Genomic DNA, 288,358 nt, shown 5'->3' with positions numbered 1-288,358 from the left:
CATTGTAAGAGACCTCGGAAAAGGCAAACCTGAGTAGATGAACAAATGCCCTGCAATGGGATAAATGATTGTTTTGGCCTGTTGCCGTTAGGGTCACAATGATGAAAAACTAGCAAAAATAAGTAATTTAAGGGGGCTGAACTAAAAACCAACGTGGTGTAGAATGACAGGTGAAATTTAAATATAGAAATTCTTCATAATCACAATAGCAATAGCTGCCACTGGAGGATTGGTGTTTATACTGACTTTGGAAAGATCAGAATACCGCCTATGTACTTCGAGACGCATTCTTAAGCAACCATTATAGACGTTCGCTCATCTTGAAACAGCCCCATTCAAACCGCTGACTACTATATCTTTTTAGACTTCCAAAATTAGCTACTAAAAAAAATGTGATAGATACCGATGAATCATGATTGTATTTCTTTTACTTGACGCGAACCTTTCTCTAATCTACTGTTATGTTATATTATGGAGTATCCGGCTAAACATTTCCATAGAGTTCTGCATGTCTGAACATTTATGACAGTCATGCTAATACCCAGAAAAAAATTAGTATGAGTTTTATGCTAAGACAATTGGAAACTATACTCTTTCAAATAATTATCTATGTAGACCAACCATTATCATAATACCCTAACATCGTAACTTTTCGTATGAATAAACATTGAATTGATTGATGGTCCTTCAAATACACGTAACATATATAGTAGTTATAATTGCCTAACACAGTATTTGGCTTTACGTTTACGAATGTATTATATTTATCTAAAAGTTTCGCAAACAGTGCATACGTTATCTACTGAAATATATCTGTACTGTCAAATCCACTCTCTCCCATAGTCTCTGGTTGAAACAATCGTCCTCAAATTACTTCGCGCACCACCCGACTGTACACGCATACGTAATATATGGCATATGGGCTTGTAAACACATCAATTTTTACTTGCTCCCAAAACTAACGACTTCACCATGTTTCCATCGTGTCATTGTCGGTAATTCAAAGGAATCATATTATTAGCCACCAGCGATCGATGTACTTCATAATGGTAACCGAACATTGAAACCAAACTCCGAATACCATAACAATATTGGGTTTGAGCAAGCAATTGAGTTATTGGAACCGGGGAATGCTCCCCAATTTTGTGTTTCTGCAATTTAGGTTCATGATATCCATAGACATATCATATGTACATATATATATATTCATTTGGTTCATTATCCATGCTTTTGGAACGAATGTTTACTCATGTTATTCGTTAAGCAAATCTGGTTCTTTACAGAAATATCAGAGTTTTCGCAGGGGTGGAATCCCTAAAAGGAGAGAAACACCTGTTCAATTCTATTTGCAAAATACAGGACATTTACATTTACATTCATTAAAATTTATGATTTGAACAATTTTTTATTCACAGTAGACAAAATAACGTTCGCAAATGAAATTCGCTTCCATTTACATACTAATATCCTTTTTTCTAATTTTCAACCAATTAATTGCTTTTATTATCATTCATTTAAGTCATGTCACCACACACTCTTCTTAGAAACCAATTTAAAAAAGAACAATAATTCCATTATCCGAAAACTTCTTCAGACCTGCTATTATCCTTCTGAATTATTTACATTATTTTGGAAAGGTTTTGTTTGTTTCCTATGTAAGTCAATTTAAGGGGGTTTCTAGTCAATTTCCCAAAAACTACAAATGCACTGTTATTCACTTAATTTGAGTAGATATCGATTCGACTGAGTAGTTTTCGGGGATGGGTCTGTGGCGCGGCAGGATCTGCAGCATTCGAAATTTATTTCGGATGTTGCGGATGCGGACGGGTAGATGGCGCGGAACTCTCCACTCACGCATTTTAGAACGCACCAAGGGAGTGGAGAATTAGCGGTGGAATGCCGGTCTCTTCTGTTTCCAACCGCGGCGGCGAACACAGTAATTGCAATACCGATCTTTGTTCTGTTTTGTATCGCCTTCATTAGCAAATTAAAATTTAAATATTCGGAATAGATTTGAAAATCTTCATTACTTGAAGGATAAAAACATCATAAGTTGGCAACGTGCTAAAGTGAATAGATTTGAAAATCTTCATTACTTGAAGGATAGAAACATCATAAGTTGGCAACGTGCTAAAGGTCCATTAAAGAAATCATCACTTTCGCCTCCGCACTCCACGCTTTTCAAAAAAATGTCAAAACTAAGATTGGCTTCGAAAAGTACCGATCAAGACCTTTGATTCGATACCTAACATGACTAATCGGTGAAAAACAAAATTGTACTCCTGCCTCTTGCATGTATGAGGTTAAGTTACGCGAACCCGTAGGGTTACAAGCGAATTTGCAATCTGTAATCGAGGCCAATATTATAAGGATGAAAAAAACTTAGGAAGATCCTCAAATTGCGACGATAAATTTAATGTCCAAAACAACGGAAGAGGCCATCTATGTAGATAGAGGGTTGGGTTGTCGATCGACTCCACGAGCAAATATCGCTATGAAAATGCTTCAAATGTCTAGAGTTCGAACACGTAGCCAAAAACGGAAGCAGCCTACATGAAAAATCTGACCAATGTCGAAAGTGCGGATGGGTAAAACATTTTGTCAAGAGTTGCAAAGGAAGGCCTGACTGTCTCCTCTGTAGAACCTCGAATAGTAATCAGTGTGCTCATGTCACAGGGAGCATCAAGTGTCCAGTGTTTAAGACGCCGCAATGTGCAATGCGGAAATGAAGTTCATAGAACCTAACCTTAACCATTGCCAAACGACATAGGACTAGCTTAGCCAGACCATCATATATGCTCGACATTGCGTTTTTCGGGAACAACTTAAGGACCTACAGTTCGGCGTATGGACAAGTGAGCAAAGTAAAAAGCTGCAATTTGGGCTTGTGGAAAGCGTCCCATAGATGGAACAAATGGAAATGCGGAAAATGGATTTACTCGAGCTAAGATAGTGAGGATATATATCAATATCTGTTACGCTGCGTCAAGTCTCACACGAGATGAGTACAAATCGTTGATCGAGATGCAAAATCGCATCATCCGAAAATTATAGCAGGTGATTTCAATGCCTGGGTTGAAGAATGGGGCAGCCGAAACAAACACAAGCGGGCGCATACTTCTCGAAACAATCTCTCACTCGAACATCATTTTGCAAACATCGCAGTATCAAACATATTCCAAGCAAAGGAAAAGGAGACCCTAAGCTACCGACTGCACACCGATTGCTTTGTATGCTTGACAGGGGGGGTCTCCATGCAAAAGGGAGGTGTACATTTTTTCCAACAAATATCATCATGTCAGGTATCAAATGAAAGGTCTCGGTTAGTACTTTTAGAAGCCGGTCTTAGTTTTAACATTTATTGGAAAGGTGGGGAGTACCGGGGATCGAAATTGATCATTTGTTGTTTGTTAACGGACCCATTCTCAGAAACTATCCAACCCAAAAATCTTAAACAAATCAGGGGCTGCCATTATATGGTACCTAGCTTCCGAAATACTTTCCATATCGATATCGGTTCAAATAGGGTCAATAATAGCCTATTACTATAATTTTTAGTAATTAACTGTAAAGCCTACATTGAAGATAGTGGAAGTAAGACCATTTGCTCGCTTCAGACTCGAGTTTGTGTTGAAGTTCTGTGCTGTTGCCTTGGGCATGGTCAGTTTTGTCATAAAGTCACCTTGGTATTCAATGCTCCCTTCCTTATTTTTCCCTTCCCTTCTTATATAACAAGCGTACTGTGATTTTTTGCCAGTCGTCGGGTATCCTTTTTGTAGTCTATATCATAACAATTAACTTACATAGGAAAATAGCTTTGGCCCTATCTCATCGGTACTACCAGTTTTGTCACCCTTCTGGTCACGTAAGGCTGCATCAACTTAACTGGTAATAGTTGTGATAGACTTAGGTCTATGTTGATAGGTCGTGCCGTTTTCTTTAGGAAAGCTTCAGATTTGTGGTTACATAAATGAAACTTCCAACCGGCGGATGTCGTGAAAGTGGATACATTTTTAAAATTATAGATAATAAGAGATGGTATTTTAAAATTTCGACTATCTAACTTATTCAAACGGGGCCACTACACGTATCGGTCACACCGCGTATTGTTTATCACAGCTCCTGCTATCTCTATAGGCCGAAAATCAAAAAAGGGGTGATCTACAGGATTCCCAAGAAAGGCACTTGTTTTGAGTGAGAACTTTTCCATTCTCCCTAACATCGCAAATATTGTAACTAAAATTATCCCGGAACGCTTTAAGAACATTGCTTTTCGGCAGAGCAGGCTTGATTGATCTCTGGATTCTCTTGCATTGACCACATCAATAAACTACGCATGATTTTGGAGCATTGTGCGCAGTTTATATCTCCGCTTTACCTGCTCTTCATCGAATTCGAGGAGACTTCCGTATATGGAATACGTAGAAGGAGCGGACTTTAATGGGTCATTATATCTGTCCCCAAGCACCTCGACTACTCTGACGACATCTGTTTACTCTATCACTGAGTCAAGGATTTTGGTCAAATGGCTCTGGATTTCGAAGTAACGGCAAGTGGAATCGGACTGGAGATGAACACCAATAAAACCAAGGTTCTCAGTCTGACCGGTTATCGCACTCTTCCTATCTACATTAACGAGCAGAATATCGAACAAGTTACATATCTAACTTAGTAGCGCACTTCCTCGCATAGCTATTATTATGCGATTGTCTTTCAAATGGGGCGTACCATTAGACTAAAGCAATATAGAACTCCACGCATAGGATGGACTTCCAAAAAGCTCAATGAAGAAACAGAAGGTACAAATTTGAAATGGATATGGCTGCACAAATTCTCGAACGAATACAGTTGCCTTGTGACGCTACCATGCCGCGGCGAACGGAATCCTTGAAGCGAAGACCAACTACCTTGTGGAATGCCGAAATCAATGAATATCTCAAAGTATAATTAAATGCGAGAAGGCGCTGTCATCGACGCAGAAACAGGCCAGAATATGAAGAGCTTCACTAACTATACAAAGTTGCCAGAAAAAACTCCAAACGGCTCTCGCAAAGAGTAAAATCATGAATTTCAAGCAGCTCTGCAGGGAAACTGACTCTGACCCTTGGTGTGGTGCATACAAGGCAATTATGGTTTCAATCAAGGGAAAGCGTTGCCGACCGATTACATGTCCCAACCCGCTGAACGTCATAATCAAAGTGCTATTCCCTCAGAATATTAACGACGACCTTCCGAGCGTTCAAATCAACTTCGATGAAGTACCAATACATAAGCAACCAAGAAGTATTGGATGCGGCCGAGAACATTAAAGTTAGCAAGTCTCCCGGCTTAGATGGCATACCGAACATACCTCTCAAATTGGCAGCAGGAGTAGTACCAAAAACTTTCGCACAAGTATTTACTGCGCGCTTGAAAGAAGGTATCCTTCCTGCCCAGTGGAAGAATCAAAAATCGATACTCATCCCGAAGGCAGACAAGCCACTACACACCAATCATCATCATCGGCGCAACAACCGGTATCCGGTTTAGGCCTGCCTCAATAAGGAACTCCAGACATTCCGGTTTTGCGCCGAAGTCCACCGATTCGATATCCCTGACCTACGCCATCGTTCCATCTCAGACAGGGTCTGCCTCGTCTTCTTTTTCTGCCATAGATATTGCCCTTATAGATTTTCCGGGCTGAATCATCCTCTCTCATACGGATTAAGTGACCCGCCCACCGTAACCTGTTGGCAAGATCATTGTCTTGTACAGTAAGAGCTTGGACTCTATGGTGAGACATTTCGGAACAGTTTTTGTAAGTTGAAATAGGCTCTGTTGGCTGACAACAACCGTGCGCGGATTTCATCATCGTAGCTGTTATCGGTTGTGATTTTCCACCCTAGATAAGAGAAATTTTTAACGGTCTGAAAGTTGTAGTTTCCTATCTTCACTGTTTTCGTTTGACCAATGCGATTCGATGTTGTTCGTTCTTTTGGTTTTGGCGCTGACATTGCCACCATGTACTTCGTCTTGCCTTCATTAATGTACAGCCCAAGATCTCGCGCCGATTACTGCCTGCTCGATCTGGATGAAGGTAGACTGTGCATCTCGGGTTGTTCTTCCCATGATGTCGATATCGTCAGCGTAGGCCAGTAGTTGGGTGGACTTGAAGAGGATGGTGCCTCTCGCATTTACATCTGCATCCCGAATCACTTTCTCCAGGCCCAGGTTAAAGAGGATGAATGATAAGGCATCTCCTTGTCGTAGACCGTTGTTGATGTTGAATGGTCTCGAGAGTGATCGTGCTGCTTTTATCGGGCCTCACACAGTGGTCAGGGTCAGCCTAGTCAGTCTTATCAATTTGGTCGGAATACCGAATTCTCTCATGGCCGTGTAAAGTTTTACCCTAGCTATGCTATCATAGGTGGCTTTAAAGACGATGAAGAGATGATGCAACTGATGTCCATATTCCAACAGTTTTTCCATCGCTTGCCACAAAGAGAAAATCTGATCTGTTGCTGATTTACCTGGAATGGAACCTCTTTAGTATGGGCCAATGATGTTGTGGGCGTATGGGGCTATCCGACCTAGCAAGATAGCTGAGAATATCTTATAGATGGTACTCAGCAACGTGATACCTCTATAATTGCTGCACTGTGTGATATCTCCTTTTTTTGTATGAGACAGATAATGCCAGTTCAGTCGTCAGGCATTGATTCGCTGCCCCACACCGTCGTCTTCAGTTGGCGGGACCTCCAACTCGCCGATGTTCTGATTGTTCAGTAGTTTATCAAAGTACTCAACCCATCGCTCCAATATGCCCATTCTGTTATAAATCAGATTTCCCTCTTTATCTCGGCATGATAAACATCGAGATGTGTAAGGCTTCATCTGGCTGACTTGTTGGAAAAACTTCCGCGCCTGGTGCGGTTGCCCCCTGTACTTTTCGTGTTCACAGACTTGTTGGATCTCTTGGGCTTCCTTTTTCCATCTGTGAAGTCGCTTCTTCGCTGGATGGAGTTCGTGACAAGTCTCCGTGCGTTCCCGCGTCCTTTGAGAATGCAACATTACTCGATATGCAGCATTCTTCCGTTCCGTAGCTAACTTACATTTATCGTCAAACCAGCCGTTCCAATTTTTCCTGCGGCTGGGGCCAAGTGTGTTTGTGGCCGTATTTATGATAACGTTCTTCAGTTGGCTGTGAAGATCATATGTTGATGCTTCATCTCTAGAATCTCTGTTGACTGCGGTTGTTGCGGCATCCATTTCGCCATTATAGGTGTTGCGTAGGGCTGTGTTGTGAATGGCTTCGATATTCACTCTCACCTGATTGGTGTTGTAATTCGAGCTTGGAGCACTATGTCACCGAGACAGTGATCCAAGTCTATATTAGCCCCCCTGTATGTTCTGACATGTGTTTAATCAGCAGGTGATCAATTTAGTTGAAAGTGGTCCTGCCTGGAAAGGCCCACGTATGTTTGTGGACCGCTTTCCGCGTAAACCAGATACTTCCAACAACCATTTCGTGCGATGCTGCTAACTGAATAACCAACAGTCCGTTATCCTTGGTATCCCTATGTAAGCTATGGGAGCCGACGTATCGCCTGAATACGGGCTTCGTCGCTACTTGACTGTTGAAATCTGCAAGTATGATTTTGATATCATATTTGGGACAGACTTAGAAGGTCCGCTCAGCTACCTCGAAGAAGGTATCCTTCTCCGAATCTGCAGTCTCCTCTGTAGGGGCGTGGACGTTTATGAGACTAATGTTTCTAAACTTGCCTCGCGAACGCAGAGTGCATAGCCATTCGCTTATATTTTCAAAGCCGATAGCAGCAGGTTTCTTTTTTTGGCTGCCTACTCCGAGCGCATGGTTTACTGGATGGCCGCTATAATATATGTTGTAGGGGCTCTTCCCCAGGAAACCGGTCCCTGTACATCGCATCTCTTGCAACTCGGTTACATCAATCTTATATTGAGACAGGGTATCGGCTAGCTGCTCAGCACCACTCGGTCAGTACAGGGAACGCACGTTCCATGAGAAATGCGCAAATCGTTAATCCGTTGTCGTTGCCTGGTTCGTCGTTTTGAAATCCATCCTGTCCGATTCTCCTTCCGTGGCTTCGTAACATTAGTTTTCCGTGTAGGGTTGTCAGCCCTACCCAACCACCAACCTGGAGGATCAGTTGGTGCATTTTGTCCCGCTTTTAGGCGCGGGAGACTCGCCTTCATCCTTCTCCGTCTACAGTTGTTCATGAAGCAATAACTCCCATATTTCATATTAACCAAATGAATTGCTTACGACAGACAAACAGAGACCAGACAGGTATCGACAAAGAAACAGCCAGACAGACAGTAAACCGATTTTAATAAGATTATCTTTTACACCTTACCCTTAACCTTCAAATTTGGATTATTCAAAATGCTTTTAGCCAAAGAATGATATTGGTTACTTCGAAGTGGTTCGGAATATGGGAGACTTTTTTATATATTCAGATTCTTCTGGCAATTTCTTCTTCAAATTGGAACGACAACGTATAAAATAACTTATCTCAAATCATTATAAATCCGTAGCCTACATAACGATCAAATCTATGAGCGATACCATGACCGTCCGGTTGTGGCTAAAATTCAACTCAATAGGTTACGGTGGGCGGGTCACTTAATTCGTATGGATGAGGATGATCCAGCCCGGAATGTCTATAAGAGCAATATCTATGGTAGAAAAAGAAGACTAGGCAGACCCTGCCTGAGATGGAACGATGGCGTAGGTCAGGACGCCAGACAGCTTGTAGGGGATATCGAATTGGTGGACCTCGGCCCAAAACCAAGATGTCTGGAGTTCCTTATTAAGGCAGGCCTAGACTGGATACCGGTTGTTGTGCCGTTGACGATGATGATGATGATTATAAATCAAGTGGGATATCAATTAAAATTTATGCCTATTTCAAAACTAATTGAAAATCAATATAATAAATGAAAACCTTTACTAAATCTCATCCTGAATATCTTGGTTCTTATACGAGCATTGCTAATAGAGAACGCTCTTCGTTTGGAGAAGCTCATATTAAGCAATCAATGGCTTGAAAATTATTGAATTTCTTTGGAAAATCTATTCATATGGAATTTTATTACACCTCCAAGGCTAAATTCAGCAATAAACACCCAACCACTGTCAATGTTCGAGAGCATCAAGATCACATTACTGACAACTGGTTCCATTTTCTAAGCTCCTGCTCTGCAAGCATTTGTCGCATACGTGCCTGTTTAGTAAACATAGCAGACAACGAATTCCGAATCCAATGACATGCCAATGTAGAACGCATTTACAGACATTAGCCACATATGGATCTACATACATAGGCATGCATGTTTACTCCTATGGCCACATTATTATTAGATAAACGGAAAGTATGTCCAAATCCTTGGGACATTCGTATGTCTGCAAACAACAAATTGGAACCATTCAGGTCTAGATGTCCTAATAATAGACATCAATTCCTGTTGCAGACTTATCAATACTCATTCCTCATGCTGACCATTTGTTGAGGTTCGTCCTTAATCATTCATCGCCTATCAAACAATAATCACGGATTAGCAATGGAAATGTTTCATTAATATAGAGGCCGAAATAATAGGCCATCTTCTCAACTATTAAATACGTTTTATGCTATTTCTTTGAAACGCGTATGAGAAATCCATTCACGATGATTTACGTTTTGTAGCCAAAAGGGAGGAACTTAATATGCCATCGTTTTCTCCTGAGCACTTCACTCCTGCTTCAAATAAAAAGTGCAAAATCGTTTATTTTGCATTGGATAACTGGATGTCGCTTGGACTAGTAGTTTTGAAAGGAAACACGAGAACAACAATGGAACGTTAGTTCACAGGAAATAACATTTTGCTGCGCAATCCTTTGGTTATCGTAGGAAGTCAGTGTCCAATGTTCAGCGTATTCTCTGCGCAGATTTTAATTTTGAAAAGTACCATTTCGCCTCCAGCAGCAAAATAATCCTTGTGCGAGTGCAAAGCTTCGTTATCGTAACGACCATTGGAAAAACTCCTGGTGTTGAAGCCTTATCAATGAGATGTCGCATATAATGGAACTGGAGATAAATTGAAACAGGAAAGGGGATTTTTTAAATATGGTAAAGAGAAAGCAACTTTGTTCTTCAAAAGTCAAAAGGATTGGATAAAAACGCCAATGGATGATGATGTGTATTCTAACAAATATGATTGTAACGACATGGAAACTACTTAAATGCTTCGTAATGATAAACAATGTTCATCAACTGGCCTTTTTTGGCAAACTACAAATTTCATCATAAGTATTTATAGCAATACCTTGTGTGTTTGAGCTTAAGATCCCAAAAAAGAATCAAAATCCTCTAAATCCCGATAGCTACAGGCCTATCTCCATCCTCTCATCCTCCGCCAAGATATTCGAGCGGATCATTAATGTCATCATCGACGAGCACTGCAACTCCAGCCATTCACCCCCACAATTATAATTCCCCAACCGACCCAAACACTCGGTTGAAATCGGATGTCCTCCTCGGCCTCAAACGGAATGCACCGACCATATCCTGTCTCCTTGATATAAAGAAGACTTTCGACTCCGTATGGTAATATGGACTCGCACACAAGCTTTCCGAAGTCCTCCAGTTCCATCCGCACCTCTGCAAGCTAATTCTTAGCTTTCTTGATGGGTGGAAATCCCAAGTCCAACTCCGTGAACACCTCTCTTCTCCATATTCTAGTCCGGCTGGCATCCCTCAGGGATTAGTCCTCTCCGTTACCCTCTTCTCCCTATTCACCGCAGACCTGCTCAAACCAACTCCACACCCAAATCCAATATGAATCTTCCAATACGCGGATGACCTCATCCTCTACACCTCCACCAGAAATATCCCAGTCGGTGAAGCCCGCCTGAATTCCTATTTGGACGAGCTCTACCGGTATTTCACCTGCTGGAAACTATCCCTCAACCCGCAAAAGTGCGAGAACATCGTATTCTGCGGTAACGCTAGTAAGATGACACCGAAAATGAGGAGCAACATATTAACCCTATCACTGAAGACCCACAATGACAATGAAAGGAAGTCACCTACTTTGGGGTGACAATAAATTGTCGCCTATCCCACCTCCAACATATCACGAAGACACTAAGTCTTGCAACTGGTGCCTTCAAACCCCTTTACCCAACCCTAAAATACTGCAGCCCAACACCTCAGAAAGTCAAGCTATTTTGCTACAAGCAGCTTATCCATCCCCTTCTCATTTTAGGCTTGATCTTCTGGTTCGACACTCCCCCTCCCCTAATCGAACGACTCCGCCCCAAAGAGCGCAGAATCCTACGCTATTGTTCCAACATCTACAAGAACGAAGACCGCTCCAAATATATCTCCAACCAGATCCTCTACGACCCCTGTCAAACGCCCCGCATTGTCGCCGTCCTAGTCCGTTTTTATATAAAAATCAACGAGTGGAGGTTTTTTTCGACTTTTCCTCCAGACACTTTCACAATTTCATTAATTTCTTCTTTAGTGATAAGTTAGTTTAGGCCATAGTTTAGATTAAGCCATGCTGTTAAGGTAGTACATAAGTTAGGTTAATTTAGCTTTGTAGTTATATAGGGTTAATAAAAAATGTTGTTTTCAAAATGTTGTTGGCGCTTAAGAAAACATTCAAAGTCTTCCTTGCTTGTCATAAGAGGGGACTAAAAATTTATGAGCTAGCAACCTGCAATTTTGAAACTTTATTGCTACTGTAATGCCAACAACGCCTGGGATAGGGACTGACCTCACGGCGAAATCGTTTAGCTATCGAAAATGACAACGATTGGTTTACGGAATGTGCCCACGCTCCTCGACAACGGTAGCGAATGCTCACTTTCACCAACTTAAGTGGGAATTCCAACGATATAAACTGAAAATTTTGGGCTGTGTTCGTTATGCGTGGTCCCAACGCCAAGGGGATCTCTGACAACACCTTGCTCGGACATGTGATGGGGAAGCACGGCTTTGGGCACCATAACCATAACAATGGGTACATTGTTCGAGCACAGAGCCTGCCGTAAAGTCAACTGGGTTTCAACTGACCGACGCCGTACAAGCAATCAGATCGGCCACCTTATAATCGGCAATAGATTTAGAAGATGTCTCTTGGATGTGCGTAACAAGAGAGGCGCTAACATCGCTGGAATCACCATCTAATGGTCCTTTTTATTCGCTTGCGTGTTGCGTCCGCCTCTTCTCACACGGAGAGGTGCAAACCCCAAGTTCAACTTCGACCGCTTATAAATATGGTCCAGCTGTCGCTCGGCAGTAGGAGATGCCAATGGGACCACACTGAGTAATCCACCTGAGAATATCGATGAGCATTGCGCTATCACCAAAAAAGCTCTTTTCTCGGATACTTCACAGATCGTCGGTCGCATTCGGGCAAATTGATCTTGACAGGAGGGAATGATCTGCCGCATTCGTAGGCGCATGCGTATGTTGCAGCTCTTGTTACGCACTTGAGCTCTGGGAGTTCATGGCGAGCGTAGCGGGCATGGGGACCAGTTCGTGGATGGACAGTTGGAAAACGTGCGGATCCTGGAGGAAGATTTGGATTTGTCGGTAGGAAGAGAAGAATACGCCTGCTAGGTGCGGAGTTTTTTGCGATTTCGTTCGAGAAGGAGTCGTTAGGTTATAAAAGTTATTTTTACATGGTCCGCGAGGTCCTTCGAGGATATAGGGAATCCTTCCGGCTATAAAGGGCGAAAAAGGACAGGAATGGGAAGGAAGTTGGCGAGCGAGCAGATGGATGTCGCGGAAGCGCAGCCGGAAAGTCGGGGAATATGCTTTATGAGTTATCGGTGGATAGTTTTCGATTATGTGACAACGGGCAAACGTTTTTACTGTATATTTATAAATATGTATTCTAAAACGTCGTTAATTAAGTTTTGGGAAATTTGTACATTGGCGTGAGGCGGCAGGATGAAAAGCGAAAGAAAACAGCCCGCCAGGAGGTATTTGAATTTAGTTTTTCTTTCTTAATTCTTTTTTTTTTCCGAGAGATAATATGAATTCCACTTCAATCTTTTTTTTAATTTGAGGACTTCCTGCTTTTTTCCTCCTGCTGGGCCCAATCGCGGCATTCGGGTCCGGAAACTTATGGCTCCATGCTCGCCGTCGAGCCGTTTTTTTTTTTAATTTCCAGGTTTAGCTCGCTTTCTGGTGTATTTCGTTGGGCCGTCGCAACTCCCTTGTTCGTTGTGGAATTTTTAGATCCAGTGCGGGCCCACGCATCGGTATAGACACGTTGATTTTGTACAAATGACACGTGAGAGATCAAAGCGTTCAAAAGACGTCAATCGGCTTTTTGAGGAAGATAGAACACCATTTGACTGGGAAAAAAGTACCACAGTTCCAATATGGAAAAAAAATCCAGCAGAATGTTCAAATTACCGTCGGACTCGGTGTTTGCCCCATACCGTGAAGATTTTTGACCGCATTCTTGACATACGTATTCGCGAAATCATTCAAATAACCATCAATCAAGCCGGGTTTGTCAAAAACTGTGAAGTAGGCGCTATTACTGTCAGTGGCAGTGACCTGCCCAGATATCAGCGATTTAGATATTTCGGATCAATTCTATCAGCCAACGGTGAACTTTATGAAATTGCTTCACGCATTAGGGCCACCCTGATGCACTTCTACCATGTAATAATGGGAAGGAGTAGTAAAGAAGTTGACCCTAGCCTTAACAATATGTTTGAAAGCTATGTTGTGGATCTTCCGAAGTTCCTCCTCAGTAATTCAGAATATCGAGAAGATGTCTCGTTCGATTGGTACTTGAGGGTCACCCTGTTATTATTTAGAACAAGAGTCCTAGGCTTCATAAATTACACTGAGTTTTACTAATTATAATAATTTAAATGGTGGGGATAATTCTCTGCAAAATACAATTTCTTACGGCATTTCCGTCTTGCCCTCTGTACACTGCTTTGGTAGCTAAGCTTCGGAAACGAGCTAACCAATCGGAGGGGAGGGGTCAAGCAGTGTACTGCAGGATAGACTGATGCGGAACATAGCTCCCCGAGGCCAACCTATCTTTCTCAAAGGATGAATTGTCTCTCCTCTGGGACGGTGTGTGCCTTTTCGGGGGCCAAGCCTCTCGTCTACCAAGACCGTTAGTGAGTGGTGATAGCCACACCCTGTACGAGGTGACCCTACTATTAACAAAACGCTACGGATCTAGACTGGGGAGTCGAAAAACACCTCCCCCAATCCAGGGTGTCATGCGAACCGTGCCCATTGGATAGTTTGCAGTCGGGGGTAACTGACTGTATTCGAACGGAGCCTCACTGATACCTGGTCGCCTCAGTGAGTAAGTTAGATCTTACCGTGCTACGGGGGGCTATGGCACGGCGGACCTCTTAACCCCCATACTCGTGGGAATCAAATGAGTACAAAACTAGAAAAGAAAACAAAAAGCAAAAAAGCGGGGCCCCGTACCGCACTAAAACTGGTTAATCAGGCGGAGGCACGTCTCCGAATTACTGAAAGCCAGGTGACTACACCCAAGAAGGGAGAAGTTGGGACGTCAAGCAGTGGATCCAAGGTGAGCATTGGTATACTGCGTGGACTACAGCCAACGAACACCACTGCTCAAAGAGCAGGGACCAGCAAAAGCACGTCTGAGATAAATATAACAGACGTCAGGAAGGAGACTGGTCTCGTGGCGCCGGGGTTAAATGGTACCTGCGCTATCTGAAGGAAGGCCTGAAACCAGAAGAGGCCCTTAAGAAGGCTCAGGACAGACCTAAGCCATCTCTACCGGAGCCGAGAAAGCGGGGAGCAGCAGAGATCAGCCCGCATGAAGGGAATGCTCCCAAAAAACCCAGACCTGAACCCACGGGAGGAGAAAACCCGGGCAGTCAGGAGTGAAAGCAGGACCCAGGAAGCCCGGCATTAGCTATGCTAGTGCGGTTAAGGGCATTCGACTGGCCATACTGCCAAAAAGGTTTCCCGAGCAAATACTCACTCGGGAGGAACAGGAAATCATTGAAGAACTTGTCGTCAAGCAGATGATCAAGGGTTGGACGTCGAAACTGGTGTTCACCGGGATACGCTTTCGACCAGGCCTTATACTGGTGGACTGCGCGACGGAAGGTACCGCAGAATGGATTAGAACCATAATTCCTAGATTGCCAGGCTGGGAAGGGGTGGAACTGTCAACATGTGCTGGAGATGATATACCAGGAGCCCACATGGTGACAGTTTTTCTCCCAAAGGCCGCGGCAATAGTAACAGAAGACCTTATGAGACTCCTAATTGCTCAGAACGAAGATCTCCATACTCGACTATGGAGAGTCTTCAGAAGCAAGGTGGAGGGAAAGGGTAAACTCCTCACGATCGGGGTAGATGACCGATCCCTAGAGGCAATTAAACGTCGGAGTTGTCATATCAACTACCGATTTGGCAACATACCCGTGCATGTGCACAAGGAAAAGCCAAGGAAAGAGACCTCGGAGGAGGCATCGGGTGGAAAACTTACCGAGGTCCCTGAAGAAGTCGCGGAAGCCATAGAGGCGGAAAGAACGGAATCAACCAGGGAAATAGACCTGCTGCCCAGTGAAGAGCAGAAGCTGGACGACCTAGACCTAGGACTGCTAGGGCTCGGGGTAGACAGCGACGCGCAGGAAAGCGCCATGTCGGAGGAGGAGGGTGACACTCCGACAGTGGAGAAGAGCTCCAAACAATAACGGAGCCAATGGCCAGCACTAGGATAGCCCAGATAAACCTCCACCATGCGAGAGCTGCATCTGCAGTGATTGCAAGGGCAAATTCCAAGGAGAACATTGGAATAGTGCTGGCTCAGGAGCCCTGGGTGTACCGGGGGCAGATTCGCGGTCTGCAAGGAGGAGACATGCAGGTAATTTGGGACTCCTCTTGTGAAAAACCAAGAGCTTGTATAATTCTCAAACGTAATTTAAAATACATATGTCTTTCAGAGTTCTTAACCGGGGACCTTGTGGCTATCCAAGTCTCATTGGAAGCCGGGAGGAGCACTCGAGAGGTAGTTGTAGCATCGGGATACTTCCCAGGAGACGAGAGCCGGGCTCCACCGGAACAAGTCGCAAAGCTGACGGAGTATTGCGAGGAGAGGGCGTTACCACTTCTTCTCGGCTGCGATGCCAACGCCCACCACGAAGTGTGGGGAAGCAGTGACACTAATCGTAGAGGTGAGTACCTTCTCGAATTTATTCTTAGTAATAAGTTAGAAATATACAACGTAGGGAACACTCCAGCATTTGTGACCAGCACCAGACAAGAGGTACTAGATATAACTCTAGGAAATACCCTAATGAATGGGATGGTCAGGAATTGGAGGGTGTCGGATGAACCCTCAATGTCTGATCACAGGATAATCAGATTCGACATTGAGGGTAACTCCGAAATAAAAAGAATAATAAGGAATCCCAAGAGAACGGATTGGGAATCCTACACAATGCACCTGAGCAACAACATTGCCCACCTTCAAGGGGGCGGTGACATCAGGAGTGAATTAGAATTAGAAACGGTGGTGGAAGACCTCAACACAATCGTCATTGACGCATATGAGGCCAGCTGTCCGGCCAAGACAGTCAAGTCATCAAGGGATGTACCATGGTGGAACAGGAACTTAGCCAGAATGAGAACGGAGGTACGAAAACTCTTTAACCGGGCAAAACGAACCGGGGACTGGCGGAGGTATAAAAATGCACTGACTGCATATAGCAACGCCATCAGGGAATGCGAAACGGAACAGCTTTAGGGAATTCTGTGAAGGGATTGAACAGATCACAGAAGCAACCAGGCTGTACAAGGCTGTAGCCAAAGACGGGGGAATATCCTCTGTCTGCTTGAAAAAGGAAGATGGGACATTCACCGAGAATGAGGAGGACAGGGTATACCTGCTTCTCAGAACTCATTTCCCGAGGTCCTACCCCTCGGCGGCAGGCGACAATAATCTGCCTGACACCCCAACAACGAATAAAAGGGGAAGGAAAGAGAGCTGGAAACTAGCAAAAGAGGTATGCTCAGAAGCTAGGCTAAGATGGGCAGTGGGAACCTTTCAACCAATGAAATCTCCCGGAGCAGATGGCATTTTCCCAGCACTTACCCAGAGAGGCCTAGGAATTATCTTAGAGTCTCTTCTGAGGGTGGTAAGGGGGAGCATAGCACTGGGTTACATACCAAGGGCATGGAGACGGGCAAAAGTGGTCTTTATTCCGAAAGCGGGTAAAAAGAATCCTTTTCACCCTAAATCTTTCAGACCAATCTGCCTAACATCGTTCGTACTCAAAACGGTAGAGAAGGTCATAGACAACTATATTAGAACTAACGTTCTAAAGCGTAATCCCTTACATCACTGTCAACACGCTTACCGGGCAGGAAGGTCAACTGAAACTGCTCTGTATCAGCTGACAGAGGTACTACGGGACGCCATAGAAACAAAAGAAATTGCACTGTGCGCGTTTTTGGATATCGAAGGAGCATTCGACAACACATCGCACACAGAGATACAGGATGCCCTGAGCCGCAAAGGAATGGGAAACACCCTAGCACTCTGGATGGGCAAAATGCTAGAAAGCAGACAAATAGAGGTACAAACAGGTACAAATTCTATTATCATGAACACCACTCAAGGCTATCCACAGGGCGGAGTACTATCGCCGCTGATGTGGAGTATGGTAGTGGATGAACTCCTGGACGTGTTAACTAATACTGGAATACAAGTCCAGGGCTACGCGGACGACATTGTTCTAATCTGTAGGGGCAAATATGAAGATACCCTTGTGATAGAATCCAAACTGGATTAAGGGTTACTAGTGCCTGGTGCAGGAAGGTGGGACTGCGGATCAACCCAACCAAAACCACCATAGTACCATTCACTAGGAGGCGTAAGCTGGATCACCTGAGAGCCATAAGATTACATTATATGGAGGTGAAACGAGAAACAGAGGTCAAATATTTGGGAATTACGCTAGAGCAAAAATTACTCTGGAAAACACATGTCGGAAACACTTGTCGGAAAGCGACGAGGGCTTTGATGACTTGTAGGTCCATAGCAGAAAAAAATGGGGTTGCAGCCCAAAGATACATATTTGGATATATACTGCAATATAAGGCCAGTGATTACCTATGGAGCGGTAATCTGGGCAGAAAGAACCGAACTCAGCACACAAGCCAGGGAATTACATAAGCTCGAAAGGCTGGCTTGCGTGTGTATCAGTGGGGCAATGAGGACATGCCCAACGGCATCCCTAGAGGTCCTTCTGGGATTAACCTCTCTCTATCTGCACATACAGATGCAGGCAAGGAGATCAATATTCAGGATGGCCGGTAGCATGAGTGAGGCGGGGAGCTGCCTAAATCGAAGGAAGATTGATATCCTTTCTAGGCGGTATCCCGAATTACTGATACCGAGGGACAACATGACAACGAGGTTTCACTTCGATAAGAAGTTTGAAACACGTTGGAGTAACAAGGCAAACTGGGAGAGCGTGGCTGCGACATACGGCTTAAACCAGCAACTGATTACTTGGTACACTGACGGATCCCTCACAGCAGAGGGAGCGGGTGCCGGTGTCATTGCTCCAAGGAAAATGTACTTTGAGCCAATGGGCAGGTACACTAGCATATTCCAGGCGGAAATTTACGCCATAGACAAATGTGCCTCCTTTAATCTGCAAAGGAACTACAGGGGGCAGAACATAGCTATTCTCACCGATAGCCAAGCAGCGATCAAGGCACTTAGGTCCAACCAGGTGAACTCTAAACTGGTATGGGAATGCCTTGAGAGACTGAATACACTCGGCTCGTCCAACAAGGTCTGGATACTTTGGGTTCCAGGCCATGCTGGGCTGGAAGGCAATGAGGCAGCGGATGAACTAGCCAAGAAGGGAGCAGGGACGCCTTTACACGAGTCAGGGCCCTTCTGTGGAATCAGAAACGGTTTCGTGGCTATGACTCTAAGAAACGAAGTGAAACGGTTGGGGGAACTATATTGGGCGGGCCTACCAGGGATGGAGCAGTCCAGGGTGCTTATTGGGGGATGCGAACTCATGCGTACAAAGGATTGCTTAAACCTCACCAAAAAGAACCTTCGAATCATAGTGGGAATTCTCACTGGTCATTGTCGGCTGAACTACCACCTAGGGAAGCTAGGGATATCTACGGATATTGCCTGCAGGTTCTGTGAGGAGGAGGACGAAACCTCTATGCACGTCCTGGGACAGTGTTCGGCACTTGTGCAAAGTAGGTCGATACATCTGGGAGAACACTTAATACCAGATGCAAAGCTGAAACTTCTGGAAGTGGAGAACATACTAAAGTTCCTAACGGTTACTGGCCTGCTTGAGATACTATGATCAACAGGTACACTATAACCAGTAAAAGGGGCACAATAGTTCTTCAAGGACGCGGTGCGACTTTCCCTTAACAGAATAATAATAATAACCAATCGGAAGAAGGACCACCTCAATATCTCAATTCGCTTATTCTACCAGGAATGTGGTTTCCTGGTAGACAGCAGGACAGCCGACCAACCAACATCAATTTCGTCGATTTAATCCACGCTTTCTACCACAATCAAAATAAATGAAAACGGTTAAATTATTCCCTCTCTATGTTATGCCGTAATATTGTCAACATTCCCATTCACAACACTCTAGTCTAGACCCACAAAAAGTGATAACAGTAATGTGCATTAAACTAATTTGTAGTGATTTAGTTTTAAGTATAAATTTCAAATAAATAGAAGTGAATTTTATTCTCGCGTCATAGTTTATCATTGTTCTAGTAAACAACAACAAGCCGTGCTTTAATTTGTGGTTCTTGATGGATCCTAGTCTGCTTTTGAGTTGGTGCTTCCTACTCGATGGCACCATGTCGATGTTCAACCTGTTCATCGCTTTTTTAAGCTTCGGCAAGGCTGCAGATTGTGTGACCCCTATTCTTCTTTTCCCTTTCATGTTATTAAAGAGTGATGTTAGGGCCCCTATTTCGATGATATACTCCTTTTCTTTCATAAACCTTCCAGCACTGAGGGACACGGTGAACAATCTGTGCAGTATTGCATAGCGGCCAAAGGGTAGGGTAGACAAACTGCCTCATCCAGATCGAGCAGCCGGACATTGTGGCACCGTCAGCGCCAAAAACCAAAGAATGAAGAACATCGAATCACACTGGTCAAATGAATACAATAACGATAGGAGACTACAATTTTGATACCATTGATAATTTCTTCTATCAGGTCGAAAATGACAACCGATAAAAGCTACGATGATGAAATCCGCGCACGGTTGTTTGATGCCAAAAGAGTATATTTCAGCTTACAAAAACTGATCCGCTCGAAGTGTGTCACCAAAGGATCAAAGCTCTTACTGTACAAGACAAAGATTTTGTCAGTCCTAACGTATTCCTCGGAGACTTGGGTTCTTAGCAAGAAAAATTGCAAACTCTTGGCTGCGTTCAAGAGAAAAATCCTCCGAAGAATTTTTGGCCCCCTACATGAAGATGGACGATTCCGCAGCCTACATAACGACGAAATCTGTGAGCGATACCATGACCGTCAGGTTGTGGATAAAATCTGGTTCAATAGGTTACGGTGGGCGGGTCACTTAATCCGTATGGATGAGGATGATCCAGCCCGGAAAGGTAATATCTATGGTAGAAAAAGAAGACGGGGCAGACCTTGCCTGAGATGGATGGATGGTCACCCCGAGATCAATTGACGCAGAATAGTAGGGGAGTGCGAGCGTCTCGGGAAGTTATGGGCGGAGCTGAAGGACATTTCAGGTAACCGCGAGCGATAGAGCGTAGGTACCGTCGACCCGCTATAATCCACCAAGATGTGAAAGGCAACCATATATTTGTACTTCTGTAATGAACTTAAGAGGGATTTTTTATAAAATATCCAAAATGATAAACTATATTTCATGTTTACCGAATGAATTGCTCATGACAGACAAACAAAGAGGAGGCAGACATCGACAAATAAACAGCCAGACAGACAGTAAACCGATTTCCATAAGATTCTCTTTAACACCTTATCTGTAACATTAAAAATTGCATTATTCAAAACGCTTTGTTACTTCGAAGAGCTCCAGAGTGTGGGAGATTTTTTTATAACTATTTTTCTGACATTGTCTCTTTCAAATTGGAGCGACTACGGGTAAAGTAACTCAATGATGTCAAGTGAATAGCTATTATAATATAAATCCAATGTGATATCAATTAATATTTATATAATACCATTTTTCAAATCTAATTGAAAATCAATATAATAAATGAAAGCTTATACTAAATCTCATTTTGAATATCTATTTCTTATACGAACATTATTGGTAAAATCGCTATACTTTTGGAGGGCTTATATTAAGCAATTAATGACTTGAAAATTATTGAATTTCTTTGGAAAATCTATTCATATGGAATTTTATTACGCCTTCAAGGCCGAATTCAGCAATAAACACCCAACCCCTGTCACTGTTCGAGAGCATCAAGATCACATTACTGACAACTGGTTCCATTTTCTAGGCTTCTGCTCTGCAAGCATTTGTCGCATACGTGCCTGTTTAGTAAACATCGCAGACAACGAATTGCAAATCCAATGTCATGGCAATGTAGAACGCATTTACAAATATATGCCACATATGGATCTATAATACATATTTGAACCTATGGTCACATTATTATTAGATAAACGGAAAGTATGTCCAAATGCTTGGCACCTTCGCATATCTCCAAACAACAAATTGTAACCATTAAGTATAGATATCTTGATACTAATCATCTATTCCTGTTGCAAGTTCTATCAACAGTCATTTCGTCTTCCTTCATTTCATGGAAGCGCCTATCAAACAATAATCACGGATTAGCAATGGAAATGCTTCATTAATATAGTAATCCAAATAATAGGCCATCTTCCCAGCTATTAAATGTGTATTTGCAAAAGATATAGTGTGAGAAATCCATTCACATTGATTTTTCATGAGCAAAAGGGAGCAACTTAACTTGCTATCGTTTTCCAGGGAAAATTAACTCCTGAACACTTCACGATTGCTGCATATAAAAAGTGCAAAATCGTTTATCATGCATTGAATAAGCGGGTAACGATTGGCTTGGTAGTTTCGAACGGAAATACTAGAATGACCAAGGAACCTAGGCAACAGCGAATAGCATTTCGGTGCACCATGCCTTGGTTATCCTAGGAAGTCAGTATCTAATATTCAGCACATTCTCTGGGTAAATTTTAATTTTGAAAAGCAACAGCTCTCCTATTGCAGCAACTTAATCCTTTTGCAAGTGGAAAGCTTTCGTTATGGGAACGACCATTCTAAAGGCCAGGATTTCGAAAGAGATACTACATAGAACTGGGATTGACGCGAAATGATAAACGGAATTTTTGAAATCTGGTAATAGAGTAGCAGCTTCATATTCAGAAACCGAAAAAAGTCATTATGGCCAGAATAAAAATTTCGTAATGCAAGCACCCATGGATGATGAAAGTCTCTGATTAACCCCAGTATAATAAGCCAGACACAATAAGGATATAATTTTCTTTGTCATGATGAAAAATGTTTATCAAATGTCCTTTTTTTAACAAACTGCAAAATTTTATCTTCAGTTATTCATAAAAGACTTCTTTTTCTCCTTTCTTCTTCTTCAATAGCGCGACAGGCCAAATCGACCTTCCAACCATCTAGATCCTTCGATCGCTTCCTCTAGTTGGAAAATCTCAGCAGCTTCAGTCACTGAGTTCTCCGCTGTTTGCGTGGCTTTCCCTCTGGGTGGCGTTCTTCACCTGTGCTTTTAAATAACTTTTTAGGTATTTACTTGTCGTCCATCCGTTCTACGATGCTGCTGGGCCGCCATAGAGTTGGTCCAACTCATGGTTGTATCAGTCAGCTCCATCTTCCACAGATCCAAGTATTCGTCTTAGAACGTTACGTTCGAATGTCTCGATGGACTTCTTTAACGCATCCACGCTTCACAACGTACAGTAGCGCAGGTCGTATTATCGTCTTATAATTTTGGAGCTTATTTTTTCTATGCACCCTTTTACTTTTCATTTTCCGTAGGACTGAGTAGTATGATTTGTTGGCCAGCATCATTCGTCGCTTAAGTTCGCCCTTTTCATTGCCATCCTTTGCTATGTTTACTCCTAGGTACTCAAAGTTGTCCTCGTTTTCAAAATTAAAGTCACCCATTGTCAGGTTTTGTCGTATTGGCGCCTGTCTTCTTGATTGGGTCGTGAATTTTTTTCAATCATTCACTCTCCGCTGCGAAACCTTCACTTTTGTTTCGTTAATTTGGATGACGTTCTGGTCGCATCTTCCTCGGTGTTCGAGCATTTAGAGCAGGTCGAGTGCATTTTGCTACGTCTCGTTGAAGCCAGTCTAGTACTTAACATTGAGAAATACAAATTCTTGGAATAGCAGGTGAAACTCTTAGGCCACCTGATTACCCCTAAAAGCATAACCGGACCCAGTTAAGCGATTTCGAGCTTAGCTTCCCGCTTCCAAAAACTGTTAAGGATCTGAAACATATCGCATGTACTTTTACCGACGTTTCTTGCCTTAATGCCTTACTTGTCTAAGCCGAAAACCAAAAACTGTCAGATTATGTGGTTCCCGGAGGCTGTCCAGGCATTTGAGACCACCAAGGAACAACTGGTGGATGGCAGTCTTCTGGCATTCCCTCAGCATGAGTTATTAGTTGCGTACTCTGCAATTAAATACCTCCGGTATTCCCTTGAAGGCAGCCCGTTCACAGTGTTCACTGACCATAAGCCACTCACTTTTGCTTTGAAACAAAAGCCCAACAAAGCATCCGCTCGCCAACTTCAGCACTTGAGCTTTATCAGCCAGTTCACTTCCGACATTTAACACGGGTCTGCAGAAGATAAACTGGTCTCTGACGCTTTGGCGTGTGTTGCAGAGGTAAAGATCCTCGCCACCATCGGTTTTCCAGCAATTACCGAGGCGGCAAGGACGACGCAGTTCTTCAGAGCCTGAAGACCAACTCCAAATGCACATTTACGGAGTTTCCTATCTTCGGCTTAACATCCAGAGGAGACAGAGGACCAAGACCATATATTCCCGTCGGTTTCACGTCGGTCATGATCTAGCGCACCCAGGCATTCGGACAATAAATTTGTTAGTCACTGCAAAGTATTTCTGGCCGTCTATGAATAAGGACATTAATCCTTGAGCCAGACAGTCGAAAACGCATGTCAGAAAAGAGGTAGGCGTGTTCCTTCGGTGCACCAAGGGTTTCCACACAATCGACCTCGATTAATTGGCCCTTCGAGAGACTCGCACGGTTTCAGGTATTGTCTCGCAATCATCGATAGGTTCGCGCGGAGGCCTGAACTGATACCTCTGAAAGATATTACTGCACAATCCTGTGCTGAGGCCCTCTGTAGAGAATGGATTCCACGTTTTTGTGTGCCGGCAACTATAATCACTGACCAAGGAATGGAGTTTAAGTTCTCCCTTTTCTCAAAGCTGGGAAAACTCCTCGGTTTCAAACGCAACCACACACAATCCAATGGGATGCCCGAGAGCTGGCTCAGAACATTGAAGTCCGCTATAATAGCCCAAAACGGCCCTTCTGCCACTTGTTCTACTTGGCCTCCGGACAGCCAACTTTGAAGAATTTGTTCCAAGTTCGGCGGATCTATACGGAAAGAACCTGGGACTCCCAACGGCTCTGTTCTCGACATCAAGTAGGTACTAAACACTATTGGTTTGTTGCGTCTGTTCAGGGACGCAGCTGAAGTCGCCATGCCAAAAACCTTAGCTAACGTGCCCAGGGATCTCGAATTCTGGACACATATCCTAATTTGGACCGACGCCTCTCGGAAGCCACTGGAGCCACGTTACGGGGGCTCCTTCCAACTCCTCGAGAGAGGCCCACACCATTATAGCCTCATCGTCGGAGGCATGGTCAAGAAGATCTCCTTGACTGCACTAGAGCCATTCTTCCAGGAAGAAAGCGCAATCAGGAGGAGAGGCGCGTGATACGTCTATTTTGACTTGCGTCAATCAAGTTGAAGGAGCCGTGCGGCTGGTTCCTCGCTGATACCGCATTCGTTTCAGCTGGGGATGGAGCTTTGTGGTGGAACGAACAACTTTCGGTGGTTATAATATCGAAAAACAATTTTTAACAGCCAAAATTGCTTTTCTGTGTCATTGCAGGAGTGAGTCAAGTTGTCTAACTCTATCGAATATCGATTATTCATATTAATTTTTGTGCAATATTTATAGTTTCAACTACCATATATATGCAAAGATACTTTGGCCAAACAAACCTCTATTTAGGGCACACCCCTCCGGGAGGAAGCGCACATCGACGCTGTATACCTTTTGTTTCTTATACCCCCTTCTTATACCTTTAGAGTCGGAGAAGGATACCTTCTACGAGGCAGTTGAGCGGACCCTCCAAGCCTGTCTCAAGTATGATATCAAAATTATACTTGGAGATTTCAACAGTCAAGTAGGGACGGAGCCCGTATAGTCTTCCCGGAATTCATTACCAGGTTTGTGGATAGACCCTTTATTCTTGGCAGTACGAGATTGGGTATCCTTTCCTCCTTTTCCCAACTTAATGAATATGAAATTTACAGGCAACTAAAAATTCCGATAATCAGATAAAGATCATAGATTCTGCGCCAAATAATAAATTATAAATAGAGGATCACGAAAATATAAGATACAAATTTACAAAAAATTTAATTTTGTCATATTTTTGGCAAAATCACAACCTCATTGATCAAGAATACACATTGCGCTCAGTTGTAGGTATCCATAACTTATTATTAGTTCCTACGTGGAAGGAAGAGTCAATAATTACATATATGATGTCGATGAAAGGAAAATCCGACTCCGACAAGAATGTAATCAAAACCAGGCACGCGACATAATAACACGAGTTTATTTTTCAATTCGAAAAACTACGAAAAGGTATAAATCCTATAATTTCCAATTTTCATTTGCATGTGGGAGTTTATTTATATCTTCCCGAAATTTTCGAGATGACCACGGCAACAAGAAAAATAAACTTCGATTATCGTGGGACATTTGAATTAATAGTGACGGTTCCGATGCATGTCCAGCACCGAAAATAATTCCAACATATCATTAACGAGCCGCAAGTGGCAATACACCCATCAAGGAATTGTATCCTAATTGCGGACATAAATACTAAAACCGTATCTCAATGGGACCTGCCGAAGTCTACTTAATTGCTCGTGACATTTCCTGGTACAACAAATAATATTCGATAACTCTTACCTTTTTGTTTAATGTTTCTCAAAATAAATTTCCTCTGACTATCGCTGGATTGAGCAGCCTCACATGTTTCGGTCATTCAATAACTATCGACCATTGGACAGGAAATCAATAATAACAAATCAACACATAGCACAATTCCTCCTTTCCTTTTACTTCTTTCCTTTCAGTTTTTATTTATATTTTTAGATCATTAGGGAAATACCCACACTTTCAGCACACACCACAAGGACTTTTCCGCGGCTAGGGATGAGAGGCACTCAGCGAACTTACGTGACAACCAACAAATATAAATTGTATTGTACCCGATTATCTTTTCCGTAAGTAATTTCCTCGAGTGCTTGGAAAAGAGGTTATTTCGAGATGCACTACAGTTTCCCTCTTACTCAGAAACGTGAGGGAGGCTCACTCCACTTGATCCCCCACAGAAACCGTCAAAACGGAAAAGCCCGCCAAGTAACGGTCGATTACGTTATCTCGGAAAAGATGCAATACCCACTCAAATCTGTTCGATTTTAACCGACCGGCATAGGAAAACCATTTGTAAATGCATCCACCACGGACGATTTTCCATTCGGTACTAACCCGACCAATGTGACAGCATCATCTCAACGGAAAATATGAAAAGGAAAAGTGAATTTTCCCAGCCGAATGACAAAAGTAACTACAATGCGTGGTGAAAATTTTTGTAAACATTGGAAAACCGCATGCGTCGAGCAGGAAGCCGAAACTTCCCCAAGACGAGATTCCTCCGCAAAAGTGGTGAAATTTCACACTCAATCGGTGTAAGTGCAATAGCGGCAAATCACAATCCGATGTGTTTTCCGTGAGGGAAATGTGCGAAAATTTTCTTAATGCCACATGTGATAAAAATACGGAACCTTTTGTCTTGTTGTTTGTTGCTGAAAGTTGGTCCATCAATCGGCCGCCGCGTAGACTGATTGGACTGATTGGATTCTGGCAGAATGCCCGCCTTTTATTAAAAATATTGCTTTTGGCTACCGACAACATAAATCTGGCTTTGATTAAGATAAACATGAATCTGGGATGCTGGACGAATTGAAAAGATTGAAATATTGGCAAACCTGAGGATAATGGCTGCAAATTATGCTTGGTTTGATTAGAAATTGGGTTAAACTTTTACGAGGAACCATGAAAAATATTAACATTGTTTGCTTGGGGCTAATTGAATTTCCGGCCTAGATGGAATTATTAGAGAAATCAAAGTTTGATCGAATATTTAACAAAACAAAACAAAAGTCAAACCAGAAGATTTAATGAAAGATGTTTGATGTACGCAAATTTTCAATATTCCAAAATACATACGCACATTTCAGGGAAACTATTTAAACAAATGCGTTTTAAAATCTTTTTACTGTCTCTCTGCCCATCCGTCTGTCTGTCGCATCAATTTTCTCAGAAACAGTTACTCCAATTGACACGCAATTCGGTGGAAAAGTGGGAAATATGAGTCTCCTTGCATGCAATGAGTAACATGGTCCTATGTTGAGTTTAAGGGGGTCCTCATATATGCATCGAATATGGTCATGTGGGATATCAAATGAAAGGTTGGGTTCAGTCCTTTTCGAAGCAGATATTAGTTTTGGTATTGGTGGTAAAGGGGAGGAGTGTAGGGTCCGAAATTGGTCAATTATTTCAAGAACACATTCTCGGAAACTGCTGAACTACTGAAGTGCCAAGATTCCTGGTTTTCAACTTGTTATTCACTATTTTGGTAGATGTTGCTATGCTAAACCTAAAAAGTATCTATTTTCAGATATATATTTTTTTTCAGTGAATTTTTATGCAGGTCTACTTTCTAGATAATGATCATCATCATCAACGGCGCGAGAAACGCTATCCGGTCTAGTCCTACTGAATAAGGAACTCCAGACATCCCGCTTTTGCAAAGAGATCCACCAATTCGATATCCCTAAAAGCTGGCAGGGTCTGCCTCGTCCTCATTTCTATCATAGATATTGCCCTTCTACTCTTTTCGGGCTGGATTATCCTCATCCATACGGATTAAGTGACCCACCCACGGCAACCTGTTGAACCGGATTTTATCCACAGTATGTTAGATGGTCATGGTATCGCTCGTAGATTTCGTCGTTATGACCGAATCGTCCATCCTCATATAGGGGGCCAAAAATTCTTCGATGGATTCTTCTCTCGAACGCGGCCAAGAGTTCGTAATTTTTTTTGCTAAGAACCCAAGTCTCCGAGGAATACACTGGTTGCATATACTCAAATGTGGAGCATAGGGTGTGTACCATATTTCATGCTATCGTGGTTGATTCTTGGCAATGTGTTTTAAACCGGGCTACAAGGTCAAGTGGCTTGTACTCTTCCTCCACTGTTCTATGTCACGTGATTCTAGAGGGATTCACTTAGCTGATGATGATTGATTGATGATGATTGATATAGCCGTAATTGGCCGGTCAAATCGAAACCGCGTTTTGGTCAGAGAATAAACCGTGCAGAGGTCAAGCTGAATTGTAACGCAGCATACTTTTACTTTCTCTGCTTTTAACAGTTTGTGTTTTATAATAGGTTTCTCTTAGCATTGTTATCGCTGACTACTGAAGTTGTGTAAGGCCAAACTCCTCCTCCAAGGTCTTATAAGTGTCCTCCTTCCCGGTGGTTTCATGCATATTTTTGCATTCTACAGTGATTTCCTTCCTGTTAATTCCTAATTCCGCCTCTTGTCGTAAAGGCTTTTCGATTTGGTTCTAGGATTTGTCCGTAGTTGAACCTTTCTATCACTTGGACTGTAACATAATCCCTCCTTCCTGCGACCGTCTAATGCTGTTACTCAAAATTGATGAGTTTTAGATCTGCCGTCACTTTTGTAAGAATGTCATTGTGTGACCAATCCCTTCGTTTGGGTTCTCTTTTCCTCCAAACGCTTAATTTCTTAGGTGCCACTTTTCAGCAGGCTTGAGCATTCCGAAAGTGCCAAGTTAACCATCATTCATCCTCATATACATATATGGCCAGCTGTTATCCCTCGAAGTCAGCCCTCCCAGTCCTTTTTTTACTTTGTTTACCTCTGGGTTGTCAAAACCGGATAGCCGTCCGAATAGCTCAGCGATTAGAGCACAAGGCTGTCGTATGGAAAGTCGTAGTTCAAATCTCACAGGTGGCAGTTGAATTTGTATCCTGACTTGACGTCGGATACCAGTCGACTCAGTTGTGAATAAATACCTGAGGCAAACCAGGGTAATATTCTCGGGTGAGCGCAATGCTGACCACATTGCCTACAGGTTGCTGCGATCCTATAGTATACCGTTACTGTCTTGAATCAACTGCTCTAACACACTTCAATCTTCTTGCTGGCGTTGAACTAGGTGCTATCTTTGCAAAGGCTCATCGAAGCAACAGCTCTACCACCAATAGAAGTATTATCTTTTGTACGTAATTTTTTTACCGATTTCCAGGCCTAATATTCCCGGTTTTCCATCCTCCCTTCCTCTCTGTCACTGCAATCCATTATACCATTCTATTTATCCCATTCTATTTATCCTGCTTCCTTGGTATGTCATCTCTTTTTCCAAATCTCTTTTCATCCAGTTCAGTTATTTTTGCTGACTTGTTTCAATTGTGGTGTTATAAATCTCTTCCCCTCTGCCTAATATGTATCTTTACCGGCGTCTAATCCTCCCTTGTCTGGATATTCCATTGACAATCTCGACACCATTGTTAGATCCGGTCTCATTGGTTTTCTAAACCGCTTTCTTCAAAAAACTAATCAACAAGTCTCCACGCCTCTCTACATAATTTCTAACAACAGTCTCCAAGCTTTTTATTTCCTTAGCTCGTGGAGAGAACCTCTCATTATTCCCACATATAAAAGTGGTGATCATTCTCTTTAGGAGAATGGCAGTTCAGAGTAACCTTCAGAATATGAATTATAACCAGGACCTGCCTGACTATGCCTTTCTGCCGTCTGAATACATACCTATCTGTTCCCAAAAATTTAATAGATAAAGCACTTGAGCGAATAATCTATAAACGGCAATTTCCAATATTTGATAGTGGCGATTATTTACCGAACCTACAATTTGGTTTCTGAAAGGCTCGATCAGCGGTTGGCGTGACTAAATTGGTTTATGATCTAGCCCGGAAAGGATAGACACGGTACTTATACTAAAATGGCAGAAACAGAAAACTGTTCAAGTTTGCATCGGTGGACATGTTGTTTACCCTCAGTCACCACTGAAATTCCTGGGTATCACTCGAAGCTGAGCTACCTGGACAGAAAGCAGCGACCATCAGCTGAACATTTGCAAGAATGCTACTAAATGTAGCGGGCCCAAAACACAGCTAAGGGTTGCTTCTTTAGCAGTTTATGGTACGACTGTTTGGCTTAGTTTATACCTATACTATAGATGGCAGATACAGGAAGTATCTCTGGGCTGTTACCTGATTGTCCTACATGTCAAGGCACAGCCGAAGGAACATATTTTTTTCACCTGCCCAACATTTGAAAGCTCAAAGAAGAACCACGAAGAAGAAGTTAAGTACCATTTAATGATTGAAAATGTGGTAAGGAGGTGGAAGGACTTTCGACCAATCAGCCTCACCTCCTGGACCCTAGCGTCCAGGACATCTACTTAAAGACGATTATGGGGAGAATGCCCTTCTTCGGGTCTCAATATGCCTACCTTAAAGACAAATTCACACAAACCGTTCTCGACGAGGTAATTGGTTGAGCGGTCGAGCAGTATATCCTAGCTGCCTTATTGGTTATAGAGGGTGCATTTAACAACGTTAGTACCCACTTCGTCAAGGAGGCAACCACTTAACCACAGCTGTAAACAGAGGCACGTCCTAGGGTGACGTCACTCTCCGGTGCTCTAGTTAATAATGATTGACAAAATTTGGCGAATATTGAATGACAGCGGGGAGAAGGTGGTAGCATACGACGACGACTTGATGATATTAGTGACAGCGATGTTTCCCTCTATTATGAGTGCCATCATGGAAGGAACGTTGCGAAAGGTGGGTCTGTGGGCCACAAGCTGTGGACTCGGCATAATCCCAACCAAAAAGAATTGGTGCTATTCACTACCAAGACAAGGCTACCTGAATTCCTACCGCGGCTAAATGAACAAAGATTGATTCTTTCTTCCAATTTAAGTATCTGGGTGCAATCCTGAATTCATAGCTAGATTGGAGATTGAACATAGAACTGAGGGTTGAGAAGACCTGTATAGCCTTCTACGCCTAGAAGAGAACCTTTGGGGTCTCCGGCCGAGGATTGTTTTCTGGATGTACATACACGCCTTTAAATGGTGGCAGGCATTGAGCGAAAAGTACGGTAGAACGAAGCTTAATAGAGTTCAAAGAACTGCTCTAAATGTATTCCTGCATTTCCTCCTCCTAGGCCTCTACATTAAATACGTTATAGCGTGCAGTGCCGTCAGACTACGTGAGTCCGGATGCTAGACAGCGAACCCCTACGGCCATAGTAACATCATAAACGAAGTTCCTCGGGAAATTTCGGTATTCCCCACTATGCCATCTGCAAGCTGAACTTCAAGAGAAGCTTTGCTGTGGACTTTCCGACTGGGACAGAGTGGAAGATCGGCCGCTATTGCAAGTTTGTGACACAATATTCTTCACCGATGAATCAAAGATGGTCTGTGGACTCGGTGCGGGGGTTTTCTCGAATACACACAGTGTATTCGAGTCGTATGATCTCCCATGTTTCGCCAGTGTATTCCAAGCGGAAGTACTAACGATACTGGAAGTCTGTCGCGTGATCCCAACCTCAATCGTAGCATAGTCATTCTGACCGATAGCCAAGCGGCCATTAAGACCTTGTATTCAACGACGACATCCACCAGACTGGTGGGGTAGTGCAGAAGCGCGCTTAACAGTCTGGGCGGCACACTTAAGGTCAAGAACATGTAGAGAAATGAGTGGACCGACGGATTGGCCAGGCGGGGCTCTACTTTTGACAGTCCTTTCGATGGGTACAGTCGGTGTCCCGCTAGCGACTATCAAGGGTGGAATCTACTCGTACTACCTAGCAGCCGTGGACCTCAGATGGCAAAGGCTCACCATCTGTGCTAAGTCAAGGAAAATTTGGCCCGCTTATAACAAAACCCGATCACGAGAGCTCCTGTATCAAACGCGTGCAAATGAATACGAGATTACGGCGGTCTGCAAGGGGCACTGACCTATAGGGGACCATACCACCAAGCTGGGCATTGCCGGAGCTGTAGAGAATTGGGGCAAGCAGTTTCTTTGCAATTGCCCAACTCTAGCTAGAGTCAAACTACGCACACTGGGTAACCCATTCTTTGGGGACCTCAGAGAGATTTCTAGCTGCAGGGTGGGAGGCTGCATTCTTTCGTGAATGTTACTGGCTGGGTTTGACGATCTGAGCCGGCTGGAGTCTCCCTCCCTGCTCTTATAAGAGCATTCACGGTCTTAGGAGTTAGTGGCATCAAAACGGCGCACCATAGCGCTGATTGGGCTCCTCGAAGCGGCTACTGATATCTGGCCCACCGTTTCATGCAGATACGGACTGCTCCTCCAAGTAGACGAAACGTCATCTCGGACAACAATGCATTCAAACAGAATAAATCAGCTGGACTAGACGGTTTCCCCATAGAGTTAATTATCTTTGCACCTGCAGTTACTGCAGATTAATTTTGGAGACTCCCGATAGCCGGGGCGAGGAAAAAGACCTCTTTTCATCCTCCCATTAATGTACCTAAGCTTTCTGCACCAATTCCTATTTTTCATCATCAACTTCTCATTCCTACCCTTCTCTGGCGTGCATCCTGCAGCCCATCCTTCATCATTCCACTTCCCTTCCGCACATTGAAAATTATTAGGAACAGGAATTAATAAAGAATGTTAAGAGGAAATGTTGTTTATATAGAAAGTAACAATAAAATTTCAATTAGCGCAAATGCTTCAGAAATTTCTGAAACATTTCAGTTAATGCAAATTACCATCACATTACATCCTTTATACCACTTAAATCCTCCCAATCTTCAAATTTAAATTTTTTTATGATTCCTTGGAGTGCACGCAATTATTTTAAACCATTATTGCCGTCGTTTTGCGTATTCCACCGAGTTGAGACTGCGGAATTAGCGATAGATCCCCAAAATGATTTTCTGAATTTATATTCCAAGCGGTGCAAGGATGAAGGATCCAAATTCCAGACTCTTGAGTAAGGACACAAAGTGGATACTACTTAAGCCTTGATAAGACTTTCGAGTGATTACTCCTTGCGACAGTTTAACTCAAATCCACTAGAATTGAATAGCGAAATGACATTCGGGAATATTCCTAAGAAGACTGTGATGCGTGCAATAAATTTCGAGAGTGAATCCTTCGGAAGGATTAAGTTCGCTGCGAAATTTAATTGGCTTTGTTTAAGTTTTTGATGTTGTGCTTATTTCGTTCTGAGGAGGTTGTCTTATTATTTAACCGAAAATTAGAGGATGAGATATTGGAATGCCTCCCGAAAAGTTTTGGTGGAAGAGGTTCCTCATTCAGTTATCCTTGTTAAATTAAAATCTGGTTGCGTTTAACACCCCCAGTAAGTGAATTCCATCAATCATCTAAGTAATATTTGGTAATTGTGGCGAGGACAGCCCCCTTTTATTGAAGATATGTATGCACGAGCGTTCCTACGTATATCCACATTTATTGTTTGAAAATGTGTGATAAACATTTAATCAGAAAGTGAACACGTACACGATACGTGTTTATTGTTTTAGACGAGTCCTGTGAACGTTTGTTCAGAAAGGACTCATATTTGCTCATAATTGCATATATCCTGTCGAAAGGCAACAACCATGAACTGATAAATTTATTAGTGGTCGCTAAACCTATTATTTCTGTATTCCGTACGGAAGTGTTAATGGGCGGCTGTCATTAATGGATTTTAGGTTTGTTCCCTTTTGTTCCGTGATTGATTATTATCGAATGATTGAAATAACATAAAGAGGCCGTTTGTCAGGATGTTTTATTACTATGTATGTATTCGTTGAAATGTCTCATTGATTCGTGAACATTTCAATTTTGCTAAACTTTCTTCACTGGAATTCTATTGATTTTGCTTTCTTTGGGCACTAGTGGTTGAGCAATTAGGCAGGCACAACCGACGAAATTGTATGTAGCGTCCCTTACTAAACTAGGAGAGAACAAAACGAGGATCACCATCCTGGCTATAAGCAGCCTGCAAGTATAGTGCTGCCTTCCTTTATCTCGCATTATTCTCCTTTTTAAGGTTTTGTTTGCACTGGTCTGGGCACACCAGTGTGTGGGATTTTCACCCACTAAAACCACCCCCGACTCCCTTCCTGCCACGCGGAACCACCATAAGGTATTACATCACGGGGCGGACTTAGCTCACTCTAGCTTAGTTACCATTCTTCTGTAAACGGCGCACATGACCGCGCTTTTCTCCTTTCCTCTGCCTTTCGCAATTTATCTTGAATAGTTGCGATCATGGAGTCGACCGCATCCCAATTCTCTTGATGTGCTAGCATTTTCGGCACCAGATTTCCTGGTACCAGCACCTCTCCTAGAGTCTTCTCTAGATCCCTCCTTTCTTCCACAAATCTCGGACAGTGGAAGAATACATGTTCCGAGTCCTCCGGGACTCCATCACAATTTGGACAGTCGGGTGAGGTCTCCAATTCAAACCTGTGAAGGTATTGGAGATATCCTCCATGTCCCGTGAGAAACTGGATGAGATTATAATTAATCTCACCGTGTCGTCTCTCCAACCACTCTTTGATGGCAGGAATGAGCCTGTGAGTCCACCGACTCTTTCCCAAGCGTTCCCACCGCTCTTGCCATCTATTTATGGATCTCTCCCTCTCAGCGTTCTTCGTCTGCAATAAGGGAGAGATTGGCTTCGCATGGCACATATTCGCCATCTCATCTGCCAAGATGTCAATCGGCATCATTCCATGACGAATGATGCATCATCTGAGACAGTCCTGAAGGCAGAGTATACCCTCCTCCTGTAGACTGCATTCAGCTTGCTAGTATTAACTGACATCCGCAACGCCTCGCTCCAAACTGCGGTCGAATAGAGCATGATTGAGGTCACCACCCTGACTATAAGCAACCTTGAGGTATGCTGTGGCTCTCCCACGTTCGGCATCATTCTCGTCAGGGCCATACTAGCAGTGGATGATTTATCCCAAACATACTGTACGTGTTACTTATAGCTGAGCCTCCTGTCTATCACCACCCCCAAATATTTGATGGTCGGCTTGGAAGTGATGATATGATTCCCGATTCTAACATAGGCATAACCTCTCTTCCGGCGCTTGGTGATGAGGACCGCTTCTGTTTTTTCCCCCGCAGGCGTCAGACCAGAGCTCTCCAACCAGCGTTTGACAGCACTGATTGCCTCTCTTGAGTATAACTCAGCATCTTCAAGATGCTTTGTGACAACAACCAGTGCTATGTCGTCAGCGTAACCCACCACTGTGGCTTCCTCCGGGAGGGGAAGATTAAGTACATGGTTGTACATGATGTTCCACAGTAATGGGCCCAATATGGAGCCCTGTGGGACACCCGCGGAAACAACGTACTCCGGGGGTCCGTCATTGGTGTAATACGAGAGCCTCCTTTCAGTTAAGTAACTATGGACGATAGCAGTGGGATAGGCGAGAATACCAACCTTCGCTAGAGATTTCCGTATTCGATTCCAATTGGCCGAATTGAATGCATTTTTCACATCCAGGGTTACTACCACGCAATATTTGCTGGTACTACCCTTTCCGTGGATTGCATCTTCGGCCAAGCCAGTAACCAATTTGATGGCATCAATGGTTGATCTGGCTTTTCGGAACCCATACTGCCGATTTGAAAGGCCGCCTTGGCTCTCAACAACCGGAAGTAATCTATTATAGATTACCCGCTCTAACATTTTCCCAACCGTGTCCAAAAGACATATGGGTCGATATGACGATGGTTCATCTGGAGATTTACCAGGCTTAGGCAGAAGTACCAACTTCTGTCGCTTCCATGCCGCTGAAAATATTCCCTCGTACATGCACGCTTCGAACAACTCAGCGAACATGTCTGGGAACCTTAGCCCATCCATCGTTTCCGTTCGTCTTGGGCTTCGCAACGCTGGTCAACTTTTCTACATTCGCTGGTGGCTTTCCTCCTTCAGAGCTATTAGTGCTAGTTTTCAGAGTTTCCTGTCCGCCTTTTTTTCTCTTAGGCAGCTGCTGACTATTTAAAGGATCCCCCTCTTTTTCTCGTACTCGTTTATTTCGCCGTGTTTCGATGGTAGTACGGTTAGGTGTCACTTAGGTCGCTTGTGACATTGTTGGTGAAGCGGGGTTTGCCGTATCCTTAGTATTCTTTTCCTCAATCTGCGATCTATTATAGAGGACTCTATAGCCCTTACCATATTCTTTATGGCTTGGTGCACGTTGGATGAACTCGGAGAGCTCAACTATTGCCCCAAGCTGGATAAAGGGTAATTCCTCCTTCGCTTTTATATACGCTCCTTCACTTTTGGCAGTTATTGATCTTGCCTGTACTTTATCCTTCATCGTCTTTAGCATTGGTGGAGATCCGAAAGTTGATGAACTTCTTTTGAATGGATCCTTTTCTTGTTCCTGGAGCACCTCTTGCTGTCGCGCATCTTGAACATATGCGGTGGATGTTGTCACAGTTTTTGTCGTCCAACGATCCGTCTTCAGTTCATCCTTGGTTATTCTTGCTACTGGTGTTCTCGTTAAGGTCGTACTTCGCTTGAACACTTCCTTCTCCAGATCCAAATCGCTTGTAACATTATATTCGAAGGTGGTCAGGTTGTCCACCACCAACGCACTGCGGTCGAGGGATATCGACGACCGGGAGCCCGCTTGCTCACTCCCAAAAGTCGCCGGTACTGGGGTTCCGAGCCCCTGCACCGTAGTTTACTCCTTCCCTCGTCTTCCATGGTGGTTTTATGTTCTGGGTATCCTTCCCATAGCCATTTTGGTCCACGCACCAGAGATGAGCAAACACTAGCCCATGCACAGTCAGAAAAGAAAAGTGCATGAACACATATTTACACATCAATAGGTATGCCCCAATCCGCCAGCTGGGGTCGCGCCTAATGGGAGATCTGGCCACTCCTCACAGTCGGTATGTCTGTCTGTCTGTCACAACCGCTTTTCTCAGAAACAGCTATACCGATTGGCACGAAATTTGGTGAGAAGATGGGAATTGTGGACCCCCAGACATGCAGTGAGTGATATCCTTCTATGTTGAGACTTAGGGAGGGTCCCCATACATGTAAAAGGGGGGTGTAAAATTTTCTCATCAACTTTAAGGCCACCTATGATAGCGGTGCCTGGGTAAAGTTCTACACGGCCATGAGAGAATTCGGTATTCCGACGAAATTGATAAGACTGACTAGGCTAACTCTGACCAATGTGCGAGGCCAGATAAAAGCAGCAGGATCACTCTCAAGACCATTCGATATCAAAAACGGTCTACGACAAGGGGTGATATCGTCATCGAAGACCTTACATATATCCCAAAAACTAATCTCATCCTTTTTGCGATAATCGCAAATTAAACAGTGTATCATTTTATAGGTATAGAAATATAAATAATCCTGCCAGGACCCGTCATCTGAAGCATCAGACGTTGTTCCTATGACAGCGAAGGATACCCAAAGCGGCTGTCTTTCCCATTTCAAAAAATACTACGTCTGTACTACGCCGATCGTTGATAGATACCTTACATTCGGAAGCCTATCGGTATGCTGATGCAACCCGGGCCCTACTAAATCCGATTCTGTGGGACCTCTACATACCTTCAGAGAGGCAAAACGTATAGGTGTTGAGGCGATGGTCATGCAATATAGCATGCCAACCTGTTAACCTCGGTATTTCTTCCCAAAGTCTTCCACGACGGATCAATTTCTTTTTTTGTAACCAGACACGCCACTCGCATCCTCAGTTCAGGTGTTTTCATGCTTAAACCAGTGGCTCTCGGTTGAAAACGAGTTTTTTTTACTTTCAGAATAGCATAGGTTATCAGAGCACAAGCTTCTGAGAGAAGATTTAATTCAACTTCGCCTGACTTGCGCGTTCTTCAAATTGTCCTATCCTGACGAACTAGACGCAATCGATGGTCGCGATGAGCGTTCTTTAAATCTTATAAACACATCAAGTCAATCAGTTTGAGGGAAACCCACCCGTTCCACCAACCTATGTTACATAACTGCTTCGATTTGCACTTTAAGACTCTTTTATCAAATTGATAGATATTTATAAGCCATGTCGTTAGCTGCCTCGTAAGATAATATATTTTTAGTTATGGCAGAAACTTAACTGCATTGCGTTGCAGTTAAGCATTCCTTCTGCCCTGAACCCACTGTCTCTTCCTTTGCTTCCTCATATTTTACACGTTTCTTTGACTAACGCCCATCTTTTTTTTCTTCCGCACGAAGATTTTTTTAATAACTCTATCATCCTCTTCCCTATCGTCTTTTTTGTGGAGATATTGCTTTTCCCATGCTCACCTGGCCTAATCATCCAAGCTTATCACTCTTTCTAATAACTTCTTTTTCTCCTCTCCATTTCTCTCTTTTTTCATGAATATTTCCTTGGCCCTTCAGTTTAATCTTACCTGGAATTCTTTGAAAAGCACTCTCAATGTCAACCTGGCCGACTTGTCTTCGCATTATTATTCCCTAATTTCTTATAGATTCCCACATGTCAGAATTGACGTTTCGCAAATAACTGGGTCGAGAGCACATACCCCAGGAATTCTTCTGAGACATATGAACTCGGAGGGCTATCCTAGTTTCCATGGTACCAGATAACCTCTTTTGAGCCTTCGTGGTCGGAGCCACTGCAGAGGAGTTCCGTGCAGACCCGAGTCTGATCGCCCTAACTAGGCCTAGGAGCTCAGGCTTTACCACAGCTTCCCTGCTATGCGCAAGGAACGCTAGTGAAAACCATCCCCCGCAAAGTGGCGACTTTGATTTCCCCATCCAGCAGCTACCTTTGCAAATTTTTGTTTCGCATTTATGAGAAGAAGACCCTGTAGTCAACCCTAGAACCTTGATTGGCTTTGTTGAGGAACAGCGAAATATTATATCCTAAAGCAGTTTGTCCTTTATGATACTAAGTCCTTTGGCTTTACTCGTTTCAGTCGCCTCAACATACTTGAGATATCTATAATATTATATTATGCGACTTTTAGCTTTGTTTTTTTTTTGTCACAGTCTCGGAGCTGTATGCCATACGTCCATATGGACTTTAGGATGTACATATAAGTTAGTAACTTTTTGTCGACGGTAAGCTCGAAATTCCATAGGGATTAGGATGATCCAGCCCGGAAAGTCTAAAAGGGCCAATATCTATGGTAGAAAAAGAAGACGAGACAGACCCAGGCAGGAAAGTCTATAAGGCAATATCTATGGTAGAAAAAGAAGACGACGCAGATCCTGCCTGAGATGGAGCGATGACGTAGGTCAGGACGCCAGACAGTTCTTAGGAATATCGAATCGGTGAACCTCGGCGCAAAACCGGGATGTCTAGAGTTCCTTATTAAGGCAGGCCTAGACCGTATACCGGTTGTTTCGCCGTTGATGATGATGATTCTCCTTCTTCTTTTTTAGCCTCTGTTTTGTTTAGAAGCGAAGTTAATTCGTCTTCATTGGTTGCGCCATTTTGCTCAGTCATGTGCCTGATCTGGATGCAGACGAAAGGCTCTCAGATAATTATATAGCGCACCAAGTCAACGATGTTTTGGCCGGCCTTCTGCTCGTTTCCTATCAACTTCGATCATCAAACCATTCTTGGCAAATGAGTTTTCGTCAGTGCGAATTACATGTTTAGACCATCGAAGATCCCTCTCTCGTTATTTCTCAACCATCAGTCCAACCTCATATCGATCACGGAACACCTCATTTCGGATGGGGTCATTTCTGTTACGCTACTTGTCCAATGCAACATTTTTGTTCCCATTACCGTGAGGGACCGTTCATTGTTTTTTATATTCATCCTACACTTAGAACCATAGAGGGTGACAGGGCAAGCGACATTGCGGTAAATTTTGAATTTGAGACATCCGTTGATGCGCCGATCACAAAGAACGTCTGTTGTGGAAGTCTCATCTACGTTGCAATTATGCGTGAAGTAATTTCATAACGCAACTCACCTCAAATTCACTTTTATTCAGATTCAGCCTAAGGCGGAGTGGCGATCATTCTATTTTTGAGCAGTCGAGATCGGCTTTGCCATGAGACGCTAGCAAAACACCATTTATATAAAGTGTATAGAGCACTGGACCTTGGATGTCGCATATGACAGTCTCCATAATAAGAACAAAGGCGAGTGGTGAGAGTGTGTTTCCTTGATGAACATCAATAGAGTCATGAAAGCTTCGATTTCTAGCCTGGAACTCACGTGCTCTTTGGAAGTTCGAGATCTTGACTGCCGCACATAAAAAAACTAGGTCGAAGAGGCCATCAACCAATGTCCCGATTGGTACCACGTCTGCAAACTTCCGAGGCCAAAAGCTCGTAACGAAAAGGAGAGTTTGGTCCTATGCAGGGATCGTAGCGCGTTTAATGAGAACGCGCACACTGCGGGCTTGGGACGGTGTCCAGTCTTCAGAGCGGAACTGGAAAGAACTAGGGCACGGTCAACATGAATCGCATTCTACAAATCAATATGCATCGAAGTGCAACTGCTCACGAATTGCTAGCGCAGTTCGCTGTGAAGACCAATGCTGATTTTATGCTTATCATTGAGCAGTACGGAAATAAGGACCCACCTTCATGGCACGCTCATATATCAGGTACCGCTGCCATATGGGTTCGGGACAGCACCCAGCTTAGGGTTCTTGCCTAAGGCCGAGGGGACAGCTTGGTCTGCATTCAGTGTTTAGTGATAACGTTTTTCAGTGTCTATCTAACACCGAATGAGACGATGCCGGTCTCTCGACGCAGGCTTGATGCTCTGGAGGACGCTATCTTGGCACAGAGGGGCTGATCCAAGCCGGAGGTGACTTCAATGCCAAAGCATTTGAATGGGGCATGCCTCACTCAGAGTTCAGAGGGAAACGAATCGAACGAGTCGAAATGGCGGCGAAAACAGGACTGGTAGTTTTAAAAACCGGATCCACTCCAACGTTCCGGCGCCCAGGCTGCGAGGGTAGTGTCCCAGACGTAACCCTCGCAAGTTCTCTGTTGCTATGCATGGAACGTCGCAAAGGCGATAGCCGGAAGGTTTGTCGAAACTTTTGGAATAGGTGGAGCCGCACTGGAGGGTACTCCTGGAGTTGGAGGCGCTGCAACTCATACTGTTGTAAATTCAGTTATGAACCTGATAACCGCGATCTGTGGAGCTTCCATGCTCACGAAGGTATCGAGATGTGGCAAATATTTTATGTATTGGTAGACGGCGGAAATTGCAGCGCTCTGGAAGGAGTGTCACAGACTCCGCCGCTTGACACAACGTCTAAGCAACAGAGTGCAGATTAGCCAAAAAGAGACTCTCCAGTGTAATAAACAGGAGCAAAACTGGCTGCTGGCAGGATTTGGTCAACGAGGTGAATGGGAACCCGTGAAGACTCGGTTTCAAACTGATAACCAGAAAGATCGGGGCGTTGTTCACTTAAGGCCGAGCAGATGGACCGCATTATACGGGCATTATTCCCTGCGCACCCCGTACCGGAATGATGATATCGGCGTGGATAGCGGCGAGGGCTGCCCAGGTCTCTATAAAACAGTTGGAGTAGGCAGTCCTTGCTATAAAATCAAAAAGACACCAGGACCCGATGGTATCCCAGGAGTACAAACTGGTGTTCCAACATCAGCCAGACCTACGGCTCGGCGAATTTAACATTTGCCTGAAAAAGGGCCTTTTTCCTTCGGGCTAGAAGGTAGCGAGACTTGCACTTATCAGCAAAGGGAAAGGCAACCCGCTCATACCATTCATCAGAAGCGATACGTGTTGCCGAAGGCTTATCTCCACGGAAGTTCGGTTTTAGAGCAGGGAGATCCACAGTTGATGCTGCCATGTAAGTCATGACTGCCGTTCGTCGAGCGACGAGTGGTGCTCCTCGTAACGCTTGACGTCAGAAATGTCTTTAATCTCGTAAAATGGAAAGATATAATAGGCACACAAGCCAATGGATATTGAGGGACTATTGGAGGATCCACTCCCTGCTCTATGAAACGCTAGCGGGTCAGAGGAGGATGGTGGTCACGTCGGGAGTAGCCCAGGGATTCATCCTAGGGCGGGAACTCTGGAATGCGTCCTTTGATAGTCTACTTAAGCTCGACATGCCAAAAAAGTCGCGCCTGGTCGGGTATGCTGATGTCTAGGAGATGCTGAGGAGCGTTAACAGTTGGAACCGTGTTATGCATTATGACCCACATTCTGTGCGTAACTGCATTCACGTACCCTATTCCATAAAAAATAAAAAAAAGAAAATTTTGAAAGCTTCCCCTAAACTGCATGTAATTACGCACTGAAATTGTATCACGAACCGGTTCCTAGGTCAGGAGAACCCTATCACCATCAGTGCAAAAACACAGCGCCGCAGGATGGAGAGCATTACTTTCCAGTATCCCCCAATCTCATTTGGATTAGGCCTAGAATGTTTAGTTTATATCCTTCGAATTCTTGCTCAAGTTTGACCAGACGAGCATTATGAGAGCTCCCAATACGGTTGTCGGGTAGTGTAAGCGCGTTGCACAAACTAATAGACCATTTTCGAAGGCGAGAAGTCGTAACCGTGATGTCAGTCACTACCCTAGGCGTTATTGACGTTTCCTTTACAAGGTAGTTTCAAAGTTTGAAGGTCGGTACACTAATTGTGGTGGGGATGGCGGCTCCTTGAACTAACAACTCTCTTTCTCCTCTTCCCTTCCGGTGATGAAAGGAATTTCCCGACTTGAAGGCCCCTATGCCAGGAGAACGGGAGGCCTCGCCCGAAGCAATGTTTCAAACTGGTGTTCCAACATAAGCCAGACCTACTGCTCGGCGCATTTATCGCATGCCTGAAAGAGGGCATTTTCCCTTCGGTTCTAGGCTAGTTATGTGATGACGGTGAAGTGCACTATCACGGGAGCCCAACACTCTGCGCGTAAATGCATTTACCTATCCAACCCAGAAAAACAGTGTTTGGGTTGAGGTCAGTTGCTAACAAGGTAGTTTCGAAATTGAAACGTTGGCAGTTTCGAAATTTAGAGGTTTGTAGTGCACTAATTTCTATCCATTTTAGTGGCACTTTACGACACACAGTTAAGTCCTTGGGGGTTTAACGTGAGCACCTGTCTTGCGACTTAATTCCACGGTCTTCTTAAGACACGGATTGATTTTGTGACCACAATCAGAGCCCCGCTGAGACAAGCAACAACGGTACCAGTCTATACCAAGTGCATGGCTTAGCATTCATACTGGTGGATGCAAGACATACCTAAATCTCTACCGAACTAAGGAGTACGGCACCCGTGTTGAAATGCAACACCACGCCGAAGCCCGAAGGTCTCTTCCCGCTTGAGCATAACCACAACCACCATGAAACCCCCACTAGGGGGCCAACTGCAAACAACCGAGCTGTACTCACATACAACGAGACTTCACCCGAAGTTTGAGAGTATAGGGGCTATCCGGGTTCCCATGGTACCAGTATACGCCTGGTAAGGTTTCGTGACCAATTTGCCACTTCAGATAAGTCCCCGTACAGACTCGGGTCTGATCGCCCTGATTAGGCCGTTGGAGCATTCGCTTACTGCATCACGGCCGACAAGCCGTACAGCGTCTCCCGGTGCCACCACTATGGAGGTTCTCCTCGGCCGTTTGGTTCTGGTTTGGCCGACAGGGTTGCCGCCCCGTCTTCCTCACAGCCACCTCTGAGAACCTTTACGACACACAGGAAATACTTTCACTTTTAGATGAAGTGTATTCACAAATCAAACTCTGAGACAAAAATAGCCAACGGAGATTTTATGAAAACAACCCGAAATAACATATGCACATTAGTATTTAATAACCACTTTTTTTCTCACTTCATTCTCTGACTTTTCTCTATTTTATGTACACTTCGAAAAAGTCCTAGCGCGTCTTTCTAATTAAATATTTATCGTTCTAGGCAAAAGTCGTAATTTTCGGTATCTCTGTTCTCTGCAGCCGCCGAAAGGACATCAAATATATGATATAAAGACAAGTGAAACATGTCGTTTACTACAAATTGGAGAAAGTGACGAGCCATTTCAGCATTTATAGTGCCACTAAAATCAGCTCTCGTTTTCTTCCATCGAATACGTGTAAACAAGGACATGGTAGGATCAACAATAAAATAACGTCCGTCACAACCAACATTGGAAGTTTACTCCTCAACCCACGCAGATATCGCAAGCTCGAAACCAAAGTGTGTCCTTTGTATTGAGTCGCAGGCTTCACTTCATGCCATTCCACGCCTTCGTCGCAGCCAGATCTGATTTTCAAATTCGTAAATTTGTCTAGGCAAGTCCTAGAAGGGAACATCCTTCGTACGAGCATCCATACCCTAGCCTGCTTGTGAAGTCCAGAACAAGGCAGAGGCTTAAATCACTGCATTTTATTAGTTCCTGAATTTTATGGGGATATATCAGCACTTCGCCGGAACAGACAGAAAATTAGATTTCAGTCTGACATGGACCCAGATCGATGCTTTCCAGCTCACTCCACAGTTTGCCAATGTCGTCGTCGATAAGTTGGCCAATAATAGGAGTCAAGTGTGATGGAGGCGATTTTGCCTAGAAGACGTGCAGAACATTTCAATGAGTGATTATTTTCAGAGCAATATAAACCATTGCAAATTCGAAATTTTGTGTGAAAATGGAAATAAATTGACTGCACATAATCTAATTATTTTGATAAGGACTGGGTTTTGCTGGGAATATCCTGATGTTGTTGGGAAGATATTGACATTATATGGGGATTCGGTTGGTTGGTTTGAGGTGCTCGATGTACCAAAATCGGATTAATACGCTCTTCATTTGAGGGAAATCTGAAAGATAATCAAGTCTGTGACAATCTTTGTTAAAAAGGACAAAACCCATGGCGTCAACAACCCTTAGTCGAGCCATTGAGAAATTTTCTCTAGGCATCCTGCATTTAGCCAGAATCGTTGAAACTAATTTCTGTTCGATAATAAACATGTTTTTATCTCCCGGTCACGCGCCATAATGACTAATCCTGCTCCATCCATAATTTGTAAGCTTCCCTTCCGAATTCGGTCATGGCCTGGCGGTTACAATTTGATCCCAGGACGTCGTAAAGCCTTCCTCCAAACATAAACAGATCCAAATCATTATAAATAAGCCAAGCATAATGATTTGATTCTGTCAGCCATAATTTAAATTTGAATTTTTATGAGTGCGGGACTCAAAACCGTCAACGGATTTTATAACCAGGCAGGCAAGATCCCCTCTCTCCATTGTAAACATTTTTAACGAACGCATATTCATGTCGTCCTGGAATTCCTTAGCATCCTTGCCGAGCCAACGGCGGGTAATATATCGTAAGGCAAATATGCCAGCCACGGGGCCGCATTGTGTAACTCCGTTTTCTGGTGTTCTCTACTAAAATTAGCAATAAAACAGCAAAGTCATCCTTGTAAGCCTATTTAAGTCTTATCAAATTACATTGGAAAGTTGCCTTCGCTTGAATGCGCGCTCCATTAGCGAACGTCGAAACGGTTTTTTAAATGCTCCACCACTAAAAAAGGGACTGCCAGGGTTTTGGCTTAAATCATTACGTCGCGGGTGCGAGGGAGGAGGAGCGGTGTAAACGCAACTTTCCAAAGGATAATTTGCATGTCTTCCTTTTTTCATTTCACTTTATTCCGGCACTTTCAGTTGTCTGGTTTAATGACATGCCAAGCTCGCTTTATTTGAAGACTAAAAGGAACAGCGAAGCAAGGGCTGCATGACGAAAGGATGACTCAATTCCCAAGCAGATTTTCGGTCTCACAATGAGTTCATTGAAAAGGCAGCCTAAAGGATCAGACTCGGGGGCGCAGCTGGCATATAATAAAGACATTAGTATTCAATTTGACTGAACGACTTCCACTGCATATGGAAATGATTGTACAGCAACAGAAAACTGCTTTCCACATGGCAGCCTCCTTTAGGGTCGTAGGCGATTTTAGATGGCTAAGGACGAAAATTCATCCGCCTAATGACGTACGCACATATATGACCTTGTAAACCAAATTGTCTTACATAGAAGATTACTGTTAACGGATTTCCACCCTGTTTGGAAACTTGAATCAATTTATTCCAATTTGAAACTCATTTTCATCCTGCGAAGGATTAGCACACTCGGGTCGAACCCACTCAGAGTCATTTATTATTTCTGGGCATTTTGTTGGCCATTGGGAAGCACTTAAAGAATGGAAAATGAAGTTTAAGTGTTAAGTAAATCGTTACGCCGGAGACATTCGTTGTTGCCCCGAAACTGGAGATGGCATAACTGTTGGGGTAAACGACGGAGGTTTCGTTTATTTCAAAATATTTCATTCTCATTAGTAGCGAAAAAGTAATTCGAACTATCATTGTTTTAAACGTACTTCCTTCCTTAAATATTTCGATGACCTACCTGAAAATGAAATCATCCAAACACGCGTCAAAACTATGGTGCATTCCTCGTCCAGATAGAATCTGTTATCATGCAAATTTTGGTGGTATGAGCTGGACACTCTGAGACTCAGAGTCTCGCTTAACCGTAGAACACTGGAGAATCCCTTATCCTTTTGCGGCACTGTGGTTTTGTTCTCTGAGAAGTGAAGTGATAGTAGTTGGTGTTGTGTTGATGCTAACGGCTATTGCAAGGCGTGTTCTCATGACCTAGGAGCCTATTTCTGACAGAATCTCAATTGTCACATTCTGGTTCAGGTTAAGGAACATCATAGCACAGTAAACATCGAGGAAGCTTTCCGATTTAAAAGAGCGCAGTTCAGGAAATTTTTCCTGGAGGTGACATTGTGATCATGATGGGTGATATGAATGCCAAAGTGGACTCTGATAACACACAAGGAGTCATCCCTTTGGTGGCCACAAAGAAAACGCCGAGAGACTTAAAGATTTCCACAATTTTCACCACCTCGTCAACGGTGGAATCCTGTTTGAGCAGGGCCGTCAGAAGAACCGTGAATTACCGGTTTTAACTATATCCACTATATGGTGACCAGCAATAGACTTACTAGTCGTCTTCTGGATGTGCATAACAAAAGAGATGCTAACATCTGCCTTGAAAAATAACAATATCTAATGGTCGCTTACCTCCACTTGCGTGTTGTTACTGCGTCTGCTCCCAGGAAAACAGAGCGTAGTGGTAATCATATAATACCACTTTAATGGCAAGACCAGAAACATGATAATCACATCTGTGTACCTACCCTATTGTAGGGTTTGTAGGGTCCTCAAGCCACCTAAGAGCTAAGGACCTTAAAGCGAATGCGGAATCAAATGGTACATTTTAAGAGGTTTGTCCATGTTGGAACTGCGAACTGCAAAAGAGGAAATTCACCAGACGATTTATGAATCGCGCTTGTAAAAGCAATAAGAATGAAGGTTGGTAAAGGCTCAGGAGCCCACAGCGTGAATAAAAAAGACCCATACATGTGAATGGAGAACGCAACATGTTTTTTCCCGTGTGGCCATGTGTGGTATCAAATGGGTTCAATTAGTACTTTTCGAAACTTTGTAGCTATATATGAAGGAAATCAGCTCTCCCACCCTACAGCTAGAAATCTCTCTGAGCTCCCCAAAGAATGGTTTACCCAGTGTCCGTAACCTGACTCTAGCCAGAGCTGGGCAATCGCAGGAAAAGTGCATGAGGGGTTTCCTTCCTTCTCCGCAGCTTCGGCAGTGCGAATTGTAAGGTATGCCGACCCTGGTGGCATGTTTCCTTATGGGCCAGTGCCCGTGCAGATCGTCATAATCTTGAATGCTTTTGCACGCTTCTGGCACAGGAGCTCTCGTGTTCGGGCTATGTTATAAGCGGGCGAAATTCAGGAGTACATTGAGAGCATCTGCCGGGCAGGACTGCAGAGCCCCAGTAACATCTGCACACGCGGTTCTTTGAATCCTATTAAGCTTCATCCTATTGTATTTTTTCTCAAAGCCTGCCACCATACAATAGAGCCGTACATTAGAATCGGGCGCACTACAGCGGTGTACATCCAGAGAACCATCCTCGGCCGGAGACCTCATTTTTTGCAAAGATTCTCTTGCAGACATAGAAGGCTATACAGGTCTTCTTAATCCTCAATTCTATGTTCAATCTCCAATTTAGCCTTGGATCCAGGATTACATCCAGAAACTTTACATTCGAGGAAAGAGCCAATCTTTGTTCATTCAGCCGTGGTAGACGGAATTCAGGTATCCTTGTCTTGGTGATGAATAGCATCAGTTGCGTTTTGGTTGAGTTTATGCTGAGTCGTGATGTCACTCATAATGGGCAGAAACATATCTGATACTAATATCACCAAGTCGTCGGCAGACGCCACCATATACCACCCCGCTGCTGTCCAATATACGTAAAATTTCGTCCATTACTATTAACCAGAGCACCGGTGAGATGGCGCCACCCTGAGGCGTGCCTCTGTTCACTACTCTGGTGAAATGGTTGCCTCCCAGACCCGACTGGATTATCCTGGTACTTAGCATGGATATAATCCAATTCGTAAGATACCCCGCCAATCCAATACCGGTCAATGCTTCCTTGATGGCGTTGGTACTAACGTTGTTAAAAGCTCCCTCTATATCCAAGAAGGCAGCTAAAGTATATTTCTAGTACTGTAGCGACCGCTCAACCGTGCCAATTTCCTCGTGGAGGGTGGTTTCTGTGGATTTTCCTTTGAGGTAGGCATGCTGGGACTTAAAGAAAAGCTTTCTCTCCATCATCATCATCATCAACGGCGCAACAACCAGTATCCGGTCTAGGCCTGCCTTAATAAGGAACTCCAGATATCCCGGTTTTGCGCCGAGATCCACCAATTCGATATCCATAATCGTTCTTAAGTGAATGTCCAGGACGCGCTCTAGGGTCGTCGGCATGAAAGAGGTCAGACTGATTGGTCGAAAGTCCTTCGCGGACTCAAGACCGCTGCCCGCTTTCGGTATGAAAACCACTCGTGCGCGTCTCTAGGACTGTAGTACGTATCCTAAAGAGATGCAGCTCCGGTAAATCTCAACAAACCACAACACAACACTTTCCTGCTGCTTCTGTAGCATGACTGGCATTATACCATCTGGGCCTGGATATTTTTGTCTGTAGCAAATGTTGAAGATTTCTCTGGTGAGCTTCCTAAGGCTGGAGAAATCTTCATTCCACCACTGTGGCAATATCTTTTTACTGTACTTAGTAGGGCACGCGATTTTAAAGGCGGTATCGAATGCCTTTTCCAGAACCCCGGCATTTGACTCCAGTTCGTCTGTCGTACCAATCTTACCAATTTGCGCACCGGAGAATTTGTTCTTAATTACTTGGCCAAATTCTCTCTAGTCTACCCTCCTGGGGTCTCTGAAGGGTTTGGAGACCTCTGCGGCGAGATCTAGACTGGAAAGTATCCAACTGTGATCAGAGAAGGATCTCTGGTCAGACACTCTCCAGTCCTCCACCCTAAGAATCCCATTGTCGGTTATTAGGGTGATATCAAGGACCTCGTCCCAACCGTCACAGTTCTCCGAGCAGGGGAAAGGAATGGTTAGTGTACTACCCCTGTTACACACCGATAGGTTTTAAGTAACAATAAAATGAAACAATGACTCACCTCTCTCGTTGATTTCCGAGCTACCCCGAGCGTATGCCTTACATAGGCGCCGGAGCCTATCAACAGGTTGGCCTTCTTTATTGCTATGGTGTTCGTCAGATATTATAGTTCTTCTGGCTGAGCTGATCGGTCGTGAGCCATGTAAGCCGAGCCTGCTCTAGCTTGACCACGACTAGGTGCAAACTCTTCCTTGCGAGAATACCTGCTCTAGGTCTATCCTGATCAGCGTCTCCTGTGCTGTGGAATAAATTAAAATATTTGCTTTGGAACCCTTTGATGATTCAGTCGCCTCCAAACCAGGGCTCCTGTATTAGTGCGATGTCGATGTCTTCCTCTAAGAGGAAGACAAGCAGATTCGACGAGGCGCACTTCGAGTGCTGCAGATTTATCTGCGTTACCCTCAGCATGATGCTTGCGTGAGGGGTTCGTCAGTCCCCGTCGGACCATCGATCGTCAACTTCTCCAACAGCTCGTTGGCGGCGTCGATTGGATCTAGGTCGTTGTCGCAGAGTCTTCCCTCTTTTCAATGGTATACTTAATTCTACCCACTTTTCTATTTTTCTCTGAGGAATCGGCCTTAGAAGAAAAGATTGCGGTAACTTACAAACATTTTCCCTATGTATTGCTTGCCTGGCCTTCTCGGTTCTAATATGCTTAATATGAAGATTCCGATCAACAAAACAACCTAAAAAAATTGATTTCATTCATTTCCTCGAGATCAAAAATTTCATAAAATACCATGAATACTCGTACAAAAAAAGTACTCTCTGCACCTATCTAGAATTACCAATTCCAAAAGGTCACCGACACATGACCCGCTACAATTTGCCCACAGTTTCCACAACACTGAACCGAATAATTCGAAAAGAATTTTCTTCTCCTTTTTTCCTTTATTCCCTCAATTGAATCCCAATAAATTAATTTCCATCATAAACTTTATATTCCCAAGTCGAGGCTTTTGTCCTTTACGGGTTACAAATAACTCAACAATATTGGGGTTGACCCATTTGACACAGGTCGAAGTTGGGTTCGCGACCGGAAAAATGGAGAAGTAGGTAGACAAGGAATTAGTCACGTTGCTCTCAATTGCATCCCGCAGGCCAAATACAGCAAGGACGTCTGCGGCACGAGTATTTCCCACTCCTAGCTCTCAGTTACAAGTTGCGATGTAGAACTAATCAGAGGACAAATTGGTTATAACACAATTGGAGTGTTGAAAGTTGGTACGAGGTTTCCCTGGATCAGAAACTGGAGGCAGATAGAAGCAAGCGGAGAAAACCTAAATGGATTTATCCTTCGAATGAGTGACTCCCTCTCCCTTTGTGTCACGCTCTGAACCCACTTTATATTGAGCATCACGTGCGAAAGCAAACCTCAAATGCTCCGGAAATAAACAGATGGAAGTGTCCTTATGTAATCACTGAATGGTGTTCGGTGTTTAGACAAGAGTCCTTTGAGCTGAATAGAGTCCAGAGAAGATTTATTACGGCAAGCGTGGAGAAAACACGAGAGTCTTTTTGTTGTCGCCCTAAATATGTATTTATATATGTACATTGGCCGCCACTATGTCCTTGCCCTTGATAAAAGATTTTATGGGCTCGTGATATGGTCGTGCTGTTTGTACAGGTAGAATATTTTTTCGGTTGAATACAAATAGTGAAAAGAATCCTCCATCAACAGGGCTAAACCTGCTTTTATATAATTGTCCCATATTCCTGAAATAAAATACAGCTCTATTAGGTCCCGAAGCAATAAATCCGAAGCTTACTATTTACAACAAAAAACCAAATTAGAACTCCTTTAAGGAATGAAGACTTATCTCCCTGATCTCTTAAATTACAAGCAACGAATCCACATTTATGCCCCCGGGATACATTCGGCATGGTATGTATATGGTAGTATCTCCCAATTTCCTTATGCATATACCCAGGCTATCCGCTTATCACTTCCTTCCATGTGCTAGCGACCCGATGAACTTAATTAGCGGTGTGGAGGGTATTAAGGCTATGAAGGCTGAAGGTGTTATTAGTATCAGCAACATCCCGGTTTTCGACTACCTCTATTTTGTCGACAGTTTGATAAATTGTGCGTGTTGGGAACTTAATTGAAACATGTCAGGTGAACGAACGTGGGTGGTCCTCTCCAAAAATGTGTGTTAATGAATATCGTTTCTGGTTTATCGACTTTCTATATGGGAACATACAGCCGGAATTATAGTAAACGGTGACATTATTCCAGCAATACGATGTCCGGCATCCCCTGCTTTACTCGTAATCACTCATCCTACGGGACCACTTCATGCAATTCCAAGTTCCTAACCAACTCAATTCAGTTTCTAATTACCCATTCCACCGGGAAATGCTCCTTTATTTCAGTCCAGCCAGACGATGGCAATAAGGTTTCCAGGAACCAATAAACGTGAATTCCAATTTTATCTCGGATAAAGTTTGTATTAATTGCCAGCGGAGAGACAATTCCGGGTGGCTCAATGGATCAAATTATAAAAGAATTCAGCCTTGTGTCAAGGAAGATAAATTCGAGCAGATTTTTGGAGAGAAAAGATGATTCCGAGAAGGATTAGCTATGTGGGACGTTATCACATCTCCCTAGAATCCTTCAGGAGATTCACGGAAATTTTCAAGTTGATATTAAACATCCACAACAAAATTCAGCGCAATTCCAATGATATGATATCACCCGAGGACAAGACATACACTTCATCAAGCAATTCACCCCCATAGCAAACCAGCAGCAAGCCTTTCCGCCAACGGTTGGAAGCCACGTGTGCTGGTACCTATAGAAATCCAAATTAATAGCGACATTCGGCCAACTCAATTGCTTTGCAATTGCTGTCGAAATTGATTTGTATTACCAAACGAAATAATACCAAGGAAGCGGAAACGGTCCCTCCGGATATAAAAAATATCTCGACAAGGCTTAGAGCAAGCAGGCATCAAATTTAGTTCTAAGCTGGCGCTCCATGTGTCCTTTCAAACATTTTAGGTGCTCGTCGGCCGGCAAATGAACACGAGCAGGAATTTATGACCAATAAATATTTCTGGTAACATGTTGGAAGTTTATGGAGGTTCGGAAAGGTATCAATGAAATAAGGGAGAAGAAATATATTTTTTATATCGTTATGATAAGGATTTAAGGTATTTTGGAGATCGTAAACACAATTTTAGATTACTTCGATGTGTGCTAACTCTTCATATGAGTCCTTCTACGGTTTTTATGGGGATGGTTGGGAGCGCCAGTAACATAAAATATCTAAAAAAAGAGGAAACAGTGGGCAGAAATGTGTTCAGATCGAACACCAGATACTAAAAGCTCGCTACCTCATGTAAGGTTGTTAGGAGTTCGTACAGACTGGGGATGTTGCAATTACCACCCACTACTTCAAATAAATTACCTAGTATTTGTCTGACTCCGGAGAGTCCAGACACGAGAATCTTGAAAAAGGCGCTGCCCCATTTAAGTAGGGCATGAAATTCCGACCCTCCAGTTCCCCCTCCCTAGAGAAGTCCACCATAGACGATCGTAACTCCGTTTGAGACGGAGATTAAAGTCACCAAATCTGAATGGCTGTGTAACACCTTGAAGTCCAAGAACAACATTGGAATAGTGTTGGCTTAAAAACCAGTGGAATCTGCAAGGAGAAAGTGTGCAGGTAGTTTGGGACTCCGCTTGCGAAAACCCAAACCGGGGGGAGAACTCGAGAGGCAATCATGGCATCGGGCTACTTCCCAGGAGATGCTATTCGGACCCCTCAGAAGCAGCCGCCAGATTGGTGAAGTTCTGTAAGATGAAGGCGGTACCACTTCTCCTCGGCTGCGATGACAATGCCCTTCACGATGTCCGGAGAAGCAGCAACACCTATCGAAGAGGGGAGTTCCTTCTTAAATTTATTCTTAGCACTAAGTTAGAAATATACAACATAAAGAATACTCCAACATGGAGTCAAGCCTCTCATCTTTTTTTTTAAGGAAGTGGAAATCTTCAAAAGTATCCTGTTTGGGCACGACAGAGTATGGGATTTTTACCCACTATCGGACCGATCGATACCGCTAGTGCATGTCTTCGCGAAGTGTCGAAACATTAGGCATTTGAAGCACCTTTTTAAAGAGATCTGCTCCCTTAGTCGGCAAACAACCCATCCAATCCGAACCTTCCCACGGCCAACAACTTCTGCGTTGACTCCACTGGCAGTCGCATTGTCGCCGTTTAAGTACCACAATACGCTTTTCTTAGGCTCACGATAGATCCTTCGCTGAATTCCTCCAACTTGAATTGTTGCTTCAAGGCAGTGCAGATCTCTTCTCTGGATGTGACCTTATCGAAATTCTTGCAGTGGATATAGATCTCATGTTTTTGAGAACGAACCGCGACATTCTACCCAAGTGATTTTATAACTTGAATTTTTTCAGCTCAAACATGAGATCCCCTTTCTGGGTTCTCCGGATTTTGCTGACATTTCCGCCTAGGTCTTTTAGGACGGGGTCAGAGTTCGTCTTCTTCAGTATCTCCGCATACGCTAAATGTCCTCTGCTGGAGATTACAGTTGCCTCCGGGCGAATTCGCACCTTTGGTTTCTGGTTTCTTTTTTTTGGTCACGACCTTAGTCCAACCACCGCTCTTATTTTCCTTCGGTTTCGCTTCGCTAGCCGATTCCTACTTTGGGTACCTTGGGCCCTTCTGAACTTTTAGTTCCGTTTGTTGAACTGGTCAAGACTCCTTTTTCCCTTTTTGGTGCCTGTTGATTCTTCAAAGCTTCCCCCTCTTTGTCTCGCACTCTCTTACTTGATCGAAGATCGATGACCTTGTACTTTGGTGCCGCTTGGGTCGCCTGTAACATTGTTCGCTCTAGAATGTCCGGCTTTTCCTTAGGCTTTCTTACTTCTTTCTGGGACTTATTGTAAAGCGCCCTGATAGCTCCCACCATGTTCTTAGTGACTTGGTGCACGTTGTGCTTGTCCTTGATGGATTCGAACAGCTCAACTGTTTTAGTTCCAAGCTTCATAAGAGGTAGTTATTCTGGCTCAGGGCGGTGAGTCTTGGCCAGATTATTCCTTTTATTGACTCCTTCACCTTTTTCAATTGCTGAGCTCCCATAAGCTTTCTCTTTTGCCGGCTTTGGTATTGGAGGAGATCGTAAAATTGATGAGTTTCTCCTGCATGAATCTATTTGCTGCTGCTGGAGTACCTCTTGATCAAATCCGGTGGGTGCCGAAATCGCCTTTTTTGCCAGCTATCTCCTTTTAGCCCATCTTTCTTTACCTTTGCAATTGGTGTTCTTGGCAGAGTTGTGCTTCGTTTGAACACCTCCTTCTCCAATTCTAAAACACTTGTAGTATTAGATGCCACGGAAGCCAAGTTGTCCACTACCAAGACATTACGGTCGAGAGATATCGACGACCGGGAGCCCGCTTGCTCACTCCAAAAAACCGCCGGTACTGGGGTTCCGAGCTCCTGCACTGTAACTTTACTCCTTCTGAATTCGTCCATGTTGGTTTTATTTTCTGGGTGTCTTCCCATAGCCATTTTGGTCCACGCACCAGAGATGAGCAAGCCTCTCATCTATCAAGAGCGCTAGTGAGTGGTGATAGCCACACCCTGTACGTAGTGACGCTACTTAACAAAATGCTACGTATCTGAACAGGGGGGTCGAAAAATACCTCCCCCAACCCAGGATGTCATGCAAACCGTGCTCGTTGGATAGTTTTCAGTCGGGGGTAACTGACTGTATTCGAATAAAGCCTCACAGATACCTGGTCGCTTTAGTGAGTAGGTTTCACCTTACCGTGCTACGGGAGGCTATGGCACGGCAGACCTCTAACCTCCATACTCGTAGGAATCAAATGAGTACTGGTATTAAAGCAAAGAAAACTATAACCAAACAAGCGGGACCCCGTACCGCACACAAACTGGTTAACCATGTGGAAGCACATCTCCAAAATACTAAGAGCCAGGTGATTACACCCAAGAAGGGAGAAGTTGAAACATCAAGCAGTGTATCCAAGGTCAACATTAGTATAATGCGAGGCCAACAACTAACAAAGATCACTGCTCAAAAAGCGGAAACAAGCGAAAGTACGTCTGAGATAAATATATCAGACGTACAGGTCTCAGTGGCGCAGGTGCTAAAGGGTACTATCTGGAATTATCTGAAGGAAGGCCTGAAATCAGAAGAGACCCTTAAGGAGGCTCAGGACAGACCTAAATCATCTTCATCGGAGCCAAGAAAGCGGGGAGCAGCGGAGATCTCCTCGCGCAAAGGGAATGCTCCCAAAAAATCAAAAAATTAACCCAAAAGGGGAGAAATCCCCGGGAGATCAGGCGTAAAGGCAGGATTCAGGAAGCCCGCCATTAACTATGCTAGTGCGATCGAGGGCATTCGACTAGCCATACTGCCAAACATTTTTCATGAGCAAATACTCACTCGTGAGGAGCAGGAAACTATGGAAGACCTTGTCGTCAGGCAGATGTGCAAGGCACGGACTGCGAAACTCGCGTTCACCGGGATACACTTTCGACCAGGAGGCAATTAAACATCGGAGTTGCCATATTTGTGCACGTGCACAGGGAAAAGCCGAGGAAAGACACCTCAGAGGAGACACCGGGTGAAAAGCATACCTCGGTCCCCGAAGAAATCTCGAAAGCCGTAGAGGCGAAAGGGCTGGATCATCCATATCCATATTGTGTTGGTGAATAGTCTCCCGCAGCACGTATTATGTCAGTCAGTCGTAGCCTGATAAACTTCTCAAGCAGTATCCCTGCTGTGTCCAACATACTGAGCGGACGATACGCGACCTAGGGGTTGCCTTTGCTCCGGTTTATCAGCACAAGCCTCGCAACCTTCCAGCGGGCGGGGAAAACACTCGCTATCAAACATGCGTTGAATGCGTCGGCATTGTACGAGTTTCAATTTTTCATTGGGGGATCCTGCTGTGTTTTGTCCTACATGGACAGGACCCCCCCCCCCACCCCTAGTTCCTTTACAGTGAAGAGTGGGAATTCTTCAGTGCTCACTCCTTCATTGACAGCGTCATTTCGAAAGGGGTGAACAGGAAAAACTGCCTGCACAATTTCTTTCCTCTTTGTTGCTTATCCATAGAGTAGGGTGATCGACGGGCACCAAGCTGTTTGGTAACCACCTTATACCCGAGGCCCAATGGATCTCTGTTTACGTTGCCTAGCAAAGTTCCTTTTTCCCACGCTTATACTCTGCGGATCTAAGCGTCACCTCGTCCTCGTCGTTTGCAATTTCAGCCATCCACTAATACACGTGTAATTTCCCGGGACGCAATTTCCACCTGGGAGCCGAAGCATTTCAAGCTGCGGTGATAAGGCTTATTGCTGAATGAACTAGTGATTCAGTTGCGGTTCTTCTGGCTGCGCCTGTCTTGTCGCTGATTTACCCTTCTTGAGAGAGCTTCGACAAATTTTGTAACGTCGATTTTCCCGATGTTCCACGCGGTAGGGGTTTGTTCAAATGTACTGATTATCACTGGCCGTGAAATCTTCCAGAACCTTCCACCATTGGATCGCTGATCGGGTCTTACCCCATTCGAGGGCTCTTGCGCTAAAGTCTCCTCCGACTAGAATTCATTCTGCCGTATTTCTAATTTCGTCCTCCAAGGCGGCGCTGAAAAACATCACTTCCGCACAACGAACCGAAACGAACCCATCTCCTTGACCATGGACCCGCACTCGCAAGCTAACCATATCTCTTACCCAGATGGCAACAGTGCCAGATATATCGGCATACCACGCTGAGGAGCTTCTATCGCGGTACTTCTTGCTAAAAAGCAACAAGTCAGCTCTTCTTTCTTGAAGGAGCACTCCTATGCGTGTTTGCTTGCAGGGTGTTGATCATAATGCTTGACTTTTCACTTTCTATAGTTTTTCTTTGAAGACCTGGCAACGCCGAGAACCGAAAACATGAGCCACATCTTTTTTCTGCAGACCGCGGTCCTTGCGAAGGACGCAGCACTGAACCGACTCATAAGTCTGTGCTTTGTGTCCGAATTCGTCCCATTTGTATCACAAAGTGTCTCTGTCCTGCCCCTGTTATATATCTGTATGTCCAGCACTTCAAAAGACGGGTTGGAACTGTCCTTCGCCTTATTCTGCAAATAATCCACCCGATCCACTGTCTTCTCAGGGATAATGACAATGGCCAATTTTTGTCCTCTGGACTTGCCAGAAGTAACTCCCACCTTAAACTTGCTCCATCTGGGAAATTCTTTTTTATTGCTTATTTCACCTCTTCCGTATTAGTGAGGCAATCCAAATCCCTTATTTCAAGGGTGCACATGAGTTTTAGCCAGGAAACCACTGCTTTCGTGCCTAGATTGCTCTAGACTGTCTAGCGGAATGCACTGTTCTTTTCGGTGTTTGACCCAAGCTCGACAACTATACCGTCGGTTCGAATCCGCCGGGTAGATTTGTCGTCTACACCAGCGTCTTCTGGTTTGGCGTTGTTGCGGACTTCTCGAAGAACTTCCGCGAAGATCTCCTTTCGTTCGGCTTGATGGGAATGCCTCTGACCGTGGTTTGCTCCTTCTCGGCGCTGATGCTGCTGTCGTAGTCGACTTCGGCTTTGATGCAGTGGAGCAACTGATGTCGCTATTCAACTTAGGTTGTTGTTGTTGCTCCCCTTTTTTCGACGCTGCTTGATCCGGTTGGACCTCGCGGAATTCTTCTTGCTGGGTCCTCATCCGCAGACCCAAGCCTTTTTCCATGCGCCTCCTTTGTCGATTATTTGTCCTGCCTCTGGCAGGCTGAGAGCACTACGTTTTGTGCATCTAGGGGCTGTACTTGCGATATGCTTTTTCCTCAACTCCTCTTCGACTGTCTTCCAGGAATTTCGCTGATGTGCGATAAGGTCCAACAGTCCTTACGTTTCCATTATGCTATTTTTGACATCTTCACTGGATGACGTCAGCAGCCTTCACTTTCCCTAGGACCGCCCCACACTTCTTGAGTAGCCTCGAAGTGGTGTGTGGGGTGTATTGTCGCACCTTCTGAAAATTTCGGTTATTGCCGGTTGTTGCTGCTATTGTTATCATTTTAATGTGGATCCCAGCTGCAAGCTGCAGCGTACAGTCGCCTTAAATGACCCCTGGGCGTGTCTATGCGAGCAGGGAGGTCACGCCTGAGTTGACACACGTTCTTATGGGAGTTTGTGTTCAGAGCGAAGATCAGCCGCTAGTCAACTGAGCCTGCCAAGATTATTATCGGGAAGGAGCCAACTGTAACATTAAAGTGAAAGTGTCACTCTCGCTTACTAAGGTAATAGAATGCCACAGCTGTCAGCTCATGCGCAAGCTATTCCGAATCGTTTGCCAAATCATAAATCAATGACATGCCGGGTAGCCATCGTTGTCACTGCTCACGCTGGTTAACTAGTGGTTTTCCTAAGCTACAGACTGGGAGGTGTGAGCCAACTTGATTCGGAAATAACAAGGATCATTGTCATCCAACAACTTTGCCCTGCCTGGCCAAACCAGTTTGGCTTCCCTAAAGAGAGGTATTCCAGAGAAACTAATGGTTATTATCAGGTCGTCATACTCTCGCTTGTTAGAAGCGTATGCGGCAGTCCGCGTGTGACGGGTTTTCCCCCACACCATAACGCCAGAGACTCGATCCCCTCGTGTTTGATTTCTCTGAGAAAAGCCACACTTGGAGGTATCGCAGTTCCCATGACCTCATCCATGAAAAATCTCATCTCATCCCGCAGAGCATTCGTCTGTTTTCCACTTAGCATCTTCATTGGTTTGCGGTGTCCGGTTTGCATAGATTTGATCACTCGAACTGGTATCAAGTTAGTTCTGTTCACGTCTCTGGCTTCCCTTTCTTCCGCCTGTTCCTTAAAAGGTGTAGGAGAAGTTACTAGCAGATAGGATTCTCTCTGTAGTCCCTTCACCAGTGCGAGCCCCCATACGGGGGTTTGGGCCCTGTATGCACTATTCTCCGCGCGCAGCTCCATTATGGGAGAGCGCACCGAAGATGCTGCAATTTGCTCTATATTGTGTGAGTCGAAAACCATTATTGTCCTTCGCTCTCAAAATGGAGATGATGCCCTACAGTTCCCTGATATGACTGAATTTTAGTCTATCTAGGAAAAAGTGGAGCACCATATGGTGACTTCCCCTGAGCACATTCAGACTCTTTTAGTCCAGTCTGAATACCAAGTTGAAACCCTCCACGTTTGTAGATTTGTCCTTCCTGGCATTCATGAACTTTACCCTCCAGTGTCCAAAGTCCATGCCCTGGTTCTGTTCACCCAGCATGCGGATGATGTCCTCTGCCTTCTTTCAAGGGCCCGGTAACCAACATTCGACATGTTCTGTCCTGCGTAGTTCAGTGTTCACAATAGTGAACTTGGACCAACCGCCGGAACTCAAAGCCGGGATTGCCTGCTGGAGCTACTTTAAGGCAGCCTCGTCAGGGCCCTCCAAATGGAGAAGCCCATTGTGTAAACCTTGATTGTTGAATCTTGACTTCGTTCCAGACTTCAACATTTTTTCCACAGGCATTTCCGGAGGATGGTAAATTGTCACTCTGACATTTTGCCATACTCCCCCTCGGACACCACCTTGTCGTGGTGTGGGAGCCTATAGTAGTTCACTACTACACTAAGGGTGTCCAAAATATGAATATGGAAACGAAGGATATAAACTCTCCAAGTGGTAAGAAGTCACAGACTTCGAATCCACCCGCGAACATGTCGCGGCCGAGACGCGGATTTTAGAGGGCTCAACACATTCATAACCCCTTATAGATAAATCTGTAGAAGGCATGCTTTCCGACTCTGTAGAGAAACTGGAAATCCGACTATGGCAGGGCCGTCCGCGGTATTACAGCGCAAATCTACCCGGAAACGGAAGAGGAAGGCTCGGCATAAGGGAACTTCAGCCTCTAAGGAGGGGAGACTGCAGGCTGAATCCTGTCTGTCAGAACCTTCTCCTTCACCCTTACCGGGAAGAGCGGAAGAACGGGAAGCTGGTGACGTGGACGCTACTGGTTTAACGCCAGTGTGTGGAAATCGATCCAAGCGGACCGGACACCGTGAACCTGGAAAGGCTCCAAGACGGCGGCAGAAGAGAGCACTGCGAAGGAAGATGAAACACTTTGGGAAAGAGGACACGGACGTGGCTGTACCACTAGGCGCGGTAACGTCCAGGGAAATCGGACGCAAGGAAGCGGAATCTCCGGCGAAAGGTCGGCATAAACTGGAAACTCCGGTAAGATCCACACTGGACGCACCAGACTCTTCTGTCAGCAGTACACCTGCTGTGGCCACGCGTCTCGCGGGGATTAGGACCGGTGTGCCGAGAGGTGATCAAACCAGCGAGAGAGATCTCAATGAAGCTGGTCCCTCCCATAGGAATACGGTCACGGGGGCGTGAAGGAAGAAGACGTATGCGTAAACTGCAGCCTCTGTTCTGACTGCTGCCGTGAGAGTTTCCCGGAATACCATTAAGAGCGTGCGGTTCAGCTCGGCAGCGTGCAGATGCTGTTCATACCCAAGTTTAATTATATAATTTAGTAAACAATTTTAACTATCATCATTTCACTGAGCTGTTGTAAATATGTAACTTCTAAAATGTTCGAATTAACGAAAAGCGTTAGCATATTTGTTCTGAGCAACACTTCCAGTTCCAGGGAAGCGCCTTTGCCAAGAAATCTTTATGCGAATTCTCAAACATAAATATTTATCTATCATTAACTCACCGTGATTTGGGGAAGAGGAAAATGTTACTTTTCAGCAAATTTCTTTAAAAAGCACATTCAGTACGTTGAATATTAATTGCTCCCATATTTCGATCGTACGTTTCCGTTTCCCGAATTTGGCGCGAACTGGAAATAAAGGGATATTTGCTGTAAACCAAGATCCAAGGTTTGGATTTTGCTTTTTATTGAAAATATAATTTTCGCATTTAACAGTGTATCGCACTAGCAAAAAGTGTGAGAAAATGTAAGAAAAATCAGCAACGTTGATAATGAACTTAAAAATTGTTTTAATACTTCGTCATTATTAGAATCAACACTGAAATTTCCCCAGCACTTAGCATTGATTCAAACCAATTCGACCAATCCCAGCAGATGTCCAACCATGACACATTCGCTTAGAAAACGACGGTTGCCCCTCGACCTGTCACTCTCTCGACCAATACCGCGCGACAGGCTGCCATCACTGTGACTTTTGGTGTTCTTGGCTTCGGAGTTGTGCGTTTATACGTTTTTTACGAATTTTTTACACAGATCTTCTCGAAATTGTGCTCCCCTGTCGATCCAGTGAACGACCACAATGTCGCAGGACACAATCAAAAAGGTGAGTCAACGCTTACCATGCAAAATATGCCAACAAACTCTCGCTGAGTGCCTGACGTCTGTGTGTTTGGTTATGTCGCCGTAGACGGGGCACTGCGCCACTTAGCATCGTGGTTCGAAATGGAAACCGCGCGGACGGCGTTCGATTTGCTGCCAGGGTGTCGGGCAGGAGCCCGGTCGAGTCGGTCGCCACCATGAGCCGCACCGCGCCTCCGGAAATTGCGGTGGATCCTTCGATCCGGTTCCCAGTTGGGTGTCATTAACCCACGGCGAATCGCGTTTCCGTATTCGACGACAATGCCAACCACCAGCGTCACGACTTAGCGAGAATCGGCCATGAATCACAAAACGAAGGCAACTAACCGCCCCCATCCTCAGGTTCAGGACTACAAGGACACGCTGATAAAGAAGGCCGAGAACCTCATCATCTATGGATTCCCCGAGAAGATCGTCGAACTGAACGAGATGCTAGCGACCCCGATGTTCTCCGAACGAAACTTTGACGAGGTCCACCAGGACTTGAACATTCCAGTGCCGGATGCGCTTCCGGTTGAAAACAACTCCGCCAGCGACGCGTCCGAGCCGGCGGCCAAACGACCCCGCGTCGATTGCTTCATTCCCGGCACAAAAGTCATGGCCCTGCCCAACGGGACTGTGCCCTGCAACACACCACTCTGTGACATGATCAAGGTCGTCAAACCCATCATCAGGACCCTAGTTGAAGACTGTAAGTATCCAAGCCGCCTTATCACGGCCCCGCTCACCCCAATCCCCATCTTTGCAGCAAATCTCCTCAAAATGTGGATCTCCTTCATGATACCAAAAATCGAGGACGGCAACAACTTCGGCGTGTCCGTGCAGGAGGACACGCTCGCCGAAATCCAGGCAGTGGAATCCGAGGCCGCAGCATTCTTCGATCAGATTTCGAGGTATTTTCTGTCGCGCGCCAAAGTCGTGTCAAAGGTGGCCAAGTACCCGCACATCGATGACTATCGGCGAGCCGTCGTCGAGCTGGACGAGAAGGAATATCTGAGCTTGTGGCTGGTCGTGTGCGAGGTGCGGAATCGTTACTCTTCCCTACATGACATCGTCATAAAAAATCTCGAAAAGCTGAAGAAACCGCGTTCCTCCAATGCCGAAAGTTTGTATTAAAAAAAAAATTATATTAAATCCAAGAAAAAACCTTTCATAAAAACACGCAAAATACAATTTGTGAAAAATTCAAAAGTTTTCGTTTTATTTTGAAGGAGGGGTTTGTTACTGTGTTACTTAGGTGGGGTGACGTTGACACGACGAAACGTCCACTATCGAATTTGATTCACGGACCCGCACCTAAGCATTGGGTGATCAGTCGTACTGTTCTGTTCTGCCTGATATGGGGATCCTCTAGCAAAGAAATTAGCTCCCGTCGAACACGAATTAGAGAAGTTTCGTCAAAGAATAAATAACATTATTGCCTCGTTGCCAAGGTAGCCCACCATGACCGACAGCTGACACGCATTGATACTGTGACGGCAAAATACGCTGAAAGGCAGCTGTGGAAATACTCAAGTTATTTATGCACACGAATTCAAGCTTTATTTTTGTGTTCTGTTGACCATTGTTTTGGATTGAGCAAGCAGTCCATGCTCATGTTTAACCCTTTATGACTTAAAGTTGGGATTTGAGGAATTCCATTTTTACTTTGAATTTTGAAAGTAGCTTCAGATTCATTCATTTAAAGGGTAATACTACTTTGTGTGCATGAAATTAAGGATCATTTTCTAAATTTGTAGAAGAAAAATCAATTAATATTGCTTAGTTCTGTATTTTCTATATTTTAATATAAGGTTTAAAGAAGCTACTGCTTTCTTAAGGGTTAAAGTTGAGATTTTAATGGTCAAACATAATGAAAAGACAAATGGAGAGCAACTTGCTCCCACTCTTTATGATCCATGCACTCCTCTTTTTGGGTTTAACATTCAAAGTTCAAATATTGAAAGAGGGAAGACAGCTACGGTTTCGTACTAGGGCAGAGGCATCTCATCAGACGCTACCCCACCTCAAAAGGTCATTTGGTCTGGTCTGGCATCAAGTGGATGCGGACTTTGGCTAGCTTTGAGTAACAACTATTACATGAACCTCAATTCAGACAAAAGTATTTGTTTTCCGAAATTTAGTACATTTCTGGACATTTTCAATTCCTCATTTTCAAAATCAGGTTTATTTGGAAGAAATTTCGATCACAACTGTGTCTTGTTAATGAAAAAAAGTAAAAGAAATATCCTAAAGTAATTCCGCACTTTATATCTTAAACAAGTCCGATACCGGAAGAAGGGTGCTTTGGGTAGAAAGGTTTTGTGTTAATATTATATGAGAAACTCGCTACGCACGATTTTCCATTTCCATTCGTACATAGTTAAGAATACAAAACATTGCGTCATATTTTGCCAAACCCTAAGATACACATGTGTACATACAAATCAAGGACATAAATACTGTTTTCACCCTAAATAAACAAACATTGTCTATTATCGCATGTAGAAACATTCATATATATGCGCCATCTAAATTGACGTAACAGATTTTCACGCATCTTCGACTTTAAGGCCGAAACACAACAGGGAATGACTGCGTGTGTACGGAGTGAGAGAGCTGTCAAATGAAGTTCATTACATGGACTTGTATGAAGCAATATACAACAAGTTCGATGCGCAATGCAGTAAGCAAAAAAGTTTGGAAAATTGAAACAACTTTTGCGATGCGTGACAAATAAATTTGTTGCGTCATTTGCAATATGGCGGCGCTATTCGTTTTCGGCTGTTACTTTTGAATGAATTCGTTTTGAGAACTGTGGAAGGCACTATTTACGCTGCAAATTCTAATTATTAATGTCTCTTGCTTTAGTCGCGCTGCTTTCATTCATAAAAAATGAATTTAAGCCGGAGGTATGTGCACTCTTAGAGACATTAATTGTATGAATTTCGTAACATAAAATACAGGAAAAAGCATAAAGATTATGTAGATTATGAACATTGTCGTGATTTTGTGCGCGGACAATCCAATTGCGTGCATATTTTATGTTATGAAAATCATACAAATAATACCTCTTAGAGTGCACATACCTCCGGCTTAAATTCAATTTTTATAAATGGAAGCGACGGGACTAATGCAAGTGGCATTAATAATTAGTACTTACAACGTAAATAGTGCTTTCCACAGTTCTCAAAACAAATTTATTCAAATTAATTACATTCAAAAGTAGTAGCCGAAAACGAAAAGCGCCGCCAAATTGCAAATTTGATGTGCAGATATCGGGATGGGATCTATTTTGAGGCCTAGATTTCATATAGTTGCATCAGTGATTTTTTTCAGATTTTTCGGTTGGGTAGGTTCTAAGAACGAGACCTGTTTCTTTTTTGGGGGCACACATTTTGCGCCCTATCTTTTCTATGTTTCACCCAATATCAGAAAATCAGTTTCGAAAAGTACTAATTCAGCCCTTTCATTTGATATCCTACTTGACCATGTTATGTTAAAAGAAAATTTACACCTTTTCATCTCTGATGCGTGGACCAAAATGGTTTTGGGAGTGAGCATGCGGGCTCCCGGCCTTTGATATCCCTCGACCGCACTGCCTCCGTGGCATCTAATGCTATAAGTGCTTTAGATCTGTAGAAAGAGGTGTCCTGCCAAGTACACCAGGAGATAGCTGGCCAAAAAGGCGATTTCGACAGCCATCGGATCTGATCAAGAGGTACTCCGCAGCAGTAATTAGATCCACTCAGGAGAAGTTCATCAATTTTAAGATATCCTCCAATAGCAAAGACGACAGAAGGGAAAGCTCATGGGAGCTTAACAATTGAAAAAAGTGAAGGAGTCTGTAAAAGGAATAATCTGGCCAAGATTCAGCGAGAACAGAGCCCTGACCCAGAAGAACTACCTTTTATGCAGCTTGGGGCTAAAATAGTTGAGCTGTCCGAATTCATCAAGGGTAACCGCAACGTGTGCCAAACCATTAAGAACATGGTGAGAGCCATCAGGGTGCTTTACAATAGGCCGCAGGAAGAAGAAAGAAAGTCTAAGGAAATGCCGAACATCCCAGCCCCAACAGTGACCCAGGCTACCCAAATGACAGCAAAGCATCAGGTTATCGAACTTCGGGGGATTCTAGTCTTGACTATTAACCAAACTGCATTTAGAGCATCTAAGTATAGTTTTGTTGATATAAATAAAAAATCCAAAATCGTTTCCTCTACTAGAACAATTTATTTATTTGAAAATATGCATATTTTGGCGACTACTTGCCGTCTTCTTCCGTGCTTGAGTTTGGTATCGCGGAGATAATTAAAACCTCTTTTACTCTCTCGTCCTGATTATGCGCCCACACTTGTTAGAGTTTTGTCTTTTTCACGAGGCTTTCAATGGCCGATAAGGGGGTCATTCTCAATTCTAGTGTCGATGTATTCCTTCTCCCTTCTTCGTTGTGTGTGTGAACTTCCTATAAATGTCAAAGGGGATTCGCTTTTCGCCTCCAATTATTCTTAAATCTTGAATTGGGAGTTCTCCATTGTTCTCAATTTCCTCCAGCATCACATCCAGCAGATAAAGAAGCGCCTCCTTCGCCCGGATGCCTGGAAACAAGGCTTCCACGTCGAATGACACTAGTCGTTCATATGGTGACGTTCGTTCCCCATCCTTTAGTTTTCTGATAAGGTCCTCTCTATTCCTGATGGATTTTTCAGAGGCTAGTCCGCCTAGTACATTCAACCTACCCAGTAGCCACTTGACGATATTTCGACCGGTTTGTAGCTGCTATAATTTCCCGGAATTCATTGCCTACTCTATTGGCCTTAGGTAGACCCCTTATTCTTAGTAGTAGGGGGTTGAGCATTCTTAGTTTGGTTTGATTCTCAATGATGTAGCGACATTCCCTCACTACTTGTTCTACCCTTTTGATTGAATCAGGCAAAGGGTCTTTCCTTAATTCAAAATATCCGTCCGTCCAAAGTTACCAAGTCGTAATCTGTTACTCAACTATCACTACTGTATTCTCTTAGTCCGCTTTTCTCTTCAGTTCTACCTTATTTTCGCGTGTCCCTAGTTCCTTTCGGGCGGGCTTTTTGCACATAGAAAAAATGTTAGCCACATTATTTCGGATGTCTCTTTCAATTCATTGTTTTCAAATTGAATGCCTGCTCCAATAAAATTCTGTTCTCTCGTCAGCAACATGAAAATGAATAGAAGAATGGGGGTCCCACACCCAGCGGTATAGTTAAAACTTAAGAGATCGATAAAAGGATACATCAAATAAAAACCCAGGCTAGGATTCCTCAGAGGCCAGGAATTGAAACACGGATCCAGCATAATATACAAAATAACGTATCCAGATTGTGAGAAGAGCTACATAGTACAAACTATAAGACTGCATCGCTACTGGGGAGACCACACTGGACAAAAGAAAAAGGAAGGGGCATCGAAATTGGTGTTGGACACAGATTATAGAGGAAGGACATAACACTACATAGTATATTGTATATGTTATTAAGGGATGCGGGAAATGCAGAAAGTTAGATGCATAAAATAGCCTGGTAATGTTATATAACCCAGAGGGTTATAAATTAAACCGTGACACGCAACATACAATGGTAGCTATCCACAGAGGTGGTAAATTCTGAGGAATCGTGCAAGCGGATCGATAAACGGAAGAGGTTGAAGGATCCATATGCCGCTGCGAATGATGGCAGGCGTGATGCACTTGAACTCCGATACCGATGGTCCTGCGAAGAATGTTAACAGTCGATGGCGAGCAACTACACCACGGTTCTTAACCGTATTGCATCCGACAAGGTTCCTCCTCTTTTAGAAGAAATGCCTAGCCACCGTAACATGCGGATACGGGCTGATCCTCCAAGCAAAAAGGAATTACTTCTGCCATCAATGCACTAAAACGGAGTAAAGCCGCTGGGCTTGACGGCCTTCTGCAGAGTTATTCGTCGCCCTACTTGCAATTGCTGCAGATCTGCTACTTCCACTCGTACGGAAATCTTGGGAATCCGAGACCTTTCCCTGAAAGTAGAAAGAGAAAAGTTTCCAAAAAAGCCCGTTTTAAGTATGGTAGTTTGATGGATATCTGCGTATTCCCTGTCGTCGCAAAGATAAAGATAATAGTTAAAATAATCCTGGAATGCCGTAAAGAACATCTCGAAATCTTGCAAGCTTCACAGAGAGCTAGCTGGTTTCCGTTCCCAATCCTCCTGCATTGACCACATCAACACCCTACGGATCATTTTGGAACATTTCGCGGAGTTTAGATCTTCGTTGCACCTGCTCTTTATTTCGCAAAAACTTTCGATAGCGGGAACAGAGAGTGTATATGGAGTGGTCTACGCAGGAGGGGTACTCCGGAGAAACTAACAGCTATTATCAGAGCGACATATGATCCACGATTACTTAAAAGCTCCAAGCCTTCGGTAACACCTGTCTTCGTCATATCATCAGATTACGCTGGCCAGATCCTATTACTAAAGAAGAACTTGGTCGGCGCGCAGACCTGTCACTCGTACGCACTGTGATTGGAAGGCGGAATGGTAGTGGATAAGTCACACATCAAGGAAGAGCAACAATTACATTCTTGGCTACGCCATGCAGTGGAGAACTAGCAAATGGTGATCTATTTCGAGGCCCCTTTCAGCGCCTCTGTAATTACGCATATTCAGGAGATAATTCTTAAACCCATTGCTGATCCCAAAGTGATCAATCTGATTGCTCGTGTGGTGCTGGCCAGTTGAAACTCAACTGACTTTCAGGCAAATTCTGTGCTCGACCAATGTTTCACCTATGACGAGGCTACATTTGGCACGACTGAAGCAACACGAGTTACTCGCCATTTTGCTAAATAGTTCGTGATGGTGGGTCGGATTGACTGCACTCTAATCTTTTTTAATTTCAACAACAAAAATCACGTATCTAATTCCGGACATACTTCGAACTTGCCCCACGTTGGGCGCCATTTGTAAAAAGATGAAGTAAATTTTGATACAATAAATTATCTTTTATTTGTATATTCCCTCCTGTGTCCGGATAACTAAGTGGTTAGAGCACAAGGCTGTTATATGGAAGGTCGCGGTTCAAATTTCACTGGTGATAGTGGGATTTGCATCGTGATTTGACGTCAGATACCAGTCGACTAAGCTGTGAATGAGTACCTGGGTCAAATCAGCCGTGGCTTGTTAAGATTTGCCGGAGCTGCATCTTTTTAGGATACGTATCACAGTCCTGGAGACGCCCACGAGTGGATTTCATACCGAAAGTGGGCAGGGGTGGTCATGAGTCTGCGAAGGACTTTCAACCAAATTTTACGAATATTGGACAGCAACGGGCGAAGGTAGTGTTGAATGTCGACGACTTGGTGATATTAGTGTCAGGGATGTTTCCGTCCATTATGAGCGACATAATGGAAGGAGCGTTGCGAAAGGTGTGCCTGTTGCGACTTGGTATAAACCCAATCAAAACCGAACCGAACCAGGACAATGATACCTGAAATCTTCCTACCACGGCTGAATGAACAAAGATTGGTTCTTTCCTCTAATGTAAATTATCTGGGTGTAATCCTGGATTCAAACCAAATTGGAGATTGAACATAGCATTTCTATGCCTGCAAAGAAACTGGGTCTCCGCCCGAGTATGGTTCCCTGGATGTACACCGCTGTGGTGCGTCCAATCCTAACGTACGGCTTTATTGTATAGTAGCAAGCTTTGAACAAAATAAAGAACAGCGTGTGCAGATGCTACTGGGGCTCTGCAGTCCTACCCGGCAGATGCTCTCAATGCACTCCTGCATCTCCCCTAGGCCTACACATTAATTACGTTGTAGCGTGCAGTGCCGTCAGACTACCAGAGTCTGGATGCTGGCCAGCGAAGTCCTACGGCCACAGTGACATCCTAGACGAAGTGTCTCTGGAAATCTGGGCATTCCCCACGGACTATGCCACACACAAGCTGAACTTCACGAGAAACTTTGCTGTGGAGTTTCCAACCAGGGCAAAGTGGAAGATCGGCAGCGTGTTGCAATGTTATGACACAGCATTCTTCACCAATAGATCAAAGATGGTCTGTGGAGTCGGTGCGGGGGGTTTCTCGAATAAACAGAGTGTATCCGAATCGTATGGCTTCTCAGGTTTCGCTAGTGTATTCCAAGCGGAGTAATGGCGATATTGAAAGTCTGGCTGGGGCGTTATCCGAGTCTGAAGCGTAACATAGCCATTCTGACCGACAGCCAAGTGGCCATCAAAACCTTGCACTCAGCGACGACATCTTCCAGGCTGGTGATGCAGTGCATAGTCTGAGCGGCGCGCTCAAGGTCAGCCCCCTCTGGGTTCCCGGGCATGGGAACATAGAGAAGAATGAGCGGGCTGAGCGAGGCAGAAGTGGCAGGTGACAACACTCTACCTGAAACCCCAACAACGAATAAAAGGAGAAGAAAGGAGAACTGGAAACTAGAAAAAGAGGTATGCTCAGAAGCTAGGCTAAGGTGGGAACTTTTAAACAATTGAAATCACCCGGAATTGATGACATTTTCCCAAAACTAATCCAGAGAGGCCTAGGAATTATCTTAGAGTCTCTTCTGAGGGTGGTAAGGGAAAGCATAGCACTGGGATATATAACAAGGGCATGGTAACGGGCAAAAGTGGTCTTTATTCCGAAAGCGGGTAAAAAGGATCCTTTTCACCATAAATCGTTCAGACCAATTTGCCTAACATCGTTCCTACTCAAAACGGTGGGGAAGGTCATAGACAACTATATTAGACCTAACGTTCTAAAGTGTAATCTTCTACATCACTGTCAACACGCTTACCGTGCAGGACGTCAACTGAAACTGCTCTGTATCAGCTGACCAAGGTACCACGGGATGCCATAGAAACAAAAGAAATAGCACTGTGTGCGTTTTCGGATATCGAAGGAGCATTCAACAACACATCGCACACAGAGATACAAGATGCCATGAGCCGCTAGGGAGTGGGAAACGCACTGGCATTCTGGATGGGCAAAATACTAGAAAGCAGGCAAATAGAAGTACCGATAGGTACAAATTCTATTGTCATGAACACTACTCAAGGCTGTCCACAGGGCAGGGTACTATCGCCGCTAATGTGGAGTATGGTTGTGGACGAAATCCTGGACGTGCTAACAAATACTGGAATACAAGTCCAGGGTTACGCGGACGACATTGTTTTAATCTGTAGGGGCAAATATGAAGATACCCTATGTGATAGAATCCAAATTGGACTAAGGGTTACTAGTGTGGTGTAGGAAGACGGGACTGCAGACCAACCCAGCCAAAACCCCCATAGAACCATTCACTAGGAGGCGTAAGCTTGATCACATGAGAGCCATAAGATTACATGATATGAAGGTGAAACAAGAAACTGAGGCCAAATATTTGGGAATTACACTAAATCAAAAATTACTCTGGAAGCACATGTCGGAAACACTTGTCGGAAAGCCACGAGGGCTTTGATGACTTGTAGGTCCATAGCAGAAAAAAATTGGCAGCCCAAAGATACATATTTGGATATATACTGCAATATAAGGCTAGTGATTACCTGGGCAGAAAGAACCGAACTCAGCACACAAGCTAGGGAATTACATAAACTCCAAAGACTAGCTTGCGTGTGTATCAGTGGGGCAACGAGGACATGCCCAACGGCATCCCTGGAGGTCCTTCTGGGATTAACCCTTCTCCATCTGCACATACAGATACAGGCATGGAGGGCAATATTCAGGATGGCCGGGAGTATCAGTGGGACGTGGAGCTGCCTAAACCCAAGGAAAATTGATATCCTTTCTAGGCGGTATCCCGAATTACTGATACTAAGGGATAACATGACAACGAGGTTTCACTTCGATAAAAAGTTTGAAACACGTTGGAGTAACAAGGCAAACTAGGAGAGCATGGCTAGGACATACGGCTTAAACGGACCAACCAGATGAATTCTAAACTGATGTGGGAATGCCTTGAGAGACTGAACACACTCGACTCGTCCAACAAGGTCTGGATACTTTTGGTTCCAGGCCATGCTGGGTTGGAAGGTAACGAGGCAGCAGACGAACTAGCCAAGAAGGGAGCAGGGACGCCTTTACACGGTTCAGGGCCCTTCTGTGGAATCGGAAACGGTTTCATGGCTATGGCTCTAAGAAATGAAGAGGAACGGTTGAGGGAACTATACTGGGCGTGCCTACCTATTGGGGGATACGAACCCATACGCACAAAGGATTGTCTAAACCTCACAAAAAAGAACCTCCGAATCATAGTGGCAATTCTCACTGGTTACTGTCGGGTGAACTATCACCTAGGGATGCTAGGGGTATCTATGGACACTGCCTGCAGGTTTTGTGCGGAGTGTGATGCAACCTCTATACACGTCCTGGGACAGTGTCCGGGTTTTCTGCAAAGTAGGTCGAGGCATTTGGGAGAACACTTAATACCATGAAAATTTTTTGTTTGGAATGAGTTGTCCTGATACCACCATCTACTTGATAGCGGGCTGCACTTGTTCGAGAACCAATTTAGGTAAAATATTCACTGATTCTAACTGTAGCCCTCATATCTAAGTAGAGTTAGTGTTTTGTTTTTACCTCTATTCCTTTTTGCTCAATAATAAAGATCTGAAATCTTCACTAGTTAGTTAGGGTCGGGTTATTTACACTTCAACCCTCCTTCCGTCTTATACCGCCCCACATTGGGCGCCATTTATAATAACTTTCAAAAGAAGATTTAAATCATTAAAAAAGTAACATTAATTACTTTTTCTATGACTAAGCTTACATAAAGTATCTTTCAGGTCAACTAACATCTATCTATTCTCATACAACAGAGACGGCAGCCCCTATATCCACGAATCATTTCCCCTTAGTACTGAGTATCTTGAAACCGAAAAACCGTTTCGTACTGGATGTCGTCATCACTTTGCTTTCGTCACTGGCGCTAGTTTCGCTTCCTCGAGTATCTTTCTTCACGTTGTGTTCGAGGAATCAACTCAGATACTGAGTGAATGCCGGCGGAGGTGGATGTTTGCTCGTTTGACGATTAAGTTCACGGATTCGGACTTGAGCGCGGGAAGAACGTCGCGAAACGAACGAAATTTATGAAGATTCCATGGCGTAATAACGAATTAGTCACAAATCTACGAATTGGATACCATCGCATTTCGATGACTTACGAGTGTACGAATTTTTACTCATTAGGAAGTGATTTGCACCTTTTCACGGGAAAAAGATGATGCTGAGTGCACCTGATCTGTGCATGCGTGTTTCGATTATCTTTTATCTGTGCTGAGCGCGGATGCCGAGCTGTTCTCGGTGCGATTGTCAGTTCCAACTCGAATTTTGTCACTTGTTGCCGGTCCGATTTGAGTGAGTGTTATCAGGGGCCAGGGTTGGTTATTGAAAAAGGGGAAGGTGTCACCTAGTGCCGTTGCTCATCTTATGAATAATAAAGTCAGTAATAGTGAGAGGGAAGTTGCAAATGATGACGACATCAATTGCTGATAGGACCGTAGTCATGTTGGGCCCGAAAATGTTAGTGTTTGTTGTGTTGCTTATCGTGGCTCCACTGTTCAATATCCCCGTGCAAGGATTCAACCTCGAGAACCGGCTGCCGATTATTAAGTACGGCGAGAAAGAAGCGTATTTTGGATATTCAGTAGCAGAACATGTTGTTGAAGACGAGGAAACTGGTGCAACATCTAAATGGTGAGTACTATTCTACTATGTTACTACTAACTATTTCCGAATAACGACCAGTATCTTTTTACCGCAGGCTTATCACTTGTACAGCATTGCCTGTAATGATAATCAAACTGAACCATATTCTCACCAATAACAAAATAATGCAAATGCGTAGAACCAACAGAGCTTTTTCAGATCACTTAACGAACCCCCAATGTATTATCTAAGTAACTCAGTTTTGGTTTAAGAAGCAAAAAAGTGTAAATTTTGAAAGTTATCCGTTGTGCATACTGAGTGGGTTTTTACGAAAACCGCTTACGATATCGCCAACTCGTAATTTACTTTTGCAGAAGTTACCGAATTGCAAGTTCGTAGAACTGTAAACAATTCAAAAAACTGGTTGGTGACTGGCTTTGGTCGATTGCAAAATCTCTGGTATCTCTGCTAATAAGGCCACCAGTTGGTATGAAGCATAGAAGAGGTCATTAGTCGGCATATCCGTCCTTCCACTTTTTCAAAGCATGGAGCCCTGCAGAGGCATGGATGACAAGTTTTAGGGAGGCGAAAAGCTGACACTTAATTTACTCTGATTCAAATTGTTTGTTTGTACCTACGTACATTTTACGAATCTGCAACAAAAAACAGAAATGTTTATCTGTGAAATTCCAGTAGAAGTTGGTTTTTGGCAAGTGTCAAAACCAAACCATTTGCGAAGATAATTTCGACACATGCCCAGAGTAAAATTAGTGACCCTGACACCGGTCTTGTAGTGAAAATACCTAGGAATTCTATAAGGTACCTAATTTGGGTGCTATATAATGGTCAGTTCCATTTAACTCCTCAAGCGACAAAACCACAACAAGGAATTTTGGAGTTATCCAACATGATCCAGTCTTATTGAATAACAACAAAACGCCAAAATAACACGAGTGACAGCAAAACATTTTTCTTACCTCAATTCATCCCTGTCCCAGACTCATCAAAAATTGCAACCTGGAAGTACCCATCCTTGTTGGTCTCGCCACGGCTTAATGTTTGAGATGACATTAACAGTAGGTCATCCAACTCTCTCAGTGAAATTATGCAAATTCCTAAGCGTCACTTCTTTTTCAAACATTTGTTTGTTAAGACCGACCAAATTCCTACGAGCTAAATACCAAAAAACCCATTCAGCATAATACCAGAAAGGATCCTACCTGTGGCGAACACTGAAAGGCCATCGTTTGTGAGTTTAAAATAGTAGCAGGGAATAGGAAACATTACTCTACAATCGAAGGCAGGATCTATGGTTCCATACTTGTTTCTTTAATTCCTATTGCCCATTCATTACTAGTGCTACAGCATTTAAGACAGACACAAGTGCTAATATAGCCAATCCTCACACAGAAATGTAAGAAACAGGCCAACATCTTCATTTGACACCCTAAAATGAAATTCAGAAATATTCCCAATGGAACCCACGTTGGGCGCCGTATTGGAAATCGAACTGGTCCTCCTTTTCGGAAGCCAAATATCCTTATTTAATAGCAAAACTGGCAAGAACCATCAGAAGATCTACTGGAACAGCCAAATTCATAAGCTCATTACATATGGCTGTGTGAAAAACATATTGCGAACTGACTAAGCTCAACTTGAAGAACAGAGCGTATGATCCTTTGGAGGATGTGAAGTCAGACCAAGAGTCAATATATTACTAGAACTCGAAGGCAATAGACGATTAATGTATTAATTGCGTTTGGTATCCCTTTATGAACTCTATTTGCTTAAAAGATGGCCTTATGCTGGGGACCATTTTCGTTCAAGTGAAGGAAATTATATCCAGTTTGAAGGTAATCTGGAAACTTGCTTAGCTCTTCAGCCTTCGATTTGTGTTCGAACTGGGAAGCTATAAGCTACACCCTGTAACTGTTCGCCATGTATATTATCTTCAGCGAGCGCAAAGGGTCCTGAATTGTTCCAATTTAGATAATATTGCCAGCTGTATATCGATTCTGATTGATAAAATACTCTCCTTCTTTCGCTACAATCAAGTGCGACTGCGGAAACATAGAATCTATTGGTGACCTTCATCTTGGTGAAGGTGCAGAGGAAAAAAGCTTAAAGAGATCAACCTGAAGCGAGCTAGATCGAATGCGGAGAGAAGGAAGATTGTTAATGAAAAATAAAAATAGTAGTGGACACAGAATATATCCTTGTGATATACCCGAGAAGGGGGAATAGAAAAAGGGTATGCTACCGGATAGAATAGAAAAGGGTATGCTACCCGATCGATTAGAGAAGAAGCAGTAGTTAGGTCATGTAATGAGTGAAGCGAGATTGGCCAGAAGTAGCGTGTAATTTACAGAGTCAAAAGCCTTAGAAGAAACCATATAGATGACGTATACTTGTTGCGAAGGGTTTAAACATCTGGTCATCAAGTTGGTGAGACCTACCAGTCAGTGGTTTAGGAAAAAAAGGTGCACCCGGGTTCAATATTGGTGTTATGGTTACTAATAAGCTACCCGACGAAGAAAGTGGTAAAGAGGGGTGTTGCAGAACATATTATACATCCAAGAAGCAAAGAAGAAGAAGGAAAAGAGTTATACACCGTGGAAAAGTAATTATGGGGGCGAGCCACCAGGGAACTTTGCAAACTTGAAGAAAATGGGAGAAGGTTTCCCGAGCGGTATTGGGGATGTGATACCAGAATAGCTTGAAGTCTCCGCAAGCTAATGCAACCTCGACACTGACCTAGGCCACTAGGTATCAATGGCATTAAAGGGGGCAAAATCAGGTTGATTTCATAATGGGTGAGAGCGCAGGGGAAGGAAGGAAAGTAGCAAGGAAGTAGGTTGAATAGAAGGGTATGAAAGGAGTCGAAGACTTGGTCGGAGTGAAGATTAAATTTCAATTGCCAGGGCTAAATTAAAACAATCGAAATTGACCCTTTGAGAGTTGAAAGAGAAAGTTTGCGCACAACATTGGAGTTAAAATGAGCGATTTAGATAGCAAGTTTAAGTGTAGGATGATGAGTATCAGAAGCGACTTATCGAGGAATATCTGATTGAGTAGAGTAAGTAATTTCTGGTAAGGTATCCGTGATGGTACATAAAGGATAAGAAGAGTGGAAGGAGTTATTTGGAAAGGATGGAAAACCAGAAATGTTAGGCCAAGGGAATATACAGAGATTACAGTCACCACAATTAATGAAGCAGAGGAAGGGAAAAGCTAAACTTAGGACTCCTAATAATCTGCCAATGAATTTCTCATACAGATCAGAGGGAATAAAACAAGGAACATGTGCACAAGAAGTTACAAATAGATTTGCGTTAAGCGGAAAAATAAGTAGGGTAACACGATTGTAAGGAGAAAGGGAGGAAGAAAAATGGATTTGACATGAATACTCGTATGATAATACCAGCACTGGCTTACTACGATATCGTGAGCGACATATAGGCCTGGAACGGTTTACTTGATTATCGCTACTCTATTGTTGACCGCACAGAGAGTAATCTCTGAACGAATAGCCCGAAACCTTTTTTGGAAGCTGAAAAAAAGCTGCGCGAATTTCACGACCATGGCTGCTTTTGGCTCGCATTTGTTTACACCCCTGTAATGACCGCATTAGATCGCGTGGCTTCCACTATGCCATCGGCGAGTTCTGTTACTTTATCGAGTGCAATGTTCTCCTGTATCGCAAAGATTACTTGTGCTGCCTATGACAGACGTCCAATCCACAACCTCCATCCGCGAAATCACGTAGGCGACGCAAAAACTGAGATGGCCCACAGTCGTCGATCTCTTCTTTTTGGGGAAACTGCCGAGTGGCACTTAGGTTTGTGAATGGCAAGTCGGTTGACACATCTTTCGCGTATTTCGGATCCGAAACTCAAAATGCGTGCCTAAATTTTACTGCCTCAATTTTTACTTCTGCATCCTTGAAGCTACGCTTCACCACTGCAAACCACAACGCCGGTTCGCCTAAAACTAACGGGGGTCACCAATATACCTCTTACAAATTCACCGAAGTTAGATTCTACCAGCAAGCTCAGTTCGCCGTGGTCGATCAATGGTCCCGGTTGTTTACGTAGCTCACTTTAAAGAGTCATGTCCTTTGAAAGAAATTTTCCGAGCCACCGCAATGTGACTCGTTTATTTGCCTTGTTTGCTCCAAATTTTCTGATTGATTTCGCTGCATTATAAGCAAATTTAAATTCATAAAGGAAAAGTAGACATCTTTGAATCGTTTCCATACTTTTTCTTTTTTCCCTCTATAATCACAATGATGTTTAACACTGATCTGACATCTTGATCAAATGTAGGACTATTTATATTTTATTTTCGAATACAGCGACCTGACGGCAGCTTAAGACAGTAAAATCGCAACTAACTACATCATTATTGTGATATTAACACCGTCTATATATGCTGGGGGAGCTCCAACCTCAACGTGAGAGGATCGAGACTACTAAGGTATCTGGTAGGAACCGAAATGCGGATCCTCAATTTGGGCAATGAACCCACTTTCTTCAAAGTGGTCTGGTGAGAAGTCATTGATGTCAAGACGTGGCATCCCCGGACATTGTCGGAGGTATCAAACGACAGGCGCATTGATTTCTTATTGGGCATGGATCCACCACCAACGATTCCATTTCGGAATCCGCATAAGACAAATTGGGCGACGTAGAACAGAGCAACCGAATTACGATCCCCAGGAGGTGCATCAAAGCCATTGCTGGAATTGAGAAAACAACCCAAATGATCACAACTAGCATGAGAGAAGCTTTCGAAGAGAGCTAGCTATCGGTACCCCGAAGAAGGGTAAAACGCCATGGTGGAAGTCGGGTTTCGTGAAATAGAGGAGAGCGGCAAAAGTGTTCCTCAATCGAGCTCTGAATTCTGATTCAATCGATGGCTGGAATTGGTACTAAGAGGCTCAGAAAACTCTAAAAAAGAGCATAAGGTCGGTTAAAAGATTATTGTGGAGAAGCTTTTGGGAAGGGATCAACCTCAAAGCAACCTTAAAGCTGCAGCGCATGCTTGTCAAAGAACGTGACTAGCAGCTGGATTATTGACATTTACAGAGCGGGAGGTACTCAGGAAGCGATGAAGAAATGGCAAATCATTTGCTTGAAGTGCACCTCGTAGGTAGTATCCGCAATATCATCTCGAGGCCGACAGATGCATACAGCCGAGATACTGGAGTGAAACAAGTGAAATGGGCATTTAGCTTGTTTTATAAATGCAATTCTGCGGATCCAGATGGCGATATTACTGCTCTCGTAATAGAGGGAATGAATGCCCAGGATCTACATATTCAGAATATATAACGTACTTGCCTAGTACCCGCTTAAATTCCAATAAACTCTTCCACAGGGGAAGGTTCCCTCTCCTCTCTTATGGTTTCCGGTAATGGTCACATTGCTATGGCTCCTGGAAGACACAAAGGTCTTTGCATCAATATTTGCGGACGATCTTGCCGTAATAATTATCGGCAAGTTTCCTAACACCGCATGTCACCGATTGAAAGCAACTCTGCATGTAATCTGCAGTTGGTGCCTCTCTAACGAACATCATATCCAGGAACAATACCAGAAATTTTGCAGATTACTCTGGTGCTGTAAGACTGCGAAGGGTAAGATCTGGGGACTGAGACTGAACTTTACTAACAACGAGAAGCTGCTGACCCAGATTCAGAGACTCGATTGCCTAAGTATTACTGTAGCAATGAGTTCTACGCCAACCGCGGCACTCGATAAATCATTCATGTGGAGGTGAAACGGAAAGAGGCTAACGGCGCATATAGGCTTGATACCATTGCCGCTTAGAAAGGCGGCCAATCATACGGTCATGGGTTCATCTGGAAATTCCTTGGCAATTCCTAGCCCTCCGATCACAGTATTTTCAAATTCGTCTTCGACAAGGTGTATTCCATCGTAATCACCAAAACAGAAGAATGATCAATAAATGGCCACAAGTCTTTTGGGATTACAGACTTAATAATCTTCACCGACGGGTCATTCATAGAAGACGGATCGGGTGCAGAGGTGATTATGGAACTGGCGCGATCCCTCCGAAAAATGACCATACTCCAGGCGAAGGTACAAGGTTATACAATTAAGTAGTGAGACCGATTTTATTGCCGCGCTTGTGGTAAATCTGCAACCTTCAAATTCCCTTCCCCTTCCCCGGCATCCTTCCCCTCTCCATTGATATATTTACCATCGCTCTAACTTGTTTAGTTCGTCTGCTGTGTCGTGTTGAGTAGACGTGTGTTGGTGGTGCTCGTCACGAAAATGGAGAAACGAGCAACGTGTCGTGATAAAATTTTGCGCCAGATTGGGCGAAACAGCTTCGGAAAAGTACGCTAAAATTGTAAAAGTGCATGATGATAGTGCTCTTAGTCGTGCCCAGGGTGTTTGGATGGCATAAAGAGTTTAAGGAGGGACGTGAAAGCATGGCAGACGAGGTGCGGAGCGGGAGACCAGTCGAGGTGCAGACTAACGGTGGCCAAGGGAACCCATTTTGAGTCAATTACGGACATCCAAGCGGCCGTGACGAGGGTACTCGCAGATATCCCAGTCGAAGCGTTCCAGAAATATTACGAAGAGTGGAAAACGCGCTGGAATCGCTGCATAGCGGCCCAAAGGGACTACTTTGAAGAGGATAGCAGAGTTGTAGAATAATTTTTAAATATACGGTTTTTATGGAATCAGTCTCATTACTTAATTGTGTGACCTCCTATATAGTAATTTCATTGGCAGCAGGAGAATGTTTGCGACAAAAGTGGTGTGGTCGCACCATTCGAATCTGTTCCGACAGTCGAGTAGCATTATTAACACTAAACAGTAACAACATATGAAGCCAGTTGGTGTGGAGTTGTCCCCAGGTGCTGCTGAAACTTGGCCGATTGAATGAAACATTCTTGTTGTGGATGTCAGGGAGGGTACTCAAACATTCCTGGTAATAGGGAAGCTGGCAGACTGGTTCGATCCACAGTGGTGAGGTCAGAACCAGCTTTTGACATCCGGCCACCCACTGTCAAGTCTAGCGGAATATAGAAATTTGAACTTCTGCCAGCAGACTAAGGTCTTTATGAAAGAACCCGGGGCACTAGAGCGGCATTTTTGTTGTGCTTTAAGAAGTTGGACATAAAAACCCTAGTAGGGCTTTTAAGGAAACACTCCTCCTTAAACTATCATATGGAAAAAATTGGAGTGGTATTCTCGGCTATATACATATGTAGCCAATGTGAAGAGGGGGAAGCGACAGTCCTGCACTTCATATGCAGCTTCCCGGTCTCCTCAGACCTCAGATGAAGATACCTAGGTAAGATTTCCTTCAGTGAAGAGTCTGCGTATTCTCTGTCTCTGGAGAAGGTTCTCCAGTCGATTTCCGGGGATAGTGCAATGGGCCTAACAAAGGCCTGAATACTTGCCCCCTAAACTAAACTAACGAAACTTTATTTTATTATGAAATCCAACATTTCATCTGCATCAACCTAATGTTCCTAGACAAGTGCGACAAATCTGTTGCCTCTATTTGAGCCTTGTAAACGTTACCAGAGAAATTGACATTCATTTGTATCTGCATAAATTATCACCAGCTGCAATTCTAATGTGAATCCAATACCTGCATATGGTAATATCTTAATTATCTAATTGAAAGAGCAATTCATCTCAATTCGTGTGCCAGCCGTTAGCTTTCCATTACCAGAACAGATGGTCCTTACGGTTCGGTTCCATCAAAAGAGTCATCATCATCATTTGCTTCGTCCATCACACAATGCTTCCAAAGGTGCCTCGATATATCAGCGATCAAACCATTTTATTTATGTACTTAACTGTCATATAGTACTCGTATAAGAAAATGGTTTTCCATTTTTTCCTGGCGTATCCGCGATGGCGGGCAGATGACGCGCTACGACGCACTATCCGTAGAATAATGTAAACACAAACGATCTGATATGGGATAGTGTAAATATGAAGAGATTAATGTAAAAATGTTGCCGGAGAATGTGCGGTCTCCTTATCTCATGTGTGCCCAGCGAGACTGGTTCCGTCAACAAAAAGCAATAACAGCAGCAACGTAGCAGTCCGCAAAGAGTACGTTGATCAACAGATATCAGATTGGGAATGAGATTGGGGAGGCTTCGCAATTTCCTGTTAAATAAACGAGATCATAGCGATTAGTGGATTATTTGTTGGGCAATGGCTGCTTAGATTGCTGGATTAGTCAATGGATTAACCTGGGGATTTCAGGGGAGCATGAACTTACGTAACGAGCTATTTGGGAATATCTAAACTGAATTCTTGTTGACTCTGGAACCGTGGAATTTCGGACTTTGCTAACTTTTCAAGATAATTTAATCAATAATGAATGACTCACAATCAATCTTTACGAAAAATCTTATACCAATCAATAGCAAAGTCGGATGTTTTGCTCATTCGGAAAGAGCTAAGATACCAGCACTGTATGTCGCTTTAAGATCGCCCGGCTTCGAATTTACGATCACAAGCGGCAAAGAGTAACATCACTGGAAAACGTTTTATGGAGCATATACCACACACTAAATTGAAAATAAACTTGATAAATGGGAGCTATCAATACATCATCTTTTCAGAAAAACGCATATCGTCAGTGCAAAAACGCCATTTGTCGAGGCCCCAATGTGCCTTTCACGGCGGCTATAATTGTGGAATACTAACAGACTCGCTCGTCGGAAGGGGCTGCAATTCACTTGAGTGCAACCGCTCTAGCTCCACCTTTTCAATCTAAATCCACCATAAAACCAATAGAACACAACTCAGCAATTTGCCAACCAAGAGAGTAAAAACCGCAAGATTTATTGGCCTTTTAATCCAAATGCCTCGTAAATTACAGCAGCTCATATTGTTTAACACTTTTGGCTTTATTGGCAGGCACACATCATCGCGGTTATTTCTTCGTCCTGGAGATGTGGATGGTGAGGCGGCATTGCCGTCACTCGCATAGAGTTGAACCTCCTTTTTGGAATTCGCACTTCCTAGCAGAGGGGCCAATATACTATTAAAAAACTTGTAAGCAATACTTATATATGCATATTCAAATAGGTATATCGAAAGGATACTTACCACCTTCTTGTGTGCAATAAAATCTCCACCATTAAGGACATGGACTGTTGTTTGAAATACAATACCTTTTGTTTCCCAACTATAAGTGGGAATGGCTGCGACTGGTCGTGTGTTCGTTTGACAAAGGTTAACCCTAGTGGTTTTGCTGGCATTGAAGCTAAGGATGAATAATATGAAACCCTTTATGATTTTCAATCACAATACCCAACCCTGAGTTTTGTTTTTATTGTTTTTTCTTATATTTTATGAATAAAAACAATGAGAAATTCAAATTTTCGAAAGAGCACCGAACCATCAACGCCATATAATTAAATCACCCCCAATTTGCAGCGAACCAAAAAATGTTGTTTTTACTTTGGTTTTGTACGACACAGAGTGCTTTTTAAGGTGTGCAACCGCATTCAGGACAAAAGGTAGAGTCATCCAGCCTCAATTGGTGCAGATACTTCCTGTAGTCACCATGACCTGACAGCAATTGCGTCAGATGGTAGTTAATCTCGCCGCATCGCCGCTGGATCCACTCCTCAATACGGGGAATCAAAGTGTGGGTCCAACGACCCCTCTGCGAGTCATCCTACCGTTGCTGCCACTTTTCCAGAGAATCTCGCCTTGCCAGCTTTCGGTATTCTGTATCCTTTTCAGGTGAATTCACTTTGCTTCTCTCGTACAAGCAGCGTGTCTTACTTGGCCGAATGTCCATCATAATCATTCCCGCAATTACACACGTTACGTCGCCTGATATTGTTCTGTAAGCGCTGCACACCCTTAGCGTCACTAAGCGGTAAGTCATATTTACCCTCCTCCGATTACTCTCACACGCTAGTGCTTCCTCCCAAACTGGTGCCGCGTATAATAGTGTGGAGCGAACCACTCCGGCCACAGGTAATCTGCGACTGTATCTTGGGCTTCCAATCTTAGGCACCACCCGTGCTAATGATACGCTGGTATTTGTCGCTTTCCCACAAGCATAGTCCAGGTGTCCTTTGAAATTGATTTTAGCGTCAATCATCACCCCCAGGTTGCTGATAACCGGTTTCCAAGTGATGATGTGACCACCAACACGAATATTAACGGTATTCCTCTTCCTACGATTGGTAATCAAGACCGCCTCCGTCTTTTATTCCGCAAGGTCAAGCTGAACCATCTCCACCCACGCTTTCATCCATGCTAGATCATCTGCGAAACCGATTATCGTGGCCTCCTTTGGCATGGGAAGGACAAGAACCTCATTGTACATGACGTTGCACAGGAGAGGAACCAACACTGAGCCCTGTGGTACTCCTCTCCGAAAGGTAACTGTCGAGGAGCTTAGTCAAATAACTAGGGACACCCGTTTTTGCCAGTGAGCTTTTTATTCACTCCTAGCTCCAACTGGCGGAATTGTACGCAGTTTTGACGTCCAATATCATCACGGCACAGCATTTACTAGACGACATCGCATCTTGAGCAAACAACGTCTACGGCGTCGATCGTTGAGTAGTCTTGTCGAAATCCAAATTGTTACTCCGGTAGTCCAACCTTATATTCAATGATAGGGAGCAGTCTATTGTAGATGGCCCTTTCGAGCATCTTTCCTACCGTGTCAATCAGGCAAATCGAGCTATATGATGATGGATGTCCTGGGTGTTTATTCGCCTTCGAGAGCAAAACTAGTTTTTGCGTCTTCCCCCGGTCGGGGGAAACTCCTCCTATCATGCATGTTTCAAATAGGCTGGTAAACCAGTTGGGTTTGGTCTGTCTGTCCGGGGGACAAGGGGGGAGGGATTTAAGGGGGAGGGATCTCCATACATGCAAAAGGGGTTGTACATTTTTTTTCGCCAAATATAGTCATGAAGAGTATTGAATGAAAGGTCTCGATTAGTACTTTTCGTATTAGTTTTGAAATTTGTTGGAAAGGTGGGGAGTGCGGGGGTCGAAAGTGATCATCTCTTTACGGACCCATTCTGAGGAACTACCGAACCCAGAAATCTGAAAAAATTAAGAGGCTACCTCCATATGGCGCCTAGGTTTCGAAATACTCTCCATACGGATATCCTTTCAAATAGAGTTAATAATATTATATTACTATAATTTTTGGTAATTGGCTGCGAAACCCCCTTAAGTTCATCCTGGCTATGGCATAGACCATGATCCTACCAAGTTTAGTGGAAATTGCACTATTACTAACAAAGTTATAATAGGTCAAAGTGCTAATGGGACAAATGCACACTCAAATGTTTTTATAAAAGGGTTACACAAAACTTTTCATACTTGAAGCGTCTAGCTTCTGATTTCCCGCCTTGTTTTATTTGATTTTAACAAAGTTTGGTATTATTATCGACGGCACTATGGCTGAGGGGATAGAGTGCCAGTCTATCAACCCCGTTGCCCTGGGTTCCAATCCAGTCGTAATGAATGTTTGTCTTCGACTTTCTGCTTGTTTCGCTACTTTCGGCCGCAGTTACGTTGAGTAAAATGAAACGGCACTTAGCAAAAGAAATTGATTGTAAGATGGCCTAAGGTAGAAGCAAACTGATCCTTGTGGAAACCCGTACGGTTTTCTATAGGTCTTAGGTCCATGGTCCGAATCATAACCCAATAGCCTCTCCCGAAGAAATTTCATGATTATGTACACAAGCCTGCCTGTCGGTGTGTCCACCCTCCTTTTCTGTGATTGAAGATGACAGATAGCATATAGGCCCATAGACGAAGGATAATCCAAAGGTTTATTTGGCTTCGGGACTTCACTGTCTGTCTGTCTGGTTGTCGGTGACACGTCCCCTTCTCAGATACGAATACATCGATTGGCGAGAAATTTGGTTAGAAGGTGGGAATTATGATCTCCCACATATATGGTGAATAACATTGCTGCGTGTTCAACCCATATACCTAAAAGATGGGTGCAAAATTTGTTTTCATCGAATATGGTCATGTGGGGTATCAAATGAGAGGTCTCGATTAGAACGGAAAATTTTGCAGTGAGGCAGACTTTGGTAGAGCATTATATTGGAAAGTTTGTTGGAACTCCTACTACAGGGTGAGGCAAATGAACTGCAACTTTCTGAGAATGGGTCCGTTAAAGAAATCATCACTTTCGACCCCTCCCACTCCCCGCCTTTCTAATAAATCTCAAAACTAAGACCGGCTTCGAAAAATACTAATGGAGACCTTTCATTTGATACCCCACATGACTATATTCGGTGAAAAAAATTTTTAAACCCCCCTTCTACATGTATGGGGACCGCCCCCCCTAAATCTCAACGTAGAAGGATATCACTCACTGCATGTCTGGGGGTCCACAGTTCCCACTTTCCCATCAAATTTCGTGTCAATCGATATAACCGTTTCTGAGAAAAGTGCGTGTGACAGTCAGACAGACAGACAGGCAGACATTGAACCGATTTTTTTGCAAACAAAACCTTAAAAATGACCACATAAACGTCATTTGTCCAGCCAACCTTCCCGCTACGTCTCAAGCATTCCACCCAATCCGTGGGTTATTACAATTTCCGCCGATATGTCGGCTTTTTTGCGTCGAATGTTGTTTTTGAGTTGAGCTAGAGTCCTTGGATTGTTGATGTACACCTTGGATTTGAGATAGCCCCACAGAAAAGGTTCTGGTAGCGTCAAATCTGGTGATCTCGGTGGCCATGGAAAATCACCATTTTTGGATGTCGACCTTCCGGAGAACAATGGGTTCAAACAATCGATTGTGGCGCGTGAAGTGTGGCATGTTGCTCCATCTTGCTGAAACCAGAAGTCTTCAATGTGATTTTCTCCAATGATCGGTATGACAAAATCACGAATCATGGCCCGATAACGCTCGCCATTGATGGTAACAGAGGCTCCTTCGTCATTTTCGAAAAAGAACGGGCCGATGACCTTTTCTGCACAAACACCGTACCACACAGTCACTTCTTGATCGTTCTTCAATTAAATGAGGATTTTTGGTAGCATAGAAGCGACAGTTTTGCTTATTTATACCTCCATTTAACTGAAAATGGGCCTCGTCTGACATCATGATTTTTCGCCAAAAGTCTGGTTCATTGTTAACTATTTCAATGGCCCATTTGGCATAATCAAGGCGTTTCGGATAATCAGCTGGGTTTAATTTTTGTGCCAATTGAATTCTGTACGGAAACATTTTTAAATCGATACGAATTAAGCGCCTGAGTGTGGTTCTTGTAATGCCTAATTGCTGGGACCGCGATAACTCCATGTTCTCAGAGTCTCCTCAATACTGGCCCATACGGCTTCAATATTTTCATCGGAACGTCTTGTACGTTGTCTGGATGCGTGACTAGTATTGCTGAGACTACCGTGGTTAATAAATTTTGCGTATAAACGCTGCAAAGTGCTTTTAGATGGAGCACTTTTCACTTTATTTTTTTTTTACCGAATGCACGTTGAGTTAACACAATTGAGAGCTTATTTTGAATGTAAAGCTGAATTATTTCAGCGCGTTCTTTTGGGGTGTACTGCTTCTTGCTATAAATTGTCTTGAACTGACGCTTCAAACGCGGTATGTCATTAGCCAATCTGACATTCCTGCCAAAAGTCACAGGATTGCCAGATGGGCCCAGATTAAATGGCCTACTCTGTATAATAGTTACATATTCGATTAAAAGAAAAAAAATTCCGCCGGGAGTCTTATAAGAGAGTGTGTTAACGTAGGTCTTGGCATGAATAAGAGGGGGGATTTTTGGAACATGAAGTTATCACTGGCGCTACTGAAGGACAAATGGTGTAACCTACCAGGTGTGAAGTGAGGACTACGTTTTTCTAGAAGCACACTCAGAGGTTTGTCTTAAAAATGTTTAACTGCCCGTTGTATCATCTTAGCCATGAGTTTTTTTGCTCACGTGAATCTTGCTGTAAAATGTTTTTCATTTAACAGAGGTTCCTGCACTCTATTACGCCATTTCAACTTGCAACACTTGAAGATGACTTCGGATCGCCTCACAGGTTGTATCCAGACCTTTTCTTCTTCAATGTTAGTTAACCTTGAGGCAGTGCTGGCCTCGGATTTTTAGTAAACATACCAACAATTACTTTTTTGTCTGCATCAGTTATTTTTGCAACAGAGCCGCGATCTACGAACTCATCCATGTTTTTTGTGTTTTTATATCATTTTATCCATTTGCGTACAATTGTTTTCGAGTTCCGTACGAATTTGCGACATATAAGTGGAACCTTTTGAGGCCTTTTGAATAAGTGCAAAGGAAGATTTTTCCAAAAGGTAACGCATGAATTGCACTTCTTGTGATTATTCTATGACTTGAACAGAACTCTCAACAGTTTTTAGGTGGCAGCATCTAGGCAATGAGTATCTTTTATCAGTTCCAGATAAATTTCGTTGATACTTTCTATCAGTAAACGAATTACAGCCAACGCACTACTAAACTGACTGTTGAATATCTTAGCAAGTAAGATATCTAATATTATAATCTGAACGTTCTGCCATCCAGAACTGTTCTTAATCTTGCAGTAATCACGTTTGAAAACATAATTATTGTATCTATCAATTTCTGTCAAGCCAATAGATTGTGTATTGCATCACGAAACTCAACTCATGCCGTTGTGCATTTTCTAAATAACTTAGTATTCCACAACTCCTGTAAGTACACTGCATCGCGCATATTGTTGCCTGGCCAAGATAATTTTCAAGTTTATCTTTCAACTCGATCTTATGTTTGATTATCCGACACTTTTAAAAACATGACCAAGATCTGGTCAGCGGGGATAGTGGCTGGGCGATCTTACGACTTACGGCCGGCTGGCGGTAGGAAAAAATCCAACAAAGAAAAACCGGCTCGACCTAGCATCGTGTGGCTGACGGCTTGATGTTTAGCACTGAATCGATGTAAGAAAACCTGTCCACCACCATCAGCCAGAATCTCTTGGACGTGGCCTCATCAGCACAAATCTTCCAAGACATAAGCAAGACCACAGTAACATCATCTATTCACTGCATATTAAATTGTAGAGGAGAAGGAGCAAAAAATCGTATTTTTCTATTTTTGTTGCTAGATCCGCTCCTTGATTTTCACTCGGTGCTCTAGACTCAGATACATCGATCTGTTGACGCTCATTCGTCGCGCTCAATCTAGAGGCCAATGAATGGCTAAGTGTCTAGACAGCATCCCAAGTATCCAGCACTAAAGTGAGGCGATCCCGTTCTTGAAGGAGAAACTGGGAATATGGTAGTGAATCGAGCCCTGACTAGGTTTCAGCCCTCTTACCAGCGCACACTGTCTTACTCATAATAAAATGTTCTTAAGTGTTAGGTCACGAATTTGAATTTTAAAACGCGCGTCGACTGACTGACTGGCTACGATCATAAGCACCACAGACCAAAGTTCCGACTGTTGAGGTCACCCAAGGTTCTTGGCGAGATTTATCCACTTTGGGGGCTACTCTTTCAAATATATCGATGACTTAGGACCGGAAAATAGGCGATGATCACATACTTGTAACGATTCTATGGATCTGCTTAAATCTCGGAAATGAACGTGATACCCACATTGGGGAAAGACTGGATCCATTCACTATATCAATATTAGAGATTCTAAGCACTTTATAATTGGATGATTACCTCAAAAATTGAAATATAAGCCAAATTCATCATCTCTGATCCGCTCAAGGGGCTACTTATCATGCTAACTTGAAGAATCTCCTCCTTGGACTCTTAAGAAACTCGAAGCGCCGCCTAATTATAATAACAACAGACCTAATGATCTTGGCGCATTCTGGATGCTGCAGCTGATGTCTATGATGCTGCGGTTTATGTCAAGTGGTTTCGTCTGGAATGTTGAGAGTCAACACTGAGAAAGATGAGCTCATCTTTACAAGAATCGCTACTTGTACCCACATTTCCGATAAGCGAGCGATGTTAATCGCTGAAAAATGCAATCAGTCAATCGTGAAGTTGTTTTCCATGAACTTCTGTTCCTACTGTTTACATGCATCTGTTTGCTGGAGGTGAGTTGCACTGTATTTGCAAAGAGCTGAGTGTATCAGTCACGGGATGAAAATGTCGGTTGTTATACTGTCTCTGTGCTTTCTGAGAAGTGAGTCGATTGTTAATTTAGGGCGAATAAATTAAGCACTTATGGGGTGTCTATAAATAGCCTTAATATGAAACTGCATTAAATAATTAACAGTGGTACAGGACTAACTCTGAAGTTGTGCATCATGCTCACATTAAACCGTCCTTGCATATCAAGATGAATTAATCTTTGAATTTTCATTGACCAATGTTGTTCGAAGCTGAGAAATTGTTGAACCAACAAAGAGGCGACAGCAAAATATACCCAAAGGGCAGTATGGATCAACAAGCTCCCAGTGAAATTTGTATTTTGAATAACGACAAATAACCAAGACATTCTGAAAATTGCCCACTCCACCTGCATGGGTACATGGATGTGCAAAAGAATCAATTCCTGGTTATCCTGGTTTCAGTAATAGTAACACAAGGTAGTGTCTGGAGTCTGGATGACTACTATACTAAAATTTGTGGCTTCGCTTGTATTTTGAGAAGCAGTCCCTATCGGCATATTTAAGGGGCTTCCCAAATAATACAGATGTGGCAAAATTCAGATAGTGATGAAGTACTATTTCCACTTTTTTGGCGGCTCATCATCGCGGTTCATCGAAAGGTTTAGGACCCCCTACAAATTATTATGTGATACTTCTACTTCCTTCCGCGATATAATTACAGAGCCGGTGACAGATTGCTCATACAACCGTTTCCACGAGCAAATAATGAAGCGGTTGCGTGTCAGCCAGAAGGAGAAATTGAAGTAGCTCATGGAGAGTACTTTCATGAGTGACGAGAAACCCTTCTATAATAATTACTCTTCCGCCTGCAGTGCTTGGACGGAACCTCATTTCCACAATCGCTAATGCGTAGTCGATGGGTAAGGCGCCTATCATCTGCTCTTCAACCGATTATGATGACGATTGCTAGCCAGCCATTACAAACTGGAGTAGACGTAACTAGCAAAATCTCGGCCGTGTTTTCTTTGACAGCAAGCATCACGGAAGAAACGTCATACATACAAACATCCTTGCTTTCAGCAGTAGAAACACACTTCATGCAGCCAAATCAATATCTCGAGTTTGCTACACAATGCTCTCAGTGCGTCTTCTAGATCCCTCGATCGAATCGAATTTTCTTACGTGATGGCTAACCATATCGAATGGAAAACGAACCTACATTAGGGAAACCATCGCGGAAATACCCGGTTTGGGGGAGAGATATTGCGAAAACCAGTCAAACTCCGGTTCAACAACCTGCAGTGGCAAATCCAACGAAATCTGGCAGACGGGTGAAATTTGAACGTTGTTGTCCGAGCCCATCTTGGCTTTCAGATGAACCACTAAGGTTACAATATCAACCGCTTATAGAAATTCATCTTCCCCTCTGTGTCGAAAATCTCCGTTGATGTGTAACACTGTACAATTGATATTATCCTTCACATGAATTGGAATCTTGCTGTCAAGATCCTGCTAGAAACCGGAATCCAAACCGTAAAGCAGATGTCGACATCAAAGCGGCAGTTGTCAACCTCAGCTACTTGGTTTCCCTGCGCCCCCGCAGAAGGGAGTAACCATTCTGGGGGCCCCCGATATAGTTATAAAGGAACGTACACATATTCCAGTTATCGATCAAAAATCGTTTTTTATTACCCAGCGCCATAGTCCAGGCGTTGTTTCCATTGCAAGCAAGTTTCGAAATTTTGAGATTGCTAGCCCACAAATTTTTGTCCGTATTATTTGGCTTTTACAAGAATCGAGAGCCCAATGGGAACTGTGGTATTGTTTCCTGTCAGTACCTCTACTAGCCTATTATCCAGCCTCCAGGAAGCAAAAATTTTATGGATTGGTTCTAATAATGTTATCCAGGGTTTTCTTTTGTCTCATCAATATTAAGGGCGAATTTAGTCTCAAATGGTCAGTGTGAAAAGAATTGTTCTACTCCCTTTCCAAATAAAGATAATCTTTTCCCGGATCCATGCCCTTAGTATACCACAGCGCATCACTAACCACTCTATCCCAAAGAAAAAGGATTTTTTTTTGTGCGTACACGTCCGCCGCCCGAACGCCGGAACTGCAGCGAGCGCGTGTGGGATTCACACCCACTAAAAACCACCCCCGGTCTCTCCAGCCCCAGCCTCGCGGGACCACTAAGATATTACTTCGCGGGGTAGGTTTGCCCTTAGGTACTCATCCTTCTCCTATTTGCAGCTTTCCTCCTTCTTTGTTCCTTCAGCAACTCCTCCTGCATTTGGATGATTGCGGAGCCAACCGCAAGCCACTTCTCTTCGGACTCCAGCATCTCAGTAACCAAGCTCTCCGGGGTCCCGCTCCTGCCCAGCACCTGGTTTAAGCTCCTTCTCTCCATCGCAAATCGTGGGCAGTGAAACATCACATGCTTTGGATCCTCCGGTATGCCATCGCATCTGGGACAGTTCGGAGAATCATCCAACCCAAAGCGGTGCAGATACTGCCTGTAGCAACCACCGTGTCCCGTGAGGAACTGGGTAATGTGGTAGTTGGTCTCCCCATGTTTTCGCTCAAGCCACACCCTAATGTTGGGAATGAGCCTGTGCTTCCACCGACCTTTCGTAGACTCATCCCATCTGCGTTGCCAGAGATCAAGCGACTCTGACCTTGCCGCATTTCTACGCTGTGCATGCCCCTCCACACGTCTTGCATTGTACAGGACACTCATTTCTTTGGCCAGGATATCAACCGGAATCATGCCTGCCACCACCAACAGCAGGGATTTGAAATACTTCTTTGCGGTAATGCTGGCAAAATGTCACTCGCACCAGATAATTTCAGTGGGGTAAAGGTTCAGTCTGCCCTTCAGTATCATACCATACCTCGTTCACTACTTTCAAGTTTCTCGAGATAATACTAACATGTCAAACTGTGTGGTGTTGTCATCTATTATACGGTAGACCCCAGGGAATGAGTGTTGACATGTAGGTATACCTTAGCCTCCCTATTTTGAATGGATTTTTCATTGCCCCCTTTCAAACAGGCAAAGGATATTTTTTTGTTCATAGGCGATATATCATACTGTTTGGATGCTTCTGTGATTTACTCTCACTCTCATAGAAGTTCCCAAAATTTTCTGGTTCCGATTCCACAATCGCATTTTTGTAAATTGTCAATGCACTTTTGTACCTTGGTCAGTCCTGGGTTTGCTTTGTTTGCGACACAAATGGCAGGGTTTTACCATTCGAATCTGTTCCGACAGTCACGCGACTGTCATTAGTGTTAAATGACATCACCCTATTAAGCCAGTTGGTCGGCTCAACAAAACATATATGTTGTGGGCGCCAGTGAGCTCGAGGATCTTTAATAATAAGGAGGTCGGCTGATAACTCTGTTCTGAAGGATGAAGTCCACTCACGGAATAGAGCAATTTGAATTCTTTTCGGCAGGTAAGAAATCGTTATGAAAGCGTCCGGTGGGTTTAGAGCGGCATTTTTATTACCCCTTAAAAGGGAAACTTCTTCTTAAACTACTATATGAAAAATTTTAGTGCTTGCATTTCATACGCAGTTGCCCGGCCTCCTTAAATCTCAGGCGAAGATATCTGTGGAAGGCTTTTTTCATCGAAGAATCGGCACACTCTGTACGTTTAGAAGATGATGTTCATAGATTAGCACAAAAACCTAAAAACTCGGCCGGGAGACAGTACAATGGATATATTAAGTAGCCTAAGTGCTTAGAGCCCCCCCCCCCCCTCCCGCAAAAACTGACCCACCGTAACCTAGTTGAGAGGGATGCCTTCACCAACTTTCTCTGAATATATACAAAGGTACGCTGGCCTGCTTTCATATTTCTTTATTTGCAACTGAGGCCAAGAGAATTCTGTCGGGTTTTTTACCATTATTTCTCACTGTTTCTCTTTATCCATCAACTTTAGTCTGTAAACCGCTATCAAACAATTTTGAGCGCTCACAGTGACCATCAAATTTAATTTATTTTTGTTAGTTTTAAAGATTATTTTTCTTTGTTCAGTTTTCCAGTCTATATATTATTGTTACTAATTTCTTGAAAATAAAATGATTTTAAAACGGAAAAGCCTTCACCATCTGAAGTCAGCATTTGTCAAGTAGTGCGAGCAGTGGGCAGAGGGACGCAGACTTCGCCTACCAAGAAACTGTCAAAGATGTACCCTGACCAGGCAGGTTCATCGGCTTGTTCTTTCCCCTTTATGCTATTATACTATGATCGAAAAACCAGAGGAAGCACCCAGACTATCCAGGATGCCTCTGCATTGCCCCTCCGGTTTGCACGATGATGTCATTGAGTACAAGGTGTACGCTTGGATTTCATCCAGGGACAAGCCTCCAGTATCGCCAGTACCTCCGCTTGGAATACACTGGCGTATACTGGAAAACCATGCGACTCGGGCTACACTGTGCATATCTGATAATATCCCCGTTCCAAATCCACAGATCATATTTGATCCGTCGGTGAAGACTAGTGTGTCATCAACCCGTAAAACATTCGCGATCTTCCACTTTGCTCTGGTTGGAAAGACAACCGCAAAATCCCTCTTGAATTTCGACTTGGGAGTGGTGCCCGTTGTACTTCGTCTAGAATGTTACCACCATCGTAGGGCAGCAGAGTAACACGATACAGCGTATTTAAAATTATGCTCCAAGGGGATGAGGTGTAGAAATAAATTAAAGGCATGACCCCGTTCATATTCAGTATCTATAGAGTACCGGAGTGATAGTGCTGCAATGGGGCATCCTTCTACCAAGTCAAATTGTATTATCCTGATTCTTGCTATGGATGCTATCCAGTTTCTCTGGTCCTAGCGGATTTCCATCCGACTTCATTCATTCATCCTGGACCTAGCGTGATTTCCATCCCACTTCATTCATCGCTATGTCTGTACCTTGAGTTGACGTCGAGGTACCATCGTAGTTCATCAAATTTTTTGGTTGGGCAGTTTCTGAGAACACTTTTGCCACCAATAATGGGACAGAATCAAAACCGCTTAATAAGCGGGGCGCCTTGCCGTAAATACTTTCAAAGCTGGAAAAGAACGTTGTTAGAATCTTATTTTGAGTAGAGTAATTTGGAAGGGAACAAAAATGACCTTGATTGAGAAATAAAGATTTTTCGTATTTTCACATTTCATATATTCGCACGATCTTTGGTTGGATGTTGAGTGAATGTCTCTTTAGGGGACTAGCGTATTCCATGGACTTTTCTCATCTTTCACTCATACATTACTTCTCAATTTTTTTCTTATAAAATATACAGATCACAGTTGAACGAATAGGCAGAGAGAATCTCTCCCACGTAATGCCCTTCCGTTTCGTACAAAGACGCAATTAGCCAGGTTCGGATATCCTTTTAGGGAAGAACAGAAAAGGTGCTGAGAAAAAATGGCTTAAAAATCCCTATCTAACGACAATCAAAAACTATGAATACCTTCGACAAACCCACATACATAGATAGCCATTCTATTGTTAGGAGGACCTTCGACCCTTCCGTTGTATAATTCTATGCAACATCCAAAACATTCTGACACCTCAACGTCTTATCTTTTCATACCTATCAATGATTGATGGTTACCAAAATGATGATTATCTACGGAACCATTCGAGCATCATTTTCTTCCCCAAAAACCTACCAACTGTTGACGTCCCATCTAATTAAAAATTACTACATGCGACGATCAGGAGGGTTGGATTTTGACGTGTTCAAAAATTAACAAAATATAAGACAACGTCACAGGCGGACATCAACAAGTTCATGGGCGAACTATTCCGTGGGAGGCTAGAATCGATAACATGTAAATTACCCGTTTTTTGTACTTGAACCAATGGGAGGGTTTGCATATAATTAAATATTGTTTTTGGTGCGTAGATAGGTGCAAGGTGACGATAATTGATGATTGCAAGAGGAAGGCAGCCTCTTGAAACAATGTTATCGTGCCTATGACACAGTTTTCGAATACAATTACGTTTTTGATAAGTATAATTATCATTTTTGATAAATATGATAGTCAGCAAATCGCTTGATAAAGACTCTAGGGTGAACCGAATTGCTACGGTTACTATCTCACCGGATATCCTTGCAATACCCCAAAATGTACTCTTGCTACATTCGTGAGATTTTAAGTGGGAAATATTTTGAAATTTGCCGCTTTTCGCAAAGGAAACATCACAACTGCTTCAAGCTGCAAAGAGGCCTTAAAATTCATCACTTTTTTGCCTTCCAATACTCTCTGTACATCCGAACTGTATTTTCAATACGAACAATACCTTCGAGTACATTTGGAACGCCGCACGAAAGCCTGAAGTGTCGTATCGAATTACAAAAGACTCATCTACTCTTGCTGGAAAACGTGTCCGGACAATATTCCCTTTAAATATCTCATTTCCTCGACCTCGGATCATGGAAGGTGAGATTCTACAGGTAAAGACTACATATGTACAACAAATTACTTAGAACACCCATTGTTTGTAGGATTATAAAGAGCCAGGGCAGAGGCCCTTAACGACCCTCACAAAAAACCTTTAGTTCACGTCTTGCCTATTCAAATGGAATCCCCTTTTGGTTCTAAGCCATCGCCAGACCACCAAGCATTTATGGATTTCGTATTCATTCTCTGTTCCTTATCAATCCCATAAATTCCCAAATGCCGCGTTTTGGTTGCCCATGGACTTTCATTTAAAAATTAAAATTGATGATAACTATTGAGTTTAAATAAAATATGGCCTCACCCCTATCCAATTAGCCCCTATGCATGTGCATTGACTTTGTGAGCGTGTTTATGGTTTATTCTAAATCAATGCAGCGACAATTTTGGAACGTGTGCGTTGAATAGGGAAAAGCGTTGGAACCCCATTAGGCCGTCAATGAAAAGGGTCATCTGCTGAGGTCAGATTGAAGGGAAGAAGTTTGGAGAGTTATTTTGAAAATGCACTTTTAAAGTAGTTAAGGGCTCATGTCGGGAAGATCCTAATCGCCTTAGATACCATTCCCAACATGTATCACATAAATTCCGATAAATTGCTTTTAATTGAATCAATAGAAGCCAATGGCAATTTAGGGAGCTGCAGTGATTGTTATATTTGTGGTTGCTCTTTTGAAATGGAAAAATCGAGTAAATTTTCATGGAAACATTTTTGGTAAGATGAATAGGACCATGAAGAAGCAGATGGTATGGTTTTGGGAAAGCCATCTGAATTACTGCAGAGGGTGTAGAATTATTTTCTGTGTTAAACAATAGCCATGTCCTTGCAAATATAGCACCTGAATCGTCGCATGTGTTTTGAAAGAGCATGGTCAGTTTTTGCATCTGGTATTTAATCTCGCTAATTTCTGCAGACTTTCCTGCGATCCCTTGGTAAACATGAGGTGGCTCTGATAGTAAAGTTGAATTTTCAGATGGACTGGAAGGGTCTTCGACTCCGATGAGAATTCGTGGCGGTTTGAATTTTCAATCCTACTCCCGAGTAGGAAGGATAGATATGTAGGAGGCAGATTAAAATCGACCCCCATTAAACCCGTTGAAGAATTTCAGCTCTCTTCTTACGAAATGACGATTTCCCAAAATCGAGCTATTTTATTGCCATAATGGTGCGGTCTAATTTTGAAACCCAGTCCGCAAAAAATTGCGATGATCAGGCCGCCTTAAAAAGTTATGGGATTTCAAAAGGAGGCGTATTTTGATATTATCATGGCAAACTTTACCTTGTTACCCCCACTCTCAGAGTAGAGGGGAGACATTGTAACTTTTTGAAGGGGTGATCGCTACAAGTGTTCATTGGAATTAAAGAAGGAGAACCTCCTCCTTCTCTCTTTTTAACCTCGGAGGATGGGGTTGAAACCCCCAAGAAGTCATGTCATATTGCAGTCATTGAAATAAAATAATGGTTGTCAATTAGGTAAACATTTTTCTAGGATTACTGAAAAAACTATTTTGCCCAACGAAAGAGCCATGAAAGGAGCAAACTGACGCTATCTCTTGAAAAAGGAACGGCCATATTCCATATCATAGTGGTCAGAGAAGAATTCCTCCGGAAAAACTATCGCTGTCGCCCCCCTCGAGTCGTTCTAATATAAGATATTGTAAAACCCAAAAAGAAATGCCAGAGCGATTCAGAATAAAATAATTGGCATGATAATCAAGGAAGGCTGGTGCGTGACAACGCTAAACTTCAGACGGCAATTCCTGGACTTATTTGGATTTGAATTGGATGAATACAGGTGGACATTTTAGTCTTTTCTAGCCTGATTCATCTCACACTGGTTCAAGTATGCGGCGAAATATTCAACGCTCTTGACCAGTTGTCCTTGAATTTTGACTTGGGACTTGAAGTTATCTGTAGTAACTTTTGTCATTCGGAGCAGTTTTTTTAACATTCAAAGATCAGGTACAATTTGACCTGAGAAACAACAATCTACAATATATTATCATGTCGGTGCCTGAAGTGAACGAAAACATGATGACTGAAGGATTCGTCCATTCGTCCTAATTGTGTATTTAGCTAGAACAAGTCGGGGAACTGGAAGCTGGACGCTTGAGGTATGAAAGGTTTTGTGTATTTCTTTTATAAAGACATTTGAGTATATCCTCCCTTGTATGGGGACCAAAACTTAAATTCACCATATAATTATGTAACTCATTGTATGCGTGAACGTTCACAGTTCACTTTCCATCAAATTTGGTGTGAATCGCTAAAACGGTCTCCGAAGAAAATGCATGCGGACAGACAGACAGTAAACCTCTGAGAGGCCTATCATCTCCGGAGATCACGTGCCCTTCACTCTTGTTAGAAATTATCCAGAGGTTATTACCCCAGCAAGAGAAGGGCACAGACAACTGCCAGCGACGTCTGAATGCGTCTTCAGTACCGCCAGTCACCAGTGACGAGCTGTAGGAAATTTGCGCTAGGATAGAAGGTAACAAAGATCCGGGTCTGGATAGCGTGCCGAATAGGGCTCTTAAGCTTGCCGTGAAATCCAAACCGGACATGTTCGCTGAGTTGTTTGAAGCATGCATGTCCGAGGGGAGCTAGGGGGGACTCTCAGATCGACCGTAAAGCCAGATCTACCATTGATGCCATCAAAATGGTTACTGACTTGGCCGAAGGTGCAATCCACGGAAAGGGCAGTACTAGCAAATATTGCGAGGTGGTGACGCTGGATGTGAGAAATAGTCCTAGTCACCAAGCGCTGTAAAAGAACTTTTGCCCGTATTCAAATTGAGAATCATATCATCACTTCTAAGCCTGCCACCAAATACTTGGGAGTGGTGATACACGGGAAGCTTAGCTATAAGCAATACGTGCAGTATGCTTATGACAAAGCATCCACTGCAAGTGTGGCCCTTGCAAGGATGATGCCGAACATGCGAGGCCCACGGCATGCTTTCAGGTTGCTTATAGCTAGGTTAGTGAGTTCGATCCTGTTATATGCAGCTCCAGTTTGGGGAAAAGCATTGCTGGTTACATTTAAAGCTATTATAGTAAACTGAGTTCAGTCTACAGAAGAATAGCCCCAAGGGTGTGCTCGGCATTCAGGACTATCTCGGAGTATGCAGCATTCGTCATCTCTGGAATGATGCCCATTGAAATCTTGGCAGATGAGATGACGAATATATACAATGTGAAGTCTATCGGGCGGCCTGGTCTGATTATGCTTCAGGTTAAAGTTGCGTAATTAGGCAAGTCCTCACACGACCTCCGCGTGGTGGCCGCTGGAAACCGTCTTCGGGCGGGCTAAGAGTGTGTAGGGCCGGGCTGGGAGTAGGCTCATCCAACTGACGAGGATCTGCTTGTCTGCTGGTCATGTGTTAGGGGCAAGTAGATCTGGCGGGGGGATGGACTGAAGTAACAGCCCGGGGATCGTCCTCCCTGCATCGGAGAAGGTGCTAATAGGACCCCAAGCCAAGGTGGAACAGCATACGCCGAGGGCTGCGTGGCCAATGGGGAGCTTGGTCTTTAGTATGCGAACTCTGAATAACTTGGGCACCTTCAGTTTCAAATAAGACCCTTACCCTGGTGGCCGGGCCAGCCAGGGTGGACATTCTTCCCGGACTACTCGTGGGACCAAGACATGGACTCAATTAATAATAAAAAAACCAAAACGACGATAGAAGAGGAGGCGATGATGCCAGGCGCATCATCGGAGGACGAGCTGCTGGCCTCCAGCCAGGAGACAGTGGCCGTCGAGAGCAGTACACTCGGTGCCAGCCGTAGCACCGTTATGCTGAAACCAACCGCAGGGACCTCCCGGAGCGAGGCGTCAGACGGACTAGTGGCTTCTAGCCTGGAATCCACTGCCGTCAGGCTAGGTATAGCGAGTACCAGACATAGTACTCCTGACCCGAAGCCCTCAGCGTCGGGGGATCCCTCGAAAACGAAAACCGACAAGAATCGCCGGAAACCGGCTAAGAAGCGAAGGTCCACGGGTGTCCTGCTCAAGAGTCAGTACCAGAAGGCCATGCATATTCTCGGCAAGATTGCCAAGAATAAGGAGGCCGGTACTGTCGACGAGCGGGATGAAAAAGACCTCGCTAAATACCAGGCGATTGTTGATGAATACAACAGCAAACGCCAGGCTGACGAACAGAAGGCGAAGCCCATCGCTCTAAAACGCAACCGATCTCAAGACGAGGTCGAACAAGATAAAAAGCGGAGTAGAGTGGGCAAGAGCGCAGACGCCAAGCAACATACGAAGGAAACTGTTCAGCAACCGTCAGCCGGCGGGCCACGTACTGCGAAGACCTTCAGCGATGTGGCCAGGAGTCACTTATGGGTGGCGCTGGCGGATGGCAATTCTGCTAGCGGCAAACTAACGCTGGAGGTGTGGACCAGTGTTGAGGGTAGGCTGTCGGGCATGGTCTATGAACATCTCGTGGAAATCGGAGGCAAACACCCGGGACTCACTCCCCACTTTGATTCATCTCATGTGGTCCGTGGGTTCCACGTAATAGCTTGCATGGACCAGTTCTCTAAGGACTTTCTCGGCTCGTGCGTCGCTAAGATCAGCGACGCTTGGGAGGGGGTTAAGCTCAAGACTATCCCTTACGACGAGATTCCCAGGAGACCGGTCGCTCGCATTTGGTTGCCGAAGATCCGCATGGAGAAGGACAAGCTGGTCCATTTCCTGCGCCTTCACAACCCCGGGATTCCCATGGACGACTGGGTTGTTATAAAGGAGGAGGAACCTCAGATAAACAGCCAGCCCGTACTACTCCGCATAAACGAGGAGTGCCTGGAGGCACTGAAAAAGGCCGATTACAAAGTGTGGTTCGGAGTCAGGAATGCCAAAGTAAAAGTGTTCCGCTCTGCAAAACCGGACGACGACCTTGACCCAATCGACGCCGCCAACGAGCTGTTGGAGGAGATGACGATCGACGGTCCGACGGGGGCTGTCGAACCCCCCACGCAAGCAGATCATGCTGAGGGTAACGCAGATAAATCTGCAGCACTCGAAGTGTGCCTCGGCTAATCTGCTCGTCTTCCTCTTAGAGGAAGACATCGACATCGCATTAATACAGGAGCCCTGGGTCGGAAGCGACCGAACCATCAAAGGGCTCCAAAACAAATATTTTAATCTATTCCACAGCACAGGAGATGCTGATCAGGCTAAACCTAGAGCATGTATTCTTGCGAGGAAGAGTCTGCACGCTTTTCTGTGCCCGGACCTGAGTTCCAGTGACCTAGTTGTGGTCAAGCTGGAGCAGGTGGGGGCAGAGAACGTGTATATTTCCTCGGCGTACATGGCTCACGACCGATCAGCTCCGCCACAAGAACTACAACATCTGATGAACACCATAACACCAAAGAAAGCCAACCTGCTGATAGGCTGCGACGCAAATGCAAGGCATACGCTTTGGGGCAGCTCTGAAATCAACGAAAGGGGTGAGTCATTCTTTGATTTTATTATTACTTCAAATTTATCGGTGTGTAACAGGGGCAGTACACCAACCTTTCATTTCCCCTGCTCGGAGAACTGTGACGGTTGGGAAGAGGTCCTTGATATCACCCTAATAACCGACAACGGGATTCTTAGGGTGGAGGACTGGAGAGTGTCTGACCAGAGATCCTTCTCTGACCACAGTTGGATACTCTTCAGTCTAGATCTCGCCGCAGAGGTCTCCAAGCCCTTTAGAGACCCCAGGAGGATCGACTGGAGAAAGTTTGGTCAGGTAATTAAGAACAAACTCTCCGGTGCGCAAATTGGTAGGATTGGCACGACAGACGAACTGGAGTCAAAGGTCGGGGCTCTGGAGAAGGCTTTTGATACCGCCTTCAAAGTCTCGTGCCCTGCTAAGTACAGCAAAAAGACCCTGCCACCGTGGTGGAACGAAGATCTCTCTAGTCTCAGGAAGTTGACCAGAGAAATCTTCAACATCTGCTACAGGCAAAAATACTGGCAGCCATACAAGGACTGCCTAAAGAAGTACAAGTCGGCCATCAGGACCGCCAAGAGGCGGTCTTGGCTAGACTATTGTCAGAACATTGAAAGCACTAGTGAATCCGCGAGGCTCAATAAGATTCTGTCCAAGGAACATAAGAGTCCATCCTTCCTTAAAAAGTCGGAAGGCTCCTGGACGGAATCTTCTAGTGAAACCTTGGAGCTGCTGGTGCAAACGCACTTTCCCTCCAGCGAGGAGGACTGTGAGTCAGAATCTCGCTTGGAGGGTTTGCGGCAACCCCAGCTGTGCGAGACTATCAAATCGGTAATTACCGGGGATAGGATCGGCTGGGCTATAAACAGCTTCTCCGCATACAAATCTCCGGGCCCAGATGGCATAATGCCAGTCATGCTACAGAAGCAGCAGGAAAGAGTTGTGCCGTGGCTTGTTGAGATTTACCGGAGCTGCATCACTTTAGGATACGTACCGCAGTCCTGGAGGCGCGCACGGGTGGTTTTCATACCGAAAGCGGGCAGGCGCGGTCATGAGTCCGCGAAGGACTTTCGACCAATCAGCCTGACCTCTTTCGTGCTGAAGACCCTAGAACGCGTCCTGGACATTCACTTAAGGACGATTATGGAGAGAACGCCTTTCTCTAAGTCCCAGCATGCCTACCTCAAAGGAAAATCCACAGAAACCGCCCTCCACGAGGTAATTGGCACGGTTGAGCGGTCGCTGCAGTACAAGCAGTATACCCTTGCTGCCTTCTTGGATATAGAAGGAGCCTTCAACAACGTCAGTACCAACGCCATCAAGGAAGCCTTGACCGGTATTGGATTGGAGGGGTATCTCACGCATTGGATTATATCCATGCTGAGTACCAGGATAATCCAATCCGATCTGGGAGGCAACCACTTGACCAGAGCTGTGAACAGAGGCACGCCCCAGGGTGGTGCTATCTCACCGGTGCTCTGGTTAATAGTAATGGACAAAATTTTACGTACATTAGACAGCAGCGGGGTGAAGGTGGTGGCGTATGCCGACGACTTGGTGATACTAGTATCTGGGATGTTTCTGTCCATTATGAGCGACATTATGGAAGGAGCGTTGCGAAAGGTGTGCCTGTGGGCCGCAAGATGCGGACTCAGCATAAACCCAACCAAAACGCAACTGATGCTATTCACCACCAAGACAAGGATACCTGAATTCCATCTACCACGGCTGAATGAACAAAGATTGATTCTTTCCTCTAATGTGAAGTATTTGGGTGTAATCCTGGATCCTAAGCTAAATTGGAGGTTGAACATAGAACTGAGGGTTAAGAAGGCCTGTATAGCCTTCTATGCCTGTAAGAGAACCTTTGCCAGGAAATGGGGTCTCCAGCCGAGGATGGTTCTCTGGATGTACACCGCTGTAGTGCGTCCGATCCTGACGTACGGATCTATTGTATGGTGGCAGGCTTTGAAGAAGAAATACAATAGAACGAAGCTTAATAGGATTCAAAGAACCGCGTGTGCAGGTGCTACGGGGGCTCTGCAGTCTTGCCCGGCAGATGCTCTCAATGTACTCCTGCATCTCCTCCCCCTTGACCTCCACATCAAATATGTTGCAGCGTGCAGTGCCGTAAGACTGCGTGAGTCCGGATGCTGGGCAGCGAAGTCCTATGGCCACAGCAACATTCTAGATGAAATACCTCGAGAAATCTGGGCATCCCCCACGGACTATGTCACACGCAAGCTGAACTTCACGAGAAACTTTGCTGTGGACCTTCCAACCAGGGCAAAGTGGAAGACCGGCGGCGTGTTGCAAGACTATGACACGGTATTCTTTACGGACGGATCAAAGATGGCCTATGGAGTCGGCGCGGGGGTTTTCTCGAATACACACGGTGTATCCAAGTCGTATGGTCTCCCAGGTTTCGCCAGTGTATTCCAGGCGGAAGTACTGGCGATATTGGAAGTCTGTCGATGGCTGGAGCGTGATTCGAGTCCCAAGCGTAACATAGCCATTCTGACCGACAGCCAAGCGGCCATCAAGGCCTTGCACTCAACCACGACATCTTCCCGGTTGGTGGGGCAGTGCAGAGACACGCTCAACCATCTGGGCGGCACGCTCAAGATCACTCTCCTCTGGGTTCCCGGGCATAGGAACATAGAAGGGAATGAGCGGGCTGACGGATTGGCCAGGCAAGGCTCTGCTCTTGGCAGTCCCTCGGGGAACACAGTCGGTGTTCCGCTGGCGGCTGTCGGGGGCCGAGTCTACTCGCACTACCTAGCAGCCGCGGGCCTGAGATGGCGAAGGCTTACAAGCTGTGCCAAATCAAGGAGAATTTGGCCCGCTTATAACATAGCCCGATCACGAGAGCTCCTGTGCCAGACGCGTGTAAATGCATTCAAGATTACGGCGGTCTGCACGGGGCACTGGCCCATAGGGGACCATGCCGCTAGGCTCGGCTTACCCTACAACTCGCATTGCCGAAGCTGCGGAGAAGGAAGGGAAACCCTCATGCACTTTCTCTGCGATTGCCCGGCTCTGGCTCGAGTCAGGCTGCGGACACTGGGTAAACCATTCTTTGGGGACCTCAGTGAGATTTCTAGTTACAGGGTCGGAGAGCTGCTTTCCTTCGTGAATGCTACGGGCTGGCTCTGAGGATCCGAGCCAGCTGGACTCCTCTTCCCTGTTCCTATAACAACAGTCACGGTCTTAGGAGTTTGTGGCATCAAAACGGCGCACCAAAGCGCTAATTGGGCTCCTCGGAGCGGCCACTGATACCTACCTACCTACCATCTCTCCTTTATCGCAGACGAAGAAAGCTGAAAGGGAGAGATCTCTAAATAGATGGCAAGAGCATTGGGAACGCTCGGGAAAGAGTCGGTGAACACAGATGCTCGTCCCTGCCATCAAGAAGTGGCATCCTGTTTATGGGGGTATTGTTGACGTCATTCTTGACATGTGTCCACAAATCCTTGACCGTGGTCTTCCAATTATTCAGAGAATTGGTGGTGAGGACTGTTGTTATACTTAGGCTCATTATTTCAAACTTTTTTTTTGATAGTGGTGGATTGGATTAATGTCACAACGATAATTCGTGGTTAATAGATAGTGATCTGAATAACATTTGGTGCTCCGGTAAGACCGACATCTAGGATTCGTATATTTCCTCTCCTATCAATTAGGAAATGGTATGTTTGGTCAAATGTTTAAGCATCTAGTGATGCTAACCATGTGCTACTTTGTGTAATGTGAGAAGTTTATTGAGAATTTTGTTGTTGAAAAGTTTGTTGTACATCGCCTCCGAAAATATGTAGTTTGGTTCTTTGTAAATTTCAAAGGCACCTCTATTTAATCAAGGTCGTTCCATGTCTACTAGATCTATATACATATATGCAGGATTATTTGTTTCTACCTCCTCGTATTTCTCCTCTCCATTTGTTGTGCAAATATGTCCAACGGAATGGTCATAGTGGCCGCGATGGGCAGCCACTAATTTCATTTGTTTTATACTGCCGTTAAATTATAAGCAGAGCGATGTATTGTGGTGAAAGATTTGGTAACCGTTCCCTGTAATAAGATGTTTGCAGTCAAACTGATGGAAAGTGCTGATCCCACGTACTCGAGGAAACTAAGCGGTCCCAAGTCTGCATATTATTCATTTTAAATGGTTCACCAAGGCTCCTTGGAAGTTATATGGCACCATGTGGACCGATGCAGCCCTCTGAGAGCCTATGTTCTCAAAGAAATCGTGAAGAACATGGTTTCTGAACTCCTCGTATACTCAACTAGGATGCTTTTCAAGTAGGACTGTTTGCGGCAGAAATGGGTAGTAGGCCTTCCATCCATCCATGTATCCTTAAGTATAGCCAGAAAGAACAATGATATTTCAAGTCGTTTAAAAATACTTTTACTTCACCCAGAATAAGAAGCGGTCCCTTGACGATCTAATCCGCAGAACACTGTGACAATCGACAGAAAGATTTACAAGCGCTCTGCCTGCTATCAAAAAGGGGGAGATAGAAGAGGATTTTGGTAGATTGCTTCCCAAGTTTATAATTTCACCGCTTATAAAACCTGTAATGTATGCAGATGTTGGGGATGACCAGAAAACGCACAAAAGGTGACTGTAATCGAGCATGAGCGAAGAGCTATCCTACAAATCTGAAAATTGGCGAAAGTAACAGCCCCACTTAAGTATCTTGTCGATGCGCGCTTGTGTGTATGCCAACGTCCTAGTCAGACTATGGAGTGTGTGAGTTCACCCCACGTCATGTACAAGGCTATGCATGGTTCGTTGAGATTAGACAGCAACTAAAAAGCTGAGGAAATCCATAAAAGTTTGACGGGACAATTGCAATAAAAATACCAACGACTTGACTGCCCGTGTGAAGTCGGATCACTTCAATGGAGCTGCACGTAGGTGCTGGTAGATCTGCAATTTTGACCAGTATTCAATTGTTGGGACTCTACACAGGGCGTAAAAGAAGGGGTCAAACATTAGTTTAGTTTCAGAATAAACAACAACGTTTTGCTCCTGGCTGGTCCCCACATACATTTAACTTCAGATGTTCCTGCCACGTGCCTTCTCCATAGGGAACAAGCGTTTCTATACCTCATTCCCATCCTCCCTTGTAAAGTAGGGACCGGTGTCACCTTCCTTCGCTTTCCTGTCCAGTCACTCGGGCCCCGCTAAGTTCGACTTTGGAGAATATCGCGTTTTCAGACCATGTATGGGTTGGGATAGTCCTTCTATGCAGGATGCAGGTTCCATGAATTGAAGATCTGGTTCCCATCCCCAAACTCCGATACGAACCCAGTGCGTCAGGCCAGACAACATCAGCCTGTATCAACTCGTGTGGCGTATACAAATTACAAAATTTACGACAGACCCGACACTGACAAGTTTTACGAACATAATGTATACGTGAACTATGATAACCATTCATCGCAAGAACACCAGGCTCGATGTTCAATTATTTTTCAGCGGATCGCCTCTATTGCATGGTTACACCTTGGAATCTGAGTCCTGATACCACATCAAAACTTTGCCAATCACCCAGGTTCTTTTTCTCGTAGAAGCACTAGCCAACTCGATTCTACAGGTAATTTCGGACTATCATATAGTAATGCAAACACCCTCTTCAGACAGTGTGCATCAGGGTAGTATTGGGATTTTCTCCGATTATTCGGATAGCGAATGGTTCTCTTTTCCGTACGTTCTTTGGCAGACCTTTTAAATGACTGAGATATCCTAAAAATGATGCAAGACCACACAGAAGATACGGGGATTGCGACAGTCACTAATCAACGAGTCATTTTGACATACTCAGATTTAACACCATCTTTTTAAAGTTTTGTGTAAAACAAAACCCTATTAAAATCGGTTTACTATCTGTTTGTTGGTGTGTCTGTCCGACTGTCTGCCTGTCTGTCTTTTTTTCCGGTGGTAGAAATCTTTCGAAGACACTGGTACACATGTTCCAGCGTGAGGGATTTTTACCCACTAAAACCATTCCCTAACTCCTGTCCTCTTGCTCGCGGAACCACCACAAAGTATTTCGTCGCGGGGTGGACATGGCGTCAGCCTCTCCCTTCGTCCACCGATTGTATTCCCAACTGCGCCTTTCTCGCCTTCTTTGCCTCTTATAATCTGCACTGAATCCGCCTTACCATGCCGTTCAGTACATTCAGCTCTCCTGGCATGCAAGCATTTTTCCAATTATATTTTCCGGTGTTAGTGTTCCTCCCAATGTCTCCTCTAGACTCTTCCTTTCCTCAGCTAATATAGGACAATGGAAAAAAACATGCTCCAAGTCCTCCGGAATACTGTTGCAGCTGGTACAGTTAGGTAAGCTGTCCAGTTTAAATCTATATAGGTATTTACGGTAACCGCCATGTCCCGTGAGAAACTGCGTGAGATCATAGTTTATCTCACCATGTTCTCTGCGTCCACACCTTGATGCTGGGAATCAATCTGTGGGTCCATCGACCCTTTTTCGCCTGTTCTCATTGTTGCTGCCACCTGATTAACGATTCCTCCATTTCGGCTTTCTTCATTTGCCGATCAGAGGAAGAATCGGCTCCATCATAGATACGTGTCATCTCATCGGCCAAAATGTCGATCGGTATCATTCCGGCTACTGCATAAGCCGCTTCCTCCGAGATGGTTCTGGTTCTAAAACCATAGCACACTCTTAGGGCGGTCTTTCTATACACCGCCTCATCTTTTGAACGTTGCATGCGATGTACAATGCAGTTGACCAAATTGGCGCTGCATAAAGCAGTATAGAGCTCACCACTCTAACTATAAGCAGTCTACGAGTGCATCGCGGGCCGCCAACATTCGACATCATCCTTGACAGGGTCATGCTAACATTGGACGCCTTGGTGCAAACGTTTTATAAGTGCTGCTTGAAATTCAGCCTGGCATCTATCATCACTCACTCCTTACACCGCTTCGTGATAAGCACCCCTCTGTTTTATCCTCCGTAAGTGCAAGACCTGCATTTTTCAGCCACTTCTTTATAGTTGTGATTGCTTCGGATGAATATAGTTCCACATTTGCCAGACCTTTTGCAATAACAATCACCGCTATGCCATCGGCGTAACCTACTATTGTGGCTGCTGGGACGTTGAGGAAATCATTATACATGATGTTGTACAGTAGCGAGCCCTGTGGAACACCCGTGGAGTGTTCTTTGGTTCCTTGGTTCCGTTGTCTGTGTCGTACTAGAGCCTTCTATCTGTTAAGTAACTGTCGACTAGCGCAGTTAAGTAACTGGGTACATCAATCACCGCCAATGACCTCCTTATATGGTCCCAACTGGCAGAGTTGAACGTGTTTTACACGTTAAAGGTAATCCCAGCCCAATACTTGCTAGTGCCACCTCTTCCATGCATCACATTTTCAGCTAAGCCAGTCACCAGTTTGATGGCGTTGACTGTTGATCTAGCCTTATGGGAGCCGAGAGCAATCTGTTGTAGATTGTTCGCTCCAACATTAACCCCCCCCCCCGTGTAGGAAGTTGGTTCACCAGGAAGCTTCCAAGGTTTAGGCAACAACACTAACGTTTGTTTTTTCCATATTTCAAGAAAGATCCCATCCGCCAAGCATGCTTCAAACAACTCTACGAATATGTCTGACCTCGACTTAACGGCCAGCTTAAGGGCTTTGTTTGGTATGCCGTCGAGGCCGAGCGCTTTGTTGTCTCCCAGCTTACCACAAGTCTCCAGTACTTCTTCCGTCGTTCCTGGGGGTATTACAGCTCCTTGTGTTCTCCTGAGGAAAAAAACCCTGAACGATTTTCAGTAGGAGATCGGGACATGTAATTTGTGGAGCTGCCTGACCTCTAAATCTCCCCATTACAATCCTGTAGGCACTTCCCCATGGGTCTTTATTCGCCTCTGCGCAGAGTTGCTTTAAGCAGTCCCTCTTGCTTCGCTGTATAGCCAGCTTCATGTTTCTTCAGGCTTCCTTGTAAGCTCGCTGTTTCACCTCCTGGTCAATTCTACCCATTGCTCTCTGAGCCGTTCGTCTGATTCGATGGCACCCCAACCGAAAATCTGACAATTCTACTACGCACCCATGTTATGTTTTGCGAACTATAAAAAGGAGTGTATAACACCTGCGAACCGATTTGGTCACGCTGCCCTCACGACAGAAGTGAGGTAGCGTCTGATGGGTTGCCTCTGGTCTGGTACGAAAGCGTAAACGGTCTTCGTCTTCTTCCGATTTTTGTTGTTTGCAGATTTGGGAGAGATCCAATGGGAACCATCTATAAGACAAGTGAATTTTTGGGCATAAATGGATGTGGACTAAAGTATCTAAAAAAGCTGTCTTACATTTTCGAGCCTGGCTAGCGCAGCGGCATGAAAACGCACATCGACTTCTATTAAGTGGAGCTGCAGTTACAAGGATGTTCAGATTTTTGAGATAGCATAGTTAAATGGGAGAGGTGAGTCACGGAGGTATATGTCTATTGGCATCTTGACATTATAAGGACAGTTTTTGGTGACGGCATTCTTGATATTTATATCAATGGATTTAAGTTCTGTCTAATCCCATGGCGTTAACACCATCGAAGAGTTGCGATCAGGACCGTAGAGAGAACTTCCCGGTCAAGGATAAAAATTAAAAGACTCCTTTTCTCCCTTTTTTCATTAAAATTATCGCCTAGACCCATGAGAAAACTTCGGATTCGGGTTCTCCTCCCCTCTCGCCTGCGATTTAAAAAGATGGATTGTTCTTTTAAGGAAAATTGACTCTAGTTCAGCATAAACATTATTTATACTAAACCAACTTTGTATTTTAACATACTTCCGCCCACTATATGAAAGTTGGTGTTCACAACTCTTCAATTAAACTAAAACACAGATCTCCTAACACCAGATCAATCCATGTGCCTAACCAAGATATTATACTGAAAAACTAATTTAATTAACTTATTAAGTCATTCACATATCAAAACTATTAACACTAAGTCAATTAGTGTTCAATCATCCGAACATAACTTTGAACTTTTGTCCACTTAGGCCGAATATGATACTCCAAAACTAACAACGTGTGAAACGCTATAAACTGAGTATTTTGAGTATCCATGGGGCCTGGAATACCAGAGCTCCAAGCTTACACGATACTTGGACACTTTTAATGCAAAGTGTAGCGAAACACAGTACGAGTATCCAATTACACACATGTACAGTGCGCACTTTAGCTTTGACAATGAATAGCCTAAGCCTGGTCCCAGTAGACCTTAGTGTCTGTGGATATGGCGCGACTGACCTAAAAGTGAGATGAACCAGTTGAGTTTTGAGTGTCACGCCGGGTAAGCATTCTGTCATTGGAAAGTTATGTCTCCAGTTGTTCTAGAGCAATTATGAAATCTTTCAGCAGCTGTTTTGCTATGGCTTTGACTAGGGAGGGTCGAGGGAGAGGATCTAGAAAATCACTTATATACTGAGATACACTCATTACAAGTGAAAACCAGGTCGCTGATTAGATTTCAGTTCTCAAGGATAGTTCACTAATCAATTCAATAAAAACTACTTAAGTCTATGAATTACAAACACAACATACTTCGACTTTACAAAATGTTACAGTTGTCCTAGAAAAGGGGGCTCAAAAATTATCATATTTAACCATTGTATTTCCCTAAATTTATCTATCATAGAATTAATTTAGGACAAAGTTATCCAACCCCTATTTGAAGGGTGCTCTATTTATACCCATATGTTGAGTATTTTCCTATGTAACTAACAATACTTCACGAAATCGTTCCACTTGCTGAATAAAATGGGGCGTTGTTGCGAACAGATAGATATCTTATCACGTTCGGTACTCACCTGATAATATAACGACTGTACACATTCTACATTTTGTTTCATAATATCATCAAGCCATAATTCGAGGAGTGTGAATGATTGAAAACATAGATAATAGCTTAAAAAAGATTAACTAAATTGTTAAGCGTTATTACACTTGCGAAATAGACGACCACAAATTATCTGAACAGAGAGTCTTGGCATATTTTAGTTGAAAACTTACGCATAGTTCTTTAGCCTATAAAATAGATTTAATCGTGTTTACAATCGTACTTATCTGCCACGCTACGGTCATGTAAACCTTATGTACTCGCTTCCGTATTTTATCTGAGTTTAGATCCCATAAAAAACTAATTGATTATCATTCCATTTAATTGATATCAACAATTTTAGTTGAGCCATCACGAAATACATCAAATAATTTTGAAATCGGGGCTATGGTTCATCAAGGTTTCCACCTGGAAACATTGTTAACCCTCAGTCAATCGTAGATAAGACTAGTTTGTAGACTTATCAAGGCACAAATTGTGAAGTTTCGATGTATTGTGACAAACAAGAATTAAAAAAAAACATCAGTTTATTATCTGTCTGTCTTTTTTTATTATATCATGGGGATGGGGGGGTGTGGATTAGCTGACTCTAGTTTCATCTCCTTTTTTCTATAAGTGGCGGTCGTTAGCGCGCTTTCTTAGTCTCCAACGCTTTTCGCAGTTTATCGCAGTTTATCTTTCCTGGTATGCCAACATTTTCCGCACCAGATTTTCCGGTAGCAGCATCACTCTAGGTAGAGTTTCTTCATTTCCACCTCCCCATGAATCTTGGGCAATATGTGCTCTGGTCTATTTGCAAATCTGTAGAGTATTCGCGATATCCTCCGTTTACAAGGCTCATGCCTGATCTTTCCCTTACGGTGTTCTTCATCTGCGTCAAAGGGGAGGTGGACTTCACGTTGTATATGCTCGTCATCCCATCTGCCAAGATGCCAATCGCCATCATTCCCGAGAAAACAACTGCTGCATCATGTGAGGCAATCCTGGAGGCATAACACACCCTTAAGGACTCAGTTTTTGCGCATTACATGAGACCTGAAGTACGTTTCCCTAAATTCGGGTTACATAGAGGATGGCCGAGCTCACCGCTCTGGCGATAAGTAGCCTAAAAGTATACCGTGGCTGTCCTATGTTCGACATCATCTTTGCCCCATCATTTGCATCAAAGCCGTACCCGCCGTGAATGCTTGGCTACAAGTATACTGCGCGTGTTGTTTAAAAGTAAACTTCGTGTCCATCATCACTCTCAAGTATGTGATATGACTTGGCTATGATTACTAAGTCTAATGTCAACGTGATTTCACTTATGGTGCTTAGTATGAGGAACCGCTTCCGTTTATTCTCCCGAAGTTCAAAGCATGGGTATAACTAACCGCTATATGATCGATATACCCCATCACCATGGCCAGGAGGACCTGAACTGGAAGACCATTGAACATCCAATACGAAACTCCGTGAAACACCCGCAGAGACAGCGTATTCCTGGGAATTTTTTTGTTGTTGCTAAGAATGCTACGAGCTGAGTCCGCCATCTCCTTGAAGACGGACCGGACCAATTGGAAAAGACTTTCTCTAACATTTCCCCATAGTATCTAGGAGACATAAAGCTCTTGAGAAGAGTCGCTCTCCTTAGGCAACAGCGTTAGTTGCCGACGCTCCTGTGCTGCTGGAAATATAGCGGCTGATATGCACTTTTCGAGCGACTAGACTGGACATATTCGCTGAGCTTAAGGTCCATAGCCTTGTTACAGCCTAATCTACTGTTGTTGCGGCCTGATCACCAGCACCCCGTTGCAAATACATTTGAATATCTGTAAAAGGTGTCAGCACCCCTCTGTTGGAATAGTCCAGGATGATTTTCAGCAAGAGAGTAGGGGCCGCTGAGGAGGGAGGTCTCCCATCAAAATTATTAGTGTAGCAGAGAGCAGTCTTGCTCCGCTGGATAGCCAGGTTTTTGCAAGCTTCCTTAGAAGTCTGCTTTCTTTGATTAGTCCTACCTTCTGCCCTCTGAACGATTCATCTGGCTTGGTTAACAAAAGCGGATCAATTTGCCATTCCATCAGTTGTTGGGTTTTGTAGTGAAAAACGTATATCTCCCAGCCATGGGCACCCCCCATGATTTGCCAATGTGTTGTGCTACATGGAGAGTTCTTTCTGTCGAGACACCTGTCTTAGTGAATTTGCCTAGCTACAACTCTATGAAGATTTACGCTCTCAAAAATCTTTTGCAGATAGGCTTAATGACCTTTTTGGTGTTAGATATGTTGGTTTCCTGCTGTGTAGCTCTCTCCATAGTTCGAAGCTAATGTTAGTCTTTGATGCGTTCCAGGACAATTTTAGCTTAGCCGAATACCGCTCTACCTGCCACACTCAAAACGGGTACCCCTTTTTGGGGTGAGGACTCCACCGACCAATTTTGATCCGTCGGTGAAGAATAACATAATAATAATCGTTGGCGCAACAATCCATATTGGATCAGGGCCTTGAAGTGTGTTAGAGCACTTCATTCAACCAGTACGATGGTTCACTACAGAATTATAGATTATTACCTTGATTTGACTCAGGTACTCATTCACAGCTGAGTCGGCTGGTATCCGCGTCAAATCACGATACAAATATCACTGGCACCAATATGATTTGGACCGCGATCTGCCGTACGACAGCCTTGTGCTCTAACCACTCAGCTATCCGGGCGGTAAAGAATACACCGCCATAATCTTGCTACGCGTCGCCGATCTTCCACACTGCACTAGTTGGACACCCGCTTTGCTTGCGTGCGTCGTAGTCCATTGCGAATGCCCAAAGCTCCCGAGGTACTTATTGTACGATGGAGGTGCATCTGCCGGACAGGACTGGAGAGCCTCACTCGGACCTGCACGTGCGGTTCTTTTGAATCCAATTAACCTTGATTGTCCTGTGCTTCTTGGCCAGTGCCTGCTACTTCTGTGGATTTTGTTTTGAGATAAACGTGCTGCAAAGGGGCATTCTCTCCATGACTGTTCTTAAGTAGATATCCAGGACAGTTTATAAGATCTTCAACACGAAGGATTCATAGCCGCACATTCCAGCATTTGGTATGAAAACCAAGAGCACTCGTCTCTAGAAGTGTGATACGTATTCGAATGAAATGCAGCTCCGGTAAGTCCCTACAACCCTGTTTCTGTAGCGCGACCGGCATATGATGATCTCACACGACTAGAGCTGCCTACCCTCCAAGTAAAGGTCTGACTCACAGTCCTCCTCCCTGGCAGGAAAGTATGTATGAACTAGCAGCTCTATAATTTCAGCGGAAGATTCCATCTAGGAGCTTCCCGATTTTTTAAAAAAGGGTAAGTTCCTGTGTTCCATGTGTAGACTCTTACTAAGTCTCTTAATGTTCTGACAATAGTTCAGCCAGGATCGCTTCCTGGCAATCCGGATGGCCGACTTGCACTTCTTCAACTATTATCTGTGGAGGATCTCTGATAAAATACTCTCTAGTTTGCCGTTCTGAAAGTCTCATTGTCGGTTAGTAGCTCGATATCAACCGCGATATTTCTCCAAGCTGGGGAAATGGAAGGTTGGTATAGGGCCCGGTTACACACCGATAGGTTTGTGTTAATAACAAAGTCAAAGAGAGACTCAGTTCTTTCGTTTATTTCCAACCTGCTTAAGAGCGTAGGCCTTGTATTCGCGTCGCAGCCTATCAAAGGTTTGCGTTGTTTGTTGCGATGATGGACGTAAAATATTACAATACTTCTGCTAGAGGTGACTGGACGTGAACCATGTAAGCCGAAGAGGTACACATGTTCTCCGTACCGGCCTGTTTCAGTTTCATTCGGACCAAGAAAAGCGCGCAGGCTCTTTTTGGTAGTGATATATACTATAGGTCTGTCCCTACCAATGTCGCATGCGCTGTGAAATTAGCTGTAATATTTACTGTGGACTTCTTTGATGGTTTGGCCTCCTCCAATTCCGGGTTACGCTGCCCCTTACCACTCTTGGCGGAGATCCTAAGATGATTTCTAAGTCTCTCTGCTGGGAGAATGCCATCTACTGCAGGTTATTTCAGTGGTCCCACTGCCCATGTTACTCTAGCAGCAGATTTACCCTGCCCTCCTAATTCTCGGTAAATATCCCATCTTTCTTCTTCGGACAGACATAATATATTTCCCTACCTATGACTATAGGTGTGCATGGCCTAAATACTTCTGTAGTCTGTTCGACATCTTCTCAGAGTTTCCTGAAGTTGTTTCGTTTTGCTTTTCTGAACGTGTTGCTATACATCGCACATGCTCTTTTGTACCTCTACCAGCCCACGGGTCGTTACGTCCTGTTAAAGAGTTTTCAGACGTCCGTTCTTATTCTGACTAGATTCCTGTTCCACTAGGATACGTCGCTTGATGACTTGACTATCCTAGCCGAACAGCTGGCTTCATATGTGTCAATGACGATTCTGTTGAGGTCCTCCACCACTGTTTCCAGCTCTATTTGACTCCTGATGTCACCACCTACCTACAGATGAGCCCATATTATCGTGATGGGGAAAAGCATAGCCTCTGCGCACTCAAAGAGCTATGTTATCACACAAGTGGCTTGTATTGGAGTCCCGGTCTCCTAGGCTCCTTAATATTTTTTCTTTTTTCGAGCTGCCCTTAATGTCGAATCCGAATATTCTGTTATCTGACAAAGAGGACTCATCTCACATCTTCGATTGGTGCCGCCGTTCCTTCAGAGCTTATGGTGGGCGTTGGCATTACAGTCGAGGAGAAGTGGTACCGCATTCTTTTCACAGAACTTCATCAATCTAACGACTCACTCCGATGGAATCCCTGCGTCGTGTCTTGGAAAGTATCACTATGCCGCTACTGCTTCTCGAGCTTTGGTAGTACATGAAGCTTTTCTCCAAAGGGTGCCATCCTCCTCCTCCCATATTGCACTTTCTTACGTTTCATTGTCCGACTAGATCTAGGTCTAAATTCTTCTTTTCTGTGGGCATCAGGTCCACTTCTCTGCTCGGTCTTGTTCTTTCCTTCAAGGAACTCATTAGGTTTTCCATCTTATGTGTTCTCCGAAGCATCTTCCCTTAGATTCTCCCTGTGCACATGTACGGATATACTGTCAATTCTGTATTCGATGTAGCAGTTATGGCGTTTCGTTGCCTTCAGGTATCGGCAGTCTACCCCGATTGTGAGGAGTTTACCTTTACCCCTTCTTTGTTTATAAAAACTGATAATCTTGTGTGAAGATGTGTGTTTTAATTAATGAGGAAATGCAGAACCTTCTCCGTCTCAATCGCTGAGCCTTTGGGAAGGTAGACTGTGGCCATGTGTTCCCTTGCACATTTCGACAATTCTGTTCCTTCCAGTCAAGTAATTTATCCAATACTGTCCTGAGGTAGGCTGCCATATCTTCCATCGCGCAATCTACCAGAATTAAACTTGACCGATCCCTCGCACATCTTTATGAAAACGGAGTCTTTAATGACTTCCTGCTCCTGACGAGTGGGTATTTGCTCCGGAAATACTTTCGGCAGTATGACCAATCTACTTTTGCTGATCCTTGGTTTTTGAGCGGGCTTTTGTTCGTTGCGGTAAAGTAATGTTGACTTTGGTTTCACTGTTTTACTTTCCAACCTCTCCCTTCTTGGGTGTAGTCATCTGGTTCTCAGTATTGGTTCACCTGATAGACCAGTTTGCATGGATTGGGGTTCCCGCTTGTTTATTCCTGTTCTCAGTCATTTAATTTGTTCTATTTTGTCAGTTACCAACTGCAGACTATCCCATGTGTAAGGTTTGCATGACACCCTGGATTGGGGAAGGCCTTTTTCGACTCCAAAGTTTAGATCCACAGCGTTTTTTTGTTAATAGTAGGGTTACCTCGTACAGGATGTGTTTGTCAATATTCACTTACGGTCTTGGTAGGCGAGAGGCTTGGCTCCTGGAGAACTTCATTTCAAACCCAAAGAAAGATAGGTTGGCTCCCATAGAACTATATTCCGCATCAGCTTATCCTGAGGCCCACTGCTTGACCCCCAATCTAGGAAATTAACACGGTAGGGGTATCTCATCTTGGTTTTAACTTTTCCGCCACTTTCTAGGTAATACATATCTAATATTCCTGATATCAAATATAATTCTTTCTTGAAACATAAAGTTAATCCTTTCTCTTTCTTTTCAGGTGAGTTGAAGATTCCAGGTATCATTGAAATGCTTTAAGGTAACAAAGTGTCCTTTAAGAAAACTCTAAATGAACGCGATAATTACAGGCATTTGCGAAAGAATTCCCATAATATGAAATACCAGCTAATTTACTTTCGTTTCTAGCCATTGAGTTTTCCAGAGAATCCTATGGAAAACAAACATTTCATGAGAAAAGATGACTAAATCCAATTCCTAGACAGTCATCATAGCCAAACATCAAACCATTAACCAAACTGTTTTCATTGTAACGTCTTTTTTCTGTTGACTTGTCTAATGTCTAATTATGAAAGTGCTCTGCGTCTGAAGCGATTCAGTGTCTGAAGCCAGAAACAAAGCCAAAACAAGTCCATTAGCCAGCATAAATAGCGATGTATCACGGAATTCCCCAATCCTCCTAGCGCTCCATGTCTTCCCCAGCAAAGAAACTAAAACGATTCCAACAATAGCGAGTAGTACTTCCGTCTATCCTCCACCCTCGCAGGTTTTTCACCATTACTACCGACATAATTTGCTGTGGGAGATGTTGGGTAGGTTGGATATTTCGCGAGTGTCATGCCACTCCTTTAACCAGAACAGGAATATATACCAGCAATAGCCGAGTATCAGCTTCAGCGTCTGTTAAGTTCCATATAGTGCACACATGACAAGCCCTAGATAGCCAATTGTCACATGTACTTAACTTGTTTCACCATTTCTGGCCTCACCTCCATTTGCGACGGCTACAATTTTGTCTCCGATACTATGGAAATGCTGGGTTACCTTCTGCACGCAATTAGTCATGCGGCTCATATGGCACACGTAACATGTTGGAAGTGCGTCTAGTTCACATGATGGGTGGGCATTGATCTTAATGCATTCATAATGATTTGCTGTGAAACAACAAACTATTCAGTTGCCAGCTTTTCGGCTCCAGCATGTCTGGAAATTGTGACCGGAGAAAAAAAAATTATCAAAATATCTGTCGAATGTTGGAGGCAACGACCCGCATGAAGGAGACTACATGGATTCCAGTCAATGTTTGTTTTAATGGAGAAAAAGTTGGCTACATTGTATCAGAAAATGTTGCGTGGAAGATATGAATATATTGAAAGAGAGGGAGCAGCTTAGCAGAAATCTAGAAGCATTGCAAATGGAGTAGATAAAAGATACATTATTTCGATGATTCCTGCAGATGTCATATTTTATAATTGTCTAGACAGAATCCTTTTGCTTTTCTTTATCCTTTTAGGATATATGGGAATGTTTCCATCTTTCAGATAAATCCCAGTGGAGTTCAATGGACCGCTTTGGTATCTTTGCTCACCCGTGGAAACTGTGACTATGCAGAAAAACCAAATAAATTCAACATACTCGTATAGAATGTTGGGAGACCATGAAAAGCCGAGTCATCCTAACGAAGTTTTATTTTTCTGGTTCCAAACAGATTATCTGAGAGCTCTTGTTTCACGAAGAAGTATAAGAGTCGGAGTAACTACCATTCCATTGAGCTAATAAATATTGGAGCTTAATCTTTGTCAACTGAAGCTTTCTCCATCAAATGTGACTATTCGAATTTTCTTTGATTAAGATAGAAGATAATAAGATATTATTGCAATTTGAAGGTTGGTGCATGTTTATGATAAATAGGATGTAATTTGTCTGTATTGAATCAAGGAGTACTAAGTCTGCAGGCAGTTAGTGAAGCAAAGGGCAATTTCATCCAGGGTAGGAGAAACTCAGCAGATACGCCCTCTTCAACCTTGATTTTATAACGCCTGTTTGATTAATGAACAGCTAATAGAATCCTCCGAAGAATTTTTGGCCACCTACATGAGAATGGACGATTCCGTAGTCTACATAACGACGAAATCAATGAGCGATACCATGAGCGTCAGGTTGTGGATAAAATCTGGCTCAATAGGTTACGGTGGGCGGGTCACTTAATCCGTATGAATGAGGATGATCCCACCCGGAAAGTCTATAAGGGTAATATCAATGGTAGAAAAAGAAGAGGAGGCTTACCCTGCCTGAGATAGAACGATGGCGTAGGTCAGGACGCCAGACAGCTTTTAGGGATATCGAATTGGTGGACCTCGGCGCAAAATCGGGGTGTCTGGAGTTCCTTATTAAGGTAGGCTTAAATCGGATACCGGTAGTTGCGCCGTTAATGAAGATGATGATGAATGTAAGTGCAAGGCTTTCTAAGCTAATACCATAATTCTTTAGAAATTTTCGCCTAAAAGGAAACAAAGGAAACTTCGTCGATGGGCAAGGGAAATCGCGAGTTAGTATATATCCAGAAAATTCAGACCCAGCAGCGAATAATAATACTGTCACCATAATATATTCTATCAATTCAATCTGTTAGTACTACATCGCTTTCTTCATTAAGTTCAGATATGTTCTCTATATTAACGTTACATTGTTTTACTCTGGTCGATGGACATGACTCGACTCCGTTGTTGACACAAACTGTCATTCCTGACATTTTATTCGCCCCAGTCTCATGTCAGTCCGTCAACTATTTCTGTGTCCATTGAATGCGGCGGTGGAGGCGAATTTATGTTGGCGCCTAGGTTCACGTCTCCGCTGTGCCGCCACAACATTCCCACCAAAAACATCCACCTAGCCTCTGATGACGTCCAAGCACGACTTTCTTAAGGCCCCTACCCTATTTTGGTATTTCAATGTCCAATTATTTCTATCTGGCGGAACGAAGAAAAGGTGAACAGAGAAACATCCCCAACAGTTACACAGTTCAAATGGCATCAGCCCAATCGATACCTTATTTATTACTAATAACAGTAATTCTCCTCACAATCCTTAAGTAACTTACTGGAGCTTCGGATACTGATGGAAATTATGAAGTCAACAGCTATCAACACTGATCACATTACGTTAGCGAGAGTGTTCCTTGCAATTTTTTTTCATTTGTTCGGACTACCTATTTTCATATACCCGGCTCCCCTCGGAAAAAGATTTAACAGCGTCAAATCGCAGCTCCGATCTGGCTAATTGACGTCACCGAGACAACTAATAACTTAATTACCGAACTTGGTGTGCAAAAGCTCGATTCTGGCACGTAGTGCCCACCCTTGTCCACCAGCATTTTAAAGAAAAATGAATAAATGATATCATCTTTCCGGTTCTCAAAAACTTTACGATTGTTCACCTTCGAAATCAACTTGCGCGGGCTGCATAGGCGGTCAGTTCGCAATTCGTTGCCGGGCTACCAAGTTTAGCCTGACTAGACTCAGAAAACAGAATCGAATCTAAAAGATGCAAATCAAGTAGCATTCGATCAGATATCACTGCACCTCAATCCAGGTGTCTCGTTTTCTTGGTGATTTTGGTGAAATTTTTCAGCGAACTCAGCAACAATTCATAAACAAACGTTGATCGCATGACTGTCAAATCATTGCTCCATACAGCCCGACAAAGCCAATTTCCAGCTGATCTTCCACAACCAGACGATCTCGAGTAGCTTGCCTTCTTCTTGATTCTCCCAGGGACAATCGCCCACCGCTTCGATTTGATAAACTTCAACCCATCCGTGCGCAGCGCGAAGCCACAAGCATTTTTACTAGACGATTTTACTTTACAAATCAGAGTCTCAAAATGAACGGTAATCTCCTCTGCCACGCCCACATATCTCGGGCGCAATTTTCCAACCCAAATACGGAAAAAGATTTAATTGTCAGACCTCATTTATTAGATGAGCGTTGGTAAATTTAAACAAGTCGGAATACCGGAATCTCGCGCTTCGGATATAAAGGTTTTGTGTTCATCTTATCTAAGAAATTTCAACTAACATTTTTCTATCCGTATAGAGCTACAAAACTACGAGGCATACGTACATATTACAGCCGTAGATGTTACGTTCACCCTAAACAAACAAACTGTCTATTTTCGAATACTGTACACATATAGGCACGTATATAGATTGATCGTACCCATATTTCCGATTTACTTCTTATATCTATCTGAATTAGGCACTACCCGCGAAGTCCATTAGCACGCATATATTATATACCTACATACACACACGTCCCGTTGGAATAATTGATATTCACATACAAATGACTTAAAATCTAAAACAAAATAATCCTTTTCCACCCAATTCATTCGTGGTGGTATTGACGAATTGATATATGATGATGACGTCATGCAGGTTGTAGAGTGCACGAAATTCACAAAAAATTGTAAAGTTTTACCCCCTATAACTTTGTTAATAATAGTTTGATTTTCAAACTGCAAACATTATTGAAGCAGTGTTCCATTTGGTTAATAAAGACGTCAAAGCTTGCTGAATTAGCAGAATCTCTTCGGGATATTTTAACTCGGGCAGGGCCATAGAGAGATACCCCGGGGCTGAGTTGAAAATTATTTGGTTCCTTTATTGTTCCTTTATTTTCGGCTACTTCCTTATATCTCTTTTCCAACCGGCCCTCAGGTTTGAGTGACCTACAAGTACATTACATACCTCTTAAGTTCGGCATCACCCTCTCTTAAGCCATATCATTCCTGGATTACTTCTACATGTTGGTCAAAGGGGTTTATGTCAGCATTGTTACAGAGGTTTTTAAGGCTTCTATTTTTGCTTTGCTCTGCAATCATGTGTTCATTGTTTGAACATCGAGAGCAGCCCCTGGAAGTCCAAACTTCTCCTCGAACGTTTGCTCACTTCTTCGGGCTTGCTGGCACTTTGCCCTCAGCGTCTTTATTTCCTCACTCCATCAGTAGCATATTGAGCTTCTTCTGCTGGCAACTCTTCTCGGCATTGCAACATTGCACTCGTTGACAACAGACTGAATTAATTGATGATCACTGTAGGTGATCCCTTTGCGCACCCACCACCTCATCTCAAGCAGAAGCGGAAAGCTGGCGAAAGTCTGGCTGGCGAATCGAACCCATACCGGCTTTACAATATGTATACTGCTGATGTTTTCCTAGTCTAGCAACTTGTCCAAATATGTCTCATACAACACGGCCTCAGATTGAATCCGAATAAAATAGAATTTTTGACGACCGATCCCAATGAAACAGGCACCATCACAATCAGTGGCAATGACCTGCTCAGAACTGAACGATTTAAATATTTCGGGTCAATGCTATCAACCAATGGAGGACTGCGTTACGAAATTGCTTCTCGCATTAGCGCAACCTGGATGAAGTGGTGTTCCACAACTGGTGTTCTTTGTGATCGCCGTATCAACGAACGTTTCAAATCTAAAATTTACCGCAATGTCGCCCGCTTTGTCGCCCTTTATGGTTCTGAGTGTTGGCCGCCTATAAAAAACAATGAATGGCATGTCGCGGTAATGTAGACGAAGATGGTATGTTGGACTAGTGGCGCAACACGCCTTGAACACATTCGAAATGAGGATATCCGTGTTCGATATGGAGTTTCGCCGATCGTGGAAAATTTCGATAGGGGCGAGAATTCACTTGGCCTGAACATCGAAATCGATGGGAAAGCATTGCGACTGCATTCAGATCAAATCCTCGACAAAGCCAAATAGCGAAACCTTATCTGAACGGGACAAAGGCTAAAACAAAAATAGAAATTAATTTGTTTTTACTATCTTTCAACTAAATGAGAAGAATTCTTTTGAGAAAATTTCGTACTCACTGACAAAGTCAGCTTTTTAACTTCATGCTCGTCGTTCAGTTGACTTCTCCAAGTCCTTTTCTTGTATTAGTCCGAGGATGCCAAATTTTGACTATACTGTCCTGGCAATAGGGAACTACCCGTTATTGTGTTGCAAAATGACGTCTTTACTGAGAAGACCACACGTTTCCTTTCAATGAAAATTCGCAACCTCTCCAATATCTGAATATACCGATCAGCATTGATGACTATTATTTGTTCCAAACAGTCAACCAAATTGTACCCTTAGGATAGGAAGTAGTTTCCATGGTTTTTCTGTTTTTTTTATGTCCTTCCTTGCCTTTACGCACGAAGGGCTGATGTCACGCACATAAACCACTTTCCAGGCTCAAATCAATCAACTCAGGTCTTCTCATGAGACACTCCACATCCAGATGATAAAAAGTTGCCATTTCTAGGTGCAATATCATTATAAATGGGATGGGTTCAACTCTTTCGGCATCAATTGCGACGTAATTTTGAGGAATTTAACCTCGTCATACACGATTTGATAAAGGCGATCTACTGAAATTTCAATCGGTCAGCAATATTGAATATTGGTGTGTGACGATTTTTACAAATAAGGGTCCGAACGCGTTTTCGCTGTTATAGGACGTTCAAAGTATCCGTCATTGAAAAACAGCTAACGGTTTCGTCCAGGGCAAACTCAACTCTTCAAACACTGTCTCACTTGCAGCCTGGAAGCGGGGTGATCGAAAGTGATTACATATATTAATTCATCATTCATTCACACCATCCAATTCCGACTTTAAACTGACCTGAGCTTAGATAAATATTTTGTTTGAGAATATAAGTCGATTCCAAGGAGGGTAACTGGTATTGTCTGCCAAGATCTGGATCTGGACTTAAGATCGACTGATATCTTCGGACTTCGGCCAACAATTTCTTGCTAAATTTCAGCCACACTCTTCCATTCCTTCACAGTGCAAAAATATTGAGAGGCTGACCCTTAACCAACTTGGCCATCACACGGTAACCTAGCTATCGAGATTTTTCGGAGCCTGTGCATGAAGAAACCATGATTAAAAGGTATAAGGAGGAGAAAAAACACCGTTTGCTTCGCTTATCAAATTTTATTTTAGTGCAAGTACAGACACTGTCGAGGGAAATAGGCGTCCTTGCAAGTACAGATATTTTAATGTCAATGCTAAATTTTTAATGAGCAATGCACAGTTCCGTCCCGGTAATTCACCAGAATGGGCATATTGGAGCGATGGGTTAAGAATTTTGATGAACTGCTCAATAACCAAACCACGCCTATGAGAGTATTCGGTATACCATCGAAATTGATAAGATTGACCAGGCTGATCCTCAGCAGCAGGATCGCTCTCGAGACCATTCAACATCAACAACATTCTAAGATAAGGCCTTCTACCATGCGTCCTCTTTAACCTGGCCCTCGAGAAAGGGATTCGCGATGTAGATGTAAATGCGAGAGGCACCATCCTCTTCAAGTCCACCTAACTACTGGCCTACGCTGACGATATCGACATCATGGGAAGAACAATCCGAGATGTAAATCTAGCTTCATCCAAATCGAGCAGGCGGCGTAAGATCTTGGACTGCACATTAATGAAGGCAAGACGAAGTACCTGGTGGCAACGTCAGCGCCAAAAACCAACGAACGAACAACATCGAATCGCACTGGTCAAACAAAAACAATAAAGATAGGAGACTACAACTTTAAGGCCGTTGAAAATTTCGCCTTTTTAGGGTCGAAAATCACAACCGATGACAGCTATGACGATGAAATCCGCTCACGGTTGTTGGCAGTCAGCAGAGCCTATTTCAGCTTACGAAAACTGTTTCGCTCGAAACGTCTCACCATAGGATCAAAGCTCTTACTGTACAAGACAATGATCTTGCCAGTCCTTACATATTCCTCGGAGAAGAAAAATTGCGAAGAATTTTTTACGCCCTACATGAGGACGGACAATTCCGTAGCCCACATAACGACGAAACCTATGAGACTGGTTGTGGATTAAATCCGGCTCAACAGATTTCGGTGGGCGGGTCACCTAATCCAATCCGGAAAGTCTATAAAGGCAATATCTATGGTAGAAAAAGAAGTCGAGGCAGACCCTGCCTGAGATGGGACGATGGCCAGACAGCTTTTAAGAATATCGAATTGGTGGACCTCGGTGGAAAACCGGGATGTCTGAAGTTCCTCATTAAGGCAGGCCTAGACCGGATATCGGTTGGTGTGTCGTTGATGATGAGTGCTCCCTTCGGTTCCGTGTACCCTAGTTCATTTCCATGGTACTATTCCACTCCGTAGATAACTGCCAGCCAGGTAATGTCAGAAAACATTGCTGGATTGCCACTGTCAGATGAGAATGCAGTGTTTCACACTTACTACTCTTCTTTTTCTTCAACCTTTGTCCCATTCACTAGCGGGGTCGGCTCGTCGTGATCGGTTTCGCGGGTTGGTTCTATCAAATGCCTGATCTGGATTCAATCGCGAGGCTTTTAAATCCCCATACAGCATATCAAGCCACCGTTGCTTCGGCCGGCCTTTTGGTAGCTTACCATCGAGTTCGATATTCAGACCAATCTTGGCGAGTGAATTCTCGTTAGCGCGAATTACGTGACCATACCATCGAAGACGCTTCTCTCGCAATTTTTGCACGATCAGTGCGAAACTCCATATCGATCACGGATATCCTCGTTTCGGATGTGATCAAAACGTGTCACGCCAGCTCGTCTCCATTACCACATGACACTATAGTATCCAACCGATGCCCGCAATGAGTTATGGTGGAGGTTCTCGTTTCACTTGGTCCCTGAATATTTCACGGCTCAAAAATTTGGCTACAATAAGGAAATCTTCAGAACCTGCAACTCCTCACAAGCTAACTTTTGCCTCGCCAAAAGGAGGTTAGATTTTCTTCATTTGATTGCGCGTATACTCATCCTTTTGTCTTGTCTGGAAACTTCATGGTGGCATTCAATTACCACAAAGTGAGGTAAAGTTCTTGTTTCACTGTCAATTAAGCACCATTGTCTGCTATTTAATAAATTCATTATTCAGCAATGTAGACTGGAAGAGTCTTCATCTCTGTTCACCTTAATGATGATCGTGCTGCGTACCACGTTTTCATTTCTCAATCACAACAGCCTACATCGACCCATCTCCGCATTTCATTCAATCATTTCACTAAATCGTATCTTCATGCGCTGAAATAATTGAAAGGAAACCTCTCCTTCCTTGCAAGCTAATCGTATTCCACAAATGTATCTGTTCTGTATTTCGGTGCACACAAAAGAAATCAAAATGCGCGCTGGAGACAACTCGAAACTCTGTTAATTGGAATTGAATTGAAGCAAGCAAAACGATTACGTGTGCCAGTCTGGGTTCACTTCAGCATCATCTCAGAAATGAGGGTATAAAAAGGAAACACTGAATAAGATGAGAAGTGAACAAACGAACGCACTATCGTGGTAGAATTAAAAGATCGTCGTCTACTCCGTCTTGGCCTGGTATACTCGTAGGTCATCATCGATCTTGTCGTTCAGTTGTATCTACGAGTATATTGTTAGAGTGCACTTCAAGATCTTGAGGCTCGCGTCCCACTCACAGCAACGGTATTATGTTTCAGTGATCTTCAACCTTCTCAAGGACAGATGATGTTTACAACGTGGACAAAGGCGATATGGAGATTGCTTGCTTGAAAGTGGATCATTGTCTCATCTCAGATTCTCGATGCTATAAGTGTATCTTCACATTTCATCTGGAAAACCAACAAGCAACACAGACTTCGCTGATATTGCCGTCACAAGATCATTCTATAAAAACTTATTATAAGATGAAGATACTTTAGGTCCAAAGAACAGAGCGGAACCGAACCGAAGAGTGTCTCATTGGAAGTTCATTAGGTTGAAATCTTTCTGGGGTTGGCGAACGCAGATATCTCCGATCAGTTGACAATCACTGTTGCACAAAATATAACTTTCCGATCTGCTTCGATTCTTTGAAATATGTCTGCAGTTCAGTTTATTAGAGTTTTCTGCCTTCACACACTCTATGTTTTAACTAACGATTTCTGCATAATGGCCTGCCTTCTTCGCTGAGTACGATCGCGCAATCTTCCCCATGCATGTAGGCTTTACTTCGCCTGCAATAACTAAGTCGCACAGTAAGTGTCTGACACCAGCGATACCATTCAATACACAACGTTATGTTGTGTTTCCCAGTATGTTATCCGTAATGGACATCTCTTCCTCCTTTACTACGCTTACTTCTATGTTATCGCCCATCTGCTTGGACTTCTTTTTACCTTGGCACGATCGCACCGATCGCATCCAAGTGCAAGACCAGTTCACGATCTTAACAAACTAAGCCTGAAACACAATATATCTTCCGTACCTGCAGTCCCACGTACCCAACGATCTATCTTGTATGGATCTTCATAAATTCTGTACCGCATGGTTATCGGCAGGTAACAGGTACCGATCGATCGACGGTAACGATCCTCCAGCCATCATGCACGATCACCTGTTTTTTCTGAACCTAATCCCAATTAGATCTCCCGTTGTATCCGAAAATTATGCTAATTCAATTCTTTCGCGATTCGTGAAATTCGTGGATCTTCACAGAACGAACGAGATACAAGCGATGGATGCCAAGAACCAGTGGAATTGGTAGCTGGAGGGTTTACATGACCCATTCCATCCTTGATTGGAGAAGTATAGCACAAACGATTTGAATTTCTTATGCCAATATCGGGAATATGCATGTTATTCAATAACTGTTGGTTCGCTTATTGTACATAGGAAGTTCGTGGATCGTTTGCATTTCGATAAGAATCGATCAGATAACGAGCCAAGAGGAAAAGAGGAGGAGAAATGCAAAGAACGGTAGTTTCAACTAATATACTTTAGTGCAAATTGTGCCTGAAGCAATTCTCTCACGGTTCAGTTGCTAACGATTGAGACTAACATAAAATAATGATAATGGACTCCATTTGTTTCTGTTTCTTTAGATTTGTCTTGCTATTTCCTTATAAGATGTGCAGAACGAGTTATCAGTGGATTTAGTTTGCCCATTACGCTATCAATTGATTGAGCGTCTCGAGAGACGAGTGAAATGAGTAACATTCCCACTGTTGGGAGATTGTACTATTCTAGATCTTAATATAGATGTTACTACATGAATCCGGAAAATTCAATCGATCCATTAATGGCATTGGATGGAACATTCGTTAGAGCCAAAAAAACTGCTCCTTAAGAAGATACAATACGCTGGAAACCTGTAGTGCCACGTTCCTCAGTTTCTACTTGCCCCCAAAAGTTCGCCATCATATTATCTTTTCGCTAGGAAGTTAGCCTTCGATGGGGAAAAAAAGGTCGGGAAACTTCAGGATTAGTACAAAATTGTCCCCTCTCCGTTATGCTAGAGCTGTATCCTTACTTTCTGACAAATCCGTTTACCTATCAACAGGCCTATAGAATATTCAATAATAGAAAGACCCCAAGGGAAAGCAGGCAGCATGTCATTAACATAGTAGATATTTTTCAGATCGTCTTTGCCCACACATTTAGGTCATAAGTTGCTGGCTCGGAGATGGTCCATGCCTCACTTGTACCAGAAACAGGGAGAAGGATCAAGTGAGGTAGCAATCCGTTTCGACTTTGTTCAAATATTCTGGATTCAAAATACGCGCCTTTTGGCATGGATGTGCGAGGAAAAGAGGTACTAAAGAATCCAGACTACCTTCCCGAGCTGGCTAGCAAAGAGCAGCATTTTTTGAGTTTGGTTGGTAGCTCTGATTTCACAATTAAGAATAGTCAGCCTAGATAATTTTTTATGTCTCCGCAACTCAGTGTTTCACAAGTACTCTCAAAATGCTCAAGTGGCGCCCAATGTGGGCCGGAATATTAATTCTCGAAAGGGACACTACAGGGAATATACACACTATAAAGCTCCAAATTAATTTTTTGGTCCATGGAATGGTGAATCGAGGTGACCTCTTTTCTCCCAGCTAGGTTTCACGCGCATTTGCTTCATTTTAAAAATATGAAAAAAAAATAAAATATATAGACATCTATGACATGATCTACAAGTAGAAACTCCTACCATGATCTTCGTTAGTATGCGATAAAAGATTATAAGCACCTGAGGGCATTCCACCTAGCAAGTGATACTCTTTTCTGAAAATACGGGCCCGTTTTCGTCGCACGTGGGTGGAGAAAAGACTCAGTAGAATCTCGACACTAGTGAGCGACGAACTTGACCAGCTGGCTGGCACTCGAAAGCTTGGCGCGGAGCAAGAATCTGCCTTCACCGTGAAGGTTATATCAAAGGTAGGCGTGCGAAGCACCATAATCTCTTCCTCTCCAAGGACCTTCGCACGCAGCAAAAAGAGTGAATTGGTGATTCCCTTCTTGACCACGATGTTGGGTTGATGTTGTTGCCGTACATCTGGTTTCACACTTGCGTGGCTGGAAGTCATCCATAGTCGGGCGGTTGGTTGATGAGAGTTCTAACAAACCCTTAATTTCTTAGCGGCCTCTATAGGACGACATAGCTGCAGATTACCAAGTCTTTAAAAACGAATAGATGATGCATTGGATGTCTTCCAGGCGGCACTGGGAGAACAGCCGGAGTCAGGTGGTACGAAGAATTCAGCCGGGATGCGCAGGGTTGTTCCAAAGACCATTTCGACCAGTGAAGCCCGGCAGCGTAACGCTGCATGGAATGCCTGGAGCCAGAATATCTGTGGATTGCATCTAAGCGTATCTTTAAATGTCCGACGTGGTGAATTTATATTAAGCGTGTACAAATTGAGCAGTAAGGCCGGATTCAAGCTGTCTTCCCTGGCCGGCGGCAATCTCGAAAGGGGAGGGGGAGAGGGGTAACGAGTGTAACTACCGATGATGGTAAAACACTTTTCGTACTCCTTGCACAATAGCAGATTGATCAGATCGATGCGGATGTTATCCAACCATCCAGTGTTTTGAAGCTTATGTCGATAGACTTTAGACAGCTGATATGGTACGCATTGCTTAGCCCTTTTCGTAGACCCATCTTTTCATAGACCCATCAAAAAAAACTTAAGCACTACACGCTTGGTTGTCTTGGGGCCGTTGTGACAATTGACGCAGCGTGTCGAAGGCTTGACGAGGGAGCATAATTGGCAGGTATGACCAAAGTGGCACAAGCCTGTCGTACGGAAGGTCGCGGTTCAAATCTCACTGGTGGCAATGGGATTTGTATTGTGATTTGACGTCGGATACCAGTCGACTCCGCTGTAAATAAGTACCTCATTCAAATCAGGGTAATAATCTCAGGCGAGCTCAATGCTGACCACATTGCATCCTATAGGGTATCGTAATCCTGTAGTGTACCTTTACGATCTTGAATGAAGGGCGCTAACACACTCTAAGGCCCTAATTAAATTGGACTGTTAGGCCAACGATTATTATTATTATGAATAAAATGCGCCGTTGAATTCAACATAGTGAGCTAAGTGGGCGTCAAGGTCCAACTGATGGAGTTTAACTCGGCGACTGCTTAGTGGGTCAGGTATGGCGCCACTCTTCATATTCACCGCAGTTTGACTGCAACTTTGATGCATGTAGTATCTCAACATGCTGTAAACAATGCTCGCGGACCTCCGAAAACAAGAGAATCATACTGGTAGGCGATGACAAACGGCAGTTTCCTGAGTAATTGATAGGGCAGTTTGGGATAAAGTACCGAGTCCGAGAGGCCTGCTCTGAAACACTAACAGCACAAAAAGCGTGATGACTGCAATCTTATATGTATCTTCCCGAACGAACGATCTTTGATAAAACGGTCGCTGGAGGTCGATGACAAAGAACACCGGGTGGTTGGCCCCTTAGAAAAATCTTCAATTATTGGCAATGAGTTCCAGATGGTGCACCAGCCACCCGCATAGGTTCCATCCTTGAGAAGACTGGCACATTGGTTAAACGATGGTCGGATCATGCATTGATGCAGTAAAACGCAAGGTCACGACGTGGTGGTGAGGGTTTGGGGGTCTATCGGGGGGTCGGCAATGCAGGCCATTTTATTAGATGAGAATCGGGTAACTAGATCCTTGTAAAACATATCAACGGAATTCTTTGGGGTTATTGGAGTTGGCCAAGCGGTTCTCGAATGAACGTTTAGAACAGGGTCAAACATACAGCCTGATGGTGCTGACATTTTGGAGACGCTGACTTCATAATTCAATGATAACATATCTATTTGGACGTCAGCGATGACGAAAAGGCACTGAAGGGGTCAACGTAGCCCGAGGTCCTAACTCGAATTTTAAGCGCGGGAGATGGTGATAAGTGTGCCATGACTGTTTGCAAAATGAGACTGCTTTTGAAGAAGCCTGGTGACGAACCGCTTTGAAATGATGAAGCGGGCAGGACCGAAGTTCACCAGAAAGCTAGTTTAAACACTGCGATATATCATATATCACGGCGCTTTTCCGACAGGTATCAGTCGACGTTGGTCACCAGGTATAACACAGGCAGCCTCATATTCCTGTCGTCCAGTTGGGCTTAGTTGAGTCGTGAAACTTTATGGCTACGTACAGCGCGAGACGAAGGAACCGCACTTGATGTGAAGAACGATCGAAGGATACATTTCAGTTTTACTCGGCACGGACATTGGAAAACGTCACAAATCGCAAAAGTAATACCACCGTTATTTCTCTTCTGAGTAATAACGTGGAGATGTTGTGATGTTATATGATATTCAGTAGTGTCGTGATGTTTGAATCTCGCTCGGTGATTGTAATCCAATATTATACTTTAAAGTAATATCATTTTTGTGATCGTTAACTCGTTTATCCCCTGAATATTCAATTCATAACGCTTGAATTCTCCTCCTAGTTTCAAAGAGAAAGCATTTTAAGCTTACCTTTATCGAGATAAAGATAGGAGACTACAACTTTGAGACTGTTGAAAATTTCTCCTATCTAGGGTCGAAAATCACAGCCGATAACAGCTATGACAATGAAATCCACGCAAGGTTTTTGGCTGCCAACAGAGCCTATTTCAGCTTACAAAAACTGTTTAGCTCGAAACGTCTCACCATAGGATCAAAGTCCTTACTGTACAAGACTATGATCTTGCTAGTCCTCATGTATTCCTTTTTAACCCCCTACATGAGGATGGACGATTCCGTAGCCTATATAACGACGAAATCTATGAGCGATACCATGACCCTCTGGTTGTGGATAAAATCCGGCTCAACAGTTTGCGGTGGGCCGGTCACTTAATCCGTATAGATAAGGATGATCCAGCCCCGAAAGTCTATAAGGTTAATATCTATGATAGAAAAAGAAGACGAGGCAGACCCTGCCTGAGATGGAGCGATGGCGTAGGTCAGGACGCCCGACAGTTTTAAGGGATATCGAATTGGCGGATCTCGGCGCAAAATCGGGGTGTGTGGAGTTTTGCGCCGTTGATGATGATGATTCGCGTATTGCAAGATCTTGATTGGGGTGGGTGTAGATCTTGGATGTCCACTATGAAGAAAAGAGCGTTGTAGACAAGACGTTTTAAGAAGTGTGAGGTGGAAGTCACAGGGTTGCGCGTTAAACAATCATTTGTGTTGGGGCATCGAAATGGACTTCGCAGTTTTTTTTTTCAAGATTATAGTTGGTATTTATAATAGTTAAACTGCGTCGACTTTCTTGCGTTTAAGGTTTTTCAAAAAACTCACTTATTTTTCGTCAATTTTCGACCCCGCAATGCATATACCAGACATCTTCTCCCTTAAACTGATGATTGCCAATTTCGCTCCTTTTTCTCGAATCCTTAATATTAACGGAGATACCCGTATATTTTTTATGCTCAGTGTTGGTTTGCGCACTCGACTAAGACCCCTTTCAGATCGGAATAACGTGAACAAACATTTCGAGCGATGATGAGGCGAGGGAATTTAGGGGGCGTAAATCATAGCATAATTTCTGAACTGGTTCAATGTTTTGACGAACCATGCGGTATCATATCAAATTTGAGATATTCGTAGTTGGCTATTGGGCCAAATATCTGTGTTTGTAAAATCAGGTGCATTTAACGACGGGGGACAGATACTTCGGCCTAAGAATTGGTTGTCTAGGATTAAAGCATCATACTGCTAAAACATGGTGCGCTTTCCAGGAAAAGTAAGTTGATTAAATTTCTGTTTTATGAAGTAGTCTTGAATTCTTACATTGAACATAAACGAAAGATAAGTTGAAGTCCGACATATTTTTCGCAACAAGAAGCCTCACAAGTGGTGCATTTTGAACTCCCCTTCAGTATTTCGATTGAGCTGTACATTATTAAATGGGGACAAAAATAATTAAAAGACAATTTCTTTGAGAGCGGGTGAACCGTATATTTTGCCTTCATGGTGGATTTGCCCTAACACCCCAATGAATTCTGACTGGAGGCAAATAGTTTGAACAAGTCCTTAATCAAGCATACGTTCTGTAGGAACTGGTATTTCTGTGATCCCACACAGCAGAGTTCTGACTGAATTTACAAAGTCAATCTGTGTCAATATGCGAAGTAAGTGTTACGCTCAATCAGCAGGAACTTCTGTGATTGGTTTTAGCGATCATTATTTCAAAGATTCAAAATGACACACTTAGTTTACGCCTTTGGCCTGATCATCCATAATAAAGATGGGAGATTTCTTATATATTTAATTCCAGCAAAGATCCAGAGTGAGAAAGTTCAAGTAAATTTCATAAACCAAATTTGAAGATTTCAAGATAGAGTCCCCCATCTTGATGAGGACACTAAGGCAAACTGTATAAACCTCTTTACAGAAACTTACAGACTCATTGTTCTCAACTCTGAATAGAAATCAATTCCATCGTCAATTTTCAAGGCTAGCAAAACTCAGCGGTTGGTAATTGTGTAATGAATGATGAATTCTTCTTCATCCATTTGATCAATTGATAGCGGCAAAGAAGCATCTTAATTCGACGCTATCTCTTGCACGATTATTTCCAAGAAGTGTTAATAGATTCACACTGGGAACAATTCAATAGAACGGAACGTTGTATATGTTCGACACTGGATTCACTAGCGATTGTTAATCTAAGCTAGACAAGACGAGGAAGCCTCTGCATTCAACTGCACCTACCATCACGAGATACTCCTTTCCTAGTGATGGCTTCGTCAGATTCGGTTTGTAGTTGGTACATTTTACACACCATTAAAATATGTTTTCAATAGTTTATTGTCTTGGAGGGATAGGTTAAGGGGAGTGCTTACTCGTTGGTGTTGAGTCAATATGCAATTGCTATAGAATAGTAGGAAAAGGAATATAATTGTGCAAGGGAACATGTTACTATTCAATGAGCATAACCCCTAACTTACTATTGGATCTATATTCCTCTTCATTTTCCGCATTTTCTTATTGCTACCACTTGTAACAAGTTAACTTTCACGGTAATGTCCTTCACCTAGATCTTATGATTACGAAAAGTACACAAGGCTCTATTAAAAAAGAATGAGGGAACAGTTAGATTAATCTAAATAGTTCACAAATATCTGAGCGGGATCTACCGTTTTTATAACGAAAACATTGGAAAATTGTTAGTTTTAGGTTAAAATAAAATAAAATAAACAAAATTTGGTTTCAGGAGCCCTTTGATCCCTTCTTTACTGGAAGATCTCCGCAAATAGGCAGAAGGAGCCAAAGAGGTCGCGAAGTGCCGCATGCCTATCCAGATAAAATACACATCCTACTTTTCACTTGCTTCCATCAATCAGGTCGTATCGGGGCTGATGTGCCAGACTCTTTCGCTTCCGTATTATTTTGATGCTCTTGCTTTTTCGAAATTTTCAATTTTAATTTTCTTCATCGAAGAATTTTAGTTTCTTAAGCCTTCATGATGATTCTCCAGGACACCGTTTCCTTTTCCGAAGAACATCCTGAATAAATTTTAATATGATGTCCGAGAATTCCTCATCAAGGACTTTCCAACAATATGGCTGATCTCCCGTTTTGCTTTCTTTCGTAGCTGAAAAAAGCATGTCCATGGCCATCTGTCTCCTCATCATCAAAAACACGGAAACCTGCATGCCCTTTTTTGCCAATGCGATGAAGATACTTTAGAATATATCCATGTCCGGACAAAGATTTCCTTAGACAGAAATTTACCTTGTCCAATTCTCTTTCGAACTATTTAATCACATTGGGGATAAGTTGTGTCGTCCACCGGCCCCCGAAGATTGTAGGTCCTCAGGAATGTCCTATTTCGTGATTCAGTTACTTGAATTTTTAGAGTTTCTGTTTTTTTTTGGCATTCTCAATCTTTTATCGCTCTTTTGTAGCATAGGAATGGCCCAGGTCATATCGAGAACTGCCGCTTCAGATACTGATGATATGCTAAGGGTACTCTAAGCGCGAACTTAGATTGCGCAAATAATAGAATTCTCCGTCGACTTTGTGCCTGGAATGAATCATCCCTTATTTCGCTGCCATAAAGCAGTACGAATTCCCACTTGCCATTAGGAGTCTACCCTTGCTCTGTGTAGAGCCTTCGGTATTTACCAATAGCTTCCTTCCCTGCCGGCTATTTTCCTTGTTGCAAGTAAAATACTTAAGTCCAAAAGACCAAGATGTTAAGCCCAGATATTTAAACTCCTTCCTTGTTACTAATATATTCTGTAGCACATACTTGCATTTCAACTTGACCGGTGTATATCGTTTCATTGAAAGTATAAGTTCGGTTTTTCTGTGACAATTTTCAAACCGTGGCCCTCCAGGCATGGCTTAGTTCTTCCTTCGCAAGCCATCATTTGCCTCAAATGTAACCTCAGCCAACCACTGCAGGATTTTGAAAGTGGGTTTTAATGTCACTATGATAACAGCCCATCTGAAGATATTGAATGCATAACGGATGTCCAACAAAATGGGGGAACTCACCTTCAATTTCTCCCAGTGTCGATTTTCCAAGTTTGAAACCTTGATACGTCTCAGAGAGCCTGTCTGAATTTGAAATTGCCTACGCCAGCCCCGGCTTTAGCATTTTTTGCAAGCAGCTTACTAGCTACAAGCTTTATTGAACAGGGTTGAACAGGGGCAGCTGTCGCTTTTACCATACCTCTGGAAAAATCCCTTCGAATCCTAAAGAGTTATATATATATACCTAGCAAAATCTGGGAACGTTCGGCAATGAGTGTTTTTATTACCTCCAAGGTCCGAAAGAACTATAGGTCTTCAGTGTTTTCGCTACTGAGGGTAATCCTGTTTCTTTCCTTAGTGTGGACCTTTGGCATTAAAATTGTGTATTCTAATCGCCAAGGAATGTTGTTCAGATCGTTGCCGAGTTTTTAGAATTTTGCCTTCTGACTTTCGAACAAAACAAACTTCACGCTCTTCTTGATGTACCTAATCTCTTCCGCATCTCTAATCGTCGTTAGTAGCCTCTGATGTCCACCAATAGAAAGCTGGTTTTCCACGATTTATTACAATCCTTGGCATTGACGCGCCGCGCCTCTGGACGATTCGTTGCGTGGGCAGCAGACTAAATACAGGAAAAGCAGTTTCTACGGGGCACAAAATGTCATTGGGTATTCCCGGAGTAGTTACGAGATAGTTAACTGACTCACAACCACGTGGCCGCACACCAATGTGCTTCATCACATACATGGCGCTAATACCAAGTAAAAGTGCGAAACCTTTCACGTGCAAGTGATCAAAGAACGTCGAACATATGCAATACTTTTTTCTCACTATACAAATTCACGGACTGCATCGAAAGACAAATCTCCTGTTCGTAGTCTTTTTGTTTAGAGTATATCATAAATAAAGACTGTTTTGGTAGAAGCTTTGAGCATTTCTACTTCCTGCAAAGCAGTGTCATGAATGAAGATCCTTCCTTCCTTTCCAAATTCTGTAATACTACCAAAATATGGGAATTTTGAGTCATTACTGTCCACTTCTTAAAATTTATCGTGAGTAGGCGTCCTTCTTTCCGGATTCGATCGAAGAAATAAGACCTTAACATTTGCCACCATTGTGAGGCATTTTCACATGCTAAAACCAGCTCGCAACTTCTGCATTACCCCGGCACAACCACTGGGAAGTCTTCTGCCCTGGGGACTTAGCTTTATCTACGTAATCCTCCTCTCGCAGTCACACTTCCTTGGCAACCTCTGCTTTACCCACCTTGCACTTAATGCGCCCAATTATGCCGTTGAAAGAGTTCTAGTTTTCCTAGCACACAAGTATTTCATCAACTATTATCTGGTGTCCCCATCCTACCCAAACCTTCCTCTGGACTCTTTCATTTTCCCATGAATCTGCGGCGATGAAACAAATCATGTTTCTGGCCCTTCAATAGCTGAGACACTTTGGAAGATCGTACAGTATAGTTCCCTAGCTGACGCTACATAGAACAGTATTGAGTTCACCAATCGCGGGCCTCCGGTATTTGGGGCCATTCCAGGAAACATTGGTTTAGAAGGCAATGAGGCAGCGGACAAGCTGGCCAGGAATGGAGCAGCGACGCCGCTATACGGGCCAGAGCCAATCTGTGGAGTCGGAAATGTTGTTCATGGCTACTGTGTTAAAAAACGAAAAACGGCGCAGGAGGGAACTGTACTGGGCGAACTTACGTGGAATGGAATAGTCCAGGGTGCTCATGGGAGGATGCCAAACTAAGCACTCAAAAAATTGCTTCAACCTCACCATGAAAAGCCTCCTGATCAATAGTAAGAATACTCAATGGTTACTGCAGGCCAAACTGTTATTTGGGGAAGGTAGGATATCTACAGACACGGTGTGTAGATTCTGTGAAGGGAGTGATGAAACCTCTACACATGTCCTGGGACAATGTCCGCCACTTGCGCAAAGTAAGTTGAAGCACCTGGGAGAATACTTAATACCCGATTCCAGGTTGAAACACTTGGAAGAAGGGAACATAATAAATTTCCTGTTGGTTATAGACTTAAACAACATAATATAGTGTATAGGCATACTATAACCATTAAAGGGACACTGTAGTTATTCTAGGACGGCCTTCACGTCCCTTGAGAGTATTCTCATTTTTCTTCAGCCTTTGTCCCGTTTACTAGCGGAGTCGGCTCGTCTTGATCGATTTCGCCATTTGGCTCTATCAAATGCCTAATCTGGATGCAATCTCCCATCCAGCGTATCAAGCCACCGTTTTTCAGCCGACCATTTGGTCGTTTACCATCGACTTCGATGTTCACACCAATCTTGGCAAGTCAATTCTCGTTATCGCGAATCAAGTGGCCATACCATCGAAGACGCCTCTCTCACAGTTTTTCCACAATCGGTGCAACCCCATATCGATCACGGATATCTTCATTTCCAATGTGATATCACACGTCACGTCACTAGACCAACGCATTATCTTCGCCATTATTACTGCAAGACGCCGTTATTGTCGGCCAACACTCCATATAGAGCGACAGAACGGACGATATTGCAGTAAATGTTAGATTTGAGACGTTCGTTGATACGCCGAACCCAAAGAACTCCAGTTGTGGAACATCACTTCATCCAGGTTGCGTTAGTGCGTGAAGCAATTCATAACGCAGTTCTCCATTAGTTTTGACCAAGGTATTTAAATCGATCAGTTCTGGGCAGGTCACTGTCATTGAAAGTGATTGTACCTGTTTCATGAATAATCGGTTGTCAAAAATTCAGATTTATTCAAATCCAACCTGAGACCGTGTTGCATGAGGCGATCTTTTCATTTTTGAACAAGTTGCTCGAGATCATCTGCATAAAGCAATGTATAGGGTGCTGGACGTTGGATGTCCCGTGGGACGGTGTCCATAACAAGAACAAAGAGGAGTAGCGGGAGAGCGCTTCCTTGATGAACACCAACAGAGAAACGAAGCGGTTCTGATACAGCCTCCACACTTCGAAATTTACTTTTCGGATCGTCGTTCCGGTCGAAACTTCTCACCATAGGGTCAAAGCTCTTACTGTACAAGACTATGATCTTGCCAGTCCTCATGTATTCCTCGGAGACTTGGGTTCTTAGCAAGAAGAATTGCGAACTCTTGGCGCGTTCGAGAGAAGAATCCTCCGAAGAATTTTTGGCCCCCTACATGAGGATGGGCGATTCCGTAGCCTACGTAACGACGAAATCTATGAGCGATATCATGACTGTCCGGTTGTGGATAAAATCCGCTCAATAGGTTACAGTGGACTTAATCCGTATGGATGAGAATGATCCCACCCGGAAAGTCTATAAGGGCAATATCTATGGTAGAAAAAGAAGACGAGGCAGACCCTGCCTAAGATGGAGCGATGGCGTAGGTCAGACAGCTTTTAGGGATATCGAATTGGTGGACCTCGACGCAAAACTGGGATGTCTGGAGTTCCTTATTAAGGCGGGCCTAGGCCGAATACCGGTTGTTGCGCCGTTGATGATGATACATCACGTAATGCATCTTCGGCCGAATTAGTAACCAGTTTGAAAGCCTCAACGATTGACCTGATCCTGTGGAAGATAAATTGTATCGAGTAAACTGGAGAAGTCATCCTCGGCTTGAACGTCTGAGTCAGTTTTAATAGATCCAAAAATTGCCTCAAACTGAGAGTCATTCGTAAATTTAAAAAGGACTTGTCAATTAGGCGGATTGTCACCATTCTATCGATCCTAAAGGAGAGGGATACGTTACCAATTTCGAAATTTCTAACCAAAAGAGAATTTGGAAATTCTGGAGTGTGACCTCCCTTAAAGCTTCTATCATTTATAACGTGCTGCTATAGAATGTGGGTGTCCGGCCTGAAACGATTCTATCGAAAAGCCAGAATCTCTGCCCCGTCCGCCTGCTAAAATCGCTGAATTCGACGGGCGCCCATACACTTTTCCCGCAAAACAATGGAACCCTCATATACAGCTTTTTATCCATAGTAATGCCCATCTTTAAAATATTAAACAGATAAACAAAATTCAGCGCATGTCGTCGTGCAGGGCCAATTAAAATTAACGAGTGCACGGTGTCTTCGCGGTGTGGCTGAACCCGTAGTACCACCGCAGCCTTTGGGCCAGAAAGTGCTCATCACTGCAAGCAAACATCACAATGAATGGCATCTTGAAGAAGTGCTTGGTCGCCGCCAGGTAAATGGTTGCAACAAAATAGGGCCCAAAACCCACAATAACGCAAGAAATGGGGGCCTCTTTTTGAGTTCGGGGCCGCCCTCCGCCAATTCATTTCGTGTTTGTATTCCGTTTGATTTGAATTTAAAGCACGTTTTCCTGAAAGGTCTGAGACGGTAATAAAAGACGCAAAGACGTTGATGAATTGGTGAAACGCTAAAGTAAATGGTGCTTTATTACGTAAATGATATCTGAGAGTGGCAAAAGGGAACTAGAAGAAAAGACTGAACAGATGGTCACCAAGTGAAACTACAAGAACTTGAAATGTACTTTGGCTTGACTCTTGTTTTCCTCAAGCTTCTCAATATTTGTAGTGGTTACTTATGAATTTCGTGGAAAAATTACTTAAATGCAAATGAAATGAAGAGTCAACAGTGGAATGTGAGCTGTTGTCCACATACTTTCATTCATATTGAATACTTTTTCAGTTCTGCTTCATAAGGTACCAAATAGAGTTCGCCTTTCTTAGCTGCAGGTCTTAGCTCAGAGTAAACAATATTTTAATTCGTAAAGTATCTTACATGCTAACATGTATCTAGAAGCACTAAGCGTTTTCTTTTGAACAGCTTTGAACTTGTATGAATCACTAGTCAAACTCTGGGCGCTTCCGCACTCTAAAAGCATTCCCATTATCGTTACAGCATTCCTTGAGTATCTAAAAGTGGACCAGCGTTATTTTTAGCGTCCTACCCCGGAATCACAATATAATATATCAGCTTAATAGTTTACACATCCAAAAACTAGTGCACAAGTGCACTAGCCGAGTGCATTCATTTATCGCAGAGAGAAGAACGAAGCAGTCCCAGAACCAACAACTGCACCGTGGCCGATCCGATTTCACTTAGAATACGAAGAATGTTTCCTTTTAACATCACGTTTCAATGCCCCACATGCAGTGTCGGCGGGGAGTGTAGGCCATCACACATGTTCGTACGCTATTAAATCCGTGCGGATCGATTGCTCCAGATTTCCTAAACACCACAAGCTCAATTTATAACCCTAGAATATGGAGGAATGTGCACTTCTTCAGACTTTGCTGCAGAGGTCCGGTAATCTGGGATTATCGAACACGAAATGATTTTTTATTCGACTTAACTCCGGGCATATATGTGGAACCAAAATTGCCTATAATATAGGGATTCTCTCAAAAAAGTTCGAAACCTGCTCCTCCCCTCGATTTCGTCTCCTTTTCCTCACCTGAGTTCCACCCGAATCAAAGCTTCCCAGCCCCTGCCCTGCTAGACAAATCAACCCAAAGAGTGAAATTCACAAACGCTGGAAAAATGGGATTGTCCTGGCTCCTCTAATCGCCGGTATCAAAGAAAACCACATATCCAGCCCAGCGCGTGCTCCCACCCTTCTTTGGTGCGGTAGACTGCAAACACGGTCTGACTGCTCCAGAAACGTGAAAATTTATGGCAATGCTTCGACCTCGCGGGTAAACAAATTTTCAATTTTCCAATAAATTACTTTGCAGAGCCCTACGTTGGTCTGCGGGGCTAGAATTGCTAGTCGCTAGTACGTATGAGGAGGATTGGAAGCAGGTTTTCATTGTATGAATTCCTCGTTTATTTCTTAGTTCCCAAACAACAGGAGCACTAAAGAAGTCTGGTAGATGTCAACATTGCAACAGGCGACGGGCGTGAACCTTATAGCCTTGAAAATAATTAATGAGGAAAGGGAATACGACTGCGGAGTCTTTCTCCCTATTTAGTCTAAGGGGCTTCGTGCACGTTCCAGATGTGGTTCTGATTTGAGCCCCTATGCCAAGTGCAGGATGTGTTGTTTGAAAAGTTTGAAGCTACAGGAGTGTTGTATGAAGCACAGCATGTATTTGATTGGTCTAAGTGTCACTCAAGTATTTATCAAGTGCACAGAAGATTTATGAGGTAGATACCTCACATGCATTCCAAACTGACAGGGAATATGTTGACAATGGCGAATTGCCAAGAAAATAATCCATACGGACAAATGCGAGTCTTTCAAAAATGGCTACGCTGAGGACTTAAATACCTAATGTTGGCACCGGAAACCAAGTCGCAGCTCCGAGCACTCAGGCCATTGTTAGGCCCATTGTACTATCCCCGTAAATTGCCTATTCAATGGCTTCCCGCCTACGGAGTTCGCAGGCTTTAGCGAATCTGAGAACATTCTCCAGAGGCAGAGAATGTGCAGATTCTTCATGGAAGGAAACCTTGCCAAGGTATCTTCGTCTGAGATCTGAGGATGCCGGGCAGCTGCATAAAAAGTGCAGGGCCGTCTCCTCTTCCTCCTCACATTGGGTGCATATAGTCGAAACCACTACCCCAATCTTTTTCATATGGTAGTTTAAGGAGCAGTGCCCCGTTAAAAGCCCTACTAGGGTTTTCATGTTACACATCAGGGACAACAAAAATGCCGCTCTAGTGGCCCTAGGCTCTTTCACAAGGATTTTCGCTTGCCGACAGGAATCCAAATTTCTCCACTCGGTTGCGTGAATCCTTGCAATTTCACCCTTCAGAGTAGACTTGACAGTAGATAGTCGGATTCCAAGGGCTGGTTCTGGCCCCACCATTGTAGATCCAGACCCTCGGCGAGCCAGTCTGTCAGCCTCCTCATTATCGGCGATGTTAGAGTACCCCAGAACCAACATCGGGAATGTTTCGTTCAGTCGGCCAAGTTTAAGCCGCACCTGATGACAACTCCACACCAATTGGCTTGATATGTCGTTTCCGTTTAGTGCTGATAATGCCGCCCCACTGTCGAAACAGATTCGAATGGTGCGACTCCGCCACTTTTGTCGCAGACATTCTTCTGCTGCCAATGAAATGGCATATATCTCCGCCCGGAATATGGTCGTCATTTTTCCGAGGGGTCGGGCCAGTTCTATAATCGGATTCTCCGAGAACACCCCTGCGCTCGATCCATCCTCCATGACTGACCCGTCAGTAAAAATTATTAGGTCTGCAATCTGAAAAGGCTCATGGCCATTTGTCAACCATTCTTCTCTTTCGGTGATTACGACAGTGTATGCCTTTTCAAGGACGAATTTGGCAACCATATGATCGGTCGGCATCAGGGCTATGGGATTTTTTTGAAGGAATTTCCAGATAGACGCATGACCATGTGATTGGCCGCCTTTCCTCGCCCCAATGGTATAAAGCCTATATGCGTCGTCGGCTGTTTTCCGTTAAACCTCCAAGTGAATGGGGGGTAAATTTAGGATAGCTTCAAGTGCCGCAGTCGGCGTAGTAATTATTGCTTCAGTAATACTTAGGCAACCAAGTCTCTGAATCTGCGTTAGCAGCTTCCTGCTGTTAGCAAAGTTCAGTCTTGGCCACCAGACGATTCATGCATACATCAAAATGGATTTAATTATGGATGTATACATCCAGTATATGCGTTTGGGTGAAAGTCCTCAGGTCTTACCTATCGCATTCCTACAGCATCAGATCAATCTGCAGGATTTCTGATATTGTTCCTGGATATGATGCTTCCACGTTAACTTGGAGTCGAAATGTACTACTAAGTGCTTGACTGCTTATGCCAGCTGGATTTCCACCCCTGCTAAGGTGAGTAGCGTATAGCTGTCCCGCCTGACGTTCCTAGTGAATATAACTACTCCAGTCTTCTAAGCGTTCACCGTAAGTCCATTGCGGAGGCACCAGCTGTGGATATCATGCAGAGTTGCATTCAACCGGTCACATACTGTGTTCACAAACTTGCCGATAATTATTACGGCTAGGTCGTTCGCAAATGCTTGCACGAAGCCTTTTTGTCCTCCAGGAGCCACAACAGAGTATCCATTACCAAAAGCTATACCAGTGGAGAGGGAACCCCTGAGCAACTGAGACATCTTGCTTCAATAGACTTCTGGCCGACCGATATATGGACTTTCCTCCACTCTAGCATGTGAAGGATTAAACTGATTAACAGCGGTTCGATTCCATGCTGTCTTGCCGCGTCAGAAATTGCCGCGAATGAGGCATAATTGAAGGCACCTTCGATGTCCATGAATGCGCTTAAGGCGTATTCTTATTCGAACATCGCCTTTTCAATTTTTGCCGTAAGTTCATGGAATGCTGTCTCCGTGGATTTGCCTTTCTGGTAGGCGTGTTGCCTATGGTGAAGTGGCCATTTTGGAATGTGTGAATCCCTTACGAACCGATTTACTAGTCTTTCTAGTCCTTTTAGCAGAAAGGACATTAGACTGATCGGTCGAAAGCTTTTTCCGTCTGTGTAGGAATGAATAACACCTTCACATCACCCCATTTAATTGGACTATAAGCGTGTGCTAGGCATGTGCGATATATATTCCGAATATATAGACCCAGGGCATCCACTCCCTCTTTACTAGCGCAGGAATGATGCCATCCGAACCTGCAGACTTGTATCGACGGAACGAATTAAATACCCATTTTATTCGCTCCAGTGATACTACTTTGCATGCCAAATTCCAATCTCTCGGTTGAGGGCGAGATTAGATTTTGGGTGCTGCCTGGGAACTGCACTTCAAGCAAATGGTTTGCCGTTTCTTCATCGCTCTGTAATCCGCTTCAGCTTTGAGGTTGCCTCAAGAGAGTTAGTCTCCATGATGATCGTTTAGCCGACCTTATGCTGTTCTTTAGAGCCTTCTGTGTCTCTTTATAGCGATTGCAGCTAGCGCCTGAATCACACTTCAGAGCACGATTGAGGAGCATCCTTCTCGTTCTCCTCTGTTTTGCCAAATCCGAGTTACAGCATGGTGTTTTACCCTTCTTTGGCGTCTTGAGTGGACAGCTTTATTCGAAAGCTTCTATCATGCTAGTTGTGATCATCTGGGTTGTCTTCTCCAGCAATGGGTTTGATGCACTTTCCAGGGACCCTGACTCGGGCGCTCAATTCTATTTTATATATCACCCAATCTATCTTCCGCGGATTCTCAAATGGAGGTGGATCCATGGCCATTACGAAATCAATGTGTCTGTGGTCCGAGAGTGTGATATCGTTTGATACTCTCCACTCTCTGATCAGAGCCGCGATGTCAGGAGATGCCACCGTGATGTCGATGACCTTTCGCCTGACCACGTTGAAGAAAGTGGGTTCATTAGGATCTGCAAATCGGTTCCTACTAGATACTCCAGTAGTCTCGATCCTCTTGCATTGATATTCGAACTTCCCCAGCATATGTGGTGAGCGTTGACATCTCATCCTGCTACTACCCCCATGCCTCTACTTTCGGCACATTGGATAGCTCTAAATGAATATTCCACTGGGAACGTCTTCTGCGTCGTAGGGAAAATATGCAGGGCACCATAGTATCTCTTTATCTCCCTGTTGACTTTTTATGGTTAGCTTAGCCGATGTGGTGTCGCCATCACATAGGTCGTTAACCAAATTTACCTGGAAGTCTTTTGAGACTACCATGCAGGAGCGGGGTCGATCGCTTCCATTGGCATATAATAGGTCAGCATGTTAAAAGTTTAGACCCCTGACTACCCCACCAACCACCCACGGTTTTTACATGAGGTACATAAATTTCTTGCAGCTATTGATCCGACGACTGATGAGTGCAGTTGCCGCTTTACAATGCTGCAAATTTATTTGCAGCATGTGGCACCTCATCTATGTTTCAGATGAAGATACCGAGGGCTGCATGTCCCCTTCATTCCCTTTAGGAGCCGACACAAGTGTGACGGTCCCCAGCCCATAGTAGAGCCGGCAGCCCGATTTTTCCCGAACCTTCTTAACATCGGGTTCGGGAATGTCGATAGTGAGAAAAGTTCCCAGTCTATCGGCTCTCTCTCCTGTTTTGCTGCCTAGCAGCAACCGGGTGAAAGTGTTGAGGTTGTTCTGCACACCAAGTTGTTCCAGAACCCCAGCACCATTTCACTTTTCTTCTGGAAGCCAGAGAAAACACTTTTTGATCGATGGAAGCTCAGAGACCCTTTTCAAGGTTGGTCGCGCACCCTCCCGCACATCGTTCAGAAAGGAGCAATACTGCCTGAGCCACTCGTTCGTGTCTTTGTCGGCAAAGTTCAAGCGTAACATTTCAGGGTATACACCTACCGACTCAAAGCAAAGCTTAATGCCTTGCGCGGACGCAGTCCTTACAGCTAGGAGGAGTTTCCTCCTAAGCTGTTCGCACTGCTCAGTATCATAGCCGGATGGATTAGAGTCGAGCAAAAGGCTCTTTCATTACCTAAATACTTGCGAACGTAGGTACTACCATCAGCACTAGGTTTCACAAGACGCTATTTAGAAAAGAAAGCTCAAAATATTTCAGACAGCATATGTGAAGGAACCGGGGCCCTGACCAAAATTGTCATGGATACAGATAAAATGGTCAAGAAAAATTCCACACCCAGCGACTAACGCAGCGCTGAAGCCAGCTGGATTGGCGTATATAATCAACCAATTTGGCAGAAGTGAGACAAATCGCAAGATCATTCCGAAACACATTCGCAAAGCCAACCTTTGAAAGTGAGTTCGAACCAAATCGCGAGGGCTCAATCAATTTTTTTTGCTATCATTATCGCTACTGAGAAAAGCCTTGAAATACAGGCCCTAGAAATCCTGGCCGTCAAGAAGCTGGCAGAAAACTAACTTTGTTATCTGTAGTCCAGACGACGGGGAATGCCGAGATGAAGGAAAATCGTTTGAAAGCATCGGATCGAAAAATCTGACTACCATTCCTTGGCATCAGCGAAATCGATGCCTTCACACTTCCTTGAAGAACGTGAAAGCCCTAACCACCCACTCATCTCATGCTTCACTCAGCAATCGCATTACCGCATGCTTAAAGGAAAAACGATTTGTGCTTGAATTCCGACAAATTTTGAATGGGAATTCCATATCGACTGTTTTTTCGTATCACTAAGACTTTCTTCGTGGTGAAAAAAGTCAATACGCGAATTTACCCCAGAAGTCAATGGTAACGCAGAGAGTTGTCTACCTTATTAGAATAAACGTGCTGATTATCCTTATTGGTAAAGGAAGACTGGTCCTCGCAGCCCTGCTTACGTAACGGCGTCTTGTTGGTATCATTTTTTCTGATAAATATACCATCGCAAATCTACATAATTGTTCACAAAAGCTGCAAGGTCTCAGTGTCTTCTCAACGCCAAATGTGACTCGCTCCTATCTTTTGAAATAATAAAAACTTGCTTTTTCTCTTCGCTAGTGTTATTTATTGGTCTTGCAAATACCGATATTTCGGGAACCACTTGTTCCCTTAATCAGTGCTAACCAGTGTCAAATGACACCTCGGCATAAGATACCTGGAATACAAAAACAATTAGACCAACTGGCAAGGTACTGTACCTTTGAAGTTTTACCCTTGTCCCCAAGGATCTACCCTTCATATTACGCCGAACCCAGGATGAAAATCATGCAGACCCCTTTGGAATGGCATGGTTAAACCAGTTTGAATGAAATTGCTTTATTATTCCTGTTTTGGTACAGTTCCACTGACTTTTGTTCCACCCCTACTAAGCGATACAGGTTGGAGAGGTTAATGAGAGAGTGGAAGTTCGCGTGTCGTTAATTTGCTATTTGTGGTATTTTGGCAAGGAAGAGGGCGGGTCAAATTTCACTATCTGTAACGCCAACCAGAATGTACGAGAGCAAAATTTGGGGTATTCTTAAGGCTTTTCGAGCTCCCGGGAAGGATAAAATGTGCTGCTTTCAATAAGTATTATAATCACAGTTTCATTTGCCACAAACGTAGATTATTACTATAAATCCGCACTAAAACGCTTTTACTTCCATTCTTTATTTACTACATATATTCCCATTAACTTTGAGAATTTAAATGTCTCCCCCTTTGGTTTTATGGAGCAGTAAAAGTGTCAAAAAATAGAAAACATCCATAAATTTTCCAGGGGACTTTCATAGACGTCATCAAAAAAAATTCAAACCAATCCGAAAACTATTTAAGAACTCGTAAAACTTTTCTCGAACAAATCGATGACGAATGGGACGATGCGGAAACAAAGCGGCCATAAAAGCAAAGCATCTCCTTCTTCCTGTTTTCTTGAGCGGACATCGAAGAGTTTCACTTCCTCGGGATAGTAAACATTTCAATCCAAGACATTTGATTATATTGTCCATACGAATTCGATATGCATATCCGCATAGCACCCGGTCTGATTTCAATGCGCAGATGCTTATGCACTCCGGTCTAGACGGGACTCTATTTATTTAAGACCAGAAAAAAGCAAACAATTGGGTGCAGCAATGTCGTGGTATCTTTCGGAGTTCAGTCTCCCTCTTTGACTTTTTTCAATAAACAATTAAAGTCATTGTGTCTTAGCGTGGATGTTTGTTCTTCAGCCCCTGTCTAGATGACGCAGAGATGGATGAAAATCATAATTCAAGTTGTTATCAGCATCTGAGAAGTTTCAGGATTTTACAGTGAGATGTCAAGAAAAATATACAAATGGAAAATCAGGGAAAACTGTGAGTGGTGTAAGTAAAGGAAGCCAGGTGGTCAGATTGGGTATCTGATACGGTAAAGATAAATAGAAGACTCTAGTTTGTGTAAGAGGCGCACAAGTCTCGTAGAGAATATTTTCAAAAAAGTTTTTTTGGTTTATCTTTTGAAAAGGAATGAATTCAATCCACGTGTTTCATCAACGGCGAATAACGTCCTGAATCGATGTTTCTCCTGCCTCAGATATTCATGAGGCATAGCCTTTGGGGTTTTCCACCGCGCCTTGGCATCCTCAGAGCATAAAAATGGAGGATGTCTGGAGTCTTTTTAGAACCGTTAAATGTGATATTCTCCGCATTACGCAGCCAAAATCCTTTAACAAAAATTACACCACAACCAGATAAGGTTAATGATCATTTTTAAAATATTTGAAAATTGAGAGAGTGAAGAACAGTGAAGTGAGAGGGCTCTGTCAAAATAAGAATTAAAAAGAGCCATTTGTAAATTAATATTTTAAAATAAGCGAATGTCGGAATGGGAAGTAGGGAATCGAATCAAGGATGATAGAGCAGTTGAAGAAACAAGAAAAACGAAACTTACTGCATATTAATAAATAGCTCTTTTGACAGTTCGTCACAGGACAGCGAATGAAATGATGCAGCTGCTGCAAAGCCCTAGGCACTACACGGTATAAAACAAACATTTAATACTTAAAAGTTTCCCCCTTTTTTTGACTCTCTGGTGATTTTTGATTTATATCAACAGCTTCTTCTTTTTTATCTTTGAAAGGTGACTGTTATCGGTGTTATCTATAACAAATACTCTGAAATTCTCCTCCCCCGTTTTGCTGAGATCTACTGGATATCCTATAAAAAAATTGGATCCAAGAGTATAGAATTCCAAATGTATTTAATCCATGGGTTTTGGTGATACTTCATCTTGAAAAAACCAACCTTTTTTTTTCATAAAGTGGAGTGGTTTTTTCTTAATTTCGTCACCCAAGCCCCACAATAAATCCATTCCATTCTCAGATGTGGTGAAACTATATTGCATCAAGAAATTCTTTTCTTATCTGAAGGCATCTATGTTATGTACTTCTCAGATTATCTGATGTACATATTGATTTTTACTGCAACATCGGCCAGAGAAACGTGACCACCATGGAGGAGTGGAGTGCACCAGAGTGCACGTTCGCATTTCAGGTATGTTTTCGGAAAGATATTGTAGCCTTTGAGCTCAAAATGTGGTATATCACGGCAACCAACTTATGCGCCATCTCTGTCATTTCACCAAAATGTGTTTCAACTTCCTCTAGTACTTGCCTTGATCCCTAAACTTCTCCTCAACTATTCTGCATCACATAGCTCTAGCGCAACTCGTATTCCTCCTGGGATAATAGATCCTATTGCATCGCATAGGTAGCACTGGAGTTATCGATCTGTCTTTATATGTGTTCTACGTAATCCCGCTTCCATATTCTGATCAAAAAATCGACGAGTATCCAACAGCGAAGATGATAGATCTAACCTCGTTTAGCTAGGCGTTAATAGGCGAAGGATAATAACGAAAATAATTAAATTCAGCGATGAATTTTGGTCATGAATCCTACTATTGAGTGCCACAGTAATTGAAACCGAAGAAGTGGATACGAAAAATATGTTCCAGAACTACCAATTATTAGTAAGGCTTCAGTTGCTTTACGTCTATGAAGTGTAATATTTATGATGATCCACCAATATTGGTTCATGTGTACATATATGATTGCCTCTTAGCCCTTAATGGGCTATATCGCATTAATGAGGCCTAGGCACCATTGTCAACGGTTCGATAAAATGTACTTCAGCTTCCTTCTGGACTTTCCGAGATTTTGTCACTCTCACTGTTCTACCCCATGTGTTCCTAGGGCGACCCACTCGTCGTGCATCTTGGAATAAAAGATTCCCTTTTATAGCCTAACTAATAATGGACTTTTTGCCTTTTCTTAATGTGTGACCGGTAGGTCCCATTGACTCGTCTATTGGTAAAATTAGCTTGTGTGACGACATTTTTCATTCAAATTTCCAAATTGTATCGGAAATTGGGCCAGAGTACCCCGATAAAATGTCGCATACAATTGCTCATGAAGGCTATTCGCTTTTAAGTAACTATATCAGTCACTTTCCATGCGCTACTCCCACTCGATGCATACGTGACATTTTGCTCCTGCGTAGAGAACGCCCAGGTACCCTCCCTGTTTACTTTATCGAAATCGGCGAAGTGCAGGTGGAGCGAAGAACTCACTTTCTCAAAATTATTCACGAAAACTAGCCTGCCGTAGACAAGATTGTTAGGAAACTTAATTTAATCCTGAGATGAATTGCACCTTTGTACAACACATAACATATGCTCTCCCAAAGTGAATAAACCGCATATCGAAATGCAATAACTAATAATGCTTTCACTAGCTATAGTAACTAATGTGCGTGGGCGATTGTCAAATGACCAACTCGGGCGCCATACCCTTAGTTGCGTAGAGGTGTCAGATAAGCCTGGCATCCACTGGTATGAATTCTGAGCCTGCACTCAGTACAAACCAAACAAACAACTAATCGTGAGGCGGTCGAGGTGCCATGATGATCAGAGGCATATCTCTGCCTGCTGCAGCTGTTTCACCACAACTTGGGGCCTCCACTTCAGCAGGTTCACATAGGCACCGGATAAAGTGGACTAAGGATATGAATCTCTTTATCATGCGGTCCTGTTACGCCAGAGATTCGTCGACGTATTCGCCTCGAAGTCATCGCGGAAATTGGTGATCAAGAGTCGGTGGGGGCATCAATAACACTACACTGCACTGTGGGCAACAGTGTGAGTACTAGCTGAAGCACTCTTCTTCACCGTCAGGCGGAAGTCTCCGCTGAGGCTCGGAACGAATTCTGAACAGCGTGTACAGAGTTTTCGGAGATGAATCCTTTGCATAGACCAGGTATTTCCAGGCTCTATGCATCTCAGGCAACAGCGTGCAGAATATTCTGGTGAAATTTGAGGGTTACCCGCCAAGCATCCTGGGCGAGCTGAGTAGATTACTGCTGTAAGCACTTACAATGATACTATCTTGGCCGTGAATTTTGCGGATGTTACCGAAGTAGAGGTTCGACGAGCCATATACAGCTCGAGGAACTGGAGGGGCCCTGATCTGGATCGATGTTGCGGGGAGTTTTCGACGGATTTTCCCACTAACCAGCCATCACCACCAGAGCCCCTATATGTTTTTCAAGTAGGTAGGATAGTTCGACCCTATTTCAAAGGAGCAATACTATAAAATGATCTACTACTTCAATGAAATTCTTGTTTTTCTCAATCAACTTTTTATTTAGCCGCAATCGTCCTCACTTGTACAAGTCATCTTCTAGTTAATTCCTATCCGGCATGAGTCAAAACCACGAAAATTACTAATTTTAGCGGATGGGAAACGCGCAATTTTCCATAATAATTCAAAACCAGGAAATTCATAGAGAACCTCGCCTCGCCGTTTGTTATCTTCCTTGTTCGTCCCCAAAGCTGTATTCCATGAGTCAGTTGACTTCCCGGTTCATCTTCCTCAGCTGCCTAATATCCCGCCATTGTTTCATCCCAGACCTTAAATCCAAAATTCCTCATCAGCTAGGACAACAAAAACAAAGCTGCCTTGAATTGTTCTATCATTTGTATGGAGCCGTCTTCATTGTAAAAGCAATATCCCCAGCATCACTTGAATTCACTTGCCTAGCATTTCGTATTAGTCAGAAATAAACGTTAGAAATGGATAATATTCAGTATGAGCAGGCTTATGTGATAAAAACAACAAAGAGGTTAATGGTCGTTTTTGGAGTATTAAAAAATTGTTGGAAATATTTAAATAAATTTTAGACTTTTAGGGCAAGTCAAATGTTGATAGGGGTTTCGAAATAAAATTACTGAAAGGAAACTAAAAAATGATCGTTTTTAAATTGATATTTTAAAAAAGGGAATTTTGGGATGAGAAGTAGGAAATTGAAAGGACGATAATAGAGCTTTTGAAGGAAGTTAAGTAGGAGAAAAAGAAAATATCCTGCATTGAAGAAAATCTCTCCTCAACTCATCACAGGCCAAAGTGAACAAAATGATGCGGATGCTGCGAAGCCGCAGGAACTCCACATTGTTGCATATTGCTGATATGCCTTCCATCATATGGTATCTTCAAGAATACTGTCCCAAAAGACTGCTAATTAAAGATACATAGATAGATAGATAGATAAAGATAGAAGACAAGTTCCGTACTGTATTAAAGAAGTAAGGATTTTGTAGTTAATTTGGAATGAAGCGAAATTTTATTTTCAGAATATATTATCGCACTCGTAAACTCAACAACTCACAAACGTCGATATTGTATGATGCCCACTGCAATCAAACCCTGTTTCTGAATCAAAACATCCAAACTAACATATGCAAAGCCGTGGGCTTTCCGGGTTTGAATTGCGGAATCCTGTCCATATAAATTCTTACTCGACAGGCCAATGACCCTAAGGGAATTTGAAAAATAGCGTAAATCCCCATATGTCATGAGTTATAACAAATTCATGATACACCCATATGTCCATCACCTGGGCAGAAAGATAAATTTCTCTTATCACTGATTTACTATCTGAATAAAATTCGCTGTCGAGAATTTTATTTTCCTTGGCGATATTCCAAAAACACTAAAATAAAATAAAATTATGTATGTACCCCCCACGAGCATGTAAGTTACTCGTATTCGTGTGTGGACACACAACAGTACAACTGAAATACATTTTCCTTTTTATCTTTCTTCAGTTAAAATCGACACCCAACTTTCTTTTTAGTTCATAAAAAAAAACAGGAAAAGTATGGTAAGATTGCGAAAATATGTTGGCGCCATCGATAATACATATCCACAATGCTCTGTTGTTTGTTATATATTTAGATACAATAAACGCACACTTGAGTGAATAAAAAAAATGGAAACAGGGAGCAGTAGAGGCAGAGGAAAAACTTTTAAGGCCATCAGAAATTTGCGTACTGAGTAAAAATGTGTAAATATATGCCGACGCCGATACATACTTTGCCCCCGACGGTTTGCATGCCAATATCCAAGTCCATTTACATAAAATTCGCATAATTTATTCATTTGCAATGGTGCTGATGGAAAAAATTGAAAAGTGCTACTCTGGCATGGAAGAATTGTTGTTTTCATATAAATTTATTGAAAGATAGCAGTTTTGATGGATTTATAGATTTCTGGATGTGTTGCAAAATAGTATTTACTTTCATATCATTCAACACTTCGGCAATTATACTTCACCAACCGCTCCGAAGGATTATTAAGAACAACATTTGGTTTGCTATAGAGCACTACCTACGTGTTCATTAGGCTAGCATCTGATATCACCTAAACCACGAGTAGCTTCTACAAATCCTTCTCAATATTCCTCCCTCCTTTCCTCCAAGTGTTTCCAGAGGCTAAAATTTCACCCACAATATTCTCGGATGACAACCGCACACCAGCCTCAATTTCCGCCTCCGTTCTATGTGGGGCTAACCTAGAGCAGTTAAAAACAACATGCTCCGCATCCTCCGGAATCATCTACCACGATGAGCAATATGGAGAGTCGTCACGTCCGAAGAAATAAAGGTATGCACAATACCCTCCCTGTCCGCTTAGGAATTGAGTTAGGTCCTAGCTAACTTCACTGCGTCTTCGTTTGATTCATTTTAAGACATCTGCAATAATCCTATTAGTCCTTTAGTTGGATACAGGACTCGTCGATGGTATATGATAGGTCATGGAGGCGTCAACTCTCGTTCGCCAAGATGTCGATGGGGACCATGCCTGCTATCACACATGATTCTTCGTCTGATGCTGTACGGTAAGCACACAACGTTCGTAACGCACTCAATCGATATGGGACTGCGACTGTTCGCCTATTTGCTTCCAACTTTAATGTCGTTATGACTGACAACTCTCGAGATAAGGAGCCAATGGCTTTACCTAGGGCCACCTACATTCGGTAATATTCTTGTAGCAACTTCGAAAGATTTTATTGCTAAACTCTCAAGATGGGGCTTGAATTTTAGTCTTTAATCAACCATGACTCCTAAGTATTTAAGCGTTGGTTGCGAATGTATGATGTGTTCGTCAATTCTGATCTTTATCTACGTTTGCTTCCTTCGCTTGGTGATCGAAACCACTTCGGTTTTATGCTCTGCGAGCATCAAACCAGGGTCTTCTGGTCAAGATCTTATTTCAAAAATTGCCTCGTTTGTGAGTATCTCGATCTCCTCAATATCTTGTGTCGCAATAATCACTCCGATGTCGTCTGCGAAGCCAATGATTGTCACTCCTTTGGGCAGTTGAAACTATAAAATTTCGTCGAACATTATTATTCACAGGAGAGGACCGAAGACTGATCCTTGTGGAACCTTGCAAGTTGTTCTATGCGTCTTAGGTCGATCGTTCCAATCGTAACACAATAGTCTCTCCCAGAGGAATTCTATGATTATGCGTACCAGGTATTTGGGAGCGCCCAATTTGACTAAACCCGGAATTATTTTGCCCCATTTTATTTATTTATTTATTTAATTAGGACAATACACAGAAAACAAATTCCTTATTACATATTGTCCTCAGAAGGAGGAGCAAGTGAGTGGCTTATTTTACGCTTAAAACTAGAGAAGGAAATAGAGTCAAAGGACCCAAGCTGTAGGGCGTTGTAGTACCGGCATAGCCTCGGGATCGGAGAGTGGAAGTAAATCTCGAGTTCCGCGAAGGGTACATCAAAAATGTCCGCATGACGTGTGTTATGAGACGAGGCGATACGGAAAGTAATATCCAAGTTGGCGGAGTAGTTCATCAGACAATTGCAGAGTTTTAAAAGAGTACACATATCAAGGAGGATACGGCGTTGCTGCAAGGAGGGGAGATTGGGGTGCGGAGTCGCGACGGATAATCAACATGTGGAAGGTTTTTTTTTTTGTAAAAGAAGGTCCGGGTGAATTTGTGTTGTACAACTTCAAGGGCGCGGCAATCACGAATGCAGAGGGGGACCAGACTATACAGCAATATTCAAGGATGTTTCTGACAAGGGAATAGAAGAGTGCTAAGGAGGGCTTAATTGAAGTAAAGTCGGAGGAAGAACGTAGGATAAAACCAGGCATTTTGATGATGTCAATAAAGTGGGAATTGAAGCACAGTTTTTTGTCGAATATTACACCCAAGTCAGTAGTGAAAGGGGTTTTCCAGAGAGTGTTATGGTCAAAGGTATCAAAGGGTTTGGAGAGATCGGTATAAACAGCATGTACCTCCTGTCGTGAATTAAAGCATTTAGCAACAAAGTTGGTAAAGACCAGAAGGTTTGAAGCCATAGATCTATGTTTCACGAAACCATGCTGCTCTTTGACAATGAGGTAACCGAAGTACACGATCAACCAGTCGTTGACGTATTTTTCTAAGATTTTGGAGCAAGAGGAGAGAAAGGAAATAGGCGGTAGTTCACAGCAAGAGAAGAGTCTCCGCTCTTGAGGATAGGGATGATAAGGGCCTCTTTCCAGAGATGGGGAGAGTAGCATTCTTCTAGTCTTTTGTTGTAGATTATACTCATGGGGACGGAAATGTGTTTTCTACAGATACGGCGGAAGAAGTTAGGAAGCGCATCGAGGCTGCAACATTGAAGGCATTTATCACGTCGAGAGTAACTATCGCGCAAGATTTATTGGCCTCTTCTGCTTCCTCAGCAATTTTCGTCACCGTTCTGATCGCATTGACAGTAGATCTTGTCTTTCGGTACCAAAAAACACCTATCTGACAGGTCTCTCTTTCTGTGATAGATACAAGCCTATTGTAGATGACCCACTTGAAAAATTTGCCAACACCGTTTAATAGGCATATAGGCCTGTAATACGAAGGATCACCTAATCTGTTTCCTCCACTTTTCCGGAAAAATCCCTTCTTTGAGACGCGTCGTAAATGTTTCAGCGAACCACTCTAGAATTGTTTTAACGTCCACTACCAGATCTTTATTCGGAATGCCATCTATGCCTGGGGCTTTATTTTCGATAATCTATTTCGCGGCTTCCAGGACTTCTTCAGTGGTTGCCTCGGGAGTTTCATCGGAATCTGCCTGGACGGCAGGTTCGATTCATTTGAAACTTGTAGAAAGATGGTAGGGATGATATCCCGCAGTAAATCAAGGTTGATGATCGCGGACGAGCGTTTACCCTTGATTGATGCCATGACTCCCTTGTATACACCCCCCATGGGGTGATTCTGAAAATGTTCTCGGATTTGTAAAAATCTGCGAGTGCCGCATTTGGGACCCCGTTGAATAGGCAACCTAAAAAAGGCCTAAGTGTTACCCTTCGCACACTAACTATTACCCAATAGTAAGAAACGAAGGAAACACATCCCCTCTTTGCAATGAATTTTACATTTTACTGGTATACAACTATGAATTCAGACTGACTTCTTAAATAACCTTATACTAATTTATATTCACTGTTTTTCTTTCCAGGTAAGCAATGACAACCCACGTAACTAAAAGTTCATTGGATTATAGCGTATGCATCGTGGAAGCAGCATCCAAGTAAGTGGGCTTGGACCTAACATAAGGAAGAGCTTAGTTTTTGGTAGTTTTAGACTTCCTCAATAAACGCAGGTTTATAAAAACTGGGCTGATTTTTTCATCATCATCATCGGCGCAACAACCGGTATCCGGACTAGGCCTGCGTTAATAAAGTACTCCAGACATCCCGCTTTGCGCCGAGGTTCACTAATCCGATATCCCTAAAAGCTGTCTACATAAAAGTGCTTTCACTTTTTCTCGCGTCAAAGTTTTTATAATAGGAACCACTTGCTCACCTACTAGTTTTAATATAGACTGAATAGGAATAATATTGGAGCTGGGTGCAGAAGCGGAGTATAGAGACCCAGGCGGAATTCATGGAAAAAAATCATACTCTTCCTCCGACTCTTCAACAACGCTTGGTAAGCAAATTCCGAAATCTCAGTTGGAAAAATGAAGATGGAAAGCAACTTGTCGGTAAAGAAAAATATAATACTAAATCCCATAATCTGACCGACTAAGAACCGATGCTTGGAATTTACGGAGTCGTAAAAAATTGATTATTAGTTTGACTCAAATATTTATTTTGTCTTTTCTTCAAAATAATTGCTTTTTCTTTCCCGAACCAATCGTGCCCCCATTATGTTCTCAATAGATTCTGAGTTAAGTCTCCAAAGAGTCGATCAGTGTCACTCGCTAGCTGTCCTTTCTCTTATCAGAAATTTCCTTGCTCCAATCCCCTTATCATCATCAAAGGCACAGCACCCGTTATCCGCCTGCCTTAATAAGGAACTCCAGACATCCCGGTTTTGCGCTGTCTCTTATCATGATACATAAACTATATTGCCATAAACCCTTCAGTGAAGTCGCATCAATCACACCTACACGTCACCGCTGTCGGTTCCTGGTAGTGTGCTTCGGCTCCAATCATGACATTAAGGTTCGCATTTCAAAAAATTCTGTTACGCTGCTGAATCCAGGGAGAAACGAACCTCTCTCCTGTAATTGCTTTGTTTACGTCTCTACTTCGGAGCCTCCCACGAAACGGGGGTTCAATCATCCCCTTTCGATCCCCCTCTTGATGCTGATTTATGCAACTTATAACGATATTTAAAAATATATAAATCCGAAAGAAGCCGCACCCTTAGAATCAGAAGAGCAAAAGCACCGAAATACCGTGGAGAACGTTGGTATCAATGCTTGGTTTTATATCGCCGTACTCTTTCTTAATTGTTTTTTACCTTCCAAGCTCAGTATGTTATCGAATGTATTTACGATAAAACAAGTGGGTAATGGCCCGATTTCCATGAAATTTGGCATATGTATGCAAGATATTGTCCTCCATGTTGCTTTGGTATTCCTAGAAGCAACTAGTCAAAACTAATGCTAGTTTCGGAAGTACTAAGCGTGGCCTTTTATTAGATACCCCACATACCTATATGCGGTGAAGAAATTTTTTAACACCCCGATGCCAATCGTCAGACATTGGTTCGCTGTCCCATACCTTGAGCACAATTAGATGAACCACTTGGTGTAATTGGTCGCCTCCATATTTAACCAATTCGGCTGTAATTCCATCGGCTCCTGGCGACTTATGATTTTTAAGCCGATGAATTGCATGAACTGTTTCTCCTATACTTGGTGATGGCAGTATTTGTCCGTCGTCTTCAGTTGGCGGGACCTCCTACTGGCCGATGTTCATCAAAGTACTCAACCCATCGCTCTAGTATGCTCATTCTGTCGGAAATCAGATTTCCCTCTTTGTCTTGGCAGGATGAGTATCGAGGTGTATAAGGCTTCATCCTGCTGACTTTTTGGTAAAACTTGCGTGCCTGGTGCGGCTGCTCCCTGTACTTTTCCAGTTCACAGACTTGTTGGTTCTCCCAGGCCTCCTTTTTCCGCCTGTGAAGTCGCTTCTCCGCTCGACGGAGTTCGTGATAAGTCTTTGCGCGTGCCCGCGTTCTTTGAGAATGAAACTTTACTCGGTATGCGGCATTCTTCCGTTCCGTTGCTAGCTTACATTCATCGTTAAACCACACGTTCCGACTTTTTTTGCGGCTGGGGCCAAGTATGTTTGTGGCTGTATCAATGATAATGTTCTTCAGGTGGTTGTGAAGATCATTTGTTAATACTTCATCTCCAGGATCTCTGTTGACTGCGGTTATTACGGCATGCATTGTTATAGGTGTTGCGAAGGGCTGTGTAGATGGCTTCAATATTCACTCTCACCTGATTAACAGAGGGAATTGTAGATGGTGTCGTATTTCGAGCTCGGAGCACCTTGCCAACGAGATAGTGATTCGAGTCTATATTGGGTATATTGGCCCCTCTATATGTTCAGCACGTGGTCAATTTGGTTGAAAGTGGTCCCGTCTGGATAGGCCCACGTATATTTGTGAACTGCTTTCCGCGAAAACCAGGTACTTCCAACAACCATTTCATACGATACTGTTAACTGAATAATGCACAGTCCGTTATCAATGGTATTCCTATGTAAGCTATGGGAGTCGACGTGTCGCCTGAATATGGGCTCCGTCCCGACTTAACTGTTGAAATCTCCAAGTATGATTTTGATATCATACTTGGGACACGCTTCGAGGGTCCGCTCAGTTGCCTCGTAGATGGTATCCTTATCCGACTCTGCACTCTCCTTCAGGAAACCGGTCCCTGTCAATCGCACCTCTTGCAGCGCTGTTATATCAGCCTTATATTGGGACAGGATATCGGTTAGCTGCTCAGCAGCATTCGGTCTGCACAGGGTGTATGCTGTGTACGGTGGAGTATCATCTTGTTGAAACCAGAAATCATTCGTACCATTATCATGAACCATTGACATAAAAATTGCGATAACACGTCTGATTGGTCATATCAAGACAAGCAATGATTTGATATTACATGTGAAACCTACAGTGTTGCCAAAATCGTTCATCGAACATGGGCCGCCCTATATAGTATAGTATCGAAAAAAGTGTTTTTAAACACCATTATTTTACCAAATGAACTTTTTTGTACGGTCTGATTACAAAGGATCCGCTAAATATGTTAAAAATGCTACCCTGATGTTCGTTCATTTGGAATTAGCCAATATTAAGGGATACCTAGCTTTTACAGGTGGTATTTTATTTTCCGCTTGCTCCCGAAAAATGTTAGCTAACTGGGCGACGAAAAGTAGACACAGAAATACTGTAGCATGAATCTTTAATAATATATCAAGGTATATCTAAGGTAGACCCAATGTATGCATTTTCGTTAGATAACTTCATTGAAGGACATTTTCAAGCTCCAGAACCATGCGGACCTCAAGTAAAACTTACTAAATCAAGTCTGTAACTTCTATGTAGTCATCAGAGCGTTGTGTCATGTTTCCATAGTATCAGTAAATTGGTGACTAATATGTCACGCTTATAAACTTTATCAATTCTTTCAAATTCATGCCTTAGGATCAACTTGACGCGTGGGAAGCTTACTCATGAAGCATAATCGTCCTCAAATGATTCGCATGCGAGAGCAAGAATATTCATTGAATCATCCTAAATTTTATCAACCAGTTCAGTCAGTTTGTTGTTACTCATAACTAAAAAAATGTTGCGCCTATCAATTCGGCCAAGGCAAGTTTATGCCTTATCGTTGCATCTGTATCAATAGTTGGCAACCAATTTGACATCATGAGCAGTAAGTCATCTGCGATCAGTATTACTCATTTTCAATAGGCGGAAATCTTTTTGAAATAGTCACGAGAGTAACAGCTCTATACACTTGGTCTACTGAAGGAACCTAATAGATGTTGCAAATGTAACCTAACCTTGTCACCTAAGTTGAAGGAAGTACCAATTTATCGAGGATGCACGTTTGAGAGTCATCCCAATGAGTGCGAGGTCTATCTAATCTTTATGGGTTTATGTACATCCGATTGAAAGCGAGCAAAGCTCGGTGCCGAATTTTCGATTGAGGATCCAAAAACCAGACCTTACATGAGAAGGGAAATATGGGATTCCCCGTCAAAAAGTCGGAGGGGCCGGGAATTCTCTCAGTGACCAGGAACAGAAATTTCAATGAAAAGGACTCGACCTAGTTGAGCCAGAAAAAGCTTCAACAAATACTGCATCGTTTTGCATCTTGTTTTGAGTGTTTCAGTATTTTTTTTTTTTTAAATACACCATTGGGCTAGTAATTTATCATATATGACTGTGTGTTAGCCGACCTTATTACTGTTTTCGAAGTTTTCGCTGGTAAGATACAGCATGCTAACTAGTGCTCAATTAATCTTTACCTCACATTTCCATTTCGGTTATAGTAAGCCTCCAGATGTTTTTTATCGTTACTGGCAAACAACCAATCACTTACTCCCTTAAAATGGAAGCCGCCAAAAATTTTAACCACACACAACACCTGGACAATTCCGTCATTTGCTAGGAACATAATGGTGAACTGGTTAGACAATATCAGTCCAGGTGGCTTCGATCCCAATCAACCGCGGCGGTATGTTCTGCTCAATTATATCCCGTTTTAGTTGTAAAGTCCGCAATGCAATCAATTTAACTTGAATCGTATCTGGTCCTAGACTGCTATAAATTTCCACGTTCTAGCCTAGCTGCCCCGAATGCCATTCCTCGATTCATGTCCTCATGTAAATCTCTATCATCTGTTCACTGACAAAATACTACATTTGCATCTTAATATGCAAAATGCATATCCGATAACTTATCTTCCTTCTTATCTTGCAAGTTATGTCGCGAGTATTGATAGTATCGCGACCAGGGACCTAGTGAACAAATCGAACAACGGCGACCTATCGTGTACTCCTCGGATAGTGAGTGCACTTATCATGTTGTAAGCATCGTGCGCACATAAATCGTAATCGTCGTAATCGTATGGAGATACATTCACGTTACTTGCACGTTTCGGTGCCGGATGCAATTACTCGGCTATTATTGTATGTAATTTAGTGCGTGCAATAACAATACCGCTGCCCGCAGAGGTCGGCCCAGTGTAGTGGCCGCGGCGCAAACTTATTGAATTCAATTCGCCCCGAAACGCGTGAGAATCGTGCAATGGCCAGGCAAAGGCTACCGACCGCTTTGATGATGATAACGATGATTATGGCGCTATAAAACGTTTACTAATATGATTGTGGTCACGCGAGTTAATTTGGTTGTAAAGGGGTGGATCATTTAATAGGAATGACAACAAATTTGAATAGAATATGACAAATGGTGACCCGCATGAAGGGGACCGAATGAACAATGGGGAAGAGTTGCAGAGAAAGATGTTAGCGCAAATGGTACAAATGCCCGTAAGCACACAAGGCTGCTATATATATCGGGTTACTTGTACTGCTCGAATAGATACCCCAGTATTCCTTAAAAAGCTGCCCATATCATTCTAATGATAAATAGACTCAAGCCAACATCATTCTTTTAAAGTCACTTTTCTGTTCGAACGTGGCACAACCGGCAATCCTTCTTTCTGGCCTGAAGGTGTATTTATCAAGCCCTCCTCGCCTAAGTCTCTCCCGTTTAATGTATCTTGTATCTCCTGTGCACGCCTTTCCCATCTGTACGAAAAATTGTTAGAGAGCTTGTCGGAACTCCTTACTGCCAAATTTACCTTCCTTCCTTCCTCTAGAAGATTTTAACCTCCCCATGCTCAATTGGCCTAGTTGACCTAGCCTTCTTATTGCTTTCAACATCCTCTTCCATTCTTTCCTTCTACTCTCTTCCTTTATGAACACCTCCAAAAACTTCTTGACAGCACTTCCTTTCCAGCCTTCCCGAGTACCACCTCTCTCTATTTCCTCGTCCTCCTCTTATGCGAAAATTGACGCTCACTACCCCCCACTTGAATTTGATACGGAGGTCCCCCGCTCAGAAATCCGCCTGAAAAATGCTTTGCGGAAGAAATTTCGGCTTCGGCTATACGCTCCACTGTGCGGTTGATGATTAAGATAACGCATAGAGAAATTTGTTGAACGTCGAAGCAGCCATTGCCCGCGGTAATTTGAAACCGTTTTGGTTCAACACTCGCCAGTAACCCCGGCCCAATCTCTCCCTTCTTCCATCAACTTTGCTGATTCCACTGCCAACTTTCTTCAACCTTCTTTGTTCTTACTTCTCTTCCGTGTTTACTCTGCGCCCTCTACATCTATTCTTGATCCAGGCTGCTCCGAATATCCCGCCATTCCTCTCCTCACGCCTTCCTTATTTGAGTTCCTCATTAATAATCGTTTGCGTCTGTGCTACCGGGTAGGGATCGCGAAAATCCCCCGTGTTGATTGCAGTCAGATTAATCAGTAAAACAAATAAACAAAGAAAAATTAAAACTCTGGGGATTGGCTCACGTGTTCGGACCAATCTATGGTTAGTCGTTCAGGCAACAAAGTCGAGCAACACCGTAAAGGTTTGAATGCTATCAGAACATGCTGCGACGGAACAAAATGGCGGTCGGCAGCTCAAGCCATACCGATGGACGCTGGAGTTGTGTTAGAGGTCATTCGGAAATTAGTGATGCAGTGAACACTAGATGCAGATGATTTCATCCACTTCTTCAATAGTTTTCAATTTTACAGGAATGTTTTTCACCCCCTAAAGTTTTGATTTGTGAGGAATTTGATTACACTGCGCGATCCGATGCTACTCTGAACACTGAAGTTCTCGTCACATTTGGTGTATAACGATCCCAATCTCGCTGATGTCGGCGGAGTGAAATTATTTGCGAAGAAAAGAAGAGCAAGCTCTAGGCGTAAATAATACGTTTACGAATCAAAAAAATGAAACTGTCCTACATTCCAATCAGAGGGCACCAAATACTTTTTCTTATCTAACTCACCAATTCTCGCTTTCAGGGCCTTTTCTACGATGACTGGCACCCTGTCTGGATACTTTCTTCTAATTTGTCATCTTCCGCGGCTTTTTTGGAAGGGTTTTTTCCTTACATTAGAATTTCATTGTATGTTTACTTTCTTATCGTTTTATCACAAGCCTGCACTACTTTATATGATTTCCACAATTATTTACATCGCAAAAGCACTTGTCGTTAATCTCCCCATTCAAGCTGTTCGGCTGTCCATCGATTAGCCGGTCCCAATCCCGCTAATCATCAATGCAACAATACATTTTCAGCCGCCTCATCCGGAAACAAACGTTAGGTCTGTATTCATAATATATGACCTGATCAAGTTTAAATGCAAGGTCAACGTTACCTTATGACCAGTCATGCAATATTTAAGAATTATTATTACAATACATTACATTAAATTGACAAATATTTAAAATGTAAATGGGTTTTAGAATAAAAATGAAACTATAAATTTGAATGTATTATATGGTTGATGTAAGTGAATGTTGGGGTGGGAAAGAAGAAATTGGGGGAAGGATATTGGGAAAGTTATGAGGTGTTAAAATGTGAAGAAAAGGGGAGAATATTGCATATTATTAAATGCATTCCCTTTTAAGATTGCCTCTAGAAAAGACGAATGAAGTACTGCACATGTGGCAAAGAACGCACTCTACACTATAGGCTTCCCAACCTCTTCCTTGTCAACAGTAAACAACACATTTCCCTCTCTCTGTGTAGTGTCTTCAATAAAAGTTTAAAAGACTGCTACTTTTCTCCTCTTTGAAAAGAGGCCCTTATCATCCCTATCGTCAAGAGCGATGATCCTTTATTAACTGCGAACTACTGTCCCTCTCTCTTCTTTCATCTTACTAAAAAAATCCTCGAAAAATACGTCTACGTCCTTTAATACCATTGACCACAATGTTCTCCTCTCCAAACTGCATTCACTTAATCCTTCCCCCCCCCCCCCCCCCCTCTCTCAATCATCTCTTGGTTTTACTATTCAAACGGTTCCTGCAAAGTTTCTTTTCATGGGCACTCATCCCGTTCCTTCTACCGCTCCTCTGGTGTTCCCCTAGATTCCATTCTTGGCTCTCTCCTATTCTTGTTTTTTTATCAATGATCTCCCATTCATCCTTACCTGCCCATGTTAACTGTACGCTGACCACCTTAAATTATTTGCCTCTGTTTCTCTCCGCTGGATTGTGCTCTCTTGCAGTTCAACCTTGACTCTTTGGTCCGTTGCTGCTCAGTTAACAAGATGGCTCTGAATATCAGCAATTGTCACTGGATGTGCTATTCACTTAAACGCTCTCCAACATCTTTTCCCTACTCTCTTGGCGGATAACCCATTTCACTACGGACCTCCGTTCAAAACCCGATGATAAACTTTGCTTCAGTTCCCACTTCATTGACATCATCAATCAAGCTTCCACAATGTCTGTTTTTATCTTACGTTTCTCCTCCGACTTTACGCTAATTCAGCCTTCTTTAACACCTTTCAACTCCCATATCGGAAACATCCTTGAATATTGCAACCGTGATTGTCGCGCTGTTGAAACTGCACAACATAAATTCATCTAGACTCCTTTTTCGAAAAGAACCTTCGTCGGGTGGACCGTCACCGCTCCGCACCTTCAGTCTCCCTTCCCTGCAGCAACACCCTATCTTCCTTGAAATGTGTAGCCTTTTCAAACTCTGTAATTGCCTAATGGACTATTCTGCCAACTCTGGTATTATTTTTCGCATGACCTCTCAGAGTGCACGTAGCGCGGATATTTTTAAAGTGCCCTTCGCTAAGCTCTAGATTTACTTTCACTACCCCGATCCCGAGGCTATGCCGGTCTTACAACGCCTTACAGCTTGGTTCTTTTGGCTCAGTCTCCTTCCTTGCTTTAATGGCAAGTTAAGCCATTTACTTGCTCCTCCCTCTGAGGACAATATTTAATTAGGAATTCACTTTTCTGAAGATTGCCTTAATTAAATAAATAAATAACTTGAGGACAGGGGTAGAAACAAAGATTATGAAATGCGGATTCAAAACCCTTAAAAAGGCTTTGAATTAGAAAAAAATATTGCTACTAACGCATTCAGTTTGGTCAGCCCCTCAGTATACTTTTCGTCTCTGGTTGGATATTGGAATAGATTTTAGATTCAATGCAAAACATCAGTTCTTTTCGAAATAGAATGTGTAGTGTTCGTTCATTACATCCGCCTCTTCTCTATAGCTCAGCAAAAATCTTTTTTTTCTCTATTGATCAGAGTAGTGTGTTGACCGCCTTGGGCACGAGGCAGAGTTAGCTCACTTTAGTTAGGCCTCCTTCTTTTTCTATGCGTGGCATTCGTAACCGCGGCTTCCTGAATTCTTCCACTTTTCGCACTTTACCCTAGATTACGGCGATCAAGGTGTTGATCACATCCCAATCCTCCTGGCATGTTAACATTCTCCAGGCAAAATGTTCAGTGGTAGCATTTCACCTAAAGTTGCCTCTAGGTTTCCCCTTTCTTCACGAATCTTGGGCATTAGAAGAATGCGTCTCCTTCGGGACCTCATCACAGTTTAGATAGGTGAGGTGTTCAGTTTAAACCTGTACAGGTATTGACAGTATCTTGCATACCCTGTGTAAAACTGTGTGAGCTTATAATTGATCTCCCAATGCTTTCTCTCCAGTCACTCTCGGCATTAGGGATCAACCTGTGTGTCTAACGAACTGTTTTAATTGGTCCCTTCACTGTTGTCATCTACCATTAGATTTCTCATTTCGACTTTTTTTATCTGTGAAAAAGATGAGATATTCTTAACGAGTGCAGCATCATCTGAGACGGTCCTGTTGGCAAAATGCACACTTAGGGCTGTTCTTTTGTAGTCTGCACTCAGTTACATAAAACATGTAGTACTGTTTCCCAAACTTAGACTGCAAAATGAAACTCGTCATGCTGACTTTCACAAGTGTGTTCTATATGCTGCTGAAAATTGAGTTTCGCATCTATGATCACTCCCAAATATTGGATGCCCCTTATTGCTGAGGACCACTTCCGTCTTTTGCTTCACAAATACCAGCCCAGCGCTCCCTAACCAAGCCTTAATAGCATTGATTGCTTCATATGAATACAACTTAGCATCTTCAACTAGTGGTATGTAGTTGCCGTAATCCACCACCGTGGCTTCCTCTGGCGCCAGAAAATTAATCACATCGTTGTCGATGCATTTTTGGGCCTTGTACGAAGTCCTGTGGGACATCCGTGGAAGCAAGGTACTCGTTTCTCGCAAGTAGTTATCAACAACAACGGCGAGATAGATGGGAACACAAATTATCGCAGGTTTCACAGCGAGCTTTATTTGATATGTCATCCAGACTCGGGGTTTTATTGTCGCCTATTCCACCTCAGATCTCTAGCAGTTTGTCCCGGGTGACTGCTGGAATTGCCGTGTCATTCGGAGATTGCTGGAAGGAGATGAATTGTCCCATAACGATTGTATAGACGCTCCCCACGGGTTTAAGTCCGTCGCAGAGCTCCTTAAAACATCTCCTCTTGATTCTCTGGATGCGTATACTGTTTCACTTTGGTTTGGAGTCCTTACAGCACCTTTCGCGAGGAAAACCGAATAATCTTCAAACCGTCGCTTCAACGCATCCATCTGTCAGTTCCACTTATCCCTAAAACATGACCAGCGGACAAGTGGATCGAAGTCAGCTAGATAAACGTATTTTTTGAGCCAGCTTCAACACATTCTTGATCTGTCGGAAGGCAATTTTCAACACCACCATAGCCTGACCGAATCGCTCTTTCACCGGGGAATATGATTCTAATTTTGTGAATAGTGGTAAATGTTGCTTTTTTCCTTCACATAATTCTTAGCACCCAATTGCCAACTGTTAGATTTAGTAGTGCCAAAAAATACCAAACTTCTGGTAAAACGATGTAAAACAGTGTTGACTCAAGGTTTTATTTTTTCATTGATAATTTATAGAATTAATTCAAGTTTTTAACTTTTGTGATATGGACATAATTTTTTTCCTGTTTTTCTTTTTGGTTTTTTTTTTTTAAATAAATGATTTGTTGATTTGTTCAACGAAATCCCTGTTTAACTTAAAGATCCTCTCCTCTTCCTCCTCCTAATTCCCAAGAAAACTCTCAAAAATCGGCATCACATATTCGATTAAATCTAAAGAGATTCTATTGGGTAACCCAAGTTAGTGAAATGTTTGGCTTGACGCAGTCACGCCTGCTTTCTACATATTGGAAAGTTTGGAGAGAATCTTATTATTATTAGCAAAGTTATAGTAGGTCAAAGTTGCCTTTTTATATAAATTTCGTATAAATTTATTTTCACATTCAACTGAATAATATGACACACCAAAAGCAGGAACTACTGGTTTCCGGGCTATTTTATTTTGTGGTAGTCCTTCCGAGTTTTGAGTTTCAGCTAATCTCATTGCATTCTCAGGTTCTTAGGGCATTTAACGCAGGTTCCGTTTCTAGACGCATCATGAAAAAAATGTGTTATACGTTATATGAGACCAAGTTCCATCTCGGGATCTCCAGATCAAAACAAAACTTTATTATTTTATAAATAGAAATTTGTGGGCCAAAAATTATCCAAAATCGTGGTATACTCTATGATGCGCACAGCAAGAAGGGCCAGCGCTTCCTATAAAAATTGTCTTCCGTTACTTACGTCGTTCACATCATATTTCATTTAGAATTACAAAAATATAAAGACATATTTATACATATTTATTCCTAACAAGTGAAAGATTAGATCTACCTCCTTCCTCCAATTAATAAACCAAATTAAAAACATTTAAGACACAATAAATATAATGTTTTTGGCAAATTATTTAGTTTCCACTGGTTTAAACCATATATGTCATTCCGGACTACCCTAAAAGAAGCGAATTCATTAGCATTACATCCCAGCTCGTTTGCATGGCGTTTCACACGGAAAACAAAATTTAAAATAAAACCAAAATATACGCATTGGCCACCTTAATTATTTCCTGTTGCAGCAAATATTCTTTTTATGGTATTGGGTCATTCACCGCGTCAGCAATATGGAAACATTTAGGTCGCAGAAAAATTTGTATTTTTAATTTATCAAAAAAAGTAATTGAAATAATAAGATAAACTCCTCAACCATAAGCGATTTCTACCTTTTTTTGGAACCCTCGAAGCCGCTGGGGGCTAGATTTGCAACTTCGGCTTTGTGCAGAGGGCTGTTTTAGTGATAGATCCCAGCTTGCAGTGTGCTTTGTCCTTTATCTCTGATGACCTTCAGCAATCTTTTTATTCGTTTTATATATATAGCAGCGTAGAGGGAAGCTATCTATTTAACGCCATCCATCCCAGAAAACGGATATCATAAGTTGACATCCTCCGTTCATTTGGTTGTTTCGATATTGATATTTTGTTTTGTTTCTACTATTTCCTTTTGGCAACCTGAATCTGTTACTGCAAAATTTGAGGCAGATAAGGCATCTCTTTCGTCTACAATCGATTTAAGCGCTAACTCCGCAGATTACCTGATAATAGTGGTTTATTTTCTTCCATAAATCGGCCTCACCTTCTATATGACCCTTTGCTCTAAGTCAAGCGAGGTTACATTTAAGGGCCATCTAGAGCCTTGAATTCTACGATCAATTTAAATTTGTCCTTTCCCTTGCCGTTTAATCTCGACTCAACTGCGGAAATTGCTTGTTGTCCGTTTGCTGACTGATATAACTTCGATATCAAAACTCCTAAATTTCTGCTTTCGTCTAACGCGACTCTCCCTACTGCCTAATTTTCCATTCGATCTTCACCTTTTGGAAATTGTTATTTCCGGGTGGATCTTCTCTTTGCCAGCCTTGATCTAGTATTACAGCCTCGAATTTTGAATTCCTCTACACCTACCAATATGAAAGCTAATTTTGATGGGCTGCTGACACTCGCGGGAATTCCAAAGCGAAGAGGGTATTTTGGCGCCAGTTTGCTGATAACTTGCGGCGTCATTTCTTCCAGCCCCATTTTTTGCCAGTTTTCCCTCCGCCTTTCTCAAGTTCACTATCATTCGAATAACGTTCCCTTTTTACTTTCGTCGAGTTAGGAATTGTGAAAAATAAATGAATATCCTAATTCTGCTCTGTCCTCTCCTCCCTCTCCGCTAGGGCAATTATGAAATTGTGATTGCCCACAAGCATGCGGAACGCGATAATTGCCTCACCAGTAGGCTCATTAAGGAGGGGGAGTGTGGGAACCTTCCCCTTTCGCGTGCACATCTTCCTCCCCCCTCCCCTCCCTCTCCGCAGATGGAGTTATCAAATCAAAACTTACCATGATGACATCGAAATACCCGCGCGCCATCCTCCAGTCTTTGCATGCTATCACTTTTTGTTGGGATGCGATCGCCGCAATTTTTTTAAAGGTGTTGCTGATGAAGGAGCTCTCACGTCTCCTTCATGCTCCCTCACTCCCTTCAGGAGTGGGGTTAATAATGAAACCTTACTGTTTTGATATCAAAATAGCGTGATAATACCACAATTCTTCAACCGGATTAGACTAGATTGGACCTTCCCTCTCCTCCTACATAGGCTCCCAGTTCTCTCACCCCTCCGGGAGTACACGATGATTCCATTGGTACTAACCTCAAAAAGTATATTTCCTAAGTATATTAGATAATTAACTTTGATGTGATGCTGACATTCGATGTACACATGATGCACTAAAGTGTAGTAGTTTTATTGGGAAAAGACAACTTTATTAATTACAGTCCACTAAATTTGCCCGTATAGTGCATACATATACATATTACATATTATTGCCTATATTATTACAAAATTGCTTTATTGTAGAATGGACGCAACTAGCTTCAAAACTGACACTCTAAAAGTGCTAATCTAGCCATTTCATTCGATACATGGGTTGAAAATTCAAATGTTACCCTGTATTGTCAAGAAACCCACATTCATGAATAAGGCAACATTTTTTTCTGTGCGTACACGGAGCTATAGAAGCCTTTGAAAGACACGTCCGTTCTAGCTCCGCCGTGCGAGAATCTTAGCTAGAGCGGGCTCGTGTGGGATTTGCACCCACTTAAAACGACCCCCGGCCTTCCCCCGGCACCAGCCCCGCGAAACCACCATTTAGGTGTTACTTCCTACCTTTGGGCACTCGTCCTTTGAGCTTTACTCCTCCTTACTTCCTTCACCAGCTCGCTCTGTATTTTTATAATCGCGCTTGATTCAGATCTCTTCTCTTTATTGCAAACTTTGGGCAGTGAATCATCACATTTACAGCTTCCTGCATACAGGACAATTCAGTGAATCCGCCACCGTGTTCCATCAGGAACAGGTTGGTGTGGTATTTGGTTTCTCCACGTTTCCACTCAAGCTATATCCTAATGTTGAGAATGAGCCTATTCGTCCACCGACCCTCCGAAAGCTCGTCCTCATCTGGTGCGGTTTTAAAAGTGCTGCAAAGCCATCAGCCGGTAACCGGATTCCTTGCTTCCTGAAAGTTAGCAAGAGCTTCCGTCTACAGGCGACGTGTAATATAGACTAGATCGCGCAACTGTGTCTAAAAGCAGTCTCCTAGTTCCACCTCCACTTGCTTTTCTTCCTACGATTAATTATTAGGACTGCTTCCGTTTTCTCATCCACCAGTGCCAACCTAGCCTTCTCCACCAAGTCTTCACCGCCCGCAAGTCTCCTTCGCGTAAACCTCTACTTCCTCCATATGCTCTGTCATCCTCTTCAACAGGTCCGTTATCAGCAAAACCTCTAATCGTAGCCTCGTCTGAACTGGGAAACACTAACACTCCATTAGACATGACATTCCACTGCATGGAGGAGGTATCACACACTCGTTGACCTGACACACCGTTTGTCTTCCGCTGTTTTGGTGGCGAGGAAACAGAGTGGCAACTATTTCTTTCTGAAGGCATAGACATTTGCGGTGATCTTTGCAATCTTTTCATTACCACCCTGTAAGGCACAATCCAATTGTTCATATCGGCGTCTTCTTTATTTTAACGAAGTGCCTCCTTTAAACAGCCCCGAAGTTTTCCATGCGTCCCCTCTGGATCGCTGCTACCGGGTTTTCCCCTCCTCTGGTAAAAACCTCCTTGTCTGGAAAGATGCGCCTCGCAAACTTGCGATTCCGTTATTCAATCAGTAGTTGGGTCGCTTACTGGGAAGCAGTTGTCTTTTGGGTACAGTAGCATCACATGTTTCCGTCACGCATTGAGGAATCTGGTTAACTTTAGCGTAGCGGCCAAAGAACGTGCCCCCCTCGAAACTTTTCGCCATCTAACCCTGCAAATCCCCCGGCTCTGCGTGTAATTAGTGAGCTTCAAAGAGTACCGGGGCAGTTTACCAAGCAACTCTTCTGACTAAAACGGCGCTCACTTATATCAGGTCCACTAAAGACGGAAAGACCCCTCCTTTGAAACATTCGCGAATACGTCCTCCCACATTTGTTGTCTAGCTGCCCCATTCAACAACATCCTCTCGTGTGCAAAACCAAAGCGCTCAGCATTTGTTTATACTCGTCAAGTGTAGCGCTGGGCAGGCCATAGCATAGTAGTATATATGAACTCCTTTCACCTTCGTTCTGATGAAGCCTTCCTCCTTCCGGGTGTTCCATTATTTCCCAGAAGGCTTGTTCTTCGCTGCTTGGCCTGTTTCAGCCTAACCTAAATGCTACCACTGTAATTGCGAGCCAAATTTGTTTATTATTTATGATAATATCAATATATCTCTCTTGAATGGTTTGCGAGAGTAGATCTTACGCCGCCGGACAGTGGTTTGGCTTAATTTGTATCAACCCCACCTGCGATTTGCGTTGTGGTATTCTGGACATCTGCTACTGTCTGCAGTGTGCCGATGGTCTACACTCTCCTTCCTTGAACACGTTGGCATTTTTGGTCTGCTGCCCAAGCATTTCTGAGGTTGGCCTCCACTACGCATCTCCTGCATTGCGTCGACCTGTCATCGCGATGCGATCGAAGTCAAGACATCTAAAGCATCGTTTCAGCGCCGCCTGCTCACTAAACCGCCACCTAACCCAGCTATTCTTACGTTCCCTGCTGCCGACAATTTAAGTGATGCTTCCACTGGTAGGCTGATTAAGGCGGTTTGTGCCCCGTAGTAGGCTTTCCGTAACGTTTTTACCGCTGACAATTGAAGTCCAGTAAGATAAAACTCCTTTTCCAAGACCCCGAGAACTTCCTTTTTTATGGTGACCTCATCTATATCCCTGCAAACTATAGGGATCTCTGGCCTACTAGACTTGCGTTCGGCTTACTGTCTTAAAGAGTTTCCAATTTGCCTCAAAAATTTATCCGCCGTTATATCCTTGGATTTATTGAGCAGTCGAAGCCGGTTAACATTATTTCCCAAATTGGTGAGTTCTGGATCTGCCTTCACTCCTATAAGAATGTTAGCGTAGACCCTTCGCCACGTTTGGAGATGATAATAACCTCCGGTTGTATTCTCGTTCTGCTTCTCCTTTTCCGAGGTGCCAACTTTCTCCAAGTTTTCACATTCTCCTTGGGGGTCTATACCCTCTCTCCAAAATTCTGCTTTCATACGTTTTCCTTACTTGTTCCAGTTTTCGGGAGCTGAGCCCTTTTTCTCTTAGGGGTTTGCTGCTCTGTTGATTCCTTCAATCGCCTTTTCCCCGATTTCTCCTCTCCCGAGTTTTAAGTGGGCGACACCTGTTTTGGCTAGTTTACTTTTTCGCCCGATGTCTTCACTACTCTTTCATACTGGGTCTCGCCCTAGGCCAACCTGATGCTTGCTATCATGACCCTTATACTCTGATGAATATTCCGGCATTCTAATAAAGGCGGCTCTCGACTGGTCGTTGCACCTTACGTCACTCGGGCAGTTAAAAGTCATATTTTGATCCTTCCCGTATCCCGCCACACTCTCTCCCTTGGGAATAGCATTTTGATTCGCATGGGAAGCTGCCTTTAAGCGTGGGTGTCTACGAAAAATCGAGTCCGTTAATGGAGCCAGTTCTACTCTCTCCTGTGCCTTTATAACATTTGATGCGACAGTAACTAAGGTTCCCACAACAAATGCACTGTCGTCGTTGGATATGGACTGCCGGAAATCCGCTTATCTACTTCCAAAAACCGCCGGCTCTGGGTTTCTTCTCCATATTCGGTTTTATTTCTGGGTATCCTTCCCACAGCCAATTTTGATCTCGGCCTGAGCAGAAGTATGCTCATACTCGCCTTCTCCAGATACGTCCATGTGTACGTCTATAACACATCTCCCGAGCGTTATCTTATCCAAGACTTGACGCTCTGCATAGTATAGAAGCATGCAATTAGCTCCACCAACACGGTCATCATTCGACCTATTCCGCAGTGATGATATTGCTCTCCTTCTTGGCTGACACAAGTGAACTCGCGATGGCCTTCTGGGATCTCTAACTGCTTCGCGGTCATGACGACATCTCTGATTTGCTTATGACCCCTTTAAGATGTGGTTTAAACCCATAATCCGCAGCCTTTGGTCTATCAAGTTTTTACGGGGACTACTTTAGCATTCATTTCGGAAAAGGACTGCAGTGACATTAAAGTAATTACCTCCAATAAAATTTGTCCAATTCACATAAATGGGTTTGAAATATTATAGAATCCCTTCAACTAGGGTCCTCCTTCCATCGATTTGACTTCCCAGGCTGCATGCATGCATCTATTCCAGTGCATATGTACATACATTTATGCGACTATATCTGGCAAATACCTCGGAACACAGAGCACAGGACGTTTCATCTTGCGCAGTCCCATTGGTTGGATATCAACATTTGCAAGAGGTGAAAAGTCATCCAATAGCTTTGATATGGATTGCGTTTTGTATGCAATATCACTGCAACGATCGCGCCCACGTTGCAAAATAGTACCTACGAGTGCCTTTCAATTGTTGTAAAATGCTTTGCCAATATAATCATCAGAAGGAGAGACGACGCTATGCTCCTGCTGTTTTTTACCTTCGTCGTTGCACTTTAAATCACATTTCACATATGCGTCGAGTCAGCAACACACGAGTACGTTCAGTAATAATAATGTATGTTACACGCAAGTTCGGAATTAATGGCGTGTAAAAATCTGTTGCCAACAATAGATGTCACATAAAAATGATTGGAGTTGTTGGTTAGGCCAACTGTTGCGGTAATGGTTGCTTTTTTCATGAAATATTCAGACCAAGTGTTGATTGTTATTGCATTCGTTGCAGGCGTGCATAAAATTGGCCAGTTTAGTTGAAATTAGGGGGCGTACGATGGAAATAGGACCGTTTCTGAATTCCTAAATAGATACGTGTGAATTATAAATTACACCAACGGTTGCAGTCCATTCCACTCATTCATGGCTACGGTTACTTATGGCAAACTGCGAATTCGATATCACAATTGCTTTTTCATATATCGAGTTGCTCTTTGTCATAAATTCAACTCCGGTTACTAATTATTTAGAACGTACCCGGAGGTCGACACTTTATTTATGAAAGGATATTTATAGTCTATCCGTGTTTTGGAATCTGGAACTCGAAACCTAATGAAACAGTTGCGATACTGTTCCACGCTGCTGTGGTTTTACGAGCTTCTGATATAATATTAGATAATTTACCATCATAAATGAAGCATTCTCAAAATTTATTAAGGATAACGCAATCTTCTCCAAATTGCCCGGATATATAGTTTATTTGGAAGAACATCGAAGCGGGAGGGAGAACTACTACTGAGTTTCTAATTTCTCTAACCCCAAAAAGAAATTCGAAGTAGCCTATTATCCCCTTGAAAATATTTGCGGCAGCCACTATGGTCAGATAGTTACCTCGTTAACTGGTAACTACTCAGTGAGAATTAGCCCACATTTCGATAATTGAAATTAGCTCATATGTCCATCGGACTTTCATTAAGCGTTATCCTAAGTTGTTGATCTCCTATAGGACTCCTATTTGACTACCTCCTTACTTCCGGTCTGTTACCAGTAAGTCCTAGTGCGACAGTTTCAAGCTAGCCTTTCAGATTGCTTCATTCGCTCACATAAATCTGGTGAGTGTGCTTTGCCACATAAACCACGGCAGTATCGTCGGCGAATCCAATTACTCCTTCTGATACAGGCAGGAGTAAGATTCCATCCGGCGAGGCACGGTAGTAACCAGCACTTTCGCCACCCTCGTATTTTAGCTCGCTGTCGGTAAAGTAGCTTACCACTATATTCTTCAGGTAGTGCAGAGTATTCATTCTGCTAAGCAATGGACGACCAATTGACCGAATTGAAGTTCTTCACATCCAACGTAGAGACTGCACTATTCTCTTTGACCCCCAGCACCATCTCCGGTCTTCTATGAGGTTGAAATTGCTTTTTCTGCATCAATGGTGGAGCGACCTTCCTTTCACTTTCCGCTATCTCACTTCACTTCCTTTTGATAACAAAACAAAACGTTGCTGCTTCCAATTTTTAAGGAAAACCCTGAAACATTGTTGCACACTACGTATAAGCGTATCTACTTTCATGGGAACTGAAGCTTTCATTGATTTTTTAAGAATTCCATCAGGTTCATTCCCTGAATTGCCTGTATTCCTATATTTGCTGTTTGCCTTCACTATTGATCTCAGTATTGTCCAACAAGCTACCTGTCATGATTTCTTCCCCTTTATTTTACCTGTCTGTCCATGGGTTTACGTTAGCTTCACTACAAAGGTTTTTAAAGCTTCTATTTTTGCGTCCTTTGATCGCTTTTTGCAAATCATGCCTCATTTGTATAAATATAGCAAACCTCTCTTGCTGTGTATATGTATAGTTTTCTTTAAAGAAAAAATTGTGAAAATGACCTATTTTTGGCGATGTAATTGGGGTTAACCAGTTAATGTGTGACCTTTCCACTGCCGCTTCCCTCTTCCGATCACTAGTGAAAAGCCTGTCTGCCGACCAAATTCTTCGCTTGAAACAGTGTCAGATCAGCGCATCCCGATAATAAAACGCAGACAGATATTGACGAAAGCTTGGAGCTTTTAGGTAACAATGGAGTTCACTTTCCATGTACTACCCCCATATACTGCAGTTGCAGCGAAAAATAACTCTGCGGGGAGACCGTTAATACAAGCGGCTTCACTCCATTTGAGTGCATTGATGGCCGAAATTGTTTCTCTTCCGCTTTGAGGAACAGTCCATATCCGCATATTATGATGACTAGCCATTTCATCTACAAGAGGAGGAACCTCATCGGATGTGATACGGTTAAGAACCATGACGAAGTATTTCCACTTCTTCAGTTGTTCATCATCATGAATAGAAGTCGACCGTTGACGTCCTTCACAGGATCATCGAAAAACTTGCGCCCACATGGAAGCTCTTTCGTAGTGCAGTATACATTTCTGAATTCATTGCGATCTGTAGCATTTTTCGCTTTCCTGACCAGCGCAATAGCAAATTCTCTCTTGTCACAGCGTACACAACACTGAACTTCTCGCGATTTTGTTTGGTATCGGAGCTCAAGCGCGTCACACCCGCCATCGTTTGCAGCGGTCAATAGAGCCTTCAACGCCTTACATTCCTCGCTCCGCTTTTACGATTCCGCAGTCAGCCAGATCTTATGATGCCCCTTCGGGCCGACGACTTGTGTGGCAACCGAGAAAGGAGCATCTTTGATAGCAACCCAATGCTCATCGATATTCTCAGGCGGGTTACTCAGTATATCCGTCGTCCGATTAAGAAGTCAACTCTCCCATTGTCAAGCAAGAGCGGTGGAAGTTGCCGAAATCCTTGAATCTCCCACCATTACCATTTGGGTCGCTAAGACCGTGTTTTCCTGCAACATATCCGAGGAAACTTTTGTCATATTCCACCTTGGCATTCAAAACACCCATCATGATCACAATGTCACCTTTAGGGACCTTTCTCTGAGCTGCATTTAATTCCTCGTAGAAAGCATTCTTCTCCACTACATCGGAAGTCTCCGTGGATGTGTAGCATTGTACAATTGTGATGCTCCTTAACCTGGACCGGAATCCTGCAGTTAGAAATCTGTTAGAAACCTTCTCCCAGGCCAAGTGAGCGGGCCTTTCGGTATAAGTCAGAAGCAACCAGATACCGGATTCGCGTCTACTACTACTTGACTTCCACTCCCCAGAGTGCCACTATTTTACTTCGCCTAGGCCCAGAATGTCCAGCTTATATCGCTGCAACTCCTGCTTGAGTTAAAGAAGTCCAGAGTCGATACCCTTATCGAGGACGGCACGCCCATTGCAAAACGCAATCACAGTCTGTTTTCGATAACCCAAAGTCGCTGCCGAATGTCAATCCCTATCTGAGACGTTGTTGACGTTCCGATTGCAATAAAGTTTCAAAATTTGCAATTTGCTAGCCCACAAATAGAAAATCTCCCAAGAAGGGGACAATGGTTCCTAAAACACTACTTATACAGTAATTTATTAAAAATGTTTATCCAAAAAGGAAACATATATTGATTTGCGTCTCATACTACAGTTTTCTACCATCTGATCCCATTTGGAGGGTGGTCTAGTGTCCATTATTACTCTCTTTTTTCATCAGTTAATGAAACTTATTATCCCTTTTGAACTATAAGTGATTTTGAAGTACCATTCATTGACTCTTATATTATTTTAATTATCTTTTCCCAAGCTACAATGGTCTACTACTTGATCCTTCTCTGGTGTGAAACTACTATACAATATGTCTCTCATATATAAATAAATGTTGGTCAGAATCAAAGCCAACATCTGTCTTTATATTGTATGTTACTGATGCATAAGTGTCCATCGTCTTCAGCTCAAAAACTCCACGCTGTATCACTCCATTGTACGTCTCTTCTTGCAAGCAATGTTTGGAATACTGTTCTCATTTGCGATTGACTTTACCACAAAAGTGATGGCCAATCATACTAATAAGCACTTCAAATCTATAGGAAATTGCTACGTTATTTCTCTGATTTCCGTAGCCTTTTCTTGTTATTGGTTACACTATTAGGTCTACTCGTAAGGATGACGTTGTGGGGGTTTAGACAGCCTAATGGAGAAATTTAAATTCCTGCCGACAAGCGAAAATCATTGTGAAAAGCTGCGAAAGCTCCATTTTTATTGTCCCTGAGGACAAAAATATTAAAAACCAAAGCAAGGCTTTTAAAGGGCACTGTTCCCTAAGCTACCAAATTGAGAAAGTCGAAACGGTGTCCTTAGCAAACTCAGAGACTTCAGATGGAAGCATCTTCTGGTGAATTACTTCATTCCATAATCTACGCGCCCTGAAAGACGTCTTCAGATTCGTAAGCCTGTGCACGTCAAAGGCAGAAGCCGTACATATCTATGCAGATGCAGATGCACAACACTGCAATAGATTCATACTTGTTCTTCGTTATCCGGGTGAAAATAGTGCGCCCCCTTCCCCCTCGGAAAATAAAAAGGTCAACCTAATTTTGTTGAGGAGGGTCCCACCGAGAAAGCCCTCGGCTCGAAAGAATCAAAACCTTCCATTTTGTGTTATCTGTTAGGCCGACTTCTTTAAATAATTCACCCACCCACCCACCCACCCCAAATTTCCTGGATCGCAGCAAAGTTTTCCGAATCGCAGCAATCCTAACGCATGTTCCTCGTCCTCAATTTGGCCACAAGACGAATTTTATAGTTACTAAATTATTCACCATGAGTTTCAGGTGAATCTTACATAAATAGGACATCACTACCTATTTGATCTGCCTGACATCCTTGTAATCAACCTAAATTTTGGTTTACCAGCTAATGTTGGGCAGTGATTTCCCTATGAAACGCTGCCGTAATCAATCCAGTTCATGTGTTGTTGTAAGAATTTGTCATAGGTAAGCTACTATTACCGCCGTGGTCCACACGCGCCAACTCAATGATCGCATGATATGCGCTATATTTCAGTAAGAAGGCATCCTAATAAAACCATAATAATATTTGCCAGACAAAAGAATGCACTTTCATACGCTCCCGCATTATCACCAATTTCGAAAACCTAGTTCAAGTTCGGAACTGCCAGTGCCTTTCTCCTCCAGTAACCGATCTCTAGTCAAAAAAAACTTTCAACAGCCGATCCAAGCCCCACTATAAATCCAATGTCAGCGTTGGTGATAACAAAATTTACATCAAATTTCTGTTCGCCCCAGTCAGGAACAAAAACGTTAGGTTGCATGCAATAATATGCAGCCTGGGCAAACATATGTGCAAGCAAAAGGATCAACGTTCATTTTTCCTGGTTTTTCACTCCCTTCGGTTTGCAATATTATAAAATTATTATGGAAAAAATTACAATTTTTAAATGGAAATTGGTTTTTGGGCTAAGGTACAACGTAGGGTTTTGTAAAAAAATATAAAAATGAAAATTAGATTAATAATATAAATTTTGCATATAAATGAACGACGGGGATGGTAATTAAGAAACTGGGAGGAGTGTATTGGAGAATCTAAGAGGAAAGGAAAAGGAAAAAATGCTGCATATTAGCAAATGCACTCTCTCGTCAGATTTTCACTAGACAAGGTGAATGAAATGTTGCAGCTGCAGAACGCGGTGACTCTCGTGCGAAACGACCTCCATTCATTAACTCGGTTCTAATCCCAAATTATCTATCTTTTCCTTTTCAAAAGAAGATCGAAGAGTCGTACCAGTTGTTAGGTCTACTTTGTTAGTTAAGTACTACATTTTGCGGAGTGACATTTTAATTTTTATGTATATATTATAATTTAATTGATCTGAACATCGAAGTTGATGGGAAACAACTAAATGACCGGCCAAATAACGGTGGCTTAATACGCTAGATAATGATTTGAAAGCCTCGCGACTGCATTCAGATCAGGCGTTTGACAGAGCAAAATGGCGCAACCCATCACGACGGGCCGACCGCGTTTCCGAACGTGACAAAAACCAAAGAAAAAGCCAGGTCAACTCAAGAAATCAGGGATTGAGTGAGAATGACAGATATTGCTCGATATCTCATTTGCCACCTCTCTCAGCAGTTTCGATTGTATGTTGCCGTCGTGGTTCAATCTACTAAATCCTTCGATAAGTACGTTTAGCATTGCATTAATTATGTTTCACATGCTACTCAATTCGGCAAGGGACAGTTGCCAAGATGTCATCCACATATCCTAGAAAAAATTGTCGGTCCACTACCAACTATCCCCAGCCTTTCTTCTTAAGGCTTACTTTAGCCATCCCCTTGAGCAGCAGATCTTCTTCCAGAACCATAATAAGTCCGTACGTAGTAAAAAATCTGAATATTAATTAATGCAATTTTTCAAGTGCATTGCACCTGCCATCTCTTGCGCACAAATTAACATATGAAACTGTGATTGCAATTAGATTGGCGCCACTTATCTTTTATCCAGCAATGCATATATCTGCACTGGAAGAAAGTTTCCGCTCTCCCCATTATAATTGCAGGGCATGTAATTAGAGCCAATTAATAATAAAAACCGATTGCATTCCAAAGTGCTGTTTATCACAAAACGAAACTTCTAGTTTGCAAGCATAAGAAGCGGCCAATGTGCGCTGAACTGACTGGTTTCAGGTTTTAACATTCGCGGATACGATAAAGACGTGAATGTAGAATTAAGAGAATCGGGTTCTGTGCGCCAAAGACACGACAGAAAACTGACCGACAGACAGCCGGACAGATGGATGGACATGACGAGGGCACTTATCCCAGATTAAAATTCAAATTGGATCGACTTAGCCGCATTCCAGTTTCCGGACGATGTGTAACCGCATAATAACTACGCATGCAGACCAGTAGATACCCCTAGGTGGACGCTGGGCTGTGATCGTGAAAAAGATCTCCGGCGACAGATTTTCGCCTCCATTAATCTTCACGACAACCTCATTTACTATTTTCTTGCTCCATAAATTGTCAATTGCTTTTTAATATTGGCAGCATCAGTTCCACATCTTGGGACATCCGATGGTGATCTCCTGTTTGTAGTCCGCCTCTTAAACCAGAAACAAGACGTAGTTTTTTGCGAAGGCATCAAAATGGCTTCCTTACGACCGCTCAGAAGCTACAAAATATATAAATCGTCCAACTACCAACACGCTGTCTTAATATCGACTCGGAAATAAATGACTCGAAGAGGAGAGACCTCGAGATTGGGTGTTTTTTTAAGCAGGCGTGAAAGCAAGAGAGTTACAAAGTCCATAAATTGTAATACTACCAGTATTAACCACGGTATCATCCGTCAATGTTTCTAAGTAGTCCAAGAGATTAACATAATGAAGGTCATTAGGATTATGAAAGTTTCTTTCCTTTTTTTCCTACAGCAACCATCAAGACGAGGGATTATCAAACGGTGCTGCTGATTAAAGAAGGGTAGGAAGCAGACTAAAAAGAATGGAAGAAAGCCTACGATTCCGTACTCCCATTTCGAATTATGTTCAGTCGAATTAAATGAATGTCAAAATCTACGGTAGTATCCCAATCTGGTTTAGATACCCACTGTCGATTGTGATAATGAACGGCTCCCTTGGTGAAAGAAGTTTAGTCCTTGCGACACGCTGTAGTCCTTCTTCGGACACGGAAGTATGAAAATCTTAGGAAGAGACGTCTGCTCCAGCTCTGATGCTCGGACTGAACTAGAGCGGGCGCGTAAAATTTGCACCTAATAAAATCCATCCCCGGTCTCTATAGCCCAAGCCCCACGGAACCAGCATTTAGGTATTACCTCGCGGGGTGGGTTTTCCTTTAGACATTCGTACTTCTGGTCCTTCTTTGGGTTTTCGTCCTATTTACTTCCTTCAGCAGCTCAGCCTGTATTTTTACAATTGCGGAGAGAATCGTTAGCTAGCTCCACAGAAGCCCTGTAACTACAATCTCCGGGGTCACGAACCTTCACAGCGCTTGGTTCAGATTTCCTCTCTCCATCGTAAATCTTGGGCAGTGGAATATCACCGGCTCCGGATCTCCCTGCATTCAGGACAATTTGGTGAATCATCCAGCCGAAACCATGCAGATGCTCTCTGTAACAATCACCATGTTCTATGAGAAACTAGGTAATGTGTAGTTTGTCTCTCCGTGTTTCCCCCCGAGCCATACCCTCAAGTTAGCAATGAGCCTATACGTTCCAATCTGAGTAGTCAGAGACCACACGATTCGGACCTTGCCGGACTCCTGCATTCAATGTGTGCCTTGTTGCACCATATAATACACTCATTTCTTTCGCTAGAAAGCCGGCTGTGATCATGCCCACCCCCACCAGTACTGCCTCATCTGATATACTTCTAAAAGCGCTGCAAACCCTCACAATGATCTACCTGATATACCAAATTCATCTGCTTCATTCTCTGCGCTTCCACCCACAGAGGAGGCGCATGAAGCAGAATTGATCGCACCATTCCGACTAGAAGCAATCTGCGACAGTGTTTCGGTCCGCTCACTTTGAGCAATATTTTTGTAAGCTGACTTTACACAGGTGCACCCTAAAGCTCAGCTTGATGTCAATTATTACCCCCAGGAACTTACTAGTCGATCGTACGTCCACTGACTTTTATCTTCCCAGCGTTCTGTTTTCTCATTGGCAAGCACTCAATTATAAATAGTATTCCACAACAGGGGACCCACTACCGAACCCTATGGTACCCCCGCTGTGGCGATGTACTCTTTGGGACCTTCATCGGTCCCATACCAGAAATTTTTCAACCAGTCTCGCCAAATATCCATTCGATTCCAGCCAACCAAGTTCATTGCGTTTTAACGCCAAGCACGGCATTCCAAACACCAGACTTAAGGACGTCCCGCCAAATTCACCATCATTGGTCTTTCAACGATGGACAACAGCCTGTTGTAGATGACTCTCTCCGTTATCTTCCGAATTGTGTACTAAATGTGTTGACGAAAAAGTCGGCCCTAGGCTTCGCTGTGGATTGTTCCTAATGGCAAGGAAACAGGGTGGCAACAATTTCTTTCAGAAAGCGCGGACACGTCACTTGAGGTGATCTTTCCAGACTTTTCATTACTACCCTATAAGGCTCATCCTAATGGTTTATGTAGGCATCCTCGCGTAGCTGTTTAAAGCAGTTTCTCTTACTTTTCCAAATACCCTCTCGCAATTGGTTATCTCCCGCCTGTCGATCATCTCTACCAGATTTTCCTCAGAGCCTCTTATAAAGGCTTCTTGCCCAAAAACAAAGTTGTAATTTCATTTTGATGATTTTCCTACTGAGAGGCAGTCACCTTCTGGGCAAAGTAGTATCCCATGCAACCGTCGCTCATTGGGTGAACTGGCTAAATATTTTTCGGGCTCGAGCCCGACGGAAATCGTGTTTCCATCAGAAACTTTTGCCATTGATACGGAGAACGCATTCTGCGAGAGTCTTTTCCAACCAAATGGCACCACCGTTATTTCGATAAGGCTCACTATTTATGGCCCCATCGATATCTTTCTTGCGGATAGTTTAGAGCAGTTGGTCCAGCGCCGTCTGACAGTGGTTGAAGTTGATTTGTATCAATCTCATCTGCTGCTCTGCATTAAGGGTTCTCCTATATTCCTTGCATCTGCTTCTGTCTGCATTGTACCGCTGGTCCACGTCGTCCTTCCATATGCACAGTATAGAATTTGATTCAGCTCCACAGCTCTTGCTGAAATGGTCCTTCGTTTCGCTTCTCCTACATTGCTTCGACTTATCGTTAACACTAATACATGACCTTGCGATGTGCCCGAAGCCAAGGCATCTAAAGCACCGCTTCAATTCCATATGCTCCCTAAACCATCACATAATCCAGCCTATTTTTACCCTCCCTGTTGTCAACAGTTTGAGTGCTGCCTACACTGGTAGGCTGATAATGGCAACTTGTGTCCCATTGACCCTTCAAGTTCGATAAGTATGATCATGATCCCATCTATGTCCCTGCAAAACACAGTGGGACCGTCTAATACGACTAACATTGTATCCAAATTAGTGAGAACTTGATCTGTCTTCACCCTCCTCAAAATGAAGGCTTGTGACCCTTCACCTCGTTGGAAGGTGATCATAATCTTCGTCATTCTCCTTCTCTAATTTCCTTTTTGCCGAGCTGCCTTCTTTCTCCAGACTTCAACATCCTCCTTCCTTGCCCCGCAGGAGTGTCCTCCTCACCTGCTTCACATTTTTGGTACCTGAGACATTTTCCTGTTCCGGGTTAGCTACTCTGTTCATTCAAGCGCATATCCAGCCTCTTCCTCCATCTCTTCTCTCCCGTATTTTGAATAGGCATCACTTATACCGACAATCTGATGTTTCTTATCATCACCCTAATATTCTAATGAATATTCCTGCGTTCCTTAATAAACTTGCAGAGCTGTATGATTTTATTACCTACGGTTCCCGATTGGTGATAAACCGTCGAAGTTTCTTTTTTCCGTGTCCTCCTGCTGCATTGTTCCTACTGGAGGTAGCTTTTTCAGTTGTGGGCTCACATCTTGGAAACACTAGAATGGGAAGCCTATCACCGCCATATTCACCAGACATCGCCCCTGTCTAAATCGATGATGCATGACCTATCTGGACAGCACATCTATTCATATGAGCAAACCAAAATTGGATAGGTTCGAGGGTAAAGTCAAAAGACCTAGCCTTTTATCAACGTGGCTCGCACGCTGCCAGGAAAGGACAGTAGTTAGCGATGAACCGCGCTTTGAGTGATTTATTTATAACCATTTTTTAAAAACAAAAGCTGATTTTGCGGTTTTTAAGTTACTTTCCTAATAGAATATGATTATATTTTATAAACTCACTGGTGACCCCCTTAAGTTCACCCTCATAAAATTATATGCCATAATATGGAACATAATACTGGAAACTTTGGTAGAAATCTTACGATAATTAACAAAGTTACAACTAGTAGAAATTGTATATTTCTCGTAAGTGGTACGGCAGTGTATCCTAAGATATCATATTTAGAACGTCGTTGAATAGTTTATATAACAATCCCACAAAATCTTTCATACCAGAAGCACCAAGCTTCCACTTTCCGACTTGCTATTTCCGTGCCTAGATTCATCAAGCCTTACTCTCTACTCATTTGAATGTATTAATTTCGAATATCGTCATGTAATGTGCGGATATTCCTCCAACGAATTAACCATTCTAGACAATCTTCACTGAGTCACACGCTCAAGCACTTAATCTGTATAAAATTTAATTTTGAAGAAATGATTCATCTATTTTTTACGAACTACTGGATATCTTCCGACCGTGAAGACCGTCAAGAGTCATATTTGGAAAAAGATTAATTAATTCAATTCTCGCTTTTGCAGACCACATCATTCAGTACTTTATATCTCCAAGTTCCAATGGGTGCCCTATTGATTGGTCTTCGATTCAACGAATTCAAATTGTTTGGGTCGATTCAATTTGTATTAATGGAATCAATGTATGGTTTTGTGGTTCACGTATGCAGTGGATATGACTACCATTGCTCTAGATTAGCGAAAACGAGACATTGAACTTGAACTTCAATGGGCACCATTGTGATCTGGTTTGCAAAAGTTTCAGTAAAGTAAAAATGGAAGCGAATTGGAAGCAACCAACCTTGGAAGAGAGTTGCGAAGGTACTCTACTGTGTGAAGATTGTCAATATATGTAAATTGAGCACGTCTAGTGTACAAATGAAAATTATGATATTTTCAAACTGTGAATTCACTCGAAAGAAGTATACACGATTTTAGAGATTTTTTGTAATAAATAGTCGGTTTTTTTTCAAGCCTAGCATCTTTCTGGCCTTTATCTCGACCTAGTTAGTTTGGAATCAATGAAGCAATCGATTATCGCCAAAGGACCTATGGCATGTTGCCTCAATTTCAAGTCATGTTTGGATTTATATACCTCTTGCGAAGAAGCTACGAAATTATGTTTGAAGACCTAATACTCTCCACAGTCCACCAGAGATATCGGTCCCGGTTCAATAAAATGCGCTTTAACTCTCTCCAGGTCTCCTCAATAAATTTACATTCCTCCGCTACAGTTCTGCGTCATGGGCTTCTAGGGTGATCCAGACGTCGGCCACTCTGGGAAAGCGGGTTCCAGGGATTGCATACACACCCATGCATTCATCACCCCTTTGTAATGACGAAATGGAATATATACCATTTAAACTATGTTCCCCGTTGAGTACTTTCGAACCTGGAAAACGAAAAATTCACTAAAATAATCCACTGAAAAAAAAACGTTTAAAAAATCCTCCCGTGATCACATATCGTTCCACTTTTCAATATCCCATCAAAATAGATCTCCTCTGCTATAGATCTTTGGTAAGGCCCATCATAGAATATGCCGCCAATTCCACCCTCCAAAATACTTTGAAAACAAACTCAACTCAATATCTACTTGTATCTTGAGATGCTTGGGGCTAATCAAAACCACCCCCATGCACTAGGCCTTTGCTTTAACCAAAGACCCACCATTCCATTTCAGAAGGCCTCTTCTGCCAAAGAACTTCTTAAATTAAAGGAAAGGGATCCTAAACTCTATCACTTGGTGGTGCAACATCCAGATGCTGGCAATCTATAAGTCTTTCCGAAGCTTGTTCGATATTCCGTTATTCCCACAACCTCTAATAAACTTCAGGTTATCCTATCATATGCCTTAGGTGGCGCCGGCAGAGCCGATGTGGCGGCTGTGTGTAGTAGGGCCTTAAATCAAGGGGTTTTCTGATCCTTATGTTCGACGCTGCTGCGCTATTCTTAGTCCTGAGGGAGCGCATGTGCCACGTTCTTCTTTGAAAGTGAGTACAGTCTTGACTGCTAAACTTTTTACCGATCTTCAGGTCATCAATGTGGTCTTCAGAAGTTGCTATTATTACAGACTGTCTCCATACTTGTCAATTACTCAAGCAAACTGCACTATCGCATCACCTAGTGGGTAAAATACATGCCCTTGCTCCTGACCTCCTTTTTAAGTCACTGCTTGCGGGGTACTCACTAAACGAACTCGCCCATATTGGAACTCGTAAGTCTCTGAGGTCTGGTCCTACCAGTTTATTCGAACTCTGCCCTGTGGATGTTCTTAAAGCAATTCAGGAAAACTGCTATAGAGAATGGGAGGATGACTTTCTGGCAAAATCGCGGGTCGAAGGATGAGATTTAGATACAGCAAACACATAATTTTTTGATGTAAGGATTATGCCCAGTTTCGGGTTAAGTTTAGATGGTATAAAAAGTCTTTTAACTTTAAACAAATCTTCTTCTTCTTTCCTTTCCTTTTTCTATGCATCGAACTATCCGTACCCCTCGGCCCTCCAACGGTTCACTATGGTTAATACAATCGCGAAGAAGTATCCAGCCCACACCGTGTCAACAACCTTTTGACTACCGAGCGTCCTCTACGTGTTTGTACCCCAGGTGTTCTGGATCTCAACACTTGTATACCATGGAATCTAAACTGCATCCTGTTTTCCGGATCTCAACACTTCATATACTGGAACCTAACCGCATCCTGTCCGTCATTATCAAACCACTACAATGACTTAAAGCACTAATCTATATCAACCCCTTAATTAAATATTATCAAACTCAAATTAATTATTACCAACTCAATAACCACTAAACATTCATAGCCTAAAACATTAATCATAAATTAATTAATCATAAACATCGGTGAAGCTTGCAACACGTTTCCAACCTGTTCTGGTAAGTTCTGACACAAAAGTGGATGAAGGGGGTAGGTAGGTTAAATAAATTCATTTACGCACGAATTGTTGGACTCAGGGAACGGTACGTCGCGGACTACCAACTAAACACCTCCTCATCGTCAGAGAGTTAGGCTGAAACCTTGTATCACATCACTTCAGGCAAGCCCCCGAGCTTTCTCGCCTTGCGGAGCATTCAAACCAGGGAAAGAACGGAACTGTCAGTTCAAGGAACTCCCTCCCATCGGGGCCCTCCACCGGTCGAGCACCATCTTCTTTGCTACAAAAAGAACCCGAACGTAATTTCACAACACGGCTTCACTTGTCAGCGTTCCTCAGCTTCTCCTCGTCAATGTTGTCTGGAGAGGGATTCCCTATGTTTGAATAGAGATGCTGACGAATCCCATTCCACCTTCCACAAGAAAAAAAGGTGTGATGGACGTCATCCACAACTCCATCGTAAAGCACACAATTCGGGCAATGAACAGCACAGTCCATCTGCCTCTAGTTTCATTTTGCCAAGAGAGTTACCACTCATCTAGGTTGCGTTGCCGGTCTTCAAAAGCAATCACCTCTCGTAAGTCTTCTCCCTTGCGCTTGTATATGGCTTGACGCTCCTTAGCAAGAAGGCCAACGGGGATCTCTTTCGCGATCACCATCACGGCCGGTTCAGAGACAGTGCTTTACGCAAACGTCACCCGCAAAGCTCCCCGTCTGCGCGAGACGCTTACGATATACCTCCTTACTAAGAGCGTTAACCCATAACTCTGCACCGTCACCAGGAGACGTCGTCTGCTAGATTTAGGCCCCCAATACTTGCCATTAGCCGACTTAAGGCCGAAACTCCAGCGGCAGCCTTGTTTGCTGCTGCTTTGATTTGCTCAAAAAAGCTTAAGCTCAAGCTCAAGCTCTCATAAAGTCAAGAGTCAGCCCAAGGTACTTTACCGTTGGCTTTGACTCCATTATCGACTCGCCGAACGATATGGAACGCAGGGTCAGAATTGTCTGTTAAGTCAGTATGGTTACCTCCATTTTTTTCTGTGCAAGGTTGAAATCATGAGCAGTCATCCATCCGCTTACCCATTGCATCAATATGCCAAGTCTGCTTTGTGCCTGTTCGACACTGCGTCGCGACATCATCTGCATAACAGCCCACCCGTGATTCTTCTGGCGTGTCCAGTTTAACTAGACTATCATAGGAATCGTTCCAGAGATCCGGCCCTAGAATGGATCCCTGTGCTATCCCCGACGTGACCTTCATCCTCCTCTGACCCTCTAGCCTTTCATAGAGCAGGAAGCGGTTCCTCAGATAATCCCTCAATATCTGTAAGAGATAGCTACACGTGGAAAGTACTATCTAGTGTGCCTAGAATGTCTTTTCATCTAACGGAATTGAAGGCGTTTGTGACGTCAAGTGTTACGAGGAGCACCACTCGTCGAGCTCGACGAACGAAATCCGCGGCTCCCATGACAGCATCAATTGTGGATCTGCCTGCTCTAAAGCCGAACTGCCATGGGGATAAGTCTCCGGCAGCACGTATCGACGTATCGTTTCAGCGAGTCTACTTCTGATGCACTTTCCCAGCAGTGTCAAGCATACATAGTGGGCGATATGAAGACGGCAACTCGGGGTCGCCTTTCCCTTTGCTGATCAGTGCAAGCCTCGCCACCTTCCAACGAGTCGGGAAAGTGCCCTCTTTCAAGCAAGCGTTGAATAAGCCGAGCATTTGGTCTGGCCGGTGTTAGAATACCAGTTTGTATACCTCTGGTGGAATACCGTCGGGTCCTGCCGCCTTCTTCTTTTTCATAGAGAGGACTGCCTGTTCCAACTCTCTTATAGAGAGAAGTGGACAGTCCTCCGCGCCGACGTCATCATCCCATACGAGGTGCGCAGGGAATAGTGTCCGTACAAAGCAGTCCATCTGCTCGGCCTTAAGTGAACAGGGTTTCCGTAAAGCTCCAATTTCTCATGTTACTAGTTATTAACCGAGTCCCCACGGATCCCCACTCGCCTCGTCGACTAGATCCTGCCAGCACCAAGCTGTGCTCCTGTTTATTGCACTACGAAACCTCCTTTTGCCTGATCTGTACTCTGTGATTATGGTACATGCCTCCTCCCGGTCGTTTAGACGTAGTGTTAAGCGGCGGAGTCTGTGACACTCCTTGCGGAGCGCTGGAATTTCCGCCGTCCACAAATAAATGCAAGATTTGCCACGTCTCGATGCTCTCCTGGGCATGGACGCTCCACAGGCCGTCGTTATCAGGTTCATAACTGAATACGACAGTGTCAACTGCAGCGCTACCACCCTCAGAAGTAGCCTCCCGCGTAGCCTTACCTATTCCAAGAGTTTCGACAAACCTCCCGGTGTTCACCTTCACGACGTTCCATGCACAGAAAAAGCGAGAGAGTTTATGTCAACCACTTCGAAGGCAGTTTATGTCAACCACTTCGAGAAGTCTTTCAAAGCCCGCCACCCGTCCACCAATGACTACGACGCGTGGGTTACGTCTGGAATCCTTCCCTCGCAGTCTGGGAGCGTAACGTTTAGGTGACCCCCTTTTCGAGAATTTGTTTCCCTCTGGAGTCTAGGTGGGGCGTGCCCTGGCATTGAAGTCACCGCCGACTAGGATCCGCCTATCTGTACCCAAGATAGCGTCCTATGACGAAAATCGGGCATCGTCTCATTCGATGTTAGATAGACACTGAAAAAAGTTACCCCTAAACACCGAATCCAAACAAAGCCATTCCCACAGCCTTAGGCAAGAACCCTAAGGTGGGTACCGTCCCGAACCCAGATGGCAGCAGTACCTGATAAGTCAGGGTTCCATGAAACTGAGTCCTTGTTTCGGTACTGCTCACTGATGAGCACTAAATCAGCTTTGATCTCCGCAGCGAACTACGGCCACGATCACTGCATAGGACGCAACTCTCCTTTTCGTTGCATGTGTTCGCTTTATGGCCTACCTGACTGCATTTGTGTCTTTTTGCCCTTCTGTCAGATCCCCGACAGATTGCAGTGTATATTCACATAATCCAAACATCTGTAACATTTAGTTAGGGCGGCCCGGATTGGTATTCTACACACTACCCAACCAAGTTTGATTTCCCCGCTGCTTGGAAGCTTTCTCAGATATTGCTCCCCCACTTCCACGACAGCTTGTTTTTGCAGTTTTTCAAAATTGTGCCAAATTCTCTTATTACTTCTCTAGATTCCTCAGACTCCCATATGATCTAGTTAACTTTTATAATATTATTCTGTGTACGTCCTCGACGGATCTTCCCAATAAGTAGGCCTATCATTGGTCACACCAACAATTCCCAAAAGTAATTTTAGGGAAGATAGGAAAGGGATGTAGAGAATGAGATGGATTTTCATCCGTGAGCAGTGGAAGCAACGGCCACTACTCTGGTCGAGTAAAGAAAAGCGAAAAATACAAAAACTATCTGCAATCCAGTAAGGTTTCAAAAGAAACAGCTTTTATTTCATCTGTGAGGCCTACTTGATCTTGTTCCATTAGCGATTAGATAGTGGAGTGATGTTTCTCAAAGTATGTCGAGTCGTTTGTATATTTTGATATCACCTTATACTACCTGGTCCCAACTCAAAATCTGATACGGATATCTATTTTAATCATCCGTCGTGAAATTAGATATTACGTTCATATTATTTCTAAAAAGACAGGAAATTGCCCATCATAATTATCAGTTTGCGGCAAGCTCAAGTTATTGTAGGAAATTAACTATAAATTTAAATTTATTATGACTAATCTGTTTCTTATCAATTTCAAATTTCTCTCGGACCCCGACCTCATCCAAGAGATATTTGTCTCATACGCATCTGATTCAAAGCATCTACATTTCTCTATCGAAATTTATTCGGAAAATATCTCGTTTTGCCTACGCTCGAGTGCGATTCGAACAAGCATCTGCTTTCAATGAACTTTCAAAGGGAGGTACCGCTTTAACCGCTTTAATCATTATCAGTAACAAGAAGGCCCAAAACTAATTTTCAACGAAACTGGAAAAAAGAAAAGCTGGGAGCTCCTCGAGTATGATATTTTGGGGAAATGGCTGTGTGTGCTCCTCCACACATGCTAACCTTACGCTAACCTCATTTCCAACAATGTGATAATAATGACAAAGTGAAATGAAATGAAATTAAGAGGAGATAACAATGAAGTCGCTACGGTCACGCGAGAAATTCATCGGGAATTTCAGAGAACGCGGGGGTGGCTCCTCGTCGTAAAGTTGTTTACGGTTGGTTCGTAAATTAACCGTGAACGTACTGATATGCGCTCAAATTGGGGAAGACACGGTGAGTTAAGTAACAATGAGCTCACGTTCAGTGGCAGCTAGCAAAGGTATCGTGTTAATGACTAGAGCAATTAGAGCACATATAACAGTTTGGACCCTTCCCAGGCATCATCGAAGAACCGCGAGAAAGTAACAGTGTCGGCGGATCGATTGTGCGCTCATAAGATCCCATTTGGATTTTTTTTCCATTATGCCCCAAGTGCATGACCCTTCACAGGAATAACTACAATTTATGACTCCTCTTGCCTTGCGTCCATTGCAGCATCACTTCCGTGTTATTGATTCCTCTCCTTGCAAACTCCTCCGGGCGTCGCTCCACCAAGTCCTTGGCCGCATAATTTATGCACGCCTTAAACGATTAGTAGTGTTGGAACATGCAACAGAAAAATTGAGATTATCTCGAGATTATGGAATGCCTCCGTACCCTTGTGTGAACCTGGCATAGAGGTGCGTTCTGATTTATGACACATGCATGCAACAACAAACAGAAACGACACGACAAAAAACAAATTTCGACTCCACGTTGCGGAATGTCGATCGGCCCCAACTCTCTTGTGAGGGGCCGGATATAAATTACTCCAGCATTGCAGCCAGCTTGTAATCAACTCATGTGCCGATTCTAATTATATTAATAGTGTGGAATCTGCATACGGAAGTCATCAATGGAAACAGCAGCCGATTGGCTTGTTGCATGCCTTTCGAAACGATCTTTCATCCTATCTGGGTTAGGGTCAACTCGCGTTTTGATCAAGCGTGGAAAATCACGAAAACGAGAACAGATGTGCCCTATCAGTGCGTGATTGAGTGAAATATAAACGCCCTGTCCGGAAAATTTCACCATTATCCGGACAGGGCCCAGGGTTTTCACATAGTCAACACAAGCTGGGCGCGATAATGCAGCGCTACATGTTGCTTATGTTGCACGGCGTTTGTTGTGTCTTTGGATTCGAATCAACGGACGCACGCGCGTGGGTAGACGGGTTAAAGTGGCTAATGTTGGCCTGAACCATGTTACATGCAGCGTGGAGAGTCGTCGAGAAGTTAAAAAAACATTACGCTAAGCCGCCATTCGACTCCTCAAGATTTTTTTCCAAGCACTCTTGAACTCATAAAGTCATTATGTTATGAAGCAGGGCATGGTGTTGTTGGCTGTGGAATTGTGAATGCACCAGGGTATATAACATTAACGGTTGTGGGAGAAACGATACTTTTTAGGCAGTCGTATTCAGATGTGGCTAGAAACAGAAATATATCTTTTGTGGTTGGACTTGGTAGTGGTATAAAGGCTACAAAATGTCCTCTATCGAATTACTTAAATGGTTTTGCGTTGGTTTTAGGGAGTTAGTATAAGCAGAAGTTAATCATATATGTCCTTTTCCATTGAAAACACATTGACTTCCTCTCTATTGCCTTTGGCTTACAGGACCTCCGCTAAGTGTTACTTCATACAACCACAACATGGTCAAACCTCCGCGATCTAACGTCCGCATTGGACGAACTGTCAAGACTCCTTCTCTCCTCTTGGAACCTTTTACTATAGAATATGAATTCGTGTTCCAAAACTTCAGGTTCGTATTGAGGGCAGGAAAACATAAAGTACAAACTTCTCTAAATAGTTCCTGTAGTATCCGCCATACGGTACTTTCACGAGCTCCAGACTGGATTCAGTACAGGCCCTCCTAGAAGTACACCATGCGGATGAACGGGTGAGAGAAGTGGCAGGAGCAGAGTTGACGGTTCTTGCAATCCCTTCAACATGCAACTGCTGCAAGGGGAACTGGAAGACAGCGAAAGCGGTTGTTACTCATGAAAAGGTGAAAGCTGCCATACTGTCCTTTGAATACTTCAAAGCACCTGGCATGGATGTCATCTATCCGGCAATGGTAAAGGAGGGTATGCAGCACTTAGAACAACCTCTAAGAAATATTTTTCGAGGATGTCTTGCTCTGGGCTACGTGCCTTCCTCTTGGCAAAACGTTAAGGTAGTCTTCATACCGGAACCTCGGAAAGATAACTAATCCAAAGAACTTCAGACAGATCACCTGGACATCTTGCTGAAAGGTTTGGAGAGACTGGTGGAGCGTTACATTCGTGGAAACGCACTTAGGTCGCAACCACTTAATGAAAACCAACATGCTTACCAGCGTGGAACGTCCTGTGAGTCTGCTCTTCATTCTTTAGTCACAAAGATAAAGGATGCAATTTTGAATGGTGAGTACGCGATCGGGGTGTTCGTGGACATTGAAGAGACTTTTGACTGTGCGCCTTTTCAATCCGCCAGAGCGGGTGGTGTTGATGATGCTTTAATTAAGTGGATCCATGCTATGCTAGCGCAGGGATTGCTGTGCGCCGAGGTGGGTGTCGATCGCTATATGACTGCAGAAGCAACGAAGGGCTGCCCCCAAGAAGATGTGCTTTCGTCACTTCTGTGGAGTATCCTGATCGACTCGCTACTATGCGAGATCTGTCTTGTACAGTGAGAGCTTTGACCCTATGGTGAGACGTTTCAAGCGGAACAGTTTTTGTAAGCTGAAATAGGCTCTGTTGGCCGACAACAACCGTGCGCGGATTTCATCTTTCATCTGGGAGTCACTCGAGATAAAAAAATTCTTTGGAACACACATGTAGAGGTAGAGATGAAATGAGCTCTCTCAGCTTATGGGCTGTGCAGACGGACCGTTGCCTCGACATGAGGACTCAGGCCTCATGTGGTAAAGTGGATATACGTTGCCATCATTAGGCCGATGTTCGTATATGCATCCGTAGTGTGGTGGGTTAAGGTGAGACAAAAAGGTTTTCACCGTAAACTAGCCGCACTGCAAAGAACTATGTGTCTGGGTATCACTGATGCCATGAGCACGACATCCGGCGCAGCTCTGAATACACTAGTCAATTTGCAGCCCCTGGATATATTTATTCAAAGCACTGCAATGAGAGCAGCTCATAGACTAATTCGATTAGATGTATGGGGAAACAACGGATGTGGGGGGCACAGAGCATTGGAAGAGTTACTGGGAGTACTGAATCCAGTTCTTACAATGCCTTCCAATTCTCGTGTCCCCACACATTTGTTTGGTAGAAGATATGAAGTTACCCTGAAGCGTAGAGAGAACTGGGAAGTCCCAGAGGAATGCGTGGCGGGATATAAGGAAGTTTTGTACACCGATGGCTCAAAAACAGAAGAGGGCTCTGGAGCCGGAGTCGAATAAATAAAAACGAGAAGTGGGCTTTTACTTTGGGGCACTATGCAACGGTTTTTCAACCGAAGTTTGTACGATCCTAAGGGTGGCAAACTGGGTGATTGACGAGCGGTTGAAGGGCAGACACATCGCAATCTGCAGTGATAGCCAAGCTGCATTAAGGGCGTTGAGTAGTCCTTTAATCACCTCGAAAATCGTTCAGGAATGCAGAAACTGTTTGAACCCTATCTCTAGATTCAATGTGGTGGAACTACTGCGGGTACCAGGTCACTGTGGCGTAGAGGGAAATGAAATCTCGGATGCTTTAGAGAAAGAGGGGTCAATCTCCCCTCTGCCAGGACCGGAACCAGCAATTGGAGTATCAGTAGCATTGGCTAAGTCTTTTTTTCAAAAACTGAGAATAAGCTTCTCACAATGACAGGTGTCAGAGCCTAAATGCTGCTCGACACGCCAAACTTTTCCTGCCAGAACCGAACATGGGTACCGCAAAGTTTATCCTGTCGAGGAGGACTTGCAGGTGTATTGTAGGCGTTCTGGCAGGCCATAATTCACTAGCTGGACATATGTTCAGAATAAGAATTACTCAAGATGATACATGCCCCTCCTGTAAAGAGGAAGCGGATTCCACGGAACATTTCCTATGTGAATGCCCCGCCTGTGGACGCATCAGGCATCAAATCTTTGGTGCCGATGCTCTCCATTTGCGACGAATAGTATCGCATCCACTAACGGAAAACCTGCGATACGTTAGCGAATCCGGAATATTCCGTTAGACGGGGGTGGGGAGTACAATGGGCCAACACAGTCTGAGTGCTCAGAAGCTGTAGCTTCTCCCCCACCACACACACACACACATCCGCCATATCAGTAAGATATCGGGTCAAGTGGTGCTTGCATATCATCTTACAGTTCACTACTTGATATAGGGAATTGTTGCCTCCGTCTGTAGGTCTCCTCCCTAGTTTGCTTTCGGTGTTGATTGTGCCCTCGAAGCTTACGCAGCAGTGTATTTCCTTCCCGAGAAGATCAGTGACCTATAACATAGACAGCCTCCTTTATAGTGAACAGCGACTGTGCCTTAATCCACCTGTGTTAGCTATCATCCTTGTTAATGATCTGCTAGTTTTTCTTGCCTTGCCACAAACATGCATTTATATTATGTTGATTTCGTTCTTCTGTCTGCGTTTAGTGATCAAGATCGTATTTCGCGTGATTAAGATCATTTGTTTTCAAAATTCGCGAATTTTTTCGCAACTACAGTCATGTTCAGATCATCGTCAAAGAGATTAGTAACACAATTACGCATTATACATAGCATAATGGCACGCTTCTCGTCGTCATGCACACATAGTCCTAGTCGGAAAGTAGGTTTCTACTAATTTGGCTAAATACCTCGAAATTCCAGTCCTACCCAGCGAGTCCTCAACCTAGCTGAACTGAAAGAGTTCTTGGCGTCCAGAGCACTGCTTCTCTTGCTTATCCCAATACCGTGCCTACCACTTCTACTGTAGATTGATATCTACAAAACTCATATCGGTTCCTTGAGAATCCATTCTCATATTTGATAATAGGATGTTGCCTATTGTAGTTTAGCCTCTCTAGGATTTTTCTCATCGTATCCAAGAGATAGTTCCTGTATCTTCTTTTTACTTAATTGTAAAGAAATAGCTCGCTAAAGACTTTTTGCAATCCTTATTTTGTGGGGATTCTTGGCCTTTTAGTTTCGTTATCTTCTCTATAACCATTTTTGCAGGAGTTGATGATGCCGTTTGAATATAATTGCTTGAAGCACTCTTTTCCATTTCGCTTTATAAAGTGCCTAAGCTAAGTTCCTTATGCTCTTGTTCTAACTCTCCATGGTTCACCCTCCACGCAGCTCATAGACAAAGCCTTCTTGCTCGGAAAAATGCCAATCGTGAATGAATGGTTTTTTCATTGCTTCTATAATTTGGTTGCCTGCAAAGGTACATTCGTCGCTTCTGCCTGGAGGCATCCCATGCTTCCAATATACCTTTTGATCCTGTTAAGATCAGAGCGTTTCTGGGAAAGCGCATTTATCGTAAGCCCTCTCAATCTAGACGCAACACCTTTACCCCTTTTTATCAACAAAACCCCCATTCCTCACTTCCTTTTCAACTTCTAGAAAAATGCCTGGCAACCGCTATGAATGTGTCACTCGCTAATATTCTAATCTACGAGTATGTGTTTTGCTAACTTGGCCCTCACATAAATTAATTCCACGATCGTATTCAGACCCCTTTCTCGGAAAGCAGTGTCTCCTTCACGAGATTACGAGCTCCGATAATTACATTGGCGTTGTTCAACCTCTCCCTTTCATCCGCAAACCTCGGACTATACAACATAACATGCTTCGAGTCCCCCGATGTAGCGGCCTTTTCGAGAAAGTCGGAGGAAGTGTGTGTGAGTCCAGCACCATTTACAAAAAATATCCCACCATTTCTGCCACCTCCTGTACAGCACATCGGACGGATTCGTCCTCCATCTGTGCTAAAGGCAGTGTGCCTCGTCCGTTATAAGATTCAAGGGAGCCACTTTTGCTACGACAACCACTGCATCACCTGATGCTAGCCTCTAAGCGCTGCAAACCCTCAGCGCGATCAACCGGTATGCCTAACTCATCCTTCCCCGCTGCGCCGCATTGCTCAGTGCTCCCGCTCAGACCAAAGCCGCATATAGCTGGATGGATTTCACCATCCTTGCGATAAGCCGTGGCCTTCCAATGGCATCGTCATCCCTAGCCTTTGCTGCCTTTTCTCGCGCATAATCCAGCTCAGTTTGGCATCGATCACTACCCCATGTGGTAGATTTTGAAACATGCGCGATTATCAAACCGAATTTTAATAGTCTTGGAGCTCCTGCGATTGGTTTTACCAACCTATTACCGCTTCCGTTTTTTCGTCCACCAAGTCCACTACACCACCATACGTAACCATGATTTGATTGCATGAATGGTATCGCTTAGGTTCCACGTCCTCGGGATGCTTCACAATTTCCGCAAAACAAATCAACGTTGCCTCCTCTTGCATCTCAAAACCAAGCACTACATCATTCATTATATTCTACAGCAGGAAGCCCAATACGGAGCCTTAAGAAACACCTACTGTTACAACATGCTTTTTCAACCCATCCTCTTTCTCGTACCAAAGAAGTTTCTCCTAAAGGTAATCCTCTATTATCCGAGCTAAGTAGCCAGAAACACCCAGTTTAACCAGGGTTCCCTAAGGACGCATTACCAGCGCCTCCCGGGGCAAGTTCTCCATCTTTGCTATTGCATCGACCATAAGACTAATAATAATAATAATCGTTGGCGTAACAATCCATGTTGGATCAAGGCCTTGAAGTGTGTTAGAGCACTTCATTCAAGACCGTAAGACTGGCTCGCCGAAATTTATACTTCTGTTCTGATAGACACCCCACAGAGTGCTCCCACTGTTGTATATAACCCTCTCCACTATCTTTCCGATAGTGTCTCAAAAGCAGATACGGTGATATGAAAGGAGTGTGTGTGGTGTGTGATTTTTGGGACTTGGCTAGCAGAAGCAGCACTGCGTGATATCCCCCTTTATATGTATGGAACAGATAATGCCTCGTTGCCAGTCATCAGGCATTGATTCGATGTCCCACGCATTAAATTGATGAACCCCTTAGTGCAGTTGCTCGCCAGTTCGTCTGTAATTCCATCGGCAACTGCTGACTTATGGTTCTTAAGTTAATGAATATCAAGGATTGTCCCTTCGACGCTTGGTGGTGGCAGCATTCGTTTTCAGTAGGATCCTCACCTCGTCGATATTCTGGCTGTTGAACAGTTCATCAAAATACCCAACCCTCGCTCCAATATCAATATACAATCGGGAATCAGATTTCCCACTTTGTTTCGACAGGTTATACATCGAGGTGAATAAGACATTATCCTTTTGACTTATTGGCGAAACTTCGCTCCAGATGTGGTTGCTCCCTTTTCGAGTTCACGGACTTGTTGATTCTCCTCGGCTTTTTTTTCTGTCTGTGATGTTGCTTCTCTCTCGACGAAGTTCTTTGAGAATGCAGCTTTTTCCGGTATACAGCATTATTCTGTCCCGTTGCTAACGTATATTCATCGCCGAACCAACCGCTCCGACTCTTTTTGCGATTGGGGCCAAATATGCTTGTGGCCGTACCAATGATAACATTTTTCAGGTGGTTGTAAAGATCATTTGTCTCTGTTTCACCGCCAGGACCTATGTTGGCTGCGGTTATAGGTTCTAGGTGTCACGGAGGTCTCCGTTATGGATGGCTTCCGTGTTCACTCTCAGCTAATTGTCAGAGGAAATTCAAAATAGTGTAATTATTCGACCTCGGAGCACCAAGTCAACAAAATAGTGACCCCACTCTATATTGACCATATTCTCCAACGATCTCTTGCAACGCTATTACATCATTATAGTCGGACAGGGTATCGGCTAGCTGGTGTTCAGGATTCGGGGCACACGTTGCATGTGAAAATGCGCATATCGTTCGTCCGTTTTCGTTGCCGCAAACTCGCCCATACAAAATATCGCCAAGTGGCTGTTGAATAAATTTAAGGAACTAGGGAGCCTGCCCGTTGGAAAAGCCAGTAGGGATAGAATGAGCCTCATCTGGAAACTAAAAGATGTGGAATTTACAACACTAAAGGAACGTTTAATGTCATTCCACGTAGAGGCCTTATTTCCAACCGCTTCTACATCTGAAGGAGTGGCTACTGAGTAAAAATCCCACATCCTTGGCATGGAAAACAGGAACACGGATGCTTTTGAAACTTGCAGGGATATGCATGTCGGAGAACTACCTGACATTCACAGGGAAGTTCTTCAAAGGAACCAGAGGGGTTTCAATGGAGAACCCTCTTCACCCATTTTGAGTGACATATTCATGGACAAGGCTGAGAATGATCTACTTTCCAAAGACCTGTTTCCAAAGATCTGGTGGAGGTAAGTAAATGACGTTTTTACCATTGTCTATGAAGGCAAAAAGCGGAGGAGATGCTGTAGGTCTTGAATAAGATACATCGGAACCTTACATTCACAATGGAGGTAGAGAAAAAGGGAATCTCTTTGGATATCTACAGGAAGCCTACACACACGCAGCGAACGATTCCAGATAATTCGAACTACTCCCTTTCACATAAAATGACCCCCTTCCATGACATAATCCACCGATTGTTCACCGCGCCCCTCAGTACTGAGAGATTTCAGAAAGAAAAGGAGTACTTAACCGACACCGGAGTGAAGAATGGCTTGCAGCGGTCGATTATTGAAAGGTTCATGTGGATCAAGGCGACATGGCAAGAAACGAAGACAATGACATCCCTCGCTAATAACTTGGAAAGGAAAAGAAGATTAGGGGTCGCAAACTCTGCGGCTTCGTCGAAACTCATGGTGCCATCGATTAGGGTTTACAAGCACCAAAACATACTGGGATACCCCAATGACCGCAAATTAAAACATGAATCCAGTGGGATATATAAAGTGGCATATCCAGATTGTCATAGGACAGACTAAAAGACTGGTTTCAGTACGCTGGGAAGATCACGAAAGAGAAGCGGAAGCGACAAGGAGAAAGAATAAGAAGAGCAAAATGCTGAAATAAATGATAGCACGGCACATGATTGAAGAGAGACATAGCATTACATGGGACAGGACAGCGTAGGAATGCGGGAGAAGGTGGAAGCGGAAGAGAGCTTGACGATCCTAAATGAACCAGAAGGGCACAGATCGAATCAGGATACGGGCAACGTGCAATCAGAGCTTCTGAGAGATGTAGCAAGGGAGACACGGGGCAACATTAGTGCCACTACGATCTCTAATTGAATAATGTGTTAGCAATGTTGTTAATTTAATATTTATAGAGGAAGAGAATACTGAAGAAAGGCCGTTTATTGTCCTTACATAAATTAATAAATAAATAATTTTCAATACTTTTGGACCTATAAGCCATATAGAAAGGGTGAAATGAAGACAATGTTCGTTCCTTTTTATCCCAATTCTTCTTCTTTTTCTTCAGTCTTCCCGTTCACAAGCGGGGTCGGCTCGTCGTGATCTGTTTCGCCATTTGGCTCTATCGAATGCCTGATCTGGGTGCAATCTCGAGGCTTTTAAATCCCCATCCAGCGTATCAAGCCACCGTTGTTTCGGCCTTGTTTGGTCGTTTACCATCGACTTCGATGTTCAGACCAATCATGCCATCACGCCACTAATCCAACAGGACAGTGCGATCAGGCGCAGTGCGACAGGACGGACGACATTGCGATACATTTTAGATTTAGAACGTTCGTTGATACGTCGATCACAAAGGACACCAGTTGTGGAACACCACTTCGTCCAGGTTGGGTTAATGCGTGAAACAATTTCATAACGGAATCGTCCACTCTCATGTAGGGAGTCAAAAATTCTTCGGAGAATTATTCTCTCGAACGCGGCCAAGAGTTCGCAACTCTTCTTGCTAAGACCCCAAGTCTCCGAAGAATACATGAGGACTGGCAAGATCATTGTCTTGTACGTAGCCTACATAACGATGAAATCTATGGGCAATACTATGACCTTGTGGTTGTGGATAAAATCCGGCTCAATAGGTGATGGTGGGCGGGTCACTTAATCCGTATGGATGTGGATGATCCCACCCAGAAAGCCTATAAAGGCAATATCTATAGTAGAAAAAGAAGACGAGGCAGACCTTGCCTAAGATGGAGCAATGGAGTAGGTCAGGAGGCTAGACAGCTTTTAGGGATATCGAATTTGTGGACCTCTTTGCAAAACGGGGATGTCTGGAGTTCCTTATTAAGGCAGGCTTAGACCGTTGATGATGATGACGATGAATTTCATAACGCAGTTCTCCATTGGCTGATGGCGTTGGTCCGAGGTATTCAAATCGCTCAGTTCTGGGCAGATCACTGCCGCTAACAGTGATTGTACCTGTTTCATGGGGATCGGTCGTCAAAAATTTCACTACAGGACTCATTCGTCTGGTATTCTCAATTCTTTTCGATACTTTTCTCATCCCTTCTGTACAAATATATATCTTCATTTTAATTTTTTCATCTGAAAGAGCAAAGCTTGTTGGGACGTAAATTTCAAATCCAACGCAAATCAGCGTCTTTAATCGTCACGGAAGATTGGATTGTTCCCGTTGTTTATACTCCAAATGATGATGATCATAATCGTTGGAAAAGTCAATTTAGCCATTAGGCTATGAACCGTGACTGCATGCAGTTGGGAGGTTAAAAAACTATTCAATTGGAGACCAGGTGTAGGTTGTTGCTTTTGCAATCATAAACTATTATTTGCTATGATCGCAAAAGTTGGAGGAGTCGATCAAATTGTATGTAAAATAGGTTTTAGTTTCAACATTTGGGCTCTTCATAGATTCTTTTTCTCTAATGCAACGGTTATCTCCTGGATATCGTTCATTGGACATTGTAGAAAATAACTTCTGTGGACTTCTTGCGCAACAAGAGACGAAAAGCCTAATTTTCCCACAGTTTTGGAAAACTTCTATTTTGATTTCAGCCACCATCAGAGACCGTCAAAATTTGGAATAGTTGCAAATCTTAATCTGCGTGCAACAATTTTAATTGACGAATAATTACTTCCAAGTGGCAGCTAAAATGTCACCAAAGGTGGAATAGTGAATTAATCAAGGCGAATGTTTCTGCAATCCAATAGGCTACGCAAACAGAATATTCAAACAAGCTCCATGACATCACTCTGTCCTGTCGCCTCTGTCCACCAGCTCGACATGTAAATCTAAACATCATTAACCACTGCAAAATCACCCAGAGAACACATATCACAATGCGTGTACGGAATTCATCAGAAATATTTTTATTACTACTTAACATCCATCCTACAAAATTCATACTAACAGCATAACTATTAATACAACCGACATGCAAACCAAACAATTCCACAAACAGTGCGTTGTGCTATGGGTGACACATTTATTCGAACGTTGGATATTGGATACTCCATTCCGGTAACGTTTCTCGTTCCAATGGGAGACGACGCGCTTCATTAATATTTATGTCAAGAGCTGGACGTATCGACAGACAGACAAACAGATGGACAGATACAGGCCGGTTTATTTGACCATTCACGCACTCGTTGAGTAACAACAATACAATTCAAATTATGTATCTGGCTTCGCACAAATTGAAGTGCTGACAGGGTACCGGCAAGGTGTTAACAGGTTGTGTTTACAACGCACTTCAATCAAATGGACACGAAAGTGGGTTATTCGGATGAGAACTCGTGTCTTCTTCAAACTCACTGAAGTATAAGATGTACAACAAAGAATGGTGATTTCCAACATTATTCAAAGGATCTTATCCAGGCAACTAGCACTTCTCCCAAAGTCGTGCGTTCCCTCCAAATTAGACCCCTAATTAATCTCCAATGCAAACCCCTGCTAAGTTAAGCATCCAAACTCTAATTGCATTTCCTCCAATTTGCCAAGCTAACTTAGATTCAATTAAAATCTCTACGCATCGCAATGTTGCGCAGCTTCGCAGTTGTAACTTTAATTAATCACGACCAAATGTTGTTTCTTCTATTCCGAGATAATGTCATACAAGAGCATAAACAATTTCGATGTCATTGCCGTTCACCTTAGATGGCCACTTTGGACCCAGTCGCAATCGCAACGCTTGGCTAAATGATCGAGGAGGTCACGAGGAGGAATTCGCTTAATTGTTAACAAGGAAGCTTAATTACGAGTGCACATCTTTGGTCCATTGCTTCTGCCATCCCAGATATATAGAATAGTTGAGATGCTTCCACGAACAATGACCAGCGAATCTTCATAATAAACTGCGTTAGACCTTTAGCATTTACCTGTGAGCTAAACCGAGTAATCTTCGTCACTGAATCTAACTAGCCTCAGAATCTTACGATTTGAAGTATATGAGGGTATAGTGCCCAGTGAAAATCAGATGGTTTCAGTTTATTACATCCTCATAAAAAATCCGCCCAAGGCAGGTAGCCCTTATAGTTACAGGTGAACAAATTAGCACTTGTGCGGTGTGTTTACAACCCGCACAAAAGGACTCTCGGTTCTCAGAGCCTTCTTAGAATAAGGGAAAAGATAAGTTTTTCAGAAATATCTTTTGTTTTTGTTTAGAAGAAAAGAATCCTCAGATTTGATATCTTATGATCAGTTATGTAGATAAAAAGACTCTTATGTAGATACATAAATAGACGACCCAGTTGGGTTAACTAGCGCAGTATTTGAATCGTTATTCCACACAGCTTGTATTTGGTGTTTATGATCTAGATAAGAAAGAGCAATATTTCCACAAAATTGATACTTCTAATTTAGAATCTTACAGGTTACTCTAATCGTTTTATTATAACTATCTGACCGGGCAAACTACCTTCCGCTTCAAAATTAATGAATAACCGACTGGACGATATTTATGAAGTAGTTGTTGCAGATCTTGAAGAATCACTCTTTTCATTATGCGGTTGATCGTTTGATGCCGATCAAGTTGATCCTCCATATTGCCCATGAAGCATTGTGCTATGCGACTTTGAGCGGTTACAAAGGTTCAATTTAATTCGAATTTAGCCTTGGATCTGTAAAATATTAGGTGAAATCACAACTGCAGATTTATAATCACCAAAAGAGAACGCGATGCTTGGAAAAAATTTCGCTTTGTCCAGTGACAAGCTGACGAGAAAATGCACTAGCAAATATGCAGCAAGACCCCTTGGCGTCTCCCATATACATACTCCAAATTTCCTAATTCCCATCCGGACATTCACTTATATTGGGTTGGGGAAAAAGAAATGTCGTATTTGTGATCGAAATTGGACGCTTTATTTAACATACTTAGAGTTGTCCGATTTAAGTCAAATATGCGCCGTTTTGTTCGCAAACTTGTTGCCATTTAGAAGGCAACTTCATTATCCCCCCCCCCCCTCCTTATTTGCAAAAAACTCAGACAGCCAGTTTTCGCAAGCCTCTCTTGAGGCCAACTTAGTAGCACCAAGAGCATTTTGCATGGACCGGAAGAGATGGTAATCACTTGGTGCCAGGTCCGGACTATACGATGGGTGCGATAGGACATATCATCCGAGGTCCCGTAGCTTCTGGCGGGTCATCAAAGATGTGTGAGGCCAAGCGTTGTCCTGGTGGAACACAACACCATTCTTATTGACCAATTCTGACCGCTTCTGGTCAATCGCCTGCTTCAAACGGTAGAGGACCGAATTGAGGGTCTGACCATATTTGGGCAGCTCATAGTGGATGATTCCCTTCCAATCCCACCAAACACACAGCAAAACCTTCCTGGCCGTCAGTCCCGGCTTGGCGATGGTGTGGGCCGGCTCGCCGCGTTTCGACCACGATCTTTTCCGCTTGAGGTTGTCTTACACGATCCTCTTTTCATCACCAGTTATCATCCGCTTCAAAAATGGGTCGAATTCGTTCCGTTTCAGCAGTGCATCGCAGGCGTTGATTCGGTCCAAGAGATTTTTTTGCGTCAACTCGTGCGGCACCCAAACATCCAGCTTTTTTTGGAATTCAATCTTCTGCAAATGGTTCCAAACGGTTTTATCGTCCATACCCAGTTCCTGGCCAAACGAGCGAATGCTCACATGCCGGTCTACTTGAATGATTTCGACGATTTTATCGGTTTCTACGACGATTGGCCTACCAGTACGGGGTGTATCTTCGACATCCACACCAGAACGAAATCGATCGAACCAACGCTGTGCTGTCCGAATCGTTACAGTATCGGGTCCATAAACTTCACAATTTTTTCGGCCGCCTTCGTTGCATTTTTATCTCTCAGGTAGTAAAAATGTAAAATATGACGAATTTCTGGCTTGGTGGACTCCATCTTTGACGCGCTATAACTTGAGACTAAAACGTACAATCACAAGACTGCCAAAGAGACATTTATAGCACAGATTGACGTCTTCAAATCGCCGTATAGTATGACTGGATGTGATAAGTATAACACAAGATATGTTTAAGTGTCGCCATCTATTGACAAAATACGACATTTCTTTTCCCCCAACCCAATATAAGACAATAATTTTGAAAATAACTATTTTTATATTCTTTTTCATAAGTTTATTTACAAAACCCCATCATGTTTTAACTTCCCCATTTTAATAAAACAACATCAAATCTTCCATTATTCCGAAAACGGTCATTCACGTTTTTGTTGCTGTTTTCAAATAACTCTGCTCATGCTGAATATTATTAGAAACATTTGTTTTTGGCTAAAGTGAAATGCATGCGAATACAAATTTTGTTGGTGTAATGAGGCCGGTTCGAAAGAATAATGAAAAAATTCGAAGCAGCTTTCGCATCTGTTCCTACTGACGAGGAATTTTAAATTCAAGACTTGGACCAAAAAAATTAGCCGGACATAGGGTGGCTGAGGAAGGTTGATCAGTAGTAAGCGGAATCGTTTTGGACAAAGAATTGATTAGATTCAGTGCTGTTTTGGCTTAAACGATTGTCGATAGTCAGATGACCTCCTGAGAGGCTGGAGACGACCAAGAGGAGAGAGCTATCACAAAAACCTAAAAAGATGGCGAAATTGACCGTGAAGGTCCGTCCGCAAATATTGTAGCTCCATCGATACGTGCTTGCACGCCTTTGTGCTAGCCAGGCTCAGGATTGTGGGGGCGGTACTTTGAGCACTCCGATTCCGCACGTGTCATTATACCAAAAATTAACGTGTCCTTTCCGATGCGTAAGTTCGCATCGGATCCTGAAAAATAAACACAAATACCAAGAATCGCGTGCACCTATAGAAATACCAACACGCGAGCTAAACCTGAAAATAAAAATAAAAAAACGGCTCGCCCGCTCGCGTGGAGACACCAAACTCCGGACCCGAGTACCGCCATCGAAAAGGAGGATCCACGATGGATCACATCCTCGATCAATGTTTCCCCTGCCTCAAATGTATTGTGAGGCGCGACCTTTGAAGTTCCCACCCTACTTTGATATTGTGTAAAAGAAAACCTTATTAAAATCGGTTTTTTGTCTGTCTCTCCGTCTGTCTGTCCGTCACAAGTATTTTTCTCGGAGACTGTAGCAGGGAGTGGCACCAAATTCGATGGAAAGGTGGGAACTGTGAACGTTCACGCATACAGTGAGTTACATCCTTTTACGTCGAATATAAGCGGAAGGGGTCGCCATATATGCAAAAGAGGGATATCAATTTTTTTCTCCAAATATAGTCATATGGGGTATCAAATGAAAGGTTATTACTTTCCAAAGCTGGTCTTAGTTTTGACATTCGTTGGAAAGGCGGGGAGTTCAGGGGGTCAAAAGTAATCATTCATTTAACGGGGCCATTGTCAAAAACTGCCCAACCACAAAAAATCAGAAAAAAATCAACAGGCTGCCACTATATGGTGACTAGGCTCCGAAATACCTTGCATACCGATATCCCTTCAAATAAAGTTAATAACAGTATATTACTATAATTTTCAGTAATTGGCTGCAGAACCCCCCTTACCCCGAAATTTTGCAGCAATGTAGAGCTTGATCCCACCAAGTCCTCCTCCTGAGGACAATAATTAATTGGAATTCTTTCTGTTTGTTGTCCGTTAATTAAATAAATAAATAAATAAGTTTGGTGGAAATCACACTATTACTAACAAAGTTATAATAGGTCGAATTTGTCACTTCTTTGGAAATTCAAGATTTTGAATGTCAATATCACTCGAAAGTGAATATTCTCACATAATATATGCGTATATTACGTCTTACGTACTAATGGGACAAATTCACACTCAAATGTCTTTATAAAAGAAATACACAAAACCTTTCATACCTGAAGCATCCAGCTTCCGGTTTCCCGACTTGTTTTATAATTAGCCGACCGGGCCAACTTCAATCCGCCTCACAATCAATGGAACAACGGATCCGATCATATTCGCGAAGTAGTTGCTGCAGATCTTGCAGAATTGCTCTCTTCATTGTGCTGTTTATTTATTTATTTAATCAAAAACAATATACAGAAAAGTAAATTACTAGTTAATATTGTCCTCTGTGGAGTTGCCAAATCTCCCATCAGACGCATCCCTTCGTGCGGATAAGGGAACGCTCGGCGGATGTGTTATGAGCATGCACATGTACGCATCAGGAAATGTGCGCCCATGGGCATGTTTATTCGCAGGCCGGGTACACAAAACGCCCACCCGTGGATAAAAATTAGCTATGGGAAAGTTACCCAGAAAATAAACCAAATATGGAGGAGGAGAAAGAAAGTTTTTTTTTACGGTGCAGGGCTTCGGAAACGCAGAGCCGGCGGTTTTTGGGAGTGAGCAAGCGGACTCCCGGCTTGCGATATCCAACGACCGCAGTGCCTCAGTAGTGGGAAACGTGACTGCTGTGACATCTAATGCTACAACAGAGATAATGGTGGAGTGAAAATTAGGCCCACATCGGATCCTTTTAGGAGGAGTTCGAAGCTTGGGAGATCACCACCGATGACAATGGTTCCCTTTGGTAGTCAAGATTCGTCGCGGGACTCTGAAACAAACATGAATACTCCCTTGATCGACATCATTCCTTATGGCGCAAGGCGCGAGAGTAAACGGGAACATACCGGAATGGCGTTCGTTACACTCGGGGAACGAATAAACGAATTGTGCGAGTTCATCAAGGAGAGGCGGAATATCCATTAAAATATTGGAGCCTTGATAAGAGGCATTAAATTGTCTTATATCAATCATCTTATATATCACTCGGAGAAAAGAATTCCCAAGCGTCAGGTGGCACGGTCACAAGAGAAACACAGGTGAGGCCTACTCAATATAAGGCAGGCGGTAAAACGGGGAAACGGACTAAAGACGGTACCAGTGAGCCTCTAGGACCGCAGCAAGTCCCGAAGAAGAAAAAAGCCTCTTCACGAAAGAAGGCGGAGCCGGCGGTATCTCACGATTGCAACCACAGCACCTGCAAAAGTGGAAGAAACCAACGCACGGTGGACCGAAAAATGGATTAAGGTGAGCAACAAGAGGAAAAAGGACAAAAAGAAGCTTCGTCCGGAAATAATAATTATTTCCAAGAAGGGAAATAAGTCCTATGTCAACATCCTGCGAGAAGTGAAATCAGACCCGGAACTGATGCATTTGAGAGATAGTGTAAGCCGTATCAGGCGAACGCAGAGAGGGGATCTGATGCTGGAACTAAGTAAATCCGCCGGAAAGTGGGCCGATCATGATAGGTCGAGAAGTTGCAGGAAGTGTGTAGAAGAGGGCCACCTCATCAAAGATTGCACCGGAGATCCACGGTGTATGCTGTGTAGTGGGAAAGAGGGCGTGAACGACCGGCATGTTGCGGGAGGCAGCAGATGTCCGGCATATAGAAGGGAACTGAACCGCACAGGCAAATGAGATTGATACAAATCAATCTTAATCCCTGTGAGGCAACTCAGGACCTGCTCTCGCAAACCATTCGAGAGTCGAATGTGGATGTCGCTGTAATTTGCGAGCCGTACAGAAACCACGGCAGTGCGACTTGGGCGGTGAATGCGTCTGGCAACGCCGCAATCTGGGCGTACGGAAGACAGGCCATTCAGGAAGTAATACCCCCCCCCCCCTACAGCCGGTTTTATAAGCGCAAAGGTCAACGGTGTCCATATTTGCAGCTGCTACGTACCTCCTAGTGCAACCTTAGCACAATATGAGGAGATATTAGACAGTCTGGTGTTGGATGCCAGAGACTGCAGCCCTAACATCATTGCGGGCGATTTCAGCGCGTGGGCCCTGGAGTGGGGAAGCCGATCGACGAACACCAGAGGTCAAATTCTGTTGGAGTCTTTTGCGGAATTGGACATCGTGCTGGCCAACTTTGGATGCGTGCCCACCTTTCGAAGTAAAGGGTCGGGTTCGATCGTTGACCTGACATGTGTTAGCACTTCACTGGCAAGGGAGATAGCTTGCCAAGTGAGTGAGCACTACACCCACAGGGATCACCAGGCCATCTTCATCATCATCAACGGCGCAACAACCGGTATCCGGTCTAGGCCTGCCTTAATAAGGAACTCCAGACATCCCGGTTTTGCGCCGAGGTCCACCAATTCGATATCCCTAAAAGCTGTCTGGCGTCCTGACCTACGCCATCACTCTATCTTAGGCAGGGTCTGCCTCGTCTTCTTTTTCTACCATAGATATTACCCTTATAGACTTTCCGGGCTGGATCATCCTCATCCATACTGATTAAGTGACCCGCCCACCGTAACCCATTGAGCCGGATTTCATCCGCAACCGGACGGTCATGGTATCGCTTATAAATTTCGTCAGGCTACATTCTTCGGAGAATTCTTCTCCACCAACCAGGCCATCTTCCTCAGCATTAAAGATCGAGGAAGCAATCAACGACGGACGACTCTGGAGATAGAAAGGCTAAAGCATGCGACGCTACGATGCCACGACGACGTTTGCACCACGGCAACAGGCCATACTACTGGTGGAACAAGAAGATCGCTACCTTAAAATCCTCTTGTCTCCGAGCGAGGAAACTTTCCCACAGGACAACGGGAAGGCCGGAACACCAGGAGCGTGGGGAGGAATACAGGGATCTGCGAAGCAACCTTCAGAAGGCCATACGGAGAAGCAAGCGGGAATGCTACTAGAAGCTCTGCATGGAGGCTAATATGAATCCGTGGGGTACAGCCTACCAAGTTGTAATGTAATGAACAAGATCCGCGGGCAAAAATCACCTCAAGGGACATGCCCACGGATCTTGTTGCAAATAATTACAACTGTTTTCCCGCAGCAGGAACAGGATGAAACTGAACCCTAACTGGCAGCTCAGCAGGACGTCTTCTTGATCCCTGGTGTTACCGACGAAGGACTTCGGGAAATCTGCGGACGTATTGAGGATGTCAAGGCTCCGGGATTGGACGGTATTCCGAACAAGGCTCTGAAGGTGGCGGTCAAGGCCAGACCTAGGTGGTTGACAAGCATATTCGAATCGTGCATGGCGGAAGGAGTATTTCCCGCCCAGTGGAAGCAGCAGAAGCTGGTGTTGCTACCGAAGCCCCAAAAACTACACGGCGTGCCCTCTTCATATCGTCCTATTTGTCTCTTAGACACCATGGGAAGATGTTGGAGAGGGTGCCTGTTGTATGGCTGCTCCCGCTCATCGAGCTTCGTCAAGTGTTGGTCAATTTCGATGACGGTTCTGGCTCCGTGCAAAATTTGTTAAAACTGTGCGGTTTGACGTCGCCATTATGTGAAATGCAATCTTAGAATTTTCGACCGGTTTATTTCGTAACCAGAGAGTATAATGTTACTCCTTGCAAAAGATGGGATCCGTACACGAGTCAAGCATTTTATTGTTGGATGAGGGCAAGAATCTCCAAGTGAAGGGACCGTCTCCCGAACGGCCGAACCGAGATCAAATTGCAAGAGTTTTGTTTATCATAACAACCGAGGGTGTCCAGGGGTACTCCAGGAAGGCTGCCACCGACAGGACCCAGCCGGTAATCATAGCCCTGTAGCGCGCGCCGTCCACATTCGTCATTTGGCCCACGGCGTTCTCAAATCAAAATATCCCGATGACTCCTCCAGCGTAAACAGCACACCACGGCGTAACTTTGAGCGGGTGTAAGGCTCTTCATAGGTGATACGGAAATTTTCTGTGTCCCGGTAATGATTATTTTTTTTATTCACGTAACCGCTAAGAAAAAAATGAGCCTCATCACTCATGATAATTTTCGATGAAAAATCGTCCTCCTTTTCGTTGAGATTGAGAGTGGTTTGACCATAAGTTAGACGCGTTTGCGGTCAACAGCTAACAACTGATGCACTGTTTGCAGCGAATATCTTCAAATCTTCCACCAAAAATTCTGCGTAGGAACCGCCGGATAATTCCCAATTGCCTGACATGTCGTCTGGTCGATGTTTTTATAAATACATTTGAGAAGGATGTGTAAGTGTTGAGGACTCTTAACTTGAAGGTTATAAGTCCAAGGAAATACCGGAGCTGATCTGGATCAACTGACCTAGGCACCTATTTACTGAAAATTTACTAATCTTGTTGTGTTCAGCAACGTAGGTGTTCGATTTAAGTTTGAGAAATTTGAATCTGTTGAGGTAGAAGTCATTATTTTTCAGTGAGAGAGATTTCCCAGCTTTGGACTATATTAGCAAAATAAGAACAGATCGCTGAGCCCACGTGATGCCATTTCGCCTACTACAAATAGCCAAATCGAAAGTCTTTCCTCCAGGAAATCTCCTTTAGCATACGCGCTCGGAAAACTATTTCGCCTGCCAGGTTACTAAAGAATTCCAGTGGGGCTTCATGGCAGGAGCAGTTCTGATAAATTTCTTGCAAATTCCAATCTGATTGACCTTCTCGCGTATGTAGGGACAGCACTCTAATGCATATTTGATAATGAATACTCTTTTTTAGTCCAGTCATTAAAGCCGAAAATCGGGTGGGACCTCCGAATTCCATCCGTGAGGTAAAGCGTGTCATAAAAAAAAAGTTATATAGTGCCAATCTGCGCCTCCCCTCGACTGAATAGCCGATTGTCGTTTTTTCATTGAAAAAACACATATTTTTCAACGGTTTCCGCAAATAACTCGAAAACCACGCATTTCATATAAAAATGATATTAAGCAGAAACAAACCATATTAAATAAAAAGAACGAATCTTTTTATTTTGGTGTGGGTAATGTCTAACAAAAATTGATACTTTCAAAGTCAGGAGGCGCACATCGGCGCTATATAACTTTTATTTCTTTTGCCACCCTCTATCCCGCCCCAAATTTCATATGAATCGGCCTTGACTGAAAGAATTCGAAGGTCACATCCGATTTTCAGCCTTAATTACTGGACTATTTCTTTTGCGCTACATTTGTAGTCGTCGCAATAGCGAGCACCTCTATTCGATTTTACACTCTGCAATCCATTCCAAGTGTATTCAATTCCCGGTTGATTTGCCTCACGAGCCCATGAAGTAGCAGAACTGGTTTTGTCCTTGTTTTGAGGTGAAATATGACTTAATATCGGGGAATACATCCAATTGTTAGTTCGAAGATTGGAACACCTTTTTTTTAAATTTCTTCATTCGAATCGATGGTGTTAAATGGTCAATTGAAGATGAATAGTTTAAATCGATTTGCTTCAGTTTGATACCAAGGCCTCAGATCTACACACACAATCCAGGGAAAGCATCATGTCATTTAGGAAGGATATGCCTTCATTCTATTGTATGTACCGTTTACAATTACCTTACCTTCTAACTTGTCCACTTACAAAAATTGTATTAGCAACACTAGCCCTTCCCTCCTTCCTCCCCTCCCCCCTCAAACTTCACTACCAAAATACTCCCATTTGAATCGTAATAACTTTTTAAGGAGGGCGAACGACTGCCGCGATTTTCCAACAGGTTTGAGAGAGAAGATCTCCCGCTTCCCCTTCATACCGTCCACAATTTTTACAAGGAATCGCATCGGTTTTAAAGAAAAAGAATCTCCACCGTTCCGTCAATAAACATTCCATCACCTTAGGGGATAGAGTTGAACATTCAGCCCTTACTTATCAGAATTTAAAGAGGAGAAGTTTCAGTTAACTGCCCCCTCCCCCCTTAAATATCTATCGCAAAATTCGTTTCCCTTAACATAATACACATAAGCGAACTATCGTTGACCTAAAGAGATTGCTGTTTACTGCTTAAATCCCTCCATCCCTCATTCTGAGAAATCTAACACAATCACTCGTATAAAAGTTAGTCTTGCAAAGCATCTTGTCTTATCAGATGACTTTCGACTTATGAAGTTCAGTGGCATCAAATATCGTTAAAAAATTTCGGAATATTTTATGTACATTTGTATGTACTGCATGAAACCACTTAAAAATCTGACTTGGGACGGGACATGTAAATAAACAAATGATTGAATTATGAGCCACTTGGACGTGAATTTGCAACCTATACATTTGACTTATCTAGGGTTTCAGATAATGTCGCTTATCGATAACTTTATGTTATGTTATGTAAACATCCGTGAATTATCCGTGTCAAAATATGTTAAGATTGTGTGGTTCCAACAGTTATCAGACTAAACTATTTCAACCGAATGCGGTCACTGCCAAAAATATAGTATATTGAGTATACTATGTAACGCACGGAATAGATAAAGTCATGTATACTTACTTGAATTTAACCGTCACCCAATTCCAAGTAAAGTCTCCAGTTACCTACATATAAAGGCCCACTCTTATCTTCTCGATTTCCTCCGTTTACCTTTGATATGTGCTTACCGTTCAAAATATGGTAAATTAAGTTATTCAAATATTGGATTAATAAAGCATGGATCCAATCGAAGCGTTTTCATTCATATGCGCGTACTCCAGTTTCAGTTGCTTATCTCCTAATGAAAATCACACATAATGCACAAATAACCACTCTGGATGTGAATGCATTTAAATATGAATGCGAGAAGATGAATCTAGGCCAAGTTAGATGCAGCAGTTTCCCTCCAAGAAATGCGTTTCGGATTTCCCGAGATAACGAAATTTAAAGAATAGTTAGAAACCTACGCGTTCAAATTATCAAAAGACAAATTTTTAGTTCAGGGTTTTCAGTGCAGCTCTGTGTTTTAGAAAGCTATCGGAGATGGGAAGTTAGATGTTTTTAGATATCTCAAGGTCTGTAATTCTTTAATATAAAGAAGGAATTGTTAGCAAATATAATTGGGTGTAGGCGACATTTACAGCTTGCATTCAATTTCTTCTGTTTAGGATACGATTTGAGGCACATATTGACTATAAAAGGTTTTGTTGTTGTTTCAAGAGAAATTATCTGACATTGTTGTCTTAGATTATTATTTCTTCCTTTGGTTTCTAGGCCAACTAGAGGGAAAAAGTACAATTTTCGTATCACATTCCATATCCTTGCCGTCACTCAATTAGATGTTAACCCAACCTTAACCCATTGCTATTCGCAACAAGTACATACGTAGAATGGTTGATCCTTATTTCCTTCTTTCAATTCTCACTATCTCAGGAAGGAGCGAGAATTGCTCTTAAGCTGGCAGACTGTTAGTGTAGATTCAATAGAGAGAGGGACACTTCTTCACGATTTGATCAAACATTTTGTTTTTCATTCGTTGGTTTTTGGCCCGGCTTCCTTGGTAACAGACCCCATTACCTGGAATATTGTCTTCTGCCAAGTAGTTACCAAGCCATTTTGTGTTTCAAGTTACAGAGGCTGTTATTAATCGACACCGATATTTGGTACGTACGAGATAGTGATCCGAGGCGCAGTTCGCTCCTAGTTGGATTCTTACATCTAAAATGCCGCTATCATAGAGGTTATGACAGTTTCTCTTACCCATTCATAGTATTTGTCTTTGGCAGGGTATTCTTTATTTTCGGTTGTTTGCTTTCATCAGCGGCCTTTGAAATGCTGGTTGACCTAACAGCTTTTCAGGTTTCAGTGCAGGCTTTTGGCATTTCCCGTCTGCAGAGAGAGGCTTTTGTTTTAGGCAAACTCTGACTCCTATGCAAACATACTTGATGCCGTTCTAATTGTCAGTTCAATACTGTATTATCTGGGACCAATTCACTGGGCTCAAAACTTCGTTTATTGCTAGTGGTATGCCTTCGGCACTTACTGTAACCATTGAAGAGATAGTTTCCTGATGTTAACAAAACAACATAGTGACTATCTCACGCAGCAATCTAGAGTACGTAATATGAGGAAATCTTATTCCTTTTATAGTTGACATCCACTTGTACGCAGCTTCCCGTGAGTCAATATATGCCTCATTGCTCGAAGTAATTGTTTTTGCTTTTCACGATAATCCACCAAAATGTTGTCTTCATGTGTTTATACTCGAAGAGTCGTTTTGACACTCGGGCGTACTTTTTCGACATTGAATTTACCCTATGATCTACAGGCACTCCTTACAATATTTCGCTATTCCCGAGTTCCGCCAATAGTCCTACCTGTGCTTTTGAGGAGCATGGAGGCAACATACCTTCAACACTTCTCGCGACGCCTTATATGTAGCGGCTCCAGTAATCGCAGTATTTCACAGCAATATTTCCTATGTTCCCATTATGTGGTCTTTGATGAACACCCTATTTTTGCTTTTCAAATAATGTCCTATGTCGCTTATCCACTGATATGATGATATATTTCCTGATTACCACCAAGTGTAAATTTCTATATGTTTTACCAAGGAGTCACTTACGAAAGTAGGATATACAATAGAACCTGGTTCTTCATGTCTAAACCTGTTTAGATTTCCATGTTGGTCTGGATTTAGACAGAAATAGACCTCGAGTAAGGTCCTTTGCCTTTTATCTGCTCCTCGGCTTTCCCCCATCACTGCCCAGGCGTTAAAGACATCGAAAATAATCTTTAGGATCTGCCGTTTTGCGTATCTCGCTAGTCTGTCTAACATATTACAATGCACTGTTATTGCCATAGTTGGTGTGGCGAGAGATCAACGATCTTAACCCTGACAAAGTTGAGTTCTCAGTGTTTCACTGCCTACTGCGCTTTTCAGTTGTCGTCCATTTCACGAATGCATTGATGGAAACTTTTGTAATATTCACAGTCAATATAACAATTTCCATAAAGACTATCAATATGTCCATGTCCGCGTGGGAACTGAAATATTTTTTTACCGATATCTGCTGAAATAAAAGTAATTTATGCTGAATTCATCCCAAAACCATCAAATGCAATAATTAATGAAAAATACTGGGCATTATATTGGAAAGTTTGATGGAAATCGTATGTACACGAAGGCATAATGGATCAAAGTTATTCGCGTAGTGTCGGGATAGCTCAGTGGTTAGAGCACTAGGCTGCCATACGGAAGGTAACGGTTCAAATCTCATTGGTGGCAATGGGATTATTATCGTCACTAATGAAAAACTTGTTGTTTCTTTTTCGTTGGTGTGGGTATTTATTCTTGCAAATACCGATATTTCGGGAACCACTTGTTCCCTTCATCAGTGCAAACAATTTTCAAGTGTTAACGATTACTTTCATTATTTTTTTTCCGAGTTGTCGCAATCTCGGCAGATGCCCAATTTGACCTAAAACTAGCACTTACTACCAAGCATTTCAGTTCGGAATGTCCTACCTACTTAAAAGATAAGAGCGCAGGTGGTAGTGGCCGGTGGTAGATTAATGGGAGAATTTGTCAAGAACTCACCGCAACATCAAGCACGGATGCAAAATGGTGTACTTCTGCATAGTCTGAACCAGACTGGGTGAGAGTCTCAGGACATCAAAGGAGGCCGTGAGAGATTTAGGTACAATACCTGTAGGTGACAATATTATGGGAACTACAACCATCCGCTCGAGACGCCCAATTTCCCCAGCCAGGGACTCATAGTTCACCTTCTTCTACACGTATTTCCGTTCAATGTTGCTATTATGGGGGATAACAACATCAATAATATACGCGGAGCGACCCGGCTTGTCAACTAATAGCACGCCAGGCTTGTTGTGCGATATGTAGCGATCAGTTAGAACTTTCGGGTCCCAATACATGCTGTAAGCAGAACTGTCAAGTACTGCTTGCGTTCCATATCGGTAAACCGGACATGTTCCCGTGATCAGCCCATGCTTGTATGCAAGGTTTTGATGAATCACCATACCCACCATACATACGTATCCATACCCACCATACATACGTATCCATACCCACCATACATACGTATCCGCCGTTAGATGTTTTCCAGACCGGTTTTCGTCCAAGGCTATATTCCGAATGCATAAGCCAGGAAAGGGATAGCGAATAAATTCAATGCGCTTCTTTTATTGTTCCTCGAGAGATGCAATTCTAGTACCACCTTCACATGTCGTAGAATTTCGAACAGCAGAGCATCCTTCAGATCACCAATCGAGCATGGGTTCCTTGCAAAATTTCTAGGTATTAGTCTGTCTCGGCCATAGCTTGGATGTGGAGGTCACCAATGCTTTGTTCGGCCTGCAGCTCATGATGATCTTTCCGGATGGCTTAGATTCGACACTTATCTAATCCAAATTCCATCCGAATATCACGGCTAAACATGTCTACTATCCGTAATAAACTTCTAAGGAGGTATTCAGTACCAGCGTAGAGCTTGATGTTAAGTACATCAAGTGTGTAAGCTCGCACCTAGCACGTAGGCCATATTTGATTACAAAACCATGCAAAACCGAAAAGGATAGCTGCCAAGAGCCTTAGCGTAATCGATATAGCAACTAAAGAGATTTTTTTGGCCTCTAGTTGCTTGTCCTACAATTACAAATAGTCGATAATAAGTTGCTTTTTCAACCCATTGACCCGACTCAGCCGCCCATCTGCTTCTCGGACAAAATGTTGTTGGTCTCGAGTTGCGCATTGAGCCTTCCACTAATAATGGACAATATGTATTTGTAGAGGGTTGGTAAGCAAGTAATCAGTCTTGTGTCCGCAGGGTCCTGCACCTTTTTAGGGGCAAGGTAGGTAATTCCCGTAGTCAGGAAGGAACCTCATTAACATCCGTAAAACTCATGCCAGGCGTACGGGCGTGGCGGGTACCTTCAGCAGTGATCCACTCAGCATGCTCAGCGTACTGGGCGGGTAGCCCGCAGAGTCGACCCCAATGTTCTTTCGCTTCTGTCGCCGAAAATTATACTGTCTGGGCGCTCTACTGGGGTTCGATGAGAAATCTGAAAAAAACTCCGATAGTTCCTCGCATACGTTGCATTCTGAACACGTCTAGATTGATTTTGGCCATACCATCGCAATCAACTGCATACGACAGAAAGTTTCTGCTTTAGTGTGTCCAGAATTTCAACTAAGAGTGTCTCACTGGGGTTGACATAGTTCCTGTAAACCCTCTGCACTTTATGTTTCACCCGTCTGCTGGCATTGCCAGTGCTGATTTGAATCAACGTAGCAATGTCCTGCTTTGGTGAGTCCAGCTGACATATCAAACTAATTTTCCATGGTGGATCTCTTCAGTTACTCAAACCAATTATGCAAAAGCGAATCATCTGACCGTGCAATCTGGCACCCGCAAGTGCACCACAAGCCACAAGCGATTTTAGTTACAGTAGTGACATATTAGCACGCAGTCGAGACACAATCTCGTCCTTGATTTGAGATAGAATTCTCGGAGTTGCTGAAGATGCATAGAGCCTAGGAATACCTGGTCTATGCATAGGATCGAAAATTCTATACACGCTTTTTGGAATTCGTCCCAAACTTCAGCGAAGGCTTCAGCCGGACGGTGTTTCAGCATGTACTAAACCTGTTGCTTGCAATGGGGCGTGGTATTATGCCACTACATGTGCCCCCGTCGACTTATGGTCACCAGTTTCCGCGATGACCTCAAGTCGAATCCCTGATGGTGGCCGGGACTGTGTCGCTGCGAGTTATAAAGCAGTACTGGTCTGCGACTCGCTGCACAGTCACGTGCGCGAATTGCGTGAAACGCTCGACGAATCTCTGGGCCAACAAGGGGCGGTAAGATATTGTACCGGCCCGGCCATTATTTCGTAGTAGGAGCGAATGAGAAAGAGGTTTATTTCTTGAGTCCACTTCATCCGCTGCCTGGACGAACCTGGTGAAGTGGTCAACACAGGTATAGCTTCCTCCGTGAATAATCTGCAAGACTACAAAGTTCGCTTTTCCCTCCTGCCCCCTGAGACGCTACGGTGGCGTACACCCATTCAGACTAAAGCTATCCATCTCTTCTTCTTTCACAACTGGCTAACAGTATTATTCCCGTAAAATAACTACACCCTAGCACACAAAATGTCATTCATACTCAAAGAATACACATTACCACTTGAAGCTTCATGTTTCCGACTCGTTTCTTCTTGTAGATGACGTTGTCATATGCTTAGGCTATTTCGTGTTGTCACCAACTTTAACATTGAATTAAATTTTCATATTGCACATTAACTTTAACCCTCTTTGTTGAATGTCCTGATATAATTTTCTTTTTTCTTTCATTTCTTCCAGGATATTAGTCGGCGCACCTCTAGGGCAAAATCTTCAGCCAGAAACGAATCATTCCGGTGCTTTATATAAATGTCCCATAACACAAAGAACAAATGATTGTACACAAATCATAACAGATGGGAGACGATGTAAGTTCACTATGGAAACAAAGATAGTGTAAGATTATATAAATAATATAATTCCAAAAACCTCTTTGGTTATTCCATGTGAAGTTCGGGAGATATTTATGTAGAATATTTCATTAGGGACTCTTTATTAATTGTATTAAATATATTTATTTTTGGTATACATTTATTTTATATATTTCATTTAAAACAACATTTTTTAAATAAATTTTCAAAAATATTTTAGAAAAAAATCAAAAATGAATACGGAATAAAGTTGATAAAATACATCATACAAGCTCATGGATCAGAAACTGACAAAAATTCGCTTAGTAAACTGGATACGAAAACACGAAGGAATTTTAGTTTCAGATAATTAATCTTCAAGATTTTCGCTTCCCTTAGTATATTTCCCATCAGCCTCAATACATTTCTGAAACCTATAGATTCTCCCTTGAAAATAGTCCTTAAAACTTCATATGTCGTTTGTAAATAGAGCACTTTCGCGAGGAGTCGTTCCCAAGCAGCGGTACCTGGTCTTCTTCCTCTCTTCCTCTCTCTATTCGAAGTGCATTGCAACTTATGTCCTTGTGAAGCAAGTTGACAATATAATTTTCGCAATCTAGCTTCTATTCGGCATCCCTTGAACTGATATATTTCATTATCTGTTTGGATTTTAGCAAAAACACTAGATATGAGTTCTATAATTGTAGTAAAAATTGGAGAAACCGTACTCAGAAAAAAGTAAGTATGGAAACTTAATCCAACTACCAATTTTTGGCTTTACTAGATTTTAACCGTCCTTAAGTTAATTGATCCTCCAGTCCAAAAGAAACTATTACGAAGTACAAGTCGAAAGTGACAAAAAGGATAGTAAATTCTTCTCGTATCTATTTTGTCATTCATTGAACATTTCCACTTGCTTCCACTTGCGCTGGAAGGTATACCAAACCAAGAATTATCACTCCAATCTTCGATTGACATTATTTTCATTATTTTGTGTTTTTTGTACGTTATTTTTTCTGATCAGTCTAGAAAATAAAAATAAATTCCAAAGTTATAACAAATAATTTATTTCTTTTAAATGCAGCCAACGAGCGAAGCGAATTTTTGTTAGTTCCTCCAAAAAAACTTCATTATTATAAGAAACATGATGCCTTCTTACGTGCTCGAAAATGTCCTTCTATTACAGCAAAAAAAAAATTAGAACCTAGACCCTATTATTCGTTTTTAATATGTGTATGTTTTTCAAGTATAATTTGTGAACCCACTTGATAAAACCCTAGTTCCCAAGGTGATGGTACCCCTTTAGATCCTCCAATAAGTATATTGTGTCTACCAAAAATTTGTCCTTAAATCAGCATTTGTGCCTGAGAATCGTGTTTGTCTTTCAGGATCACTGCAATATAGAAAACTATTTTTATTATTTTTTTATCAAAATGTGTGAAACTGTATTAATTTCAAAGTAAAATGTAAATAAAAAAAACTATTGAAAAAATCACGAATGTTCGCGTAGAGCTTCGCACCAACTAGCGGTTTCAGTTGAATAATTATAATTTTTTTTTTATTTTTTTATATATACATACTATATATTATTTCTTATATATATATGTATATTATTGAAAAGATAAATCACTCGTAAATAAAAGACAAAGTGATAAAGATATGTCAAGCTTGAGCTAGTTTTCCATAGTTCGTAAAATAACGCACTACCTGCGGTGACCTGAGTCAGTTTTCTTAAAAGTATGCATCTTTTCATATTTAGCGAAAGCTTTCTAAGAATCGAAGTACATACCACCTGAAAATTAGATATAAAAGATTAATTTAAGTCTTCTTTTTTATCAAAGTAGATAAAGATAAATTTGGGATCAGGACTTACTCGTATATTAAACTTTACCAATGTGATAATATTTTAAAGGGTTATTTCGTATTTTCATATTTCACTAATAAAGTGGTGTAGGAAAAAATTGTAAATATTAAAAAAAATATAGATAAAAATATTAAATAAATTATTCTTCAATTTTAGAATTTAGATATTAATTGGACTATTATGGAAAAATAATCGACTATTTATTATCATTGTTATTTCTTTTTATTTTACGTTTATTTGGATGTATCGACAACTTATACAAATACAAACAAAACCGTATATATTAGTACCGGGCGGAGCTTATGAACGTTGTAAGTGGTATGGGCGCTTCATTACTGTTTGCTTTTTCCTTCTTACTGTCCTTTTTACTACTCTCACAAAATGCTTTTTCTGTTACTAATCTAGGATTAGGTCACTGTTTTATAAAATTGCATGTTTTTTGTATGTTTTGTGTTTCTAGAATATTTGTGCATGTGGATTTGATCATTTTGAGGGATTTTATTTCAAAAATTACAGGTACCTTAGAAATTTTCAGATTACAAAAAAAAATAAGCTTGAATTATTTTATAATAGATTATCATAAGAGTATCGAATGAAAAGTGTGATACAAAAAGATTATACACAAAATATGAAACTCCAAAGTAAAAGCGGGACAAAATATGAGCCCTAGACTTTGAGGCCGAATGGCTTCTTAGTGTCCTTGGCTTACTTCAGCACAGTAAGGACGGCGGCAGCCATGTGATGGTTTTTATCCAGGATGTGTTTTTCCGCTACCTATTTTTCAAGTTTTTATCCTTCCCTTTTTTAGCGGTTGCCACTGCTTTACCAGAAGTTCTTCCAACCTCCTACCCAAGAGTTTCTCCTATGTAGGACACATTACAAGCAGAAGTTGAGTAGCCAATAGCCACTTTCGTTTTCCGTTCCAGCGTTTCAATGAAACGAAAAAATTGTTTTTTTGGATTAGGGACAGCCCTATTGTTTTTATTTGCAGATGTCAATTTTTCGGAAGCCAGTTGCTCTCTTCCTCAGTGCTAGAGACTTTGCATCCCTTAATTCGGCTGTTTCAGTAATGAAATGAAGCTCGTGGTCATAAAATTGCTTTGTGAGAGGAAAAGGCATTCCGCTATTCATAGAGTGGAACGATGTTATAGTTGGAATCATCCATGATCGTTCACCTATTAGGTGTGGGTTTTATGTGGACCTTAAATTCTAGTGCGTTCTGGGTTTTAATGATATAGAGGTCAAGGCATTGTTCTTTCTCTACTTCGAGCCGTCCTCAAATACTCAAGGAGGGTGATCAGATCCGATCTGTTAGAGCCTCATCTGAAGCGGCTCTTGCCACTAAACCCCACCGGAGGTTATCTGGTATCATGAGAACCAGGACATATGCTCTAGGAGAGCATGTTGAAGATGTTTTCTTGGCCTGTTTCATGGGGGAGTTTTATGGTGATTGTGGTTATGCCCATGTCCTTATGAGCTCAAACGTGCAATTGCGCTCTTTAACTTGCCGTATCCCTTAGTTGCAGTAGAGGCATTAGATAGGCCTCGCACCAATGCCTCTGTACAGTCCTATTATGGTCACCAAATCAATCCGTGTGCGGAGAGGACCGTGGGATTATATCTACAAGGCAGGTTCTAACGGTAAACCTCTCCATGTCCTTTTCTACTTCCATAGTGAATTTTATCGTCTCATTTACGTATTCGCTCAAAAATGTACGTATTCACTCAAAGATGTCTTCCGGTTCGTTTCTGTTGACAATTGCGAAGTCATCGTCCCCCATTCGCTTTTAAAAATAACCCATAAACACTCCGCAAATGAAGAGGAGGAGTGGTTTCCCACAGACACATCTAAAGTGCTTTAGAAAAACTTCCCCTAAACATAAAAAAGTGAATATTGATACAAACATTTACTAACTTAAAGAAACATTAGCACAAAGAAACATTAATATTCATGAGATCATCTTGTAGATAGGATTGTTCCTCTTTTACTCGCAAAAAGGCATTATGGAAACACTTTTCCAACCCCTCGAGCCTGTGGCCCAACTCGCAGAATTTAAGGCATTTCTTAAATCTGACGTCACAAGGAGAACCACTCAGCAACTATGTTGACTATGTGCCTCAGCCAGTCTCACAACTTGGACTACTTACTATCTCAATCACATCAATTGTGAATCACCCCGCTCTAAAACCATATCGTTGTGATAAGTAGCGTCTCAAGCAGTTTCGCCACTGTTTTCAACATAGGGAGAGGGCGGTACGCTGATGGCGCCTTAAGGTCGTCTTTGCCTTTGCTTATCATCACAAACCTCGCAACCTTCCAGCTGGAGCAAAAATACACCTGATGTCAAACATGTGTTGAATACCCAGACTCGCAAGACCGGCTTATACTTCACTGCTATTGCCATCCGGTCCTGATGTTTTTTGCTCCTCATGGACAAAACCGACTCTTCCAGTTCTTTTACAATGAAAAGTCTGCATCCCCCTCCCAGTGACAGCGTCAACTCGATGAGGTGGACAGGAAAAAATGCTTGTACAATTTCTTCCATCTGCTTCCATGGAGCAGGGAGATTGATGGACATCGAATTTTTTTATATTCAACTTATACTCGAGGCACCGTGGAGCCCTGTTAACGTCGCTGATTAGTTCCTGCCAGCGGCGTGCTTTTTGCCTGTTGATTTCGTCGCGGAGTTCTTTTTCGCCATATTGTATTCTGCTGATCTAAGAGTCACCTCTTCTTGATCATTTGCGTGCTTCGCAATCCGCCGCAGTATGAGGCATTTCCATCGTAAACTCGCAATTTCAGCTGTCCACTAGTCCACAGGTAACTTCCCGTGACAGAATCTCCTCTTCTGTCACAGTTCTTCTTTCCTCATTCAGGTTCATATGGCTCATTTCCTCTTTTTAAGAGAGCTTCAATAAATTTTCCAACGTCGATTTTATCGATAAATATACTGGTGATCACCGCGATGACTGTCAAACTTTCTAGTACCTTCCATCATTGTACTGCTGACGTTAAAGACCTCGTAAAAAAGGTCACATCAAGAATAGTGACCTCGCAGAAAAGGCGTTGAAATGTCGGAGTACTACCAATATTTAGGACAGTAAGTCCTGTCCTGATAATCTCCAAAATTTATGTGCCGCAATAATCTGGTTGAGGCATGCCCCATTCGTTGATACTACCGTTAGAGTCTCCTCCAACTGGAAATCTCCCTTCCGTGTTTCAAATCTCGTTCTCCAAGGTTCGAAACTTATTCCGTTTGGTGTGAGGTAAACGCTAAAAAAAGTGACTTCGCTAACAAATTAACCGTATCTTTCAACCAGTTGGCAGCAGTGCCAGATATATCGGCATACTACTAATGTGAACTGTTTTCTCAATATTGCTCGCTGAGGGGCAACAAATCAGCTCTTTTTTTGCATCATCTGCCCCTTCGTCGGGAGCAATTGCACTTATGTATGTTCTTTTGCAGAATGTGGATCATGGTGCTTGACTTTTGATTTATTGCAACTCTTCTCAGAAGACCTGGCATCGCTCGGAATCGTCGAGATTCTGCAGACCGCGATCCTTGAATCTTCACCTTGTGCCCCCTTTTGGAAATCTCCGCTATCTGCTCATAGGTCCAACACTTAAAGCATCGAGTTGGTGCCCCATCACCTTATCCTGCAAATAATCCATTCGATCTTTATTTTCCGGCAATGAAGAAGTTGGCTTGTTATCTTCTCAGGGGCAGTGACAATAGCCAATTTTTGCGGTTTTTGAGGTTGCTAACATCTGCGCAATCCTTTTTATCGCTTCCTCCACTTCGCCTGTGTTCACTGGACAATCCAGATCCCTTATTTCTAAGGGAAAACCACTAAGCTGGAAACGACTACTTTCGTTTCTTGAATGATCTAGATTGTCTTGTCAGTCTTAGAGCAAGGTTCAACAAGTATATCATGGTTTGAGTCCGTCGAACAGATTTAACGTCGAAAAACTTCCGCAAAAGATATCCCTTCATTCGGTTTTATGAAAAGGACCTCTGATCGTGGTTTGTCCCCTTTCTTTTTTGGCACTGATATTATAACTTCGATTTCACTACAGTGGGGCCACTGCCGTCGCTATTCAACTTTCATTGTTCATTATGCCATTTTTTGACAAAGACAGACATGTTTTGCTGGGCGATTGGAGCAGCCTTCATTTTCCATAAGACCACACCGCATTTTTTAAGTAGCCTTTCTTCTTACCCTTGTCTTGAGCTCCATTCTCCCCTGTGAAATGGCATGCATTTCGCTCTGTTTGGCGAGCTCGTCAATCATTTTTTCCGACAAGGCAGTGCTACGCGGCAGCGCTTGTCGAACTCGATGGGGTCTCCCCTTTTTGAACGCCATTACTATTACCTTCCACGGTGGCACTGCCTTTCTCACTACGAGTCGCCTTCTTCGCTGAGGCAGTAGGTCTTTCGTTTTAATAGGTATTATTACTTTGATTTGTCTCAGGCACTCATTAACAGGTAAATCGATTGGTATCCGATATCCAGTCATGATATAAATCCCTCTGTCACCAGGGAGATTTGAACTGCGAGTTGGTTGTGACATCCTAGTGCTAGTACTCTGAATAACGTTGGTTTCAATTGACCCTAAATTGTAGACCAGAAAGGTATAATGATGTTCATGCGGTTTACTTGGGACAAGCTTTTTTATCTTATATTTGAGTCCTCCATGTCAAACTTAGTCAAACACCTGCGCTGTGTCAAGGAGCAATCATTCTTTTTTTCAAAACCTCTTAATATTGCCTTTCCTACCTGGTGTAATGGTTTAATGATCTCGTGTTTTTCACTGCATTCAAATTAATGCTAGATACCTTGAATCTATGCAAATCGAGAATGATTTTAAATAGAAGAAACTTTTCGAATAATTTCGAAAAAGTGATCAATAGGATGACATTTGCGGAGGACCTTGACCGTTCTTAGGAATCATTGTAATTATTGAGACTCTCCAAGAACTAGGGAAGCAACTTATTCAAGGTGCTTCATTAAACAAAGATGTTAAATGCAATACAAAAACTCAATAAAATTATTTAGTCATTATCGTCGGGATTTTGTCATACCTAGACGCCTGGTTTAAAGGGTCTCTGATGACATTGGTGAGAGAGAGAGAGGAACAGAGAGCTTTGTCTGCTACTTATGGTGATCATTTCCATGAGTGGAGAACCGTATCTAAATAAATTGAGATAGAAGATAATTCAGTGTTGAGCAGAAGCAAGTGCTTTCTTTCGTCCCTTCTTGGCTAATCTCCATTTATCAATCGAAGACGGGATTGGATCATCTTTGGGGGTTTGTTAGTAGCCTTGCATAGTGAGTATTCAGATGGCTTCGTTGGATCCAGGTTTACAAAGTAATTATTCATGATATGATCCCTTTCATGCTTCAGACCTTCCTCAACTGCATACAAATTATAAACTGTTCTCTTTAGTTAGAGCCGTCCACACTGGCTTGCCATCGGGAGTTGAAAGCCTCAATTCGAGCCTGATTCCGAGCCTTGGTGGATAATAGGTTGGAGATATGATGATCATTTCTCCCCACATTTCTAGCCAATTGCAGGTAATTTGAGTTTAATTTAGGTAGTTCAAGCTCTAGAACCTTTCCCCAATATCAATTCACCTTGTCTTCCACCGCATCATCATCATCATCAACGGCGCAACAACCGGTATCCGGTCTAGGCCTGCCTTAATAAGGAACTCCAGACATCCCGGTTTTGCGCCGAGGTCCACCAATTCGATATCCCTAAAAGCTGTCTGGCGTCCTGGCCCACGCCATCGCTCCATCTTAGGCAGGGTCTGCCTCGTCTTCTTTTTCTACCATTGATATTGCCCTTATAGACTTTCCGGGTGGGATCATCCTCATCCATACGGATTAAGTGACCCGCCCACCGTAACCTAATGAGCCGGATTTTATCCACAACCGGACGGTCATGGTATCGCCCATAGATTTCGTCATTGTGTAGGCTACGGAATCGTCCATCCTCATGTAGGGGGCCAAAAATTCTTCAGAGGATTCTTCTCTCGAACGCGGCCAAGAGTTCGCAATTTTTCTTGCTAAGAACCTCAGTTTCCGAGGAATACATGAGGACTGGCAAGATCATAGTCTTGTACAGTAAGAGCTTTGACCCTATGGTGAGACGTTTCGAGCGAAACAGTCTTTGTAAGCTGAAATAGGCTCTGTTGGCTGACAACCGTGCGCGGATTTCATCATCGTAGTTGTTATCGGTTGTGATTTTCGACCCTAGATAGGAGAAATTGTCAACGGTCTCAAAGTTGTATTCCCCTATCCTTATTCTTGTTCGTGCTTGTGTTTGACCAGTGCGGTTTGATGTTGTTGGTTGATTCGTCTTCGGTGCTGACGTTGCCACCATGTATTTTGTCTTGCCTTCATTGATGTGCAGCCCAAGATCTCGCGCCGCCTGCTCGATTTGGATGAAGGCAGTTTGTACATCTCGGGTCGTTCTTCCCATGATGTCTCGAGGGCCAGGTTAAAAAGGACGCATGATAGCGCATCCCCTTGTCGTAGACCGTTGTTGATGTCGAATGATCTTGAGAGTGATCCTGCTGCTTTTATCTGGCCTCGCACATTGGTCAGGGTCAGCCTAGTCAGTCTTATTAATTTCGTCGGGATACCGAATTTTCTCATGGCCGTGTACAGTTTTACCCTGGCTATGCTATCATAGGCGGCTTTAAAGTCGATGAATAGATGGTGCAACTGTTGTCCATATTCCAACAGTTTTTCCATCGCTTGCCGCAGAGAGAAAATCTGATCTGTTGCTGATTTGCCTGGAGTGAAGCCTCTTTGGTATGGGCCAATGATGTTCTGGGCGTATGGGGCTATCCGGCCTAGTAAGATAGCGGAGAATATCTTATAGATGGTACTCAGCAACGTGATACCTCTATAATTGCTGCACTGTGTGATATCTCTCTTTTTATGTATGAGACAGATAATGCCTCGTTGCCAATCGTCAGGCATTGATTCGCTGTCCCATACCTTGAGCACAAGCTGATGAACCACTTGGTGTAACTGGTCGCCTCCATATTTAACCAATTCGGCTGTAATTCCATCGGCTCCTGGCGACTTATGATTTTTTAGCCGATGAATTGCACGGACTGTTTCTCCTAAACTTGGTGGTGGCAGTATTTGTCCGTCGTCTTTAGTTGGCGGGACCTCCAACTCGCCGATGTTCTGGTTGTTCAGTAGTTCATCAAAGTACTCAACCCATCGCTCTAATATGCCCATTCTGTCGGAAATCAGATTTCCCTCTTTGTCTCGGCAGGATGAGCATCGAGGTGTATAAGACTTCATCCTGCTGACTTGTTGGTAAAACTTCCGCGCCTGGTGCGGTTGCTCCCTGTACTTTTCTAGTTCATAGACTTGTTGGTTCTCCCAGGTTTCCTTTTTCCGTCTGTGAAGTCGCTTCTCCACTCGTCGGAGTTCGTGATAAGTCTCTGCGAGTGCCCGCGTTCTTTGAGAATGCAACATTACTCGGTATGCGGTATTCTTCCGTTCCGTTGCTAGCTTACATTCATCGTCAAACCAGCCGTTCCGACTCCTTTTGCGGCTGGGGCCAAGTATGTTTGTGGCCGTATCCATGACAACGTTCTTCAGGTGATTGTGAGGATCGTTTGTTGATGCTTCATCTCCAGGTCCTCTGTTGACTGCGGTTATTGCAGCATCCATTTCCCTCTTATAGGTGTCGCGGAGGGTTATGTTGTGGATGGCTTCAGTGCTCACTCTCACCTGATTGTCAGAGGGGATTCTAGGTGGTATTGTTATGCGGGCTCGGAGCACCATGCCAACGAGATAGTGATCCGAGTCTATATTGGCCCCCCTATATGTTCTGACATTCATCAAGGCTGAGAGGTGGCGGCGTTCGATCAACACGTGGTCAATTTGGTTGAAAGTGGTCCCGTCTGGAGAGGTCCACGTATGTTTGTGGACCGCTTTCTGCGCAAACCAGGTACTTCCAACAACCATTTCGTGTGACCCTGCTAATTGAATAGTCCGCAATCCGTTATCATTTGTTTTTTCGTGTAAGCTATGGGAGCCAACGTATCGCCTGAATACTGGCTCCTTCCCTACTTGGCTGTTAAAATCCCCAAGTATGATTTTGATATCATATCTGGGACAGGCTTCGAGGGTTCGTTCTACTGCCTCGTAGAAGGTATCCTTCTCCGACTCTGCAGTCTCCTCTGTAGGGGCGTGAACATTTATGAGGCTTATATTTCTAAACTTGCCTCGCAAGCGCAGAGTGCATAGCCGTTCGCTTATGTTTTCAAAGCCGATAACAGCAGGTTTCATTTTTTGGCTGATTAAGAAACCTACTCCGAGCACATGGTTTACTGGATGACCGCTATAATATATGGTGTAGTGGCTCTTCTCCAGGAAACCGGTCCCTGTCCATCGCATCTCTTGCAATGCTATTATATCAGCCCTATATTGGGACAGGGTATCGGCTAGCTGCTGGTCAGCTTCATCTCTGTACAGGGAGCGCACGTTCCATGAGAAAATGCGCAAATCTTTATTCCGTGTTCGTTGCCGGGTCCGTCGTTTTAAAATCCGTCCTGTCCGAGGCTCTTGTGGCTTCGTAACGAGTTGTTTTTCGTGTAGGGTTGTCAGCCCTACCCAACCCCCAACCTGGAGGACCAGTTGGTACAATTTGTCCCGTTTTTAGGCGTGGGAGACTCGCCTTCATCCTTCTCCGTCTGCAGCTTTTCGTTAAGAAAGAGCTCCCAGCGGTCACCACGTGGAGGTGGAGATAGGGTTTGGTAGTAGAGTTGTTGGTGTTGGTTCAGCAGGCATTTCCCAGGTTTTATGCTCCATCGTGGGTACCAATCCACGTTTCGCCCTGGGACCTATACTACCCTTTGACCACCGCATCACAGAACATATATATATCATTCTCTGCTAATTGAACTCAGAGGACACCCGTCCACGACTTGTATTGGGTCACTAAGCAATGGAATCAAAAAGATATGGGATATGTTTTCCTTCGTGATTGATTTATTTTTCTTGGTATCGTGCTTATAGCTATTTTATGAACATCTTTTTCATGTTGGATAATGTGTAATGATTCTATTTCTGGAGAAATTGTCTCGTCAAATTCGAAATTGACCATTTGTATGGAAAAGCATTTCCTCATGGTTCTGATTCATGAAATATGAAGCTAATCCATTGGCCTTTTAAACGGAAGCCCATTGAACCATTTTATGTAATGGGTACACCCCGCAGATCTTACATTTCCCATAAACTCATCGTTCTAATTCTGTTCACAGCGCGAATCATTAAAATGGTCATTATTAGACACCATTAGATGCATCATTTCGTTCGCAGCTCTCTTGAAATCGGTTGCAAATATAATTAAAAATGTCCATGGAGCGTACTCGGAATGGACTGCGTTCAAAGGCGCGGGGTTTGCCTTGGTAGTCCACCAGCACTCTACATGGCTCCACGTCTGGGTACAACAGCCATCCGATTCCATGACTCAAAAATATTTCCAAGGAATAAGTTAAATAGTCTGGAATTTCGGAACAAGTGTCTTTTGATGTATGTCAGGCCACGCAACTACGCTAATTTTCCCACTCTGGATGCGCGTATAGAGTTTCATGTGAATGTTTTTGCAAGCTATTTCCGTTTGACATGAGAAATCCCGGAATTGATCAATGCGAAGCATATGTGTGAGACAGATATGAGCACTTGTACAGTGTTGAATTCAGGATCATTTTTCATCGTCTGTTTACATGTTGGATGGTGTGCAGACTGCCGCTGCAATGTGGAGTCATATAATTGAAATTTGGACGGCATCCAAAGTTCCTTGCGCAGATTCTTGCTGAGATTTTTGAAAGTCGAAACCATGAAGATATTCCAAGGCTGAACTCTTGACTAAGGTCTTGTCCAAATACTATACATAGAAGTTTGCAAAATTCAGTTTATATCTGTCTACTCTGCGTTTTTACCAGCCTGTCTAGGAAACATGCCAGGTCAGCTCAAGTAATCGGCACAATAGGTGAGGTTGGAATCATCCCCTCAATCTCGCACCTTGGATTTGAATTCTCGTTTTGTTTGCCCCACTCTTGTAGGCGTACCACAAGCACATTATCAATTACCATAATGATGAAACTGAAGGAAGGCCCTCAATGAAAATAAAATAGAAATAGAAACAGTAGGAAACAAAGACCTTGCCAGTTCCTGACAATATTCTTCAAGTCTACTTAGGACTACGTATTGTTAGGCTTTTATTTTGTTTGAGGAGCGGTACAAACATAAAAGGACACACTTGAACAGCTGCGAAAGATGTTCAGTTTAGAATGGGATGGGCTTGTCTTTAGGCCCTTGTCCTAATTTCTACAAATGCAAGAATTTTCACAAGTGAATTTTCCCCTGACCTGAGCGTCTACCTAATTACATTTCTAGGGTATAGAGTCGCCTTTAGCCCACTGTTCATTTTCCTACTCCGAACCACGAATCTAAAGCAATGGATTCACACAGACGGTTGTGGTTCCTCTGGCGTGCTAGTGCATTTACTTAAGATGATAGTTTGTTTCCCCATGACTTCGCCCAATCCATTCTCAAACACTAGGGTTGAGTTTACGCATCCACCATACTCGTCGAATCTGCAATGCCCGTCGTTACACGACTCACTGTTAATCACATGCCTTTATTCTGCACTCATTGCCGCTTAGTCCATCTCTCTCTTGTAGAATTGGTGCACTTTCTAATATAGTAAGCCCACTGAGATCATGCCCGCTATAATTAACGCTACCTCGTCTGATGTTATCCTACAGGCACTGCAAGCCTTCAAAGTCCTTTCTGCTTTGCTAGCTTGTTAATATCTGTGCCAACATGAACGACGCATACAACAATGTGGATTATCTACCAAGATTCGACAACATGTTTGCAAATAACACAGTAAGTTTGACTGCTTTTGTCAGGCATATTCGAGGCGCTACTTGGAGCGTCAACCGCCCCTCCGTCTGTTGGTCAGCTTTGAGACGACCGTATATCAAAGCATTGCATATACCTCGATATCCTCTAGGTGTTTTGCGGTAACAACCATTTTTAAGGCACAAAGCACACGAATTCTACTTATAATGGAAAACTTAGTAGCTAGCCTTAATGTGACAGTATGCTGTTTGGTCCATTATCCGCCCCGCACGAAACAGTTCTCTCCGAAAAGTAATTCTCGACTAACTTCATCAAGTGTCCCAAAAGGAAACCAGATATAATCCCTTCAGTCGCCTTCAAAGTACTGTCCATTAGATACGATGCACTTACGTTGCCGTTGCGACCCTGTTTTGACTGCCCCGCATCACCGAAATGTTTTTTTTAGATCCCTTTTCAATCTCATAGACAGCAAATAGTCGCATGGCGCTTGTTCTAGCAAACATGGAGGATGGGGAGTGATCGACCATCTCTGAGAGGCCAAAGAGCAGCTCACTCGTAACGCAGTCTGTGCAGGGCATTATCGTCATCTGATTCCTCGCCTAGACGTAATAAAACTTCCAAATAAAAATGCTGGTTAAAAAGCCCTCACCTTCGACCACACGTTTGTTTATTTTTTTTGGTCTGGGAGAGTTGGGAGTCTTCCATTGACTTACACTTGTTTGGTCTCTAGGTCATGTCCAAACCATCACTTCTTACCACCTGCAAGGACTTTTGACAAAAAGCTTGGATCACTTTGGATCTTTTTCTTCAGGAGATCACCCAAAATTGATCAATTATTTTTTTAATTCCAGTTGAAAAAGCATAAAATATGTCTCATTTCCAAATCATCAGACAAAATCCCCTGGCACGAACCCCAATTGACGAATATCTCATCTCAAATTTTGTCGACCATAAAACGACGATCCCCGTTGTTTTTTATCGTTTTTTTTCAACGATTTCATCTCTTCGATATGATGAAGGGTGTCCTGAATGAGCATCATTTTCAACACTCATATCAAAACATATCAAGCACCCACCTCATGAAAACTTGTGTAGAGCTCATAATATCTTCCTTAAAAACCTGTTGAAGTGCTGCCAATTTACGGAATTGGACTTATTTTTTACGTGCAAAGACAGTAGGGTACAACCCTTGCAAGAAGAAACTGTGCTTTTTATCAGATAGACAACCTTTTCTATTATGTCCACCGAAGAGCGTGCAGGCCGAAACTAAAACGGTCAGTTCAACAGTCCATTGCCATTTTCAACAAAAGCCTTGGTAGTTTGGTGGCTTATTAATTCCAGTTAATTGGCGAATTCTGACTGAGATGGTTCGTTGGACATTTCAACCCTTCTTGTTCAACTGCATAAGAAAAATAGGTATCACACACGCAACAGAGATTTCATCCCCGGACTATGGAAATCGAGAGATGTTGTCTAGGGGCCGAAATTTAAAATTTGCCGGTACACTAAAGTGTGCTTCAGCTCTCGGCAGACCTTCCTGGGAAACCTACACTATTATTCTACTGTTCTACACAATGCGTTTCCTGCGCGACCCCAGTCTTCTTCCAATCTGGAGCATGATATGGCATTGTCACTCTTTCATAATATGCGACCTACCCATTGGCACTTCTGCCTTCTAATCATTCGGGATTACATCGGGTAAGAGTACATCGGCATAAATTTTAACGAAGGCCTGAAACTTCCGAGTTATAGTGCCGGCCACATTCCATGTGCTACTACTATACAATAGAACAGAGAGCACATTTTTGTCCGACACAAAGCGGCGAAAAACCCGGTAAAAATGTCCTACGGGTCATGGTAGGAGCAGCAAAAAATCCGGTAAAAATGTCCTACGGGTCATGGTAGGACATTTTTACCAGGTTTTTCGCCGCTTTGTGTCGGACAAAAATATGCTGGAGGTGGTGAATAAAAAATAAGAAGTCGAAAAATACCGATATTAGTCGACAGGCTCAGGCCGCGTACTTTTTCACCGAGGCCAAAACAGACGAAGGTACGGAGATTTGCATACAGCAAGCAGTATCCAGTTCAACCAGTTGACCAGGACAAGCAATCAGTAGCGTTTGCTGCTCCCGCGAAAACCCCAAGTCTCACAGCTGTTCGATCTGACCGTGCTGGTCAGGTCTGCGAATACACTTCGTGAACAAATACCAAGCCAGTTTCACGTAACGCAGACTACAGGCTACATCACTAGCAGGAGGTTTTATGACAGCAAGTACCATTTGTTGGTACAATCGACTCCACGCCACTTTTCGATACTCCTTCCTCCAGCGGTTTTACTATCGTCATCGGGCAACCCTCGACACATCCTTCGGAATTTCGCCCCCACTTCTTTCTTCTCGCTCGAGCGATGAACGGCGACAGCCATGCAACAACCAGCGAACACCGCCTCCACTTCGAACTTCAAATTCCTCTGAGATATTACCTCGATATAACGATATGTCATATGTCCCTTTGATAATAACTGTTAGTTTCTCTGGACTACCCCTTCTGCAGAAACTAGCAAATGTCTCTCCAATTGTCGGCCAGTTAAAACGGGTACCCTTCTTCGGAATCTCGACGATTATTCCCTTTTTCTACTCTGTGGGACAGATCTCAAATTCCCATGACGGAATGAGTGAAAGTAGCAGTTCTGCAAAAACTGCAAGGAACAGTTCCTATTCGGCAAGGAAACCATTAGATCCAGCGGCCTTTTTCCACTTGAATGCATTAATGACCGAGATTGTATTCACTTTTTGAAGAAGCAGTCCATATCTACCTATTACAGTGTCTAGCGATTTCATCTATAAGAGGAGAAGCTTTATCCCATATTATACGGTTGAGAACTATGGTTAAATATTCTCTCCAACTCTTAAACTGCGCGTCATCATGAAAACAGAGTCGACCGTTAACTTGACTTGCCACCGAGTTGCAAGTTCTTTCATGACATGCTATTTGATAGGCAAGACAAGGCTGTGCTTCCCAAGGTTTGCCGCGGTACCAACCAACTACATTCGCATCGTCAATAAGGGTCTTCAGTTTCCTGTACTCGGGGATCTACTTCCATGTTTCAACAATCATCCAGATTTTATGGGGTCTCTGCAAAACATGAACAACAATTTCACTTGCATCAGGGAAAAAGGCGGTCCAATGCTCATCAATTTTCTTTGACCGGGTGTTCAAGACGTCTGTCGTCCAGTCTTTAAAATTTGCAAGCGAAGGCAAGAAGCCATCAAATGATGACGTGGCTGAAGGCCATCCAGAACAACTCCTGAAATCGACTATTCATCGCGATATGAATAACCTGATGCGTTGCCTGTCAAGTGAAACCCAACTAGCCTTATAGCAACCTCTGTGTGTTCAAACAGAGAAGCGGTAATTGCGAGGCGGTAGAAACGAGGCAGACCTCTCGCTATTTTTATTACGATCCCACATACCATGCCACAGCATCACATCACAAGGTGCTATTAGAGCCCATCTTCATTAAAATCCTCATCATCAGTCCCTTCTCGATGGCATTAAGCTGCTTTCAAAAAACCGTGTTTTGCTCTGATCAGAAGTCCTCTACACCAAAATCTCGCCAGCAGTATTTTATCTGATTCCGGCTCCCAAGAAGCTCATAACAGATACAGTGGCCCACAGGCTAAAATAACACAGTGTCGAAAGAAGGAGAGTTGTACTCACTTAACCGCATGATGTCCAACCTGTAGCATTGGAGTAGGAGGACGCGAGAATATTAGGAACATCGATATCCTCGTCGAAGGGAGTTGGCACATTGCGGAATCCAGCATAGACCATTGACGAAAGAATTGGAGCGAATTCTGAAGCTTCCAACTCACAGGGAAGTCGCTATCTCAGCAGGACTTTGACTTTTGCCTTAATAGTAAATATTATTAGTCGGAGTGGAGATTAACCAATCTACTCCCTCCGATGCCAAGATGTTACATAGCCATTCAGCTTATAGCAACTTCCAAAGGGGATTTTTTTGAAATCATAGAAAAATAAGTGCTAAGCAACAGAGACGACAAAATTACTTGACGAATTGAATTTGTCAAGCTAGTCATCTCGCGACGTCTCAAGCCTTCCACTCAAGCCACAGATCCTTACAGTCGCTTTCAGCGTATATCATCGAAATCGGCAAAGACATGGTCTTACCATCACAATTTAAAGTCATATAATTATGGTAAAAATTAGTTTCTCTCTGCCTTTTTTTGTAATTTCACTTTTTTTAATAGAACATAATTTAATCATCACGATATTGTGCGATTTTTCACGATTTCATAAAACTCACTCGAACCTCAAAATGATCGCCTCCATTAAAAAGCATGTACAAATCGCTTGCACGTTGCACGTTTGTAAAATTCGTTCTGCTTTTTCATTACTATTTTACCAAATCCAACAATGGAAAGTGAGAACTTGAAATAACACTAACAAACCACGATTTGGATCTAATAAAATAAAAGTTACTCAACAATAATTTCATACAACCAATGCATGGAGATTTCTGGCTCATTTTCCTAGAACTAAGTTCCAGTTGAATTCTTTTAATTGAATGATGTTTTACAATTATTAACAATTTCCATCCATCACTGAATATTTTTACTGACAATTTTCTTTTTTTAACCAAAACAACAGCTTTCGAAAGCACCACTGATCCCAAAATAGAGCCTCCACTGTTTGATGAAGAAATAAAGGATGGACAATGGCTAGGAGTGACGGTTAAGTCTCAAGGATATGGGAAGGTACGTTAGAGAAAAAGATGAACCTCTACTAAAAGTTTCTAATATTTTCAAAAATTTTAGGCTTTGGTCTGTGCTCATCGTTACATTGGTAAAGAGAGAGAGTCACAATATGGCCGGGGCTTATGTTATGTTCTTGATAACGAGCTCAACTTCGATGACGTTTATGAGCCATGTAAGGGGCGGAGTACAGCCAGGTAATTTTTAATGTTAGATGTTCTTTCTTTTCAGCTGTGTTTGCCATTGTATACTGGTCCAGGTAGAGTCGAATCCTTTTTAAGTCACTGTTTAGCATGTCAAACCACCTTTTAGGCCACTCCCCGCTGACATATAATACATATATGTATATTAGGAACACATCTAATCAACGAGTAACCATTAGCGAATGTTCTCCTAGCAGAACCAGTCATTAATTTGATACAGAATGATCAAATACCGAAGTTTAAAATTCGCATCAGCATATAGAATTATCATCTTTTTTCTCCTTTTCTTAGTCTTGTCAAACTCTACCCTAATTCATGCCTTACTTTCTCATTTCGGAAGATATTAATATTTTACGCAAGCGCGATTGTCCAGTAGTGCAAGTAGATTCTTTTCCAGTAACCGCCAAAGCAGAGCCCCACCTAGCCAGTCCTTCGGCCTGTTCATCCCCCTCTGTATTTCTATGACCAGGAATCTAGAGGAGAGTGGCTTTTATCATGTTATTCATATTGTTCAACGTCTCTCTTCACCACCCTACCAGTTTCGAAAATGTCGCCAGACCTTAAGGACGGCCTGTCTGCCGGTCAAAATATATATATTACGCCTGGGACTCGATCATGCCACCAGCTATTGACATGGCTCCAATATCGCCAGTGCCTTTGCTTAGAAAAATCTGCCGTATCCCGGAATACTCCCGCTCCAACTACGTGGAACATCCTTAACCCGTCGGTAAAACATTTCGTGTCGTAACCACGGAATAGATCGCCGGTTTTCCTCTCTACGCTGGCTGTAAAGCCCACTGCAAAATCCCTCTTGAACCTCAGGTAGTGTAATCCGTCGAAGGGCTTCCGGCACAGTCTTTGGCTTGCACTCTTTCTCTACTCTCTCGGAGCAACTGAAAAAACTCAAAAACACCCGATTTATCCATGTCAGCGTTACTGTTGGCCTCCTTAATCATGTTATGAGTCTCTTTGCCTATTTTATCAAGCTTTACACAAAATTTTATCGCGTATCGATGTTCTAGTAAGCGCTCCTTGATTCTCCGTGACGAGGCGTTTTAATAGGGGCTCACGGTACAAGCGACCTGCTCTCTTCATCGATCGAGAGCCGACCGCCGATTTTTCCCAGCCTGCCCAATATTCCCCTCCACCGATGCCGCGCATAGGCACCTGCACATGCAATTCTTCAGATCCTGCTGAACTTAGAACTAACGTATTTCTTGCTTAACTTCGACGACCATGCAACAGAACCTTTCATTAGGATGAGAACAATCACGACTATGCCCATCCGAAGAGTTATCCCCGGCGGTAGGCTCTACTACTTCACGAGGGTCTTGTTGCATGCGTAGAAAGTTATAGAGGCTTTCTTAACCATCTATTCTGTGTTTAGTTTTGCAATTTAACTTAGGATTCAGGATAACATCCAGATACTTTACATCAGGAGAAAAAGGCAACCTTTGCTCATTTACCCGCGCATCCTTGCATTAACGCCGTTTTGATTGACACCCGTATCACCCAGTCGTCGTCGTACACCACCTGCCCAACCATTGAACTTTAGAGAGGAACGACCGCTTTAATCGTCCTTAAATAGACGACCAGGACGCGTTCTAGAATCTCCAACCCGAAAGAGATGAGACTGATTGGCCGAAAGTCCTTCACGGACGCATGAACACGCCCGCTCGCTTAGGGTATGAAAACTATACACGCTTCTCCAAGAATACGGCACATATTTGAGCGTAATGCAGGTACGATAAATGTCTATAAATCACAGAACAACCCTTTCTTTCTGCTTCTAGAACATGGCTGGTATTATGTCGTCTGTGCCCGGAGCTTTACATATACGCGGAGAAGCTGTTTATAGTTCGATGTAAAAGATTAGTCCACCTTGGGTGTCATATAGGCAATTTTTGAATTGTAGAGATCAGACGACTTAAAAAAACAAATTTTCTTCAACGTTCCCAATTGGTATGACCTGGCGATAAAAGGATCGGGATATGTCTAACATTTGGGTAGGAAATGAATAGCGTGGCGGGCGAGGACAGCGTCGATGCGGGAAGTTTGACAGGAATCATAAAGGATTTGGAATGGTCTTCGTTCTTATAAATCTTACCTTCTCTCAGCAGAGCCTTTCTGTTTGGAGTGGAGTATTGGCCCGAAAGATCAAAAAAACCATGAGGAGAGGTCTGATGAGCTGTTTGTCACAGAACGGGTTACCTTTCTGTTGCGTTGGACGAAACACAGGAATACGTCACCCCTAAGTAGACATTGTCACCCCTAGGTAGACAACTTCATTCACAGTAGGAATGGGCGTGTCATTGATTTTAAGGGAAAGAGGAGAAGGAAAGGGTCATGGATTTTGAGGCAAATGTTTTTGCCGAACATGCGAAAGATCAGATCATTCACGTTTTGTAGGATTTTGACGGAATTAGGATCAAGACTCAGTCTACGAAGGTCAGTGGAGAACAGGGAAAACAAGGTGGCTGAAAGGATTAAACCTAAATGGGGGGGGGGGGGGGGTTTGGATATGGACTTGGGATTTCCGCCCATTTAGGAACTTATGATTAGCTTACGGAGGTGCAGATGGAAGATTCCAAAAAGCTTCAAAGTGAACTCGTATTGTCATACGGAGACAAAAGCGTTTCTTAGGTATACGAGACAGGCTATGGTTGAAGCCTTCTGGTTAATAGCGAGAAAAATGCCCGTTTTAAGGACAAGAAGCGCGTGTTCAACGGAGTAATTAGGTCTGTTGGCAAACTGGAGTCCGAGAAATGTACAACTGTGGTTATAGTGCTCGTTGATAATTAACTTGATGGTCCGTTGGAAGATCTTGGCGGGATTAAGAGGGTTTTCACTTTTTATAGGACTATGGATGCGATTTTGTTGGAGCCTACCGATTTCCTTTTTTTAGGCTTCACGATCAACGCCGTCCAGTGTAACAAAATGGATGAGTGAGATGTTCTTTCGGTGATCTGGATGGTTGTTAGGATGGGTGAAGTGGTTTTTCTGTGGATTAGATACGATCGAAAAATGGGATTGAATGGAGTCGGGGAATTGTGTCACTGACGTCGGTTTCGAAAACCGGATCGTGAATGTGAAGAGTGCAACGGTGGGTTTTCCGGGTAGGGAAATAGTTTGAGGTAGGTTTGGGATGTGTTGTGTTGCCCAGGTCAGGTCAAGTTTTTCTATGTCGATGGTGCTGCTGCATATCATGCTGTTGGATGGAAGCAGAAGTGGACCAAGACTGAACTTAACGATCCGATTAATGAATTTTTAGTTCGCCTCCTGGTAATCCGGAACGAATGACTCTTTCAGAAAGTTTGATATCAAGGATTACAGCATCATGGCCACTGATGTCGGAGACGGTTTCAACAAAAAGATATATACTAGAATGGGGGTTAACAGCAATATTACTGCTAATAATGAACCAGATATGGAAGACGAGAAGAACTGAGCTAAATTAAAACAGGTTGATGTTTTGGATAAAGCTTTGTTAGAAAACTGTGGACTCTTTCCCCATTTTGATTAGACCGTGCCTAGCGTTGAAGTCTCCACCTATTATCAGGTACTAGGCTCTATTTTGTACTCTTGTCTGGTAGACGCAAAAGCATTGAATCCTTTCGAGATCGTGGATATCGAGGGATTGGTCGGGACAGTGATCAGCAGTAACGAAAACCGAGGACAATTGGGTTTAAAAGGAAGTAAGAGTAACTTCGTGTGATTTAAACCCACCCAGCTGTTGGTGGGTTGGAAATATTGGTAAGACAGCAATTCCTCGACGATAAGGATGACCAATAGAGCGGTCAGTACGGAACTGGTTGAAATTTAGCCTGGTGTCACACAGCAGCGCTATATGGGACTTGTATTCATCAAGAAATAACGCAAATTCGTTTCTTCAAGCTCGGCCGACGATGGAATTAATGTTCAACTCGATGATCTCAAAACCTGCAGGAATTCTCTCAATTTCCTGGCGAACTCCGGGAGATCAGGATTGGATATGGGGGGGGGGGCTTGCTAGGTGGGACTGGACGGATGGGGTGGCGACGCTTCGCATGGCGTTTGCGAATGACACGAACGGACGTGTGAAAGCTGGATTGGTAATAGGATGATTCGACGTTCGAGTGGCTTGATTGGGAGGGAGGAGAGAAGGTGGTGCTTGCTTTTGAGCATTTCTCGTCCTCACAGTCCTAACGAAACTTGCACAATTTCGGTAATTTGCGGGGTGGTCGTTGCTCCCCCAATTGACACACTTTGCCGCCTGTTCCAATGCAACATGCAGCATTTCCCCGAACTATGAACCTGGTCACACTTGACGCAGAAGTAGTTTAAATAGCAATTGTTTTCCGCATGACCCACACGCCGGCAGTTCTTGCATTGCCATACCCGATTGTTTTTAATTTGTTCAAAGCGAACAACGGAATATTCTATGGCTTTAATATTTTTTATCAGTTCTTCGGTGAACCTCGAGTCAAATGTGACCAGCTAGAGGGCTAATTCTATATTCATTATTTTTGGCCAAGTCTTTACAAAAGGATCAACGCTGATAGCGCTGGACACTACCTTCCTTTCAGTTATTCAGCAATTTCTTGAGGCAGGAAAGAGGCATCAAGCTCTCAGAGGATAAGATTATTTGCTTTTTCGGTGGGCAGGTTATAAATGAAGAACTTATTATTATTCTCGACCATTTTTTATTTTTGGGCGTAGAGTAGCCTTCGGGCGTTTTGGTAATGATTTGGTAGGAATCATCTGACCGAAAAACCAGTCTTTTTTCTAATAATGTCTTTGCTGTATTTTGCTGGACACAAGACCTCTAAGGCGATTTGGAATATCTTCTGTAAAGCCCCCACCTTTGACTTTTCAAGGAGTTCCTCCCAACCATCACAATTCCCCGACCCGAAAAGTGTACCTACTCTGTTACACACCGATGGGTTTTACTTCTTTAGTTAATTTTCGAAGTCCCCACATAGACATCTCACCATATCAGAAGTGGCCTTTTCTCGATGCTATGATTGGCGTCACATATTCTAGTTCTCCCAGCGATGTTAATGAGCCAGGTAAGCTGAGGAGATATACACATTTTCCATTGCCACCTGCTCCCATTTGGTTAGGTTTTTGAAACTATAGTCCCAACAGAGAAAGACATACAGGGCCTTCCTTGCGAGAATACATGCTCTAGGCCTATCCCCCCCCCCCCTATACCTCTAATACGGCGTAATAAATTGCGAAGTATAAAGATTTTGCTGTTCGTCTGGGTTTCCTCCTCTTTAGTCACCATCGATTTTCCATGGCGATACTGGAGTTTTGAAGGCCGGGGAATTGGAGAAATTTGTCCTTATCCCATGCGCACCTTTTGAAGCTAGATGCGTTGTGCGAAATAATCTTGAGTTTCACTTCCTCCAAGATTTCCTAACCTTACGGATGCACAAACTGAAAAATCCCCAAAGAAGTGGTCGTCGCATGGTATGATGTGATACCTAAGGGCCACATGGAAGCAATCGAAACTGAAGATTCATTAACATCAAAACTGAGGGTTGGAATGAATGGCCATTTCCGCCGGTGCCAGGACTTCTGATATCGACAGCTTCGAGGCAGGAGTACTCACAACATCCAGTTCGACAACAGGGCTTTTCAGGGAAGAAACTGCTAGCTTGAATACCGCCTTGGTCTTGGAGGTCTTTGCTGTTGATTTGAGTACGGGAATACTATGGCTGACGCTCGTGATACTGCCTTCGAACCCTGGTGCCTGGTTAAATACCAGCAACCCTTTCTCCGATGGTGCATCTAACAACACAACCTCTCCTTATTCTATCGTAGTCCGTTTCATAAAATTCATCATAGTCCCATTGTGACTTGCCCGGTCACCAGGGAAAAGATTTTAATTGAAACCAAAGATACCAAATTCATAGCATGATATTTCACAGCACCTCATATCAGTACAACTAATTTTATCAGCCAATTTTTATTGCATAACATACAAAAATCTATACAGTTATCGTAATCTATGTTTGCTTTTTTTCTTAACTATTAAATAATATTAAACGAATGATTACGGCGGCGAAACCCAGGAATCATAGCTTTTATGCCGCTTTATTCAAAAAATAAGATAAGAGATATTTTCCAAAATGAAATATGATATTTGTATAGAGTAGATTCGATATGTATTCGAAATCGTCATCGCGCTATTTCTGACTGTCGTCTATATGTTATCAGTAACATCATTTGCTGAAATCCAACTGAACAATGGAAAACAGTGCAAGGAGTATATATAAAAACAGTTGTTTAGAAAATATTTTCCATCTTTTCGTTGCGATCCTCATCTAATCGGTAATTATTATCAAATAGAGACCTTTCTCGATTTTTCGAGAAATTTGCACTCTTCCTCCATGGTTCTAAGGTGCCATGTAGCTCTCGGGCTGAAGGATGCAAACTCAAAACGTACAAAAAAAAATTACTAGGATTCAAAGAGCCGCATATGCTGCTCAGAAGACATTCTTAACATAATTTGGAAGTTGTTGGATGGTGGACAGTTAAACCTTACACCTTTAGGCAACTCCAACGGATTACATTATACGAAACCTGGGAAATTCGGTGGCTTCGGTATTCCCAACAAGCTGGGAGAGGAAGATCGGTCATGTGTCGCAAGGCTTTGACACTATCTTTTCCATTGACCAAAAAGCGGAGATGGAACCGACAGTTTTTTTAAAGAACACACAACTTATGCGAATAGTATAGTCTTGTAGAATATGCCAGCGTATTGCCGGCAGAGATATTGGCAATAGGAAGTCTGCCACCGGTTGAAGTATGACCCAACTTCTCAGCAAGACTAAGGTATTTCAACTGATAGTCAAGCCACGTTTAAAGCCTTATAGTCAGGGGTTACATCCTCTTAGCTAGTCAATCATCGCAAAGACGAACCGAAAAGTCTAGTCAGCTCAATATCTGTGCCGTCTGAGTTCCAAAAGTTAAAGTATTTAAAGATAAATTAACAAGCCAATGAGCTAACCCTTTTAGTAAACCTTTGGATTGACTACTGTGAAAAGTGATAATCGCCGTGCTGAATTAAGAAATATTTTCCCAGCCTAAAACAGCTAAATCATGTGAGGTACGAGCGAGACATATGAACGCCTACAAGCTTGCAGCCGCCTGGATGAGCCACTAACCAATAATAGATCGCTCCATTCAAATCGGCACACCTTGTTATACGTACGGGTGATTGTCCAGATCCAACTAAAGCCAGGTAATGGATACTAGGAAAACCGTTTCTTGGCGATCTCAAATGAATCTTGTATTGTAGGATCAGGGGTTAATATCTTTTGTGAATTCCACGAAGTGGCTCCTGGACTCGAACTTGCCAGAGATGATTCTACTTGTTTTGTCCCCTTCCAGATAACAGGCCTTAAAACAACCAAACAATTAACCAAATCAACAGCTAGCTCTTCGAAGCTCACCGAGTATAGTTTCCACGTGCATTTTAAATATCAAATGGAAAATCCAGAGGAATGTATCGTTACCATAAATCTCTATATAGGACATAAAGTATTAACCACACTTGTCGGTTTCTGTTAATGTGCTTCAGCTCCTCCAACGACTTTCGAGAAGCTTGCACTATCCCCCCGCTGCTCCGTGTCTGGTGTTCAAAGCAAAATGGCAAACGAGACAGCAGTTCTGTCGGCCAAATCAACACCAGATGGCTAAGAAGAACCTTCAAGTGATGGCACCAGGAAACGTTACTTTCACGTTGACTTGCTAATCATGATAAAGTAGATTAATGCTTCATGGCCTTGGGCGATCAGATCCGAGTTTGCACGGGGATTCACCTAAAGTAGGCCACAAAACCTCATCGGAGGTTATATGGAACTGTGGAACCCGGGGTAGCACTCCATGTTCATATGTCTCAGGAGAATTCCTGGAGGATGTGTTTCGTGCTCGGTCATTTTCGTTTGACCCCCTAGTAGGAGTTTTATGAGGATTTATGGTCGTGAGCTAAGCGCGGAATTGCGTTTTACGACTCGGACGCCGTACTCCTCAGTTTCTGTAGTAGTAGTCTAGTATCCACCAGCATTAATGCTGAGCCTGTCAAGAGTATAAACGTACCCTTGTACCGTGTAATTAGGCCGACGCGACTGATGGTCACGTAAAACCACCAGGACTTAACTGCTCTGTGCCTCGTGTTTCTAGGGCGAAATACTCGTCATTCACCCTGGGATAGTGAGTTCCATTACATGGGATAATCCCCAATAAAGTATTTGTCCTTTATTAATGTGTGACCTATCTACTGCCACTTTTGACTTCTCATCAACACGTCCATAGGTATGACGTCCTTTATTTATTATCTCAAGTCAGAGTGCCCCGAGGACTCGACGCAAGCATGAGGCTTTCACGTAACGGGTGTGATACTTGATCTGGTTTTCGACTGGTCATTTCATCAAACTCCTTGGCGTGGCATCCGGCTGCATGCTCAGAATTCGTTGAGGACTCCACTATGATTTGACCAATACCTACAAGAAGGTAGAGTCCTGGTGCAGGAAGACCTGGCTATCGCTCAAGGGATCGGTCTGCAGCCAAAAATTCTTCGGAGGATTCTTCTCTCGAACGCAGCCAACAGTTCGCAATTTTTCTTGCTAAGAAACCAAGTTTCCGAGGAATACATGAGGACTGGCAAGATCATTGTCTTGTACAATAAGAGCTTTGATCCTATGGTGAGACGTTTCGAGCGGAACAGTTTTTGTAACCCAAAATAGGCTTTGTTGACTGCCAACAACCGTGCGTAGATTTCATCGTCGTAGCTGTTGTGGGTTGTAATTTTCAACAGTATTTGTCCGTCGTCTTTAGTTGGCGGGACCTCCAACTCGTCGATATTCTGGTTGTTCAGTAGTTCATCAAAGCCTGATGCGGTTGTTCCCTGTACTTTTCTAGTTCACAGACTTATTGGTTATTTCAGGCTACCTTTTTCCATCTGTGAATTCCCTTCTCCGCTTGCCGGAGTTCGTGATAAGTCCCCGTGCGTCCCCGCGTTCTCTGAGAATGCAACATTACTCGGTATGTAGTATTCTTCCGTTCCGTTGCTAGCTTATATTCGTCGTCGAACCAGCCGTTCTGACTGCGCAAAAGTAGGGGTCAAGTATGTTTGTGGCCGTATTTATGATGACGTTCTTCAGGTGTAGGTAGGTGTAGGTGTTGCGGAGGGCTATGTTGTGGATGGCTTCAGTTTTAACTCTCACCTGATTGTCAGAGGGGATTCTGGGTGGTGTTGTTATTCGAGCTCGGAACACCATGCCAACGAGATAATGATCCAAGTCTATATTGGCCCTTCTATATGTTCTGACATTTATCAAGGCTGAGAGATGGCGGCGTCCGATCAACATTTGGTCAATTTGGTTGAAAGTGGTCCCGTCTGGAGAGGCCCACCTACGTTTGTGGACCGCTTTCCGCGCAAACAAGGTGCTTCCAACAACCATTTCGTGTGACACTGCTAATGGCATAATCCGCGGTCCGTTATCATTTGTATTTTGATGTAAGCTATGGGAGCCAACGTTTCGCCTGAATACGGGCTCCGTCCCTACTTGGGTGTTGAAATCTCCAAGCATAATTTTAATATCATACCTGGGACAAGTTCCGAGCGTCCGTTCTACTGCCCCGTAGAAGGAATCCTTCTCCAACTCTGCAATCTCCTCTGTGGGGGCGTGAACGTTAGTGAGGCTTACATTTCTCTTACATTTCTAAATTCGCCTCGCAAGTGCAGAGTGCATAGCCGCTCGCTTATATTTTCATTACATTAGAATCCCAATCTTTTTTGCTGGAATTCCTTACTATTCTCTATATTTCAGAGTTGTTAGTTTAGAGATTTCCATCGACACCATTCAGTTTCTGATTAGCTAATTCGTAAAAGTCAGAGCTAGCCATTACCATAGGTTTTGTCTAGGACCCTTGCCTGGTGCTAATCATATATACTTCGAAGCTAAATTCAGGAAAGTACTCAGCTTTTCGATTCGGTCACTGCTTCCCCAGATGTTATTGCGTGCGTCGGTATTGCAGCCGTGGAGAAGCAATGGCGACTTCAGCTTCCATAACCTCTATAATTCCTTCAGGAATCTCTTCCGAAATACCTGCACTGGTGGCTTTTTATCGCTTCCAGAGATCGATCATCCACCCCGATCGTGAGGGGTTTGCCTTTACTCCCCGCTTTACTTCTAAATACTCTCCACAGTGTGGAGACTCTCATCTGCGTAGATGCACTGTCCCCATGTGTGCCCCTGGTATATCATTGCCAGCACATGTCGACAGTTATCTTCCCTTCAAGCCTAACAATTTAAGGACCATGGTCTTGAGCCCCTCTGCCGTGTTCTACGTCGCGCAGTGTACCAGTATCAAAGCTGGTTGAAAACGTATGCCCACTTGGTACTCCATCCCTTACACATCTGGCCATAAATAAAGTGCACGATAAATTTCTTTTCCTAAAAAAGCCGGAGACCTTTTGCTCCCTTTGCTCCTGGGTTATCCGAGGTTTCCATCCTCCTGTGTTCGGGTTTGGGTTTCTTGCTCCCGTTTTCTTGGGTAGGCCCATTGAGGACTTACAGACTATCCGGAACTTTCTTGCGGGCATCTTCTGGTGACCTCACTTCAGATAGTGCAAATGCCAATTAGAACTTGCGCCTACTGCACTGAGGCTTGTTTTTTCCCTAATATCTGATATACTAATCGCAAACGTACTTCTCCTTGGTTGCTGTCTTTTGATCATAAATCTTAGTTGGTTGTGATCTTCATACAAGATGAATGTTTAGCTTAGTTTCGCTATCAGACTTTCCACCTTTTTCCTTGTTGGATGTTATCACCTGGTTATCAGTTCTGCGGAAATGTGCCCTTGCCTTATTGACCAATTTGTGTGCAGTATGGGGTCCCGATTGCTCTTTGTTGTTGTTGTTTTTCTTTATATTAGTTTCAATTATTGGAATCTCACAAGTATGGCAGTTAAGAGCCCCACCGTTTCATAGCCCCCCGTAACACGATAAGATCAAGCTCACTCTCGAAGGCATCAAGGTATCAATAACGCTCAGTTCGAATGCAATCATCCTACGGGCAGGGTACGCATATTTATCGACTCTCCGGCCTAGGTGCGCAGTGTTCTGTTAATAGAAAGGTCACCTCATACAGGACGTGGTTGTCACCACCAATTAAGGGTTTTGGTATATTCGAGGCTTGGTTCCTTGGATGTCAACCTCCGTGGAGAGCGATGCTGCCTGCAGTCCACTGCTTGACCTTTGACACCTTTCAGCACCACCAAATCTGAAAGCTGATTAAAAAGCATGGCATAACATTGAACCCATTTTATTTTTTTTTTTTTTGTCGAAAGAACCTACCTATAAGCCAGAAGTATCATTCCTAACGATTTTCCAACATTTCAGAGGTCATGAAGACTACGGCTATTGTCAAGCTGGAACCTCGGCAGCTCTTCTAGATGGCGATGTAATGGTGCTAGGAACTCCTGGACCTTATACATGGCGAGGGACTATCTACATAACAGAAATCGGAAAAGATTACCTAAAACGGGATAAGAATATGTACTACAGCGATCATTCGGAAAAAAATTCACCTGTCGACAAATACAGCTATTTAGGTAAGCTCATTTCGCTTTAAAGATATATTCAAAGCTATAGTGATTTTTCCATTGAAGGCATGGCTGTAACTGGTGGTAAATACTTCCGAGACGAAGTCGCCTATGCAGCCGGGGCCCCTCGATCCAAAGGTCATGGCGAAGTTATTATATTTTCAAAATCAAAACAAAATCCCATTCCAACAATAATGACAATCAAAGGCGAACAATTTGCTTCAAGTTTTGGATATGAACTAGCTACAGCCGATGTTAATGGGGATGGATACGCCGATCTGCTGGTAGCGGCGCCTTTTTACTTTTCCAAAAACGAAGGAGGAGCAGTCTACGTGTTTCAAAATGAGAAGTATAAGCTTCCAACGAAGGCATCATTGAAACTAACCGGGAAGCCAGAGTCTCGGTTCGGCTTAGCTCTGGCGAACATTGGAGATATAAATAAGGACAAATGTGACGACATTGCTATAGGAGCACCCTATGAAGGAGATGGCGTGGTTTACATCTACTTAGGAAGTAGTCAGGGCTTGTCACAAAAGCCATCACAGGTAAATTACTGAGCAATGATCTTGAAGACTTGTCACCCATAGGATTTCACCCTGTATAGGTCATTACATCGTCGGACTTGGGGCTGAAGCCGAATAACATTCTTACTTTCGGCATCTCTATCTCTGGTGGAATAGATTTAGATGGAAACTCATATCCAGACACAGTGATTGGAGCCTATAAATCTTCTGCGGTTGTTGCCTTATTAGCGCGACCGATTACTAATATAAGGACATCGATAATAACACGCGAATTAGAAAATATTGATCCAAATAAAAAAGGCTGTAAAAGTGACCCTTCGTCGAACACAACATGGTAAAACCATCCCATTTGAATAATTGACCAAAAATGACTCCTAAAATTCTACTTTTCAATAGTTTTTCATTTGGAACGTGTTGTGCGATAAAACCAATCGAAAATAGTGCCACCAAAACCCTCGACCTCATTTACACGATTGAGGCGGAGACGTTTGCGAACATGAAGAAGTTCTCACGTGTGTTCTTTGAGTATGATAACAAGCGGACCAACATTCTGAAGAGGAGACTAAAGGTCCAAACGGACGGCCGGGACTTATGTACTGAAGAGACTGCTTACATTAAGGAAACAACTAGGGACATCCAAACGCCAATTAAATTTAAAATGAGTTATGAAATAGTTGAACCAAAACTACCTGATTCCGGGCTCAATTACTTAAATCCAATTCTGGACCAAACACAAGCTCAACGAACGTTCGAAGGAGTATTTTTGAAAGACTGTGGCGGCAAGGACATTTGCGTTTCTGAACTGAAGTTGCATAGTTGGATTGATTTAGACAAGCATGGTGGGAACTTCTCCTCCACAATATACCTTCATGTGAATCCTAACCATTTCCAATTGCAGATGACGAATATGCATTCAATCTGGGAGAAAGTGACGAGTTGCGTTTGAATATTCAGATCTCGAACAACGCGGACTCCGCATATGAAGCTCAACTTTTCATTGTACATCAGTCGTCCGTGGCCTACATTGCAACTGGAAAGAATAGCACAGTAAAGTGCGACCAATTCAATGAGACCGTGGTAGCATGCAACTTGGGGAATCCAATGCATAGAGGAGCCTCGGTACCAATATCAGTACGTTTCGATCCCAGTGGATTGGCAGATACGGAAAAGAAATTATCTTTCCGAGTATTCGCCAATTCAACCTCAGAATTGAGCGGGATTAAGCCAGATGAAAAATTGGACGTTCAAGTCGTGAGGAAAGCTGATTTATCTATGCATGGGTAAGGACGTTAGCTCTGTAATTCCGAAAATGTACTATTCAAACATATTTGTTGCAGATGGGCAAGTCCGGAACAATCCTTCTATGGAGGCGATGTAAAAGGCGAAAGTGCGATGGAATTTTTGGAAGATATTGGAACAGTTGTCACACATAAGTATCAGGTAATTTTTAAGAGTTTTGTGTAAAAAGATCGGTTTACTATCTGTCTGTCCCGCTAAAGGTTCTCCCAAACTCTCACAAACTAAAACCACCCCCACTTTCTCCTTCTTGTTTCACCTGGAAACACACCAGAACATTACTTTTTTAAGAGGACTGCGCTTTAAAGGCCAAGTCATCGCTCGTTCCCTGCCAGGTTCCACCTGAATTCTCTCTCTATTACAGAGCTCACTGAGCACCAGATTTTCCCTCATTTCAATATTTTCTAGACGATGTCCTGCAGATCTAAGTCGACTTTCAGGGAGTTTTCGAAGCTCCTTCTCTCACGAAATCTGAGGTAGTAGTACATGGGAAGCTCTGGGTCCTCAGTGTACAACCACGTCAAGACAAAAGAAAAATCTATCTAAAATCAAAATACTTCCTATAATCACCCTGGTAGAAATTGTAGCTGGTGACTGCACACCCTTAGTGCCACTATGCGGTACATCTTGTTTACCCCCTCCGTTTGTACTTAGACGTCAGTATTTCCTCCCATACAGTGGTACATATAGCAAAACACTCCGGCCACTCCGGTGTTCGACTAATGGTTTAGCGCTAAATGTCAGAAAATGCCACTCTATTTGCTACTCCCTACAATCCTCACCCACTTCTTTCTCCTACTCTCTTAACGGGCATTTCTTATCCTGCTTAAATTCCACTCAAGGCCTCGGAGTCACTTTCGACAATGAGCTCCGCTTTGACACCCATTGCCTCGATGTCATCAACCGAGCGGCAAAATTGCCAGGCTTTATACTTCGCCCCTCCTTTGATTTTGACTCCATCCAACCCTCCTTAGCTCTCTTCAATTCCCTCGTGAGGAATACCCTCGAGTATTGCTCCGTGAGCTGGTCACCCTCCCGTAACTGCGATTGTCTTGCCCTTGAAAATGGGCAACGTAAATTCACCCGGTCCCTCTTCTTTATAAGAAGCTTCCCTCGTGTGGACTACTCCTCCCGCCTCCGCTTTCTGAACCTTCCTTTCCTACAACATCATCTTCCCCTTTGTATCCAGGATGCAGATCGTCCGATGCTGGATCTTCAGGTGGCTTATCAGGTTTGAGAAGCATTACCAGTTTTTACCTTTTCTACTCAGTAAGGAATATTCCTTCTTTTACGCACGCCTCGGAAGTGTTAATCAAAAGGTCGGGCTTCGTCTTCGCTGCTAAGGATGTCATTCAAACCCGAGAAGGTACCACGCACTGGACCATCGTTTGTCTTTTACTGTTTTGAAGGTGAAAAAACAGAGTAGCAACAATCTCTATCAAGTCGGTACCGGGCTTTCCACCAAAAATCTGGTGAAGCTTCCTTGCCCAAACGGCTAGCAAAGTTGCGATTTCTGTAATCGGTATCGTTCACCACTCCACTGCAGCTCATACATACCTTCCCAGTCCAAGCTATATAAGGAAGTAATCAATCTCACCATGCTTTTGATTCAGCCATGGATCTAAATTGCCAATGAGCCGCGCAATCCATCTGCCTATTGATTCATTTTGCCAAGCTTGCACTTGCAGATGGTTTTACGCTCCCCAGCAAGAAGAACAACGGGTAGACACCATCCGCAAAGCTCCCAGCCTCCGCCCTTGCGCCAGGCGCTCATGAGACACCTCCTTGCCAAGAGCATTAGCCCATAGCACCGCGCCGTAGAGCAGAATCGACTGCGTTGCACACATAATAAGACGTCTCCTGGTAGATTTAGGACCTGAAAGTTCATCATTACCCGATTTAAGGCAGAAACTGCAGCTTCAGTCTTATCAACGCTATTTTGATTTGATCGAAAAATTCATTTTGGAATCGAGCGTTAACCCAAGGTACTTAACCGTTGGTTTTGACTCTAAAATCATCTCGCCGATCGATATAGTAAGCAGGGTCGATAAGGTGACTACTTCGGCTTTTCCAGCGCAAGTCCAAACCATGTAAAGGTTGCTTTGTGGTGCCTCCTTTTCCTTGCTGTCATTATCAACTGCAACGCTACCAATCTTCGAAATGCGCTCCCGTACTGTTCTGCCTGCTCCAAGAGCTTCAACGATTCTACCAATATTCACCTTCGTGACATTCCACACTTGATAATTAGCGTCAACTACTTCATCATCATCATCAACAGCACAACAACCGGTATCCGGTCTATGCCTTAATCAACAACTCCTGACATCCCGGTTTTACGCCGAGATCCCCCAATTCGATATCCCTAAAAGCTGTCTGGCGTCCTGGCCTACGCCATCGTTCCATTTTCGACCCTAGATAGGAGAAATTATCAACGGTGTCAAAGTTGTAGTCTCCTATCTTTATTCTTCCTGTTTGACCAGTGCGGTTTGATGTTCTCGGTTGGTTGGTTTTTAGTGCTGGTATTGCCACCATATATTTCAACCACTTCGGACGCAACAAATTGGTGATCACTCGCTGGTTCACCGACGACGCCAATGATTCGGTGCGAAGATTACGTCGAGAATGCTTCCTTCGCTGCTAGGCTTCAGAATGTTGGCATCGCTGCGGTATTTCAAACTTCGAGCCCGGTTTTCTGCCTCAGTTTTCGTTGCCAAGTTTTCGCTTTATGATCTATCTGGCTGCATCTGCTATATGTCAGATCTGCAGCATATTGTAAACGTATGCTCATAGTCTAAGGACCTGTAGAACTTGTTGGAAGCATCCACGTACCCCGCATATCAACCAATCAATATTAATTTTTATATTGTTAAGGAATTTCTTCGCGTATTGCTTAGCAGCTTCTACAGCGAGCTTTTTATCTCGAGGATTCGCAGGTTCGGACAATTATCAGGAGTATTGGTTACCTGTGGACATTCATGTTTGTTGACCTCCTCCACATCGGCCTTTTCTGTGAGTCAATCAAGATCTCGGATTTTTAAAGGGCATATCACCTCTAGACTAAAAATTAAAGCTTTCTCTACCAGTAACCCCTCGTAGAACGTACTCTTTTTTGTGGTCTTCGGACCTACTTTAACGAGGACTTCGCCACCCTTCGTTTTCGGTATGGAAGACTGCTCCACTCCCTTCGGACTTGCTCTTATAACACCGTACGTTCCCTCGCCTATTCATTTCGCGCTTCAACATTTGTATCTGCCTTGACTTGATCCTTCTTTCCCTTCTTTTTTACTCCGTGGATGAAGTCTCCTTCAAATGCACCATCCTCTTTCCTTTTTCTCTAGTTAACTTTGCAATTATCTGTGTTCCGTTTGGCGCTTACGGTGTTCTCGGCGGGCAACGTGGTTCTTTCTGCTTTTTACACGTCTTTTGTTGCTGTCCATGTCCACCTGCAAAACGAAATACGGTCCAGGAATTTTTCCTGTTCCATCATTCCGTTTTTTACGCCTTTGCTTATGTTGTTCTGGAGAAAGATTGGAAACCATGTGGATTTTCAACTTTCGCTTTTCTTCAGCAAAGACAGTTGACTGCGCTCCCACTCGGCTTTCGTCCAACTCCATCTGCCGAATCAAAACAATCTTCTCTGGACTTCTTCCAAAGCAGGAGCACCACAGTTTACTAGAGTTGCCATCCCACACCGGCAGCCGCATTACTTTGTCACACCGCGTTACTTCGAGCATTTCAATTTTCATTGCCTCCTCTGCCGACCAGGATCCCAGAGGCGCCGGCTCCTGATACAAGCCACAACTTCCACCTTGGCAGTGCTTAACTTGCACCCCATCTCGGCATCGGCAGAGAGCTGTCGACGGGTCCGAGAACTTCCGGTGTATTCCCATGTGTACTGAGTATTCGCGATTCCCTCTTCACCCAGCAACTTTCTCACGGCAACTATTTAGGACCAGCTAGGAAGTCGGTACTGCTTACTCGGACACCACCTTTCGTAACGTAAGCAACTCGTTGAAGATTGCAGTCTTCTCCTGAGGTTGAATCAAGGGGATTGGGGGATGGTACCAAACACCGTCCTAGTTGGCCAAAGTCGACCTAGAGAGAGGAACTATCTCAAAAACCTAAAAAATTGACGAAATTGATCGTTAAGGTCCATCCGCAAATGCAAACTTCAGTGAAGCCTCTATATTTGCAGCCGGACCTTCACGGTCAATTTTGCCATGTTTCTTAGGTTTTTGGGGTATCTTTGAGGCGATTCCGGCCAACTATTCTTGACCATTGTCCAATTCATTAAATCATTACAAAGGATGCACACAACCGAATGGATACTTTGGATCTCTATCGGCAGGAAAGCTTTGTACTAAAGAAGGGGATATGCCGCTCTCGATATATATGTATACGTTAAAAATAAAAAATTGTAGTTTGGAGGAAGCTACTCCTTGTCCATTAATTTTAGGAAAAAATCTTTATGAACGAACTTGAGAAGGTTAAAGTGGCATTCTTATCGTTTCTCAAGAAGGACGTCACAAAAATCCTTGCACGGGGCACTGCACTTTAAACTATCACGTGAAAAAATCGTGGATTCGGGAATTCCCTTGTAACTGTCCTATTTCGTCAGATTTAAGGCGAAAATACCTCCGAAAGGTGATCTTCAATGAAGTATTATTATTCTGTTAAGAGAAAGTCGCACCGCGTCCTTAAAAAACTATTGTGCCCCCTTTACTGGTTATAGTGTACCTGTTGATCATAGTATCTCAACCAGCCCTGTAACCGTTAGGAACTTTAGTATGTTCTCCACTTCCAGAAGTTTCAGCTTTGCATCTGGTATTAAGTGTTCTCCCAGATGCCTCGACCTACTTTGCACAAGTGCCGGACACTGTCCCAGGACCTGTATAGAGGTTTGGTCGCACTCCTCACAAAACCTGCAGGCAGTGTCCGTAGATATGCCTAGCTTCCCTAGGTGATAGTTCAGCCAACAGTGACCAGTGAAAATTACCACTATGATTCAGAGGTTCTTTTTAGTGAGGTTTAAGCACTCCTTCGTGCACATGGGTTCGTATTCCCCAATAAGCACCCTGGACTACCCCATCCCTGGTAGGCCCGCCCAGTATAGTTCCCTCAAGCGTTCCTCTTCATTTCTTAGAGTCATAGCCATGAAACCGTTTCCGATTCCACAGAAAGGTTCCGACCCGTGTAATGGCGTCCCTGCTCCCTTCTTGGCTAGTTCGTCCACTGCCTCGTTACCTTCCAACCCAGCATTGCCTGGAACCCAAAGTATCCAGACCTTGTTGGACTAGCCGAGTGTATTCAATCTCTCAAGGCATTCCCATACCAGTTTAAAGTTCACCTAGTTGGACACAAGTGCCTTGGTCGCTGCTTGGCTATCGGTGAGAATAACTATGTTCTGCCCCCTGTAGTTCCTTTGGAGATTAAAGGAGGCACATCTGTCTATGGCGTATATGTCCGCCTGGAATATGCTAGTGTACCTGCCCATTGGCTCAAAGCACATTTCCTTAGACTAATGACACCGGCAAGCGATGGAAAAACTGTTGAAATTTGGACAACAGTTGCACCATCTGTTCATCGACTTTAAAGCCGCCTATGATAGCATAGCCAGGGTAAAACTGTACACGGCCATGAGAGAATTCGGTACCCCGACGAAATTAATAAGACTGACTAGGCTGACCCTGACCAATGTGCGAGGCCAGATAAAAGCAGCAGGATCACTCTGGAGACCATTCGACATCAACAACGGTCTGCGACAAGGGGATGCGCTATCATGCGTCCTCTTTAACCTGGCCCTCGAGAAAGTGATCCGTGATGCTGAGGTAAATGCAAGAAATACGATCCTCTTCAAGTCCACCCAACTACTGGCCTATGCTGACGATATCGACATCATGGGAAGAACCACCCGAGATGTACAAACTGCCTTCATCCAGGTCGAGCAGGCGGCGCGAGATCTTGGGCTGCACATCAATGAAGGCAAGACAAAATATATGGTGGCAACGTTAGCACCGAAGACGAATCAACCAACAACATCAAACCGCACTGGTCAAACACAAACACGAAGAAGAATAAGGATAGGAGAATATAACTTTGAGACCGTTGACAATTTCTCCTATCTAGGGTCGAAAATCACAACCGATAACAACTACGATGATGAAATCCGCGCACGGTTGTTGTCAGCCAACAGAGCCTATTTCAGCTTACAAAGACTGTTCCGCTCGAAACGTCTCACCATAGGGTCAAAGCTCTTACTGTACCAGACTATGATCTTGCCAGTCCTCATGTATTCCTCGGAAACTTCGATTCTTAGCAAGAAAAATTGCGAACTCTTGGCCGCGTTCGAGAGAAGAATCCTCCGAAGAATTTTTGGCCCCCTACATGAGGATGGACGATTCCGTAGCCTACACAATGACGAAATCTATGAGCGATACCATGACCGTCCGGTTCTGGATAAAATCCGGCTCAATAGGTTACGGTGGGCGGGTCACTTAATCCGTATGGATGAGGATGATCCCACCCGGAAACTCTATAAGGGCAATATCTATGGTAGAAAAAGAAGAAGTCTGGAGTTCCTTATTAAGGCAGGCCTAGACCGGATACCGGTTGTTGCGCCGTTGATGATGATGAATGACACCGACACCCGCTCCTTCTGCTGTCAGGAATCCGTCAGTGTACCGAGTAACCAGTTGCTGGTTTTAGCCGCATGTCGCAGTCACGCTCTCCCAGTTTGCCTTGTTACTCCAACATGTTTCAAACTTCTTATCGAAGTGAAACCTCGTTGTCATGTTATCCCTTGGTATCAGTAATTCCGGATACCGCCTAGAAAGAATATCAATCTTCCTTCGGTTCAATGAAATATCTGTACGTTCTCTGTCGGGAAGCGTCCTCAACTTTACAAATCTGCAAGCTTTATGTCTATTTGTACAATTGTCCTAATGAGTTCTGAGTGCTGGAAACTACGATTCTCACGGACTGCGCAATCTAAGCTAACATGACTTACATGTTTGTTCTATTATTTCAGATTTACAATGATGGACCTTGGAAAGCATCGCATATCATCGTCCGTATTAAGTGGCCACATCAAGTTGCAAACGATAAAAAGCAAGGTAAATGGCTCTTGTACCTAGAAGGCATCCCAACCATCGAAGGATCACGATTCGGACAGTGCGTGGTCGATCAACAATATGTGAACACGTTAAATCTCACCGAAAAACCGCAGCCTGAACAACAAGAAATGCGTCAACTTAATCCCGAGCCTTACATGTATCGTCCTTCCAACAAATCCTCTTCCTATTCGTACTACAGCGAAAAGCGCTCGTCGTTCTCAAAATTCGATTCATCTAATGGTACCAGTCGAAGTAGCTCTGAAAGTAGCTTCAGTTCTAGTATGAATCGAATTCGACGTGAAATAGCTAAGATTATACGTGCGGAGCGGTTAGTAGATAAGGACGGGAAGAAAACCAATGTGGTCACAATGGACTGTGATAGAGGAACAGCCTTCTGTGTGGATATTGTCTGCAACTTCTACAACATGCCTAGAAAGTCCGAGGTTTACATAAATGTTAAGGCCAGGCTTTGGAACGGCACGTTGGTTGCAGACTACCCGCGGGTGGATGAGGTTAAAATCATCTCACGAGCCAAGATTGAAATTCCCGGAGAGTCAAGCACAGAAGACAGGCCAAACTATAGCGTTGCGGTAAGTCATGCCTCAATCAAATACGCTTGTTTTGAAACATCCTTCTAAATGATATCTTTTCATTCAGGTCGAAACCCAAGCCTACCCTGAACTCCTAGACCAGGTTCGCGATACGTCCACCCCCATTTGGGTCATAATTTTGGGCGTGGTTGCCGGCCTACTAGTGCTCGCCATCCTCGCATTCGTTCTCTGGAAATGTGGATTCTTCAAGCGACGAAGACCGGATCCAATGCTCAGCGGAAGCTTAAAAAAGAACACAGATCCTGAGAACAAACCCTTTCTGTAGCTTTAAGACAGCATTGTCACTATCGAAACGAACCAGTCGCCTTAAATTCGAGTTGAGTATTCGTAATCGTAATGGAATCTTACGATTAATAGGTTTCATTGTGACGATTACACGATCGTGGCCCCACGGTGCTCGATTTGGTAGAAATTCGGGCATTCGTGGGGCCTCGATGCTTTTCAGTGATATCAATAGTTTGTTTACGATATATTTACGATTATATTTACAGTACTATTATTATTAAAATTATTATGGATGTTAATATATAGTGGTAGTTACAAATTTTGGCAGCAATTTTTTAAGGAAGACCCAAGCCAAAATGGCGGAACATTTTTAAATAAAATAAAAAAAAAGCTAAATGTAAGTGTAAAAGGCGACTTTTATTATGATCTAATACTCAACAAAAAACTCAACTTATTTGTAAATTCGTATGTACAAAGGACGAGTTATTCAGTCACGATTCAGCTTTCCTGAACATTAGAATCCCCTCATCAACATGTCGGTGTTCCAAATGCTTCATGTAAGCCAAGAAGCAAGTCCAAATGAGACTGCAAACACTTATGAACGGTACTCGATTCTTTTCAGGAATCAGCGAGAAATTAATCGTTGCAACTATTGGCCAAACAGCTAACGCAACCTGAAAAAGAAATTGACCGCAAATTAAGGACGAGAAATTATAACACCAACGACTGAAATCCCGGGAACTCACCTTGTATGTAGGCAGGAATTTCTTCGAGACTTCCTGACCAGCTTCACGTATTGTTTTCCTCTCCAATAAACTCATTATAAAATAGAAACATGTCATCGCTGCAGGCGTATATGAGAACTGTTCGACGATAGCCTTTATGGCGCCTGTTCGAAAGTTGGTTTGTGGCCACATTGCTGACGAAACTCGGATCCATGAGTAAAGAGTTGGTGCGACAAAAAATCCGCCATAAAGGCTGAATCTCAGGCATCGGTACCAGTCGTAGGTTCCTTGAATTGAAAGATTAATTTGAAAGATAAAAACTTAATTCTTGTCTCTAGGAATTAAGTGGTCCGCACAAATTTTGAGGAGCTACTTACTCCTTGCGTCTAGTGCACAGACAACTCTTTTTGGGCAAATACCCAATTTTGCAAACAGTTTCCGCTCACTCATCAGACATTGCCTCACTTCTGCCCTCCAGAGCAGTATCACCAAAAGTGACTACAAGTGTCGTTAATTCCGAATATATAAATTCAAAAACGCAACATGTGTATGAATTATCATCAACGGCGCAACAACCTTAATAAGGAACTCCAGACATCCCGGCTTTGCGCCGAGGTCCACCAATTTGATATCCCTAAAAACTGTCTGGCGTCCTGACCTACTCCATCGCTCCATCGCGGTCGTGGTATCGCTCATAGATTTCATTGTTATCTAGACTACGGAATCGTCCATCCCCATGTAGGGGCCCAAAAATTCTTCCGAGGATTCTTCTCTCGAACGCGGCCAAGAGTTCGCAGTTTTTTTGCTAAGAACCCAAGTCTCCGAGGAATACATAAGGACTGTCAAGATCAGTAAGAGCTTTGACCCTATGGTGAGACGTTTCAAGCGAAACAGTTTTTGTAAGCTGAAATAGGCTGTTGGCTGCCAACAAGCGTGCGCGGATTTCATCATCATAGCTGTTATCGGTTGTTATTTTTGACCCTAGATTGTTTTCGTTTGACCAGTGCGATTTGTTGTTGTTCGTTCTTTTGTTTTTGGCGGTGACGTTGCCACCATGTACTTCGTCTTGCCTTCATTAATGTGCAGCTCAAGATCTCGCGCCGCCTGCTGGATCTGGATGAAGGTAGACTGTACATCTCGGGTAGTTCTTCCCATGATGTCGATACTTGAAGAAGATGATGCCTCTCACATTTACATCTGCATCGCGAATCACTTTCTCCAGATTGAAGAGGACGCATGATAGAGCATCCCCTTGTCTTAGGTCGTTGTTGATCTTGAATGGTCTCGAAAGTGATCCTGCTGCTTTTATCTGGCCTCGCACATTGGTCAGGATCAGCCTAGTCAGTCTTATCAATTTCATCGGGATACCGAATTCTCTCATGGCCGTGTGCAGTTTCACCCTGGCTATGCTGTCATAGGCGGCTTTAAAGTCGATGAATAAATGGTGCAACTGATGTGCATATTGCCGCAAAGAGAAAATCTGATCTGTTGTTGATTTGCCTGGAGTGAAGCCCCTGATTTTAACTTATTCAATGTCATCCAAAATTTGTTTAATTATTGTTTCCAATAATGCGATCGGAAGAGAAAAAGAAAATTGATCGGCAACCTGCCTACTAATGACTGCCGTATCGTTAAGGTGCTCGTCTATTGAGTGGGCGGCGCGGCGATGGCAGACGAAACCTCACCAATTGAAGCACCCAGGAGGCTCACTTTGTTTTTTTTTTATCGAGAAAAAGAACTGTAGATTTCTGGGGCGTTGAATTCGATTGACAATTGAACATACCTAATAGGTCCGCGGTTGCTTATCCAACGATGAGGTTAGTGTCAAAATATCCCCCGAAACTCGGGAAGATATACCGGCTTCATCCTTTAGATGAAGATGTTCGCGAGTTTCCCGTTCGATGATGTACACCGATGACGACAATGGCTCAACGATGAGACATCTTGAAAGAGTCCACACTGTCCAACATGTGTGAAAACGAACTTAGGTCCTTGTGAACGAATGTTGTCCTGTTCGAACGGTGCAAAATCGGTCTCAGTCGAAGCTCCTTCAGGTACTGCCTGATTCTTTGCAGGTGAATACCATACTCGTCGCCGTTGCTCTCGGCGAACCACTCTCCGGATAATCACAGAGTTGGTTCGTTAATTAGTGAGGCAAAATTGTGGACAGGATGTTAACTTAATAGCTACTATCTTAGTGGCAGATGATTACAGTGCGATGCTATCACTTGGTCACTCCATTAGAGGCCGGATGTGAGCCCTGGTCAGGGGTCATGCCCAATTGACTTCCGTTGGGCGGTATCCAATACGGGCGGAAAGCGTGAACCACTATTTCATCTTATTGGTCTGGGATAATAATAGTTAAGCTAAATTGATCCAGCATGACCAAGAAGGACCTGAAACCTACGATCGCCGTAAGTGCTCCAATGATGTCCAAGTAAATGTTCTAAAAACGTTGATCAAGTATCTCGAACAGATGAAGGTCGCTTTTGTGGTACTTCCAATAAATCACCGGTCACGATGCACGTTCGGCCAGACAATTTTTTTCTAAATCAATTTGTAAATGGCTCGACTAGTGGGTTGACTGCAGCGATGGTATGTGCCGAAAACAGTTTTCCGTCCTAGAACGAATAGTCTAATCAATCGCTGTAGTGGACGCGTCGCAGTAAACTAAATGATTATTCAATGTCAGTGGAAATAGCTGATGTTCATAAGGAACAAAGAATGTTTTGCAGCTTAGTATATTGATTTACTCCTGAGCTAGTTGGTACTCTAAACCTGGCGGCAAAGAGATTAACTCAACCCTGGACAATGCATCGGTGATGGCATTCTACTCGCCGAATATGTGCTCAATCCTCATTGTGAACTATAACAGGACCGAAAGTTGTCTGCCCTGACTGTGGGAAGCCTTGCCGCTGTTCCAGGCATTGACCAATGGTTTATGATCGGTTTTCATCACGAAATCGATGCCTTTGAGGGTGTGTCGAAAATAACGAATGCTTCTACATGAGTCAATTTCCGTTGGTAAAACATCCCGGAGAGGTTGGTGGGGCTATACCGTGCTGGTTGCTGAAATACCCGAGGTATGCCCTTTGCTACGGTGATGATTAAGCGGAACTTATCCAGTCGCGCAGGTAGCAACCGGTCATGTGACAAGTATTGCTATCAACGATGTAGCAAGCGCAAAAATCCATACCTCATAATACGTCGTTCATAAACAAACTGAATAGATTGACAACAGCCGCCTTGGGAATGTCCGACTCGACGATTAGGATCTGATGGTAAGTCCTTAGCAAGTCGGTTTTCGAAAGGATTGTCTTCCTAGCCAGACCTCCAAGTACCGTCTTTTTATGGAACTAAATGCAAAGGGCTTGCCCACGGACGGTCGACAGAAACCTTTCTGCATCAGATATTCGAACTCTGATCTTGCAACAGCCAACTTATGCAGTGTGAGGCGTCGGAGTTTCTCGGATACAGGCGTGACAAAAGTTTCGATGCGGTGAAATTTTTCGCTCCTTGCTTCGCATTGTGGTAAAAACACCCGGAAGGCTGTTTAGTTTTTAGACCCAACTGGAGCCTAACGCTCACATTCCCGAGCCCGGCTTTCACAGAGACGTGTAAGCGCGTGTTTACAGTAGACTTAAGTGTAGCTTCGCGGTAAATTTATCCAACTTTTTTTGTAGGCTTTTTGGGGTAGCTACTGCATCTAGGTTGACTTCCACCAGCTAGGATAGTCTTTTGTCATCGACTAACTTACTAAAGCATTGCAAATTGCGGCCAATTAAGGATCCATCGTTTGTAAAATTCCAAATTAATGAATCATTTGATCTACCAACTTCGAGTTGGTATGTCGGATAGAGAGACGACAATTTCTCGACTTTATTCCCGAACGTGCTGTACCTGACTTCATTTTTTCAGATTTTATCGTTTCTTCATTTCAATTTCAAAAAAATAGTACTATACTTTTATTAACTTAATTTAGGGATACATCGATACGGAAAGTATTTTGAGGCCTGGATACCATTTAGAGGCAGCTTCATGGTTTTTTTCAGATTTTTCGTTTGTATAGTTTCCTAGAATGCGTCCGTTAAAGAAATCATCATTTTCGACCCCCCGCACTCCCCGCCTTTCGAAGGAATGTCAGAACTTACACTGGTACTAATCGAGTCCATTCATTTGATACCCAACATGACTATATTCGCTGAAAAAAATTGTACACATCCCTTTTGCATGTATGGGACCTTAATCCCCCCCTTAATCTCAACGTAGAAAGTTGTAACTCATGTCTTGGTGTTCAAAGTGCGCACCTTTTCATCAAATTTCGTGTCAATCAGTTTAGCCGTTTCTGAGAAAAGTGCGTGTGATTGACGACAGACAGACAGATAGCAAAGCAATAACGCAAAGGGCCGAAATCTGTTAGAGGCTTCTGCCCAGCTGGATTTAGTTTTGTCCAATGAAGGTAATCCAAGCACCGTTCGCAAAGGGCGCTCTTTCTCAATCGTAGACCTGACCTTTGTCAGCCCTGCACTGGTACGTGCTATGTCCTGGCACGTTAGCGAAGACTATACCAACAGCGATCACCAGACAATCATTTTTGATCTGAGGAGGGTGGGAGGCCAGAGAAACAGGATACCTAAGACTGAAAAAGGCATCAGGCTGGTCTGTAAAAGGATTGGACGAGAGAAGCTTCATGGAAGTGTGACTAGGCGAGCCTATTAAGCCAGGCGGTTTCACGGAGAGAACTCTCCATGTTACACAATGCATCGCCAAGGCATGTGACACATCCATCCCATCACATCCTAGAAGATGCTCATTCCTCAGTAGAAGACCCAACTACTGGTGGAATAGTTAATTGGCCAGCCTTCGATCAACCTGCCACCGGGCCAAATGAACAGGTCAAAAGGCGGTAGAAAGAAGTGATCAGGGACAAAAACAGCATGCTTACAAGGTAGCCGGCAAAAGCCTCAAGCTTGCCATTCAGCGAAGCCAGAGGGAATGTTTTAAGGAGCTACGCTCAGAAGTGGATGTAAATCCATGGGAGAGCGCCTATAGAATTGTGATGGGACGATAGAGAGGCCAATCATCCCCACAGATGACGTGCCCTATTCTCTTGTTGAAAATCATCCCGGGGTTATTTCCCTAGGAAGAGACGAGCATTGACACATTTCAGAGATTTCTGAATGTGACGGTAATTCCTGTAGTGACCACGGACGAACTATTGGAGATCTGCAGCAGAATAGGTGATAACAAAGCTCCGGGCCTGGATGGCATACCAAAAAGAGCCCTTAAACTCTCTGTAAAATCCAGACCGGACATGTTCGCTAAATTGTTCGAAGCATGCATGTTCGAGGCGATATTACTACAGCATGGAAGCGACAGAAGCTGCTACTGCCTAAGGCTGGTAAGCTTCCAAGTGAACAATCCTCTTATAGACCTCTTATATGTCTTCTATACACTAAGTGGAAAACGTTGGAGCGGGTAATTTACACCAGATTACTCCCGATCGTGGAGAGCCAAGAAGCCCTTTCAGACCGCTTCCTGCGAGAACGGACTCTCTGGTATGACACCGATGATGGACTCAAGGAGTACGTTGTTTCCCTCTCTCGCGGGTGTCCCACAGGGCTCCGTACTTGACCCACTACTGTGGAACATCATGTACAATGATGTACTTAACCTTCCCGTTCTGGAGGAGGCAACTGTGGTGGATTATGCCGATGATATAGCATTGAATGTAGTCGCAAAACATCTAGAGGATACTGAGTTATACTCTTGCGAAGCAATTAGTGTTGTTAAGGCCTGGTTGAAAGGGTTCTCTTAGGAAGCAGCTCAAGATGCTGGGGTAGACGATGTTAATACAATTCTGACACAAGAGCAGCTTTAACAAACGGAATAACAACAAATTTATGAATTTCTCCGAATCCATAGCCTTCTAATTAGTGACTTACTATTCAGGCACGGAATCTATGTAAAAATAAGTGTGATCAATAATCGATTTAAAAGTTGTCTTTCGAATTTATATAATGATAAAAAGTATGAAAAGTACAAATTCATAATATCTTGTGTTAGACGCATCGTCGAGATGATTTGACTTGGCATCATTTCGAATGAAGGACAAGGTCTTGGCTTACGGATTGAACATTGGTGTAGTTTGTAGAAAAGGGAGTGTGGGAGGTGGATGAATAGGATATTACTCAACTCCCTACATAATAGAATTTATTTCTTCACGTACGAAAATTATATATTTCTGGCATAGTTGGATTGTCAATTTCACTGGAAATATTAATGAACGTTAAAGCACATAGAATAAACACCAAATTTATGCCCTAAGGACCACACAGCAGTTTATCACTCATATAAAATATTCTGGTTTAAAAGTTACACAAGAAACATAACTTACCCCACCGTTTTCCTTCGAAAGTTTGTTGAACAAGACTGCTTGTTGGCCATATAAGACTATAGGAAAGCATTCCACGAACAACTGGATATTTCGTTAAAACTTCTTTGAATCGCTGCATCTTGAATAAACCACAAAAACTTCCCAAGTTCTTTATTGACTACTAGCAAAATCTCAGACAGCATAGCGCCTTAATTTGCGTCATCCTATTTCAAGTTCACCAGCGGTAATGAACAAGGCCCCGTGGACTCTTCTAGCTTTTGTCAATCACCACAAGATTACAAACGGAAAACAATCAAAATACTTTACAACAATTTGTAAATTCCATTGAAAATATTATGAAAAAGATATTAGAAAACGCTCCTTTCTCAAATAATAATTCTGAATACTATCATTAAAAAAAGCTGCGAATCACGCGAACTATTATGTGAAACTGATCTATTTTTATTTCAATACAGAATTCAACGGCTCGCGCTGCTGCACTATTCATTCATTTATTGGCAATGAATACACTTGCAACTGCACCCCATCCGAAAAGTGTCGTAGATTTAGAGGATTATTCAATTTGTAGCTTCGTCATATGCTGAAAGAGTGTGGGAAATCTCCCCCTGGTGTACGGTGAAAGTTATCGTGCCAGTAAGTGATTTCTCAATATACAGAAGACGCAGTTAAACAACAATAACAATTTATTACTATGTAACAATTTCCTATTATTTACAATGATTTCGCTACTTGAAATATACACATATATTATCCATCTCTCAACTCATTATCTAGATTCGCCTGGTCCTAAAGCTTAGAACTATTGTTCCTGTTTTAATTTGTCAAGTCGTTTCATATATGCTAGGAATGTTGTCCATAATACACTACAAATGCTTACAAAAACTACCCGATTTCCTTCTGGGATAAGGGAGAAATTGATAGTTTGAAGAACCGGCCAAACTAGAGCCGCCACCTGCAAATTAGGGTAAACTTTTAAAGGGAATTCTAGCAAAGGAATTTGAAAGTGACCCTTTACCTTCCATGTAGGGAAAAATTTGTTTTTGCATTCTTGAATACTCTCGTCAAATGATTTTAGTTCCAACAGACTCATCCCAACATAAAATGAACTAATAGCGAAGGGACCATAAGAGACCTGATCAACTAGGGCCTGTAAAAATATAGTCAAAATAAATACAACCACAAAACTACAGAAATATCCTTTCATACTTTTGAGATTGCCGTTTTTAAATTCGTTCTGGGCCACATGACTGATGTGAAACGAACCCACCCGTAAAGTGTGGGAGCCACAAAGAGTCCACCAAACACCGCAAATCGAAAACATCTTTTCCAGTCATATGTATCTGAAAACACGAAGAATTATCTAAAAGTTAGAAATATATTGAATTCTATTTGATATCTTACTCCACGTTTTCCCCTCGATAGTCTGCTGCACGAGACTACTTGTCGGCCATAGGACAGTGTAGGCTACCATACCTTTCACTAAAGGTCTCTTGGAGAGAAACGCTCGTAAATTTGTTAGTTTAAGGGAAATAGAAGACATCGTTAGAGTTTTTAAATTAAATTACATCACAAATAAAGAAACGGAGAAATTTTTGCGGGGACAGGTTAAATTGATCTGGAACGAGACAGAGAATTTGATATAGATTTATAAATCATTGTTCACGGTATTATTTTCAAGCTGGAATGAGAAACTTCGCGTGCTTCAGAACAGGAATGCTTTTTTGTGTGAGCAAGATAGGTACATCGTTCCCCGGCCTTCAAGCCTTCAAGTCAAGGAATTCTTTTCACCAACGAGAGGGGAGAGGATGAAGGGAATTGTTAGTTCAAAGAACCCGTTGCCCTCCAGCCCCTCCACCGATCGAGTTCAATCTTCTTCGCAATAAGAAGAACCCGAACGTAATATGCACCACGACTCCATCCGCCACCGCTCCTCAACTTCTCTCTAACAACGTCGTCTGGAGAAAGCTCCCCTGTGTCAGCATAAAATTTTTCACGAATCGGATCCCACTTTCCACAAGAGAAAAAGTGTGATCGGATCTTCTTGCCTTCCATTACAGAACACAGTCAGGAGATCGCGTCTTCCCAATCTTGTACAGGTAAGACTGAAAAATTACATCCAAGCATGCTCCCCATTTAGCTGCGAATCTAAATTCCTAATGAGCCGCGCAGTCCATCTGCCGCTTATTTAGTGTACGTTACCGTGCTTCACGAACAAGCACCACCCTTGAGTCTTCTCTCTTGCGCTTGTAGATGACGTTACATTCGTTAGCCAGGAGAGCAACAGGGACCGCTCGCGATCATCATCACAACCAAAACAGTGTGATAAACAGACTCGACCAGCAAAGCTCCCAGTTTCTACACTTCGGCAAACCGATTACCATACACTTCCTTGCCAAGGGGTAGAGCAGAACTGACTGCGTTGCACTCATAAGAATAAATCGCTTGATAAATGTAGGCCACCCAACGTTCGTCATTAGCCAATTTAAGGCTGCAGACTTGTCCGCCGCTGCTTTGATTTACTCAAAAAATCACATCTTGAAGTCGACCGTTAACTCAAGGTACTTAACTATTGGTTTTGAGTCTATAATCAACTCACCGATCGATATGGGACGCAGGGTCGAGGCAAGGCTGGAGCCTGAATTCCACCTTGGTGGTGGAGCCTGTGGTAGTTACTACTACATTAAGGGTATCCAAAAACACATGAAGATTGAAGCAAAGGATTGTAACTCTCCAAGTGGTAAAAAGTCACAGATTTGGAATCCATCCGCGACTTTGAGAAATCAGGTCGTGGCCGAGGCACGGATTTTGGAGGCCTCATGTTCCTCCTACAGAGAAATCTGTGAAAGACAGGCCACTTCAGTGGAAAACCTGTACCCGGAGTCTACGGCGCGGTAAGCCAGAAAGGATAGTACAGCAACTTTCTTAATTAGAGGAACTAGAAACCTGACTACTGCCGGCCTGTTGGTGACACTGTTGCTTACCTCTTCCAAAAAACGGATGGGGAAGGCTCAGGACAGAAGGAAACTTCAGCCACACAGGAGAAGATACTACAGGCTTGCCTGCCACAAAAGCTTCACTTCCGCCTCTACCAAGAAAAGCGGAAGAAATACCGGTATGTGGAAACAGATCCGAGCACTGCGAACCTGTAAGGGCACCCAGCCGGCAGCAACGGAAAGCACTGCGAAAGAAGATGAAGTTTCTTGAGAATAAGGGCATGGGCGTTGCTACACCACCAAGTGTGACGATGTCCAGAGAAATCGGATGCAAGAAAGCGGAACTTTTGGCGGAAGATGAGGACAAGCTGGTAACCCCGATGAGATCCACATTGAACGCAGCAGACTTTTCAGTTAGTGGCGGTATCCATATTAGACTACATATATGTCTACAAACATAAAGGCTCGTCAAATTAACCTGCAACATGCCAAAGCCTCTTCGTATCTACTACCTGTAAGGCTGACGAAGTTACAGGACTGTCCTTATATATTTCTGGTCTAAAAGTCACATGTTCGGTTTAACAAAATCTGTGGTACGTCCTACGTCCTGTTGTCAAAATTGGTATAGGCAACCATGCAGCATTCTGTTCCCAGAACCCAACCGTTGACGAAGTTGACCACTTATAATACCAGATTAATGACAAGAGGAGAAACATCATAGTTGCCTCCGCTTACTTACCCTATGGTTCTTTGTGCCCTCCGCCGACGCAAGAACTAAGGAATCTGGTAGTGTATGCAGAATCAAGTGGCCTTGAACTTTTAATAGGTTGTGATGCGAACGCTCAGCATATTTGTTGGGCATTAGCAAATGCAATCCTAGAGGAGAAAAACTGTTTGATTTTATCACTTCAGCTGGTCTGATAACCGTGAACGTAGGGAGCGCCCCTAGGTTCGTGGGGTCAACAAGAAGTGAAGTAATTGACCCGCTTGTGAACGGGACAAAGGCTGAAGAAAAAGAAGAAGAAGAATCTGCACTTCAAAGTTGTTAGAGCTAATTAGAGACTGACGAGTGCTAGATGAAGTCTCACTCTCAGATCACCGTTACTTAGAATTTAGTCTGACTATTGCAGGCCTGATGGCTCAAGTGGTTAGAGCGCTGGTCTGTCGTAGCGGAAGGTCGCGGTTCAAATCTCACTGGTGGCGAGGGATTTGTATTGTGACTGGATGCCGAACACCAGTCGACTCAGCTGTAAATAAGTACCTGAGTCAAATCTCGGGAGAGCGCAATGCTGACCACATTGTACTACTATAGTGTACCTTTACGATCTTGAATGAAGATTTCTAACCCACTTCAAGGCCCTGATCCAATTGGATTGCTGTACCAGCGATTATTATTATTGCTATTATTATTGTAGGCGAACAGCCTGTAATGCAAAGACGGAACCCTAGGAAAACGGATTGGACAAAGTTCAATGATCTTCTCGGCAACAAAGTAGTGCTCCCTAGGCGACTAAGGATTCCTTTAGCGATAGAAGATCAATTGAAAACTCTGAACCGAACGCTTTTAAAGTGCTTTGAAAAGGGATGTCCTATTACTCGAGGCCAAAGCGGTAAAACAGTGCCCTGGTGGAACCGAGAACTGCAAAGACTCAAGAAATCAACAAGATGACTTCCGAATGGTGTTTGTAACAGCAAGAAAAATGAAGTCTAGTTAAACTTCCGGAACTCAAAGGGTGACTATAAGAGGGTCGTAAAACGTTCGAAGCGAGACTTCTTTAGAGCATACTGTCAGGAACTGGAAGGCGAAAGAAACACTTCAAGGCTATGCAGAGTCCTTAAAAAGGATAAACCCCTACCTTATTCGTCCGATTCAATCCTCAAACGTCGCTGTAGGTGTTGCCCTTCATTAAAAGATGAACCAAATCTGGCAGCCGTTGAGCTTCTTTTCCAAGCAGCTGAACCCCGCTCAACGGAACTACAGCACTTAGTATTGTTCCCTTGAAGGCAGGCCGTTCAGTGTTCACGAACCATAAGCCAATCTTTGCTTTGAAGCAGCGACCAAACGTCCCCTCGCGAACTTCGCCGCCTGAGTTTTATCAGCCAGTTCACGTCCGATATTCAACAAGTGCCTGCAAAAGATAATGTAGTTTCTGACGTTTTGCCACATGTTCAGGTCAAGATCCCCGTCACCGTTAATTTTCCGGCAGTCACAGAGATGCAGAAGAACAACGCAGTTCTTCAGAACTTTAGGAACAACTCCAAAAACGAGACTAAAGAGTTTCCTCTACCTTCAATTCAACGTTCAGTATATACCGCGGGACCTCAGGCAGAGCAAAGGCCGTATATTCTAATCGATTTCCGTAAGAAACAATTTCATGCCGTTCACGAGCTAGCGCACTCAGCCATTCGGACAAGTAATCGGTTAGTCACCGTTAAGAATTTGTGGCCGTCTATTAACAAGATCGTTAATTCTTGAGCCGGACAATGCATCACACCGCATCAGAATCCCTCAGGGATCATCAGCGAGGTGCCCTAGCTGATAGTATACCTACGTCCTAGGTAGTAGCTTTGAGAAAGCCTCTCGATGAAGAGCGAACTACGAATTACCGGTATACGTCGGGATACACTAGGAGTCCAAGAAGCCATCGACAGCTCTCTGCAGATGTCGATGGGGTGATGTAAGCGTAGCTCTGCCAAGGTGGTAGTTGTGACGTGTATCAGGAGCCAGCCCTTCGGTTAGTGTGCATTGAACCGGTGTTAGTAGACCACGTTTCCCCGAGCAAGCGCTGATCCGTTCTTAATCAGCTAAGCGTAGATCAAGCCTCACGGAGCTGGGGTAGGGACCTTTTCCCCGCGGTACCTGACTATTGCGGCCCGCTCCCTTGCACGCGTTGTGCTGGTGAAATTCCCATGGAGAATAATCATATTAACACAAAAAATCGACGAAATATCAAGGGAGGAGGAAGAACTGACTTCATTTGGGCACAGCACATAAATGAAATACCCGATGTGTCACCGGGACACGCAAATAAATGGGAAGTCTTATCAAGTGGCAGGACTAACGATGCCGGGATGGCATCTCCAATACCCTCTAGTGTCCCTGTTCCGAAAAAAAGCCCAGTCAGAATCGCTAGTGCTGAGCAGGTGGATTCGGAGACGAGCCGAATGGAAATGCAGTCGACCGCTCCTAGCTAGAGCTGAAAAGGAAAGGCTCCTCAAGAAATGCGCGACAGTGATGAAGCGTATGCGATCGACCACGTTCCTACAGAAGAATATCAGCAAAGACGTGAAAAGCGGGCTGATGAAACTGGAGAAACTACTTGACCGCGCCTCCAGCGGAAGACGCGCGGAAAGCAGAGACAGCCGCACTTCCCGCTGAGAACACTGCACGTAAAATGGTGGCGGAGTCCCCGTTGAACTGGATCGGCAGACAACAAGCAAAAAGCGGTCAAGGGATTGCTAGGGAGTAGGATCTCATTTCTAGTCTAGAGCCTATGTGCGGATTTATAGAGATCTGAAAAGCGTGAATATCCAAAGGTAACCAATGTCCGGATAGGTATCACTTCTGTAAATGCTCGATGCCAAACACTCGCGTTGGTGAAAGTCCCCGAGCAATATACAAGGAGACTTGCGTCTTAGGTAGTAGCCTTGAGAAAGCCTCTCGATGAAGGGCGAACCACGAATTATCGGTATACATCGGGACACACTGGGAGTCCAAGGAGCTCTCCGCCGATGTCGATGGAGTGATGTGAGCGTAGCTCTGCCAAGGTGGTAGTTGTGACGTGTATCAGGAGCCAGCCCCTTCGAGACCCTTATCGGGTAGTGTGCATTGAACCGGTGTTAATAGACCACGTTTCCCCGAGCAAGCGCTGATCCGTCCGAGAATTCCGCGTTGAGCTAAGCCCCACGAAACTGGGGTAGGGGCTTTTTCCCCGCGGGTACCCACATTCCTGACTACGGCCCGCCCTTGCACGCGTTGTGCTGGTGAAATTCCCATGGAGAATTATCATAATAATACAAAAAATCGCCTCCCTCCCCGGAACAAAGCGCAGCCAGAAAGGGAAATATGGGAAAATGCTATTATTTATTCTCGCCTATTTTATCAAAAATTAGAATTGGGAGACGGCATAGGCCAGGGCACCAGACAGCTACCAAGGATCCCGAATTGTTGGACCTTGCCGCAAAATCGCAACGTTGGAAATCCTTATTAGGGCAAGCCTAAACCGGACATCGGTTGTTACGCCGTTGATGACGATGTTCTCACAAAATCCACCATCAAATCCCGCTCCGCAGATAACGTAATTGCGGCCAACGTAAACTGCCAAAACACCTCCTCCACATTTATAATATACTGACTTTGCATTGGCAAAATCGTTAGTTCCTAATCTATTTTAAGGCCGTTCAGGTGTTAAAATTTCTCTCAAATTTGGGGAAACTCGGCCTTGTCATTGTACACTGAGTTCCATGGTACAAGGCCGTGAACTTGACCTAATCGGATTTCCTGTACACAAAGGACATTCGACGGACCACGAAACATGCAGAATTTTGTTGGTGATTTTGGTTAATACGTACCTAGCGAAACCAGCAAGTCACAACACTTTCGTTATCTCATAATTTCAGTAAATTCTTTGCACTACAACTAAACACTCAAAGGTATGAGCTAAGTAAACGTCAATACAGACAGCTGCTTGGTATTGACGTCACAGCTGTCAATAGGAGACTGCCTAGTGATACCCGATGTAGACAATTCTTAGGAACAATAGAGCGAATTGCGCGTTTTGCTTATTTATGAAAGAAATTGTAAACGGAAATCGGTAAAAGTTTTTCACGCTGTTATACACAGCTTGTGATTGTTAACATCTGTGTGTCCATGGCTTTCATAATTATTTACCAGCGGAAAATTTTTGAATGCACACTGGAAAATTTCAGCATGGCAATGCCACCATCACAGTTCAAGACGTCAAATTCCCGAAACTTCAAGTCCGAGTTGTATTCATATTCCTTGCTTGCCGTCGCCGTTCCTTCCATCTCAACCCGTTTTTATTACACAAAAATGAGAAATTGTTTTGTGCCGAAATGCGATAACTTTTGTAAAAATAATCCTCGTCGAATGATGTTTATGGCGCCAAAGGTAGTTGGACGCTTGATGCATTTGTCTCGTCATTATCACAAAATTTAGCTTTCTAGGATGAGAACCTTTTCAACTTATGGAAGGAAATTCTGCCGAAAACTCGTGAGTTCAAGAAGATCGACAAAGTATGCGAGCGGCATTTCTCGAAGGACGACATTATGACTACTTTCGATCACGTAATTAATGGGGAACTAATGCAGATGGAACGGGGACGACCTCGTCTCAAGCCTCACGTCGTGCCCTCATTGAATTTAGATATTGACCCAACGACTCTGGCAAAGGTAACCTCCCGTGCAGCTGCCAAGATAAGCCAGTAACAATATTGTCACCTTTTCAGATGCAGGCAAACAAGAGATCAGCTTCGGGAAAGGGTACTGTGAAGAAAGCTCTTAAAAAAGTATGGCCAACGTCCCTTTTCTTACTTTGCGCACATTGATTTCCTTATCTTGTTTTTAATTTATTCATTACCAGGAGAAAATCTCAGGCGACGAACAAGATGAAACTAGCGTCTCATCGCCGTCGAAGCCTGCGCAACCCAACGAGCTTATAATTCAAACGAATCCCACATTCGTGACGAGCAACGTAATCATCAAATCTCCCACGCTAAGTCTCCCAAAGGAAATCGTCCTGGACCCCAATGACTTCGTAGAAGAAGAAGTGATCAGTGAGTTCGAATCCTTATACGACGACGTATTCGAAGTAACGCTGCCAAGCACGCTCTGGGGCGTACATCGAGAGCCTAAACGCAACTTCATCGCCTTCACATGCTTCGACGTCCAGCAAATGCAGAACACGAAGTGCGTCGTGCTGAGCAGCAACGGCTGCCTGAAAATTGCACTGAATGGGCGAATTATTAGCGAGCAATCATTCGGTCACGAGCTCAATCCAGATTTCATGTCGAATGTGTTGAACCAAGTGGAGGAGACGCGCTTCTGCTCAAACTGGAACGACTCGGGGTCGTGCGAGTTGATAGTGAGCAACGAATCGGATCTATGTTCGTCGTGCTCCTAATGGAGTCGTTTAGATAATCGAGTGTTCTATGCTCGCTAGAAAAAATGAGTTGCATGTGTGAATGAGGCCGGAGTGACAAATATTCAGAGATACAATGTCTTATTTAATTTTATTCGTAAGTCAATAATTTAACGCAACAAATAAATTTCTTAAATCGAGCCAGCATTTAACTAATGAATATCTTTTAAGTCGCTTTTTCAATGTTGAATGGAACTTAATTAGGCTCGGATGTTTAGGGGAGCTTCTAGCCAAAATCCGGCTTTCGACGAAAGAAGTGCTGACGACCAATCTGGCGCAAATTTGGGTTTAGTTTTAGCGTTTTAATGAAGATCGAAGTCCTTACAAACCTTCTCTTACCAGATAATCGCCCATTAGGAATACGCGAATATAAAGAAATCTATTTTTTCGTAAAATTCGCAATTCTCTCAACCAAAGTCGCAATTTTTCCATTATGTTGTCACTATCCATCCAATTAGAACATAACACGTACTGCTACTCGTCCCCACCCTTTCTTGCACTGTCACCTATCCACAACCAATTCCGCCGTCTAATCAGCACATCTACCGGTACTTGCCGCATACGTCGACATAATCATTCATTCCCTGGCGGACTCCGGTTTAAGCTCCAAATTCCTCTGAGATTTTACCTCGATGCAGCACATGACATTTGGACCATCACGCGTAGCTCTTCTTCTTGTTCTTTAGTCTTTGTCCCGTTCACAACCGGGGTCAGCTAGTCGCGATTGGTTGCGCCATTTTGTTCTATTAAAGGCCTGATCTAGATGCAGTCGTGAGACTCTCAAATCCCCATCCAGCGTGTCAAGCCACCATTATTTCAGTAAGTGAATTCTCGTTAGCGTGAATTAAGTGACCATACCACCGAAGACGGATCTCGCAATTTTTCCACGATTGTTGCAACCCCATATAGATCGCAACCATCGTCATTTCGGATGCGATCAAGGCTTGTTACATTACTAGTCCAACGAAATATTTTCGTCTCCATTACTGGGAGACGCCGTTCATTGTCTTTTATAGTTGGCGACTGGGCGGACGACACTGTGGTACATTTTAAATTTGAGACGTTCGACAAAAAACGCCAGTTGTGGAACACCACCATGTTGCGCTAATGCGTCATTCAAATTGGTGTTACATAAGGCGATTATTCCTTTTTTGAACAAATTATTCGAAATCATTTTTGCTAATAGACGCTAGGAAAACATCCGCATAAAACAGTGTATAAGACGCTGATGAAGTTGAATGTCTCGTGTGAAAATGCTTATAACAAAAATAAAGAGGAGTGGTCACAAAGCACTCCCTTGATGAACACCGATGGTTTTAATACAACCGCTTTTACTTTACTTTTCGGATCGGAGCAATTTAAATCAACGCACGAGTTCTTCTGGCACTAGATGTTGTCATAGAGCATACCAGATAAGTTCGAGAAGGACACGGTCAAACACTTTCTCTAGATCCAGAAATGCAATGTAAAGAAGGCGATACTTCTCACGATGACTCTCCATGCAGCATGTATTCCGTTAATAGTTACGCAGTTCTTGACAAACCCCGCTTGATGGTTTGAAGAATATGGTTGTGAAGAATGCGTTCAAAAATATTAAAGGTCTGGAACAACAACAGGATAGGACGGTAATTTGAACATTCTGCTGAACTACCATTCTTTTTCCATATTGAAACTGTGGTGCTTCCTTGCCAGTCAGATGGTAATCTACCATCCCAGCTCTTCGTATTCCAGAGCTCAGATGCGATTTCAGTCGCGCTGACAGTTACGTCTCTACGGATTAACGTGGGTACCTGTCTCGGGGACTTAATCCCACGGTCTTCTTAAGACACGGATTAATTTTGTGACCACAGTCAGAGCCCCGCTGTGACGAGCTACAACGATACCAGTCTATACCGAGTGCATGGCTCAGCATTCATACTGGTGGATGCAGGACCTACCTAAATCTCTACCGAACTAAGGAGTCTTGAAACGCAACACCACGTCTGGGGCCCGAAGGCCTCTGTTCGCTTGAGCGCAACCACAACCCCCATGAAGCTCTCACTAGGCGGCCAATCGCAACCAACCAAGCTGAACCCACATACAACAGGAATTCCCCTGAAGTACGTGTATTCAGGGGCTATCCCGGTTCCCATGGTACCAGTGTACCCCTGGTAAGGTTTCGTGGCTGTTGCCACTTGAGATGAGCCCCCGTGCAGACTCAAGTCTGATCGCCCTAGTTAGGCATTTGGAGCATTCGCTTACTCCGTCACGGTTGGCAAACCATTGCGATGCAGCGTCTCCAGGTGCCCACCACCATGGAGGTTCTCCTCGGCCACTTGGTTTTGGCTCGGCCGACACCAGCCGCGCTGACAGGTGGAACTGCTCCAAATGTCGGCAATGCTTGTAGAAGTAGAAGATAAACAAATTCTTCCGTTGAAATCTAGATCTAGATCTCTCTCACCATCCGGAGTGTCCCGTTTATCGTAAAGATTGTTATAATGGTTCGCTCGGATGACGGCGACCGCTTTCTTTGCTTCCCTGTTGGCATTCTAATAAATTTGCCAATTAGCCAGCGTTTTATCGTTGAGAACCTTGTGGAATAGGCATTTTTTTCATGGACCTTCATTTCAACCTCGTAATTCCAAAGCCAAGTATCTCGGTTAATGTACCACTTAACATACCTGGCTTGGTGACCCCCAGAGTTGCATAGGCTGCTTTGTAGATCGTGTCCTTTACTTGCTTGCACGATTCTTCCACATCGCAATCGTAATGGTTGGTAATCATTTCTTCTCACGAAATTGCAACCATTTAATGCGCGGCGGGTATTAAATGGTGGCTGTTTTATCAATGCCTTGATTCGCGAGACCGCAATCAACGGCCGGTGTTGAGATGCGATGGTCTCAAAGGGAACGGCTTTGTAGTCAATGACGATGGCAAAATGTCGACGTCTTATAAGAATATAATCGATTTGCGTTTTCCTGTTCTCACTACAAAATGAAATAAGATTAGACAATCGTTTGATGAACCATGTATTCACAAGTACAAGGTCATGGGTATCCGCAAAATCGACTCAGCACAGCTGTTGCGTGCTCGAAACCCTTTTCTCCCATGGCACCTGTTACCGTCTGGCTTTTCACCCACATGGCCATTAAGGTTGCCTGCAATAATGATATAGTCATCAACAACTTTACAGCTCTTTGGCTCGAGAATAGCAAATATATAATAGCAAAATTAAGCGAAAATATACGAAGAAAAGATCAACTATGAGCTCGAAAGGATCAAAGACGCAGACTAGCCCAGACGCTAAAGGGCAGAGTGGTTGTCTTTCCCACATTATTATCACCAATAGGTATTGTATCTAAATTCCTCACGGTTTCCCTAGATGTCTTGCAACTGTCGCCAGACTGGCTCAAACAACGCAGAAGCGTGCCATTCTGCAAACGTAATATATATGAAGGAAAAGGGTCATCTATAAAAAGAAAAACAAAAATTCATATAATATTTGTATTTATTTTAATCGCGAAATAGTAACCCAGAGCTTCAGAGATAGTTTGGATTTTCTTTTAAAGTCGAAAGTTCGCTAGAAGGATCCGATAAACATAGGTGTCCAGTCGAGTCGAATCGACGTTAGGAGCACCACAGCCACTCTCCCTCCAGTGCTCTTTGTTTTTTTTCAGTGTTTTTATAGTTTTAAGACCAATGATGACGGCCAGGATCGTAAAAAGAAAATCTGTGCCTGAGGTGAAAATTGTTGGGAAAGAGGGCCGGGGTAAAAATTATTCGGGTCTGGGGAGAAAATTATCCGACCTGGCGATAACCCTTTTTTGATTCAAATTCCTTTCCTGGGCCGCCGAAAACACTCCGGGTCGAGAGGGCATTCCCCCTTTCGAATGAAATGATGTCTATGTGGAGATTGACGTCGAGAGGTCTGCCGATTCGAGATGTACTGTCTTTAGGTCGTCGGTACAGTAGGCGTCCAGCTAATTTATGATGTCCAATCGTTGAAATTGGAGTTTCCAGATTTTTCCATTACCTGCTTGTGCTTTGACGATGGTGAAGGGTTACCTCGTTATCCATTCTCTTGACGAACCCCGGTACTACAAGATGTAGTCCAGGTGATGACTTGTCTGGGCGAAGTCTTTGCTTGGCCGTGTATACAAGTAGCCAGTGATCGTTGAAAACTGTGGAGAAGCGGCCTTACTGAAAGCGTTGAAAATGACAAAAGAGAGCGAACACTGGAACGTTTCTCGGTTTTCAAGAGTTGCCTGGATAAGATACTCAGAGGGCGCCAGATACCAGTAGAAAATTCCCGCCTGAGAAATGCACCGAACGGAGTGCTGTATTATTCTTGGCAGGCAGTCCTTGAGATGCTGTTGCAGTGCAACCCTCCGAATACGACGGCGATATAAATTGAACATTCTCAGGAACCGACAAAGTTCAGGCAGCTGTCTCTAGCATTGGAAAATCATCTATAGCTTGGATCTTGCTTGAAGGATGATACCCTCTGAAGAGACGATGTAGCCGAGGTACTTTGTTCCCTGCACAGAACGCCTTTGTCCAGGTTGATGCGTAGTTTCACGTAGATGTCGAAGTTGCTGATCATGGTAGTATAAAGAGACGAATATGTCGTCCAAGTAGCAACGCGCCAACGGACAGACTCGCAGGAGATGAGGATTTCGAAGACCCATCGATGACTAGATGATCTTCAAAATAACACTTTCTGCAATCGGGAACCGTGCGGAGATCGATCACAGAAAAAACCTTGCCCGGCGGCTTCCAAGCGGGGTCCGACAAACCTACGCCGTTGTGTGAATTTTGTAACTTCTAACTAGGTGAAGTTCCAATAAAGAGAGGGAGAGACACTCGAACATGCGTTCATTTTATCCTCGTATTGTTGCCAACAAGGGATAGATCGTGATTCTTCCTAAAGAGGAGAGTTTGCTAGAATGGCGTGCTACCGATGACAAGGACAGATCTTGGTTTGAGTCTTGGAGAGTTGGAAACGCGATATATATTCCATGTATTCAATTGGAAATTATGATAAGTACATACAACGCAAAACCGGAAATACCCAAAAGTTCATCGCATACCCTTTAACGGAATCTTCTGAATCTTCTGTTCCTGGCCAGATACCAGTGGAACAATTATTTAGGAAACCGTGGATCAGTTTAGATTAAATTTTCCAAGCAGTCTTGGTATAGGTGCAAGAACATTATATCTCCTCCTAGATCAGATCTGCGTACCCAAATCTGACGTCGGAATGGAACTTATTTGATATATATAGCTGCCATTTACCCCTAAATGAGACGTAGCGTGTCAAAGCAACTCCTTCAGGAATTCCCGAGAAGCTTGCACTCTTCCCCCAATGTTCTGCGCTATGTGTTTCTGAGTATCAACTACTCTGGGGTAGTGGATTCCAATGCACGATGTAGCCAGCAATTGAATTGTTACCCTTTCTCATTGTGTGACCTACCCACTACGACTTTCGTCTAGTCATCAACGCGTCTGCGGGCATTTCGCCGGAGTTGACAAAATTCTCAACTTATTATTGTCCTAGACCAGAGTTCCCCTATAAAATAACACAAACAAATGTTAATGTCGGCTTCAATCTTTCGAATAACAGCGGCGATTGCTTACCATGAGCTGGTCATATAGAGCAGCACAGAAAGGACAATACCATAAAACACAATGCAACATGAAGAACCACACCCATAACGAGAAGAAAAAACACATTGACAAGCAGGCCTGACGAGACAGGGGGTGAAAAGGGGGATTTCCCCGGGCCGTGAGTTTTCTTGGGGCCGCGGAAGAGAACTTTCAATGAAAGCGAGGTTAATTTTCAATCCATACATGTATAATTTTTACCCCGGGCCCGAATTCCTTCTCTACAGCCCTGGTGACAAGATACAACCCTGGCGGACTCCACTTTCGACTTCAAATTCCTACAAGATTTTTCATTTATATGATGATATTTGCGCCATCATATGTGGCTTTGATAATAGCTATTAATTTCCCCGAAATGCCTCTCCTGAAAGAGAGCACTCTAGATACACTCCCTTTTGACACTATCGAATGCCTTCTCGAAATGGATAATGAGCAAGTGGAACGGTGATCCAAACTCCGCACACCATTCCCAAGTAATGATTGCCCATGCGTTGCCGAATTATCAGAGACCATCAAACCTCGTTCTGCACACTAAAGGACGAAATTATGCCATCACGAGGGGGGGGGGGGGGGGGGGGGGTACAATCCGCATCTGCATATTGCGGGAGCTAGTCACCACAATTGAAGCCATGCTGCAGAGCGAGAGAGCGAGGACAAGTGTGGTTGAGTGGCACGTAACACTCAAGGAATTCTTAAGGCGAAAAAAGATGGATAGGAGAAATATCAGAGTAGCTAAGGCCCCCTGAACCACAATGTTTTGCTCCTTTACAGAGTAGGCCTAGCCTGCGGTAGTGTGTTCCGGTTTGGAACCCTAGATGCTCCAGGTAGGTGTCTTAGCCGATAGTCTGAGACAAAAGTGCGTAAATGCATTTCACCTCCCTACCCAGAGAGAGGGACATTATCCTCCTTTCCGCATTACAGTGATATTTGAAAATGAACCTATAATGAAGACAGTAAAAAAATTAAAAGTCAGAAATATTTCAGAGAACAAGTATTCATTGTTATCATTGCCCCACTTGCACAGAATTGTCATTTAACATGTTTTCCCCATAAAGAAATGGAAATTCAAATAACTGAAGAAAACCCAACCGTTTGTCCAAAAGTCAAAAGTGATGAATTGCTATCAGAATTCGAGGATGCCTACGTAGAAGGTTTTGAGGCTCTGCGTAAAGGAAAAGAGTCCGACTCCTCACTTCCATCGCCAATTAACCTAAACGTGTCTGATGCCATCAAAGTTAAATTACCGAATCTCAAATGGCACAAATATGATGTGATACCACGAAAAATGAAAGTAACAAATTCAGGTCGAACCGGTAAGCTTCTGAAGACTTTTCAGTTGGCGAAGTTTGCAGAACAGACAATAAGCCTTGCTCTCCTCTCCTTATTCCCATCTAATGTAAGAATTGCGTTTCAGTTATTTTAAGTGCTAAATGGGATGAAGAATTTCCTTACATCACAGGCGGACCATTTCGGCACGAAAAATATGTGTTATCAGATATCCATTTCCATTGGGGAAAGACAGCCAATGAGGGAAGCGAGCACTTGGCTGAAGGATTGCAACGTCCTTTAGAAATGCATGTAATGCATACAAAGAAGGGATACACTCTCAGGGAAGCTGTAGAAAAAGTCGACGGAACAGTAATTGTGGTATATCTATTTGAAATAAGTTTCCATCATAACCCTGTCTTGCAAAGGATTCTTCTCAATTTGGAGAATATTCGGCAATCTGGAACGGATTATCACTTACCGCCTTTTGAAATCTCCCGATTGGTGATTCCATTCGAAGAGGACTTCTACTTCTACTGGGGAACGGTAACCTCGAAGGAGGAAGTATGCCCTATGATGTGGGTCATCAATCGAAAACAGGGATCTATCTCGAATGCTCAGTTGAAGTTGTTTCATCGTTTGTTGGACCCTAGCTTGCGTTCGATATCAAGAAACTGGAGACCTGTTAGAAGCAAAGAAAAGAGGAATCTGTTTTATGTAAATCCACTGGCACCGAACACTTTACAAACAATGGATCCAAGACCGATATTATACCAGGAGAAGGTTCATTATACTTCGGCGGTTTCGGTAGAATTGGAGACACATGCCCCACGAGAAAGCATAGTAAGTGGTTCTCCATGATAAGACTATTTTGCAATATATTTTCGAAATATACTTTCTAAATGTGACTGCGAAATTGTTGTATTCTAGTGAAAATAGGAAGTATTTTAGGGTTGCTGCACACGTTCGACCGCCACGGGAGTTGGCGCGAGCGAAATTCCGCGCTGCTAATGCCGTGTATGTGATGCAGTGCATTGGTGTGTACCCACGTGGTTGCGAGCACACGGCTGCGAATTGCTGCAAACACGTGTCAGCATTTGTCATACCGAAAGATATGGCACAACTTTTTATGGCTTCACACATTCCAACGGAAACCAAAGGCAGAGCACCCTTAAAGATTTATTTCGGATTAATGGAAATGGATCTTAATGGAATCACTGAACGAATGATGCTTCAAAATTCCTCTCCAGAGGAAACTCATCAGACGCTGCTTCTGCCCTGGCAGCAGCGTAACCGTCAGGACATCGTTTCAGGATATTTTAAGGTTGGTGAGTTTTGGGTAAAAATATTTTGAATTCGGGATACAAAAAATAGGGTGTGGAATAATGAAAGTGTTATGCGAAACCTTGGAATACTAGAAGTATTAGCTATGCATGAATTTCCGCTTGCATCGAATATGACTGCAACTTGTGCAAAGGCAATCATGTCCACTTCCCTAAAGACTTCGATGTAGTGTTATTGATCTTAAATTGGGCTTGCACTGGTGCGGCGAAGGAGATCCCTCTCTCTCTCCATCCAGACAACATTGTCGAAGAGATGCTGAGGAGTGCTGGCAGGTGGAGCCGTGTTGCCCATTACGTTCGGGTCCTTCTCGTTGCTAAGATAGAGCTCGACTGGTGGTGGAGTCGGATGACAGGGGGTTTCTTGAACTGACAGTTCCCTTCCTCATGTCCTCTCCCGTTGGCGAAAGGAATTCCTTGATTTTTGAGGTTTCCCAAGACGGGAGAGATCGGGGACTAGCCCGAAATAATGTGACAAACGGTTCCAAGCTAGCTCTGTCAGGATGGGGAGGTGTTTAGTTGGTAGTCCAACGACGTTCTGAACCGGGAGTCCAATACTGTGTGCGTAAATGCATTCACCTACTCTACCCAAAAAAACTCGTGCTGCTTGCGCCTGCCAAAATGACGGAAGCTTGATAGCGACGATGTTCCATATTTCTGCTAATTCCTGCTTTATCCCGTGCTCGCCTCCGTTTGAGTCTATGAAATTTTCATTCCGGTTTTCTGAAGTTATCGTTAACAACTTTATTTTATAAATGAAAAATGACAGTCAGCCAGTTGCATATTTCACCCAAGGAAAGCTAAAATGAACACTTCAAAGATAAATCAATGTTAATTTGCATCTTTGCAATTGACAAAAAAATGTTATCCTTCAGGACAAAATACCATGGATCTTGCTGCAGGGATGCTCAAAAGAAGGATGCTTCGAATAAGACTATATATTGCACACACACACAGGAGTATTCACTCCTTCACCCTAACGCCCAAATCACACAGCGCTCTCCATCAAGGAGAGTTCATAATACGAAAGGCATTCCTGTGGCTCCTCAGCCTCCTAATTTTACTTATCTCATCTCCCTTTGAATTTTTCTTTTTTCCAAAACAAACAAATTCTTCGATACTTTGGAACTGGAAAATTTTCAAAAGATTTTACACACAACTCAAGCAATATCGACTGCAACCCTCCAGCGCTGCTACAAGGACTGAAAACAACCATTTCGTGTATATATAGTATCCCCCCGGAATTGTTAAATAAAGAAATGGTCTTATTTCATTTCTATCACACTTCGTATATTAGGGAACAACCGACAACTGGCGACAATTTTGGTCACGCTGCGTTGCTTGCAGAATGGAGGAGGGGCAACATCTGACAAGGTGTCGCCAGTTATCAGGCAAAAAAAAAATGTTTCTGGCTTCGTTCAAAACGAGGTTCCAATAGTTAAAAAAAAATGAGAGTCAGTTTTTTTCCGATTTCAATATGCCTGCCAACCTTCATTTTTTTTCTCTCAGCGTATTCCCGTGACCTCTCTCAAGTTCCCAAATACGTGCAGATACATCTACAAGTTCTTGTGACCACTTTGGTGGTACTTGGTACAGGCTCTCCCTGAATTTCTACCCAAAGAATACTGAGTTCCGCAAGGGATTCGAGGAGCTGCTTCATTCAGAAGCTAACCTGCTGAGAGTTTTTTTCGTACGTATTTCAGTTGTTTGGCTCGATCACATATTATGTTGAATTTCTCAGAGAAAAAACCCAGGACCGGTTGACCGGTTGCGCTTTGAAACGTGGCTAGCTTGAATAATTGTCTAAAAAATTCACAAGCTCTGTCTACTCATGTACTTGGAATCTTGTCATTCTTCTTGACACTAGTTTAGGTACTCGTTCAGGCCACGCCTTGATGAATTTTCAATGGAAAATAATCATGCCCAAGAATTTCTTAAATTCGTCAAAGTTGCTCCAATTAAGATAGCTTAAACTTTTTCCAGAGTAACTCGTATCCGAGGTTACTCCCTTTAGGTCCTCCGAATAGGTATTTGGCAACGTTGACCTTGAGCAGAGGGGACGGGAAATACGAACGTGTTTCCTTATCCGCAATAATGAGACGACTCCATCGTCTGAATGTAAAAGGACGTATCTAGTTTTCGGAACACTTCACAAAATTGAGTCCTTTCAACCAATATAAGGTCGTGAAATCGAAGCCTATCCATCTTGCCTTGGATGGGATTTGAACAACCTCGTTGGGGCTCCTTTCATTTCATTTCACTCTCTTGTTGCGTCCAAAAAGGCAAAGACAAAGGTGGTGTACCGACAATGGTGAGCGGTTTGCATATTATTCGAGCACAGCGATGTGCGGATGTGCGAAACAAGAGATTCACTGACATCAGCCTGAGGTGTGTCAATCACTTGATCGTCGCCTGTCCTCGCTTGCATATCATCTACGCATCTTCTCGCAGGGGTGGTTTTTTTCTGTCCAGAGCAAACGAGTTTATTAGCCACGTGGGAGCGAACGAATCTCGACAAGTGAAGCGTAGCGTGCTCGGTGAGAAAAGGGAATTCATTATTGCTCTAGTCAGGCAAGCAACTATTATTTCGGTACCATATAAAGCATCACGAAAAATCTTGCAGTCTCTCGGTGGTCCTGTGGGGGACGTAAACGGTATGGATGGGCAGGCTCTCATCCATGAAATATATTTTCATGCTGAACTCGCTGTCGCTGCCACATTTTAGTTACAACGGTATCTGCTCTTTACTGTTTTCGGGTTTTGGGGTTTTTACGGTTGTAAAGATTGCATTGTGCAATAGGAA

The 288,358-nt window shown here is 43.3% G+C and overlaps 6 protein-coding genes across 11 annotated transcripts; 4 read left to right on the top strand and 2 right to left on the bottom strand.

The window, feature by feature from the left end:
- Positions 1–62,261: 62,261 nt before the first annotated feature.
- On the top strand, positions 62,262–63,664 carry LOC119658520 (proteasome activator complex subunit 3). The gene is made up of 3 exons (XM_038065996.1): positions 62,262–62,438; positions 62,816–63,164; positions 63,222–63,664. Exons 1-3 carry the CDS (start codon positions 62,415–62,417, stop codon positions 63,587–63,589), a joined length of 741 nt encoding a protein of 246 aa, XP_037921924.1. The 5' UTR covers positions 62,262–62,414; the 3' UTR covers positions 63,590–63,664.
- Positions 63,665–73,475: 9,811 nt separating this feature from the next.
- Positions 73,476–261,685, top strand: LOC119656756 (integrin alpha-PS1). 2 transcript variants are annotated; one of them, XM_038063322.1, is made up of 13 exons: positions 73,476–74,170; positions 221,869–221,996; positions 224,130–224,153; positions 239,418–239,524; positions 239,585–239,718; positions 251,121–251,332; positions 251,390–251,868; positions 251,928–252,181; positions 252,244–252,686; positions 252,746–253,127; positions 253,185–253,287; positions 260,171–260,845; positions 260,913–261,685. In XM_038063322.1, the coding sequence occupies exons 1-13, from the start codon at positions 73,944–73,946 to the stop codon at positions 261,129–261,131; spliced, it is 3,387 nt and encodes a 1,128-aa protein (XP_037919250.1). In that variant the 5' UTR covers positions 73,476–73,943; the 3' UTR covers positions 261,132–261,685. The 2 variants fall into 2 exon arrangements, with proteins under 2 accessions (XP_037919250.1, XP_037919251.1); XM_038063323.1 differs by lacking the exon at positions 224,130–224,153.
- Positions 261,490–268,688, bottom strand: LOC119656757 (protein sym1-like). Its single transcript, XM_038063324.1, has 3 exons — positions 268,214–268,688; positions 261,838–262,103; positions 261,490–261,765 (listed from the first exon to the last, which is right to left on the bottom strand). The coding sequence occupies exons 1-3, from the start codon at positions 268,329–268,331 to the stop codon at positions 261,583–261,585; spliced, it is 567 nt and encodes a 188-aa protein (XP_037919252.1). The 5' UTR covers positions 268,332–268,688; the 3' UTR covers positions 261,490–261,582.
- Positions 268,689–268,880: 192 nt separating this feature from the next.
- Positions 268,881–275,857, bottom strand: LOC119657306 (mpv17-like protein). Its single transcript, XM_038064165.1, has 5 exons — positions 275,719–275,857; positions 269,615–269,828; positions 269,420–269,553; positions 269,229–269,360; positions 268,881–269,165 (listed from the first exon to the last, which is right to left on the bottom strand). Exons 2-5 carry the CDS (start codon positions 269,751–269,753, stop codon positions 269,013–269,015), a joined length of 558 nt encoding a protein of 185 aa, XP_037920093.1. The 5' UTR covers positions 269,754–269,828; positions 275,719–275,857; the 3' UTR covers positions 268,881–269,012.
- A 221-nt stretch (positions 275,858–276,078) lies between these two features.
- LOC119657097 lies at positions 276,079–277,446 on the top strand. 2 transcript variants are annotated; one of them, XM_038063853.1, is made up of 4 exons: positions 276,079–276,277; positions 276,326–276,558; positions 276,615–276,674; positions 276,749–277,446. In XM_038063853.1, exons 2-4 carry the CDS (start codon positions 276,436–276,438, stop codon positions 277,286–277,288), a joined length of 723 nt encoding a protein of 240 aa, XP_037919781.1. In that variant the 5' UTR covers positions 276,079–276,277; positions 276,326–276,435; the 3' UTR covers positions 277,289–277,446. The 2 variants fall into 2 exon arrangements, with proteins under 2 accessions (XP_037919781.1, XP_037919780.1); XM_038063852.1 differs by having other exon boundaries at positions 276,080–276,277; positions 276,334–276,558.
- Positions 277,447–283,937: 6,491 nt separating this feature from the next.
- Positions 283,938–285,103, top strand: LOC119657670 (putative carbonic anhydrase 5). 4 transcript variants are annotated; one of them, XM_038064696.1, is made up of 3 exons: positions 283,938–284,262; positions 284,364–284,587; positions 284,644–284,849. In XM_038064696.1, exons 1-3 carry the CDS (start codon positions 284,007–284,009, stop codon positions 284,704–284,706), a joined length of 543 nt encoding a protein of 180 aa, XP_037920624.1. In that variant the 5' UTR covers positions 283,938–284,006; the 3' UTR covers positions 284,707–284,849. The 4 variants fall into 4 exon arrangements, with proteins under 4 accessions (XP_037920624.1, XP_037920622.1, XP_037920625.1 ...); XM_038064694.1 differs by having other exon boundaries at positions 284,364–285,103; XM_038064697.1 differs by lacking the exon at positions 284,644–284,849 and having other exon boundaries at positions 283,938–284,345; positions 284,409–284,549.
- Positions 285,104–288,358: the final 3,255 nt, after the last annotated feature.

Source organism: Hermetia illucens, chromosome 5 (genome assembly GCF_905115235.1).
Source record: "Hermetia illucens chromosome 5, iHerIll2.2.curated.20191125, whole genome shotgun sequence".
NCBI lineage: Eukaryota > Metazoa > Arthropoda > Insecta > Diptera > Stratiomyidae > Hermetia > Hermetia illucens.
This window is presented reverse-complemented; position numbering and strand designations above follow the sequence as displayed.

Coding starts and splice junctions, on each gene's coding strand:
- LOC119657306 (XM_038064165.1), bottom strand. CDS start 269,753: ATGTCTTCTATTTCCCTTAAACTAACAAATTTACGAGCGTTTCTCTCC. Junction 269,361..269,419: donor TAAAAACGGCAATCTCAAAA/GTATGAAAGGAT, acceptor ATATTTTTACAG/GCCCTAGTTGATCAGGTCTC. Junction 269,166..269,228: donor AATTTTTCCCTACATGGAAG/GTAAAGGGTCAC, acceptor CCTAATTTGCAG/GTGGCGGCTCTAGTTTGGCC.
- LOC119657670 (XM_038064694.1), top strand. CDS start 284,007: ATGGAAATTCAAATAACTGAAGAAAACCCAACCGTTTGTCCAAAAGTC. Junction 284,263..284,363: donor AACAAATTCAGGTCGAACCG/GTAAGCTTCTGA, acceptor ATTGCGTTTCAG/TTATTTTAAGTGCTAAATGG.
- LOC119656756 (XM_038063322.1), top strand. CDS start 73,944: ATGATGACGACATCAATTGCTGATAGGACCGTAGTCATGTTGGGCCCG. Junction 239,719..251,120: donor AAGGGGCGGAGTACAGCCAG/GTAATTTTTAAT, acceptor CCAACATTTCAG/AGGTCATGAAGACTACGGCT. Junction 251,333..251,389: donor CGACAAATACAGCTATTTAG/GTAAGCTCATTT, acceptor TTTCCATTGAAG/GCATGGCTGTAACTGGTGGT.
- LOC119657097 (XM_038063852.1), top strand. CDS start 276,083: ATGCCACCATCACAGTTCAAGACGTCAAATTCCCGAAACTTCAAGTCC. Junction 276,278..276,333: donor TGATGTTTATGGCGCCAAAG/GTAGTTGGACGC, acceptor TTAGCTTTCTAG/GATGAGAACCTTTTCAACTT. Junction 276,559..276,614: donor ACCCAACGACTCTGGCAAAG/GTAACCTCCCGT, acceptor TCACCTTTTCAG/ATGCAGGCAAACAAGAGATC.
- LOC119658520 (XM_038065996.1), top strand. CDS start 62,415: ATGTCGCAGGACACAATCAAAAAG. Junction 62,439..62,815: donor CGCAGGACACAATCAAAAAG/GTGAGTCAACGC, acceptor CCCCATCCTCAG/GTTCAGGACTACAAGGACAC. Junction 63,165..63,221: donor CAGGACCCTAGTTGAAGACT/GTAAGTATCCAA, acceptor CCATCTTTGCAG/CAAATCTCCTCAAAATGTGG.
- LOC119656757 (XM_038063324.1), bottom strand. CDS start 268,331: ATGCAGCGATTCAAAGAAGTTTTAACGAAATATCCAGTTGTTCGTGGA. Junction 262,104..268,213: donor TTTCGAAGGAAAACGGTGGG/GTAAGTTATGTT, acceptor TTTCAATTCAAG/GAACCTACGACTGGTACCGA. Junction 261,766..261,837: donor AATTCCTGCCTACATACAAG/GTGAGTTCCCGG, acceptor TTTCTTTTTCAG/GTTGCGTTAGCTGTTTGGCC.